Source organism: Meriones unguiculatus, chromosome 1 (assembly GCF_030254825.1).
Source record: "Meriones unguiculatus strain TT.TT164.6M chromosome 1, Bangor_MerUng_6.1, whole genome shotgun sequence".
In the NCBI taxonomy this organism is placed as follows: Eukaryota; Metazoa; Chordata; class Mammalia; order Rodentia; family Muridae; genus Meriones; species Meriones unguiculatus.
In genome coordinates, this window is record NC_083349.1 from 142,941,058 (window position 1) to 143,219,409 (window position 278,352).

The window sequence follows — 278,352 nt, forward strand, 5'->3', positions numbered from 1 at the left end:
CTCCCCTGGGTCCCACAGACTCTCCACCTCAAGAGAGTAAGGATTCAAATTCAGATGATTTTGTTCAGTATTTCCTTCCTGTAGGTACCTGCACAGCACAGTAAGTGGGCTGTGATCTTTTAAACAGCAAAAACCAAGGGTGTAATCCATTAGTATGTTCTAGGTGGGTAAATCTTAGGGGCTTTCTCAAAGGAGAGCGTAAGTTTTACTTTCTACCACTAAGGCACATTTTCCCCATCCCTTTCTTCAGAGAGGGCTTGCTTGTAGCACCGGCTATCCTGGTAGCTTTGTAGACAAGGCTAGCCATGGAACTCAGAGATCCACCTCTGCCTCCCAAATGCTGGGATCAAAGGTGTGAATCACCTACCTGATCCTAACCCAGGAATTTTAACACAAGAACTTTCAACTATACAAGGGACATATTAACACACCACCAAAATGGTTATACAGCATTTAAGGAACCCAAAAAACAAACAGAAAGCCTGGGTTAAATTTGAGAGAACAATCTGTTATAATGAACCAGAAATACAAGATTCACTGAACAGCTGACAAAATGATTGAACTTAAACCTTCAAGAGGGTCAAATAAAGCCAGTTAAGTGGATTAGATCAAGATTGGTTCTGGACAAACATAGTAACTGCATTTCAGCATGAGCAGCATCTGACACTTTCCCACCCAGTTGGTAACCAGTGTTCCACCCTTGTCTCTTCTGCCACACCAAATAACTCCTTCTATACTAGAAGTGCACAAACCTCTTGGACATGACACAAAGCCAAAAGGAAAGCATAAAAATCTTATTTTAGGGTGGAAATCATACCTGCCCAACTTGGCTTGTCAGCTACCATTTATGCGGTTTCAATGCAGGTAACACCAACTTTAACCAAATCCAAGTTGTTATGTGTAAACCCATTCTGTGGCCCAGTAGCAACACCAATATTTCCAATTTACTACGTTCACTATCAACATAGCAAACACACCTTTAGCTCCAGCTATTAACATGAAGCTTTTAAAGAAGATGCAGAATTCTATCCCAGTGTTAGTGAGAACACTGGCTCCTTCTGGGATCATAAAATGTTCATTAAAATGAACAGAAGAAATATTATAAAATGTCAAGAGTATATGACAGGTGAGGCTGAGGCTGAAAAATTGCTCTACTCACAAGGCCAACGCATTCCTGTTCAAACACAAGTCTGGGTGACTGGATAAACAAGAAAATAAACTCAACCAAATGAAAGGAAATAGGGTTTCATAGAACACAGTATCAAAAAGTAGACGGAACAGACTAAATGCACCAAGTGGTGGCAGGTAAGTCCACACCCTATTGTGACAGGCCCTTCCAGCATCAATCAGGCTTCTCCTGTTTTCTCTCAGTTGTTTTATAGATGTGACTTTAACAAGAGTCTAGCAGGCGGGCAGGCAGGCAGGCTTCAATCATTGGTTTCAGGATCTGTCTGTGCCATGTAGGCATCCAATTCAGCATCCAGGTGTCCTTTAGTTTTCGACATGTATGCATCCAACTGGTTGTCCAGCTGCTCCTTAGTCAATACAGGGCGAGTGAGGGCACCTCTCCCTCGGCCACGACCTCGACCTCTGCCTCCAAAGGCCCCTCTTCCTCGACCTATCATACCCCGACCTGGCCAAATGAGAAGAGGGGGAAAAAAAAAGGCAGTTACACACCAATTTGATGGGTCTTAGAAGAGTGCCCCTTTATAGTTGTGGGCCTAGCTGAGACAAGCTCAAGGAAAGGGAAAAGAGGAGAAATCTGGAAAAAACAAAAAAAAAAGAAACATACTGGGTAAAAGCAACACATGGAAAGCACACACAATGAGTCCCTTTTAAGTATTCCTCTCTAAATGCTACTAAAGAAAAAAAACCTTCCCCTCCCACTTTGAGACAGGGTCTTGTCATGCAGACCAGCTAGCCTTCATCTTAGACTCCTGGGCTGGAGTGTAGCTTGGTCGGTAGGGTGCTTGTCTAGTATGCACGAAGCCCTGGGTTCAATCCTCAGCACCATATAATGGATGCCTGTAATTCTAGTATCTGGGAGGCAAAAGCAGGGGATCAGAATCTAACTTCAAAGCCAGCCAGGGGTACAGGAGGACCTGTCTCAAAAACAAAACAAGAGCCTCCCAGTTCCTGGGATTACAGGTGTGTAGTATTAGCTGAAAAATCTTACACATGAACCTCCCCTAGAACAAAGGAATGACCTAAAGTTTGGGACTTATTGTAAACTCATAATTAAAATATATTATTCTAGTTTGTTAGGAGGCAGTCAAAGGGCACAGAGAATCAAGGGTATTTACATGAAGCTTAACTTGAGACATTATGGACTGTCACCTCATCTGCTCTAAATACATTAGGTCTACTGAAGTGATTTCTTGTATCCAAAGACTGAAGAAACTTAGCTACTTCTCTGACTGGCCACCTTAGGACAACTATTATCTGAGAAGTAATTTCAATTTACTAACCAAACACTCAACTTTCTCAAAAGCAGCTTTAGTTTTTCCTAACCTCTGAAGTCCCTCTCAGAAACCATGTCAATACAATCTGGAAACATTCTATCTTATCCTGAAACCCATATAACCTCCTCCTTCATCCAATAAGGCAAGTGACACATAATGGCAGAGAAGAAAATAAACCTTTGTTATCAAATGTCCATTCCTAAGTTATTCTTCAGTACCTGAAGGACTGTGGATTATGAAGGCCCGCCCCACATTTTAGAAAGAATCAGAAAAAATATCCAGAGGGCTACTAGAGTAAGATGTTTCATGCTATCATTTGTTAGGAGTTTCTTATTTAGCAATAAACCAGAAAGCTCCAATGAAATTTGGTACTAACACCACCATTATTAAACTCTTTTCTAATCTGGTCTGTGAGGTCACAAGACAAAAATCAAGGCACCAAAGCTAAGATTACGAACAACAGTCAGCTGGCTAACTGATAGTAAGTACCACTTCTGACTTTCAACTTTGATCAGTCAAATTGTCTCTGGTTCTTAAGACACAAAGCCTCTGTTAAATTTACCTGGTTTTAAAGGCAACAATAGGTGCTAGGCCTCATCCCACTACCTCACGGTGCTGCTGGACTGAATCTAGTCTCACCCACACTAAGCACGTGCTTCCCACTGAGCTCTATTCTCTGCCTCTTACCATTCTTCTTTGTCTCACTTTTGCATTTCCCCTCTTATTTTTGTTTCTATGGTGTGAGATTGAACCCAGGGCCCACATATGCTAGGTAAGTGTTCTTTACTTCCCTTCATCTTAGTTCTACTTCTCTAAGTTAAACTGGGTTTTGGGCTTTGGGATGGGTGTGTAAAGGTGGTGGTGGTGGTGGCCGCAGGCAGATACAGAAAAAGGAAAAATCCCAAACTGATCATTGCATCATTTTAATACAACTTAAATTCCTAAGAGTATGGAGAAGAATGCCTAAAATGTGACTCTGGAAAATGTACCTGACTCTTAATCCTAACAGATGTTTGCATTATCACCACGTGAATTTAGAAAATAAGCCAGTCTCAAAAAAACGAACAAGACAAACAAACAAGCCTGCCTGTGACTTGAAGCTGTGCAGAAAGGTAGCTCTGAGTTTTGAAGGAAGGAAAATGAGGGAGCTACTCTCTGAAGTTGGTAGCTGACTAACCTCTACCACCGATTCCGCCACGACCCATAGCTCCACGCCCTAGGCCCCCTCTCCCAGGACCTCCACGACCTCGAACACCACCTCTTCTTAAGCCCATTCGGGGAGCTACGGCTCGTCCACCTCGCAGCAGGTTTTGACCTTGGAGAGGAGGCATACAATGTATATGCAGGTAAATCCAAGAGAGACAAAGTAGATCTAACCAAAGGAAGGCGGGTGACGGTTACATAGAATAATTAGTTAATTTTTAGTCTGGGTGGGGCAAACTGCACAGTGTGTGTGAATGGTTAAACAAAACAGCTCTTTATTCAGGCCAGTAATTCTGACCATAAGCTGGGACTCAAGTTCATATGTTTAATAAGTTAACAATCAGATGCCTAGTAATGTGGTAGATTTAAAAATAAATGCTATGATTCTTACTTTCAATACATTTTAAAGGGGGCAAGAGTATTATAAAGGGAACAGTATTCAAAGGGTTTGCTACAGATAGGCAGGCGCTATGGATCGAACTGTCCCCTCTCTTCCAGATTAATCATTTTCAGGACACAGATTAGTCATAGTTAGTCACGACACGGGCCAAAAGACCCACATTTTTTCTCTCTCTTGGTATTGAGGATATTCAACCCAGGGCCTTGCACATGCTAACCACACATTTCTTAAGACTTATTGCTAGAACTTGAATATGCTCTGTTTCAAGCAGCAGCAGGTGTTTTAAAATGGAATGGAGATGACATGGATTACCTGTTGTTATGCAGGTCATAGCCTCCCACCATTGCACATTATCAGAAAAAGGAATGATATTGGTAAAACACATGCAGCAGTACTAAAAATGTGATTTCAAAAGTTATTTATTAAAACAAATCCAGGATTAAAGATGCTAAACAAATGTGTTGATAAGCAGCCCAAGAGAAAGGGAAGAGGATAGAGCCCAGCCATTATCAGATAACAAAACACTGACCTCGGAGTGACATCCCGCCCCTAAGCAGGGTTCTGGTGGCACGTCCCCCACGCAGTCCTCCTCGGGGCAAGCCTCTCTGGATTATGGGTAGGCCTCTTCCTCCAATTGCCCCCCTGGCCAGGGCACCTATGGGCCGGCCTAAACGTGCCTGGATGTTACTCTTACCCAGGCGTTGCTTTAAGCTCTTCTGGAAGAAAAGGTGTTAGAGGACTGAGATCAAAAAAAAAAAAAAGCAAATCAGTGAGATTGGGCCATTTAAAGTACAAGACAAAAGGAGGCAAGTGAGTCGAGTCTCTTGCTGTGAAGGGTATAAGCTTGTAGGTAACGTAAGGATTCTGAATGAAAGACATATTTACCTCAGAACATGGATAAAAGCAGAATGCTTACCCAAAACAAAGGCTCTAAAAGCTTTAGTATGGTCCACAACCATGGCACCAGCACAGATAACCTTAGTGATCTGGCCATTCAAACCACACAGCAGCCACACCTGCTGCTTCTGAGCCAGAGGCTGACAAGGACTCGGCTTCTTCCACACCTGCCCAAGGACTACACTGTTTGCCAGGGCTTACTCCCACACCACAGGAAGTGCATCACATTCTGGGTAAATTTAAATTACAAGTCACTTCAATTCTTGAGACTCAAAGGCAAGACTGACTCCCCAGTCACAGAGACCAGTGTGTTCCAGTTTTTCTTTTGAGTATCTAACTCCAGACGGTCCTTTTTTTTTTAACCTTAAGATGCAAATAAACACAAAAAAGTCAACATTCCTTTCCTTACATTTCTTAAATATTTGTAAAGTCCACATCTCCCACTACTAACAGTTCCCTTAAGCCAGTAGAAGGGTCTTAAACACAAAATTCAACTTCTCTTCATAGTGAGCCTGCCAAACTCATGTTTAAATTAAAACAAGTACCCCAAAGTGCCACACAGGGACAAACTAGAGATAACAATTTTCAATAATTAGTTTCTCCAAAAGACTCTGAAGTTCACACCTCAGAGAATTAGATTTCTTCAAAGGAAAAGGAAACAATGCAGCCTTGAATACAACCAAGGCCCTTGCAATTCTGTTCTTCCAGAAAGCCAGTCAATATTAATGAAAAGCGTGTTCTTGCACACAATTAACTTCCATCACATACTAACAGCAGGGGTATATACAAATCTTTCCATATATGCTTTTCCTGACTTAAGAGCTCTGAGAAAGATCTTGTGGCATTATCATTAGCTTTCCAGCACAAAACCTTCAACTGTTTCCCATTAGAGGAGAAAGGTCCTTAACATTAGACATCTAATAGAGTCAGGGACAACCAACCCTAAAGATCTGTCCTGTCACTCCCCAGTTAGCACAATCATTTTTTTGTGGTGTTGGGCCTAAAGCACATTCCCATGGCAGGCATACTTTAACCCTGAACAGTACCTCCAGATCCTAGAATGCAATTATTAACTCAGGACTTCATTCTCATGCTCAATTACTGACTACACTCATTTCCCTGAGTCTTTTGCTTTGGGAAAGAACTGTATAAGTGTGACGTTCATCTTCATCTGTAGTTGCTACTCCCCTTGGACACTTATGTATACTGATAGTACTACTCAGTTTTACTCTAGAGCTGCACTGTATAAGGTAGCCACTAATTACATATGGCTACTTAAGTTAAAAAAAAATTAAGTTTTTGTTCTAGGTGTGGTGGCACCCACCTTTAAGCCCAGCACTCTGGAGACAAGAACAGGCATAATTTTGTGAGTCTGAAGACACTTTGGTCTACATACAGAATTCCAGCCCAACTGTAGCCACAGAGTGAGACTCTGGTCTCAAAACCACACTACAAAAACAAAACAAAACAAAACAAAACAAAACAAAACTAAACAAAATTTGGGTTGGCCTTGAGCTCATGATCCCATTTGCTGAGATTACAACTGTGTCCCCTTTGTCTAGCCTTAATATTAGTAAAAGAGAAGAAGAAGAAGAAAAAAAAAAGCCCCTCAACTGCAATAGCAACACTCTTTGACAGGTCATGGCCAGTGGACAGACTGATAACATCCCACCAACGAAGCTGTGGGCGCAGCTACTTTAGAGGCTGGACTGTTGAAAGGACCTCTGGCATGGTTTATCAGAGACTCACAATTTTTATTACTTTTGGAAAATGGTGGACCTATGACTTGTTCTCCTGAGTCAGTGATGAACCTGACCACCCCAAGGCTGAAAAGGAGACAAAGCAGAAAGCCTTGCTTATTTTTGGTCAGTGAGCCCAATGGTTCAGGGTGGGGGTGGGTGTTATAAGTGCTGACTCTATGCACAGCCATGCAGTGCTACCAGTTAAAATCCTTACAGTTGCATGGCATCGCCCTCTGGACACCCAGCCACAGCTTGGACATATCGTTCCACAGCCACTGTCCGGACTTGCATATAAAGTCTACGAATGATAAAGAGCAGGTTTTATTTCAGGCCTGAGCAGGATTACCTCTTACTGGAAATGTGAAACAGAACTGACACTTGATTATCCTGTATGCTTGTTCTACCATGCTGATGAAACTAGGTGCTGTTTTTAGCACTGAAAACCTTAGACCAAGGCCATTTATATTCTGCACTTGCAAGAGTAAGATTAATCTAGTTTGTAAACTGTTTTTACAGAGGGCAAAGATTAAGAAAACAAAATTTTTCTCCTGTTTTTTGTTAAGTGGTGAGAACTGAACCCCAGAGCCTTACTCTTGCTAAGCAAGTGCTCTACCATTGAGCAACATTCCTAGACCAAACAAAGATCCTCTATATAAAAATAAAAATGAATACATAAATTATCCTAAGAGCGAGGACCAGAAAAATAATCAGTTAATCCTCATAGATAACACAGGTTACAGAGGTGTCAACCTCCCTAGGAGAAAAGTGTTAAAAAGCTTCTTAACTGGTACCTGCCCAAACTGGCATTCTTTGAATACTTGTTCAGATAAAATTCTGAACAAATTTTTCCCTGAGCCATCTTGTAATCATCCAATACATCCTGACAGCCTTGGTGGCCTGACTGACACAGATGGCAGGACCCATTCTCTCACCTGCTTAAGTTTTAATGCTGCCTGGACAGAGGGTCTATTCTCCATCTGCTGGGCCAGTCTTCTGTTTCTGGCACTGGCTAGCTGCTGCTGCTGCTGCATCGAAGCCCGAATATTCACTGGCATCGGCTGTTTGTTCTTCAGCATATTAGTAAAGCTTCAAGGTCGAACAAAATGGGTGTTTAAATAAAAGCTTTATTATAAAACACTTATTGGCATTTTCATGGCTTGCTAGACCAGGAGATCCAGATCCCATGAACTTTAAGTGGTACATTTGCATCAAGGCTGATGTGGGTTAAAGACTCCTCTGTTTCCACAAACTTGCAAGAATCAGAAACTCAGAAATACAGCCAAGTGCAGCACAGTCAAAAGCGATAACAAGGGCTCAGGTAACAGCTCTTAGAGAAGTGGAAAGCAAGAAAAACACGCATTAAGCAAATATGATGACAAGAAACAGAGAATGCAGTTACAAAGACAAACAAAAATGCCTACATCTTTAGAGAAGGACAAACAGGAGGAAAGACCAGAGCACCTTCAAAGTCCACTGAAATAATATAGACACATAAATTATGGACATTTACTACATTCTAATATTACTTTGTAACACATAAATACAGGTAATTAATATATCACATTCTAAGATGAGCAGAGAAGCACATGTGCTTTAGAAGCAGAAGCAGGTACTAAATGCCTTGGAAGTTCCAGCAGCAACATAATGAAATGGTGAAAGACACCAAACAAATGAAGCTATCAGAAACAAAAACTGCCTTTAAGTACCTTAATTTTTCTTAGTCTCAAATAATCACTTTTTCTAACTCAGGACTTCTTTCGAAAGTTAAATTAGTTCAATCACTAAGAGCCTATGAGGATATTTGATCGTTCCTGTTATGATTAGGCTTAATGGAAGAAAACACACAGCTGTCAAAAGAATGCAAAACAAAACAAACTAAAAAGCAGAATGGGAAGAAAGTGAAATGGAGCAAAGCAAGTGCCTCTTACAAGGCCCAAGAATGATATTCAAGGGCCTTTGGACATAGTCACAGCTTGCTACCTGCCTCTTACAGGCCAGATATAACACTGCTGGCCTTGGACTAGGCAGCGAGCCTATTGCAGCCAAGATATACCATAACATCATGCTGCACCACCCCTGTATCAATGTTAGAAAAAAAATTTGAAGGGAGGGTGTGAGGAGTCTTTTAAAAATATATCCCACCAGGTAAATATTTCAGGTAGCTTAATATAAAAATCTACTGATAAGGGGTTTTGAAACAACCGCCCGATTTGTTTTGTGTACCACATTAGATGCAATTAAGAACAGAGGTCTGTAGCCTTCTGTCATTTAGCTTACAACTGGCTTTTGTGTATTGGACCCCAGGGCCAGTTTAAGTAATGTTTTCTTAGGGAGGAGCTGAAGTTGCTGTTGCTGCCTCACCGCTCATTTAGAGACATCTTGGTGGTGCTTTTTAGCACAACTTTCGGCGCTGACTGTGCAGCCATCTTCAGATCCCGAGAATCTACAAAGGATAATATGCATGACTAAATCAGAATAATGAAGATTGCAATTTCATAAGAAGCAAGGCATTAACCAATAAAAGGCCTAGATTAATGCTTAAGATAATATTAAAATTATTTTAAGAACTTAAATTAGCCTTAGCCTGATGGTAATGGCTTTTAATCGTAGAGCTCAAAAGGCAGAGGCAGGTGGATCTCTGTCTGGTTGAGTGAGGCCAGCCTGGTCTACAGAGTTCCAGGATAGCCAAAGCTACATAGAGAAATCCTGTGAGTGGGCTATGAGATGTGTGTTAAGTTTATATGACAGTTAATCTCAATTTATCAGAACTTCAAAGCTCCAGGATGGAGAACATCTGCCAAAGTCTCCAAAATGGCAGAATCAGATGTAGACAAATCCTAGGAGCTTGGCTTTCAATCTAAAACAGTCCTTTTCAGCCAAGGAATGTTAAAAAAGAAAAAGAAGCTGGGTGTGGTGGCACTGGCCTTTAATCCCAGCACTCAGGGAGGCAGAGCCAACCGGATGACTTGAGTTCACTGCCAGCCTGGTCTAAGAGTTCAGAACAAACAAGGCTACACAGGAAACCCCATCTCAAAAACACTAAAGGGAGAGGGAGAAAAAAAAAAAAAAAAAGAAAGAAAGAAAAAGAAAGACCCCAAACCAAACTAAACCCCCAGATCAATTAAACTACAATCTGGCCATGAATGGGGAGCGACAGCAACTGGGGTTGGTGGTGCATCTTAGATGTCTATAGAAAGCTGAGGGCCACGGATCTCTAGGCAAACGCAGGAGCTGGGAATACAGCTCAGTATTAGAGCGCTTGTCTAGCACCGATGAATCCCTAAATTCAATTCCCAGCAATGAAAGGAGCAGTATAACAGGCTGAGGGCACCATAGTGGGTTACACTATGACATTGTGAGGCCCTAACTCTCACACACCACTCAAAACAGAAGAAATGCTTAGCTTAAAAACCGATTCTGATGGGCTCGGCGCACACCTGTGATCCCAGCACTCGGGGAGGCAGAGGTGGTCGGATCTCGTGGGTTCGAGGCCAGCCTGGTCTATAAATCGAGTCCAGGACAGCCTAGGCTACATTAGGGAAATGCTGTCTCAAAAAACCAAACCAACCAAACAAACAAAAAAACCTAACAACAAAAACCGATTCTCAACTCCAAATGTAAGTGGAGCTCTAGTAAGACACGGCTGGGAAAAGACAGAAAAGGTTTTCTAAATGGGTATTCAATCTGAGAGTTTTGTCACGAGCACTCCACAAAATTTAACCATTGACAGACCTGGTGGCACATACTGGAGAGGGGCTGAGGCAAGACGGTCACAAGCTCAAGGCGAGCCTGGGTGTTAACTGAAGAGACCCTGTCTTAAACTAAAGCTATTAATTTTTTAAAGGCTGAGGATGTTAACTCAGGGCGCTTGCCTGGCCAGAGCAGGATTTTGGGTTCAATTTCGGTGTCGCAAAAACAAACACACAACGCTGTCGTTAAATCTGGTAGTGCTTATTCAACCTCCGCCTCATCCTCATCTTCCCCAGACTCCCCCCACCCCCCCGCAACTCCGTCAGCCGCCTGTTTCCGTTGTTATCCCCATCAAACGCTATTCCGGGGGCGAGGCTTGGGCTCCGAGGTCGGGCACTTGTCTAGATGGGGAGGACCCTGGATTCGAGGCCCAGCGCCCGCCGAAAAGCCAAAACCAAACCACAACCACCACACAAGCCAACCAAAACCAGTACCAACAACCCCGCTGGCTGGCCGCGGTTCCGGCGCAGCCTCCGCCTCCCGGCTCCGCCCCCTCCCCGGCCTGCGCACACCTCATGGCCGTCCACAGCGGCCCCCCGCGCCGCCGTGGCCCGCGCCCCCGCCCCCGCTTGCACCCCGGACACTCACCGAAGGAGACGGACGCCAGCGCTCCTCCCGGGGCTGCCACCACGGCTGCGGAGGGCGGGCCGGGGACCGGCCGAACCTGAGCTGACGGCGGGGCGCTCGGTTTAGCTAGCTGGGCGGTTGGGTTAGGTGCGGAAGCGGTAGTCTGGGAGGCTCCCTCGCGGTGGATTGATTATCTAGCCGGCCGATTCTTCTGCTCGTCAGGCCTGCCCTTTCCTGCCTTTCGTCTGTGCCACCGCAGCCGGCGCCGCCAACTCCCGCTTGGTGTCCAAAACAAAATGGCTGCCAGGCCCACCGGTGCAGCGTGACTGGCTAAAATGGCGCCGACGGGCTTGCGTCACTGCGCGCGCACACTGGGGCGTGGCCAAATGAGTTCTTTGGCCTGCGCAGGGCTCCCCGCGGACTCTGGCAAAGGTCCCTTAAGTTACGTGGAGTGCTTCGCCCGTGGGGGCGTGGTCAGTGACCTTAATCGCTATATAGGATCCAGTCTGGTGGGGTTCTCTGGTTTGCAAAAGAGCAGCTTAGGTGTGATTGGAAGCAGTGTTTGTATTTTGTTACCTCCCATCCCCAAGCTAAAGACGAGTGTAAAAAGTCTTTATTAGGGCCTCAGAGCCTGGGTGATTCTCTCTGTCCTCAAAGCTATTTGTGGTGTTTGCTTGCTTTTCGAGGTAGGGTGTTTCTGTAGAAACTTCAGACTCACAAAGATCCGTCTTCTGACTCTCCTCCCCATAATTTCCACATGCTTTTATGTAGACTTCTACTAGACGATGTGGCTACTTTCAGGGTGGGTCTTCTCAACGCAAGTAAAGCATATATGTCACAGGTGTCCCCGGCTGCTTGGTTAATTCAAGATGCAGTCAAAGTTGACAACAAAGATTAGTCGTCACACAGAATGTCTCACTCTGGAGCCCAGGCTAGCCTTGAACCCCTAGAGATCCTCTTGCTTCTGCCTCAGAGGGCTGATGTTAAAAGTGTATCCCACCATGCTTAATTAGAGGCTGTCCCCCAAGCTATGCTGGGTATTGAACTAAATCTCCCCCCAACCCAGGCCCTGTTTTCGGAACTGTAAATAGCTCTAAAGCCTGACTTTGATGTGTTTTTTTTTTTTCACTTGTTATTTGTTTGTTTGTTGTTTTGTTTTTTGAAACAGGGTTTCTCTGTGTAGCCCTAGCTGTCCTGGAACTCTCTGTAGACCAGTTTGGCCTCTGAACTCAGAGATCCACTTGCCTCTGCCTCCTGAGCACTGGGATTAAAGGTGTGTGCCACCATTCCCAGCTCATGGTATTCTTCTTGAGGCTGAGGATTTAGGACTCAAATAAAGGGCTATAAAAGGGCTCAAATGTTTGAGGGATGAATACATTTTCAACTTTTTCACTGCCCCATGTGCTCATCAGGACTTCCTGGCGGTATGTGATGATTGGAGGCTGTTTTCCTTGCTGGATTTTACTTAGCTGAGGGTAAGAATCTTACTTACTTATCTCCAGTTCTTACATAATGTCTAGCAATGGTGGGACATCAGTAAACACTGAATGAAGGTTGGAATTTTTTTTTTTTTTTTTTTGAGACAAGGGCTCTATAATGTAGCTCTGGCTGTTCTGGAACTCCCTATGTAGACCTGGCTGGCCTGGAACTCACAGAGATTCACCCACCCCTGCCAAGTGTTGGGTTAAATGACCATGGTGTGTGCAACCATATCTAGCTTTCTTCAGGTTTTGTTTTGGTCTTTGTTTTCAAGACAGGGTTTCTTTGTGTAGCCTTGATAGCTTGGACTCGCTTTGTAGACCAGGCTGGCCTCAAACTCACAGTGATCTGCCTGCATCTGCCTCCCTGAGTGCTGGGATTATGGGTGTGTGTTACCGTGTTCCAATTTTCTTCAGTGTTTTTGATGGCTTGCTTGTTTCTGTTTTTGGAGACAAGATCTGCCTATGTAGTATAAGCTGGCTTAGAACTCAAAATCTTCCTGCCTCATCCTTTAAGTGTTGGTATTACCAGTTGTTCATACAAGTCCTCAAGAAGCCAATGATACTTGGATTTCCGCTAAAACTTTGGACCCCTGTATTTCTGGGTCTTGAGTGTTCCTTACATAAGCTCTAATGTAGGTAAACTCTCCGAGATAAGGAGTTTTGGGTTTGAGCACTCTTTATTCACACATACTCAACCCAGAGGATACAGACATTGACAGTTGGTGAGAGAGAAGACTTTATTAAAATCTGCCACTCTTGCGCCCTTAGTGCATGTTGGAACTGGGCAAGGATGGGGACCTAGGGTGGTACAGTTCGGGTGAGGAGAAGGCAGGATAAAGGGGATGCCTTGACAAGTTGGAGAGGAAGGGCGCTGTTAACTAGGGCTGTGTGCTCAACTGTTCTCCCAGAAGAAGTTGTTACAAGCCACAGTGAGAGCGGCCACGAGCACGACATACTCCTTGAAGTCCACCTCTCCATCTCCATTTTCATCTAGTTCCTTCATTACCTTGTCCACAGCATCTGGGTCCTTCTGGACCTGTGGGAGGAGGAGAGGGAAGTGGGTACCACCAAGTTGGAGCCAGCATAGTGGTTTAGGAGGGCAGAGGTGGGCATGTTAGAGACTGGTATTTAATTATGGGAGTCTTCTGCAGCCCTAAAGACTGGTGAGCTCCTGTTGCCTACAGAACCAAGCAGAATGAGTATTAACATCAGCTGTCATACATGACTGTCTACAATGTGACAAGTACTACACTAGGGGCCTTACAGGCTTTGTTTTAGTTAATTAAAAACAAAAAAAATCATGTTAGGGCAAAATGGCATATCTCTTTTTTTCCCAGCACTCAGTGGGGGAGAGAAGCAGGTAGATCCATGTGAGTTCAAGGCCAGCCTGGTCTACATAGCAGATTCCATGCCAGCTGGGGTTACATAATGAGACCCTGTTTCAAACGACCCCAGTGTTTGCCATGTGACCCAGGCTGGTCTAGAACCTGAGGTCTTTCTGGGTCTGCATTGTGAGTGCCAGCATTACAGGTGTGTGCCACCAACCCTGTAATCTTTATTACTAACACAAATAATGTATGAGTTATTCCCACTACTTCCGTTATAGAGAAGAGACAAATTGGCCGCTGGGGTATAAACAAAAGTTACGCAGCATGGAACCTTAGCAGGGCCACAGCTTGAGTGAAGCCTAACAAAGGTTCTGGAGGTTTGGATGTGGTCCCTGTCAGCATCTTTTTCCTACTTCCCTGCATCCTCCAGCCAAATGAAGCCACTGGGTGTACTTTCCACCCTTCCTCCCATGCTTCTCTTCATGTGGATGCCTCCCATAATGTCTTAGTTTACCCCCAGCCTTCCAGTGGGCACCCAGGGCTCAAATGCCCCCTTAGTAGAGAAGTCATGTGACATCAGAGTACTCATCTCAATTCTTTGGTTGCCTCTGCTAAGGTTTTGTATTTTTTTTCTTTTTTTTTTTTTAATAAGGGTTTCTCTGTGTAAAGGTCACCACTACCACACCGCTGGCTTCCAGCCCTACTTAAAAAAAAGTTCTCACGGATGTGGTGGCACCCTAGTGTTTTGAAGGCAGATGCAGGTTGGTCTTTGTGAGTTTAAGGCCAGCCTGGTCTACGTAGTTAGAACTAGGCCAGGCAGGCAAGCAGGACTGGTAAAACCTTGTCTCCAAAAAAAAAAGTTCACTGGGCTTAGCAGCACATGACTTTGATCCCAGCACATGGGAGGCAGAAGCAGGGGAATCTCTGAGTTCCAGCCCAGAGCCATGCAGTGAGACCATGTCTCAAAAAATTTTTTTATTGATTTATTTATTCTTGTGTGTGTGAGCGAGCATGCACATACCAAGGTGCTCTTGTGGAGACCAGAGGACAGTTTGTGGAAGTCAATTCTCTGTTTTCACCATGAGGGTCCAAATTCAGGTTGTTATCTTTGGTGGCACATCCCTTTACCTGCTGAGCGACTCACAAGTCTTTTTTTTTTTTTTTTTTTGAGACAGTCTCACTTTGTAGTTCTGGCTGCCCTGGAACTCACTGTGTAGTCCAGAATGGCTTCAAATGCATGATCATTCTCCTGCTTATGTCTCTCAAGTGTTGGGATTACAGGTGAGAGCTTCCATGCTTAACTTACTGGTTTATTTATTTACTTTGAAGATTTGTTGATTTATTATTTATACAGTATTCTGCAGGCCAGAAGAGGGCACCAGATCTCACTATAAATGGTTGTGAGCCACCATGTGGTTGCTGGGAATTGAACTCAGGACCTCTGAAAGAGGAGCCAATGCTCTTAACCTCTGAGCCATCTCTCTAGTATTTAATTATTTTTTAATTTAAAACTTTTTGCCTGTCACAGTGGTGCATGCAGGCGATCCCAGCACCGTGGGAGGCAGAGGCAGGCAGATCTCTGTGAATTTTAGACCAGCCTGTCTACAAAGTGAGTCCAGGACAGCCTAAGCTACACAGAGAAACCCTGTCTTGAAGAACAAAAAAACAAAACCAAGCAATCAAACGAATAAAAGAAACCTTCTTCCTTCCTTCCTTCTTTCCTTCCTTCCTTCTTTCCTTTCTTCCTTCCTTCCTTCCTTCCTTCCTTCCTTTCTTTCTTTCTTTCTTCCTTTCTTTCCTTCTTTCCTTGAGACAGAGTCTCACTATATAGACCAGGGTGGCCTCAAAATTGTACAAATTGTTGGCTCTGCCTCCCAAGTGCTGGGATTAAAGGCATGCATCACAAGGCTGGGCCTTAATTTAACCAAAAAACTTTTTTTTGAAACAAGGTCTCACATAGTCCATGCTGGCGCTGAATTCCTGCTCCTCCTGCCTTTTTCCTTCTGTAGTGCTAGGATGAAGCTATATGCTGCTGTGCTCTTCATGGCTCCATCTTATGCAGTGGGTAGTGTCACTGATGAATCTGCAGAGTCTGGTATTAACAGGGGGTCAGTACACTAGGGCATTTTGGCTTTTCCAGGGAGGAGATTGGGGAGCCTGGACAACCTAGTTCAGACTGGAAGAGGAGGATGGGCTGAGCTGAGGGCTGAGGCAGGGACCTGTCAGAGGTGCCCACCCCCTTCCTCCACCCTCTACCTCAACCTTCTGCTTACATCCAGGAAGCCGGAGAGTTCAGTTTGTAGCAGGTCTTTCAACTCCTTCTTGCTCAGTTTATATTTGTCCCCTTCCTTGCCCGAATGGGCATGGAAGACGTTGATGAGGGTCTCCATGGCAGTCTCCAGCTCAGAGCCCATTTCAGCAGCACACCTACCCAGCCCCACCTAAGGGAAGTGAAGTGTCAATCAGGTTCAGGAGCTCTAGGGTCCTCAGATAAGGGAATCCTCAGGCCTGGCCCTGGTTTCCCAGCTCAGACAGCTACAAGATGGGACCCTCCTCAACGTTATCTTTCATTGAGATTTTGTGATGTGAGAGAAACCCTGTCACACCTAAGTCCAGTCCAGCATTCTGGATCCCTCCATCACTTCCCAGCCAGAGGGAGTCAGGGATGGTCATGAGATGAAGCAAGAGGAACTGGGCTGTCTTCAGAAGTCTTCAAAAGACACATGCAGTGACTGGCTCCTGGCTGCCTGGGCAGAGACTTAGGGTTGGGGGTGGGCTATGCGTGGACACAGGACCAGGCAGGCTTCTAGCTCTATATTTACCTTCTGGCACTGTCACAGTCAAGCTTTGCTGTGGGTACTAAGTCTCTGATGCCCACACAGGAGAAGTCTGGTATTTTTGGTGAGCTGATGGAGGAGTGGTGGTGATGGGGGGGTTGGTAAGAGTTGGTGTTGGTGTGGAGGGGAGCCACACTGCTAAGTGACCCTTGCTCTTTAGGCACAAAGGATTAAGCCCAGGTCCTTTTGGCTGGATCTCCATCTTTCTGGGCCTGGAATTTACTTATTTATAACACCACACATTCTACAGCCATAGCTGTGCTGGAACTAGCTCTGGCTGGTCCTCAACTTTTGGCAATTCAGTCTCCATGCCCAAGATACCCTTGCCTGGCTCCCCTCTCTCCCAGCATTTCATTTTGGCTTTTCTGGGGGTATGCTTCCCATGACCTCCTAGTCTAGTCCTCTTATCTGCAAAATTATCCATTCCAATCACATAGGTAGAAGCTGAGGGAAATGTCTGAGGTTTTCCCTTGGACACAAAGATTCTAAGGAGGAACCTACCTAAAGGCTTTGTCCCTGAAGCTATCTATTCCTGCCTCAGGCCAGTTCTGTTTCAGTAGCTCCAGTGGGAGCAGGATAGGGCTGGTTTGTGTTAGATAAAGGCTGAATGCATGGGTCATTTGGGTTCCACGGGCCCGGTGAGAGCAGAAGAATGGAGAGGTCTATGGAGAAAAGACTACCATGCTAGGGCCCTGAGTCCTCTGGCCGGGGGAGGGTCGTGCCTTCCCCAGGCTCAGGGCAGCTCGGGTATCTCAGATCAGGTGTCCTCATCCTTCCTCACCACTGGGTATACTGGACAATGGGTCCTGATTAGATGACATCCCAACTCTTCAATGGAGCCCTTGTGACTGTCACCTGAACTCCAGTCACAAGAAGTTAGTTGTCACAGAGATGAGGGGAGAGAGAACCCAAGCTGAGCTGATCAAAGGGATAAGGAAGGGATCTGAGTGGCTCTGGTTACCCTTCCCATCTCGGAGAGAGGGCTCCTGGAGGTTACCTGGAGTCCTTCAGCAGCTTGGAATTTTATGGAGGGGAGGTCCTAGGGGCTAAGCAGAGGGAAAACAAAGAGGAAAAAATTAGGAGAGAGTGGAGCAGGGGCAAGCTGAGAAAAGGGGGGTAGAGAGGAGATCTTGAGAAGGCAGGGATGGGACAGGGTTCACTGCCACAGACCCCCTTCTTGATGCTCTCACATGGCTTATGCTCTGCTGCTCGGAGGATTCCCTGGGCTCTGGTTCTTAAAAGGCAGCCACTGGCTGGAGCATCCTTTCTTATGCTCACCCTAAAGGAGCAGGGCTGTGTCCCATCCCTCCCCATACCTAGAGCCTGGGGTACTTAGCAGGAGACACAGAGTTCTGTGTGGAAGGACATGGTACCTTGGAAGCTGCCTGGCACCTCATTCACCAGTCGCCCAGCTCTCTGACCTTCCCTCAGCTCCTCTCACTACTTTCCAAACTTTATTTCCCCTAGATCTGGACACTGCTCTTTCCCTTGGCTGATTGCTCCCAAGCCCTCTAGAAACCACAGTATCTTTTCTCAGGACTCTTGGGGTCCTACTGATGCCCCGTTCCCTCCATGCTGGCTAAGCCAGGGACTTATCCTAAGCAGGGTAGGATACTCACGGTTGGCCTTGGCCTGAAGTGGGAGCAGGTTCTGAACAGACAGGCAGGCTGTAAATGCGGCCTCTGGAGAGGTGTGGGGAGACCTGGCTTTAACTGTCCTCCCTTAAGGACCCTCCTCCGGAAAGGCTCCACCCTGTCAGAAAGGACACCCAGAGGGCTAGGGACCAGGAGTGGACAGAGGCGCCCTCTGTCTCCCGGGCTGGCGGGAATGGGCTGCCCTGTGTTTCTTTCTGTTCTTGGTTGCACCCCCTCCCCGAGCCCAGCGGGGAGGAGGTGGGAAGAGAAGTCGTGAGAAGGGTGATGCGGTGCGGGGCCGAGCAGTGGAAGGGAAGAATTCTGCCCAGGAGCTTTTCCGTGAGGGCTTCTGTCTCGGAACTCAGCTAGGGACTTCAATCAGGGTTCCACTATGGGGACCTCTTCCTGGGCTTTCTGAGTGTCCTTGGACTGTAGGGTGTTTTGCTGGTTCTGGTTTCTCAGATGGGGTTTCCCGAGCTGACATCCTCAAGTGTTTGTTTTATTTATTTTTACAAATAGCAGAAGCAGCCCCTTTGGCACAGACTTGGGAGGGGTGGGACACTATGGTCCTTTCTGAGCAGGCTCTGTCCAGGTCGTACAGCGCTGTTTTGAGCCAGCTAGTGACAGCAGGGGCGGTCCCATGTTTTCGGAATCAGCGGAGGCGGAAACTTGACACTTTGACTTGGGAGTGGCTCTCTCCTTCCCCGGAGCTTTATAAAACTTCAGCCCAGAGGCTCCAGCTCAGCTAGCTGCATCCTATTACCCTGCTCCGGTGAGATCCTCTTTCCTCTCCCTGATGTAGCAGAGAGCCCGGGGACCTTCTTTATCGACTCCGGGGTTCTCCCTTGTAAGCGGGTTCAGGCAGAGATTCAGGAAGTAGCTTTAGGAGAGCTGGCAGTGTTCCTTGTGGGTGGGAGGACAGAATGAGAGGGATGAGTAGGCAGGCTTCCTCCCTCACTGGACCCCCGAGGGCCTTGGCTGAGGGCTTGAGGAATCTGAAGAGTTATTTTCTAGACTTTGTCAACGATAGGCAGAAGTGGGGAAGACAGGTAGGTTCTTGCACTGAGCATCCCCAGACCCCGTTAGCAGAAGTAGGGTGTGGGACTGTAGATGGGTCTGGCCTGATTGACCCTGAGCTCAGTTGGGTTTTTGCCAACCCTAGGCTTCTCTCCTAGGAACAGTAGCCAGTATGTGGGAGGATGGGGATGCAACATAAACAGCCATTGGAGACAAGCAGTCTCCTGACCCTAAGAAAGGGAGTGGCAGAAAGAAAGGGCCATTGGAGTAGAGGCCCCACAGGGGATGTCACCACACTCAGAGAACTCTAAAAAATCCCCTTGCAGCACACGTAGAGACCACTACAGAGATATCCCCGAGACAGACTTTCAGACACGAGAGGTAGAGAAAAAGTATTTCTGTGAGATCCTGTTCTCTGTCCTGGACCCTTTGATCGCTCCCATGTTGACTCTTTCAGGGAGCCACTTCACCTGTTCTTGGATCCCTGACTCTCCTGGTCTGTTTCTTCTCAGACAGGTCAGTCTGTGAGGACATCAGCTCCTTCTTTGGCGTACTGATGGCAGCAGAGCCCCTGACTGAACTGGAGACAGCCATTGAGACCGTGGTCACTACTTTCTTCACTTTTGCAGGGCGGGAAGGACGGAAAGGCAGTCTGAGCATCAATGAGTTTAAGGAACTGGTCACTCAGCAGCTGCCTCATTTGCTCAAGGTTGGTAGAGGTCTCTAGGACTGAGGTTTTCTCTGTATGCCAGGTGATGACTGCAAGTGTAGGTAGTTCTGTGTTTCCTCAACTCAGGTAAGTGTGTGTGTGTATGTGTAAAATTAGATGAGCAAAATTTGCTGTTTGGTGCAAATGGGAATGTGCTATTATTGGGCTGTATGCTTCTGTCAAACAATGCTGTTAAGAACTTGAGTCTGCCTGTGTCTCTCTGGTCTCATTTTATCAACATATCATAGGATCCAGAGGTGGATTCCTAGAAGTTTACACAGTAAGAACTACATAGAGGCTTAACAAAAATAAAACTACAAGTCAGGCATGGTGGTGCTTGCGTGTGCACCTGTAATCCCAGCACTCGGGAGGCTGAGGCAGAGGGATCCAGAATTTGAAGCCAGGTTAGGGAGACCCTTTCTCCAATACTCCCTGAATCACAGTGTGCTCTGCCCTCAGTATTCCCGGGTCTGTGAGGATCCTCTGTAGCTACCATCCACTCCCTGTGAGCCCTCCCCTAGGAAGGGGCTCCTTCCACAGAGGTGAGTGGGGAGTCTAACACTGACTCTGAGCTTGTGTGCTGTCGTAGTTTGATAACAGTGTATTTGACTTCATTTATGCAGATTCACAGGTACATCCAAGCGTGTGAACATGGCTGTGTGTTGCGGTGCACACCTTCAATCCTAGCACTCAGGAAGCAGAGCCAGGTAGATCTCTGAATTTGAGGCCAGCCTGGACTATAGAGCCAGTTCAGGGCAGCCAGGAATACACAGAGTATCCCTGTTTTGAAAAACAACAATGAAGAGTGTGATTTTTTTTTTTTTCTCCCGGAGACAGGGTGTCTTTGTGCAGCCTCGGCTTTGTAGACCAAGCCGGCCTCAAACTCATAAAATGAACTGTCTCCCTGAGTGTTGAGATTAAATGGGTGCACCTCCATGCCTGGCTGAATTTATTTTTTATTTTTAGACAGGCTCTCACTATATAGTCCTGGCTGACCTGGAACCTGCTTTTAGTCCAGGATGGCCTATCCTGTGGCAGCTTTTCAAATTCTGGGACTGTGATACCCCACCCAGCTTCTGGTTTTTTGGTTTTTTTTCTTCTTTCCTTTCTCTCTCTCTCTTTCTCTCTCTCTCTTTCTTCTTCTTCTTCTTTTTCTTCTTCTTTCTTTCTCTTTCTTTCTTCTCTCTCTTTCTTTCTTTCTTTTCTTTCTTGACAGTCTCTTGAAGCTAAGGGTGGCCTCAAACTCCTGCTTACCTAATTCTACTTCACAAGGGCTGAGATTACAGGTGTGTGCCACTAGTCCCAACAAGACTATAGATTATCTTGTTTTCCATTTTCAGTGTATGTGTTTGGGTGTTTTGTATCGTACATGTCTGTGTGCTCCATGTGTATGCTTGGTTCCCATGGGAAGCAGTAGAGGACATCAGCTAGTGTGGAACTGGAGGTACAGGTGGTTGGAACTGTCATATGGTGGTAGGAATTGAAGCTGAGTCCTGCTTGGTATGGTGGCACAGTCATGCCTTTAATCCTGATGGAGGCAGACAGATGTCTGAGTTCAAGCCCAGCCTGGTCTGCAGAGTAAGTACCAGGACAGCCAAGACTACATAGAGAAACCTTGCCGCAAACAACAAAACAAAACACAGCAAAACAAAACAAAAAATATAGTTTAAGGTAGCCTTGAATTCTTTGTAGTCTCCTGTTTTGGCCTCCTGGGTGTTAGTCAGGATTCAGACACAAGTGTCCTGGCTTCCCCAGGACCTTCAGTCTCTTGACTGCTCTGTTTTCCTTTCCTTCCATTAACTTCATCTCCTCATGGATCTTCTTGTTTAGTTTGCCTTCTGAGACACATCATTCTAATCCTGCTTACAAACCTGCTGATTCTGTCTCTGTGTTGTTGTCATGCGGGGCCGCCTACCCTCAAATTTCTGTCTAGTACCACCTGCATCTGGTAGGTCCAGCATGAGCCTAATTTCCAGAAGTGGTGAAGAGAACTCAGGAGACAGAGCTCATCGATGCAAAAAAGCAAGAGGTTTATTTTAACCATTGTGCAATGGGGTCACCCCTGCTGGTCAGCAAGGAGTGGCACTGGGAGATAAAGGCTTTGGGTTTTTAAAAGAAAAGGTGCAGGAATTTTCAGTGGTTGCAGTCTTGGCAATTCAGGATTGGATGAGGTATTTAACTTTTAAAATAATTGGTTGGTTCTGGGCACCCTTCCAGTTAGCCCTGTCTTAAATATCTGGGGAATATCTGATCTTCAAGTCAGTTTGGAATTTCCTGCCATATGAGATATAGCTGCAGTTAAAGGTGGGAGAGTGATTAACTCCTCCCGGGTCTGTTCTGAGGAGTGGGGGCTACAGGCATTGGATCAAAGGTCAGGAGCTATTCAGGAGAAGGATTGGGGCCATTTGGCCCAGTTTTCCAACAAAGGTTATCTCACAGGTGTTGGCCGGTGATTTTCTCTCCACCTAGTAGAGATCTCTGCTTGTTCACTTCCTTATCTCTGCTCTCACAGATCGTCAGTGTCAGGAACTTTGACATTCCTCTGTTCTCTGGGAAAGCACTAAGAGTCTTTAATTAACATGGGCCTAACAGTTGAAAATGTAAGTTATAAGGCAATTAAAGAAACTTAGGTTACAAGGTTAGTCTGATTCTTTCACATGTGTACCCGGAGAGCTGAGTCTATGTAGAGGGACATGCACTGGCTGGTGTTCTTGTTTCACTCCAAATCTATAACTGCAAACTCCAAAGGAACCCTTGGCAATGCTACTCAGTTCTGTATTTCCCTGTGAAATAGGTCACCATTTTTTTTTTAACCTGAGATGCCTCTTTCCACATCACTTTCCCAATCACTGAGAAATTGACTCACTGAGAAAAGAAGCCATCAAGAAGGTTTTATGTGTGCCCCCCATCCCCAAATCATCTACTTACCATGTCAGCATCTACTGTGTCTTCCTTTCTGTCCTCACAGGTGATGTCATCCTTCTAAGACCAGCATCTCACCCCTCTTACCTCCTCAGAATACCTTTTCCTGCAGTGATTTCTTTTTTCCTCTACACTGTCAGGTTTTCCTTCTTCTGGATCATCTGTATTAGCTTGCCCTGTGCTGGAACTCATAACAAAATCAGCTTAGGGATCCATCCCTTGGCCCTTTCTCTTTTCTATCCCCAGTTCAAAATGCTTATATCTGTTAAAAGCACACATCCTGCAATAGGCTCACACACTCAAACTTAGAGCAATCTTCTTGGTAGTTTTAATCTTTTTGAGGAAAAAAGGCTTAGTTTGCCCATTGTAGCCTCTCATGGGGTCACTTTCCCTGGGCACACAGAATCCTTGCTCTTCTTGTACTGTGTCCCTTTGAGAAGCTCACCCTTGCCACAGCTTGTTTCAGGGTGTCAGTCAGGTCTCAGAAAGTTCAAGATGTCCTTGGCAATGCCACCAGCACAGAAAGCTTCTGCTTATTTATTTTTAATATTTATTACTTTGTTTGATATGTATGGATGGTTTGCCTGCATGCATGTCTGTGCCATGCTGGTCGGGGACAGAAGAAATAGACATCAGATCCCTGGAACCAGATTTACAGACAGTTGTGACCTGCCTTGTGGGTGCTGGGAACTAAACCTGGGTCCTATGGAAGAGCAGGCAGTGCTCTTAAACCGCTGAGTCATCCCTCCAGCCCCTGTTTGCTTTTTTTTTTGTTTGTTTGTTTCAATTTTTGAGACAGCGCTTCTTTGTTGGCCTGGGACTTGAGATCTTCCTGCCTTTTCCTCCCAAGTGTTGGGAGTACAGGGAGTCATGGTGCACCTCACTTATATCTTTTTCTTTCTCTCTGTCTCTGTCTTTTAAACAGGATCTCTCTATGCAGCACTCACGGTCCTGGACTTATGAACCATCTATTGCCCAACTCTCCTATCTCCCATATCAGCCCTTAACATTTTTTTTTGTACACACTTCCCTGCTGTCCATTACTGTGCGTTTTCACAGTGAAAAACAGGCTGACCTCCAACTCACAGCTCTCTTCCTGCTTCAGCCTCCTAAGTGCTGCGAGTATAAGAGCATCACAACCCATTTGGATTTACTTAAATTCTTATTTTTCAGAATTTTAGTGGCCACTTTCACACATTTACTTTTGCAAGAAGAACTTGCATTTAAAACAATTAATTAATTAGATTTTTAAAAATATTTTTTATTTTAAAATAATTTTATACATTCACTTTTATCCTAGCTGTAGCCCTGTCCCTCTTTCCCTCATAATTCTCCCCTCCTTCCCTCACCTCCTCTCTGCCCCCTTCCCCTGAATCCACTGAGAGGGGAGGTCCTTTTCTCTTTCCATCGGACCCTAGCTTCTCAGTTATCTTCAGGAAGTCTGCATGTCCTTATCTGTGGCCTAGCAAGGCTGTTCCTCCCTTGGGGGCTGGGGGAAAGCTCAATGAGCCAGTCATTGAGTTCATGTCAGAAATAGATTCTTTTTTTTTTTCAATGCAGTTTATTCAGGAACCTTGAACAATCATCTGACCCTGGGGAAAGCCAGCCCACAGCTTAAATAGCCTCTGGGTAGCCAACCCCAGGGTGCCACGTGGGCAATGCAGATAGGTCCACATACATGGAAGCAAGCCAGATCCTCAGCCTTAGCCAAATGTGGAAATGTTCATGACAGAGAGCACTCACCATCGGGAAGGTGGAAGGCAGAAACGAGCTCCATCTTTAAGGCACAGCATTCCGCAGCTCTCTACAGTTCCCCCTTTTTGTTTTAGACGCATCAGGCAAGAGTAGAGGTCTGATCTCTGATATTAGAAATAAATTGGGACTTTGTACTGATGTTCATTTAGGTGTCATCCACCCAAAGAGCATCAGACCCGACCGATATCTTTTTCTCAGAGGCGGGACCTGGGGCATCAACCCGCATGCAATCAGATATGTTCTTCTCTGGGTCCAAAGCGGCTGACCCTGAGTGCAGTGCTTAGCCTCGCATCCTGAGCGTAACATTTTAGCTTTTTATGGTAGCCAACCATGCTTGGGGAGACTTTCCTGCTTCAATGGCTGTAAAAGGCCTGAATGGTCATGGCTGCATTACGCTGTTGTGAGACTCTAATCTTGCATATATACCACAGGCAAACCAAGGAGACCAACACCAGAAGGCCTGCTAATGCTCCCATGCCCGCCCATTCCTTCAGATGATTCATGGCTGCAGCAATCCATGATGATAATCCTGTGGCTAGTCCTGCGTCCACTCTGGTAGAATTTACTGTGACAAAAAACTGTGTAGCCCAGGCTAGCCTCGAACTCCTGCCTCTGCCTCCTTCAGCAAATTGTACCGGTGTGCGCCACCACAACTGGCAGATTTTTTTTTTAAAGATTTATTTATTTATTACTTATGCAATGTGTGTTAGCATGTACACCTGCACGCCAGAAGAGGGAACCAGATTTCATGTTTAGATGGTTGTGAGCCACCATGTGGTTGCTGGGAATTGAACTCAGGATCTTTGGGAAGACCAATCAGTGCTCTTATCCTCTGAGCCATCTCTCCAGCCCCCAGAAATAGATATTTTTTAAAATTTCAGTTTATTTACTTTATATCCCAAGGGTGCCCCCTTCCTTCTCTTCTTCCGATCTCTCCCTTCCCTTCTCCCACACAAAAAAGAAAATGGGAGCCCACACTATACCAAGTTTACGTATTAATTACAGTTTTGTGTGTATGGTATTAGAGATTGAAGCCAGTGCCTCATTCGTGTTAGGCTGTCCAGGGCTGAATCATATCCTTAGCCTTTTTAAAAATTTTGAAACAGACTTTCATTAAATATCCCTGTAGGCCTTTAGTCCTATCCTCCAGCCTCAGTCTCTTAGGTAGTTAAGATTTCTGTTCTGCACTACCAGGCCAAGCTCAATTCTAATAGTATTGTTTGTTTGTTTGTTTGTTTGTGGAGGGTGCAGGGAAGACCAGGATTTAGTTCTGTTGCTCCATGAAGGCTCATCACTGTCTATATGCCAGGTTGAGGGAATCTTCACCCTCTTTTGTCCTCCACAGGCAACAGGCCCATACATGGTGCAAAATAGCCATACATATAGGGTTAAATAAAATAATCAAAAGAGAAAAAGTATCCTAGACTCCAGTACAGGTTCTAGCTGTTCTGGTTGTCTGTGCTTAGCACCATTCCCTGGTCTCCTGAGGTTTAAATCTCAACTGTGAGGCAGAGTTGTTATGCCTTTCCTGTTGGATTGTTGGTCTATTATTCAGCCTCTATTTACTGAAGACCTACTCTGTCTTTTCGTGTCTTGGTGAACAACCTTCAGCTGCATACTTGACACTGAAAGTATATTGTTGGACAAGGTCCTTGAGCCACTGTCATTCTAGTGGATCTTGAGGATCAAATGATATAAAACATAATGTAATATCACAATGCCTGGAATCAAGGGCCTAAGAGTGGTTGGTTGCCCTGCCACTCTTCCCTTCTGCTGGTTGAGGAAGTATTGTCCAATGACTGAACTTATGACTCTGCTAAGAAAACCCTTCTAAGAATTTGCTTCATGTCACCCAGAGATCTGTTTGGCAGGATTTGCCTTTGTCCAAATGTTGAGTCAAATGGGGGCTGGAGAGATGGCTTAGTGATTATGCACAGTGCTCTTGCAAAGGATCCATGTTCAGTTGCCCGCACCTGTATGGCAGCTCACAACCACCTCTAAGTCCTGTCCAGATACCGTCCTCTCTGATCTCTGTGGCACCAGGCATGTATGTGGTGCATGTACATACCACATGTTGGCAATATGCTCATACATATGAAATAAAATGAACACATCTAAGAAACAAACAGCCTCCCCACAGATCCCCCAGTGTTGAGAGTCAGGTGCCTGTGAGGTGTCCTGTCATCTGACACCCACCAACTGTTCAGCAACGATGTTTATGTTGTGATTGTTTATCTGGCAACAAATCCTTCCATCATGGAGGCAGGCTTCCAGAATCCATTGGTTTCACAGCCATGAGACACTCTGTCAAGAGCGGCCTAGAGAACCAGGTAACCTGGTACTTTTGCTGTTCTCCTGACCTGCCGGCTGGTGACTAAATTGAGAAGAGGTTAGGATGCTGCAGCTGAGCAGCCATGACCGTAGTGCCTTGTGAAGGAGGACGGTAGTTCACCCTCAGCCACAGTGTATGCTGCTGTCCCTTGGATATGGGACTTCCAGGCAGTGGGACCATAGCCTCATCCTTTAGTCCAGGGGAGGGTGTTGGCGCTTCTGAGGGAAGGCACGTGACAGTTCTTTCCTCTACCCTGCCTCAAGAGCCATAGTTCTAATCCTTCCCTTTTACGTCTTAGGATGTGGGCTCTCTAGATGAGAAGATGAAGAGCTTGGATGTGAACCAGGACTCGGAGCTGAAGTTCAATGAGTACTGGAGACTGATTGGGGAATTGGCAAAGGAAATCAAGAAGGAGAAAGTCCTGGAGATCCGGAAGAAGTAAAACCTGCTTGTTAGGATTGGGGTCAGCAGGGTCTGCTGGGCTGGGGCAGGCAGAACTCCCCTCCCTGCAAATAAAGCTTCCTTCTTGAAACACAGATGCTTAATTTTCATACACTACCCTGATTTCTTTTCTTGAGATCCAGGGATGAGAAAGCTCTGCCTTTAACTGAGGTAAAAACATGAACATTATGGACATTTTGAAGACAAAGGATGTGGTTCAGGTTCATCTTCATATATCTATAGCATTCTAGCACTATGTGATTTTTTTTTTTTTTTTGTCCGTCTGGTGTTGGGGACAGAACATGTCCTTGAGAACGTGTGGCACAGCAATAGACCTTACACTAAGTCGGTGCTCAATAAATACACAGTTGATGGTGAAGAATACAGAGCTTGGAGTCAAGAGAGGCTGCTGGGGCTCAGCTCCATGTCTCCAGTTCCGTTTGCTCCTATAACTCCTGGAATGTGTCCTTTGGCTGGTAGTGATAACAAATGTGCTAAATATCTCACCTGTATAACCTAGCTAACTGTCACAGCTGTCTAGGTTTATCAATCAAATTAATTTTTACAGTGTTGAGAGTTAAGCTATGATCTTGTAAAAGTCAGGTAGTTGGGAGGAGCCACACCCCAAGTTCTCTTTTTGGTTCCTTTCTTCCTTCCCTCCCTCCGTCCCTCCCTCCCCCCCTCCCTCCCCTCCCTCCCCCCCTCCCTCCCCCCTCCCTCCCCTCCCTCCCCCCTCCCTCCCTCCCTCCCTCCCTTCTTTCTTTCTTTCTTTCTTTCTTTCTTTCTTTCTTTCTTTCTTTCTTTCTTCCTTTCTTCCTTTTTTTAGATTTATTATGTGTATAGTGCTCTGCCTGAATGCCAGAACAGTGCACCAGATCTCATTATAGAAGCTTGTGAGCCACGATGTGGTTGCTGGGAATTGAACTCAGGACGTCTGGAAGAGGAGCCAGTGCTCTTAACCTCTGATCCTTCTCTCTAGTATTTAATTATTTTTTAATTTAAAACTTTTCGCCTGTCTCGGTGGTGCATGCAGGCAATCCCAGCACTGTGGGAGGCAGAGGCAGGCAGATCTCTTTGAATTTTAGAACAGCCTGGTCTATAAAGTGAGTTTAGCACAGCCAAGGCTTCACAGAGAAACCATGTCTTGAAGAACAAAGAAAACAAACCAACCAACCACACAAAAGAACCCTTTTTCCTTTCTTCTTTCTTTCCTTTTTCTCTTTCTTTCTTTCTTTCTTTCTTTCTTTCTTTCTTTCTTTCTTTCTTTCTTTCTCTTTCTTTCTTTCCTTCTTTCTTTCTTTCCTTCTTTCTCTCTTTCTTTCCTTTCTTCCTTTCTCACTTTCTTTCTTTCTTTCTTTCTTTCTTTCTTTCCTTCTTTCTTTCTTTCCTTCTTTCTCTCTTTCTTTCCTTCCTTTCTCTCTTTCTTTCTTTCTGTCTTCCTTCCTTTCATTACTATTTCTTCTTTCTTTCCTTTCTTTGTTTCTTTCTTTGTTTCTTTCTTTTCTTGAGAAACAGTCTCACTATATAGACCAGGCTGGCCTCAAAATTCTAGAAATGGTTGGTTCTGCCGCCCAAGTGCTGGGATTAAAGGCATGCATCAACATGCTGGGCCTCATAAAAAAAACCTTTTTTTTGAAACAAGGTCTCACATAGTCCAAGCTGGCTCTGAATTCCTGCTCCTCCTGCCTTTCCTTCTGTAGTGCTAGGATAAAGCTATATGCAGCTGTGCTCTTCATGACTCCATTTAATGCTGTGGATAGTGTCACTGATGAATCTGCAGAGTCTGGTATTAACAGGGGGTCAGTACACTAGGGCATTTTGGCTTTTCCAGGGATGAGTTAGGGAGCCTGGTCAACCTAGTTCAGACTGGAAGAGGAGGATGGGCTGAGCTGAGGGCTGAGGCAGGGACCTGGCAGGGGTACTCACCCCCTTCCTCCACCCTCTACCTCAACCTTCTGCTTACATTCAGGAAGCCAGAGAGTTCAGTTTGTAGCAGGTCTTTCAACTCCTTCTTGCTCAGTTTATATTTGACCCTTCCTTGCCCGAATGGGCATGGAAGACATTGATGAGGGTCTCCATGGCAGTCTCCAGCTCAGAGCCCATTTCAGCACACACCTACCCACCCCCACCTAAGGGAAGTGAAGTGTCAATCAGGTTCAGGAGCTCTGGGGTCCTCAGAGAAGGGCAACCTCAGGCCTGGCCCTGGTTTCCCAGCTCAGAGAGCTACAAGATGGGACCCTCCTCGACGTTATCTTTCATTGAGATTTTGCAAGGTGGGAGAAACCCAGTCACACCTAAGTCCAGTCCAGCATTCTGGATCCCTCCATCACTCCCCAGCCAGAGGGAGTCTGGGATGGTCATGAGATGAAGCAAGAGGAACTGGGATGTCTTCAGAAGTCTTCAAAAAACACATGCAGTGACTGGCTCCTGGCTGCCTGGGCACAGACTTAGGGTTGGGGGTGGGCTATGGGTGGACACAGGACCAGGCAGGCTTCCAGCTCTATTTTTACCTTCTGGCGCTGTCACAGTCAAGCTTTGCTGTGGGTACTAAGTCTCTGATGCCCACACAGGGAGAAGTCTGGTGTCTTTGGTGAGCTGATGGAGGAGTGACAGTGATTGGGGGTGGGGTTGGCAAGAGTTGGTGTGGAGGGGAGCCACACTGCTAAGTGACCCTTGCTCTTTAGGCACAAAGGATTAAGCCCAGGTCCTTTTGGCTGGATCTCCATCTTTCTGGGCCTGGAATTTACTTATTTATAACACCACACATTCTACAGCCATAGCTGTCCTGGAACTAGCTCTGGCTGGCCCTCAACTTTTGGCAATTCAGTCTCCATGCCCAAGATACCCTTGCCTGGCTCCCCTCTCTCCCAGCATTTCATTTTGGCTTTTCTGGGGGTATGCTTCCCATGATCTCCTAGTCTAGTCCTCTTATCTGCAAAGTTATCCATTCCAATCACATAGGTAGAAGCTGAGGGAAATGTCTGAGGCTTTCCCTTGGACACAAAGATTCTAAGGAGGTACTTACCTAAAGGCTTTGTCCCTGAAGCTGTCTATTCCTGCCTCAGGCCACCTCTGTTACAGTAGCTCCAGTGGGAGCAGGATAGGGCTGGTTTGTGTTAGAAAAAGGCTGAATGCATGGGTCATTTGTGTTCCACGGGCCCGGTGAGAGCAGAAGAATGGAGAGGTCTATTGAGAAGAGACTACCATGCTAGGGCCCTGAGTCCTTTGGTCATGGGAGGGTCATGTGTTCCCCAGCCTCAGGGCAGCTCAGGTATTTCAGATCAGGTGTCCTCATCCTTCCTCACCACTGGGTATACTGGACAATGGGTCCTGATTAGATGACATCCCAACTCTTCAATGGAGCCCTTGTGACTGTCACCTGAACTCCAGTCACAAGAAGTTAGTTGTCACAGAGAAGAGGGGAGAGAGAACCCAAGCTGAGCTGATCAAAGGGATAAAGGTTTGCTTAAGGGAGGGATCTGAGTGGCTCTGGTTACCCTTCCCATCTTGGAGGGAGGGCTCCTGGAGGTTGCCTGGAGTCCTTCAGCAGCTTGGAATTTTATGGAGGGGAGGTCCCAGGGGCTAAGCAGTGGGAAAACAATGAGGAAAAAACTAGGGAAGAGAGAAGTGGGGGGCAAGCTGAGAAAAGGGGAGTAGAGAGAGAGGAGGTCTTGAGAAGGCAGCGATGGGACAGGGTACACTGCCACAGACCCCCTTCTTGATGCTCTCACATGGCTTATGCTCTGCTGCTCGGAGGATTCCCTGGGCTCAGGTTCTTGAAAGGCAGACCTAGAGACTGGGGTATCTGGCAGGAGACACAGGTATCTGTGTGGAAGGACCTGGTAGCCTGGAAGCTGTCTAGAACCTTATTCACCAGTCGCCCAGCTCTCTGACCTTCCCTCAGCTCCTCTCACTACTTTCCAAACTTTATTTCCCCTAGATCCAGACACTGCTCTTCCCTTGGCTGATTGCTCCCAAGCCCTTGTGGCACCACAGTATGTTTTTTCAGGTCTCTTGGATTTCTACTAAGGCTCCGTTTCCTCCAGGCTGGCTTAAGCCAGGGACTTATCCTAATCAGGGTAGGGTACTCACGGTTGGCCTTGGCCTGAAGTGGGAGCAGGTTCTGAACAGACAGGCAGGCTGTAAATGCGGCCTCTGGAGAGGTGTGGGGAGACCTGGCTTTAACTGTCCTCCCTTAAGGACCCTCCTCCGGAAAGGCTCCACCCTGTCAGAAAGGACACCCAGAGGGCTAGGGACCAGGAGTGGACAGAGGCGCCCTCTGTCTCCCGGGCTGGTGGGAATGGGCTGCCCTGTGTTTCTTTCTGTTCTTGGTTGCACCCCCTCCCCGAGCCCAGCGGGGAGGAGGTGGGAAGAGAAGTCGTGAGAAGGGTGATGCGGTGCAGGGCCGAGCAGTGGAAGGGAAGAATTCTGCCCAGGAGAGTCTCTGTGAGGGCTTCTGTCTCGGAACTCAGGTAGGGACTTCAATCAGGGTTCTACTATGGGGACCTCATCCTGGGCTTTCTGAGTGTCCTTGGACTGTAGCGTGTTTTGCTGGGTCTGGTTTCTCAGATGGGGTTTCCCGAGCTGACATCCTTAAGTGTTTGTTTTATTTATTTTTACAAATAGCAGAAGCAGCCCCTTTGGCACAGACTTGGGAGGGGTGGGATACTATGGTCTCTCCTGAGCAGGCTCTGTCCAGGTCGTACAGTGCTGTTTTGAGCCAGCTAGTGACAGCAGGGGCGGTCCCATGTTTTCGGAATCAGCGGAGGCGGAAACTTGACACTCTGACTTGGGAGTGGCTCTCCCCTTCCCCGGAGCTTTATAAAACTTCAGCCCAGAGGCTCCAGCTCAGCTAGCTGCATCCTATTTCCTTGCTCCGGTGAGTTCCTCTCCCTGATGTAGCAGAGAGCCCGGGGACCTTCTTTATCGACTCCGGGGTTCTCCCTTGTAAGCGGGTTCAGGCAGAGATTCAGGAAGTAGCTTTAGGAGAGCTGGCAGTGTTCCTTGTGGGTGGGAGGACAGAATGAGAGGGATGAGTAGGCAGGCTTCCTCCCTCACTGGACCCCCGAGGGCCTTGGCTGGGGCTTGAGGAATCTGAAGAGTCCTTTTCTAGAACCTTGTCAACGATAGGCAGGAGTGGGGAAGACCGGTAGGTTCTTGCACTGAGCATCCCCAGAGCCCGTTAGCAGAAGTAGGGTGTGGGACTGAAGATGGGTCTGGCCTGATTGACCCTGAGCTCAGTTGGGTTTTGCCAACCCTAGGCTTTTCTCTTAGGAACAGTAGCCAGTATGTGGGAGGGCGGGGATGCAACATAAACAGCCATTGGAGACAAGCAGTCTCCTGACCCTAAGAAAGGGAGTGGCAGAAAGAAAGGGCCATTGGAGTAGAGGCCCCACAGGGGATGTTACCACACTCAGAGAACTCTTAAAAAACAAAACAAAACAAAACAAAAAAACCCTTGCAGCACTGGGGGAGACCACTACAGAGATATCCCCGAGACAAACCTTCAGACTGGAGAGTCAGAAAGAAAGGATTTCTGTAAGTGAGATTCTGTTCTCTGTCCTGGACCCTTTGATCTCTCCCATGTTGACTCTTTCAGGGAGCCACTTCACCTGTTCTTGGATCCCTGACTCTCCTGGCCTGTTTCTTCCCAGGAGGGTCAGTCTGTGAGGACATCAGCTCCTTCTTTGGCGTACTGATGGCAGCAGAGCCCCTGACTGAACTGGAGACAGCCATTGAGACCGTGGTCACTACTTTCTTCACTTTTGCAGGGCGGGAAGGACGGAAAGGCAGTCTGAGCATCAATGAGTTTAAGGAACTGGTCACTCAGCAGCTGCCTCATTTGCTCCAGGTTGGTAGAGGTCTCTAGGACTGAGATTTTCTGTGTATGCCAGGTGATTACTGCAAGTGTTAGGTGGTTCTGTGTTTCCTCAACTCAGGTAAGTGTGTGTGTGTGTGTGTGTGTGTGTGTGTGTAAAACTAGATGTGCAAAATTTGCTGTTTGGTGCAAATGGGAATGTGCTATTATTGGGCTGTATGCTTCTGTCAAACAATGTTGTTAAGAACTTGAGTCTGCCTGTGTCTCTCTGGTCTCATTTTATCAACATATCATAGGATCCAGAGGTGGATTCCTAGAAGTTTACACAGTAAGAACTACATAGAGGCTTAACAAAAATAAAACTACAAGTCAGGCATGGTGGTGCTTCCGTGTGCACCTGTAATCCCTGTACTCGGGAGGCTGAGGCAGAGGGATCCGGAATTTGAAGCCAGGTTAGGGAGACCCTTTCTCCAATACTCCCTGAAGTCACAGTGTGCTCTGCCCTCAGTATTCCCGGGTCTGTGAGGATCCTCTGTAACTACCATCCACTCCCTGTGAGCTGTTCCTCAGGAAGGGGCTCCTTCCACAGAGGTGAGTGGGGAGTCTAACACTGACTCTGAGCTTGTGTGCTGTCGTAGTTTGATAACAGTTTATTTGACTTCATTTATGCAGATTCACAGGTGCATCCAAGCGTGTGAACATGGCTGTGTGTGGCGGTGCACACCTTCAATCCTAGCACTCAGGAAGTAGAACCAGGTAGACCTCTACTAGTTTGAGGCCAGCCTGGTCTATAGAGCCAGTTCAGGGATACACAGAGTATCCCTGTTTTGAAAAACAACAATGAAGAGTGTGATTTTTTTTTTCCGGCGAGACAGGGTGTCTTTGTGTAGCCTTGGTTTTGTAGACCAAGCTGGCCTCAAACTCATAAAATGAACTGTCTCCCTGAGTGTTGAGATTAAATGTGTGTACCTCCATGCCTGGCTGAATTTATTTTTTATTTTTAGACAGGCTCTCACTGTATAGTCTTGGCTGACCTGGAACCTGCTACGTAGTGCAGGATGGCCTATCCTGTGGCAGCTTTTCAAATTCTGGGACTGTGATACCCCACCCAGCTTCTGGTTTTTTTGTTTTCTTTTCTTCTTTCCTTTTTCTTTCTTTCTTTCTTTCTTTCTTTCTTTCTTTCCTTCTTTCTTTCTTTCTTTCCTTTCTTTCTTTCTTTCTCTCTTTCTCTCTATTTCTTTCTCTTTCTTTCTCTCTATCTCTCTTCTTTTTTCTCTCTCTTTCTTTCTTTCTTTCTTTCTTTCTTTCTTTCTTTCTTTCTTTCTCTCTCTTTCTTTCTTTTCTTTCTTGACAGTCTCTTGAAGCTAAGGGTGTCCTCAAACTCCTGCTTCTCCTAATTCTACTTAACAAGGGCTGAGATTACAGGTGTGTGCCAGTAGTCCCAACATGACTATAGATTATCTTGTTTTCCATGTCACTTTATGTGTTTGGGTGTTTTGCATCGTAAAAGTCCGTGTGCTCCATATGTATGCTTGGTGCCCATGGGAAGCAGTAGAGGACATCAGCCCGTGTGGAACTGGAGGTATAGATGGTTGTGAACTGTATATGGTGTGGGAATTGAAGCTGAGTCCTGCTTGGTATGGTGGCACAGTCATGCCTTTAATCCTGATGGAGGCAGACAGATAGCTGAGTTCAAGCCCAGCCTGGTCTGCAGAGTAAGTACCAGGACAGCCAAGACTACATAGAGAAACTTGCCTCAAACAACAAAACAAAACAAAACAAAACAAAACAAAGCAAAACAAAACAAAAAATGTAGTTTAAGGTAGCCTTGAAGTCTTTGTAGTCTCCTGTTTTGGCCTCCTGGGTGTTAGTCAGGATTCAGACACAAGTGTCTTGGCTTCCCCAGGACCTTCAGTCTCTTGACTGCTCTGTTTTCCTTTCCTTCCATCAACTTCATCTCCTCATGGATCTTCTTGTTTAGTTTGCCTTCTGAGACACATCATTCTAATCCTGCTTACAAACCTGCTGATTCTGTCTCTGTGTTGTCAGGCAGGGACCACCTACTCCCAAATTTCTGTCTAGATTTACCACCTGCATCTGGTAGGTCCAGCATGAGCCTAATTTCCAGAAGTGGTGAAGAGAACTCAGGAGACAGATCTCATCGATGCAAAATAGCAAGAGGTTTATTTTAACCATTGTGCAATGGGGTCACCCCTGCTGGTCAGCAAGGAGTGGCACTGGGAGACAAAGGCTTTGGGTTTTTAAAGGACAAGGTGCAGGAATTTTCAGTGGTTGCAGTCTTGGCAATTCAGGATTGGATGAGGTATTTAACTTTTAAAATAATTGGTTGGTTCTGGGCACCCTTCCGGTTAGCCCTGTCTTAAATATCTGGGGAATATCTGATCTTCAAGTCAGTTTGGAATTTCCTGCCATATGAGATATAGCTGCAGTTAAAGGTGGGAGAGTGATTAACTCCTCCCGTGTCTGTTCTGAGGATAGGGGGCTACAGGCTTTGGATCAAAGGTCAGGAGCTATTCAGGAGAAGGATTGGGGCCATTTGGCCCAGTTTCCAAACAAAGGTTATCTCACAGGTGCTGGCTGGTGATTTTCTCTCCACCTAGTATAGATCTCTGCTTGTTTTCTTCCTTATCTCTGCTCTCACAGATGGTCAGTGTCAGGAACTTTGGCATTCCTCTGTTCTCTGGGGAAGCACTAGAGGCTTTAATTAACATGGGCCTAACACTTGAACATGTAAGTTATAAGGCAATTAAAGAAACATAGGTTACATGGTAGTCTGATTCTTTCACATGTGCACCCGGAGTGCTGAGTCTATGTAGAGAGACATGCACTGGCTGGTTTTCTTGTTTCACTCCAAATCTATAACCGCAAACTCCAAGGAACCCTTGGCAATGCTATGTAGTTCTGTATTTCCTGTGAAATAGGTCATCATTTTTCCGTTCTCAGATGCCTCTTTCCACATCACTTTCACAATCACTGAGAAATTGACTCACTGAGAAAAGAAGCCATCAAGAAGTTTTTATGTGTGTCCCCATCCCCAAATCATCCACCTACCTGGTCAGCATCTACTGTGTCTTCCTTTCTGTCCTCACAGATGATGTCATCCTTCTAAGACCAGCATCTCGCCCCTCTCGCCTCCTTAGAACCTTTTCCTGCAGTGATTTCTTTTTTCCTCTACACTGTCAGGTTTTCCTTCTTGTGGATCATCTGTATTAGCTTGCCCTGTGCTGGAACTCATAACAAAATCAGCTTAGGGATCCATCTCTTGGCCCTTTCTCTTTTCTACCCCCAGTTCAAAATGCTTGTATCTCTTAAGAGCCGGCATCCAGCAATAGGCTCACACACTCAAACTTAGAGCAATCTTCTTGGTAGTTTTAATCTTTTTGAGGAAAAAAGGCTTAGTCTGTCCATTGTAGCCTCTCATGGGGTCACTTTCCCTGGGCACACAGAATCCTTGCTCTTCTTCTTGTACTGTGTCCCTTTGAGAAGCTCATTTTTGCCACAGCTTGTTTCAGGATGTCAGTCAGGTCTCAGAAAGTTCAAGATGTCCTTGGCAATGCCACCAGCACAGAAAGCTTCTGCTTATTTATTTCTAATATTTATTATTTTATTTGATATGTATGGGTGTTTTGCCTGCATGCATGTCTGTGCCATGCTGGTCGGGGACAGAAGAAATAGACATCAGATCCCTGGAACCAGATTTACAGACAGTTGTGACCTGCCATGTGGGTCCTGGGTACTGAACCTGCTTCCTCTGGAAGAGCAGTAATGCTCTTAAACCGCTGAGTCATCTCTCCAGCCCATTTGTGGTTATTTATTTATTTATTTATTTATGTATTTATTTTGAGACAGCGCTTCCCTGTTCGTCCCAGGCTGGCCTTGAACTTGAGATCTTCCTGCCTTTTCCCCCCAAGTGTTGGGAGTACAGGGAGTCATGGTGCACCACACTTACATCTTTTTCTTTCTCTCTGTCATGTCTTTCAAAACAGGATCTCTCTATGCAGCCCTTGCCGTCCTGGACTTGTGAACCATCTATCACCCAACTCTCCTATCTCCCATATCAGCCGTTAAAAAATTTTTTTTGACACACTTCCCTGCTGTCCATTACTGTGCGTTTTCACAGTGAAAAACAGGCTGACCTCCAACTCACAGCTCTCTTCCTGCTTCAGCCTCCTAAGTGCTGCGAGTATAAGATCACAACCCATTTGGATTTACTTAAATTCTTATTTTTCAGAATTTTACTGGCCAGTTTCACACATTTACTTTTGCAAGAAGAACTTGCATTTAAAACAATTAATTAATTAATTAGATTTTAAAAAATATTTTTATTTTAAAATAATTTTATACATTCACTTTTATTCTAGCTGTAGCCCTGTCCCTCTTTCCCTCATAATTCTCCCCTCCTTCCCTCATCGTCTCTCTGCTCCCTTCCCCTGAATCCACTGAGAGGGGAGGTCCTCCTCTCTTTCCATCTGACCCTAGCTTCTCAGTTATCTTCAGGAAGTCTGCATGTCCTTATCTGTGGCCTAGGAAGACTGTTCCTCCCTTGGGGGCTGGGGGAAAGCTCAATGAGCCAGTCATTGAGTTCATGTCAGAAATAGATATTTTTTAAAATTTCAGTTTCTTTACTTTATATCTCAAGTGTGCCCCCTCACTTCTCTTCTTCCAGTCTCTCCCTTCCCTTCTCTCCTTCCTCACAGAAAAGGGGAGCCCACACTATACCAAGTTTATGTATTAATTATAGTTTTGTGTGTACGGTATTAGAGATTGAAGCCAATGCCTCATTCGTGTTAGGCTGTCCAGGGCTGAATCATATCCTTAGCCTTTTTAAAAATTTTGAAACAGACTTTCATTAAATATCCTTGTAGGCCTTGAGGCAGATCCTCCAGCCTCAGTCTCTTAGGTAGTTAAGATTTCTGTTCTGCACTACCAGGCCAAGCTCATTTCTAATACTATTGTTTGTTTGTTTGTTTGTGGAGGGTGTAGGGTGCAGGCAGAGGAGAAAGATACAGAGCAGTAGCTATGAATGGAAGCCCTGGTTTAGAGAACCTTGTCTGAATCGTTAAGAGCACCAGCTGCCCTTCCAGAAGACCAGGATTTAGTTCTGTTGCTCCATGATGGCTCATCACTGTCTATATGTCAGGTTGAGGGAATCTTCACCCTCTTTTGGCCTCCACAGGCACCAGGCCCATACATGGTGCAAAATAGCCATACACATAGGATAAAATAAAATAATCAAAAGAGAAAAAGAAGCCTAGACTCCAGTACAGGTTCTAGCTGTTCTGGTCGTCTGTGCTTAGCACCAGTCCCTGGTCTCCTGAGGTTTAAATCTCAACTGTGAGGCAGAGTTGTTATGCCTTTCCTGTTGGATTGTTGGTCTATTATTCAGCCTCTATTTACTGAAGACCTACTCTGTCTTTTCGTGTCTTGGTGAGCAACCTTCAGCTGGGTACTTGACACTGAAAGTATAGTGTTGGACAAGGTCCTTGAGCCACTGTCATTCTAGTGGATCTTGAGAATCAAATGATATAAAATATAATGTAATATCACAATGCCTGGAATCAAGTGCCTAAGAGTGGTTGGGTGCCCTGCCACTCTTCCCTTCTGCTGGTTGAGGAAGTATTGTCCAATGACTGAACTTATGACTATGCTAAAAAAAACCCTTCTAAGAATTTGCTTCATGTCACCCAGAGATCTGTTTGGCAGGATTTGCCTTTGTCCAAATGTTGAGTCAAATGGGGGCTGGAGAGATGGCTTAGTGATTATGCACAGTGCTCTTGCAAAGGATCCAGGTTCAGTGGCCAGCACCTATATGGCAGCTCACAACCACCTCTAAATCCTGTCCAGATACCGTCCTCTCTATTCTCTGGGCACCAGGCATGTATGTGGTGCATGTTCATACCACATGTTGGCAATATGCTCATACATATGAAATAAAATGAACACATCTAAGAAACAAAACAGCCTCCCCACAGATACCCCAGTGTTGAGAGTCAGGTGCCTGTGAGGTGTACTGTCAAATGACACCCACCAACTGTTCAGCAACGATGTTTATGTTGTGATTGTTTATCTGGCAACAAATCCTTTCATCATGGAGGCAGGCTTCCAGAATCCATTGGTTTCATAGCCATGAGACACTCTATCAAGAGTGCCCTAGAGAACCTGATAACCTGGTACTTTTGCTGTTTTCCTGACCTGCCGGCTGGTGACTAAATTGAGAAGAGGTTAGGATGCTGCAGCTGAGCAGCAGGGACCATAGTGCCTTGTGAAGGAGGACGGTAGTTCACCCTCAGCCACAGTGTATGCTGCTGTCCCTTGGATATGGGACTTCCAGGCAGTGGGACCATAGCCTCATCCTTTATTCCAGGGGGGGGGGTGTGTCGGTGCTCTGAGGGAAGGCATGTGACAGACCTTTCCTCTACCCTGCCTCAAGAGCCCTAGTTCTAATCCTTCCCTTATACCTCTTAGGATGTGGGCTCTCTAGATGAGAAGATGAAGAGCTTGGATGTGAATCAGGACTCGGAGCTGAAGTTCAATGAGTACTGGAGACTGATTGGGGAATTGGCAAAGGAAATCAAGAAGGAGAAATTCCTGGAGATCTGGAAGAAGTAAAGCCTGCTTGTTGGGATGGGTGTCAGCAGGGTCTGCTGGGCTGGGCCAGCCAGAACTCCCCTCCCTGCAAATAAAGCTTCCTCCTTGAAACACAGATGCTTAATTTTCATACACTACCCTGATTTCTTTTCTTGAGATCCAGGGATGAGAAAGCTCTGTCTTTACCTGAGGTAAAAACATGAACATTATGGACATTTTGAAGACAAAGGATGTGGTTCATCTTCAGATATCTATAGCATTCTAGCACTATGTGATTTTTTTTTTTTTTGGTCCCTCTGGGGTTGGGGACAGAATATGTCCTTGAGAACGTGTGGCACAGCAATAGATCTTTCACTAAGTCGGTGCTCAATAAATACACGGTTGATGCGTGAAGAATACAGAGCTTGGAGGTAAGAAAGGCTGCTGGGGCTCAGCTCCATGTCTCCAGTTCCCAGTTTGCTCATATAACTCCTGGAATGTGTCCTTTGGCTGGTAATGATAACAAATGTGCTAAATATCTCAACTGTATTACCCTAGCTAACTGTCACAGCTGTCTAGGTTCATCAATCAAATTAATTTTTACAGTGTTGAGGATTAACCTATGATCTTGCACAAGTCAGGCAATTGGGAGGAGCCACACCCCAAGTTCTCTTTTTGGTTCCTTTCTTCCTTTCCTTCTTTCCTTCTTTCCTCCTTTCCTCCTTTCCTCCTTTCCTTCCTTCCTTCCTTCCTTCCTTCCTTCCTTCCTTCCTTCCTTCCTTCCTCCCTCCCTCCCTCCCTCCCTCCCTCCCTCCCTCCCTCCTTTCTTTCTTTCTTTCTTTCTTTCTTTCTTTCTTTCTTTCTTTCTTTCTTTCTTTCTTTCTTTTCTTGAGACACATTCTCACTATATAGACCAGGCTGGCCTCAAAATTCTAAAAATGGTTGGTTTTGCCTCCCAAGTGCTGGGATTAAAGGCATGCATCAACATGCTGGGCCTCATAAAAAAAACCTTTTTTTTGAAACAAGGTCTCACATAGTCCAGGCTGGCTCTGAATTCCTGCTCCTCCTGCCTTTCCTTTTGTAGTGCTAGGATAAAGCTGTATGCCCCTGTGCTCTTCATGACTCCATTTAATGCTGTGGATAGTGTCACTGATGAATCTGCAGAGTCTGGTATTAACAGGCGGTCGGTATACTAGGGCATTTTGATTCTTCCCGGGATGAGTAAGGGGAGCCAGGACCACCTAGTTCAGAGTGGAAGAGGAGGATGGGCTGAGCTGAGGGCTGAGGCAGGAACCTGGAAGAGGTGCCCACTCCCTTCCTCCACCCTCTATCTCAACCTTCTGCTTACATCCAGGAAGCTGGAGAGTTCAGTTTTTAGCAGGTCTTTCAACTCCTTCTTGCTCAGTTTATATTTGTCCCCTTCCTTGCCCGAATGGGCATGGAAGACATTGATGAGGGTCTCCATGGCAGTCTCCAGCTCAGAGCCCATTTCAGCACACACCTACCCACCCCCACCTAAGGGAAGTGAAGTGTCAATCAGGTTCAGGAGCTCTGGGGTCCTCAGAGAAGGGCAACCTCAGGCCTGGCCCTGGTTTCCAATCTCAGACAGCTACAAGATGGGACCTTACTCGATGTTATCTTTCATTGAGATTTTGCGATGTGGGAGAATCCCTCTCACACCTAAATCCAGTTCAATGTTCTGAAGTCCTCCATCACTTGCCAACCAGAGGGAGTCAGGGATGTTCATGGAGACGAAGCAACAGGAACTGGGCTGTCTTCAGACGTCTTCAGAAGACACATGCAGTGACTGGCTCCTGGCTGCCTGGGCAGAGACTTAGGGATGGGGGTGGGCTATGTGTGGACACAGGACCAGGCAGGCTTCCAGCTCTATTTTTACCCTCTGGCGCTGTCACAGTCAAGCTTTGCTGTGGGTAGTAAGTCTCTGATGCCCACACAGGAGAAGTCTGGTACCTTTGGTGAGCTGATGGAGGAGTGGAAGTGATGAGGGGGTTTGGTAAGAGTTGGTATGGAGGGGAGCCACACTGCTAAGTGACCCTTGCTCTTTAGGCACATAGGATTAAGCCCAGGTCCTTTTGGCTGGATCTCCATCTTTCTGGGCCTGGGATTTACTTATTTATAACAGCCTCACATTCTACAGCCATAGCTGTGCTGGAACTAGCTCTGGCTGGCCCTCAACTTTTTTTTTTTCCCTTTATTTAAGATTTTATTTATTCTCAATGCTCTATGTGCATGTACATCTGCCGGCCAGAAGAGGGGAGTAGAGGGTTTAAATGGTGTTGAGCCACCATGTGGTTGTTGGGAAATGAACTCAGGACTTCTGGAAGAAAAGACAAGCAATTAACCACTGAGCCATCTCTCCAGCCTAGGCCCTGAACTTTTGGCAGTTCTGTCTCCATGTCCAAGCCACTCTTGCCTGGCTCTCCTCTCTCCCCAGCATTTTTTTATGGCTTCTCTTGGAGAATGCTTCCCATGACCTCCTATCCTGTTCCTCTTGTCTGCAGATTCATCCTTTCCAATCACATAGGTAGAAGGGGGAAGGAAATGTCTGAGGTTTTCCCTTGGAAACAGAGCTTCTAGGAGTAACCTACCTGAAGGCATTGTCCCTGAAGCTGTCCATTCCTGCCTCAGTCCAGCTCTGTTGCAGGAGCTCCAGTGGGAGCAGGATAGGGCTGGTTTGTGTTAGATAAAGGCTGAATGCATGGGTCATTTGGGTTCCATGGGCCGGGTGAGAGCAGAAAATAGAGAGGTTTATTGAGAAGAGACTACCATGCTAGGGCCCTGAGTCCTTTGGCCGGGGGAGTGTCATGCCTTCCCCAGCCTCAGGGCAGCTCAGGTATCCTCATCCTTCCTCACCACTGGGTATACTGGACAATGGGTCCTGATTAGATGACATCCCAACTCTTCAATGGAGCCCTTGTTACTGTCAGCTGAACTCCAGTTATAAGTAGTTGTCAGAGAGATGAGGGGAGAGAGAACCCAAGCTGAGCTGATCAAAGGGATAAGGTGTTGCTCAAGGGAGGGATCTGAGTGGCTCTGGTTACCCTTCCCATCTTCCAGGGCTCCTGGAGATTGCCTGGAGTCCTTCAGCAGCTTGTAATTTTATGGAAGGGAGGTCCTAGGGGCTAAGCAGTGGGAAAACAAAGAAAAAAATTAGGGGAGAGAGTAGCGGGGGGGGGGGTAAGCTGAGAAAAGGGGGGTAGAGAGGAGGTCTTGAGAAGGCAGTGATGGGACAGGGCACACTGCCACAGACCCCCTTCTTGATGCTCTCACATGGCTTATGCTCTGCTGCTCAGAGGATTCCCTGGGCTCAGGTTCTTGAAAGGCAGACCTAGAGACTGGGGTATCTGGCAGGAGACACAGGTATCTGTGTGGAAGGACCTGGTAGCCTGGAAGCTGTCTAGAACCTTATTCACCAGTCACCCAGCTCTCTGACCTTCCCTCAGCTCCTCTCACTACTTTGCAAACTTTATGTCCCCTAGATCCAGACACTGCTCTTCCCTTGGCTGATTGCTCCCAAGCCCTTGTGGCACCACAGTATGTTTTTTCAGGTCTCTTGGATTTCTACTGAGGCTCCGTTTCCTCCAGGCTGGCTTAAGCCAGGGACTTATCCTAATCAAGGTAGGATACTCACGGTTGGCCTTTGTCTGAGGTGGGAGCAGGTTCTGAACAGACAGGCAGGCTGTAAATGCGGCCTCTGGAGAGTTGTGGGGAGACCTGGCTTTAACTGTCCTCCCTTAAGGACCCTCCTCCGGAAAGGCTCGACCCTGTCAGAAAGGACAGCCAGAGGGCTAGGGACCAGGAGTGGACAGAGGCGCCCTCTGTCTCCCGGGCTGGTGGGAACGGGCTGCCCTGTGTTTCTTTCTGTTCTTGGTTGCACCCCCTCCCTTTGCACAGCAGGGAGGATGTGGGAAGAGAATTCATGAGAAGGGTGATGCTGTGCAAGCCGAGCAGTGGAAGGGAAGAATACTGCCCAGGAGTGTCTTCCTGAGGGCTTCTGTCTTGGAACTCAGCTAGGGACTTCAATCAGGGTTCCACTATGGAGACCTCATCCTGGGCTTTCTGAGTGTCCTTGGACTGTAGGGTGTTTTGCTGGTTCTGGTTTCTCAGATGGGGTTTCCCGAGCTGACATCCTCAAGTGTTTGTTTTATTTATTTTTACAAATAGCAGAAGCAGCCACTCTGACACAGACTTGGGAGGGGTGGGACGCTATGGTCCTTTCTGAGCAGGCTCTGTCCAGGTCGTACAGTACTGTTTTGAGCCAGCTAGTGACAGCAGGGGCGGTCCCATGTTTTCGGAATCAGCAGATGCTGGACCTTGATACTTTGGACTTGGGCTCTCTCCTTTCCCGGAGCATTATAAAACTTCAGCCCAGAGGCTCCAGCTCTGCTAGCTGCATTCTATTTCCCTGCTCTGGTGAGTTCCTCTCCCTGATGCAGCAGAGAGCCCAGGGACCTTCTTTATCGATTCGGGGTTCTCCCTTGTAAGCAGGTTCAGGCCGAGATTCAGGAAGTAGCTTTAGGAGAGCTGGCAGTGTTCCTTGTGGGTGGGAGGACAGAATGAGAGGGATGAGTAGGCAGGCTTCCTCCTTCACTGGACCCCCGAGGGCCCTGGCTGAGGGCTTGAGGAATCTGAAGAGTCCTTTTCTAGAACGTTGTCAACCACAGGCATGAGTGGGGAAGACAGGTATGTTCTTGCACTGAGCATCCCCAGACCCCGTTCGCAGAAGTAGGGTGTGGGACTGAAGATGGGTCTGGCCCGATTGACCCTGAGCTAAGTTGGGTTTTGCCAACCCTAGGCTTTTCTCTTAGGAACAGTAGCCAGTATGTGGGAGGGCGGGGATGCAACATAAACAGCCATTGGAGACAAGCAGTCTCCTGACCCTAAGAAAGGGAGTGGCAGAAAGAAAGGGCCATTGGAGTAGAGGCCGCTCAGGGGATGTTACCACACTCAGAGAACTCTAAGAAAACCCCTTGCAGCACTCAGAAAGACCACTACAGAGATATATCCCCAAGACAGACACTCAGACTCGAGAGTCATAAAGAAAGGATTTCTGTAAGTGAGATTCTGTTGTCTGTCCTGGACCCTTTGATCTCTCCCATGTTGACTCTTTCAGGAAGCCACTTCACCCGTTCTTGGATCCCTGACTCTCCTGGCCTGTTTCTTCCCAGGCAGGTCAGTCTGTGAGGACATCAGCTCCTTCTTTGGAGTACTGATGGCAGCAGAGCCCCTGACTGAACTGGAGGCGGCCATTGGGACCATAATGGACATATACCACAATTATGCAATAATGGAAGAAGGAGCTCCCAGACTGAGTTTCAATGCTTTTAATAAAATGGTCACCCAGCAGGTGCCTCATTTTCTCAAGGTTGGTAGAGGTCTCTAGGACTGAGATTTTCTATGTATGCCAGGCGATGACTGCATGTGTAGGTGTTTCTGTGTTTCCTCAACTCAGGTAAGTTTGTGTAAAAGCAGATGAGTAAAATTGCTGTTTGGCGCAAACGGCAATGTGTAATTATTGGGCTGCGTGTTTGTGTCAAACCATGCTGTGGAGACCTTGGGTCTGCCTGTGCAGGGTGGATATCAGGCAGGTGGAGCTGAGAGGAGGGTGGACAGTCCAGCTGGATGCCCTCCATGGCTGAGCAGGATGGTGAGTGTTGTTGGCCTGGACCTCCCTGGACACCCCAGGAAATAAACCACCACCGAGCCGGGAGAACTGTTGAAGCAGGAACTCTGTTTATTGAATAAAATGGTCCTTTTTTAGGTTTGGGTCAGGAGGCAGGATTAAGGAATTGAGGTAAGATGAGCTAGAGGGCAAGATTAGGTAGTGCAAGGAGAGGTGGGCCAGTGCCAAAACTCCATGTAATAGTTACCAGGCAGGGTTGATTTTAAGACAGATATGCTGAATCACTTTTGCCCGGAAGTGGTGCCTCTTAAATCTGAAGCTAAAGACAGCTCTCCAAACTTGAGCCAGGCTCAGGTAGATGCAACAGGCCTCATCAGGCCCAACATGCCTGTGTCTCTCTGGTCTCATTTCATCAACATATCACAGGACCTAGAAGTGGATTCCTAGAGATTTACTGACAGTAAGAAGTACATAGAGGCTTAACAAAAATAAAACTACAAGTCAGGCATGGTGGTGCTTGCGTTTGCACCTGTGATCCCAGCACTCGGGAGGCTGAGGCAGAGGGATCCGGAATTTGAAGCCAGGTTAGGGAGACCCTTTTTGGAACAATCCCTGAAGTCACAGTGTGCTCTGCCCTCAGTGTTCCCGGGTCTGTGAGGATACTCTGTAGCTACCATCCACTTTCTGTGAGCCCTTCCTCAGGAAGCGGCTCCTTCCACAGAGGTGAGTGGTGAATCTAACACTGACTCTGAGCTTGTGTGCTGTCGTAGTTTGATAACAGTGTATTTGACTTCATTTATGCAGATTCACAGGTGCATTCAAGCGTGTGAACATGGCCGTGTGTGGCGGTGCACACCTTTAATCCTAGCACTCAGGAAGCAGAGCCAGGTAGATCTCTGAATTTGAGGCCAGCCTGGTCTCTAGAGCCAGTTCAGGGCAGCCAGGGATACACAGAGTTTCCCTGTTTTGAAAAACAACAGAAAAGAGTGCGATTTTTTTTTTCTCCCCGAGACAGGGTTTCTTTGTGTAGCCTTGGCTTTGTAGACCACGCTGGCCTCAAAGTCATAAAATGAACTGTCTCCCCGAGTGTTGAGATTAAATGTGTGCACCTCCATGCGTGGCTGAATTTTTTATTTTTTATTTTTAGACAGGTTCTGACTATATAGTCCTGGCTGACCTAGAACCTGCTATGTAGTCCAGGCTGGCCTATCCTGCCACAGCTTTTCAAATTCTGGGACTGTGATACCCGACCCAAATCCTAGATTTTCTTTTTCTTTTCTTCTTTTCTTTATTTTTCTTTCTTTCATTCAATCTTTCTTTCTTCTTTCTCTTCCTTTTTCTTCCTTTTTCTTTCTTCTTTCTTTCCTTTCTTTCTTCTTTGTTTCCTTTGTTTGTTTGTTAGTTTGTTTCTTTCTTTTTTCTTTCTTGTCTCATGAAGCTAAGGGTGGCCTCAAACTCCTGCTTCTCCTAATTCTACTTAACAAGGGCTGAGAGTACAGGTGTGTGCCACTAGTCCCAACATGACTATAGATTAACTTGTTTTCCATTTTCAGTGTATGTGAATGGGTGTTTTGTATGGTACAGGTCCGTGTGCTCTATGTGTATGCTTGTTGCCCATGGGAAGCAGTAGAGGACATCAGCTCGTGTGCAATTAGAGTTAGAGGTGGTTGTGAACAGTCATATGGGTAGTGAGAATTGAAGCTGAGTCTTGCTGGGTATCTTAGCACATTCATGCCTTTAATACTGGTGGATGCAGACAGATCTCTGAGTTCAAGCCCAGCCTGTTCTAAAGAGTGAGCACAAGGACAGCCAAGACTACATAGAGAAACCTTGCCTCAAAAAACAAAACAAAACAAAGCAAAACAAAACAAAACATGTAGTTTAAGGTAGCCTTGAAGTCTTTGTAGTCTCCTGTTTTGGCCTCCTGGGTGTTAGTCAGGATACAGACACAAGTGTCTTGGCTTCCCCAGGACCTTCAGTCTCTTGACTGCTCTGTTTTCCTTTCCTTCCATCAACTTCATCTCCTCATGGATCTTCTTGTTTAGTTTGCCTTCTGAGACACATCATTCTAATCCTGCTTACAAACCTGCTGATTCTGTCTCTGTGTTGTTGTCATGCGGGGCCGCCTACCCTCAAATTTCTGTCTAGATTTACCACCTGCATCTGTTAGGTCCAGCATGAGCCTAATTTCCAGAAGTGGTGAAGAGAACTCAGGAGACAGATCTCATGGATGCAAAATAGCAAGAGGTTTATTTTAACCATTGTGCAATGGGGTCACCCCTGCTGGTCAGCAAGGAGTGGCACTGGGAGACAAAGGCTTTGGGTTTTTAAAGGACAAGGTGCAGGAATTTTCAGTGGTTGCAGCCTTGGCAATTCAGGATTGGATGAGGTATTTAACTTTTAAAATAATTGGTTGGTTCTGGGCACCCTTCCGGTTAGCCCTGTCTTAAATATCTGGGGAATATCTGATCTTCAAGTCAGTTTGGAATTTCCTGCCATATGAGATATAGTTGCAGTTAAAGGTGGGAGAGTGATTAACTCCTCCCGGGTCTGTTCTGAGGAGTGGGGGCTACTGGCTTTGGATCAAAGGTCAGGAGCTATTCAGGAGAAGAATTGGGGCCATTTGGCCCAGTTTCCAAACAAAGTTTATCTCACAGGTGCTGGCCAGTGATTTTCTCTCCACCTAGTAGAGATCTCTGCTTGTTCTCTTCCTTATCTCTGCTCTCACAGATGGTCAGTGTCAGGAACTTTGACATTCCTGTGTTCTCTGGGGAAGCACTAAAAGGGCTTTAATTAACATGGGCCTAACGCTTGAACATGTAAGTTATAAGGCAATTAAAGAAACATAGGTTACACGGTAGTCTGATTCTTTCACATGTGCACCTGGAGAGCTGAGTCTATCTAGAGAGACATGAACAGGCAGTTTTTCTTGTTTCTCTCCGAATCTATAACCACAAACTCCAAAGGAACCCTTGGCAATGCTACTCAGTTCTGTATTTCCCTGTGAAATAGGTCACCATTTTTTTTTAACCTCAGATGCCTCTTTCCACATAACTTTCCCAGTCACTGAGAAATTGACTCACTCAGAATGTAAGCCATTAAGAAGGTTTTATGTGAGTCCCCCATCCCCTAATCGTCTACCTACTAGGTCAGCATTTACTGTGTCTTCCTTTCTGTCCTCACTGATGATGTCATCCTTCTAAGACCAGCATCCCACCCCTCTCACCTCCTCAGAATACCTTTTCCTGCAGTGATTTCTTTTTTCCTCTACACTGTTGGGTTTTCCTTCTTCTGGATCATCTGTATTAGCTTGCCCTGTGCTGGAACTCATAACAAAATCAGCTTAGGGATCCATCCCTTGGCCCTTTCTCTTTTCTACCCCCAGTTCAAAATGCTTGTATCTCTTGGGAGATGGCATCCTGCAATAGGCTCACACACTCAAACGTAGAGCAATGTTCTTGGTAGTTTTAATGTTTTTGAGGAAAAAATGTTTAGTTTGCCCATTGTATTCTCTTATGGGTTCACTTTCCCTGTGCACACAGAATCCTTGCTCTTCTTGTACTGTGTCCTTTGAGTGGCTCACGCTTGCCACAACTTGTTGCAGAATGTCAGTCAGGTCTGAGAAAGTTCAAGATGTCCTTGGCAATGCCACCAGCACAGAAAGCTTTTGCTTATTTATTTTTAATATTTATTATTTTATTTGAAAATGTATGAGCTGGGGTCTCACAGCTCAGGAGTTCAAGATAGCGCCCTTTCCAGAAACTCCCCCAGACCAAGACTCGTTGCAAAAGCAAGAGGTTTATTAACCATTGTACAATGGGGTCACCCCGCCGTCAGCAAAGAGTGGCACTGGGAGACAAAGGCCTTTAGGTTTTTAAAAGAAAAATTGTGGTAAATTTGAAGTTGCAGTTTTGGCAACTTAGGATTGGATGAGGAAACTATAAAGTAAGATAATTGGTTAGTCTTAGGTGCTCAAGCTTGGCCAGTCCTGCCAAGTGTGGATGCAGCTGCAATTGAAGGTGGGGGTGGTTAGCTCATCCTCGAAGATTAGAGGCTACAGACTTTTGGTTGGAGGTCAATAGCGACTCAGAAGAAGTCTAGGTTCGTTGCTAAGAAACGCTATCTCAATGACAACGTCTAGTCCTTCTTTTGCTGAGTGAAGGTCATTGCTTGCTTGCCCTTTTTTTATATCTGTCCTCACAGATAGGGTCACATTCCTTCACTCTCTGGAAAGGTACTAAGAGGCTTTAGCTTAACCTGGACCTAAAACTCAAAACTATAGGCTTTAGAAGACATATAGGTTATAAAGTTACCCTAACCCTTTCAATATTTATGTGTTTTGCCTGCATGCATGTCTGTGCCATGCTGGTTGGGGACAGAAAAAAAAGACATCAGATCCCTGGAACAAAAGTTACAGACAGTTGTGACCTGCCATGTGGGTGATGGGAACTGAATCTGGGTCCTCTGGAAGAGCTGCCAGTGCCCTTAAACCGCTGAGTCATCCGTCCAGCCCAATTTACTTTTTTGTTTTTATGTTTCAATTTTTGAGATAGCGCTTCCCTGTTTGTCCCAGGCTGGCCTTGAACGTGAGATCATCCTGCCTTTTCCTCCCAAGTGTTGGGAGTACAGGGAGTCATGGTGTACCACACTTACATCTTTTTCTTTCTCTCTGTCTCTGTCTTTTAAACAGGATCTCTCTATGCAGCACTTGCAGTCCTGGACTTAGGAACCATCCATCTCCCATCTCATCAGCCCTTAAAATATATTTTTTTTTACACACTTCCCTGCTGTCCATTACTGTGCGTTTTCACAGTGAAAAACAGGCTGACCTCCAACTCACAGCTATCTTCCTGCTTCAGCCTCCTAAGTGCTGTGATTATAAGAGCATCACAACCCATTTGGGTTTACTTAAATTCTTATCTTTCAGAATTTTACTGGCCAGTTTCACACATTTACTTTTGCAAGAAGAACTTGCATTTCAAAAAATCAATTATTTAATTAGATTTTTAAAAATTGTTTTAAATTTCAGTTTATTTACTATATATCTCAAGTGTGCCCCCTCCCTCCTTTTTTTCTGGTCTCTCCCTTTCCTTCTCTCCTTCCACACAAAAAAGCGGAGCCCACACTATACCAAGTTTTTACATATTATTTATAGTTTTGTGTGTATGGTAGTAGAGATTGAAGCCAGTGCCTCATTTGTGTTAGGCTGTTCAGGGCTGAGTCATATTCTTACCTTTTTATAAATTTTGAAACAGACTTTAATTAAATACCCTTGTAGGCCTTGAGGCTGATCCTCCAGCCTCAGTCTCTTAGGTAGTTAAGATTTCTGTTCTGCACTACCAGGCCAAGCTCATTTCTAATGATTTTGTTTGTTTGTTTCTTTGTTTGTGGAGGGTGCAGGGTGAAGGCAGAGGAGAAAGATACAGAGCAGTAGCTAAGAATGGAAGCCCCGATTTAGAGAACCTTGTCTGAATGGTTAAGAGCACCAGCTGCCCTTCCAGAAGACCAGGATTTAGTTCTGTTGCTCCAGGAAGGCTCATCACTGTCTATATGCCAGGTTGAGGGAATCTTCACCCTCTTTTGGTCTCAGCAGGCACCACGTCCATGCATGGTGCAAAATAGCCATACATATAGGGTTAAATAAAATAATCAAAAGAGAAAAAGAAGCCTAGACTCCAATACTGGTTCTAGCTGTCTGATCGTCTGTGCTTGGCAGCAGTCCCAGGTCTCCTGAGGTTTAAATCTCAACTGTGAGGCTGACTTGTTATGCTTTTCCTGTTGGATTGTTGGTCTATTATACAGCCTCTATTTACTGAAGACCTACTGTCTTTTCGTGTCTTGGTGAACAACTTTCAGCTGGGTACTTGACACTGAAAGTATAGTGTTGGACAAGGTCCTTGAGCCACTGTCATTCTAGTGGATCTTTAGGATCAAATGATATAAAACATAATGTAATATCACAATGCCTGGAATCAAAAACCTGAGAGTGGTTGGTTGCCCTGCCACTCTTCCCTTCTGCTGGTTGAGGAAGTATTGTCCAATGACTGAGCTTATGACTCTGCTAAAAAAAACCCTTCTAAGAATTTGCTTCATGTCACCCAGAGATCTGTTTGGCAGGATTTGCCTTTGTCCAAATGTTGAGTCAAATGGGGGCTGGAGAGATGGCTTAGTGATTATGCACAGTGCTCTTGCAAAGGATCCAGGTTCAGTTGCCAGCACCTGTATGGCAGCTCACAACCACCTCTAAGTCCTGTCCAGATACCGTCCTCTCTGATCTCTGGGCACCAGGCATGTTTGTGGTGCATGTACATACCACATGTTGGCAATATGCTCATACATATGAAATAAAATGAGCACATCTAAGAAACAAAACAGCCTCCCCACAGATCCCCCAGTGTTGAGAGTCAGGTGCCTGTGAGGTATCCTTTCCTCTGACACCCACCAACTGTTCAGCAACGATGTTTATGTTGTAATTGTTTATCTCGCAACAAATCCTTCCATCATGGAGGCAGGCTTCCAGAATCCATTGGTTTCATAGCCATGAGACACTCTGTCAAGAGCGGCCTAGAGAACCAGATAACCTGGTAGTTTTGCTGTTCTCCTGACCTGCCGGCTGGTGACTAAATTGAGAAGAGGTTAGGATGCTGCAGCTGAGCAGCCGTGACCTTAGTGCCTTGTGAAGGAGGACGGTAGTTCACCCTCAGCCACAGTGTATGCTGCTGTCCCTTGGATATGGGACTTCCAGGCAGTGGGACCATAGCCTCATCCTTCAGACCAGGGGCCGGTGTGGGCACTTCTGAGGAATGGCATCTGACAGTTCTTTCCTCTACCCTGCCTCAAGAGCCACAGTTCTAATCCTTCCCTTTTAACCTCTTAGGATGTGGGCTCTCTAGATGAGAAGATGAAGAGCTTGGACGTGAACCAGGACTCGGAGCTGAAGTTCAATGAGTACTGGAGAGTGACTGGGGAATTTGCAAAGGCAATTTGGGAGGAGAATGTCCTGGAGGTCCTGAAGACATAAAGCCTGCTTGTCGGGATGGGGGTCAGCAGGGTCTGCTGGGCTGGGGCAGGCAGAACTCCCCTCCCTGCAAATAAAGCTTCCTCCTTGAAACACAGATGCTTAATTTTCATACACTACCCTGATTTCTTTTCTTGAGATCCAGGGATGAGAAAGCTCTGCCTTTACCTGAGGTAAAAACATGAACATCATGGACATTTTGAAAACAAGGAATGTGGTTCATCCTCAGATATCTATACCATGTAGTTGTATGTGATTTTTTATTTTTTTTGTCCTTCTGGTGTTGGGGACAGAACATGTCCTTGAGAATGTGTGGCACAGCAATAGATCTTTCACTAAGTCAGTGCTCAATAAATACACAGCTGATTCGTGAAGAATCCAGAGCTTGGAGGCAAGAGAGGCTTCTGGGGCTCAGCTCCATGTCTCCAGTTCCCAGTTTCCTCCTAAAACTCCTGGAATGTGTACTTTGGCTGGTAATGATAACAAATGTGCTAAATATCTCACCTGTATAACCTAGCTAACTGTCACAGCTGTTAAGGTTCATCAATCAAATTAATTTTTACAGTGTTGAGAATTAAGCTATGATTTTGTAAAAGTCAGACAATTGGGAGGAGCCAGAAACCAAGCCCTGTTTTTGCTCTTTCTTTCTTTCTTTCTTTCTTTCTTTCTTTCTTTCTTTCTTTCTCTCTCTCTCTCTCTCTTTCTTTCTTTCTTTTTTTATATTTATGATGTATATATTGTTCTGCCTGAATGTGTGCTTGAATGCCAGAAGAGGACACCAGGTCTCATTATAGAAGCTTGTGAGCCACCATGTGGTTGCTGGGAATTGAACTCAGGATCTCTGGAAGAGGATCCAGTGCTTTTAACCTCTGAACCATCTCTCCAATGTTTAATTATTTTTTAATTTAAAAATTTTCGCTGCTTTCATTGGTGCATGCCTGTAATCCCAGCACTCTGCGAGGTAAAGGCATGCAGAATTCTGTGTGTTTGAGACCAGTCTGCTCTACAAAATGAGTCTAGGAAAGCCAAGGCTACACAGAAAAACCCTGTCTTGAAGAAGAAGAAGAACAAAAAACAAAACAAAACAAAACAAAACACCCAAAAAAACCCCACAAACACAACGAACCAAACAAAAGCACCCTTTTTTCTTTCTCTTTTTCCTACTTTCTTTCTTTCTCTTCTTTCTTTCGTCTTTCTTTTTTTGTTTCTTTTTTTGTTTGTTTGTTTGTTTGTTTGTTTCTTTCTTTCTGTTTTCTTCCATTCGCTTTTTTCTTTTGCTTTCTCTTTCTTTCATTCTCTTTTTAATTTTCTGTCTATCTTTCTTTCTTTCTCTCTTTTCTTTTCTTCTTTCTTTCCTTTCTCTTTCTTTCTTTCTTTTTTTCTTTCTTTTCTTGAGACAGAGTCTCACTATATAGACCAGGCTGGCCTCAAAATTCTAGAAATGGTTGGCTCTGCCTCCCAAGTGCTGGGATTAAAGCTGTGCATCACCAGGCTGGGTCTTATTTTAAAAAAACCTTTTTTTTTGAAACAAGGTCTCACATAGTCCATGCTGGCTCTAAATTCCTGCTCCTCCTGCCTTTCCTTCTGTAGTGCTAGGATAAAGCTATATGCAGCTGTGCTCTTCATGACTCTATTTTATGCTGTGGATAGTGTCACTGATGAATCTGCAGAGTCTGGTATTAATAGGGGGTCAGTACACTAGGGCATTCCAGGGATGAGTAAGGGGAGCCTGGACAACCTAGTTCAGAGTGGAAGAGGAGGATGGGATGAGCTGAGGGCTGAGGCAGGGACCTGGCAGGGGTGCCCACCCCCTTCCTCCATCCTCTACCTCAACCTTCTGCTTACATCCAGGAAGCTGGAGAGTTCAGTTTGTAGCAGGTCTTTCAACTCCTTCATGCTCAGTTTATATTTGTCCCCTTCCTTGCCCGAATGGGCATGACAGACGTTGATGAGGGTCTCCATGGCAGTCTCCAGCTCAGAGCCCATTTCAGCACACACCTACCCAGCCCCACATAAGGGAAGGGAAGTATCAATTAGGTTCAGGAGCTCTGGGGTCCTCAGATAAGGGAATCCTCAGGCCTGGCCCTGGTTTCACAGCTCAGAGAGCTACAAGATGGGCCCCTCATCTATGTTATCTTTCATTGAGATTTTGCGATGTGGGAGAATCCCTCTCACATCTAAATCCAGTCCAACGTTCTGAATTCCTCCATCACTTCCCAACCAGAGGGAGTCAGGGATGGTCATGAGATGAAGCAACAGGCACTGGGCTGTCTTCAGAAGTCTTCAAAAGACACATGCAGTGACTGGCTCCTGGCTGCCTGGGCAGATACAGGGTTGGGGGTGGGCTATGGGTGGACACAGGACCAGGCAGGCTTTCAGCTCTATTTTTACCTTCTGGCACTGTCACAGTCAAGCTTTGCTGTGGGTAGTAAGTCTCTGATGCCCACACAGGGAGAAGTCAGGTACCTTTGGTGAGCTGATGGAGGAGTGGCAGCGATGGGGTGGGGGATTTGGTAAGAGTTGGTGTGGAGGGGAGCTACACTGCTAAGTGACCCTTGCTCTTTAGGCACAAAGGATTATGCCCAGATCCTTTTGGCTGGATCTCCATCTTTCTGCGTCTAGGATTTACTTATTTATAACAGCCTCACATTCTACAGCCATAGCTGTCCTGGAACTAGCTCTGGCTGGCCCTCAACTTTTTTTTTTTTTGTTATTTAAGATTTCATTTATTCTCAATGCTGTATGTGCATGTACATCTGCAGGCCAGAAGAGGGGAGTAGAGGGTTTGAATGGTAATGAGCCACCATGTGGTTGTTGGGAAATGAACTCACGACTTCTGGAAGAAAAGACAAACAATTAACCACTGAGCCATCTCTTCAGCCTAGGCCCTCAACTTTTGTCAGTTCTGTCTCCATGTCCAAGCCACCCTTGCCTGGCTCCCCTCTCTCCCCATCATTTCATTATGGCTTCTCTGGCGGTATGCTTCCCATGACCTCCTATTCTATTCCTCTTGTCTGCAGATTCATCCATTCCACTCACATAGGTAGAAGCGGGAGGGAAATGTCTGAGGTCTTCCCTTGGAAACAGAGCTCCTAAGGAATAACATACCTGAAGGCATTGTCCCTGAAGCTATCAATTCCTGCCTCAGGCCAGCTCTGTTTCAGTAGCTCTAGTGGGAGCAGGATAGGGCTGGTTTGTGTTAGATAAAGGCTGAATGCATGTGTCATTAGGGTTCCACTGGCCAGGTGAGAGCAGAAAATGGAGAGGTCTATTGAGAAGAGACTACCATGCTAGGGCCCTGAGTCCTTTTGCCGGGGGAGTGTCATGCCTTCCCCAGCCTCAGGGGCAGCTCAGGTATCTCAGTTCAGGTGTCCTCATCCTTCCTCACCACTGGGTATACTGGACAATGGGTCCTGATTAGATGAAATCCCAACTCTTCAATGGAGCCCTTGTGACTGTCAGCTGAACTCCAGTTACAAGTAGTTGTCACAGAGATGAGGGGAGAGAGAACCCAAGCTGAGCTGATCAAAGGGATAAGGTGTTGCTCAAGGGAGGGATCTGAGTGGCTCTGGTTACCCTTCCCATCTTCCAGGGATCCTGGAGATTGCCTGGAGTCCTTCAGCAGCTTGTAATTTTATGGAGGGGAGGTCCTAGGGGCTAAGCAGTGGGAAAACAAAGAAAAAAATTAGGGGAGAGAGTAGCGGGGGGGGGGGGGGGTAAGCTGAGAAAAGGGGGGTAGAGAGGAGGTCTTGATAAGGCAGGGATGAGACAGGGCACACTGCCACAGACCCCCTTCTTGATGCTCTCACATGGCTTGTGCTCTGCTGCTTTGAGGATTCCCTGGGCTCAGGTTCTTGAAAGGCAGACCTAGAGACTGGGGTATCTGGCAGGAGACACAGGTATCTGTGTGGAAGGACCTGGTAGCCTGGAAGCTGTCTAGAACCTTATTCACCAGTCACCCAGCTCTCTGACCTTCCCTCAGCTCCTCTCACTACTTTGCAAACTTTATGTCCCCTAGATCCAGACACTGCTCTTCCCTTGGCTGATTGCTCCCAAGCCCTTGTGGCACCACAGTATGTTTTTTCAGGTCTCTTGGGTTTCTACTGAGGCTCTGTTTTCTCCAGGCTGGCTTAAGCCAGGCATTTATCCTAAGCAGGGTAGGATACTCACTGTTGGCCTTGGTCTGAGGTGGGAGCAGGTTCTGAACAGACAGGCAGGCTGTAAATGCGGCCTCTGGAGAGGTGTGGGGAGACCTGGCTTTAACTGTCCTCCCTTAAGGACCCTCCTCCGGAAAGGCTCCACCCTGTCAGAAAGGACACCCAGAGGGCTAGGGACCAGGAGTGGACAGAGGCGGCCTCAGTCTCCCGGGCTGGTGGGAATGGGCTGCCCTGTGTTTCTTTCTGTTCTTGGTTGCACCCCCTCCCTTTGCACAGCAGGGAGGATGTGGGAAGAGAATTCATGAGAAGGGTGATGCTGTGCAAGCCGAGCAGTGGAAGGGAAGAATTCTGCCCAGGAGTGTCTTCCTGAGGGCTTCTATCTCGGAACTCTGCTAGGGACTTCAATCAGGGTTCCACTATGGGGACCTCATCCTGGGCTTTCTGAGTGTCCTTGGACTGTAGGGTGTTTTGCTGGTTCTGGTTTCTCAGATGGGGCTTCCTGAGCTCACCTCCTCAAGTTTTTGTTTTATATTATTTTTAAAAATAGCAGAAGCAGCCACTCTGACATAGACTTGGGAGGGGTGGGACGCTATGGTCCTTTCTGAGCAGGCTCTGTCCAGGTCATACAGTGCTGTTTTGAGCCAGCTAGTGACAGCAGGGGCGGTCCCATGTTTTCTGAAACAGCAGATGCTGGACCTTGATAATTTGGACTTGGGCTCTCTCCTTTCCCGGAGCATTATAAAACTTCAGCCCAGAGGCTCCAGCTCTGCTAGCTGCATTCTATTTCCCTGCTCTGGTGAGTTCCTCTCCCTGATGCAGCAGAGAGCCGGGGACCTTCTTTATCGATTCGGGGTTCTCCCTTGTAAGCAGGTTCAGGCCGAGATTCAGGAAGTAGCTTTAGGAGAGCTGGCAGTGTTCCTTGTGGGTGGGAGGACAGAATGAGAGGGATGAGTAGGCAGGCTTCCTCCTTCACTGGACCCCCGAGGGCCCTGGCTGAGGCCTTGAGGAATCTGAAGAATCATTTTCTAAAACTTTGTCAACCACAGGCATGAGTGTGGAAGACAGGTATGTTCTTGCACTGAGCATCCCCAGACCCCGTTTGCAGAAGTAGGGTGTGGTACTGAAGATGGGTCTGGCCCGATTGACCCTGAGCTCAGTTGGGTTTTGCCAACCCTAGGCTTTTCTCTTAGGAACAGTAGCCAGTATGTGGGAGGGCGGGGATGCAACATAAACAGCCATTGGAGACAAGCAGTCTCCTGACCCTAAGAAAGGGAGTGGCAGAAAGAAAGGGCCATTGGAGTAGAGGCCGCTCAGGGGATGTTACCACACTCAGAGAACTCTAAGAAAACCCCTTGCAGCACTCAGAAAGACCACTACAGAGATATATCCCCAAGACAGACACTCAGACGCGAGAGTCATAAAGAAAGGATTTCTGTAAGTGAGATTCTGTTGTCTGTCCTGGACCCTTTGATCTCTCCCATGTTGACTCTTTCAGGAAGCCACTTCACCCGATCTTGGATCCCTGACTCTCCTGGCCTGTTTCTTCCCAGGCAGGTCAGTCTGTGAGGACATCAGCTCCTTCTTTGGAGTACTGATGGCAGCAGAGCCCCTGACTGAACTGGAGGCGGCCATTGGGACCATAATGGACATATACCACAATTATGCAATAATGGAAGAAGGAGCTCCCAGACTGAGTTTCAATGCTTTTAATAAAATGGTCACCCAGCAGGTGCCTCATTTTCTCAAGGTTGGTAGAGGTCTCTAGGACTGAGATTTTCTATGTATGCCAGGCGATGACTGCATGTGTAGGTGTTTCTGTGTTTCCTCAACTCAGGTAATTTTGTGTAAAACCAGATGAGTAAAATTGCTGTTTGGTGCAAACGGCAATGTGTGATTATTGGGCTGCGTGTTTGTGTCAAACCATGCTGTGGAGAACTTGAGTCTGCCTGTGCAGGGTGGATATCAGGCAGGTGGAGCTGAGAGGAGGGTGGACAGTCCAGCTGGATGCCCTCCATGGCTGAGCAGGATGGTGAGTGTTGTTGGCCTGGACCTCCCTGGACACCCCAGGAAATAAACCACCACCGAGCCGGGTGATCTGTCGAAGCAGGAACTCTGTTTATTGAATAAAATGGTCCTTTTTTAGGTTTGGGTCAGGAGGTAGGATTAAGGAAGTGAGGTAAGATGAGCTAGAGGCAAGGTTAGGTAGTGCAAGGAGAGGTGGGCCAGTGCCAAAACTCCATGTAACAGTTAGCAGGCAGGGTTGATTTTAAGGCAGATATGCTGAATCACTTTTGCCCGGGAGTGGCGACTCTTAAATCTGAAGCTAAAGACAGGTCTCCAAACTTGAGCCAGGCTCAGGTAGATGCAACAGGCCTTATCAGGCCCAACATGCCTGTGTCTCTCTGGTCTCATTTTATCAACATATCACAGGACCTAGAGGTGGATTCCTAGAGATTTACTGACAGTAAGAACTACATAGAGGCTTAACAAAAATAAAACTACAAGTCAAGCATGGTGGTGCTTGCGTGTGCACCTGTGATCCCAGCACTGAGATCACAGGTTGAGGCAGAGGGATCCAGAATTTGAATCCAGTTTAGGGAGACCCTTTCTGGAACAATCCCTGAAGTCACAGTGTGCTCTGCCCTCAGTGTTCCCGGGTCTGTGAGGATCCTCTGTAGCTACCATCCACTTTCTGTGAGCACTCCTTCAGGAAGGGTCTCCTTCCACAGAGGTGAGTGGTGAATCTAACACTGACTCTGAGCTTGTGTGCTGTCGTAGTTTGATAACAGTGCATTTGACTTCATTTATGCAGATTCACAGGTGCATCCAAGCGTGTGAACATGGCTGTGTGTGGTGGTGCATACCTTTAATCCTAGCACTCAGGAAGCAGAGCCAGGTAGATCTCTGAATTTGAGGCCAGCCTGGACTATAGAGCCAGTTCAGGGCAGCCAGGGATACACAGAGTATCCCTGTTTTGAAAAACAACAGAAAAGAGTGCGATTTTTTTTTTCTCCCCGAGACAGGGTTTCTTTGTGTAGTCTTGGCTTTGTAGACCAAGCCGGCCTCAAAGTCATAAAATGAACTGTCTCCCCGAGTGTTGAGATTAAATGTGTGCACCTCCATGCGTGGCTGAATTTTTTATTTTTTATTTTTAGACAGGCTCTGACTATATAGTCCTGGCTGACCTGGAACTTGCTATGCAGTCCATGGTGGCCTATCCTGCCACAGCTTTTCAAATTCTGGGACTGTGATACCCCACCCAACTCCTAGATTTTCTTTTTCTTTTCTTCTTTTCTTTTTTTTTCTTTCTTTCATTCACTCTTTCTTTCTTCTTTCTTTCCTTTCTTTCTTCTTTGTTTCCTTTGTTTGTTTGTTTGTTTCTTTCTTTCTTTCTTTTCTTTCTTGACAGTCTCTTGAAGCTAAGGGTGGCCTCAAACTCCTGCTTCTCCTAATTATACTTTACAAGGGCTGAGAGTACAGGTGTGTGCCTCTAGACCCAGCGTGACTATAGATTATCTTGTTTTCCATTTTCAGTGTATGTGTTTGGGTGTTTTGTATGGTACAGTTCTGTGTGCTCCATGTGTATGCTTGGTGCCCATGGGAAGCAGTAGAGGACATCAGCTCGTGTGCAATTAGAGTTACAGGTGGTTGAGAACTGTCATATGGGTAGCAGGAATTGAAGCTGAGTCCTGCTTGGTATGGTGGCACAGTCATGCCTTTCATCCTGATGGAGGCAGACAAATGTCTGAGTTCAAGCCCAGCCTGTTCTACAGTGTGAGTACAAGGACAGCCAAAACTATGTAGAGAAACCTTGCCTCAATCAACAAAACAAAACAAAGCAAAACACAGGAAAACAAAACAAAACATGTAGTTTAAGGTAGCCTTGAAGTCTTTGTAGTCTCCTGTTTTGGCCTCCTGGGTGTTAGTCAGGATTCAGACACAAGTGTCCTGGCTTCCCCAGGACCTTCAGTCTCTTGACTGCTCTGTTTTCCTTTCCTTCCATCAACTTCATCTCCTCATGGATCTTCTTGTTTAGTTTGCCTTCTGAGACACATCATTCTAATCCTGCTTACAAACCTGCTGATTCTGTCTCTGTGTTGTTGTCATGCGGGGCCGCCTACCCTCAAATTTCTGTCTAGATTTACCACCTGCATCTGTTAGGTCCAGCATGAGCCTAATTTCCAGAAGTGGTGAAGAGAATTCAGGAGACAGATCTCATCGATGCAAAATAGCAAGAGGTTTATTTTAACCATTGTGCAATGGGGTCACCCCTGCTGGTCAGCAAGGAGTGGCACTGGGAGACAAAGGCTTAGGGTTTTTAAAGGACAAGGTGCAGGAATTTTCATTGGTTGCAGTCTTGGCAATTCTGGATTGGATGAGGTATTTAACTTTTAAAATAATTGGTTGGTTCTGGGTGCCCTTAGGTCCTTGCAGCCCTGTCTTAAATATCTGGGGAATATCTGATCTTCAAGTCAGTTTGGAATTTCCTGCCATATGAGATATAGCCCAAGTTAAAGGTGGGAGAGTGATTAACTCCTCCCGGGTCTGTTCTGAGGAGTGGGGGCTACAGGCTCTGGATCAAAGTTGAAGAGCTATTCAGAAGTAGGATTGGGGCCATTTGGCCCAGTTTCCAAACAAAGTTTATCTTACAGGTGCTGGCCGGTTGTTTTCTTTCCACTTAGTGGAGATCTCTGCTTGTTCTCGTCCTTATCTGTGCTCTCACAGATGGCCAGTGTCAGGAACTTTGACATTCCTCTGTTCTCTGGGGAAGCACTAAGAGGCTTTAATTAACATGGGCTTAACACTTGAAAATGTAAGTTATAAGGCAATTAAAGAAACATAAGTTACCAGGTTAGTCTGATTCTCTCACATCTGCACCCGGAGAGCTGAGTCTATGTAGAGGGACATGAACAGGCTGGTTTTCTTGTTTCACTCCAAATCTATAACCACAAACTCCAAAGGAACCCTTGGCAATGCTATGGAGTTGTGTATTTCTCTGTGAAATAGGTCACCATTTTTCCTTCCTCAGATGCCTCTTTTCACATCACTTTCCCTGTCAGTGAGAAATTGACTCACTGAGAATCTAAGCCATCAAGAAGGTTTTATGTGTGTCCCCCATTTCCATATCATCTACCCACCGGGTCAGCATCTACTCTGTCTTCCTTTCTGTCCTCACAGATGATGTCATGCTTCTAAAACCAGCATCTCACCCCTCTCACCTCCTCAGAATACCTTTTCCTGCAGTGATTTCTTTTTTCTTCTACACTGTTAGGTTTTCCTTCTTCTGGATCATCTGTATTAGCTTGCCCTGTGCTGGAACTCATAACAAAATCAGCTTAGGGATCCATCCCTGGGCCCTTTCTCTTTTCTACCCCCAGTTCAAAATGCTTGTATCTCTTGGGAGCCGGCATCATGCAATAGGCTCACACACTCAATCGTAGAGCAATGTTCTTGGTAGTTTTAATCTTTTTGAGGAAAAATGTTTAGTCTGCCCATTGTATCCTCTTATGGGTTCACTTTCCCTGTGCACACAGAATCCTTGCTCTTCTTGTACTGTGTCCTTTGAGTGGCTCACGCTTGCCACAACTTGTTGCAGAATGTCAGTCAGGTCTGAGAAAGTTCAAGATGTCCTTGGCAATGCCACCAGCACAGAAAGCTTTTGCTTATTTATTTTTAATATTTATTATTTTATTTGAAAATGTATGAGCTGGGGTCTCACAGCTCAGGAGTTCAAGATAGCGCCCTTTCCAGAAACTCCCCCAGACCAAGATTCGTTGCAAAAGCAAGAGGTTTATTAACCATTGTACAATGGGGTCACCCCTGCTGTTCAGCAAAGAATGGCACTGGGAGACAAAGGCCTTTAGGTTTTTAAAAGAAAAATTGTGGTAAATTTGAAGTTGCAGTTTTGGCAACTTAGGATTGGATGAGGAAGCTATAAAGTAAGATAGTTGGTTATTCTTAGGTGCTCAAGCTTGGCCAGTCCTGCCAAGTGTGGATGCAGCTGCAATTGAAGGTGGGGGTGGTTAGCTCAGCCAGACTTTTGGCTGGAGGTCAATAGCTACTCAGAAGAAGTCTAGGTTCGTTGCTAAGAAATGCTATCTCAATGACAAGGTTCTAGTCCTTCTTTTGCTGAGTGAAGGTCATTGCTTGCTTACCTTTTTTTATATCTGTCCTCACAGATAGGGTCACATTCCTTCACTCTCTGGAAAGGTACTAAGAGGCTTTAGCTTAACCAGGACCTAAAACTCAAAACTATAGGCTTTAGAAGACATATAGGTTATAAAGTTAGCCTAACCCTTTCAATATGTATATGTGTTTTGCCTACATGCATGTCTGTGCCATGCTGGTCGGGGACAGAAAAAAAAGACATCAGATCCCTGGAACAAGAGTTACAGACAGTTGTGACCTGCCATGTGGGTGCTGGGAACTGAATCTGGGTCCTCTGGAAGAGCTGCCAGTGCTCTTAAACCGCTGAGTCATCCTTCCAGCCCCTTTTTGCTTTTTTGTTTTTATGTTTCATTTTTTGTGACAGCGTTTCTCTGTTTGTCCCAGGCTGGCCTTGAACCTGAGATCTTCCTGCCTTTTCCTCCAGTGTTGGAGTACAGGGAGTCATGGCGCACCACACTTATATCTTTTTCTTTCTCTTTGTCTCTGTCTGTTAAACAGGATCTCTCTATGCAGCACTCGCGGTCCTGGACTAATAAACCATCCATCTCCCATCTCATCAGCCCTTAAAATATATTTTTTTTTACACACTACCCTGCTGTCCATTACTGTGCGTTTTTACAGTGAAAAATAGGTTGACCTCCAACTCACAGCTCTCTTCCTGCTTCAGCCTCCTAAGTGCTGATATTATAAGAGCATCACAACCCATTTGGATTTACTTAAATTTTCATTTTTCAGAAATTTACTGGCCAGTTTCACACATTTACTTTTGGAAGAAGAACTTGCATTTTAAAAAATCAATTATTTAATTATGTTTTTAAAAATGTTTTAAATTTCAGTTTATTTACTATATATCTCAAGTGTGTCCCCTCCCTCCTTTTCTTCTGGTCTCTCCCTTCCCTTCTCTCCTTCCACACAGAAAAGGGGAGCCCACACTATACCAAGTTTTTACATATTAATTATTGTTTTGTGTGTATGGTATTAGAGATTGAAGCCAGTGTCTCATTCGTGTAGGCTATTCAGGGCTGAATCATATTCTAAGCCTTTTTAAAAATTTTGAAACAGACTTTCATTAAATATCCTTGTATGCCGAGGCCAGCCGGGCAGAGTCGAACAGTTCTTGAGTCGGATGTGAGGATTAAAATTAATAAAATAAACACACAGCAAATAGGAAACTTTTTAAAGGTCCAGACTCGACAGCCATAGCAAAAGGCAGACTGCTGCAGCAAGCAGTGCCAGCAGCAAGCCTCAAGTCTCTGCCTGCCTCCTCTGCCTCCAGCCTTCTGACCACTTTATTTTTTGTGGAGTTACTTTTAGCCAGTAAAACATCTCAGAACAATGGGTTAATTTGCACAAGGAGCCTGAGGAAGAGGTGTAACCCTCACAAGCTATCCCACCTGTTGCAAGGAGCCTGAGGAAGAGGTGTAACCCTCACAAGCTATCCCACCTGTTGCAAGTTCTCCTCTGCTATTAGTAAAGGCCTCCTAAAAGCCATCTCTCCACCAAGATTTAAATATTAAAGCAGGCCACTGAGTCATGGCTCCAGACAACTGTTGACTCTTTCAGGCAGACATTTTACCAGTTCTTGGATCCCTGACTCTCCTGGCCTGTTTCTTCCCAGGCAGGTCAATCTGTGAGGACATCAGCTCCTTCTTTGGCGTACTGATGGCAGCAGAGCCCCTGACTGAACGGGAGGGGGCCATTGAGACCATAATCAACAAGTTCCGCATTATTGGAGTGGTGGAAGAACTAGCTCCCAGAATGAGCTTCAATGCATTTAAGAAACTGGTCCTCCAGCAGCTGCCTCATTTTCTCAAGGTTGGTAGAGGTCTCTAGGACTGAGATTTTCTAATTATTCCAGGTAATGACTGCATGTGTACATGGTTCTGTGTTTCCTCAACTCAGGTAAGTGTGTGTGTTTTTAAAACTAGATGAGCAAAATTGCTGTTTGGCGCAAACGGGAATGTGTAATTATTGGGCTGCGTGTTTGTGTCAAACCATGCTGTGGAGACCTTGGGTCTGCCTGTGCAGGGTGGATATCAGGCAGGTGGAGCTCAGAGGAGGGTGGCCAGGCCAGGTTGATGCCCTCCGTGGCTGAGCAGGATGGTGAGTGTTGTCGGACCTCCCTGGACACCCCAGGAAATAAACCACCTCCAAGCTGGGAGATCTGTCAAAGCAGGAACTCGGTTTATTGAATAAAATGGTCCTTTTTTGGGTTTGGGTCAGGAGGCAGGATTAAGGAAGTGAGATAAGATGAGCTAGAGGGCAAGGTTAGGTAGTGCAAGGAGAGGTGGGCCAGTGGCAAAACTCCATGTAACAGTTACCAGGCAGGGTCGATTTTAAGACAGATATGCTGAATCACTTTTGCCCAGAAGTGGTGCCTCTTAAATCAGAAGCTAAAGACAGCTCTCCAAACTCGAGCCAGGCTCAGGTAGATGCAACAGGCCTCATCAGGCCCAACATGCCTGTGTCTCTCTGGTCTTATTTTATCAACATATCACAGGACCTAGAGGTGGATTCCTAGAGATTTACCGACAGTAAGAACTACATAGAAGCTTAACAAAAATAAAACTAGAAGTCAGGCATGGTGTTGCTTGCATGTGCAGCTGTAATCCCAGCACTCGGGAGGCTGAGGCAGAGGGATCTGGAATTTGAAGTCAGGTTAGGGAGACCCTTTCTCAAACACTCCCTAAACTCACAGTGCACTCCTCCCTCAGTGTTCCTGGGCCTGTGAGGATCCTCTGTAACTACCATCCACTCCCTGTGAGCCCTCCCTCAGGAAGGGGCTCCTTCCACAGAGGTGAGTGGGGAGTCTAACACTGACTCTGAGCTTGTGTGCTGTCGTAGTTTGATAACAGTTTATTTGACTTCATTTATGCAGATTCACAGGTGCATCCAAGCGTGTGAACATGGCTGTGTGTGGTCGTGCACACCTTTAATCCTAGCACTCAGGAAGCAGAGCCAGGTATGTTTTTTGAATTTGAGGCCAGCCTGGTCTATAGAGCCAGTTCAGGGCAGCCCGGGATACACAGAGTATCCCTGTTTTGAAAAACAACAGAAATGAGTGTGAGTTTTTTTTCTCCCCGAGACAGGGTGTCTTTGTGTAGCCTTGGCTTTGTAGACCAAGCTGGCCTCAAAGTCATAAAATGAACTGTCTCCCTGAGTGTTGATCCAACATGCCTGGCTGAATTTTATTTTCAATTTTTTATTTTTAGACAGGCTATCACAGGTCCTTGCTGACCTGGAACCTGCTATGTAGTCCTGGATGGCCTATCCTGCCATAGCTTTTCAAATTTTGGGACTGTGATACCCCACCCAGCTCCTGGATTTTCTTTTAGTTTTCTTCTTTTCTTTTTCTATTTCTTTTCTTTCTTTCTTTCTTTCTTTCTATCTTCTTTCTTTCTTTCTTTCTTTCTTTCTTTCTATCTTCTTTCTTTCTTTCTTTCTTTCTTTCTTTCTTTCTTCCTTCCTTCCTTCCTTTCCTTCCTTCCTTCCTTTCTTTCCTTCTTTCTTTCTTTATTTTTATATTTATGATGTATGTATTCTTCTGCCTGAATGTGTGCCTGAATGCCAGAAGAGGGCACCAGGTCTCATTATAGAAGCTTGTGAGCCATCATGTGGTTGCTGGAAATTGAACTCAGGACCTCTGGAAGAGGATCCAGTGCTCTTAACTTCTGAGCCATCTCTCTAAGGTTTAATTATTTTTTGATTCAAACTTTTTGCTGGTTCCAGTGGTGCATGCCTGCAATCCCAGCACTCTGGGAGGCATAGGCATGCAGAAATCTGTAAGTTCGAGGCCCACCTGGTCTACAAAGTAAGTCCAGGACATCCAAGGCTACACAGACAAACCTTGTCTTGAAGAACAAAAAAAACAAAACAAAAACAAAAAAAAACAAACAACCAAACAAAGAACCCGTTTTTCTTTCTCTTTTTCCTACTTTCTTTCTCTCTCTTTCTTTCTTTTTTCTTCCTTTCTCTTCTTTCTTTCCCTTTTTTATTTTTCTCTCCCCTTCCTTCCTTCCTTCCTTCCTTCCTTCCTTCTTTCTTTCTTTCTTTCTTTCTTTCTTTCTGACAGAATCTCACATATAGACCAGGCTGTCCTCAAAATTCTAGAAATGGTTGGCTCTGTCTCCCAAGTGCTGGGATTAAAGCTATGCATCACCAGGCTGGGTCTTATTTAAAACAAATGTTTTTTGAAACAAGGTCTCACATAGTCCAGGCTGGCTATAAATTCCTGCTCCTCCTGCCTTTCCTTCTGTAGTGGTAGGATAAAGCTATATGCAGCTGTGCTCTTCGTGACTCCATTTTATGCTGTGGATAGTGTCACTGATGAATCTGCAGAGTCTGGTATTAACAGGGGGTCAGTACACTAGGGCATTTTGGCTTTTCCAGGGAAAAGTAAGGGGAGTCTGGACAACCTAGTTCAGAGTGGAAGAGGAGGATCGGCTGAGCTGAGGGCTGAGGCAGGGACCTGGCAGGGTTGCCCACCCCCTTCCTCCACCCTCTACCTCAATACTCTGCTTACATCCAGGAAGCTGGAGAGTTCAGTTTGTAGCAGGTCTTTCAGCTCCTACTTGCTCAGTTTACATTTGTCCCTTCCTTGCCCGAATGGGCATGGAAGACATTGATGAGGGTCTCCATGGCAGTCTCCAGCTCAGAGACCATTTCAGCACACACCTACCCACCCCCACCTAAGGGAAGTGAAGTGTCAATCAGTTTCAGGAGCTCTGGGGTCCTCAGATAAGGGAATCCTCAGGCCTGGCCCTGGTTTCACAGCTCTGAGAGCTACAAGATGGGACCCTCCTCTACGTTATCTTTCATTGAGATTTTGCAAGGTGGGAGAAACCCTGTCCCACCTATGTCCAGTCCAGCATTCTGGATCCCTCCATCACTCCCGAGCCAGAGGGAGTCAGGGATGGTCATGAGATGAAGGAACAGTAACTGGGATGTCTTCAGAAGTCTCCAAACACACATGTAGTGACTGGCTCCTGGCTGCCTGGGCAGATACTTAGGGTTGAGAGAGGGCTAAGGGTGGCCACAGGACCAGGCAGGCTTCTAGCTCTATTTTTACCTTCTGGCACTGTCACAGTCAAGCTTTGCTGTGGGTAGTAAGTCTCTGAAGCCCACAGAGGGAGAAGTCTGGTGTCTTTAGTGGCGGTGATGGGGTGTGGGGTTTGCAAAAGTTGGTGTGGAGGGGAGCCAAACTGCTAAGTGACCCTTACTTTTTAGTTAGAAAGCATCAAGCCCAGGTCCTTTTGGCTGGATCTCCATCTTTCTGGGCCTGAGATTCACTTATTCATAGCAGCCTCACATTCTACAGCCATAGCTGTCCTGGAACTAGCTCTGGTTGGTTGGTCCTCAATTTTTTTTTTTTTTTTAAAGATTTCATTTATTCTCAATGCTCTATGTGTATGTAGATCTTCAGGCCTGAAGAGGGAAATAGAGGTTATAGATGGTTGTGAGCCACCCTGTGGTTGCTGGGAATAGAACTCAGGGATATTTGGAAGAGCAGACAGAGCTCTTAACCACTGAGCCATCTCTCCAGCCCAGGCCCTCAACTTTTGGAAGTTCTGTCTCCATGTCCAAGCCACCCTGCCTGGCTCCCCTCTCTCCCCAGCATTTCATTATAGCTTCTCTGGGGGTATGCTTCCCATGACCTCCTATTCTATTCCTCTTGTCTGCAGAATCATCGGGTCTCATCACATAGGTAGAAGCGGGAGGGAACTGTCCAACGTTTTCCCTTGGACATAGAGCTTCTAAGGAGGAACCTGCAGGAGACGGAGAGGGAGATGCCAGAGGTTGACCGCCCCAGTAAAATTCCTATGACTCGAACTCCCCTGTTCCTGGCCTTGGGTAACTGTCTAACAAATGGCCTTCAAGATAAATTGTCTCCTTGGAGAGAGACAGGGTGAAACTTCCCGAGAGAAACTGCAAGATGTTCCTTTTCCAGGCCTGCTGAGGCTGACTCTCCCCGCCCTGCTTCCCGCTTCCTGCTAAGACTGCCTTAAAAAGAAATAGCTTTCTTTCAATAAAGGAGACCTTGACAAGACTTTGGTCAGCTTTGTCCTGCGTTTCTTTCTCGCCCATTTTGCTTTTCAGGTGAAGGCCTTTTCGAATTCCCCCACGAATAACCAGTCCCGCGGGCGGGCAGAGTGACGCCCAGCGTGGTGCTCGAAAACGGACCTTCTGCCAGATGAAAATTAGAGAGACCCCAGGTTGGCTAGGTTCCGTGGCATGTCAGGAGCGAAAGCAGTAAGTCGCCTCAGCCACTCATACATTGTGCGCCCTCGCCACTCAGGAGAGAAAGACACATAAGGTAAGAAGTTCATTCCATCTCATTCAAAATGGGTCAGAAGTTGTCTAAAGAGGCAATCTTCATTCAGGATTGAAAAGCCTCTCTCGGGGAAAGAGGAGTCGGAGTTCAAAGAAAAAGGATCTCATTCAGTTTGTTGCTTTGTCTCAGAAGCCTGCACATGGTTTGTCCTGGAAAGCCCAGAGAGAAATCCTGGTAAATGGGATAAGGTGGGCGCTTGTCCTAATAAACTTTTAGAAAAAAAGGGACCCAGTGTTATCCCCTTGCAGATCCCGATCGCCTAGAACCCCCAGAGGAGAGCGATTTCGAGTGGGGGGGGGGCAGCCAAATACCGTAATTACAACTGGCCGCCCATCCCTCTTGTTTACCCACCGCCTTACCACATTTTTCCTAATATATGCGCACATGCGCTTTCTCCTCCCTCATCCCAAACGTCCTTGCTTTTAAAAACAAAAGAGGACCTTACCAAACAGGTGTCCGAGCTCAGTGAAGTTCTCCTCGCAACGCGAGTGCACCGATCTTTCAGCAGAACTTGCCTCTCTTCAAGTGACTTTTTAGAGGACTCTTTTTACCGGACCCATTAAAAAACAATCCCCTTAAAGAATTACATTATGCAGTTAAAAACTACGGACCCAATGCCCCTTTTAGTATTTCTTTGCTTGAGGGCCTCTCCGGGGGCGGATACCTTACCCCGGTGGATGACTCCGAGTGACCCAAGCAGCCCTTTCACGAGAGCAATTTCTCTCTTGGAAAGCGGATTTTATAGATGCCAGTAATTTCACGGGACCATTGGCCTTCAGCCTGGCCCCTCCAACCTTCCTTAACGCGTTTACAAGGCATTGGCCAATCTAAAAATACCCTACAAAGCTCCAAAATTCTAACCTAAAAAAATCAAGAGAAAAATTCAGGCACAATTCGCCCATTTGTATTTGAGAAGTTACCTATAAACTTATGGGGGCTCGTCCTGGATTTGGGGGTGCTGAGAAAAACTCTGGACACTGGCTATCGGAGGGCTCATCTGAGCTCTCAAGTAGGTACCGCTGTTGTCTTTGTCCTATGTCTCTTGTCTGTTACTTGTCTTTGATTTTTGTTGTTGTTATTGTTCTTCCTATTGAACTCTGGTACTGTTTTATGGATATGGTTTGGCTGTTGTCAGTTTGATTTGCACGCTTTATTCTAGTTCGTACCTTATGATACCCAAGAAAAGAGAGAGACTTCATAATTAATTTTAATTATATTTTATTTTGATTTATGTAAAATGCATGCTTCTGACTATTTTTTTAATTATTGGATCATATTTTAAGTTAATTGTCTATGACATTTAATGTAAACAGACATGATACATACACTCTTCTCTCTTGGATTCAAAAAAATTAGGAACAAATAATTTTCCAATGGACGAACCCGAATAGTTAGATGCTGGATTATTTGTTGAATGGTGTGAAGCCACTAATAACATTTGTTCTGTTATACCAACAGTGACAATGTTGACTTTCTGTCTCTTCTAAAGCTTTGCTTATGGTCTGGCTCGCGAGCATCTGTAATCCTGTGTTTCTCGTATGTATTTTTCTGTCTGTTTCTTTGTAGACTTGGACTGACAAAAACTCAGACAGAGGACAGTTAACATTAGAACTAGTTCTTGGCCAGGGAGCTGCAATGTGCTAGGGGAGGAGGGAGTGCTCTCCGGTGGCTGGGGAGATGCCTGGAGCCCGCTGCCTGGGCTGGAGCTTGGACAGGTGGTGCTCAGGCACTTGAGCATCTGTGGAATAACAATACACACCCAACAGGGCATGGGCTTGATGCGACCCCTGTTGAGCAGAGCACAAGAAAAAAAAAAAAAAAAAAAGGCCGGCCAAAAAGCAGGTTCAGGACATGCGGGGGAGGTAAGCTAGAGTAAAGCTCACAAGGGAGCCAAGGGAGCAGGCAAGGCTCCAGGGCTCGCTTGGTGAAAGTCCTTACACTTGGTTAGGTGGAAAGTGGCACCTTAGCTGCTCCACAACAGTAGCTGCTCTGGCTGCCGGCTGCCGAGAGTAAGAAAAAACTCCTCCCCCTTGCCTTCCTGCCAGCTCAGCAGGGAAGGGAGGGGCAGGAGCTCACCATGCTCTCTTGCTCCTCTCTTCCCTCCTCCCACCTAGGGGGCTTACAACTTACAAATCAAACAGTGATTTAAAAAAAACAAAACAAAACAAACAAACAAACAAAAAACTACACTTGCTCTAATGTTTAAAATTACAGCTGAGTCTAAAAGAAAAAAAAGAGTTTTACCTGTGTGTTTAAATATATGGCCATTATATAATTATTTTCAACTGATCTTAAATGGTTGGTATAATCAAAAATAATTGGGTATGTTTTGGGGTTAAATTCAAATTCTTGTTTAAAACACGTATGTGTGCCTATGTGTTTGTAGGGTCCATAAATGCATATGTTTAAATAACAACAATGTAAATTGCCACATGGTGTGGCTCAGGGAAAAAAAAACATAGTTTGCAAAATCTCTGAATCAAAATGATTTTATTTCCTTTTAGGATAAGAAAAAAGTCTTGTTCTAAGTTAATATTGGTTCTAAAGATTGGGTTGTTTGCACTGATAATTTTGGTCTTAAAATCTGGTTTTGACTTTTAAAATTATGGTTATGCTTTATAAATTTACTCCTAAAAATACTTTATTTTAACATTACAAAGACGAGTTTTAAAAATTGTTTAAATGTTTAAAATAATAAAACATTTACAGTTTATCAGATTTTTTAAGCAATAACTCTGGTGCAGTCCAGCCATATGTGGTTGAGTCCCTCCCTGTTAACCTGTGGGGCCGAGGTATCCTTGCCCAGATAAAATTAATGATGTATAGCCCCTTTTTGGTATTCTTAGGGGGGATTCCGACCCATCCTCCCCCCAAAAACTGACTGTAGAGGCCCAAAAGGCCCTAACACTGGTGGAGGCTGCCATTAATCACCAAACAATTGACTATTTCTCTTCTGGGAAAGAACTTAAAATTGTTGTGCTCCGCACTCCCTTCTCCCCTACTGGAGTTTTTTGGCAAGATAATCCCCTTCTCTGGGTGCACTTGCCTGCCGCCCCTTCAAAGGTTCTTCCCTCCTATCCTTACTTAACAGCACAGCTCATTCAGATGGGAAAAAAAACAGGCTAAAAAGGTTTTTGACAAAGAACCAGATATTTTAATTGTACCCTATAATATGGCCCAGGTCTCTTGGCTAATTCAAAATAATGACAATTGGGCTATTAGCTGTATATCCTTTCAGGAAAAAATTGACAATCATTATCCACCTAATAAATTATTATAATTTTTATATAATATGCCAGTTATTTTCCCCCGGATGACCAAAAGCTCCCCAATTGCTAATGCCAGTCTGGTTTTTACTGACGGCTCCTCTAATGGCCAAGCAGCCTTCTCAATAGATAAAAAGGTTGCTCAGATCTCCACTTGCTACAGGTCTGCTCACTTAGTAGAATTACAAGCCATTATTGAGGTTTTTAAAACCCTGCCTAATATTTCTTTTAATTTATATACAGATAGTTCATATCTTGCCCATTCTGTTCCCCAGTTAAAATTCGTTCCATTTATAAAACCTACTACTAATACAGCTCCTTTATTTTCTATTCTTCAAAAGCTCATTCATGACCGCAATTGCCCATTCTTTATTGGCCATATACGGGCTCATTCAGGATTACCAGGCCCCCTATCACAGGGCAATAATTTTGTGGATCAAGTGACCCAGTTTATAGGGTTGACTCAAGACTCCATGTTAGATCCATTGGCTCAAGCCCGACAGGCACACAATCTTCATCATCTTAACTCCCAAACACTTAAAGTATAAAATAACTGAAAAACAGGCCAGACAAATAGTTCAGGACTGTAAAGGGTGCGTAACCTTCCTGCCAAAAGTTCATTTGAGAGTTAACCCTCGAGGTCTCGTCCCCGGAGATATATGGCAAGTGGATGTCACCCACATTAATACGTTTGGCAAGTTAAAATTGGTTCACGTTACCATTAATACCTTTAGTGGCTTTATTTTCACTTCTCTACAAACAGGGAAGGCCACCAAAAATGTTACTAGTCATGTTCTGGCCAGTCTTGTAATCCTACCTTCGGCCAAAAATTATTAAGACAGACAATGGGCCTAGATATACAAACACTAGCTTTAAACAATTTTGCATGCAACTTGGCATAAAACCTATTACTAAAATTCCCTATAACCCACAGGGGCAAAAAATGATTAAAAGGGCTCATCAAACCCTTAAAAACATGCTTACAAAATTACAAACAAACGGAGGAATCTTATATCCCCTCCCAGGAAATAAAAAAAAAAAATTACTTAATCATGCATTGTTTGTCATAAACTTCCTTACCCTGGATAAGGATGGAAAATCTGCAGCAGATCGCTTATGGCATCCTCAAACCTCTCAAAATTATGCTCAAGTCCTCTGGAAGGACCCTTTAACATCACGGTGGCAGGGCCCGGACCCAGTCCTCATTTGGGGAAGGGGATCTGCCTGTGTTTATGACACCAGGGCAGGAAATGCTCGATGGTTGCCAGAGCGATTAGTTAAACAATTTAATCCACCCAGGGATGACCCTGAGAAGGCTCCTAATTGTGTTTAATTGCAAAAAAGAATGCTTCTTTTGTGGCTGCTGCTGAGCTTCTGCACCTCAACATTTGGCTCTTCTATAGATCAGATTTACGATTATGCCTGGATAGTCATCAGTCAGGCTGGCGACATCGTATGGAGCCACTCCACAACTGCAGCAAGTATCCCTTGGCCCGCTCTAACACCTGACCTTTGCAAATTGGCCTTGGGGGTCAGTGCATCTTGGGGAACACCAGATAAATTCATGCCGCTGGAATATGCTCCCGGTGATGGCAGTGGGGGTGTAGGTTGTCATAGCCCTATAGGCAGAGCTGCTCTGCAAACCAACACGGGTGGGATCTATGTCTGCCCTGGAAACCACCGAACCAGAAAAATTAACTATAAGTGTGGCTTCCAGGAGGCTTTTGACTGTGCATCATGGAGTTGTGAAACTACTGGGGATACTTATTGGAAACTGCCCCGGCCTTTGGAGCTTAAGTTATTGGGGGGGGGGGGGTAGAAGAGGATCCGATCCTGTGAAAAGATGGGCGAGAGAGTAAACGAGTCCAAGCAAACAGGTGCTTGTCAAGGACTAACTTTACTGAGCAAAATCAGCTTTTATAAAGGGTTCAGGATGAGCAAGTAGGGTTGGTGAAATGTTACAGATTCCTCTCGGCCAGGGGCCTGAAACATCTTGTGATAAGCCACGGTTCTGTGAGCACATCTCTGCTGCTGCCAAGCAGTATGTTTACCGCAGGTAAGGGAACGGGCAAGTTGAGGTAAGTTGGTGAGTTTCCACAGGTGGTCCCTGACAGGAAACCCTCTTCATCTTAGGACTACATCACTGTAAAAAGAAATGTCAGCTGGCCACACCCTAAATGGCTTTCCCATTGCCGGCTTTCCTCTGAGTCAAAAGGCTGGTGCAACCCCTTGATTATTTCCTTTACGGATAAGGGCAAAGATAAAGACTGGACATCCTGAGATTTTGAGTGGGGAGTTCTACTCTATCGGGGTCCCTTCCTCCAAGACCCAGGCCTCACCTTCAGAATAAAATTAACTAAAACCCTTCCCTCTGCTACTCGAGTGGCTATAGGGCCTAACCCCATACTCCATCCCTCATTTAAAAAGGAACCCCCTCCAGCTCGAGGGATAATTTCCTCCGTGACTCCCAGCAGTTCCCTTTCTACTCCTTTTCAACCTACTCTTCCGGCTCCCCCCCTCCACCCCCCCGGCAGAATTGATTGTAACTATGGTTAACGGCTCTTGGCAGGCCTTACAGGACTCCAATTCTAACCTGGCTGACGATTGCTGGATTTGTTATCATTCTTCTCCGGTGTTTTATGAAGGATTGGCTCTTTTTGGAGAGGTTCAAGTTACTAATGAAACATCCTTCTTAAGGTGGCAGCCCGAGTTTCAGGAAGGAATGACACTTGCTCAAGTTTCCTGGACGGGTCTCTGCTTAGGGGGCCCCCATATGCTTTTTCCCTCAGCCCTCATTCCTGTCTGAAATAAAACTGTTGTTATAAATAATACCTGCACTTATCTCTATGCACCTAATGATACCTATCTTGCCTGTTCATCTGGGTTGACTCCTTATATTGTTTCTGATACTTTTCTTAAACGTAAGGATTACTGTGTGCTTGTTCAGCTCTTCCCCTGCCTTACAGTCCATTCACCAGATGCATTCCTGAGATTTCGGGAGCAGGACTCGCCTCCGTCCAGAGTCAAGAGGGAACCTGTCACTGCTGTCACCATTACCGTACTCCTGAGTCTGGGAGCAGCCTGGGCAGGTACCGGGATCCATTCGCTGGTTACTTCCCAACAACAGTATCATCAACTCAGCACAGCCATTGATTGTGATATTCAGGAGCTTCAAAATTCCCTAGCCTATCTTAAAAAGTCTGTCTCCTCCCTTGCTAAAGTAGTTTTACAAAATAAACGAGGCTTAAATTTAGTGTTCCTCCAACAGGGGGAATTGTGTGCAGCCCTCAAGGAAAAATGCTGCTTTTATGCAGATAAAACTGGCTTGATAAAAAATAGCCTTCAAAAGGTACAAAAAACGTTTAAAAAAGAGACAGAGAGATAAAAAAAAAAAAAAAAAAGCAAGGCTTGGTACCAAAACTGGTTTTCTGCCTCCCCTTTATTAACCACTCTTTGGCCCAGCATTTTTGGACCCCTTATTAGCCTTTTGCTCCTTGTTTCATTCGGTCCCTGGACCTTCAAAAAATTAACTGACTTTGTTAAAAATCAGGATGATTCGGCCATCAGGCGTCCAGTGTCTGTACATTATCACCAACTAAAGGTGACAGAGCTCGATCAAGAGTCTGAGGAGGAGTCACCAGGTCCCCTTTGGTCGGCCTTGACTTTCCTCAGCTGGTTCCATCCAAAGATGCCTTAGGACAGTCTCCCAATTGGCTGCAGAGTATTCGATGACGGGATTTAGCATGATGCCAGGTCCAGAGGCAACAAAATACAGGCTGTGGTTCTGCCAGAGATGGGGCTAGCATGGCTCCATGTCTTGGGGGCCCACTCTCTGCAAGAGTGCCAAGAATGGATGCAGCCCATGTAACCTAAGACAGACGAGCCACCCTAAAAATCAATAATGGTGCTGAACCTGGGTGCACATCATGTAGCCGAAGACAGATGCTTCGCCCTAAAGGATAAAAAAGGGGGAGATGCCGGAGACGGAGAGGGAGATGCCAGAGGCTGACTGCCCCAGTAAAATTCCTATGACTGGAACTCCCCTGTTCCTGGCCTTGGATAACTGTCTAACAAATGGCCTTCAAGATTAATTGTCTCCTTGGAGAGAGACAGGCTGGAACTTCCCAAGAGAAACTGCAAGATGTTCCTTTTCCTGGCCTGCTGAGGCTGACTCTCCCCGCCCTGCTTCCTGCTTCCTGATAAGACTGCCTTAAAAAGAAATAGCTTTCTTTCAAAAAAGGAGACCTTGAAAAGACTTTGGTCAGCTTGGTCCTGCGTTTCTTTCTCGCCCATTTTGCTTTTCAGGTGAAGGCCTTTTCGAATCCTACATGAATAATCAGTCTCTTGGGAAGGACAGGAACCTACCTGAAGGCATTGTTCCTGAAGCTGTCCATTCCTGCCTCAGGCCAGCTCTGTTTCAGGAACTCCAGTGGGAGCAGGATAGGGCTAGTTTGTGTTTGATAAAGGCTGAATGCAAGAGGTCATTTGAGCTCTATGGGCCTGGTGAGAGCAGAAGAATGGAGAGGTCTATTGAGAAGAGACTACCATGCTAGGACCCTGAGTCCTTTGGCTGGGGGAGGGTCATGCCTTCCCCAGCCTCAGGGGCAGCTCAAGTATCTCAGATGAGGTGTCCTCATCCTTCCTCACCACTGGGTATACTGGACAATGGGTCCTGATTAGATGACATCCCAACTCTTCAATGGAGCCCTTGTGACTGTCAACTGAACTGCAGTCACAAGAAGTTGGTTGTCAGAGAGATGAGGGGAGAGAGAACCCAAGATGAGCTGATCAAAGGGATAAGGGGTTGCTCAAGGGAGGGATCTGAGTGGCTCCGGTTACCCTTCCCATCTAGGAGGGAGGGCTCCTGGAGTTTGCCTGGAGCCCTCCAGCAGCTTGGAATTTTATGGAGGGGAGGTCCTAGGGACAAAGCAGTGGGAAAACAAAGATGAAAAAACTAGGGAAGAGAGAAGTGGGGGGCAAGCTGAGAAAAGGGTGGTAGAGAGGAGATCTTGAGAAGGCAGTGATGGGACAGGGCACACTGCCACAGACCCCCTTCTTTATGCTCTCATATGGCTTATGCTCTGCTGCTCCGAGGATTCCCTGGGCTCTGGTTCTTTAAAGGCAGACACTGGCTGGAGCATCCTTTCTTATCCTCTCTCTAAAGGAGCAGGGCTGTATCCCATCCCTCCCCATACCTAGAGACTGGGGTACTTAGCAGGAGACACAGAGTTCTGTGTGGAAGGACCTGGTAGCCTGGAAGCTGCCTGGCGCCTCATTCACCAGTCTCCCAGCTCTCTGACCTTCCCGCAGCTCCTCTCACTACTTTGCAAACTTTATTTCCCCTAGATCCGGACACTGCTCTTTCCCTTGGCTGATTGCTCCCAAGCCCTCGCGGCACCACAGTATGTTCTTTCAGGATTCTTGGGGTCCTACTGAGGCCCCGTTCCCTCCAGGCTGGCTATGCCAGGGACTTATCCTAAGCAGGGCAGGATACTGACGGTTGGCCTTGGGCTGAGGTGGTTAGCAGGTTCTGAATAGAGGGGCAGGTTGCAAATGTGGCCTCTGGAGAGGTGTGGGGAGACCTGGCTTTAGCTGTCCTTCCCTAAGGACCCTCCTCCGGAAAGGCTCCACCCCTTCGGAAAGGACACCCAGAGGGCTAGGGACCAGGAGTGGACAGAGGCGCCCTCTGTCTCCCGGGCTGGCAGGAATGGGCTGCCCTGTGTTTCTTTCTGTTCTTGGTTGCACCCCCTCCCTGAGCCCAGAGGGGAGGAGGTGGGAAGAGAAGTCTTGAGAAGGGTGATGCAGTACAGGCCAAGCAGTGGAAGGGAAGAATTCTGCCCATGAGCGTCTCCGTGAGGTGAGGACTTCTGTCTGGGAACTCTGCTAGGGACTTCAATCAGGGTTCTACTATGGAGACCTCTTCCTGGGCTTTCTGAGTGTCCTTGGACTGTAGGGTGTTTTGCTGGGTCTGGTTTCTCAGATTGGGCTTCCCGAGCTGACCTCCTCAAGTGTTTGTTTTATTTTATTTTTACAAATAACAGAAGCAGCCCCTCTGACACAGACTGCTGAGTAATCCCCATATCGGGAGGGGTAGGAGGCTATGGTCCCTCCTGAGCAGGCTCTGTCCAGGTCGCATAATGCTGTTTTGAGACTTCTAGTGGCAGCAGGGCCGTTCTGTTCCATGTCTTCCGAATCAGAGGATACAGAACCTCAACACTTTGGATTTGGGAGTGGCTCTCTCCTTCCCCAGAGCTTTATAAAACTTCAGCCCAGAGGCTCCAGCTCTGCTAGCTGCATCCTATTTCCCTGCTCCGGTGAGTTCCTCTCCCTGATGTAGCAGAGAGCCCGGGTACCTTCTTTATTGACTCTGGGGTTCTTCCTTGTAAGCAGGTTTGGGCAGAGATTCAGGAAGTAGCTGTAGGAGAGCTGGCAGTGTTCCTTGTGGGTGGGAGGACAGAATGAGAGGGATGGGTAGGGAAGGTTCCTCCCTCAGTGGACCCCCAAGGGCCCTGGGTGAGGGCTTGAGGAATCTCTGATCTCTGTGGGCACCAGGCATGTTTGTGGTGCCTGGGATTTACTTATTTATAACAGCCTCCCATTCTACAGCCATAGCTGTCCTGGAACTAGCTCTGGTTGGCCCTCAACTTTTTTTTTTCTTTATTGAAGATTTCATTTATTCTCAATGCTGTATGTGCATGTACATCTGCAGGCCAGAAGAGGGGAGTAGAGGGTTTGAATGGTAATAAGCCACCATGTGGTTGTTGGGAAATGAACTCAGGACTTCTGGAAGAAAAGACAAACAATTAACCACTGAGCCATCTCTCCAGCCTAGGCCCTGAACTTTTGTCAGTTCTGTCTCCATGTCCAAGCCACCCTTGCCTGGCTCCCCTCTCTCCCCAGCATTTCATTATGGCTTCTCTGGGGGTATGCTTCCCATGACCTCCTATCCTATTCTTCTTGTCTGTAGAATCATCAGTTCCAATCACATAGATAGAAGCTGGAGGGAAATGTCTGAGGTTTTCCCTTGGAAAAAAGGCTTCTAAGGAGGAACCTACCTGAAGGCATTGTCCCTTAAGCTGTCTATTCCTGCCTCAGGCCAGCTCTGTTTCAGTAGCTCCAGTGGGATCAGGATAGGGCTGGTTTGTGTTAGAGAAAGGCTGAATGCATGGGGCATTTGGGTTCCCCGGGCATGGTGAGAGCAGAAGAATGGAGAGGTCTATTGAGAAGAGATTACCATGCTAGGGCCCTGAGTCCTTTGGCCAGGGGAGGGTCATGCCTTCCCCAGCCTCAGGGGCAGCTCAGGTATCTCAGATCAGGTGTCCTCATCCTTCCTCACCACTGGGTATACTGGACAGTGGGTCCTGATTAGATGACATCCCAACTCTTCAATGGAGCCCTTGTGACTGTCACCTGAACTCCAGTCACAAGAAGTTAGTTGTCACAGAGATGAGGGGAGAGAGAACCCAAGCTGAGCTGATCAAAGGGATAAGGGGTTGCTCAAGGGAGGGATCTGAGTGGCTCTGGTTACCCTTCCCATCTAGGAGGGAGGGCACCTGGAATTTGCCTGGAGCCCTCCAGCAGCTTGGAATTTTATGGAGGGGAGGTCCTAGAGGCTAAGCAGTGGGAAAACTAAGAAGAAAAAATTAGGGGAGAGAGTAGCAGGGGCAAGCTGAGAAAAGGGGGGTAGAGAGAGAGGAGGTCTTGAGAAGGCAGCGATGGGACAGGGCACACTTCCACAGACCCCCTTCTTGTTTTTTAATTTTATTTTTCTCATTAGTTACATTTTGTTAATTCTGTATCCCAGCTATATCCCTCATTCCCTCCCCAATCCCACCCTACCACCCTCATCTCCTCCCTGCGCCTTTCCAAGTCCACTGATAGGGAGGACCTCCTCCCCTTTCATATGACTCTTTTTTGTCAGGTATTTTCAGGTCTGGCTGCAAAGTCCTCCTCTGTGGCCTAACAGTACTGCTCCTCCCTTGAGAGGTGGGGAGGTCAAAGAGCTAGTCTTTGAGTTCCTGTTAGAAATAGTCCTGTTCCCTCTTACTATGGGAAACCAATTGATTACTGAGCTATCACGGGTCATATCCGCGCCGAGGTTCTAGGTTTTATCCTCTCATGGTCTTTGGTTGAGTGTCCATCTCAGAAAAGACCCTGTGCCCAGATATGTTTGGTCCTTATGCAGCTCCTATCCTTTCCACATCAAACTCCCCTCTTTCATATGATTCCCTGCACTCTGCCGAAGGTTTGGTTATGAGTCTTAGTATCTACTTTGGAGCACTGCTAGGTAGAGTCTTTCAGATGCTTTCTGCAGTAGACTCCTGTCACAAGTTCAATGCCTTTCCCATTTGTCTTTCTAGATGAGGATAGATCATCATACCCTGTGTCTGCTTTCTTGATTATCTTCTTTAGGTGTATAGATTTCATTATGTTTCTCATATCTTTTAGGACAGACCCCCTTCTTGATGCTCTCACATGGCTTATGCTCTGCTGCTCCGAGGATTCCCTGGGCTCTGGTTCTTGAAAGGCAGACACTGGCTGGAGCATCCTTTCTTATGCTCTCTCTAAAGGAGTAGGGCTGTATCCCATCCCTCCTCATAACTAGAGACTGGGGTACTTGGCAGGAGACACAGAGTTCTGTGTGGAAGGACATGGTAGCCTGGAAGCTGCCTGGCGCCTCATTCACCAGTTACCCAGCTCTCTGACCTTCCCTCAGCTCCTCTCACTACTTTGCAAACTTTATTTCCCCTAGATCCGGACACTGCTCTTTCCCTTGGCTGATTGCTCCCAAGCTTTCTAGGCACCACAGTATCTTTTTTCAGGATTCTTGGGGTCCTACTGAGGCCCTGTTTCCTCCAGGCTGGCTAAGCCAGGGACTTATCCTAAGCAGGGTAGGGTACTCACGGTTGGCCTTGGTCTGAGGTGGGAGCAGGTTCAGAACAGAGGGGCAGGCTGCAAATGTGGCTTCTGGATAGGTGTGGGGAGACCTGGCTTTAACTGTCCTCCCCTAAGGACCCTCCTCCGGAAAGGCTCCACCCTGTCAGAAAGGACATCCAGAGGGCTAGGGCCCTGGAGTGGACAGAGGTGCCCTGTGTCTCCAGGGCAGGCAGGAATGGGCTACCCTGTTTTTTTTTTTTCTTTCTTTGTTGCACCCCCACCCCGAGCCCAGCAGGGAGGAGGTGGGAAGAGAAGTCATAAGAAGGGTGATGCAGTGGGGGCCAAGCAGTGGAAGGGAAGAATTCTGCCCAGGAACGTCTCTGTGAAGGCTTCTGTCTTGTGTCGGGACTCAGCTAGGGACTTCAATCAGGGTTCCATATTGGGGACCTCATCCTGGGCTTTCTGAGTGTCCTTGGACTGTAGTGTCTTTTGCTGGGTCTGGTTTTTCAAATGGGGCTTCCCGCTGCTGACCTCCTCAAGTGTTTGTTTTATTTTATTTTTACAAATAGCAGAAGCAGCCCCTCTGACACAGAATGCTGATTAGTCACTATATTGGGAGGGGTGGGATGCAATGGTCCTGCCTGAGCAGGCTCTGTCCAGGTCGAACAGCAATGTTTTGAGCCAGCTAGTGACAGCAGGGGCGGTCCCATGTTTTCTGAATCAGTGGAGGCAGAAACTTGACACTTTGGACTTGGGAGTGTCTCGCTCCTTCCCTAGAGTTTTATAGAACTTCAGCCTAGAGGCTCCAGCTCTGCCTGCTGCATCCTATTTCCCTGCTCCGCTGAGTTCCTCTCCCTGAGGTAGCAGAGAGCCCGGGGTCCTTCTTTATCGACTCTGGGGTTCTCCCTTGTGAGCGGGTTCAGGCAGAGATTCAGGAAGTAGCTTTAGGAGAGCTGGCAGTGGTCCTTGTGGGTGGGAGGACAGAATGAGAGGGATGGGTAGGGAAGGTTCCTCCCTCAGTGGACCCCCAAGGGCCCTGGGTGAGGGCTTGAGGAATCTGAAGAGTCCTTTTCTAGGACCTTGTCAACCACAGGCAGGAGTGGGGAAGACGGGTAGGTTCTTGCACTGAGCATCCTCCGATCCCTTTAGCAGAAGTAGGGTGTGGGATTGAAGATGGGATCAATCTTCATTTAGAAAGACAGATGGGATGTGCATTGAACGTATGACAGGAGTCTACTGAGCGCATCTGAAAGACTCTAACTAGCAGTGTTTTCAAAGCAAAGACTCATGACTAAACCTTTGGCAGAGTACAGGGAATCATAAGAAAGAAGGGGAGTTAGTCTGATGGGGAAAGGATAGGAGCTCCACAAGGACCAAATATATCTGGGCACAGGGTCTTTTCTGAGACTGACATTCAACCAAGGACCATGTATGGATATAACCTAGAACCTCCACTCAGATGTAGTCTGTGGTAGCTCAGTAACCAATTGGTTTCCCAAAGTGAGGGGAACAGGGACTATTTCTAACAGGAACTCAATGACTGGCTCTTTGGTCTCCCCACCCCCGAAAGGAGGAGCAGTCCTGTTAGGCCACAGAGGAGGGCTTTGCAGCCAGTCCTGAAGATACCTGATAAAACAGGATCAGATGAATGGGGAGGAGGTCCCCCCATCAGTGGACTTGGAAAGGGGCCCGGTGGAGATGAGGGAGGGAGGGAGGGACTGGGAGGGAATGAGGGATCGGGACACGGCTGGGATACAGAGTTAATAAAATGTAACTGATAAAAAAAAATAAAAAAAATGGAGAAAAAAATAAAATGAATAATGAAATTGTGTATCACTCATAAAAAAAATAAATAAATGACCCAGTTTTACTTAAAAAAAAAAAAATGGGTCTGGCCCGATTGACCCTGAGCTCAGTTGGGTTTTTTCCAACCCTAGGCTTCTCTCCTAGGAACAGTAGCTAGTACGTGGGAGGGCAGGGATGCAACATAAACAGCCATTGGAGACAAGCAGTCTCCTGACCCTAAGAAAGGGAGTGGCAGAAAGAAAGGGCCATTGGAGTAGAGGCCCCTCAGGGGATGTTACCACACTTAGAGAACTCTAAAAAAAAAAACCCTTGCAGCACTGGGAGAGACCACTACAGAGATATCCCGGAGACAGACACTCAGACAGGAGAGTCAGAAAGACAGGAATTCTGTAAGTGAGATTCTGTTGTCTGTCCTGGACCCTTTCATCTCTCCCATGTTGACTCTTTCCGGCAGCCACTTCACCCGTTCTTGGATCCCTGACTTTCCTGGCCTGTTTCTTTCTAGGCAGGTCAGTCTGTGAGTACATCAGCTCCTTCTTTGGCGTACTGATGGCAGCAGAGCCCCTGACTGAACTGGAGGCGGCCATTGGGACCATAATGGACAGGTTACACACTTATGCATTGATAGAAGACCAGGGTTTCTACCTGAGCTTCAAAGTGTTTAAGATACTGGTCAACCATGAGCTACCTCACATACTCAAGGTTGGTAGAGGTCTCTAGGACTGAGATTTTCTATGTATGCCAGGCAATGACTTCTGGTGTAGGTGGTTTCTGTGTTTCCTCAACTCAGGTAAGTTTGTGTAAAACTAGATGAGTAAAATTGCTGTTTGGCGCAAACGGGAATGTGTGATTATTGGGCTGCGGGCTTCTGTCAAACCATGCTGTGGAGAACTTGAGTCTGCCTGTGCAGGGTGGATATCAGGCAGGTGGACCTGAGAGGAGGGTGGCCAGTCCAGCTGGATGCCCTCCATGGCTGAGCAGGGTGGTGAGTGTTTTCGGCCAGGACCTCCCCCGATGCCCCAGGAAATAAACCAACACCAGGAGATCTATTGAAGCAGGAACTCGGTATATTGAATAAAATGGTCATTTTTATAGGTTTTGGTCAGGAGGCAGAATTAAGGAGATGAGGTAAGATGAGCTAGAGGGCAAGGTTAGGTAGTGCAAGGAGAGGTGGGCCAGTGCCAAAACTCCGTGTAACAGTTACCAGGCAGGGTTGATTTTAAGACAGATATGCTGAATCACTTTTGCCCGGAAGTGGCGCCTCTTAAATCGGAAGCTAAAGACAGGTCTCCAAACTCGAGCCAGGCTCAGGTAGATGCAACAGGCCTTATCAGCCCACCATGCCTATGTCTCTCTGGTCTTATTTTATCAACATATCACATGACCTAGAGGTGGATTCCTTGAGATTTACTGACAGTTAGAACTAAATAGAGGCTTAACAAAAATAAGTCAGGCTTGGTGGTGCTTGCATGAGCACCTGTAATCCCAGCACTCGGGAGGCTGAGGCAGAGGGATCTAGAATTTGAAGCCAGGTTAGGGAGACCCTTTCTGAAACACTCCCTAAACTCACAGTGCACTCTGCCCTCAGTGTTCCCAGGTCTGTGAGGATCCTCTGTAACTACCATCCACTCCCTGTGAGCCCTCCCTCAGGAAGGGGCTCCTTCCACAGAGGTGAGTGGTGAATCTAACACTGACTCTGAGCTTGTGTGCTGTCGTAGTTTGATAACAGTGTATTTGACTTCATTTATGCAGATTCACAGGTGCATCCAAGCGTGTGAACATGGCTGTGTGTGGTGGTGCACACCTTCAATCCTAGCACTCAGGAAGCAGAGCCAGGTAGATCTCTGAATTTGAGGCCAGCCTGGTCTATAGAGCCAGTTCAGGGCAGCCAGGGATACACAGAGTATCCCTGTTTTGAAAAACAACAAAAAAGAGTGAGATTTTTTTTTTCTCGGTGAGGCAGGGTGTCTTTGTGTAGCCTTGGGTTTGTAGACCAAGCTGGCCTCAAACTCATAAAATGAACTGTCTCCCTGAGTGTTGAGATTAAATGTGTGCACCAGCATGCCTGGCTGAATTTATTTTTTATTTTTAGACAGGCTCTCACTATATAGTTTTGGCTGACCTGGAACTTGCTATGTAGTCCAGGCTGGCCAATCCTGCCACAGCTTTTCAAATTCTGGGACTGTGATACCCCACCCAACTCCTAGATTTTCTTTTTCTTTTCTTCTTTTCTTTTTTCTCTTTTTTCATTCACTCTTTCTTCTTTCTCTTTCTTTTTCTTTTTCTTTCCTTTCTTTCTTCTTTGTTTCCTTTCTTCCTTCCTTTCTTTCTTTCTTTCTTTCTTTCTTTCTTTCTTTCTTTCTTTCTTTCTTTCTTTTTTTCTTTCTTGTGTCATGAAGGTAAGGGTGGCCTTAAACTCCTGCTTCCTTTCTTTCTTTGTTTCATTAGTTTTTTGTTTCTTTCTTTCTTTCTTGACAGTCTCTTGAAGGTAAGGGTGGCCTCAAACTCCTGCTTCTCCTAATTCTACTTTACAAGGGCTGAGAGTACAGGTGTGTGCCACTAGTCCCAACATGACTATAGATTAACTTGTTTTCCATTTTCAGTGTATGTGAATGGGTGTTTTGTATGGTACAGGTCCGTGTGCTCCATATGTATGCTTGGTGTCCATGGGAAGCAGTAGAGGACATCAGCTCGTGTGCAATTATAGTTACAGGTGGTTGTGAACACTCATATGGGTAGTGAGAATTGAAGCTGAGTCTTGCTGGGTATCTTAGCACATTCATGCTTTTAATACTGGTGGATGCAGACAGATCTCTGAGTTCAAGCCCAGTCAGTTCTACAGAGTGAGTACCAGAACATCCAAGACTACATAGAGAAACCTTGCCTTAAAAAACAAAACAAAACAAATCAAATCAAAACAAAACAAAGCATGTAGTTTAAGGTAGCCTTGAAGTCTTTGTAGTCTCCTGTTTTGGCCTCCTGGGTGTTAGTCAGGATACAGACACAAGTGTCATGGCTTCCCCAGGACCTTCAGTCTCTTGACTGCTCTGTTTTCCTTTCCTTCCATCAACTTCATCTCCTCATGGATCTTCTTGTTTAGTTTGCCTTCTGAGACACATCATTCTAATCCTGCTTACAAACCTGCTGATTCTGCCTCTGTGCTGTTGTCAGGCCGGGGCCGCCTACCCTCAAATTTCTGTCTAGATTTACCACCTGCATCTGGTAGGTCCATCATGAGCCTAATTTCCAGAAGTGGTGAAAAGAACTCAGGAGACAGATCTCATCGATGCAAATTACAAGAGGTTTATTTTAACCATTGTGCAATGGGGTCACCCCTGCTGGTCAGCAAGGAGTGGCACTGGGAGACAAAGGCTTTGGGTTTTTAAAGGACAAGGTGCAGGAATTTTCAGTGGTTGCAGTCTTGGCAATTCAGGATTGGATGAGGTATTTAATTTTTAAAATAATTGGTTGGTTCTGGGCATCCTTAGGTCCTTGCAGCCCTGTCTTAAATATCTGGGGAATATATGATTTTCAAGTCAGTTTGGAATTTCCTGCCATATGAGATATAGCTGCAGTTAAAGGTGGGAGAGTGATTAACTCATCCTGTGTCTGTTCTGAGGAGTCGGGGCTACAGGCTTTGGATCAAAGTTCAAGAGCTATTCAGAACTAGGATTGGGGCCATTTGCCCAGTTTCCAAACAAAGTTTATCTTTCAGGTGCTGGCTGGTTGTTTTCTCTCCACCTAATAGATATCTCTGCTTGTTCTCGTCCTTATCGCTGCCCTCACAGATGGCCAATATCAGGAACTTTGACATTCCTCTGTTCTCTGGGGAAGCACTAAGAGGCTTTAATTAACATGGTCCTAACACTTAAAAATGTAAGTTATAAGGCAATTAAAGAAACATAGGTTACACGGTTAGTCTGATTCTTTCACATGTGCACCCGGAAAGCTGAGTCTATTAGAGGGACATGCAAAGGCCGGTTTTCTTTTTTCACTCCAAATCTATAACCACAAAACCCAAGGAACCCTTAGCAATGTTATGGAGTTGTGTATTTCTCTGTGAAATAGGTCACCATTTTTCCTTCCTCACATGCCTCTTTCCACATCACTTCCCCTGTCAGTGAGAAATTGACTCACTGAATATGTAAGTCATCACGAAGGTTTTATGTGTGTCCCCCATCCCCAAAACGTCTACCCACCGGGTCAGCATCTACTGTGTCTTCCTTTCTGTCCTCACAGATGATGTCATGCTTCTAAAACCAGCATCTCACCCCTCTCACCTCCTTAGAATACCTTTTCTTGCAGTGATTTCTTTTTTCCTCTACACTGTTGGGTTTTCCTTCTTCTGGATCATATGTATTAGCTTGCCCTGTGCTGGAACTCATAACAAAATCAGCTTAGGGATCCATCCCTTGGCCCTTTCTCTTTTCTACCCCCAGTCCAAAATGCTTGTATCTCTTGGGAACCGGCATCCTGCAATAGGCTCACACACTCAAACTTAGAGTAATCTTCTTGGTAGTTTTAATATTTTTGAGGAAAAAAGCTTAGTCTGCCCGTTGTATCCTCTTATGGGGTCACTTTTTCTGGGCTCACAGAATCCTTGCTCTTCTTGTACTGTGTCCTTTGAGTGGCTCACGCTTGCCACAACTTGTTGCAGAATGTCAGTTAGGTCTGAGAAAGTTCAAGATTTCCTTGGCAATGCCACCAGCACAGAAATCTTTTGCTTATTTATTTTTAATATTTATTATTTTGTTTGAAAATGTAAGAACTGTGGTCTCACAGCTCAGGAGTTCAAGATTGTGCCCTTTCCAGAAACTCACCGAGACCAGGACTCGTTGCAAAAGCAAGAGGTTTCTTAACCATTGTACAATGGGGTCACCCCTGCCGGTCAGCAAACAGTGGCACCGGGAGACAAAGGCTTTTAGGTTTTTAAAAGAAAAATTGGGGGAAATTTGAAGTTTAAATTTTGGCAATTTAGGATTGGATGAGGAAGCTATAAAGTAAGATAATTGGTTAGTCTTTGGTGCTCAAGCTTGGCCAGTCCTGCCAAGTGTGGATGCAGCTGCAATTTAAGGTGGGGGTGGTTAGCTCACCCTTGAAGATTAGCGGTTACAGACTTTTGGCTGGGGTTCAATAGCTACTCAGAAGAAGTCTAGGTTCGTTGCTGAGAAACGCTATCTCAATGACAAGGGTCTAGTCCTTCTTTTGCTGAGTGAAGGTCATTGTTTGCTTACCTTTTTTTATATCTGTCCTCACAGATAGGGTCACATATCTTCACTCTCTGGAAAGGTACTACGAGGCTTTAGCTTAACCTGGACCTAAAACTCAAAACTACAGGCTTTAGAAGACATATAGGTTACAAAGTTAGCCTAACCCTTTCAATATTTATGTGTTTTGCCTGCATGCATGTCTGTGACATGCTGGTGGGGGACAGAAAAAAAAAGACATCAGATCCCTGGAACAAGAGTTACAGACAGTTGTTACCTGCCATGTGGGTGCTGGGAACTGAATCTGAGTCCTCTGGAAGAGCTGCCAGTGCTCTTAAACCGCTGAGTCATCCCACCAGCCCCTTTTTGCTTTTTTGTTTTTATGTTTCATTTTTTGAGACAGAGTTTCTCTGTTTGTCCCAGGCTGGCCCTGAACTTGAGATCTTCCTGCCTTTTCCTCCCAAGTTTTGGGAGTACAGGGAGTCATGGTGCACCACACTTACATCTTTTTCTTTCTCTCTGTCTCTGTCTTTTAAACAGGATCTCTCTATGCAGCACTCGCAGTCCTGGACTTATGAACCATCCATTTCCCATGTCATCAGCCCTTAAAATATAATTTTTTTACACACTTCCCTGCTGTCCATTACTGTGCATTTTCACAGTGAAAAACAGGCTGACCTCCAACTCACAGCTCTCTTCCTGCTGAGCCTCCTAAGTGCTGGGATTATAAGAGCATCACAACCCATTTGGATTTACTTAAATTTTTATTTTTCAGAATTTTACTGGCCAGTTTCACACATTTACTTTTGCAAGAAGAACTTGTATTTTAAAAAATCAATTATTTAATTATGTTTTTAAAAAAATGTTATAAATTTCAATTTATTTACTATATATCTCAATGTGCCCCCTCCCTCCTTTTCTTCTGGTCTCTCCCTTCCCTTCTCTCCTTCCACACAGAAAAGGGGAGCCCACACTATACCAAGTTTTTACATATTAATTATAGTTTTGTGTGTATGGTATTAGAGATTGAAGCCAGTGCCTCATTCGTGTAGGCTGTCCAGGGCTGAATCATATCCTTAGCCTTTTTAAAAATTTTGAAACAGACTTTCATTAAATATCCCTGTAGGCCTTGAGGTGCATCCTCCAGCCTCAGTCTCTTAGGTAGTTAAGATTTCTGTTCTGCACTACCAGGCCAAGCTCATTTCTAATGATTTTGTTTGTTTTTTTGTTTGTTTGTGGAGGGTGCAGGGTGCAGGCAGAGGAGAAAGATACAGAGCAGTAGCTATGAATGGAAGCCCTGGTTTAGAGAACCTTGGCTTAATGGTTAAGAGCACCAGCTGCCCTTCCAGAAGACCAGGATTTAGTTCTGTAGATCCATGATGGCTCATCACTGTCTATATGCCAGGTTGAGGGAATCTTCACTCTCTTTTGGTCTCAGCAGGCACCAGGCCCATACATGGTGCAAAATAGCCATACACATAGGATAAAATAAAATAATCAAAAGAGAAAAAGAAGCCTAGACTCCAGTACAGGTTCTATCTGTTCTGGTCGTCTGTTCTTGGCACCAGTCCCGGGTCTCCCGAGGTTTAAATCTCAACTGTGAGGCAGACTTGTTATGCTTTCCTGTTGGATTGTTGGTCTATTATTCAGCCTCTATTTACTGAAGACCTACTCTGTGTTTTCGTGTCTTGGTGAACAATCTTTGGCTGCATACTTGACACTGAAAGTATATTGTTGGACAAGGTCCTTGAGCCACTGTCATTCTAGTGGATCTTGAGAATCAAATGATATAAAACATAATATAATATCACAATGCCTGGAATCAAGGACCTAAGAGTGGTTGGTTGTCCTGCCACTCTTCCCTTCTGCTGGTTGAGGAAGTATTGTCCAATGACTGAGCTTATGACTCTGTTAAGAAAACCCTTCTAAGAATTTGCTTCATGTCACCCAAAGATCTGTTTGGCAGGATTTGCCTTTGTCCAAATGTTGAGGCAAATGGGGGCTGGAGAGATGGCTTAGTGATTATGCACAGTGCTCTTGCAAAGGATCCAGGTTCAGTTGCCAGCACCTGTATGGCAGCTCACAACCACCTCTAAATCCTGTCCAGATACCGTCCTCTCTGATCTCTGGGCACCAGGCATGTATGTGGTGCATGTACATAGCACATGTTGGCAATATGCTCATACATATAAAATAAAATGAGCACATCTAAGAAACAAAACAGCCTCCCCACAGATACCCCAGTGTTGAGAGTCAGGTGCCTGTGAGGTATCCTTTCATCTGACACCCACCAACTGTTCAGCAACGATGTTTATGTTGTGATTGTTTATCTGGCAACAAATCCTTTCATCATGGAGGCAGGCTTCCAGAATCCATTGGTTTCATAGCCATGAGACACTGTCAAGAGCGCCCTAGAGAACCTGATAACCTGGTACTTTTGCTGTTCTCCTGACCTCCCGGCTGGTGACTAAATTGAGAAGAGGTTAGGATGCTGCAGCTGAGCAGCAGTGACTGTAGTGCCTTGTGAAGGAGGACCGTAGTTCACCCTCAGCCACAGTGTATGTTGCTGTCCTTGGATATGTGACTTCCAGGCAGTGGGACCATAGCCTCATCCTTCAGACTAGGGGCGGGTGTCGGCGCTTCTGAGGGAAGGCACGTGACAGTTCTTTCCTCTACCCTGTCTGAAGAGCCATAGTTCTAATCCTTCCCTTTTACCTCTTAGGATGTGGGCTCTCTAGATGAAAAGATGAAGAGCTTGGATGTGAACCAGGACTCGAAGCTGAATTTCAATGAGTGCTGGAGACTGATGGGGGAATTGGCAAAGCCAATGTGGGAGGAGAAGGTCCTGGAGGTCCTGAAGAAGTAAAGCCTGCTTGTTGGGATGGGGGTCAGCAGGGTCTGCTGGTCTGGGGCAGGCAGAACTCCCCTCCCTGCAAATAAAACTTCCTCCTTGAAACACAGATGCTTAATCTTCATACACTACCCTGATTTCTTTTCTTGAGATCCAGGGATGAGAAAGCTCTGCCTTTACCTGAGGTGAAAATATGAACATTACGGACATTTTGAAGACAAGGAATGTGGTTCCTCTTCATATATCTATAGCATTCTAGCGCTATGTGATTTTTTTTTTGTGTCTGTGGTGTTGAGAACAGAACATGTCCTTGAGAATGTGTGTCGCAGCAATAGATCTTTCACTAAGTCGGTGCTCAATAAATATACAGTTGATGTATGAAGAATCCAGAGCTTGGAGGCAAGAGAGGCTTCTGGGGCTCAGCTCCATGTCTCCAGTTCCCTGTTTCCTCCTATAACTCCTGGAATGTGTCCTTTGGCTGGTAATGATAAGAAACGTGCTAAATATCTCACCTGTATAACCTAGCTGACTGTCACAGCTGTTAAGGTTCATCAATCAAATAAATTTTTACAGTGTTTAGGATTAACCTATGATCCTGTAAAGTCAGGCAATTGGGAGGAGCCAGAAACCAAGCCCTGTTTTCCCTTCCTTCCTTCCTTCCTTCCTTCCTTCCTTCCTTCCTTCCTTCCTTTCTTTCTTTTAATATTTATGATATATATATATTGTTCTGCCTGAATGTGTGCCTGAATGCCAGAAGAGGGCACCAGATCTCATTATAGAAGCTTATGAGCCACCATGTGGTTGCTGGGAATTGAACGCAGGACCTCTGGAAGAGGATCCAGTGTTCTTAACCTCGGAGCCATCTCTCCAATGTTTAATTATTTTTTAATTCAAAACTTTTCGCTGGTTGCAGTGGTGCATGCCTGCAATCTTAGCACTCTGGGAGGCAGAGGCATGCAGAATTCTGTGAGTTTGAGGCCAGCCTGTTCTACAAAGTGTGTCAAGGACAGCTAAGGCTACACAGAGAAGCCCTATCTTGAATAAAACAAACAAAACAAAACAAAACAAAAAACCCAACCAACCATGCAAACAAAAGAACCCTTTTTTCTTTCTCTTTTTCGTACATTCTTTTTTTCTTTTCTTTCTCTTTATTCATTTCTTTCTTTTTCTTTTTTCTTCCTTTCTATTTTTTCTTTTTCTTTCTTTCTTTCCTTCTTTCTCTTTTTCTTCTCTTTCTTTCTTTCTTTCTCTCTCTTTCTTTTCTTCTTTCTTTCCTTTCTTTTTATTTTCTTTGTTTCTTTTCTTCTTTCTTTCCTTTCTTTCTTTTTCTTTTTTCTCTTTCTTTCTTTCTTTCTTTCTTTCTTTCTTTCTTTCTTTCTTTCTTTCTTTCTTTCTTTCTTTCTTTCTTTCTTTCTTTCTTTCCTTGAGACAGAGTCTCACTATATAGAACAGGCTGGCCTCAAAATTCTAGAAATGGTTGGCTCTGCCTCTCAAGTGCTGGGATTAAAGCTGTGCATCACCAGGCTGGGTCTTATTTAAAAAAAAAATGTTTTCTGAAACAAGGTCTCACATAGTCCAGGCTGGCTCTGAATTCCTGCTTCTCCTGTCTTTCCTTCTGTAGTGCTAGGATACAGCTATATGCAGCTGTGCTCTTCATGACTCCATTTTATGCTGTGGATAGTGTCACTGATGAATCTGTAGAGTCTGGTATTAACAGGAGGTCAGTACACTAGGGCATTTTGGCTCTTCCAGGGAGGAGTTAGGGGAGCCTGGACAACCTAGTTCAGACTGGAAGAGAAGGATGGGTGAACTGAGGGCTGAGGCAGGGACCTGGCAGGGGTGCCCACCCCCTTCCTTCACCCTCTACCTCAACACTCTGCTTACATTCAGGAAGCTGGAGAGTTCAGTTTGTAGCAGGTCTTTCAACTCCTTGCTCAGTTTACATTTGTCCCCTTTCTTGCCTGAAAGGGCATGGAAGACGTTGATGAGGGTCTCCATGGCAGTCTCCAGATCAGAGCCCATTTCAGTAGCACACCTACCCACCCCCACCTAAGGGAAGTGAAGCGTCAATCAGGTTCAGGAGCTCTGGGGTCCTCAGAGAAGGGAATCCTCAGGCCTGGCCCTGGTTTCATAGCTCAGAGACCTACAAGATGGGACCCTACTCGATGTTATCTTTCATTGAGATTTTGTGATGTGAGAGAAACCCTGTCCCACGTAAGTCCAGTCCAACATTCTGTATCCCTCCATCACTCCCCAGCCAGAGGGAGTCAGGGATGGTCATGAGATGAATCAACAGGAACTGGGCTGTCTTCAGAAGTCTTCAAAAGACACATGCAGTGATTGGCTCCTGGCTGCCTGGGCAGATACTTAGGGTCGGGGGTGGGCTAAGGGTGGACACAGGACCAGGCAGGCTTCCAGCTGTATTTTTACCTTCTGGCACTGTCACAGTCAAGCTTTGCTGTGGGTAGTAAGTCTGTGATGCCCACACAGAAGTCTGGTACCTTTGGTGAGCTGATGGAGGACTGGCAGTGATGGGGGTGGAGTTGGCAAGAGTTGTTGGGGACAGGAGCCACACTGCTAAGTGACCCTTGCTCTTTAAGCACAACGGATTATGCCCAGGTCCTTTTGACTGGATCTCCATCTTTCTGGGCCTCATAGGCTACAGCCATAGCTCTGCTGGAACTAGCTCTGGCTTGCCCTTACCTTTTAAGTTTTTATTTATTTTCAATGCTCTATGTGCATTTACATCTGTAGGCCAAAAGAGGGGAGTGGAGGTTATAGATGGTTGTGAGCCACCCTGTGGTTGCTGGGAATTGAACTCAGGACTTTTGGAAGAAAAGCCAGAGCTCTTAACCACTGAGCCATCTCTCTAGCCCAGGCCCTCAACTTTTGGCAGTTCTGTCTGCATGTCCAAACCACCCAAATGGCTCCCCTCTATCTCCAGCATTTCATTTTGGCTTCTCTGGAGATATACTTACCGAGACCTCCTATTCTATTCCTCTTGTCTGCAGAATTATCAGGTCTCATCACATAGGTAGAAGGGGAGGGAATTGTCTGATGTTGTCCCTTGGACACAGATATTCTAAGGAGGAACCTACCTGAAGGCATTGTCCCTGAAGCTGTCCATTCCTGCCTCATTCCAGCTCTCTTTCAGTAGCTCTGGTGGGAGCAGGATAGGCCTGGTTTGTGTTACATAAAGGCTGAATGCATGAGGTCATGTGAGCTCCATGGGCTTGGTGAGAGCAGAAGAATGGAGAGGTCTATTGAGAAGAGACTACCTTGCTAGGGCCCTGAGTCCTTTGGTCGAGGGAGGGTCATGCCTTCCCGAGCCTCAGGGGCAGCTCAAGTATCTCTGATGAGTTGTCCTCATCATTCCTCACCACTGCATATACTTGACAATGGGTCCTGATTAGATGACATCCCAACTCTCTAATGGAGCCCTTGTGACTGTCACTTGAAATGCAGTCACAAGAAGTTAGTTGCAACAGAGATGAGAGGAGAAAGAACCCAAGCTGAGCTGATCAAAGGGATAAGGGGTTGCTCAAGGGAGGGATCTGAGTGGCTCTGGTTACACTTCCCATTTCCAGGGGGCCTTGAGGTTTTCTGGAGCCCTTGAGGAGCTTGGAATTTTATGGATGGGAGGTCCTAGGGGCTACGCAGTGGGAAAACAAATAGGAAAAAATTAGGGGAGAGAGAAGTGGGGGGCAAGCTGAGAAAAGGGGGGTAGAGAGGAGGTCTTGAGAAGGCAGGGATGAGACAGGGCACACTGCCAAAAAACCCCTTCTTGATGCTCTCACATGGCTTATGCTCTGCTGCTCTGAAGATTCCCTGGGCTCTAGTTCTTGAAAGGCAGATCTAGAGACTGGGGTATCTGGCAGGAGACACAGAGTTCTATAATGGAAGGATCTGGTAGCCTGGAAGCTGTCTAGAACCTTATTCACCAGTCACCCAGCTCTCTGACCTTTCCTCAGCTCCTTTCACTACTTTGCAAACCTTATTTCCCCTAGATCCGGGGACTGCTCTTTCCCTTGGCTGAATGCTCCCAAGCCCTTGTGGCACCACAGTATGTTTTTTCAGGACTCTTGGGGTTCTCGGGAGGCCCTGTTTCCTCCAGGCTGGCTTAAGCCAGGGACTTATCTTAAGCAGGGAAGGATACTTAAGGTTGGCCTTGGTCTGAGGTGGGAGCAGTTTCTGAATAGACAGCCAGGCTGTAAATGCAGCCTCTGGAGAGGTGTGGGGAGACCTGGCTTTAACTTCCTCCCCTAAGGACCCTCCTCCGGAAAGGCTCCACCCTGTCAGAAAGGACACCCAGAGGGCTAGTGACCTGGAGTGGACAGAGGCGCCCTCTGTCTCCAAGGGCAGGCGGGAACGGGCTGCCCTGTGTTTCTTTCTGTTCTTGGTTGCACCCCCTCCCTGAGCCCAGCGGGGAGGAGGTGGGAAGAGAAGTCTTGAGAAGGGTGATGCAGTGCAGGCCAAGCAGTGGAAGGGAAGAATTCTGCCCACGAGCGAGCCTCTCAGTGAGGTGAGGGCTTCTGTCTCGGAACTCTGCTAGGGACTTCAATCAGGGTTCCACTATGGAGACCTCTTCCTGGGCTTTCTGAGTGTCCTTTGACTGTAGGGTGTTTTCCTGGGTCTGGTTTCTCAAATTGGGCTTCCCGCTGCTGACCTCAAGTGTTTGTTTTATTTTATTTTTACAAATAACAGAAGCAGCCCCTCTTACACATACTGCTGAGTAATCCCCATATCGGGAGGGGTAGGATGCTATGGTCCCTCCTCAGCAGGCTCTGTCCAAGTTGCTTAATGCTGTTTTGAGACTTCTAGTGACAGCAGGGCCGTTCTGTTCCATGTCTTCCGAATTGGAGGATACAGAACCTCAACACTTTGGACTTGGGAGTGGCTCTCTCCCCCGGAGCTTTATAAAACTTCAGCCCAGAGGCTCCAGCTCTGCTAGCTGCATCCTATTTCCATGCTCTGGTGAGATCCTCTCCCTGAGGCAGCAGAGAGCCCGGGGACCTTCTTTATCGACTCCGGGGTTCTTCCTTGTAAGCAAGTTCCGGCAGAGATTCAGGAAGTAGCTGTAGGAGAGCTGGCAGTGTTCCTTGTGGGTGGGAGGACAGAATGAGAGGGATGGGTAGGGAAGGTTCCTCCCTCAGTGGACCCCCAAGGGCCCTGGGTGAGGGCTTGAGGAATCTCTGATCTCTGTGGGCACCAGGCATGTTTGTGGTGCCTGGGATTTACTTATTTATAACAGCCTCCCATTCTACAGCCATAGCTGTCCTGGAACTAGCTCTGGTTGGCCCTCAACTTTTATTTTTTTCTTTATTGAAGATTTCATTTATTCTCAATGCTATATGTGCATGTACATCTGCAGGCCAGAAGAGGGGAGTAGAGGGTTTGAATGGTAATAAGCCACCATGTGGTTGTTGGGAAATGAACTCAGGACTTCTGGAAGAAAAGACAAACAATTAACCACTGAGCCATCTCTCCAGCCTAGGCCCTGAACTTTTGTCAGTTCTGTCTCCATGTCCAAGCCACCCTTGCCTGGCTCCCCTCTCTCCCCAGCATTTCATTATGGCTTCTTTGGGGGTATGCCTCCCATGACCTCCTAACCTATTCTTCTTGTCTGTAGAATCATCAGTTCCAATCACATAGGTAGAAGCTGGAGGGAAATGTCTGAGGTTTTCCCTTGGAAACAAGGCTTCTAAGGAGGAACCTACCTGAAGGCATTGTCCCTGAAGCTTTTTATTCCTGCCTCAGGCCACCTCTGTTTCAGTAGCTCCATGGGAGCAGGATAGGGCTGGTTTGTGTTAGATAAAGGCTGAAGGGTCATTTGGGTTCCCCGGGCAGGGTGAGAGCAGAAGAATGGAGAGGTCTATTGAGAAGAGACTACCATGCTAGGGCCCTGAGTCCTTTGGTCCTAGGAGGGTCATGCCTTCCCCAGCCTCAGGGGCAGCTCTGGTATCTCAGTTCAGGTGTCCTCATCCTTCCTCACCACTGGGTATACTGGACAATGGGTCCTGATTAGATGACATCCCAACTCTTCAATGGAGCCCTTGTGACTGTCAGCTGAACTCCAGTTACAAGTAGTTGTCACAGAGATGAGGGGAGAGAGAACCCAAGCTGAGCTGATCACAGGGATAAGGGGTTGCTCAAGGGAGGGATCTAAGTGGCTCTGGTTACCCTTCCCATCTTCCAGGGCTCCTGGAGATTGCCTGGAGTCCTTCAGCAGCTTGTAATTTTATGGGGGGGTGGTCCTAGGGGTTAAGTAGTGGGAAAACAAAGAAAAAAAATTAGGGGAGAGAGTAGCGGGGGGGGGTGTGGGTAAGCTGAGAAAAGGGGGGTAGAGAGGAGGTCTTGAGAAGGCAGCGATGAGACAGGGCACACTGCCAAAAAACGCCTTTTTGATGCTCTCACATGGCTTATGCTCTGCTGCTTTGAGGAGTCCCTGGGCTCTGGTTCTTGAAAGGCAGACCTAGAGACTGGGGTATCTGGCAGGAGACGCAGGTATCTGTGTGGAAGGACCTGGTAGCCTGGAAGCTGTCTAGAACCTTATTCACCAGTCACCCAGCTCTCTGACCTTCCCTCAGCTCCTCTCACTACTTTGCAAACTTTATTTCCCCTAGATCCAGACACTGCTCTTCCCCTGGCTGATTGCTCCCAAGCCCTTGTGGCACCACAGTATGTTTTTTCAGGATTCTTGGGGTCCTACTAAGGCTCTGTTTCCTCCAGGCTGGCCTAAGCCAGGGACTTATCCTAAGCAGGGTAGGATACTTAAGGTTGGCCTTGGTCTGAGGTGGGAGCAGTTTCTGAATAGACAGCCAGGCTGTAAATGTGGCCTTTGGAGAGGTGTGGGGAGACCTGGTTTTAACTGTCCTCCCCTAAGGACCCTCCTCTGGAAAAGCTCGACCCTGTCAGAAAGGACACCCAGAGGGCTAGGGACCAGGAGTGGACAGAGGCGGCCTCTGTCTCCCGTGTTTGTGGGAATGGGCTGCCCTGTGTTTCTTTCTGTTCTTGGTTGCACCCCCTCCCTTTGCACAGCAGGGAGGATGTGGGAAGAGAATTCATGAGAAGGGTGATGCTGTGCAGGCAAAGAAGTCGAAGGGAAGAATTCTGCCCAGGAGTGTCTTCGTGAGGGCTTCTGTCTTGGGACTCAGCTAGGGACTTCAATCAGGGTTCCACTATGGGGACCTCATCCTGGGCTTTCTGAGTTTCCTTGGACTGTAGTGTCTTTTGCTGGGTCTGGTTTTTCAGAGGGGGCTTCCCAAATGACCTCCTCAAGTGTTTGTTTTATTTATTTTTACAAATAGCAGAAGCAGCCACTGTGACACAGACTTGGGAGGGATGGGACGCTATGGTCCTTTCTGAGCAGGCTTTGTCCAGGTCTTACAGTACTGTTTTGAGCCAGCTAGTGACAGTAGGTGCTGTCCCATGTTTTCTGAAACAGCAGATGCTGGACCTTGATACTTTGGACTTGGGAGTGGCTCTCTCCTTTCCCGGAGCATTATAAAACTTCAGCCCAGAGGCTCCAGCTCTGCTAGCTGCATCCTATTTCCCTGCTCTGGTGAGTTCCTCTCCCTGATGCAGCAGAGAGCCCGGGGACCTTCTTTATCGATTCAGGGTTCTCCCTTGTAAGCGGTTCATGCAGAGATTCCGCAAGTAGCTTTAGGAGAGCTGGCAGTGTTCCTTGTGGGTGGGAGGACAGAATGAGAGGGATGAGTAGGCAGGCTTTCTCCTTCACTGGACCCCCGAGGGCCCTGGCTGAGGGCTTAAGGAATCTGAAGAGTCATTTCCTTGAACCTTGTCAACCACAGGCAGGAGTGGGGAAGACAGGTAGTTTCTTGCACTGAGCATCCCCTGACCCCGTTAGCAGAAGTAGGGTGTGGGACTGAAGATGGGTCTGGCCCGATTGACCCTGAGCTCAGTTGGGTTTTTGCCAACCCTAGGCTTCTCTCCTAGGAACAGTAGCCAGTATGTGGGAGGACAAGGACGCAACATAAACAGCGATTGGAGACAAGCAGTCTCCTGACCCTAAGAAAGGGAGTGGCAGAAAGAAAGGACCATTGGAGTAGAGGCCCCACAGGGGATGTTACCACACTCAGAGAACTCTAAAAACACCCCTTGCAGCATAAGTAGAGACTACTACAGAGATATATCCCCAAGACAGACACTCAGACACAAGAGTCAGAAAGAAAGGATTTCTGTAAGTGAGATTCTCTTGTCTGTCCTGGGTCCTATCATCTCTCCCATGTTGACTCTTTCAGGAAGCCGCTTCACCTGTTCTTGGATCCCTGACTCTCCTGGCCTGTTTCTTCCCAGGCAGGTCAGTCTGTGAAGACATCAGCTCCTTCTTTGGCGTACTGATGGCAGCAGAGCCCCTGACTGAACTGGAGGCGGCCATTGAGACCATAATCGACATATACCACAATTATGCAATAACGGAAGAAGGAGCTCCCAGACTGAGCTTCAATGCGTTTAATAAAATGGTCACCCAGCAGCTGCCTCATTTTCTCAAGGTTGGTAGAGGTCTCTAGGACTGAGATTTTCTATGTATGCCAGGCGATGACTGCATGTGTAGGTGTTTCTGTGTTTCCTCAACTCAGGTAAGTTTGTGTAAAAGTAAGATGAGTAAAATTGCTGTTTGGCGCAAACGGGAATGTGTGATCATTGGGCTGTGTGCTTCTGTCAAACCATGCTGTGGAGAACTTGAGTCTGCCTGTGCAGGGTGGATATCAGCCTGGTGGAGCTGAGAGGAGGGTGGCCAGTCCAGGTGGATGCCCTCCGTGGCTGAGCAGGATGGTGAGTGTTGTTGGCCTGGACCTCCCTGGACACCCCAGGAAATAAACCACCACTGAGCCGGGAGATCTGTCAAAGCAGGAACTCGATTTATTGTATAAAATGGTCCTTTTTTAGGTTTGGGTCAGGAGGTAGGATTAAGGAAGTGAGGTAAGATGATCTAGAGGGCAAGATTAGGTAGTGCAAGGAGAGGTGGGCCAGTGCCAAAACTCCATGTAACAGTTAGGAGGCAGGGTTGATTTTAAGACAGATATGCTAAATCACTTTTGCCCAGAAGTGGTGCCTCTTAAATCAGAAGCTAAAGACAGCTCTCCAAACTTGATCCAGGCTCAGGTAGATGCAACATCTCTCTGGTCTCATTTTATCAACACATCACAGGACCTAGAGGTGGATTCCTAGAGATTTACTGACAGTCAGGAGTACATAGAGGCTTAACAAAAATAAAACTACAAGTCAGGCATGGTGGTGCTTGCGTTTGCACCTGTGATCCCAGCACTCGGGAGGCTGAGGCAGAGGGATCCGGAATTTGAAGCCAGGTTAGGGAGACCCTTTCTGGAACAATCCCTGAAGTCACAGTGTGCTCTGCCCTCAGTGTTCCCGGGTCTGTGAGGATCCTCTGTAGCTACCATCCACTTTCTGTGAGCCCTTCCTCAGGAAGGGGCTCCTTCCACAGAGGTGAGTGGGGAGTCTAACACTGACTCTGAGCTTGTGTGCTGTCGTAGTTTGATAACAGTGTATTTGACTTCATTTATGCAGATTCACAGGTCCATCCAAGCGTGTGAACATGGCTGTGTGTGGCGGTGCACACCTTCAATCCTAGCACTCAGGAAGCAGAGCCAGGTAGATCTCTGAATTTGAGGCCAGCCTGGTCTCTAGAGCCAGTTCAGGGCAGCCAGGGATACACAGAGTTTCCCTGTTTTGAAAAACAACAGAAAAGAGTGCGATTTTTTTCTCCCCGAGACAGGGTTTCTTTGTGTCTTCAGAAGTCTTCAAAAGACACATGCAGTGACTGGCTCCTGGGTGCCTGGGCAGATACTTAGGGTTGGGGTGGGCTATGGGTGGACACAGGACCAGGCAGGCTTCTAGCTCTATTTTTACCTTCTAGCACTGTCACAGTCAAGCTTTGCTGTGGGTCATAAGTCACTGATGCCCACAGAGGGAGAAGTCTGGTACCTGTGGTGAGCTGATGGAAGAGTGGCAGCGATGGGGGGGGGTTGGTAAGAGTTGGTGTGGAGGGGAGCCACACTGCTAAGTGACCCTTGCTCTTTAGGCACAAAGGATTATGCCTAGATCCTTTTGGCTGGATCTCCATCTTTCTGGGCCTAGGATTTACTTATTTATAACAGCCTCACATTCTACAGCCATAGCTGTCCTGGAACTAGCTCTGGCTGGCCCTCAACTTTTATTTTTTTCTTTATTTAGGATTTCATTTATTCTCAATGCTGTATGTGCATGTACATCTGCAGGCTAGAAGAGGGGAGTAGAGGGTTTGAATGGTAATAAGCCACCATGTGGTTGTTGGGAAATGAACTCAGGACTTCTGGAAGAGAAGACAAGCAATCAACCACTGAGCCATCTCTCCAGCCTAGGCCCTCAACTTTTGTCAGTTCTGTCTCCATGTCCAATCACCCTTGCCTGGCTCCCCTCTCTCCCCAGCATTTCATTATGGCTTCTCTGGGAGTATGCTTCCCATGACCTCCTATCCTGTTCCTCTTGTCTGCAGAATCATCAGTTCCAATCACATAGGTAGAAGCTGGAGGGAAATGTCTGAGGTTTTCCCTTGGAAACAGAGCTTCTAAGGAGGAACCTACCTGAAGGCATTGTCCCTGAAGCTGTCCATTCCTGCCTTAGTCCAGCTCTCAGTAGCTCTGGGGGGAGCAAGATAGGGCTGGTTTGTGTTAGATAAAGGCTGAATGCATGGATCATTTGGGTTTCAGGGGCCAGGTGAGAGCAGAAGAATGTAGAGGTCTATTGAGAAGAGACTACCATGCTAGGGCCCTGAGTCCTTTGGTTGTGGGAGGGTCATGCTTTCCCCAGCCTCAGGGTCAGCTCAGGTATCTCAGATCAGGTGTCCTCATCCTTCCTCACCACTGGGTATACTGGACAATGGGTCCTGATTAGATGACATCCCAACTCTGCAATGGAGCCCATGTTACTTTCACCTGAACTCCAGTCACAAGAAGTTAGTTGTCACAGTGATGAGGGGATAGAGAACCCAAGCTGAGCATATCACAGGGATAAGGGGATGCTCAAGCGAGGGATCTGAGTGGCTCTGGTTACCATTCCCATCTCCCAGGGGGCCTAGAGGATGCCTGGAGCCCTTCAGCAGCTTGGAATTTTATGGAGGGGAGGTCCTAGGGGCTAGGCAGTGGCCAACCAAAGAGGAAAACGTAAGAAAGAGAGAAGTGGGGTCAAGCTGTGAAAAGGGGGTAGAGAGGAGGTCTTGAGAAGGCAGCGACGAGACAGGGCACACTGCCACAGACCCCCTTCTTGATGCTCTCACATGGCTTATGCTCTGCTGCTTTGAGGATTCCCTGGGCTCTGGTTCTTGAAAGGCAGACCTAGAGACTGGGGTATCTGGCAGGAGACACAGGTATCTGTGTGGAAGGACCTGGTAGCCTGGAAACTGTCTGGAAACCTATTTTCCAGTCGCCCAGCTCTCTGACCTTCCCTCAGCTCCTCTCACTACTTTGCAAACTTTATTTCCTCTAGATCCAGACACTGCTCTTTCCCTTGGCTGATTGCTCCCAAGCCCTCCTGGCACCACATTATCTTTTCTCAGGACTCTTGGGGTCCTACTGAGGCCCCGTTTCCTCCAGGCTGGCTTAAGCCAGGGACTTATCTTAAGCCAGGTAGGATACTTATAGTTGCCCTTGGCCTGAGGTGGGAGCAGGTTCTGAACAGACAAGCAGGCTGTAAATGTGGCCTCTGGAGAGGTGTGGGGAAACTTGGCTTTAACTGTCCTCCCCTAAGGACCCTCCTCCGGAAAGGCTCCACCCTGTCAGAAAGGACACCCAGAGGGCTAGGGACCAGGAGTGGACAGAGACACCCTCTGTCTCCTGAGCTGGCAGTAATGGGCTTCCTCATGTTTCTTTCTGTTCTTGGTTTCACCCACTCCCTGATCACAGCAGGGAGGAGGTGGGAAGAGAAGTCCTGAGAAGTGTGATGCGGTGCAGTCCAAGCAGTGCAAGGGAAGAATTCTGCCCACGAGCATCTCTGTTAGGGCTTCTGTCTTGGGAACTCAGCTAGGGACTTCAATCAGGGTTACCACTATGGAGACCTCATCCTGGGCTTTCTGAGTGTCCTGGACTGTAGGGTGTTTTGCTGGGTCTGGTTTCTCAAATGGGGCTTCCCAAGCTGACCTCCTCAAAAGTGTTTATTTATTTTTACAAATAGCAGAAGCAGCCCCTCTGACACAGACAGCTGAGTAGTCTCCATATTGGGAGGAGTGGGACACTCTGGTCGCTCCAGAGCAGGCTCTGTCCAGGCTCTCTCCCTGATGCAGCAAAGAGCTCAGGGACCTTCTTTAGCGACTCAGGGGTTCTCCCTTGTAAGCAAGTTCAGGCAGAGATTCAGGAAGTAGCTTTAGGAGAGCTGGCAGTGGTTCTTGTGGGTGAGAGGACAGAATGAGAGGGATGAGTAGGCAGGCTTCCTCCCTCACTGGACCCCCGAGGGCCTTGGCTGGGGCTTGAGGAATCTGAAGAGTCCTTTTCTAGACCTTGTCAACAATAGGCAGGAGTGGGAAAGACAGGTAAGTTCTTGCACTGAGCATTCCCAGACCCCGTTAGCAGAAGTAGGGTGTGGGATTGAAGATGGGTCTGGCCCGATTGACCCTGAGCTCAGTTGGGTTTTTGCCATCCCTAGGATTCTCTCCTAGGAACAGTAGCTAGTAAGTGCGAGGGCGGGGATGCAACATAAACAGCCATTGGAGACAAGTAGTCTCCAGACCCTAAGAAAGGGAGTGGCAGAAAGAAAGGGCCATTGGAGTAGATGCCCCTCAGGGGATGTTACCACACTCAGAGAACTATAAAAAAAAAAACCTTGCAGCACTGGGAGAGACCACTACAGAGATATCCCCGAGACAGACACTCAGACACGAGAGTCAGAAAGAAAGGATTTCTGTAAGTGAGATTCTGTTGTCTGTCCTGGACCCTTTGATCTCTCTCATGTTTACTCTTTCAGGGAGCCACTTCACCCGTTGTTGGATCCCTGACTCTCCTGGCCTGTTTCTTCACAGGGAGGTCAATCTGTGAGGACATCAGCTCCTTCTTTGGCATACTGATGGCAGCAGAGTCCCTGACTGAACTGGAGGCGGCCATTGACACCATAATGGAGAATTTACACACTTACGCATTGGTGGAAGACCGAGGTTTCTACCTGAGCTTCACAGTGTTTAAGGACCCTTGCAGTTTTTGTAGTCTCCTGTTTTGGCCTCCTGGGTGTTAGTCAGGATTCAGACACAAGTGTCTTGGCTTTCCCAGGACCTTCAGTCTCTTGACTGCTCTGTTTTCCTTTCCTTCCATCAACTTCATCTCCTCATGGATCTTCTTGTTTAGTTTGCTTTCTGAGACACATCATTCTAATCCTGCTTACAAACCTGCTGATTCTGTCTCTGTGTTGTCAGTCAGGGACCGCCTACCGCCACATTTTGTCTATATTTACCACCTGCATCTGGTAGGTCCAGCCTGAGCCTAATTTCCAGAAGTGGTGAAGAGAACTCAGGAGACAGATCTCATCGATGCAAAAAAGCAAGAGGTTTATTTTAACCATTGTGCTATGGGGTCACCCCTGCTGGTCAGCAAGGAGTGGCACTGGGAGACAAGGCTTTGGGTTTTTAAAAGACAAGGTGCAAGAATTTTCAGTGGTTGCAGTCTTGGCATTTCTGGATTGGATGAGGTATTTAAATTTTAAAATAATTGGTTGGTTCTGGGCACCCTTAGGTCCTTGCAGCCCTGTCTTAAATATCTGGGGAGTATCTGATCTTCAAGTCAGTTTGGAATTTCCTGCCATATGAGATATAGCTGCAGTTAAAGGTGGGAGAGTGATTAACTCCTCCCGTGTCTGTTCTGAAGTGTGGGGGCTACAGGCTTTGGATCAAAGTTGAAGAGCTATTCAGAAGTAGGATTGGGGCCATTTGGCCCAGTTTCCAAACAAAGTTTATCTTACAGGTGCTGGCTGGCGATTTTCTCTCCACCTAGTAGAAATCTCTTCTTGTTCTCTTCCTTATCTCTGCTCTCACAGATGGTCAGTGTCAGGAACTTTGATATTCCTCTGTTCTCTGGGGAAGCACTAAGAGGCTTTAATTAACATGGGCCTAATACTTGAAAATGTAAATTATAAGGCAATTAAATAAACATAAGTTACACAATTAGTCTGATTCTTTCACATGTGTACCCGGAGAGCTGAGTCTATGTAGAGGGACATGCACAGGCTGGTTTTCTTGTTTCTCTCCAAATCTATAGCCACAAACTCCAAGGAACCCTTGGCAATGCTATGGAGTTGTGTATTTCTCTGATAAAGAGATAACCATTTTTCCTTCCTCAGATGCCTCTTTCCATATCACTTTCCCTGTCAGTGAGAAATTGACTCACTAAGAAAAGAAGCCGTCTAGAAGGTTTTATGTGTGTCCCCCATTTCCATATCATCTACCCACCGGGTCAGCATCTATTCTGTCTTCCTTTCTGTCCTCACAGTTGATGTCATGCTTCTAAAACCAGCATCTCACTCTTCTCACCTCCTTAGAATACCTCTTCCTGCAGTGATTTCTTTTTTCCTCTACACTGTCAGGTTTTCCTTCTTCTGGATCATCTGTATTAGCTTGCCCTGAGCTGGAACTCATAACAAAGTCAGGTTAGGGATCCATCCTTGGCCCTTTGTCTTTTCTACCCCCAGTTCAAAATGCTTGTATCTCTTGGGATCTGGCATCCAGCAATAGGTTCACACACTCAAACTTAGAGTAATCTTCTTGGTAGTTTTAATCTTTTTGAGGAAAAAAGGCTTAGTCTGCCCATTGTATCCTCTCATGGGGTCACTTTCCCTGGGCACACAGAATCCTTGCTCTTCTTGTACTGTGTCCTTTGAGTGGCTCACGCTTGCCACAACTTGTTGCAGAATGTCAGTCAGGTCTCAGAAAGTTCAAGATGTCCTTGGCAATGCCACCAGCACAGAAAGCTTTTGCTTATTTATTTTTAATATTTATTATTTTGTTTGAAAATGTAAGACCTGGGGTCTCACAGCTCAGGAGTTCAAGATGGCGCCCTTTCCAGAAACTCCCCCAGGCCAAGACTCATTGCAAAAGCAAGAGGTTTATTAACCATTGCACAATGGGGTTACCCCTGCCGTTCAGGAAAGAGTGGCACTGGGACACAAAGGCCTTTAGGTTTTTAAAAGAAAAATTGTGGGAAATTTGAAGTTGTAGTTTTGGCAACTTAGGATTGGATGAGGAAGCTATAAAGTAAGATAATTGGTTAGTCTTAGGTGCTCAAGCTTGGCCAGTCCTGCTAAGTGTGGATGCAGCTGCAATTTAAGGTGGGGGTGGTTAGCTCACCCTTGAAGATTAGGGGCTACAGACTTTTGGCTGGAGGTCAATAGCTACTCAGAAGAAGTCTAGGTTCGTTGCTAAGAAAAGAAACGCTATCTCAAAGACTTTTGCTGAGTGAAGGTCATTGCTTGCTTACCTTTTTTTATATCTGTCCTCACAGATAGGTTCACATTCCTTCACTCTCTGGAAAGATACTAAGAGGCTTTAGTGTAACCTGGACCTAAAACTCAAAACTATAGGCTTTAGAAGACATATAGGTTACAAAGTTAGCCTCACCCTTTCAATATGTATATGTGTTTTGCCTGCATGCATGTCTGTGCCATGCTGTTCGGGGACAGAAGAAATGGACATCAGATCCCTGGAACAAGAGTTATAGACTGTTGTTACCTGCCATGTGGGTGCTGGGAACTAAACCTGGGTCCTCTGGAAGAGCAGCCAGTGCTCTTAAACCGCTGAGTCATCCCTCTAGCCCCTTTTTGCTTTTTTGTTTTTATGTTTCAATTTTTGAGATAGCGCTTCCCTGTTTGTCCCAGGCTGGCCTTGAACTTGAGATCTTCCTGCCTTTTCCTCCCAAGTGTTGGGAGTACAGGGAGTCATGGTGCACCACACTTACATCTTTTTCTTTCTCTCTGTCTCTGTCTTTTAAACAGGATCTCTCTATGCAGCCTTCGAGGTCCTGGACTTATGAACCATCCATCTCCCATCTCATCAGCCCTTAAAATATAATTTTTTTACACATTTCCCTGCTGTCCATTACTGTGCATTTTCACAGTGAAAAACAGGCTGACCTCCAACTCACAGCTATCTTCCTGCTTCAGCCTCCTAAGTGCTGCGATGATAAGACCATCACTCTGTAAGACCTGGGGTCTCACAGCTCAGGAGTTTAAGATTGCGCCCTTCCCAGAAACTCCCCCAGAGAAAGACTCATTGCAAAAGCAAGAGGTTTATTAACCATTGCACAATGGTGTCACCCCCGCCTGTCAGCAAAGAGTGGCACTGGGAGACAAAGGCCTTTAGGTTTTTAAAAGAAAAATTGCGGGAGATTTGAAGTTCTAGTTTTGGCAATTTAGGATTGGATGAGGAAGCTATGAAGTAAGATAATTGGTTAGTCTTAGGTGCTCAAGCTTGGCCAGTCCTGCCAAGTGTGGATGCAGCTGCAATTGAAGGTGGGGGTGGTTAGCTCATCCTTGAAGATTAGTGCTGTGGGCTCTTGGCTGGAGGTCAAAAGCTACTCAGAAGAAGTCTAGGTTTGTTGCTAAGAAAGGCTATCTCAAGGACAAGGGTCTGGTCGTTCTTTTTCTGAGTGAAGGTCATTGCTTGCTTGCCCTTTTTTTTATATCTGTCCTCACAGATAGGGTCACATTCCTTCATTCTCTGGAAAGGTACTAAGAGGCATTAGCTTAACCTGGACTAAAACTCAAAACTATAGGCTTTAGAAGACATAGGTTACAAAGTTAGCCTAACCCTTTCATTTCCCCTTCTCCTTGTAACTGCTTCAATCATGAAGCAGCTGCAGAGTGAGAATCTTATTTTAAGAAAATTTTTTTTTGACTCAACATTTCAGCCTGTAGAATGGGACAATGGGCCGATGATCCATCTTCTGGAATTTCTTCATGCTGATGATTGGATCGTTGATATCTCAGTTTGAAAGAGGCTGAAATGCTGGTCAAAAGTTGGGGAGAGTACATGGGTAAAGATTACTAGGAGCCAGTCAAAGGCTGGTCAATGAGGCAGTCCTTAACAGTTCTGGTTAGTTGATCCAATTGAAGAGACAGGGAGCAGTCATGTCAGCTTTTAACAAGTCCAGATTTTAGTTTGCAGCCCAGAGTCAACCAGGTGAAAATCTGCTGAGACAAATTCAGACTAGAGACAGAAGTTAAGATTTGTCTGTTAAATTGAAAAAGTGAGGAATCCCAACACCAGGGAAAAACTCTTCTGGGATCCATTTGAGCTATGCCAGATCTAGGTCTCATGACCTTTTGATTTTTATAAACTCATATGAATTTTTGGTACACAAAAGGAAATATATATATATATATATATATATACACTCAGAAAAGTAACACATCAGCAAATCTAATACAACAACATTTTGAGAGTAACAGGTAAAAACTATATCCAACAGAATGGGTACCAGTCAGCTGTTTGTTTTATATATTTTATAAACAACTTAAGTGTGTCCATGTGGCAGCCTTTTTGGAGTTAACGGCATCTGAGCAGCGGAACTCAGCTTCTTGGCTATTTTCCAAAGTCCAGTCTCTCACAGACTGACCTTGGTGGTCTTACAGTAGACTGCTCTGACCCTGAGAAACTCCGTGCAACCATAGTAACCAGACAGCAGGCTCTGTGCAACCTTGAGTAAGCCCTCTTATATTTTGGCTAAGTAAAATAGCCTGCGTGAGAAATTGTTTGTACTTTTTTTTTTTTTAATTAAGTGTTAACCTGACGTCCATTAAATTGACACTTTGATCAGTATGTAGACCAACATTTTTTAGATTTTTATAACCCGAACTCCTATATCCTCAGACCCTATATAAACTTTATATATTTTTATATTTAACTATTATTATAAGACATTGGCAACTGATGTAAAGCCTGTGAGCAGGGCAAATCTGTTTTTCTTTTTATATAAAAGATATAGTACCTAGTAGTTTTAACTAACTAATGAACTGTCCAATGAGCTGATAGTGAACCTAACTGTCTGCTCTTTAGCTGCCAAGTTACTATTAACTAAGCCTAGCCCTCCAGCCTAGCCGTCACTGTGATCAGAGACCTGAGAAGGATAAATTATGAGCTAAGTAAATGTAAGAATCAAAATTACAGAGATGACTAGTTAGTCCATCACCTAGGCAGTGTCCCTGACTCCTGTGGTCTCCTGGCTTTCTGAGCAGAGGCAGTCCAGCCATCAGGCATAGAGGATGAGAAACTGCTGCTGTGGAAAGAGGAACAGAAGAGATTGACCTCACCTTGCCTCTCACAATGTGAGACAATGGCTCTTCAGGTGTCCCCAACTTTGTTAGCAGTTTAGGCTGGGCCCTAGCAGTGGGCCCGTTGGGGCAGTATTGCCCAGTGGTTAGCATACCACAATCCAGAGTTGCAGTCATCTGTCATTGTCCAAATCTTCTCGGAGACCTTGGGGAGCTACTGCCAGGATTTTGGGACTTTCTGCCAGAATAAACTTACATATGTTAAAATGCCATATTCATCAGATCTCTGATAAGCTTGAGGGCCAGCATATCTGAGTTACTCTTTGTTTTTATCATCTGTTTTAAACTGTGTCCTATAAAACAGAATGCTATTTAATCTAGTTTTAGCATATTTCTGAGATGCATGTTTTAGAACTATATATTTTAAGACAAATAGGCAAACTTTATAGTTATCTATCTTAGGCTTAACCTTATAAAAAACCTATACAAAGACACTAGTTAAAGCTCAACACCTTAACCAACTGCAGTCATTAGCGTAGCTTTAAGTCTGTTCTTTCTGAACTAAAATTAAAGCAAACATTTTAATCAGATACAGTTTATAGAGGGGCTAGTAAATCTTGCTGATCCTACCACTTTGTATTAAAATTGAACAGTAAAAACTTTGCACTTAATACTAATTGGAGGACTGAACATAACTGAGAGACCTAAACAAAATGGTGGTAAACTCATGGCTCCACCCTCTTTATCTCTGGACCACCATGGAGGCTGGCCACGTGTAACTGAACTCAGCTGACAGCCCTAAACAAATATGGCAGCAAAACTACAGCTTCACGTGCTCTCTATCCCTGAACCATCATGGCAGCTAGCCATGTGTTAGCACAGGCTGTGACTGGCAATACCAAACATAGGCATTAGGTGCTGTTGATGACACAGCAAACACTGTGGAGCATCCATAATCCCCCACAACCAAAAGTTTTAACATAGTGATCAAATAAGTTTTAGAACCAACTGCATAACAGAACAGTACAGAACACTTTTAAATTGTATGAAGTATTTTAGCCATACCAAACCTATCAGCCAGAATTTTTTCCAGAGCATAAAAAAACATTTTGCAATGAAGAATCACCAGCCTTTTAAATGAATTATAACATATTCAAATACAGTTTTTTTTTTTTCAAATCATATTAACTCTCTGGCTTTTTATGCTACATCTACTAACCTTCTGCAACATCCTATATACCTTCAGGTTCCTAGCTTTCTTTTTCTGGCTTAACCGACATTTTTGCTTTAGACAAGCTATTTTTTTTTAATATCTCTTGCTCACTCTTTTCAGACAAGAGGAAAACTCTCATTAATTTTTTTTTCCCCAAGGGTTGGAAAACTGTTTTAAGTTCGTTGTTAGACTGCCCAAGAGTTATTATTTAAAAAATCTGATAAATTGTAAATGTTTTATCCTCTTAAACATCTAAACAATTTTTAAAACTCGTCCCTGCAATATCAAAGCAAAGTATCTTCTTTAGGAGTGAATTTTCAAAGCATAACCATAATTTTAAAAGTCGAAACCAGATTTTAAGACCAAAATTTATCAGTGAAAACACCCCAATCTTTAGAACCAATATTAACTTGGAATAAGACTTTCTTTTTATCCTAAAAGGAAATAAAATCATTTTGACTCAGAGATTTTGCAACCTTTGTTCTTTTCCTGAGCCACACCATGTGGCAATTTACATTGTTGTTATTTAAACATATGCATTTATAGACCCTATAAACACATAGGCACATATACGTGTTAAAAACAAGAATTTGAATTTAACCTTAAAACATACCCAATTATTTTTTTATCATATCAACCATTTAAGACCAGTTGAAAACAATCGTATAATGGCCATATATTTAAACAGACAGACTCAGCTGCAATTCTAAACATTACAGCAAGTGCAGTTTTTTTCCTAAATTACTGTTTGATCTGTAAGTTGCAAGCCCCCTAGGTGGGAGGAGGGAAGAGAGGAGCAAGAGGGTGTGGTGAGCTCTTGCTGCTCACTTCCCTGCTAGCTGGCATGAAGGCAAGGGGGAGGAGTTTTTCCTCACTCTCAGCAGCCAGAGCAGCTCCTGTCTTGGAGCAGCTATGGTGCCAATCCCCACCTAGCCATGTCTAAGGATTTCCACCTAGCAAGCCCATGAGCCTTGCCTGCTCCCTTGGCTCCCTTGTGAGCTTTACTCTAGGTTACCTCCCCCGCAGGTCCTGAACCTGCTTCCTGGCTGGGCCTCTCCCCTCCCCCGTGCTCTTTGGCTGTCCATCACAACAAGGGGCCACATCAAGCCCATGCCCTGCTGGGTGTGCATTGGGCACCGCCTGCCCAAGCTCCAGCCCCAGCTCCACATGTCTCCCCAGCCACCCGAAAGCATTCCCTCCTTGGCTCCCTCGGGAGGGAGAGCACATTGCTTGGTGTCCTGCCATGCAGCCATGTGCACTCCCGGGCCGAGAACTAGTTCTAATTTTAACTATCCTCTGTCCGAATTTTCATCAGTCAAGAAACAGACAAAGAAACAGACACAGAAAAATACATACATACATGAGAAACACAGGATTTAAATTGCTGGGGGAGCAGAATCTCTCTGCTCCTCCCTGTTCACAGAAAGGGGCAAGCTGAGTGTCCTACAGGATGTCCATGGCATTAATGACATGTCTGTCTGCCTTAATGAAACCGTTCCAGGTGAGTGGCCTCGAACCACTCAGGGGTCTTGAACCCCTTCTACAGATGCTCTCGAGCTAGACCATCTCTCTGTCAAAAGACTCAGAGAGGCAACAACAACAGAAACAAAGAATCAGGGAAGTAATCAAACAAGGACACCCTTGTGAGTGGTACCACAGTGCTCTGATAAAACGGGTGCCTGGTGGCGGTCGTTCTCTACGAAAATCAGAGGGGAGGAGGACCGTCTCAGATCCAACCTCCCAAACGGAAACTGGGGCGTTCCCCAGTTCCCAGTCAAGCGATATTCTGACACATCTGTCAATCGCAATGACTGATCAGATGACCAAAGTGTCCAGATAGGTGCCTAAACTGAAACAGATTGGTACCACAGAAATCTAATTGAGAGGCTGCCTCATGGCAGCCATCTCTGACAAGAAACAGATTGGTAAGACAGAAACAGACTAACCTGTTCCGAGCTCGACCTCCGAGTTCAGTCTGATGAGGGTTGGGGAAGGGGCACGCCCTTTCCCGGCCAAGTGCACCAAAAATGTAAGACCTGGGGTCTCACAGCTCAGGAGTTTAAGATTGCGCCCTTCCCAGAAACTCCCCCATACCAAGACTCATTACAAAAGCAAGAGTATTATTAACCATTGTATAATGGGGTCATCCCCGCTGGTCAGCAAAGAGTGGCACTGGGAGACAAAGGCCTTTAGGTTTTTAAAAGAAAAATTGCGGGAGCTTTGAAGTTCTAGTTTTGGCAATTTAGGATTGGATGAGGAAGCTATAAAGTAAGATAATTGGATAGTCTTAGGTGCTCAAGCTTGGCCAGTCCTGCCAAGTGTGGATGCAGCTGCAATTGAAGGTGGGGGTGGTTAGCTCATCCTTGAAGATTAGTGCTGTGGGCTCTTGGCTGGAGGTCAAAAGCTACTCAGAAGAAGTCTAGGTTTGTTGCTAAGAAACGCTATCTCAAGGACAAGGGTCTGGTCTTTCTTTTGCTGAGTGAAGGTCATTGCTTGCTTGCCCTTTTTTATATCTGTCCTCACAGATAGGGTCACATTCCTTCACTCTCTAGAAAGGTACTAAGAGGCTTTAGCTTAACCTGGACTTAAACTCAAAACTATAGGCTTTAGAAGACATATAGGTTACAAAGTTAGCCTAACCCTTTCAACAACCCATTTGGATTTACTTAAATTCTTATTTTTCAGAGTTTACTGGCCAGTTTCACACATTTACTTTTGCAAGAAGAACTTGCATTTCAAAAAATCAATTATTTAATTACATTTTTAAAAAATGTTTTAAATTTCACTTTATTTACTATATATCTCAAGTGTGCCCCCTTCCTCCTTTTCTTCTGGTCTCTCCCTTCCCTTCTCTCCTTCCACACAGAAAAGGGGAGCCCACACTATATCAAGTTTTTACAAATTAATTATACTTTTGTGTGTATGGTAGTAGAGATTGAAGCCAGTGCCTCATTCATGTTAGGCTATTCAGGGCTGAATCATATTCTTAGCCTTTTTAAAAATTTTGAAACAGACTTTCATTAAATATCCTTGTAGGCCTTGAGGTGCATCCTCCAGCCTCAGTCTCTTAGATAGTTAAGATTTCTGTTCTGCACTACCAGGCCAAGCTCATTTCTAATGATTTTGTTTGTTTGTTTGTTTGTTTGTGGAGGGTGCAGGGTGCAGACAGAGGAGAAAGATACAGAGCAGTAGCCGAGAATGGAAGCCCCGATTTAGAGAACCTTGTCTGAATGATTAAGAGCACCAGCTGCCCTTCCAGAAGACCAGGATTTAATTCTGTTGCTCCATGATGGCTCATCACTGTCTATATGCCAGGTTGAGGGAATCTTCACTCTCTTTTGTCCTCCACAGGCACCAGGCACAAACATGGTGCAAAATAGCCATACACATAGGATAAAATAAAATAATCAAAAGAGAAAAAGAATCCTAGACTCCAATACAGGTTCTAGCTGTTCTAGTCGTCTGTGCTTGGCACCAGTCCCTGGTCTCCTGAGGTTTAAATCTCAACTGTGAGGCAGACTTGTTATGCTTTTCCTGTTGGATTGTTGGTCTATTGTTCAGCCTCTATTTACTGAAGACCTACTGTCTTTTCGTGTCTTGGTGAACAAACTTCAGCTGGGTACTGGACACTGAAAGTATAGTGTTGGACAAGGTCCTTGAGCCACTGTCATCTCGTGGATCTTGAGGATCAAATGATATAAAACATAATGTAATATCACAATGCCTGGAATCAAGGACCTAAGAGTGGTTGGTTGCCCTGCCACTCTTCCCTTCTGCTGGTTGAGGAAGTACTGTCCAATGACTGAGCTTATGACTCTGCTAAGAAAACCCTTCTAAGAATTTGCTTCATGTCACCCAGAGATCTGTTTGGCAGGATTTGCCTTTGTCCAAATGTTGAGTCAAATGTGGGCTGGAGAGATGGCTTAGTGATTATGCACAGTGCTCTTGCAAAGGATCCAGGTTCAGTTGCCAGCACCTGTATGGCAGCTCACAACCACCTCTAAGTCCTGTCCAGATACCGTCCTCTCTGATCTCTGGGCACCAGGCATGTATGTGGTGCATGTACATACCACATGTTGGCAATATGCTCATACATATGAAATAAAATGAGCACATCTAAGAAACAAAACAGCCGCCCCACAGATCCCCCAGTGTTGAGAGTCAGGTGCCTGTGAGGTATCCTTTCCTCTGACACCCACCAACTGTTCAGCAACGATGTTTATGTTGTAATTGTTTATCTCGCAACAAATCCTTCCATCATGGAGGCAGGCTTCCAGAATCCATTGGTTTCATAGCCATGAGACACTCTGTCAAGAGCGGCCTAGAGAACCAGATAACCTGGTAGTTTTGCTGTTCTCCTGACCTGCCGGCTGGTGACTAAATTGAGAAGAGGTTAGGATGCTGCAGCTGAGCAGCAGGGACCGTAGTGCCTTGTGAAGGAGGATGGTAGTTCACCCTCAGCCACAGTGTATGCTGCTGTCCCTTGGATATGGGACTTCCAGGCAGTGGGACCACAGCCTCTTCTTTCAGACCAGGGGCAAGTGTTGGCGCTCCTGAGGGAAGGTCCCTGACGGTTCCCTCCTCTCTTCCTGCCTCAAGAGCCCTAGTTCTAATTCTTCACTTTTAACTTCTTAGGATGTGGGCTCTCTAGATGAGAAGATGAAGAGCTTGGATGTGAACCAGGACTCGGTGCTAAATTTCAATGAGTACTGGAGACTGATCGGGGAATTGGCCAAGCCAATTTGGGCGGAGAAGGTCCTGGAGGTCCGGAAGAAGTAAAGCCTGCTTGTTGGGATGGGGGTCAGCAGGGTCTGCTGGGCTGGGCCAGCCAGAACTCCCCTCCCTCCAAATAAAGCTTTGTTCTTGAAACACAGATGCTTAATTTTTATACACTATCCTGATTTTTTTTCTTGAGATCCAGGGATGAGAAAGCTCTGCCTTTACCTGAGGTGAGAACATGAACACTATGGACATTTTGAAGACAAGGAATGTGGTTCATCTTCAGATATCTATAGCATTCTAGCACAATGGCATTTTTTTTTGTCCTTCTGGTGTTGAGGACAGAACATGTCCTTGAGAATGTGTGTCACAGCAATAGATCTTTCACTAAGTAGGTGCTCAATAAATACACAGTTGATGCGTGAACCATACAGAGCTTGGAAGTAAGAGAGTCTTCTGGGGCTCAGCTCCTTGTCTCCAGTTCCCGGTTTCCTCCTCTAACTCCTGGAATGTGTCCTTTGGCTGGTAATGATAACAAATGTGCAAAATATCTCACCTGTATTACCCTAGCTAAGTGTCACAGCTGTTAAGGGTTATCAATCAAAATAATTTTTACAGTGTTGAGGATTAGCCTATGATCTTGTAAAAGTCAGGCAATTGGGAGGAGCCAGAAACCAAGCCCTATTTTTGCTTTTTTCTTTCTCTTTCTTTCTTTCTTTCTTTCTTTCTTTCTTTCTTTCTTTCTTTCTTTCTTTCTTTCTTTCTTTCCTTGAGACAGAGTCTCACTATATACACCAGGCTGGCCTCAAAATTCTACAAATGGTTGGCTCTGCCTCCCAAGTGCTGGGATTAAATGCATCCATCAACAGGCTGGGTCTTATTAAAAAAAAAAATGTTGTGTGAAACAAGGTCTCATGTAGTCCAGGCTGGCTCTGAATTCCTGCTCCTCCTGCATTTCCTTCTGTAGTGCTAGGATAAAGTTATATGCCCCTGTGTTCTTCATGACTCCATTTTATGCTGTGGATAGTGTCACTGATGAATCTGTAGAGTCTGGTATTAACAGGCGGTCGGTACACTAGGGCATTTTGGCTTTTCCAGGGAAAAGTAAGGGGAGCCTGGTACACCTAGTTCAGAGTGGAAGAGGAGGATGGGCTGAGCTTAGGGCTGAGGCAGGGACCTGGCAGGGGTGCCCACCGCCTTCCTTCACCCTCTACCTCAACACTCTGCTTACATCCAGGAAGCTGGAGAATTCAGTTTGTAGCAGGTCTTTCAACTCCTTCTTGCTCAGCTTATATTTGTTCCCTTCCTTTCCCGAATGGGCATGGAAGACATTGATGAGGGTCTCCATGGCAGTCTCCAGCTCAGAGCCCATTTCAGCAGTACACCTACCCACCCCCACATAAGGGAAGTGAAGTGTCAATCAGTTTCAGGAGCTCTGGGGTCCTCAGAGAAGGGAATCCTCAGGCCTGCCTTTGGTTTCCCAGCTCAGACAACTACAAGATGGGACCCTACTCAATGTTATCTTTCATTGAGATTTTGTGATGTCGGAGAAACCCTCTCACACCTAAGTCCTTCCCAGCATTTTGGATCCCTCCATCACTTCCCAGCCAGAGGGAGTCAGGGATGGTCATGGAGATGAAGTAACAGGAACTGGGCTGTCTTCAGAAGTCTTCAAAAGACACATGCAGTGACTGGCTCCTGGCTGCCTGGGCAGAGACTTAGGGTTGGGGGTGGGCTATGGGTAGACACAGGATCAGGCAGGCTTCTAGCTCTATATTTACCTTCTGTAACTGTCATAGTCAAGCTTTGCTGTGGGTAGTAAGTCTCTGATGCCCACCCCAGGGAGAAGTCTGGTACCTTTGGTGAGCTGATGGAGGAGTGGCAGTGATGGGAGGGGGTGGGGTGGCAAGAGTTGGTGTGGAGGGGAGCCAAACTGCTAAGTGACCCTTGCTCTTTAGTCACAAAGTATTAAGTCCAGGTCCTTAATCTGGATGTCCATCTTTCTGGGCCTGGTATTTACTTATTTATAACAGCCTCACATTCTACAGCAATAGCTGTGCTGGAACTAGCTCAGGCTGGCCCTCATCTTTTTTTTTTTTTAAGTTTTTATTTTTTTCAATCCTCTATGTGCATGTCTATCTGTAGGCCAGAAGAGGAGAGTAGAGGGTATAGATGGTAATGAGCCACCATGTGGTTGCTGGGAATTGAACTCAGGAGTTCTGGAAGAGCAGACAGAGCTCTTAACCACTGAGCCATCTCTCCAGCCCAGGCCCTCAAATTTTAGCAGTTCTGTTTCCATGTCCAAGCCACCCTTCCTGGCTCCCCTCCTCAGCATTTCATTTTGGCTTCTCTGGAGCTATGCTTCCCATGACTGCTATACTAACTCCAGAACCATCTGTATAGCATAAAAATGTGTTATGGAAACATAAAATTATGCAAACAGACGAGAAGACAGGTTTCCTACGGGAATCAGCTTCCTGGAAGTCTCTAGGAAGAACCCTAACATGGCCATCTAAGCCAAAAGACTTATTTTAAGTCCCACACTTACATGGTTGCAGGATTAATTTGATGAGTTTTTTTGCTGTTTCGTTATGATTCTTCAAATAGTACATCTCCATGAGGGCTTCTGCCTTGGAACTCAGCTAGGGACTTCAATTAAGTTTCCACTATGGGTTTCTAATCCTGGGCTTTCTGAGTATCCTTGGAATGTAGCTGGGTCTGGTTTCTCAGATGGGACTTCCCGAGCTGACCTCCTCAAGTATTTGTTTTATTTTATTTTTACTAATACCAGAAGCAGCCCCTCTGACACAGATTTGGAAGGGATGGGACTCTATGATCCTTCCTGAGCAGGCTCTGTCCAGGTCCCACAGATCTGTTTTGAGACAGCCAGTGACAGTAGGGCTGTTTTGTTCCATGTCCTCTGAATACGCGGATGCAGAACCTCCACACTTTGGAATTCGGAGTGGCTCTCTCCTTCCCCGGAGCTTTATAAAACTTCAGCCCAGAGGCTCCAGTTCTGCTAGCTACATCCTATTTCCCTGCTCTGGTGAGTTCCTCTCCTTGATGCAGCAGAGAGCCCGGGGACCTTCTTTCTCGACTTCGGAGTTCTCCCTTGTAAGCGAGTACAGGCAGAGATTCAGGAAGTAGCTTTAGGAGAGCTGGCAGTGGTTCTTGTGGGTGGGAGGACAGAATGAGAGGGATGAGTAGGCAGGCTTCCTCCTTTAGTGGACCCCGGAGGGTCCTGGCTGGGGTTTGAGGAATCTGAAGAGTCCTTTTCTAGAACCTTGTCAACCACAGGCAGGAGTGGGGAAGATGGGTAGGTTCTTGCACTGAGCATCCCCAGACCCCATTAGCATAAGTAGGGTGTGCGATTGATGATGGGTCTGTTCGATTTACCCTGAGCAAAGTTGAGTTTTTGCCAGCCCTAGGCTTCTCTCCTATGAACAGTAGCCAGTATGTGGGAGGACGGGGACGCGACATAAACAGCCATTGGAGACAAGCAGTCTCCTGACCCTAAGAAAGGGAGTGGCAGAAAGAAAGGACCATTGGAGTAGAGGCCCCACAGGGGATATTACCACACTCAGAGAACTCTAAAAAAAAAACCCTGCAGCACTGGGAGAGACCACTACAGAGATATCCCTGAGACAGACCCTCAGACTCGAGAGTCAGATAGAAAGGATTTTTGTAATTGAGATTCTGTTGTCTGTCCTGGACTCTTTCATTTCTCCCATGTGTGCTGGAGTCAGCCGGGCAGAGTCGAACGGTTGTTGAGTTGGGTGTGAGGATTAAAATTAATAAAATAAACACACAGCACACAGGAAACTTTTTAACGGTCCAGACTCGACAGCTACAGCAAAAAGCAGACTGCTGCAGCAAGCTGTGCCAGCAGCAAGCCTCAAGTCTCTGCCTGCCTCCTCTGCCTCCAGCCTTCTGACCACTTTATTTTTTGAGGAGTTACTTTTAGGCAGTAAAACATCTCAGAACAATAGGTTAATTTGCAGAAGGAGTATGAGGAAGAGGTGTAACCCTCACAAGCTATCCCACCTGTTGTCACAAACAAAAGGAGATGGACTTGCAAGTTCTCCTATGCCATTAGTAAAGGCCTCCTCAAAGCCATCTCTCCACCGAGATTTAAATATCAAAGCAGGCCACTGAGTCAAGGCTCCCAACATGTCCCCCTTTTTTATATTTTTAAATTATGCCATAACTCAAGAGTTATGGAGCAGAAGATTGTGCCTGTGTTAGGTTGTTTCTCTCGAAAGGTATATATTTTTTATTCATATTTGGGTCCCCATATTTGGGTCAATATTTGCACATGAATTTTCATACACCCCTTAGAAAACTTACTCATCCTTGACTACCAACCTCTGCTAGGGTGGACACTGTGGTATGATCTTGTGCAGATCATCTCAGCTTTGACACACCAAAAGGCCTTCAGGCAGATATTAGTTGTCACTGATAGGAGCATGTCTCCTATCACAAGCCAAGTCCAAAGTAACACTCCAAAAGTGACTAGCAGGTGACTCCCTGTGCAAATTACCAAGTCTGAGAAACATTTAGAGGAACCATAGTAAAAGGCTGTCAAGCAAACAGAACCATTTGAAAGCTTAACATCTCCAAAGAGCAAAACCAAAGGAGAATTTACATGGGCTGTTACAGTGCCCCTCAATAGTTCCTGAAGCAAGTCTGTTTTGCTCTGTTGAATACCAGAGCCAGATTAAAGTTTTACAGTTCTCTTTTGATTTTGTTGAAGTTTGTCCTTATTAACAAAACAGTCAAGTCCAGTTTATTATATATACTAACTCCAGAACCATCTGTATAGCATAAAAATGTGTAATGCAAAAATAAAATTATGCAAATAGTCGAGAAGCCATGTTTCCTATGGGAATCAGCTTCCTGACATCTCTGGGAAGAACCCTAACATGGCCATCTAAGCCAAAAGATGTATTTTAAGTCCCAAGCTTACTTGATCGAAGGATTAATTTAATGAGCTTTTTTGCTGTTTCTTTATGATTCTTCAAACAGTACATCTCCATGAGGGCTTCTGTCTTGGAACTCAGCTAGGGACTTCAATCAGGGTTCCAGTATGGGGCTCTCATCTTCGGCTTTCTGAGTGTCCTTGGACTGTTGCGTCTTTTGCTGGGTCTGGTTTCTCAGACGGGACTTCCCGAGCTGACCTCCTCAAGTATTTGTTTTATTTTATTTTCACAATTAGCAGAAGCAGCCTCTCTGACACAGATTTGGGAGGGATGGGATACTTTGGTCCCTTCTGAGCAGGCTCTGTCCTGGTCGTACAGGGCTGTTTTGAGACAGCCAGTGACAGCTTCCAAGTCCTCTGAATAAGGGGATGCAGATCCTAGACACTTTGGACTTGGGAGTGGCTCTCTCCTTCCCTGGAGCTTTATAAAACTTCAGCCAAGAGGCTCCAGCTCTGCTAACTGCATCCTATTTCCCTGCTCCGGTGAGTTCCTCTCCCTGATGCAGCAGAGAGCCCTGAGACATTCTTTATTTCTTTATCGACTCCGTGGTTCTCGCTTGTAAGCGGGTTCAGGCAGAGATTCATGAAGTAGCTTTAGGAGAGCTGGCAATGTTCCTTGTGGGTGGGAGGACAGAATGAGAGGGATGAGTAGGCAGGCTTCCTCCCTCACTGGACCCTGAGGGCCCTGGCTGGGGCTTGAGGAATCTCAAGAGTCCTTTTCTAGAACCTTGGCAACCACAGGCAGGAGGGGAAGAAGGGTAGGTTCTTGCACTGAGCACCCTCCGACCCTGTTAGCAGAAGTAGGGTGTGGGACAGAGAAGATGGTTCTGGCTCGATTGACCCTGAGCTCAGTTGGGTTTTTGCCAACCCTAGGCTTCTCTCCTAGGAACTGTAAGTACCGTCCACTCCCTGTGAGCCCTCCCTCAGGAAGGGGCTCCTTCCACAGAGGTGAGTGGGGAGTCTAACACTGACTCTGAGCTTGTGTGCTGTCGTAGTTTGATAACAGTGTATTTGACTTCATTTATGCAGATTCACAGGTCCATCCAAGCGTGTGAACATGGCTGTGTGTGGCGGTGCACACCTTCAATCCTAGCACTCAGGAAGCAGAGCCAGGTAGATCTCTGAATTTGAGGCCAGCCTGGTCTATAGAGCCTGTTCTGGGCAGCCCGGGATACACAGAGTATCCCTGTTTTGAAAAACTTCAGAAAAGAGTGTGATATTTTTTTTTCTCCCCGAGACAGAGTTTCTTTGTGTAGCCTTGGCTTTGTAGACCAATCTGGCCTCAAACTCATAAAATGAACTGTCTCCCCAAGTGTTGAGATTAAATGTGTGCACCAGCATGCCTGGCTGAATTTTATTTATTTATTTATTTATTTTTTTAATTTTTAGACAGGCTCTCACTATATAGTTCTGGCTGACCTGGAACCTGCTGTGTAGTCCAGGCTGGCCTATCCTACCATAGCTTTTCGAATTCTGGGACTCTGATACCCCACACAGCTCCCGGATTTTCTTTTGCTCTTCTTCTGTTCTTTTCTTTTTCTCTTATTTTTCTTTTCTTTTCTTTTCTTTTCTTTTCTTTTCTTTTCTTTTCTTTTCTTTTCTTTTCTCTTCTCTTCTTTTCTTTTCTTTCTTTCTTTTTCATTCTTTCTTTCTCTTTCTTCTTTCTTTTTCTCTTTCATTCTTTCTTTCTCTTTCTTTCTTTCTTTCGTTCTTTCTTTCTTTCTTTCTCTCTACCTCTCTTTGTTTCTTCTTTCTTTCTTCTTTCTCTCTCTCTGTCTCTCTTTCCTGTTTTGACAGTCTCCTGAATTTAAGGTGGCCTCAAACTCCTGCTTCTCCTAATTCTACTTCACAAGGGCTGAGATTACAGGTGTGTGCCACTACTCCCAATATGACTATAGATTATCTTGTTTTCTATTTTCAGTTTATGTGTATGTGTGTTTTGCGTCGAACAAGTCTGTGTGCTCCATATGTATCCTTCCTGCCCATGGAAAGCAGTAGAGGAAATCAGCTCTTGTGTATTGGAGTTACAGGTGGTTTTGAACTGTCATATGGGTGGGGGGAATTGAAGCTGAGTCCTGCTGGGTATGGTGGCACATTCATGCCTTTAATCATGTTGGAGGCAGACAGATTGCTGAGTTCAAGCCCAGCCTGCTCTGCAGAGTGAGTACCAGGACACCCAAGACTACATAGAGAAACCTTGCCCCAAACAAAAAAAACAAAACAAAACAAAACAAAACACAGCAAAACAAAACAAAAAATGTACTTTAAGGTAGCCTTGAAGTCTTTGTAGTCTCCTGTTTTGGCCTCCTGGGTGTTAGTCAGGATTCAGACACAAGTGTCTTGGCTTCCCCAGGACCTTCAGTCTCTTGACTGCTCTGTTTTCCTTTCCTTCCATCAACTTCATCTCCTCATGGATCTTCTTGTTTAGTTTGCCTTCTGAGACACATCATTCTAATCCTGCTTACAAACCTGCTGATTCTGTCTCTGTGTTGTCAGGCAGGGACCGCCTACCCTCAAATTTCTGTCTAGATTTACCACCTGCATCTGTTAGGTCCAGCATGAGCCTAATTTCCAGAAGTGGTGAATAGATTCAGGAGACATAGCTCATTGATGCAAAATAGCAAGAGGTTTATTTTAACCATTGTGCAATGGGGTCACCCCTGCTGGTCAGCAAGGAGTGGCCCTGGGAGATAAAGGCTTTGGGTTTTTAAAGGACAAGGTGCAGGAATTTTCAGTGGTTGCATTCTTGGCAATTCAGGATTGGATGAGGTATTTAACTTTTAAAATAATTGGTTGGTTCTTGCCGGGGCCAGCCGGGCAGAGTCGAACGGTTCTTGAGTTGGGTGTGAGGATTAAAATTAATAAAATGAACACACAGCACACAGGAAACTTTTTAAAGGTCCAGACTTGACAGCTTTTGCAAAAGGCAGACTGCTGCAGCAAGCAGCAAGTCTCAAGTGCTGCCTCATCCTCTGCCTCCAGCCTTCTGACCACTTTATTCTTTGAGGAGTTACTCTAGCCAGTAAAACATCTCAGAACAATAGGTTAATTTGCACAAGGAGCCTGAGGAAGAGTTGTAACCCTCACAAGCTATCCCACCTGTTGTCACAAACAAAAGGAGATGGACTTGCAAGTTCTCCTCTGCCATTAGTAAAGACCTGCTAAAAGCCATCTCTCCGCTGAGATTAAAATATCAAAGCAGGCCGCTGAGTCACGGCTCCCGACAGGTTCTTGGCTCCCTTAGGTCCAATCAGCCCTGTCTTAAATAGCTGGGGAATATCTGACCTTCAAGTCAGTTTGGAATTTCCTGCCATATGAGATATACCTGCAGTTAAATGTGGGAGAGTGATTAACTCCTCCCGGGTCTGTTCTGAGGATAGGGGGCTACAGGCTTTGGATCAATGGTCAGGAGCTATTCAGGAGAAGGATTGGGGCCATTTGGCCCTGTTTTCAAACAAAGTTTATGTCACAGGTGCTGGCCAGTGATTTTCTCTCCACCTAGTAGAGATCTCTGCTTGTTCTTCTCCTCATCTCTGCTCTCACAGATGTTCAGTGTCAGGAACTTTGACATTCCTCTGTTCTCTGGGAAAGCACTAGAGGCTTTAATTAACATGGGCCTAACACTTGAACATGTAAGTTATAAGACAATTAAAGAAACATAGGTTACACGGTTAGTCTGATTCTTTCACATGTGCATCCGGAGTGCTGAGTCTATGTAGAGGGACATGCACAGGCTGGTTTTCTTGTTTCACTCCAAATCTATAACCACAAACTCCAAGGAACCCTTGGCAAAGCTATGCAGTTCTGTGTTTAACTGTGAAATAGGTCACCATTTTTCCTTCCTCAGATGCCTCTTTCCATATCACTTTCCCATTCACTGAGAAATTGACTCACTGAGGGTATAGTCCATCAAGAAGTTTTTATGTGCGTCCCCCATCCCCAAATCGTCTACTTACCATGTCAGCATCTACTGTGTCTTCCTTTCTGTCCTCACAGATGATGTCATCCTTCTAAGACCAGCATCCCTCCCCTCTCACCTCCTTAGAACACCTTTTCCTGCAGTGATTTCTTTTTTCCTCTACACTGTCAGGTTTTCCTTCTGGATCATCTGTATTAGCTTACCCTGTGCTGGAACTCATAACAAAATCAGCTTAGGGATCCATCCCTTGGCCCTTTCTCTTTTCTACCCCCAGTTCAAAATGCTTGTATCTGTTAAGAGCCGGCATCCTGCAATAGGCTCACATACTCAAACTTAGAGTAATCTTCATGGTAGTTTTATTCTTTTTGAGTAAAAAAGACTTAGTCTGCCCATTGTAGCCTCTCATGGGTTCACTTTCCCTGGGCACACAGAATCCTTGCTCTTCTCGTACTGTGTCCCTTTGAGCGGCTCACGCTTGCCACAACTTGTTGCAAAATGTCAGTCAGGTCTGAGAAAGTTCAAGATGTCCTTGGCAATGCCACCAGCACAGAAAGCATTTGCTTATTTATTTTTAATATTTATTATTTTGTTTGATATATATGGGTGTTTTGCCCGCATGCATGTCTGTGTCATGCTGGTCTGGGACAGAAGAAATAGACATCAGGTCCCTGGAACAAGAGTTACAGACAGTTGTGACCTGCCATGTGGGTGCTGGGGACTGAATCTGGGTCCTCTGGAAGAGCAGCCAGTGCTCTTAAACTGCTGAGTCATCCCTCCAGCTCCTTTTTGCTTTTTTGTTTCAATTTTTGAGACAGCGCTTCTCCGTTTGTCCCAGGCTGGCTTTGAACTTGAGATCTTCCTGCATTTTCCTCCCAAGTGTTGGGAGCACAGGCAGACATGGTGCACCACACTTATATCTTTTTCTTTCTCTCTGTCTCTGTCTTTTAAACAGGATCTCTCTATGCAGCCCTCATCGGCCTGGACTTATGAACCATCTATTTCCCATCTCATCAGCCCTTAAAATATTTTTTTTACACACTTCCCTGCTGTCCATTACTGTGCGTTTTCACAGTGAAAATCAGGCTGACCTCCAACTCACAGCTATCTTCCTCCTTCAGCCTCCTAAATGCTGTGATTATAAGATTACAACCCATTTGGATTTACTTAAATTCTTATTTTTCAGAATTTTACTGGCCAGTTTCACACATTTACTTTTGCAAGAAGAACTTGGATTTTAAAAAATCAATCAATTAATTATATATTTTTAAAATGTTTTAAATTTCAGTTTTTACTTTATATCTCAAGGGAGCCCCCTCCCTTCTCTTCTTCCGGTCTCTCCCTTTCCTTCTCCTCTTCCACACAGAAAAGGAAAGCCCACACTATACCAAGTTTACGTATTAATTACAGTTTTGTGTGTATGCTATTATAGATTGAAGCCAGTGCCTCATTTGTGTTAGGCTGTCCAGGGCTGAATCATATCCTTAGACTTTTTAAAAATTTTGAAACAGACTTTCATTAAATATCCCTGTAGGCCTTGAGGTGCATCCTCCAGCCTCAGTCTCTTAGGTAGTTAAAATGTCTGTTCTGCACTTCCAGGCCAAGCTCATTTCTAACAGTTTTGTTTGTTTGTTTGTTTGTTTGTTTGTGGTGGGTGCAGGGTGCAGGCCAAGGGGAAAGATACAGAGCAGTAGCTAAAAATGGAAGCCCTGGTTTCCATTTATGGTTAAGAGCATCAGCTGCCCTTCCAGAAGAGGAGAAAGATACAGAGCAGTAGCTATGAATGGAAGCCCTGGTTTAGAGAACCTTGTCTGAATGGTTAAGAGCACCAGTTGTCCTTCCAGAAGACCAGGATTTAGTTCTGTTGCTCCATGAAGGCTCATCACTGTCTATATGCCAGGTTGAGGTTAATCTTCACCCTCTTTTGGCCTCCACAGGCACCAGGCCCATACATGGTGCAAAATAGTCATACACATAGGATAAAATAAAATAATCAAAAGAGAAAAAGAATCCTAGACTCCAGTACAGGTTCTAGCTGTTCTGGTCGTCTGTAGTTAGCATCAGTCCCGGGTCTCCCGAGGTTTAAGCTTCTCCACTGTGAGGCTGAATTGTTATGCCTTTCCTGTTGGATTGTTGGTCTATTATTCAGCCTCTATTTACTGAAGACCTACTCTGTCTTTTCATGTCTTGGTGAGCAACCTTCAGCTGCATACTTGACACTGAAAGTATAGTGTTGGACAAGGTCCTTGGGCCACTGTCATCTAGTGGATCTTGAGGATCAAATGATATAAACCATAATGTAATATCACAATGCCTAGAATGAAGGACCTCAGAGTGGTTGGTTGTCCTGCCACTCTTCCCTTCTGCTGGTTGAGGAAATATTCTCCAATGAATGAGCTTATGACTCTGCTAAAAAAAAACCCTTCTAAGAATTTGCTTCATGTCACCCAGAGATCTGTTTGGCAGGATTTGCCTTTGTCCAAATGTTGAGGCAAATGGGGGCTGGAGATGGCTTAGTGATTATGCACAGTGCTCTTGCAAAGGATCCAGGTTCAGCACCTATATGGCTGCTCACAACCACCTCTAAATCCTGTCCAGATACCGTGCTCTCTGATCTCTGGGCACCAGGCATGTATGTGGTGCATGTACATACCACATGTTGGCAATATGCTCATACATATGAAATAAAATGAGCACATCTAAGAAACAAAACAGCCTCCCCACAGATCCCCCAGTGTTGAGATCAGGTGCCTGTGAGGTGTCCTTCCATCTGACACCCACCAACTGTTCAGCAACGATGTTTATGTTGTAATTGTTTATCTGGCAACAAGTCCTTTCATCATGGAGGCAGGCTTCCAGAATCCATTGGTTTCACAGCCATGAGACACTCTGTCAAGAGCGGCCTAGAGAACCTGATAACCTGGTACTTTTGCTGTTCTCCTGACCTGCCGGCTGATGACTAAATTGAGAAGAGGTTAGGATGCTGCAGCTGAGCAGCAGGGACCGTAGTGCCTTGTGAAGGAGGACGGTAGTTCACCCTCAGCCACAGTGTATGCTGCTGTCCCTTGGATATGGGACTTCCAGGCAGTGGGACCATAGCCTCATCCTTCAGACCAGGGGCCGGTGTCGGCGCTTCTGAGAGAAGGTCCCTGACAGTTCTTTCCTCTCTCCCTGCCTCAAGAGCCATAGTTCTAATCCTTCCCTTTTAACCTCTTAGGATGTGGGCTCTCTAGATGAGAAGATGAAGAGCTTGGATGTGAACCAGGACTGAGACCTGAAGTTCAATGAGTACTGGAGAGTGACTGGGGAATTGGCAAAGGCAATGTGGGAGGAGAAGGTCCTGGAGTTCCTGAAGAAGTTAAGCCTGCTTGTTGGGATGGGGGTCAGCAGGGTCTGCTGGGCTGGGGCAGGCAGAACTCCCCTCCATGCAAATAAAGTTTCCTCCTTGAAACACAGATCCTTAATTTTCATACACTACCCTGATTTCTTTTCTTGAGATCCAGGGATGAGAAAGCTCTGCCTTTACCTGCGGTGAAAACATGAACATTATGGACATTTTGAAGACAAGGAATGTGGTTCATCTTCAGATATATATAGCATTCTAGCACTCTGGCATTTTTTTTTTTTTGTCCCTCTGGTGTTGAGGACAGAACATGTCCTTGAGAATGTATGGCACAGCAATAGATCTTTCAGTAAGTAGGTGCTCAATAAATACACAGTTGATGCGTGAAGAATACAGAGCTTGGAAGCAAGAGAGGCTTCTGGGGCTCAGCTCCATGTCTCCAGTTCCCAGTTTGCTCCTGTAACTCCTGGAATGTGTCCTGTGGCTGGTAATGATAACAAATGTGCTAAATATCTCACCTGTATTACCCTAGGTAACTGTCACAGCTGTTAAGTTTCATCAATCAAATCAATTTTTACAGTGTTGAGGATTAACCACCTATGATCTTGTAAAACTCAGGCAATTGGGAGGAGCCACACCCCAAGCCCTGTTTTTGCTTTCTTTCTCTCTGTTTGTCTTTCTTTCTTTCTTTCTTTCTTTCTTTCTTTCTTTCTTTCTTTCTTTCTTTCTTTCTTTCTTTTTTATATTTATGATGTATATATTGTTCTATCTGAATTTGCCTGAATGCCAGAAGAGGGCACCAGGTCTCATTATAGAAGCTTGTGAGCCACCATGTGGTTGCTGGGAATTGAACTCAGGACCTTTGAAAGAGGAGCCAGTGCTCTTAAACTTGGAGCCATCTCTCCAATGTTTAATTATTTTTTAATTCAAAACTTTTTGCTGGTTGCAGTGGTGCATGCCTGCAATCCCAGCACTCTGGGAGGCAGAGGCATGCAGAAGAGTTTGAGGCCAGCCTTTTCTACAAAGTGAGTACAGGACAGCCAAGTCTACACAGAGAAACCCTGTCTTGAAGAACAAAAAAACAAACAAAGAAACAAAAAAAAAAAAATAAACCCAACCAGCCAAACAAACAAAAAGCCAAAAAAACAAACAAACATCTCTTTTTCCTACTTTCTTTCTTCATTTCTTTTTTTTCTTTCTTTCTCTTTCTTTCTTTCTTTCTTTCTTTCTTTCTTTCTTTCTTTCTTTCTTTTCTTGAGACAGAGTCTCACTATATATACAAGGCTGTCCTCAAAATTCTAGAAATGGTTGGCTCTGCCTCCCAAGTGCTGGGATTAAAGGCATGCATCAACAGGCTGGGACTTATTTAAAAAAAAAATGTTTTTTGAAACAAGGTCTCACATAGTCCAGGCTGGCTCTGAATTCCTGCTCCTCCTGTCTTTTTCCTTCGGTAGTGCTAGGATAAAGCTATATACAGCTGTGCTCTTCATGACTCCATTTTATGCTGTGGATAGCGTCACTGATGAATCTGTAGAGTCTGGTATTAACAGGATATCGGTATACTAGGGCATTTTGACTCTTCGAGGGATGAGTTAGGGGAGCCTGGACCACCTAGTTCAGACTGGAAGAGGAGGATGGGTGAGCTGAGGGCCGAGGCAGGGACCTGGCAGAGGTGCCCATTCCTTTCCTCCACCCTCTACCTCAACCTTCTGCTTTCATCCAGGAAGCCAGAGAGTTCAGTTTGTAGCAGGTCTTTCAACTCCTTCTTGCTCAGCTTATATTTGTTCCCTTCCTTACCCGAATGGGCATGGAAGACGTTGATGAGGGTCTCCATGGCAGTCTCCAGCTCAGAGCCCATTTCAGCAGCACAACTACCCACCCCCACATAAGGGAAGTGAAGTGTCAATCAGGTTCAGGAGCTCTGGGGTCCTCAGAGAAGGGAATCCTCAGGCCTGGCCCTGGTTTCACAGCTCAGACAACTACAAGATGGGACCCTACTCAATATTATCTTTCATTGAGATTTTGTGATGTGGGAGAAACCCTCTCACACCTAAGTCCATCCCAGCTTTTTGGATCCCTCCATTACTTCCTAGCCAGAGGGAGTCATGGATGGTCATGGAGATGAAGCAACAGGAACTGGGATGTATTCAGAAGTCTTCAAAAGACACATGCAGTGACTGGCTCTTGGCTGCCTGGGCAGAGACTTAGGGTTGGGGGTGGGCTATGGGTGGACATAGGATCAGGCAGGCTTCCAGCTCTATTTTTACCTTCTGGCACTGTCACAGTCAAGCTTTGCTGTGGGTAGTAAGTCTCTGATGCCCACACAGGGAGAAGTCTGGTACCTTTGGTGAGCTGATGGAGGACTGGCAGTGATGGGAGGGGGGGATGGCAAGAGTTGGTGTGGAGGGGAGCCAAACTGCTAAGTGACCCTTGCTCTTTAGTCACAAAGTATTAAGTCCAGGTCCTTAATCTGGATGTCCATCTTCCTGGGCCTAGGATTTACTTATGTATAACAGCCTCACATTCTACAGCCATAGCTGTGCTGGAACTAGCTCAGGCTGACCCCCAACTTTTTTTTTTAAGTTTTTATTTTTTTCAATGCTCTATTTGCATGTATATCTGTAGGCCAGAAGAGGGGAGTAGAGGTTATAGATGGTAATGAGCCACCCTGTGGTTGCTGGGAATTGAACTCAGGACTTCTGGAAGAGCAGACAGAGCTTATAACCACTGAGCCATCTCTCCAGCCCAGGCCCTCAAATTTTAGCAGTTCTGTTTCCATGTCCAAGCCACCCTGCCTGGCTCCCTCCTCAGCATTTCATTTTGGCTTCTCTGGAGGTATGCTTCCCATGACTGCTATACTAACTCCAGAACCATTTGTATAGCATAAAAATGTGTTATGCAAACATAAAATTATGCAAACAGACGAGAAGACAGGTTTCCTACGGGAATCAGCTTCCTGGAAGTCTCTAGGAAGAACCCTAACATGCCCATCTAAGCCAAAAGACTTATTTTAAGTCCCACACTTACTTGGTCGCAGGATTAATTTGATGAGCTTTTTTGCTGTTTCGTTATGATTCTTCAAACAGTACATCTCCATGAGGGCTTCTGTCTTGGAACTCAGCTACGGACTTCAATCAGGGTTCCACTATGGGTTTCTAATCCTGGGCTTTCTGAGTATCCTTGGAATGTAGCTGGGCCTGGTTTCTGAGATGGAACTTCCCGAGCTGTTTTGAGACAGCCAGTGACAGCAGGGCCGTTTTGTTCCATGTCTTCTGAATACGCGGATGCAGAACCTCGACACTTTGGAATTGGGAGTGGCTCTCTCCTTCCCCGGAGCTTTATAAAACTTCAGCCCAGAGGCTCCAGCTCTGCTAGCTACATCCTATTTCCCTGCTCTGGTGAGTTCCTCTCCCTGATGCAGCAGAGAGCCCGGGGACCTTCTTTATCGACTTCGGGGTTCTCCCTTGTAAGCGAGTTCAGGCAGAGATTCAGGAAGTAGCTTTAGGAAAGATGGCAGTGGTCCTTGTGGGTGGGAAGACAGAATGAGAGGGATGAGTAGGCAGGCTTCCTCCTTTACTGGACCCCGGAGGGTCCTGGCTGGGGTTTGAGGAATCTGAAGAGTCCTCTAGAACCTTGTCAGCCACAGGCAGGAGTGGAGAAAAAGGGTAGGTTCTTGCACTGAGCATCCCCAGACCCCGTTAGCATAAGTAGGGTGTGCTATTGATGATGGGTCTGGTCCGATTTTCCCTGAGCTCAGTTGGGTTTTTGCCAGCCCTAGGCTTCTCTCCTATGAACAGTAGCCAGTATGTGGGAGGACAGGGACGCGGCATAAACAGCCATTGGAGACAAGCAGTCTCCTGACCCTAAGAAAGGGAGTGGCAGAAAGAAAGGGCCATTGGAGTAGAGGCCCCCCAGGGGATGTTACCACACTCAGAGAACTCTAAAAACACCCTTGCAGCACTGGTAGAGACCACTACAGAGATATCCCTGAGACAGACCCTCAGACTCGAGAGTCAGAAAGAAAGGATTTTTGTAAGTGAGATTCTGTTGTCTGTCCTGGACTCTTTCATTTCTCCCATGTTTGCTGGAGCCAGCTGGGCAGAGTTGAACGGTTGTTGAGTTGGGTGTGAGGATTAAAATTAATAAAATAAACACACAGCACACAGGAAACTTTTTAAAGGTCAGGACTCGACAGCTACAGCAAAAGGCACACTGCTGCAGCAAGCAGTGCCAGCAACAAGCCTCAAGTCTCTGCCTGCCTCCTCTGCCTCCAGCCTTCTGACCACTTTATTTTTTGTGGAGTTACTTTTAGCCAGTAAAACATCTCAGAACAATAGGTTACTTTGCAGAAGGAGCATGAGGAAGAGGTGTAACCCTCACAAGCTATCCCACCTGTTGTCACAAACAAAAGGAGATGGACTTGCAAGTTCTCCTCTGCCATTAGTAAAGCCTCCTCAAAGCCATCTCTGCACCGAGATTTAAATATCAAAGCAGGCCCCTGAATCAAGGCTCCCAACATGTCCCCCTTTTTCATATTTTTAAATTATGCCATAACTCAAGAGTTATGGAGCAGAAGATTGTGCCTGTGTTAGGTTGTTTCTCTCGAAAGGTATATATTTTTTATCCATGTCCCCATATTTGGGTCAATATTTGCACATGAATTTTCATACACCCCAGAGAAAACTTACCCGTCCTTGACTACCAACCTCTGCTAGGGTGGACACTGTGATATGATCTTGTGCAGATCATCTCAGCTTTGACACACCAAAAGGCCTTCAGGCAGATATTAGTTGTCACTGATAGGAGCATGTCTCCTATCACAAGCCAAGTCCAAAGTAACACTCCAAAAGTGACTAGCAGGTGACTCCCTGTGCAAATTACCAAGTCTGAGAAACATTTAGAGGAACCATAGTAAAAGGCTGTCAAGCAAACAGAACCATTTGAAAGTTTAATATCTCCAAATAGCAAAACCAACGGAGAATTTACATAGGCAGTTACAGGGCCTCCCAATAGTTCCTGAAGCAAGTCTGTTTTGCTCTGTTGAAAACCAGAGCCAGATTAAAGTTTTACAGTTCTCTTTGGATTTTGTTGAAGTTTGTCCTTATTAACAAAACAGTCAAGTCCAGTTTATTATATAAGAGGTTTTTCTGCATGACATCTTTTCCTAGGAGCAGAATGAAGCAAGAGCGGGTCAGGAGCTCAGGTCTAATGTAGCTTTCTAGTCTAGGTCACGGCAGAGTTTACGGTTGTCTGCAGCTGGAACATCTTCTTTCTGGGGAACAACTGCAAACCGTACCAGCCTCTCTGGGATCCACCTGGCTCCCTCTGCGTCCTGTGGAAAAACACAAACATGCCTTCTTCCCCATATTAATACAGGGTCAGGGCCCTGCCATAATCCAGTAATTGGATCTTTCCATTTTACTTGGGCAAAATTATCTTTGGTATTAGGATGCCACGATCGATCAGCTGCAGAACGGCCTTGTATATCCACATTCAAAAAATTTAAAATAAAGAGAGCGTGATTAATATTTGAGGATATGACTCCCCCCCTTTTTATTTTTCGCAATTGGTTTTTAAGAGATCTATGGGCTCCTTTTATAACATTTTGGCCCTGGAAATTACATGGAATCCCCCTTTTATGACTTATATTAATGGAAGGTATACCAATTGCAGCAAGACACTTTAAGCAATGACTTATAACATGTTTGGTGGCTTCCCCTGTTAAGGGAGTTGCCATGATAAATCCTGAAAAAGTGTCAATTGTTACATGAACATATTTTAGTTTCCCAAATTCTGGGACATGAGTTACGTCCATTTGCCACAAATGATAGGGAGTCAAGCCTCTAGGATTGACACCATAATGAGGTACATTAAAATGTTCAGGGTAAGAGGAACATGATCTTACAATTTGTCTAGTGGCTTTTTTGGTAATATTAAATTGGTTTTTTAAGCTCTTGCTATTTTGATGATGTCATGTATGAGAATTTTGACCCAATTCTTGTTGAGTTAATCCAACCAAACGTGTGGCTAGATATGCTAAATCATTTCCTAAAGTTAAAGGTCCAGGAAGCCCTGAGTGAGCTTTAATATGCCCTATGTAACAAACAAGGCTGCACACTGCTCTAAATACTTTGTTGAATCTCTCTAAATAGATCTTTATTTGTTTAATAGCTGTAATGGCATATGTTACATTCTCTAGGACCTGTAAAGATTTAGCTATATAATGACTATCAGTATACAAGTTGAAAGAGGTAGAAGCCAAATTTTTAAAGACTGCGGCAACAGCAACTTGAGCTGAGGCTGGCAATGTTTGTAAAACCAAAGTTTGTCCCTCTAGTACATAAACAGCTTTTCCATTTGAAGATCCATCAGTGAATACTGTTGGACCTTGAGGTAATGGCTTTTGTTTAATTATTTTAGGAAATACAAAAGCATGCTCATTGGCAAATTGAAGTAATTTATGTTTTGGATAATGATTATCAATACATCCTAAATAATGAGCAAAAGCTATCGCCCAACGATCTACATTTTGAAATAACCTATCTACTTGCTGTTTGGTAAAAGGGACTCCAATTAAGGAGGGCTCTCTACCAAAATATTTAAGAGATTCTGTGCGAGCCATTTGAACTAAACTAGCCACTGCTTCATAATATGGTGTCAGAACTCGAACAGGAGACACAGGCAGGTGCAACCATAATAATGGTCCTTCTTGCCACAATACAGCAGTTGGAGTATGAACAGTAGCCAAAATATATGCACCCCATTCTTTTGAATAATCAATATAATGAACATGTTGCTTCTCAATAGCTAATTTTATCTTTTGTAAAGCATTACGAGCTTCTTTGGTAAGTTCCCTTTTTGACAAAGGGTTAGCCTCTCCTTTTAAAATGTCAAAAAGTGGTTTTAGTTCTCCTGTTGTTAATTTTAAATGGGGTCTTAGCCAATTTATGCTGTAACAAAAAAAGCCTGGTTGCTTATTTTAGTTGAAGTTTTAATAAATTGGCGGACCCTTACCAGAAAGAACTGACAAATACCTTGCAGCCAGAGAGCTTTGAAATTTAGCCGTTATTGACCTAATCATTTGGATGAGTACTATTGTCTGTAACGTAGTACCCCAATCCTTGGCCTTTTCCCCATTTTCTCCTTTCTTTTTAACAGGTCTCAAGGCTGCTTGGCAAGCACTGTGAGCATTCTCATAAGCCAACTGTTTCACTAATAACAATCCAGACTTTTTATCACTTATAAGTCTGTTTGCTGCTTGTAGTAATCTTGCCACAAAATCTTGAAATAACTCATCAGGTCCCTGACAGATTTTAGACAAATCCTCCACCTGTCTACCTGCTTGTGGAAGCTTATGCCAGGCCCTCCGGGCAGCAGTATTGACCTGAGCATAAACGGCCACATCAAAATCCAATTGCTGTCCTATATCCCTGTAGATTCCTTCTCCAGCGAGCATGTCATAAGTTATAGGAATTTGCTGAGCTTCATTAAGTTCAGCTGTAGCTTGACAATGCTCTGCAAAATCTGACTTCCATAATAAATTATCTCCTCCTGATAAGCATGCTCTTGCTAACTGTTTCCAGTCCCCTGGGCAAAGAGGCTCAGTGGACATGGACTCCAACAGAGCCTGGGTGAAAGGTGCTGTAGGACCTTTCACCCTTTGGCAGCATGCAGATTTTATAGGAGCATGGACTCTCACCATATTACCGTGTCCATCAGGTTGCTCCAAAACTGGAAAACTATAAAACTCAGATCCGTCTTCTCCATTCTGCCTGGCTTCTTGTAAAGAAGCTTGTAAAGCAGATACAAATATTTGTACAGTGGACAAAGGGAAAGGTCCCCTTGCCTTCTGGGCCACTGAAACTGTAGCATTCCCAGGAGGAGGGCCTAAGCCTTCCACCAATGATGGAGTTGGAGTGGGAGATTGAGCCTCATTTTCCCTAGTAGTTAATGCTCCAATTTTTCTGTTTATTTCCTCCAAGCCTCACTCCAGTCTTTTAATTTCTTTTTGCCAAGGCTTATGCTTTTTAACAAGCATAGCCTGAATTGGAGGGTATGTACCAGAATAGTACTGATCTGGTTCTTCCTCCAACTCTGCAACCTCATTAGGTTGCAAGTCTTCCTCAAAGTCTCCTTCTGGCAAGAAATTATTGTCATCAGAAGGGCAATACAACTCCTATGGAGGAGCTGATGGTATAATAACATTTTCTCTTGAAGCCTGACATCTTTCTAGCCTTCTTCTCTCTGAGCCTGAAAGTTTAGATTTCTCAGTTTCCTGCTGTTTGTATAGATGATCTTTAATTAAGTTCCATAAAGAAAACACTAGGCTAATGCCTTGTCCCATTTTTAGTCTGGGATTTACTCACCGCATCCCTTATATTTAATGTGAGCTCGACAAACAGCAGTGTCCTTTACTGAATCCCTGTATCTCAAGTCCCACATCCGGGAGCCAATCTGCCGGAGCCGGGAAGGCAGAGCCGAACGGTTCTTGAGTTGGATGTGAGGATTAAAATTAATAAAATAAACACACAGCACACAGGAAACTTTTTAAAGGTCCAGACTGGACAGCCACAGCAAAAGGCAGACTGCTGCAACAAGCAGTGCCAGCAGCAAGTGTCAAGTCTCTGCCTGCCTCCTCTGCCTCCAGCCTTCTGACCACTTTATTTTTTGAGGAGTTACTTTTAGCCAGTAAAACATCTCAGAACAGTGGGTTAATTTGCACAAGGAGCCTGAGGAAGAGGTGTAACCCTCACAAGCTATCCCACCTGTTGTCACAAACAAAAGGAGATGGACTTGCAAGTTCTCCTCTGCCATTAGTAAAGGCCTCCTAAAAGCCATCTCTCCACCAAGATATAAATATTAAAGCAGGCCACTGAGTCATGGCTCCAGACACCTGTTGACTCTTTCAGGCAGATACTTTAACGGTTCTTGGATCCCTGACTCTCTTGGCCTGTTTCTTTTCAGGCAGGTAAGTCTGTGAGGACATCAACTCCTTCTTTGGTGTACTGATGGCAGCAGAGCCCCTGACTGAACGGGAGGCGGCCATTGAGACCATAATCGACATATACCACAATTATGCAATAATGGAAGAAGGAGGAAGAAGTCTGGTGTCTTTGGTGAGCTGATGGAGGAGTAACAGTGATGGGGGGGGTTGGTAAGAGTTGGTGTGGAGGGGAGCCACACTGCTAAGTGACCCTTGCTCTTTAGGCACAAAGGATTAAGCCCAGGTCCTTTTGGCTGGATCTCCATCTTTCTGGGCCTGGGATTTACTTATTTATAACAGCCTCACATTCTACAGCCATAGCTGTTCTGGAACTAGCTCTGGCTGGCCCTCAACTTTTTTTTCTTTATTTAAGATTTTATTTATTCTCAATGCTCTATGTGCATGTACATCTGCAGGCCAGAAGAGGGGAGTAGAGGGTTTGAATGGTAATAAGCCACCATGCGGTTGTTGGGAAATGAACTCAGGACTTCTGGAAGAAAAGACAAACAATTAACCACTGAGCCATCTCTCCAGCCTAGGCCCTCTACTTTTGGCAGTTCTGTCTCCATGTCCAAGCCACCCTTGCCTGGCTACCCTCTCACCCCAGCATTTCATTATGGCTTCTCTGGGAGTATTCTTCCCATGACCTCATATCCCATTCTTCTTGTCTGTAGAATATTCACTTCCAATCACATAGGTAGAAGTGGGAGGGAAATGTCTGAGGTTTTCCCTTGGACACAGAGTTTTTAAGGAGGAACCTACCTGAAGGCATTTTCCCTGAATCTGTCCATTCCTGCCTCAGGCCAGCTCTGTTTCAGTAGCTCCAGTGGGAGCAGGATAGGGCTCCTTTGTGTTACATAAAGGCTGAATGCACGAGGTCATTTGAGCTCCATGGGCATGGTGAGAGCAGAAGAATGGAGAGGTCTATTGAGAAGAGACTACCATGCTAGGGCCCTGAGTCCTTTGGTCCTGGGAAGGTCATGCCTTCCCTAGCCTCAGGGCAGATCAGGTATCTCAGATCAGGTGCCCTCATCCTTCCTCAACACTGGGTCTACTGGACAATGGGTCCTGATTAGATGACATCCCAACTCTTCAATGGAGCCCTTGTGACTGTCACCTGAACTGCAGTCACAAGAAGTTAGTTGTCACAGAGATAAGGGGAGAGAGAACCCAAGCTGAGCTGATCAAAGGGATAAGGGGTTGCTCAATGGAAGGATCTGAGTGGCTCTGGATACCCTTCCCATCTCTGAGGGAGGGCACCTGTAGTTTGCCTGGAGCCCTCCAGCAGCTTGGAATTTTAGGGAGGGGAGGTCCTAGGGGCAAAGCTTTGGGTAAACGAAGAGGAAAAATTTAGGGGAGAGAGTAGCGCCGGGGGGGGGGGGGCAAGCTGAGTAAAGGGGTATAGAGAAGAGGTCTTGAGAAGGCAGCCATGGGACAGGGCACACTGCCACAGACCCCTTCTTGATGCTCTCATACGGCTTATGCTCTGCTGCTCTGAGGATTCCCTGGGCTCAGGTTCTTGAAAGGCAGCCACTGGCTGGAGCATCCTTTCTTATGCTTTCTCTAAAGGATCAGGGCTGTATCCCATCCCTCCCCATACCTAAGGACTGGGGTACTTGGCAGGAGACACAGCGTGTTGTGTGGAAGGGACCTGGTAGCCTGGAAACTGCCTGGTATCTTATTTACCAGTTGCCCAGCTCTCTGATCTTGCCTCAGCTCCTCTCACTACTTTGCAAACTTTATTTCTCCTAGATACTGACACTGCTCTTTCCTATGGCTGATTGCTCCCAAGCTTTCTAGGCTCTACAGTATATTTTTTCAGGATTCTTGGGGTCCTACTGAGGCCCCATTTCCTCCATGCTGGCTAAGCCAGGGACTTATCCTAAGCAGGGTAGGGTACACACGATTGGCCTTGGCCTGAGGTCTGAGCAGGTTCTGAACAAAGGGGCAGGCTGCAATCGTGGCCTCTGGAGAGGTTTGGGGAGACCTGGCTTTAACTGTATTCCCCTAAGGACCCTCTTATGGAAAGGCTCCACCCCGTCTAAAAGGACACCCAGAGAGCTAGGGACCCGGAGTGGACAGAGGCGCCCTCTGTCTCCCGGGCTGGCGGGAATGGGCTGCCCTGTGTTTCTTTCTGTTCTTGGTTGCACCCCCTCCCTGAGCCCAGCATGGAGGAGGTGGGAAGAGAAGTCTTGAGAAGGGTGATGCGGTGTGGGCTGAGTAGTGGAAGGGAAGAATTCTGCCCAGGAGCATCTCTGTGAGGGCTTCTGTCTTGGAACTCAGCTAGGGACTTCAATCAGGGTTCCACTATGGAGACCTCTTCCAGGGCTTTCTGAGTGTCCTTGGAGTGTAGGGTGTTTTGCTGGGTCTGGTTTCTCAGATGGGACTTCCCGAGTTGACCTCTTTAAGTGTTTGTTTTATTTTATTTTTACAAATAGCAGAAGCAGCCCCTCTGACACAGACTTGGTAGGGTTGGACCTCATGGTCTCTCCTGAGCCGGCTGCAAATGTGGCCTCTGGAGAGGTGTGGGGAGACCTGGCTTTAACTGTCTTCCCCTAAAGACCCTCCTCCGGAAAGGCTCCACCCCTTCAGGAAGGACACCCAGAGGGCTAGGGACCAGGAGTGGACAAAGGTGCCTTCTGCCTCCAGGGCTGGTGGGAATGGGCTGCCCTGTGTTTCTTTCTGTTCTTGTTTGCACCGCCTCCCTGAGCCCAGCGGGGAGGAGGTGGGAAGAGAAGTCTTGAGAAGGGTGATGCTGTGCTGGCCAAGCAGTGGAAGGGAAGAATTCTGCCCAGGAGCGTCTCTGTGAGGGCTTCTGTCTGGGAACTCTGGTAGGGACTTCAATCAGGGTTCCACTATGGGGACCTCATCCTGGGCTTTCTGAGTGTCCTTGGACTGTAGTGTCTTTTGCTGTGTCTGGTTTCTCAGATTGGGCTTCCCGCTGCTGACCTCCACAAGTGTTTGTTTCATTTTATTTTTACAAATAGCTGAAGCAGCCCCTCTGACACAGACTTGGGAGGGATGGGATGCTATGGTCCCTCCTGAGCAGGCTCTGTCCAGGTTGTACAGCGCTGTTTTGAGACAGCTAGTGACATCAGGGGCAGTCCCATGTTTTCTGAATCAACAGATGCCGGACCTTGATACTTTGGACTTGGAAGTGGCTCTCTCCATTCCCAGAGGTTTTTAAAACTTCAGCCCAGAGGCTGCAGCTCTGCTAGCTGCATCCTATTTCCCTGCTCCGCTGAGTTCCTCTCCCTGATGCAACAGAGAGCCCTGGGACCTTCTTTATTGACTCCGGGGTTCTCGCTTGTGAGCAGGTTCAGGCAGAGATTCAGGAAGTTAGGAGAGCTGGCACTGGTCCTTTTGTGTGGGTGGATAGAATGAGAGACATGAGTAGGCAGTCTTCCTCCCTCACTGGACCCCCGAGGGCCCTATCTGAGGGCTTGAGGAATCTGAATAATCCTTTTGTAGAACCTTGTCAACCGCAGGCACAAGTGGGGAATACAGGTAGGTTCTTGCACTGAGCATCCTCAGACCCCGTTAGCAGAAGTAGGGTGTGGGCCTGAAGATGGGTCTGGCCGGATTGATCCTGAGCTCAGTTGGGTTTTTGCCAACCCTAGGATTCTCTCCTAGGAACAGTAGCCAGTATGTGGGAGGACAGGGATGCAACATAAACAGCCATTGGAGACAAGCAGTCTCCTGACCCTAAGAAAGGGAGTGGCAGAAAGAAAGGGCCATTGGAGTAGAGGCCCCACAGGGGATGTTACCACACTCAGAGAACTCTAAAAAAACCCCTTGCAGCACACATAGAGACCACTATAGAGATATATCCCCGAGACAGACACTCAGACACAAGAGTCAGAGAGGAAGGATTTCTGTGAGATTCTGTTGTCTTTCCTGGACCCTTTGATCTCTCCCATGTTGACTCTTTCAGGAAGCCACTTCACCCGTTCTTGGATCCCTGACTCTCCTGGCCTTTTTCTTCCTGGCCAGGTCAGTCTGTGAGGACATCAGCTCCTTCTTTGGCGTACTGATGGCAGCAGAGCCCCTGACTGAACTAGAGGCGGCCATAAAGACAATAATCGACATGTACAACACTTATGCAACAATGGAAGAAGGAGCTCCCAGCTTGAGCTTCAATGCGTTTAATAAAATGGTCACCCAGCAGGTGCCTAATTTTCTCAAGTTTGGTAGAGGTCTTTAGGACTGAGATTTTCTATGTATGCCAGGCAATGACTGCATGTGTAGGTGGTTCTGTGTTTCCTCAACTCAGGTAAGTGTGTGTAAAAGTAGATGAGCAAAATTGCTGTTCGGCGCAAACAAGAATGTGTGATTATTGGGCTGTGTGCTTCTGTCAATTCATGCTGTGGAGAACTTGAGTCTGCCTGTGCAGGGTGGATATCAGGCAGGTGGAGCTGAGAGGAGGTTGGCCAGTCCAGCTGGACACCCTCCGTGGCTGATCAGGATGGTGAGTGTCAATGGTCCAGACCTCCCCGGATGCCCCAGGAAATACACCACCAGTGAGCCGGGAGCAGGTTCTGAACAGATGGGCTGGCTGCAAATGTGGCCTCTGGAAAGGTGTGGGGAGACCTGGCTTTAGCTGTCTTCCCCTAAGGTCCCTCCTGCGGATAGGCTCCACCCTGTCAGAAAGGATACCTGAAGGGGTAGAGACCTGGAGTGGACAGAGGCGCCCTCTGTCTCCAGGGCAGGCAGGAAAGGGCTGCCCTGTCTTTCTTTCCATTCTTTGTTGCACCCCCTCCCTGAGCCTAGCGGAAAGGAGGTGGGAAGAGAAGTCCTAAGAAGAGTGATTTCCTGCTGGCCTAACAGTGGAAGGGAAGAATTCTGCCCTGGAACTTCTCCGTTGGGGATTCTGTCTTGTTTTGGAACTCAGCTAGGGACTTCAATCAGGGTTCCACTATGGGGACCTCATCCTGGGCTTTCTGAGTGTCCTTGGACTGTAGGGTGTTTTGCTGGGTCTGGTTTCTCAGATGGAATTTCCCGAGTTGACCTCCTCAAGTATTTGTTTTATTTATTTTTACAAATAGCAGAAGCAGCCCCTCTTGACACAGACTGCTGAGTACTCCCCATATTGGGAGGGATGGGACGCAATGGTCCCTCCTTAGCAGGCTCTGTCCAGGTCGCATAGCACTGTTTTCAGACCTCTAGTGACAGCAGGGGCATTCTGTTCCATGTCTCCCCAATCAGAGGATACCGAACCTCAACACTTTGACTTGGGAGTGGCTCTCTCCTTCCCGGGAGCTTTATAAAACTTCAGTCCAGAGGCTCCAGCTCTGCTAGCTGCATCCTATTTCCCTGGTCTGGTGAGTTCCTCTCCCTGATGTAGCAGAGAGCCTGGGGACCTTCTTTATCGACTCTGGGGTTCTCGCTTGTAAGCAGATTCAGGCAGAGATTCAGGAAGTAGTTTTAGGAGAGCTGGCAGTGGTCCTTGTGGGTGGGAGGACAGAATGAGAGGGATGAGTAGGCAGGCTTCCTCCCTCACTGGATGCCCAAGGGCCCTGGCTGAGGGCTTGAGGAATCTGAAGAGTCATTTTCTAGAACCTTGTCAACCACAGGCATAAGTGGGGAAGATGGGTAGGTTCTTGCACTGAGTATCCTATGACCCCGTTAGCAGAAGTAGGGTGTGGGACTGACCATTGGTCTGGCCAGATTGACCCTGAGCTCAGTTGGGTTTTGTCAACCCTAGGCTTCTCTCCTAGGAACAGTAGCCAGTATGTGGGAGGGTGGGGATGCAACATAAACAGCCATTGGAGACAAGCAGTCTCCTGACCCTAAGAAAGGGAGTGGCAGAAAGAAAGGGCCATTGGAGTAGAGGCCCCACAGGCGATGTCACCACACTCAGAGAAGTATAAAAAAAACCCTTGCAGCACTGGGAGAGACCACTACAGAGATATCCCAGAGACAGACACTCAGACAGGAGAGTCAGAGAAAAAGGATTTTTGTAAGTGACATTCTGTTGTCTTTCCTGGACCCTTTGATCTCTCCCATGTTGACTCTTTCAGGAAGCCACTTCACCGGTTCTTGGATCTGTGACTATCCTGGCCTGTCTCTTCCCAGGCAGGTCAGTCTGTGAGGACATCAGCTCCTTCTTTGGCGTACTGATGGCAGCAGAGACCCTGACTCAACTGGAGGCGGCCCTCAGGACCTCAATCAACATGTTTAACATTTATGCAGTGCAGGAAGAATCAGCTGTCTCCCTAAGCTTCAATGCATTTAAGAAAATGGTCACCCAGCAGCTGCCTCATTTTCTCAAGGTTGGTAGAGGTCTCTAGGACTGAGATTTTCTATGTATGCCAGGCAATGACTGCAGGTGTAGGTAGGTCTGTGTTTCCTCAACTCAGGTAAGTGTGTGTAAAAGTAGATGAGCAAAATTGCTGTTTGGTGCAAACAGGAATGTGTGATTATTGGGCTGCGTGCTTGTGTCAAACCATGCTGTGGAGAACTTGAGTCTGCCTGTGCAGGGTGAACATCAGGCAGGTGGAGCTAAGAGGAGGGTGGCCAGTCCAGCTGGACGCCCTCCGTGGCTGATCAGGATGGTGAGTGTCGATGGCCCCGACCTTCCTGGATGCCCCAGGAAATAAACCAGCACTCAGCCGGGAGATCTGTCAAAGCAGGAACTCGGTTTATTGAATAAAATGGTCCTTTTTTAGGTTTGGGTCTGGAGGCAGAATTAAGGAAGTGAGGTAAGATGAGCTAGAGGGCAAGGTTAGGTAGTGCAAGGAGAGGTGGGCCAGTGCCAAAACTCCATGTAACAGTTACCAGGCAGGGTTGATTTTAAGACAGATATGCTGAATCACTTTTGCCCGGAAGTGGCACCTCTTAAATCAGAAGCTAAAGACAGGTCTCCAAACTCGAGCCAGGCTCAGGTAGATGCAACAGGCCTTATCAGGCCCAACATGCCTGTGTCTCTCTGGTCTCATTTTATCAACATATCACAGGACCTAGAGGTGGATTCCTAGAGATTTACCGACAGTAAGAACTACATAGAGGCTTAACAAAAATAAAACTACAAGTCAGGCATGGTGGTGCTTGCATGTGCACCTGTAATCCCAGCACTCAGGAGGCTGAGGCAGAGGATTCCGGAATTGGAATTCAGGTTAGGGAGACCCTTTCTCAAACACTCCCTAAACTCACAGTGCGCTCCTCTCTCAGTGTTCCCGGGTCTGTGAGGATCCTCAGTAACTACCATCTACTCCCTGTGAGCCCTCCCTCTGGAAGGGGCTCCTTCCACAGAGGTGAGTGGGGAGTCTAACACTGACTCTGAGCTTGTGTGCTGTCGTAGTTTGATAACAGTTTATTTGACTTCATTTATGCAGATTCACAGGTGCATCCAAGCGTGTGAACATGGCTGGGTGTGGCGGTGCACACCTTCAATCCTAGCACTCAGGAAGCAGAGCCAGGTAGATCTTTGAATTTGAGGCAAGCCTGGTCTATAGAGCCAGTTCAGGGCAGCCAGGGATACACAGAGTATCCCTGTTTCGAAAAACAACATAAAAGAGTGTGATTTTTTTTTTTCCCCTGAGACAGGGTGTTTTTGTGTAGCCTTGGGTTTGTAGACCAAGCCGGCCTCAAACTCATAAAATGAACTGTCTCCCTGAGTGTTGAGATTAAATGTGTGCACCAGCATGCCTGGATGAATTTTTTATTTTTTATTTTTAGACAGGCTCTCACTATATAGTTCTGGCTGACCTGGAACCTGCTATGTAGTCCAGGCTGGCCTATTCTGCCCCAGCTTTTCAAATTCTGGGACTGTGATACCCCACCCAACTCCTGGATTTTCTTTTTCTTTTCTTCTTTTCTTTTTTTCTTTCTTTCATTCACACTTTCTTTCTTCTTTCTCTTCTTCTTTCTCTTTCGTTCTTATTTTTTCCTTCCTTCCTTCCTTTCTTTCTTCTTTCTTTCATTCTTTCTTTTTTTCTTTCTTTCTTGTCTCATGAAGGTAAGGGTGGCCTCAAACTCCTGCTTCTCCTAATTATAGTTCACAACGGCTGAGATTACAGGTGTGTGCCACTAGTCCCAACAGGACTATAGATTATCTTGTTTTCCATTTTCACTCTATGTGTATGGGTGTTTTGTATGGTACATGTCTGTGTGCTTCATGTGTGTGCTTGTTGCCCATGGGATGCAGTAGAGGACATCAGCTTGTGTGGAATTGGACTTAGAGGTGGTTGTGAACTGTCATATGGGTGGTGGGAATTGAAGCTGAGTCCTGCTGGGTATCTTAGCACATTCATGCCTTTAATCCTGGTGGAGGCAGACAGATCTCTGAGTTCAAGCCCAGCATGGTCTATAGAGTGAGTACGAGGACAGCCAAGACTACATAGAGAAACGTTGCCTCAAAAAACAAAACAAAAATGTAGTTTAAGGTAGCCTTGAAGTCTTTGTAGTCTCCTGTTTTGGCCTCCTGGGTGTTAGTCAGGATTCAGACACAAGTGTCTTGGCTTCCCCAGGACCTTCAGTCTCTTGACTGCTCTGTTTTCCTTTCCTTCCATCAACTTCATCTCCTCATGGATCTTCTTGTTTAGTTTGCCTTCTGAGACACATCATTCTAATCCTGCTTACAAACCTCCTGATTCTGTCTCTGTGTTGTCAGGCAGGGACCACCTACTCCCAAATTTCTGTCTAGATTTATCACCTGCATCTGTTAGGTCCAGCATGAGCCTAATTTCCAGAAGTGGTGAAGAGATTCAGGAGACAGAGCTCATCGATGGAAAATAGCAAGAGGTTTATTTTAACCATTGTGCAATGGGGTCACCCCTGCTGGTCAGCAAGGAGTGGCACTGGGAGACAAAGGCTTTGGGTTTTTAAAGGACAAGGTGCAGGAATTTTCAGTGGTTGCAGTCTTGGCAATTCTGGATTGGATGAGGTATTTAACTTTTAAAATAATTGGTTGGTTCTGGGCTCCCTTAGGTCCGGTCAGCCCTGTCTTAAATATCTGGGGAATATCTGATCTTCAAGTCAGTTTGGAATATCCTGCCATATGAGATATAGCTGTAGTGGGAGCTATAAAGTGGGAGAGTAATTAATTCCTCCCGTGTCTTTTCTGAGGAGTGGGGGCTACAGTCTTTGGATCAAAGGTCAGGAGCTATTCAGGAGAAGGATTGGGTCCATTTGGCCTAGTTTCCAAAGTAAGTTTATCTCACAGGTGCTGGCCGGTGATTTTCTCTCCACCTAGTAGAGATCTCTGCTTGTTCTCTTCCTTATCTCTGCCCTTGCATATGGTCAGTGTCAGGTACTTTGACATTCCTCTGTTCTCTGGGGAAGCACTAAAGGGCTTTAATTAACATGGGCCTAACACTTGAAAATGTAAGTTATAAGGCAATTAAAGAAACATAGGTTACACGGTTAGTCTGATTCTTTCACATGTGCGCCGGAGAGCTGAGTCTATGCAGAGGGACATGCACAAGCTGGTTTTCTTGATTCACTCTAAATCTATAATCATAAAACCCAAGGAACCCTTGGCAATGTTTTGGAGTTGTGTATTTCCCTGTGAAATAGGTCACCATTTTTCCTTCCTCAGATGCCTCTTTCCACATCACTTCCCCTGTCAGTGAGAAATTGACTCACTGAGAATGTAAGCCATCAAGAAGGTTTTATGTGTGTCCCCCATCCCCATATGGTCTACCCACTGGGTCAGCATCTACTGTGTCTTCCTTTCAGTCCTCACAGATGATGTCCTCCTTCTAAGACCAGCATCCCTCCCCTCTCACCTCCTTAGAACACCTTTTCCTGCAGTGATTTCTTTTTTCCTCTACACTGTCGGGATTTCCTTCTTCTGGATCATCTGTATTAGTTTACCCTGTGCTGGAACTCATAACAAAGTCAGCTTAGGGATCCATCCCCTGGCCCTTTCTCTTTTCTATCCCCAGTTCAAAATGCTTGTATCTGTTAAGAGCCGGCATCCAGCAATTGGCTCACATACTCAAACTTAGAGTAATCTTCTTGGTAGTTTTAATCTTTTTGAGGAAAAAACGCTTAGTCTGCCCATTGTAGCCTCTCATGGGGTCACTTTCCCTGGGCACACAGAATCCTTGCTCTTCTTGTACTGTGTCCCTTTGAGAAGCTCACCCTTGCCACAACTTCTTTCAGGGTGTCAGTCAGATCTCAGAAAGTTCAAGATGTCCTTTGTAATGCCACCCGCACAGAAAGCTTCTGCTTATTTATTTTTAATATTTATTATTTTGTTTGATATGTATGGATGTTTTGCCTGCATGCATGTCTGTGCCATGCTGGTGGGGGACAAAAGAAATAGACGTCAGATCCTTGGAAGAAGAGTTACGGACAGTTGTGACCTGCCATTTGGGTGCTGGGAACTGAACCTGGGTCCTCTGGAAGAGCAGCAATGCTCTTAAACTGCTGTGTCATCTCTCCAGCCCCTTTGTGGTTATTTATTTATTTGTGTATTTATTTATTTATTTTGAGACAGCGCTTCCCTGTTTGTCCCAGGCTGGCCTTGAACTTGAGATCTTCCTGCCTTTTCCTCCCAAGTGCTGGGAATACAGGGAGTCATGGTGCACCACACTTACATCTTTTTCTTTTTCTTTCTCTCCATCTCTGTCTTTTAAACATGCTCTCTCTATGCAGCCCTTGCGGTCCTGGACTTATGAACCATCTATCTCCCATCTCTCCTATCTCCCATATCATCCCTTAAAATATTTTTTTCTTTACACACTTCACTGCTGTCCATTACTGTGCATTTTCACAGTGAAAAACAGGCTGACCTCCAACTCACAGCGATCTTCCTGCTTCAGCCTCCTAAGTGCTGTGAATATAAGAGCATCACAACCCATTTGGATTTACTTAAATTCTTATTTTTCAGAATTTTACTGGCCAGGTTCACACATTTATTTTTCCAAGCAGAACTTGCATTTTAAAAAATCAATTACTTAATTAGATTTTTAAAAAAATGTTTTAAATTTCAGTTTATTTACTTTATATCCCAAGGGTGCCCCCTCTCCTCTTCTTCTAGTCTCTCCCTTCCCTTCTCTCCTTCCACACAGAAAAGGGGAGCCAACACTATACCAATTTTACATATTAATTATAGTTTTGTGTGTATGGTATTAGAGATTGAAGCCAGTGCCTCATTCGTGTTAGGCAGTCCAGGGCTGAATCATATCCTTAGCCTTTTTAAAAATTTTGCAACAGACTTTCATTAAATATCCCTGTAGGCCTTGAGTTGCATCCTCCAGCCTCAGTCTCTTAGGTAGTTAAGATTTCTGTTCTGTACTACCAGGCCAAGCTCAGTTCTAATAGTATTGTTTGTTTGTTTGTTTGTTTGTTTGTGGAGGGTGCAGGGTGCAGGCAGAGGAGAAAGATACAGAGCAGTAGCCGAGAATGGAAGCCCTGGTTTCGAGAACCTTGGCTTAATGGTTAAGAGCACCAGCTGCCCTTCCAGAAGACCAGGATTTAGTTCTGTTGCTCCATGATGGCTCATCACTGTCTGTCTATATGCCAGGTTGAGGGAATCTGCTCCCACTTTTGGCCTCCACAGGCACCAGGCCCATACATGGTGCAAAATAGCCATACACATAGGATAAAATAAAATAATCAAAAGAGAAAAAGAAGCCTAGACTCCAGTACAGGTTCTATCTGTTCTGGTCGTCTGTGCTTAGCACCAGTCCCTGGTCTCCTGAGGTTTAAATCTCAACTGTGAGGCAGACTTGTTATGCCTTTCCTGTTGGATTGTTGGTCTATTATTCAGCCTCTATTTACTGAAGACCTACTCTGTCTTTTCGTGTCTTGGTGAACAAATTCAGCTGTGTACTTGACACTGAAAGTATATTGTTGGACAAGGTCCTTGGGCCACTGTCATTCTAGTGGATCTTGAGGATCAAATGATATAAAACATAATGTAATATCACAATGCCTGGAATCAAGGACCTAAGAGTGGTTGGTTGCCCTGCCACTCTTCCCTTCTGCTGGTTGAGGAAGTATTGTCCAAAGACTGAGCTCATGATTCTGCTAAGAAAACCCTTCTAAGAATTTGCTTCATGTCACCCAGAGATCTGTTTGGCAGGATTTGCCTTTGTCCAAATGTTGAGGCACATGGGGGCTGGAGAGATGGCTTAGTGATTATGCACAGTGCTCTTGCAAAGGATCCAGCTTCAGTTGCCAGCACCTGTATGGCAGCTCACAACCACCTCTAAATCCTGTCCAGGTACCGTCCTCTCTGATCTCTGGGCACCAGGCATGTATGTGGTGCATGTACATACCACATGTTGGCAATATGCATTCATACATATGAAATAAAATGAGGACATTTAAGAAACAAAACAGCCTCCCCACAGATCCCCCCCGTGTTCAGAGTCAGGTGCCTGTGAGGTGTCCTGTCATCTGACACCCACCAACTGTTCAGCAACGATGTTTATGTTGTGATTGTTTATCTGGCAACAAATCCTTTCATCATGGAGGCAGGCTTCCAGAATCCATTGGTTTCACAGCCATGAGACACTCTGTCAACAGCGGCCTAGAGAACCTGATAACCTGGTACTTTTGCTGTTCTCCTGACCTGCCGGCTGGTGACTAAATTGAGAAGAGGTTAGGATGCTGCAGCTGAGCAGCAGGGACCGTAGTGCCTTGTGAAGGAGGACGGTAGTTCACCCTCAGCCACAGTGTATGCTGCTGTCCCTTGGATATGGGACTTCCAGGCAGTGGGACATAGCCTCATCCTTCAGACCAGGGGCCGGTGTGGGCACTTCTGAGGAATGGCATCTGACAGTTCTTTCCTCTACCCTGCCTCAAGAGCCACAGTTCTAATCCTTCCCTTTTACCTCTTAGGATGTGGGCACTCTAGATGAGAAGATGAAGAGCTTGGATGTGAACCAGGACTCGGAGCTCAATTTCAATGAGTACTGGAGACTGATCGGGGAATTGGCAAAGCCAATGTGGGAGGAGAAGGTCCTGGCGTTCCTGAAGAAGTAAAGCCTGCTTGTTGGGATGGGGTTCAGCAGGGTATGCTGGGCTGGGCCATGCAAAACTCCCCTCCCTCCAAATAAATCTTCCTCCTTGAAACACAGTTGCTTAATTTTCATACACTACCCTGACTTCTTTTCTTGAGATCCAGGGATGAGAAAGCTCTGCCTTTACCTGAGTTGAAAACATGAACATTATGGACATTTTGAAGACAAGGAATGTGGTTCATCTTCAGATATCTATACCATCTAGTATTATGAGATTTTTTTTTTTGTCCTTCTGTTGTTGAGGACAGAACATGTCCTTGAGAATGTGTGGCACAGCAATAGATCTTTCACTAAGTCGGTGCTCAATAAATACACAGCTGATGCGTGAAGAATACAGAGCTTGGAGGCAAGAGAGGCTGCTGGGGCTCAGCTCCATGTCTCCAGTTTCCCGTTTCCCCCTATAACTCCTGGAATGTGTCCTTTGGCTGGTAACGATAACAAACGTGCTAAATGCCTCACCTATATAACCTAGCTACCTGTCACAGCTGTCTAGGTTCATCAATGAAATTAATTTTTACAGTGTTGAGGATTAACGTATGATCTTGTAAAAGTCAGGCAATTGGGAGCAGCCACACACCAAGTTCTCTTTTTGGTCTTTCTTTCTTTCTTTCTTTCTTTCTTTCTGTTTTCTTCTCTTTCTTTCTCTCTTTCTCTTACTTTCCTTCTCTTTTTTCTTTCCTTTCTTTTTGTTTTCTTTCTTTCCTCCTCTTCTTTCTTTCTTTCTTTCTTTCTTTCGTCCTTTTCTTTCTTTGTTTCTTTCTTTCCTCCTTTTCTTTCTTTTTTTTGTATTTATTTATGATATATATATATATATTGTTCTGCCTGAATGTGTGCCTGAATGCCAGAAGAAGGCACCAGGTCTCATTATAGAAGCTTGTGAGCCACCGTGTGGTTGCTGGGAATTGAACTCAGGACCTCTGGAAGAGGAGCCAGTGCTCTTAACCTCTGAGCCATCTCTCCAATGTTTAATTATTTTTTAATTCAAAACTTTTTCGTTGGTTGCAGTAGTCCATTTCTGCAATCCCAGCACTCTGTGAGGCAGAGGCATGCAGTAGTCTGTGCGATTGAGGCCAGCCTGTTCTACAAAGTGAGTCCAGGACAGCCAAGGCTACACAGATTAACCCTGTTGAAGAACAAAAAAACCCAAACCCAACGAACCAAACAAACTAAAGAACCCTTTTTTCTTTCTCTTTTTCCTACTTCCTTCCTTTCTTTTCTTTCTCTTTCTTTGTTTCCTTCTTTTTTATTTTTTCTTCCTTTCTCTTCTTTCTTTCTTTCTTTCCCTTTTTTATTTTTCTCTCCCCTTCCTTCCTTCCTTCCTTCCTTCCTTCCTTCCTTCCTTCCTTCCCTCCTTCCTTCCTTCCTTCTTTCTTTCTTTCTTTCTGACAGAATCTCACATATAGACCAGGCTGTCCTCAAAATTCTAGAAATGGTTGGCTCTGTCTCCCAAGTGCTGGGATTAAAGCTATGCATCACCAGGCTGGGTCTTATTTTATTAAAAAAACAAAACAAAACTTTTTTTTTTGGAAACAAGGTCTTTCATAGTCCAGGCTGTCTCTGAATTCTTGCTACTCCAGCCTTTCCTTCTGTAGTGCTAGGATAAAGCTATATGCTGCTGTGCCCTTCATGACTCCATTTTATGCTGTGGATAGTGTCTCTGATGAATCTGCAGAGTCTGGTATTAACAGGAGGTCAGTACACTAGGGCATTTTGGCTTTTCCAGGGAGGAGTAAGGGGAGCCTGAAAAACCTAGCTGAGAGTGCAAGAGGAGGATGGGCTGAGCTGAGGGCTGAGGCAGGTACCTGGCAGAGGTGCCCACCCCCTTTCTCCACCCTCTGCCTCAACACTCTGCTTACATCCAGGAAGCCGGAGAGTTCAGTTTGTAGCAGGTCTTTCAACTCCTTCTTGCTCAGTTTACATTTGTTCCCTTCCTTGCCCGAATGGGCATGGAAGACATTGATGAGGGTCTCTGTTGTAGGTGGTTATTAATATTTACTATTGTTTTATCTTCTTGTAACGCTGCTGTTAATCCTCAGCAGCTTTAATACCAAATCACCACACAGAGACTGGGTTTTTAGTTAACCTAGAACACAATGCTGGGCAATATTTACTCCCTCCTAAACCTCCATGCCCTCAGTTTCCTAACATTTAGATTTCTCACATTATACTTGCTTTTTGTGAAACCTTAGGTCTGGTTCATGCTCCAAGTCCTCCAAGCTCTCTCCTCCTGCTCTGCTCTCCTCCTGCACCCCTCTCCTGGAGCCCCTCCTCGTTCTCTAGCTCCTCCCCTCTTTCCTGTCCTCTGGCTCCTCCCATTGCACAACATTGTATCCAGTTGCTTTATTTGTGTCCTGTTTACACAAGAGTTGGGACAGGATGCTTATAGTGAGTATCACAATGCAATATCCAAATTGAAACCAGAGAGTTGGGGGTGGGGAAATCAGCATTTGAATTAAGAAGGGTAAGGCATATACATTTTAAAAGAACATTATACCAACATTTCCCCCTTTAAGTCCAATAAAAGGCTCTTTTTCTTTTAATACAACAATAATTATGAAATTATGAAAACTGTTAGATAAGATCTACACGTGCAATGTCTAGTCCATGTGTATTTCGCACATGGAGAGGGTATCTTAGTAGAAAGTGTCTGATTATCCTATCTATCTTGATAAGTTTAAAATTCTATACCTAAATTAACTTTTATTGGTATTACCTATATAAAAAGATTTCTTAATTTCTAAACAACTTAAGCTTAAATGTGGTACTGTAATTATTTGGTCTTCAACCCCCTCAGAGACTTGAGAAGGAATAAAATTAGTTATGAGAGTAAATAGGAAGTGCATGTTAGCAGCTTCCAAAAGATAAAAAATTGACAGAGACAGTTTGCTGCTGAACAGTTAGTCACCCATAACTCTATAACGTTGGAGCATCATCTTCAGCCTTCTGGCTCAGAATATTTTGACAGACATAAATGTGAAGCAGGAACAATTTAGGACTTGCTTACCCTGTCTTGGCAGAGTTCGGCAGTCAACTTGTCCTGCATTTAAGCTTGCCCATTTTAGGCACAATTTGTCTGTTGTGAAGCGAGGGTATTTTCTTTACCCGAGTGGCTTGTTTGCCACATTTGAAGCCATCTCCATATGGAGGTTCTTCGATGCTCATTATCTTCTTTCAGGTAGGTGGGGTGCTGCCAGGAAATGACTTGTCTCATTGTCAACGAATCTTTAAAATAATAAGAACATTTTAAATGCCATATTCTGTAGGTCTCCGAAGTTTTTGAAGACTACCTATCTTTATGTAATCGCTTTGTATACAAAATCATATTTATCTGTCAAACCTACGAGATATACTCCTGTGATAAATTAAACTAGTGTCTGACATGACTTTGAGTTGAATAACTAACAATTAACTTGTATACCTAATATCCTAACCACCTTTTAATAGTAGTTTAAAAGTATTGGAAGTAACCTTGACTTTCTATCAATATAGTAAAGCTTATACCAATGTATTAAAAATACTCATTTTTGCATCAATATGCAAAATCCTATGCCAGAGTTAAAATTAACCTTATTTGTGAATAACAAATAAAACCTTAAGTTGATTAGATTCAATAATCTACCCTTTTTCTATTTCTATAAAATATCCCTGTATATTCCTTGTTTCACTTTGAATAAGACCATTAATAATAAACATCTCCCCATGACAATAAAATTTTGTAGCCATATCAAACAACCAAAAACATACCCAACCCCCTTTAAAGGAAATTGTACGCCGTTCTCATGAGTTTCTTCTAGCTGACATTGTGGACATGTAGAAATCCTATAGGGGGCCCAAATAAAAATGGTTAATTAAGCAAGTAATACCATTTGTGGTCCAATAACATTTGAATGTTGAGAAATTTCAGGTTTAATAAAAGTCCTTTTTGGAACAGTCCAAAATGTTGGACCAGTTAAAATTAGTAGCTTTCTTCAAAGTTCTTTTGGGAGCAGGCTTTGATGTGAAACGGCAGTTGAAGAAGTTGAGGCAGGTACAAGCAGAATGCTGGAACATGCAAGAAGCTGGAACAGATGTGTCAATGTCTCAGCATGCTGAAGAATGATTCTGTTAGGTTTGCTCTAGCATCTCTGTTGTGTAGTTCTTTTGTTCTGCAAACATATAATTTCTCACAAGCATTATGGAGTTCTAAAATTATAAATGTATGAGAGGTGCAGGATGAAACTAAATTGTAAGCCAATTTTATCTATGCAAATTAAAAGGTTAGCATAATACATTTTGAGGATATTATAGCCAAGAATTATTGGCCAAGTATTGGAGTTCTGACTGGAGACATTTTTTATGTCTGTCAGTTTCAGAGGTATTTCCAGGTAAAGGGATTATCAGGTTATGTTACCTGTTCTGTTTGATCTTGATTTCTCTCCTCTTCTGAGTGGCTAAGGTCTTCCGGTGGTCTTCCACTGTCATTTCTGATTTTTATTAGTTTTGAAGGAACCCATAATTTCTCTTCTCCTGCATGAACATAAGCAAAACCTCTTCCCCAGCGTAACATATTCCCGACTCTCCACTGTGAAGTTAGGGTATCTTTGAAATATATAGGCTGAAATAATTCAGCATTTTTTTTCTATAACCCAGTGTCTCTCCGCAGCTGTTGTTTGCTGTTCATTAACATTTAAGAAATTTAAGGTCAACAAAGCATTATGTAATCTGTCTCTGGGGGTTTTTAATACCCCTCTCTGTTTGTTAAGCATGTCCCTTAAAGTACGATTGGATCTTTCAATAACTGCTTGACCAGTAGGATTGTGAGGTATACCTGTGACATGCTTTATCTTGTAATATGTAAAAAATCCTTCCATTTTATTAGAGACATACGCTGTAGCATTATCAGTCTTAATTTGTTTAGGTATGCCCATAATTGCCATCACTTCTAATAAATGGGTAATAACTGAATCAGCCTTTTCAGAGCTTAAGCCTGTTGCCCACTGAAACCCTGAATATGTGTCTATAGTATGGTGCACATATTTCAGTTTACCAAACTCTGTAAAATAAAGCACGTCCATTTGCCAAATTTCATTTCTTTGGTTACCTTTAGGGTTACTTCCTGCAGGGAGTGGAGTTTGGCTATATAAAGAACAAGTGGGGCATTTTCTCACAATTTCTTTGGCTTGTTGCCAAGTGATAGAAAACTCTCTTTTTAAACCTTTGCTATTAACATGGTGTTTTTTATGAAATTCTGAGGCCTCTAACACGCTTCCTATCAATAGTTGATCAATTTCATCATTGCCTTGTGCTAGAGGACCTGGTAAACCTGTATGAGATCTGACATGTGTTATATACAATTGATTATTTTTATTTCTGATTACTTGTTGTAATTGAAGGAACAGTGAAGTTAAGTCTGAATTATCCTGAATTAGATCAGCAGTTTCTATATGCAGAACAACTCTTTCTGCATATTGAGAGTCAGTGACTATATTAAGAGAGTCCTGAAAATCTGGTAACACCAAGAGAATTGCATATAATTCTGATTTTTGAACTGAATCATATGGACTCTCCACCACTTTACTCAGATTTTCTGACTTATAAACCTGCCTTTTTTGATTTATTGGCATCTGTATAAAATGTGGGAGCTCCAGAAATTGGAGTTCCTTTTACTATATGAGGGAGAATCCAATTGGTTTTTTTTTATAAACTGAAGTCGTTTACTTTTTGGGTATTTGTTGTTGATTTCTCCCAAAAATTCACAACAAGCTCTTTGCCAATATTCGTTGTCTGCCCATAATGACAAAATCTCAGCATTGGTAAAGGGCACCACAATTTCAGCTGGATCTATTCCAGCCAGTTGACGAAGTCTCATTTTTCCTTTTAGGATCAATTCAGAAACCTTTTCTATATAGGTTTTTAGTTTTTTGTTTTGTTTGTGTGCCAAAAATATCCATTCTAAAATACAGTCCTCCCTCTGCATAAGAATTCCTGAGGGAGAATGAGTGGAGGGCAAAATAACCAAAATACAGGCCCTCTTTGGATCAATACGGTCTATACATGCATCTTGTAATTTCCTTTCTACCAGAGCCAATTCCTTTTCAGCTTCAGCTGATAACGTTCTTGGACTACTTAAGTCCTTATCACCCTGTAAGGTTTGAAATAAGATACTTAGCTCTTGAGTAGCTAAACCAAGGGTAGGCCGTAGCCAGTTAATATCTCCCAGCAATTTTTGAAAATCATTAAGAGTTCTTAACTGGTTTTTTCTAATTTGTACTTTTTGTGGTCGAATTTTCTGTAGACCTATTTTATATCCTAGGTAATTAATAGAATCTCCTCTTTGTATTTTTTCGGGAGCAATCTGTAATCCCCAACAAGGCAAAGTTCTATTTATTTCATCAAAAATATTTTCTAAGGTTTTCATATCTGAATCAGCTAATAAGATATCATCCATATAGTGGTAAATTATGGATTGAGGAAACTGCTTACGAATTACCTCCAACGGTCGTTGTACAAAATATTGGCACAAAGTAGGACTGTTTAACATCCTCTGTGGTAAGACCCTCTAGTGATACCTCTTTATTGGACAGCTTCTATTCAAAGTGGGTACTGAGAAAGCAAACCTTTCCCTATCATGTTCATGTAAAGGAATTGTGAAAAAGCAATCCTTTAAATCAATCACTATAATAGGCCATTCTTTAGGTAACAAGGAAGGCAATGGGATTCCAGATTGTAACGATCCCATTGGCTGAATAATTTTGTTAATTGCTCTTAGATCTGTTAACATCCTCCATTTGTCAGATTTCTTTTTGATGACAAATACCAGAGAATTCCAAGGGCTGTTGGACTCCTCTATATGTTGAGCCTCCAGCTGTTCCAGGACTAGCTGTTCTAGTGCCAGTAATTTTTCTTTACTCATAGACCATTGTTCAATCCAAATAGGTTGGTCAGCCAACCACCTTAGCGGTAAGGCTGTGGGAATTTTATTAGCAGTGGCTTCCCAACATGAAGTTGAAAAGAAGGCCTCTGCTGTATTTTGTTTATGGACAGCGTGGACAGTCTGTAACTGTTTTTGATGACATTTTAAAATAATTTTGGCTTCTTTATCAGGAGTATTACCTGGCTTTTGGCTTGTCTCCAAAACTAGGAGGATATTAATCTAGGTTTTCCACTGATGTAACAGATCTCTTCCCCATAAGTTTATGACTATCTTAGCCACATTTGGCCTTAATTTTCCTATTTGACCTTCTGGTCCTATACATTTAAGCCATCTAACACTTTGTTTCACTTTAGATAAAGTCCCAACTCCTTGGAATTGAATATCCACCTCCTGAAGTGGCCAATTTGGAGGCCAGGATTTACAAGTAATAATTGTGACATCAGCCCCAGTATCTACCAAGCCTTCAATTTCAATATTATTTAAAATTATCTTTAACTTTGGCCTTTGATCATTTATAGAGGTTTGCCAATATATTTGTTTTTTGTTCTCCTGGTTTTTTGATTTATCTATAGAATCTGCTTTGGCCTCACTGTCCAAGTTTTTAATGTTTATTCCCAGAGCAGTGGTGTTTGATTTTCTTGTGGAGGAGTATCCCTGTCCTGTTCTGGGGCCTGCAAGAGGCCCCCTTGGGCATTTTTTGATAAAGGATTTCCCCAGTTATCTGTGACTGCTCTACATTCACTAGGCCAGTGACGACCCTTGCCACATCTTCTGCATATTCTAGGAAGCACAGGCTCCCTTCTTGAATTATTTTGGTTTTCCTGGTAATTTCTTCTGTAGTAATATCGTCCATCACAATTACAACATCTCCCAAGGTCTTTTGAGGTAGCTTCTCCTACCAAGGTCAAATTGCGTGAATGAGGTCTAATATCAATCGTATTTCTAATCCATTCATCTATTGGAGCAGATCTTGCTCTTAATGGCCTTATTGCCTCTTTGCATTCAGTATTAGCATTTTCAAAAGCTAAAGATTCTATTAGTGCTTTTCTAGCTAGTGGATCTGATATACTTCTATCCACAGCTGAAGTCAATCTTTGCAAAAAGTTAGTAAATGTTTCACTTGGACCTTGTATGACCTGGGAGAATGGCTCAAGCCTTTTTCCTGATTCCTCAACCTTATCCCAAGCATTTAAGGCTGCTAAGCGACATAATGCTAAGGTTTCTTCGTTATATACAGCTTGTATCTCTGTGTCAGCATACTGGCCATCGCCAAGCAGCTGTTAGAAACACCAGCACCTCTGGCTCTATTTTTGTGTGCTAGCTCTCTAGCCTCTTCTCTCCACCATGATAGCCAGTGTAAATATGGCACAGGTTCTAATATTGCCTTTGCCGTATCCTCCCAATCCTTAGGGATTACTCTAGTTTTGATTGACCAGGAAGTCAACATTTGTTTTACAAATGGTGAATGCATTCCAAAATTAGTAACACTTTCCTTAAATTTCCTCAGATCTAGCACTTCCACAGGGCGCCATTCAGCTTCATGATAATTCAGTGGATGATCATCATCTGCTGGTTTCTGCTGTATAGTGACTGGATAAGCCAACGTTTGTTTTCTAAACACCTTTGGTTGGCTTTCTTTATTTTTGTCTTTTGCCTCTGCCTGAGTATTTTCATTACTTAGTATTCTAAACTCTTCTCTTAAGGTCTGCACCCATATTTCATACCTATCTCCCTGTTGTTTGTTTTGTTCAATAATCTCTTGAATCTCTTGTTTTATGCTTCTCTTCCGACTTTTAATTTTTCTTTATATTGTTCTAGTTGTTCTTTGTGCTGTTCCAGTATCTTTTCTAAAGCCTTTGCCTTCGAGAAGACATAAAAGGCTAATGCAATGATTAAAGTTAAATGGAGGACTATGAATGTAAGCATAGTTACAATTTCTAGACTTTCCTTTATTTCAGTCTTAAAACCATAGAATAGATTATCAGCCAAGCTCCAAGAAGTCTGTTTTATTGTTTCTTCCATCCTGTTAGACTGTAGTGGCAGCTAGTTTTGTTAGGGAAGTCTCAGGTCTGCCCACAGTAGGCTGCCTTTTGCTCCAAGGCCTGTTTAAGAGTCTCTCTTAAAGAGACAGTAACTGACCTGAGAGTTTTTAGATTTTAAGTTTGGTTTGCATCACTGGGAGTTTATTCCCCCCACCAAATTATGATAAAGTATGATTTAAAGGGTGTGGATTCTTAGATTAGTTGGGCGCCATTTGTTGTAGGTGGTTATTAATATTTACTATTGTTTTATCTTCTTGTAACGCTGCTGTTAATCCTCAGCAGCTTTAATACCAAATCACCACACAGAGACTGGGTTTTTAGTTAACCTAGAACACAATGCTGGGCAATATTTACTCCCTCCTAAACCTCCATGCCCTCAGTTTCCTAACATTTAGATTTCCCACATTATACTTGCTTTTTGTAAAATCTTAGGTCTGGTTCATGCTCCAAGTCCTCCAAGCTCTCTCCTCCTGCTCTGCTCTCCTCCTGTACCCCTCTCCTGGAGCCCCTCCTCGTTCTCTAGCTCCTCCCCTCTTTCCTGTCCTCTGGCTCCTCCCATTGCACAACGTTGTATCCAGTTGCTTTATTTGTGTCCTCTTTACACAAGAGTTGGGACAGGATGCTTATAGTGAGTATCACAATGCAATATCCAAATTGAAACCAGAGAGTTGGGGGTGGGGAAATCAGCATTTGAATTAACAAGAGTAAGGCATATACATTTTAAAAGAACATTATACCAACAGGTCTCCATGGCAGTCTCCAGCTCAGAGCCCATTTCAGCACACACCTACCCACCCCACCATTAGAGAAGTGAAGTGTCAATCAGGTTCAGGACCTCTGGGGTCCTCAGAGAAGGGAATCCTCAGGCCTGGCCGTGGTTTCACAGCTCAGACAGCTACAAGATGGGACCCTACTCGATATTATCTTTCACTGAGATTTTGTGATGTGGGAGAATCCCTCTCACACCTAAATCCATCCCAGCATTTTGGATCCCTCCATCACTTCCCAGCCAGAGGGTGTCAGGGATGGTCATGAGATGAAGCAACAGGAACTGGGCTGTCTTCAGAAGTCTTCAAAAGACACATGCAGTGAGTGGCTCCTGGCTGCCTGGGCAGAGACTTAGGGTTGGGGAGGGCTAAGGGTGGACACAGGACCAGGCAGGCTTCCAGCTCTATTTTTACCTTCTGGCACTGTCGCAGTCAAGCTTTGCTGTGGGTAGTAAGTCTCTGATGCCCACACAGGAGAAGTCTGGTACCTTTGGTGAGCTGATGGAGGAGTGACAGTGATGGGGGGGTTTGGCAAGAGTTGGTGTGGAGGGGAGCCACACTGCTAAGTGACCCTTGCTCTTTAGGCACAAAGGATTATGCCCAGGTCCTTTTGGCTGGATCTCCATCTTTCTGGGCCTGGGATTTACTAATTTATAACACCACACATTCTACAGCCATAGCTGTCCTGGAACTATCTCTGGCTGGCCCTCAACTCTTTTTTTTCTTTATTTAAGATTTTATTTATTCTCAATGCTCTATGTGCATGTACATCTGCAGGCCAGAAGAGGGGAGTAGAGGGTTTAAATGGTAAAGAGCCACCATGTTGTTGTTGGGAAATGAACTCAGGACTTCTGGAAGAAAAGACAAACAATTAACGACTGAACCATCTCTCCAGCCTAGGCCCTGAAATTTTGGCAGTTCTGTCTCCATGTCCAAGCCACCCTTGCCTGGCTCCCCTCTCTCCCCAGCATTTCATTTTGGCTTCTCTGGGAGTGTGCTTCCCATGACCTCCTAGTCTAGTCCTCTTATCTGCAAAATTATGCATTCCAATCACATAGGTAGAAGCTGAGGGAAATGTCTAAGGTTTTCCCTTGGACAAAAAGATTCTAAGGAGGAACTTACCTAAAGGCTTTGTCCCTGAAGCTGTCTATTCCTGCCTCAGGCCAGGTCTGTTTCAGTAGCTCCAGTGGGAGCAGGATAGGGCTGGTTTGTGTTTGATAAAGGCTGAATGCATGAGGTCATTTGGGTTCCACGAGCCGGGTGAGAGCAGAAGAATGGAGAGGTCTATTGAGAAGAGATTACCATGTTAGGGCCCTGAGTCCTTTGGCCGGGGGAGGGTCATGCCTTCCGCAGCCTCACGGCTTCTCGGGTATCTCAGATCAGGTGTCCTCATTCTTCCTCACCACTGGGTATACTGGACAATGGGTCCTGATTAGATGACATCCCAACTCTTCAATGGAGCCCTTGTGACTGTCACCTGAACTGCAGTCAGAAGAAGTTAGTTGTCACAGAGATGAGGGGAGAGAGAACCCAAGCTGAGCTCATCACAGGTATAAGGGGTTGTTCAAGGGCGGGATCTGAGTGGCTCTGGTTACCCTTCCCATCTCCGAGGGAGGGCACCTGGAGTTTGCCTGGAGCCCTCCAGCAGCTTGGAATGTTATGGAGGGGAGGTCCTAGGGGATAAGCAGTGGGAAAACAAAGAGGAAAAAATTAGGGAAGAGAGAAGTGGGGGGCAAGCTGAGAAAAGGGGGGTAGAGAGGAGGTCTTGAGAAGGCAGCGATGGGACAGGGCACACTGCCACAGAACCCCTTCTTTTTTTTTTATTTTATTTTTATCATTAGTTACATTTTGTTAATTCTGTATCCCCTCTGTATCCCTCATTCCTTCACCAATCCCATCTTACCACCCCCTTCTCCTTCCTGCCCCTTTCCAAGTCCACTGATAGGGGAGGACCTCCTCCCCTTTCATATGACTCCCTTTTGTCAGGTATTTTCAGGACTGGCTATAAAGTCCTCCTCTGTGGCCTAACAGGACTGCTCCTCCCTTTGGAGGTGGGGAGGTCAAAGAGCCAGTCTTTGAGTTCCTGTTAGAAATCGTCCTTCTTCCCTCTTACTATGAGAAACCAATTGATTACTGAGCTATCACGGGTCACATCTTAGCAGAGGTTCTAGGTTTTATCCTCTCATGGTCTTTGGTTGAGTGGCGATCTCAGAAAAGACCCTGTGCCCAGATATGTTTGGTCCTTGTGGAGCTCCTATCCTTTCCACATCAAACTCCCCTTCTTTCATATTATTCCCTGCACTCTGCCGAAGGTTTGGTTATGAGTCTTAGTATCTACTTTGGAGCACTGCTAGGTAGAGTCTTTCAGATGCTTTCTGCGGTAGACTCCTGTCACAAGTTCAATGCCTATACCATTTGTCTTTCTAGATGAGGATAGATGATCATACCCCATGTCTGCTTTCTTGTTTATCTTCTTTAGGTGTATAGATTTCATTATGTTTCTCATATCTTTTAGGACAGACCCCCTTCTTGATGCTCTCTCATGGCTTATGTTCTGCTGCTCTGAGGATTCCTGGTCTCTGGTTCTTGAAAGGCAGACACTGACTGGAGCATCTTTTCTTATGCTTTCTCTAAAGGATCAGGGCTGTGTCCCATCCCTCCCCATACCTAGAGACTGGGGTACTTGGCAGGAGACACAGAGTGCTGTGTGGAAGGACATGGTAGCCTGGAAGCTGCCTGGAGCCTCATTCACCAGTCGCCCGGCTCTCTGACTTTCCTTCCCTCAGCTCCTCTCACTACTTTCCAAACTTTATTTCCCCTAGATCCGGACACTGCTCTTTCCCTTGGGCTGATTGCTCCCAAGCTTTCTAGGCACCACAGTATCTTTTTTCAGGATTCTTTGGGTCCTACTGAGGCCCTGTTTCCTCCATGCTGGCTAAGCCAGGGACTTATCCTAAGCAGGGTAGAATACTCACGGTTGGCCTTGGTCTGAGGTGGGAGCAGGTTCAGAATAGAGTGGCAGGCTGCAAATGTGGCCTCTGGAGAGGTGTGGGGAGACCTGGCTTTAACTGTCCTACCCTAAGAACCCTCCTCCGGAAAGGCTCCACCCTGTCAGAAAGGACAGCCAGAGGGCTAGGGACCTGGAGTGGACAGAGGCGCCCTCTGTCTCCCGGGCTGGCAGGAATGGGCTGCCCTGTGTTTCTTTCTGTTCTTGGTTGCACTGCCTCCCTGAGCCCAGAAGGGAGGATGTGGGAAGAGAAGTTGTGAGAAGGGTGATGCAGTGCAGGCCAAGCAGTGGAAGGGAAGAATTCTGCCCAGGAGCGTCTCGGTGAGGGCTTCTGTCTTGGAACTCAGCTAGGGACTTCAATCAGATTTCCACTATGGGGACCTCATCCTTGGCTTTCTGAGTGTCCTTGGACTGTAGGGTGTTTTGCTGGGTCTGGTTTTTCAGATTGGGCTTCCCGCTGCTGACCTCTTCAAGTGTTTGTTTTTATTTTATTTTTACAAATAGCAGAAGCAGCCCCTCTGACACAGACTTGGGAGGGATGGGACAGTATGGTCGCTCCTGAGCAGGCTCGTACAGCGCTGTTTTGAGACAGCTAGTGACAGCAGGGGCGGTCCTATATTTTCAGAATCAGGAGATGCCTGACCATGATACTTTGGACTTGGGAGTATTTTGCTCCTTCCCAGGAGCTTTATAAAACTTCAGTCCAGAGGCTCCAGCTCTGCTCAATGCATCCTATTTACCTGCTTTGGTGAGTTCCTCTTCCTGATGCAGCAGAGAGCCCGGGGACCTTCTTTATCGACTTCGGGGTTCTTCTTTGAATTTGGGTTCAGGCAGAGTTTCAGGAAGGAGCTTTAGGAGAGCTGGCCGTGGTCCTTGTGGGTGGTAGGACAGAATGAGAGGGATGAGTAGGCAGGCTTCCTCCCTCTCTGGACCCCTGAGGGCCCTGGCTGGGGCTTGAGGAATCTGAAGAGTCATTTTCTAGAACCTTGTCAACCACAGGCATGAGTGGGGAAGACAGGTATGTTCTTGCACTGAGCATCCCCAGACCCCGTTCGCAGAAGTAGGGTGTGGGACTGAAGATGGGTCTGGCCGGATTGACCCTGAGCTCAGTTGGGTTTTGCCAACCCTAGGCTTTTCTTTTAGGAACAGTAGCCACTATGTGGGAGGGCGGGGATGCAACATAAACAGCCATAGGAGACAAGCAGTCTCCTGACCCTAAGAAAGGGAGTGGCAGAAAGAAAGGGCCATTGGAGTAGAGGCCCCACAGGGGATGTTACCACACTCAGAGAACTATAACAAAAAACCCTTGCAGCACACATAGAGACCACTACAGAGATATCCCTGAGACAGACCTTCAGACTCAAGAGTCAGAGCAGAAGGATTTCTGTTAAGTGAGATTCTGTTGTCTGTCCAGGACCCTTTCATCTCCCCCATGTTGACTCTTTCAGGAAGCCACTTCACCTGTTCTTGGATCCCTGACTCTCCTGGCCTGTTTCTTCCCAGGCAGGTCAGTCTGTGAGGACATAAGCTCCTTCTTTGGAGTACTGATGGCAGCAGAGCCCTGACTGAACTGGAGGCGGCCATTGGGACTATAATTGACATTTACCACACTTATGCAATAATGGAAGAACGAGTTCCCAGCGTGAGCTTCAATGCTTTTAATAAAATGGTCACCCAGCAGCTGCCTCATTTTCTCAAGGTTGGTAGAGATCTCTAGGACTGAGGTTTTCTATGTATGCCAGGTGATGACTGCATGTGTAGGTGTTTCTGTGTTTCCTCAACTCTGGTAAGTGTGTGTAAAACTAGATGCGTAAAATTGCTGTTTGGAGCAAACGGGAATGTGTGATTATTGGCCTCGTGCTTCTGTCAAACCATGCTGTGGAGAACTTGAGTCTGCCTGTGCAGGGTGGATATCAGGCAGGTGGAGCTGAGAGGAGGTTGGCCAGTCCAGCTGGCTGCCCTCCGTGGCTGAGTAGGATGGTGAGTGTTGTTGGCCTGGACCTCCCCGGATGCCCCAGGAAATAACCAGCACTCAGCCGGGAGATCTGTCGAAGCAGAAACCAGGTTTATTGAATAAAACGGTCATTTTTATAGGTTTGGGTCAGGAGGCAGGATTAAGGAAGTGAGGTAAGATAAGCTAGAGGCAAGGTTAGGTAGTGCAAGGAGAGGTGGGCCAGTGCCAAAACTCCATGTAACACTTACTAGGCAGGCTTGATTTTAAGATGGATATGCTGAATCACTTTGGTCCGGAAGTGGCGCTTCTTAAATCAAAAGCTAAAGACAGGTCTCCAAACTCGAGCCAGGCTCAGGGAGATGCAACAGGCCTCATCAGGCCCAACATGCCTGTGTCTCTCTGGTCTCATTTTATCAACATATCACAGGACCTAGATGTGGATTCCTAGAGATTTACTGAAAGTAAGAACTACATAGAGGCTTAAGAAAAATAAAACTACAAGTCAAGCATGGTGGTGCTTGCGTGCGTACCTGTAATCCATGTACTCGGGAGGCTGAGGCAGAGACATCCAGAATTTGAATCCAGTTTAGGGAGACCCTTTCTGGAACAATCCCTAAAATGCTCTCTGCCCTCAGTGTTCCTGGGTCTGTTAGGATCCTCTGTAACTGCCATCCACTCCCTGTGAACCCTCCCTCAGGAAGGGGCTCCTTCCACAGAGGTGAGTGGGGAGTCTTACACTGACTCTGAGCTTGTGTGCTGTCGTAGTTTGATAACAGTTTATTTCACTTCATTTATGCAGATTCACAGGTACATCCAAGCGTGTGAACATGGCTGGGTGTGGCGGTGCACACCTTCAATCCTAGCACTCAGGAAGTAGAGCCAGGTAGATCTCTGAATTTGAGGCCAGCCTGGTCTATAGAGCCAGTTCAGGGCAGCCAGGGATACAGAGTATCCCTGTTTTGAAAAACAACAGAAAAGAGTGAGATTTTTTTTTTCTCCCCGAGACAGGGTGTCTTTGTATAGCCTTGGCTTTGTAGACCAATCTGGCCTCAAACTCATAAAATGAACTGTCTCCTCAAGTGTTGAGATTAAATATGTGCACCAGCATGCCTGGCTGAATTTTTTATTTTTTAATTTTTAGTCAGGCTCTCAGTATATAGTCCTGGCTGACCTGGAACCTCCTAGTAGTCCAGGCTGGCCTATCCTGCCACAATTTTTCAAATTCTGGGACTGTGATACCTCACCCAGATCCTGGATTTTTTTTTTCTTTTCTTCATTTCTTTTTTTTTCTTTCTTTCATTCACTATTTCTTTCTTTCTTTCTTTCTTTCTTTCTTTCTTTCTTTCTTTTCTTTCTTTCATTCACTCTTCTTTCTCTCTCTTTTTCCCTTTCTTCTTTCTTTCTTTTATTCACTCTTCTTTCTCTCTCTTTTTCCCTTTCTTCTTTCTTTCTTTCTTTCCTTTCTTTCTTCTTCCTTCTTTGTTTCTTTGTTTCTTTCGTCCTTCCTTCCTTCTTTCTTTCTTTCTTTCTTTCCTTTCTTTCATTCACTCTTTCTTTCTTCGTTCTTTCTTTTTCTTCCTTTTCATTCTTCTTTCCTTTTTTCTTTCTTCTTTCTTTCTTTTCCTTTCCTTCTTTTCTTCCTTTTTTCTCTCTCTCTTTCTTTCTTTCTCTGTTTCTTTCTTTGTTTTTCTCTCTTTCTTTCTTTCTTGCTTGCTTGCTTGCTTTCTTGTTTTCTTGCTTTCTTTTCTTTCTTGACAGTCTTATGATGCTAAGGGTGTCCTCAAACTCCTGCTTCTCCTAATTCTACATCACAATGGCTGAGATTACAGGTGTGTGACCCTAGTCCTGATATGACTATGGATTTTCTTGTTTTCCATTTTCACTTTATCTTTATGGGTGTTTTGTATCATACATGTCTGTGTGCTCCATGTGTGTGCTTGGTGTTAATCGGAAGCAGTAGAGGACATCAGCCAATGTGGAACTGGAGGTATAGGTGGTTGTGAACTGTCATATGGTGGTAGGAATTGAAGCTGAGTCCTGCTTGGAATGGTGGCACAGTCATGCCTTAAATCATGATGGAGGCATACAGATCGCTGAGTTCAAGCCCAGCCTGCTCTGCTCTGTGAGTACCAGGACAGCCAAGAGTACATAGAGAAACCTTGCCTCAAACAACAAAACAAAACAAAACAAAACAAAGCAAAGCAAAAGAAAACAAAAAAATGTAGTTTATGGTATCCTTGAAGTCTTTGTAGTCTCCTGTTTTGGCCTCCTGGGTGTTAGTCAGGATTCAGACACAAGTGTCTTGGCTTCCCAAGGACCTTCAGTCTCTTGACTGCTCTGTTTTCCTTTCCTTCCATCAACTTCATCTCCTCATGGATCTTCTTGTTTAGTTTGCCTTCTGAGACACATCATTCTAATCCTGCTTACAAACGTGCTGATTCTGTCTCTGTATTGTTGTCAGGCCGGGGCCGCCTAACATCAAATTTCTGTCTAGATTTACCACAAGCATCTGTTAGGTCCAGCATGAGCCTAATTTCCAGAAGTGGTGAAGAGAACTCAGGAGACAGATCTCATCGATGCAAAATAGCAAGAGGTTTATTTTAACCATTGTGCGATGGGGTCACCCCTGCTGGTCAGCAAGGAGTGGCACTGGGAGACAAAGGCTTTGGGTTTTTAAAGGACAAGGTGCAGGAATTTTCAGTGGTTGCAGTACTGGCAATTCTGGATTGGATGAGGTATTTAACTTTTAAAATAATTGGTTGGTTCTGGGTGCCCTTACGTCCTGTCTGCCCTGTCTTAAATATCTGGGGAGTATCTGATCTTCAAGTCAGTTTGGAATTTAATGCCATATGAGATATAGCTGCAGTTAAAGGTGGGAGAGTGATTAACTCCTCCATGGTCTGTTTTGAGGGATGGGGGCTACAGGCTTTGGATCAAAGTTCAAAAGCTATTCAGCAGTAGGATTGGGGCCATTTGGCCCAGATTCCAAACAAAGTTTATCTCACAGGTGCTAGCCAGTTGTTTTCTCTCCACTTAGTAGAGATCTCTGCTTGTTCCCGTCCTTATCTCTGCCCTCACAGATGGTCAGTGTCAGGAACTTTGACATTCCTCTGTTCTCTGGGGCAGCACTAAGAGGCTTTAATTAACATGGTCCTAACACTTGAACATGTAAGTTATAAGGCAATTAAAGAAACATAGGTTACACAGTTGGTCTGATTCTTTCACATGTGCACCCGGAGAGCTGAGTCTATCTAGTGGTACATGCACAGGCTGGTTTTCTTGTTTTACTCCAAATCTATAAGCACAAACTCCAAGGAACCCTTGGCAATGCTATGGAGTTGTTTATTTCTCTGTGAAATAGGTCACCATTTTCCTTCCTCAGATGCCTCTTTCCACATCACTTTCCCTGTCAGTGAGAAATTGACTCACTGAGAATCTAAGCCATCAAGAAGGTTTTATGTGTGTCCCCCATTTCCATATCGTCTACCCACCGGGTCAGCATCTACTCTGTCTTCCTTTCTGTCCTCACAGATGATGTCATGCTTCTAAAACCAGCATCTCAGCCCTCTCACCTCCTCAGAATACTTTTTCCTGCAGTGATTTCTTTTTTCCTCTACACTGTCAGGTTTTCCTTCTTCTGGATCATCTGTATTAGCTTGCCCTGTGCTGGAACTCATAACAAAGTCAGCTTAGGGATCCATCCCCTGGCCCTTTTTCTTTTCTACCCCCAGTTCAAAATGCTTGTATCTCTTGGGAGGCAGCATCCTGCAATAGGCTCACACACTCAAACGTAGAGCAATGTTCTTGGTAGTTTTAATGTTTTTGAGGAAAAAAGGCTTAGTCTGCCCATTGTATCCTCTTATGGGTTCACTTTCCCTGTGCACACAGAATCCTTGCTCTTCTTGTACTGTGTCCTTTGAGCGGCTCATGCTTGCCACAACTTGTTGCAGAATGTCAGTCAGGTCTGAGAAAGTTCAAGATGTCCTTGGCAATGTCACCAGCACAGAAAGATTCTGCTTATTTATTTTTAATATTTATTATTTTGTTTGAAAATGTATGAGCTGGGGTCTCACAGCTCAGGAGTTCACGATGGCGCCCTTTCCCGAAACTCTCCCAGACCAAAACTCGTTGCAAAAGCAAGAGGTTTCTTAACCATTGTACAATGGGGTCACCCCTGCCGTTCAGCAAAGAGTGGCACTGGGAGACAAAGGCCTTTAGGTTTTTAAAAGAAAAATTGTGGGAAATTTGAAGTTGCAGTTTTGGCAACTTAGGATTGGATGAGGAAGCTATAAAGTAAGATAATTGGTTATTCTTAGGTGCTCAAGCTTGGCCAGTCCTGCCAAGTGTGGATGCAGCTGCAATTTAAGGTGGGGGTGGATAGCTCATCCTTGAAGATTAGGGGCTACAGACTTTTGGCTGGAGGTCAATAGCTACTCAGACGAAGTCTAGGTTTGTTGCTTAGAAATGCTATCTCAATGACAGGGGTCTAGTCCTTCTTTTGCTGAGTGAAGGTCATTGCTTGCTTACCTTTTTTTATATCTGTCCTCACAGATAGGGTCACATTCCTTCACTCTCTGGAAAGGTACTAAGAGGCTTTAGCTTAACCTGGATCTAAAACTCAGAACTATAGGCTTTAGAAGACATATAGGTTATAAAGTTACCCTAACCCTTTCAATATGTATGTGTGTTTTGCCTGCATGCATGTCTATGCCATGCTGGTCAGGGACAGAAAAAAAGACATCAGATCCCTGGAACAAGAGTTACAGACAGTTGTGACCTGCCATGTGTGTCCTGGGAACTGAATCTGGGTCCTCTGGAAGAGCAGCCAGTGCTCTTAAACTGCTGAGTCATCCCTCCAGCTCCTTTTTGCTTTTTTGTTTGTTTGTTTCAATTTTTGAGACAGTGCTTCTCTGTTTGTCCCAGGCTGGCCTTGAACTTGAGATCTTCCTCCCTTTTCCTCCCAAGTGTTGGGAGTACAGGGAGTCATGGTGCACCACACTTACATCTTTTTCTTTCTGTCTCTGTCTTTTAAACAGGATCTCTCTATGCAGCCCTCACGGTCCTGGACTTATGAACCATCCATCTCCCATGTCATCAGCCCTTAAAATATAATTTTTTTACACATTTCCCTGCTGTCCATTACTGTGCGTTTTCACAGTGAAAAACAGGTTGACCTCCAACTCACAGCTATCTTCCTGCTTCAGCCTCCTAAGTCCTGTGATTATAAGAACATCAGAACCCACTTGGGTTTACTTAAATTCTTATTTTTCAGAATTTTACTGGCCAGTTTCACACATTTACTTTTGCAAGAAGAACTTGCATTTCAAAAAATCAATTATTTAATTAGATTTTTAAAAAATGTTTTAAATTTCAGTTTATTTACTATATATCTCAAGTGTGCCCCCTCCCTCCTTTTCTGATGGTCTCTCCCTTCCCTTCTCTCCTTCCACACAAAAAAGGGGAGCCCACACTATACCAAGTTTTTACATATTATTTATAGTTTTGTGTGTATGGTAGTAGAGATTGAAGCCAGTGCCTCATTCATGTTAGGCTGTTCAGGGCTGAGTCATAGTCTTACCTTTTTATAAAGTTTGAAACAGACTTTCATTAAATATCCTTGTAGGCCTTGAGGCGGATCCTCCAGCCTCAGTCTCTTAGATAGTTAAGATGTCTGTTCTGCACTACCAGGCCAAGCTCATTTCTAATGATTTTGTTTGCTTGTTTCTTTGTTTGTGGAGGGTGCAGGGTGCAGGCAGAGGAGAAAGATACAGAGCAGTAGCCGAGAATGGAAGCCCCGATTTAGAGACCCTTGTCTGAATGGTTAAGAGCACCAGCTGCCCTTCCAGAAGACCAGGAATTAATTCTGTTGCTTCATGATGGCTCATCACTGTCTATATGCCAGGTTGAGGGAATCTGCACCCTCTTTTGGCCTCCACAGGCACCAGGCCCATACATGGTGCAAAATAGCCATACACATAGGATAAAATAAAATAATCAAAAGAGAAAAAGAAGCCTAGACTCCAGTACAGGTTCTAGCTGTTCTGGTCGTCTGTGCTTGGACCAGTCCCGGGTCTCCCGAGGTTTAAGCTTCTCCACTGTGAGGCAGAGTTGTTATGCCTTTCCTGTTGGATTGTTGGTCTATTATTCAGCCTCTATTTACTGAAGACCTACTCTGTCTTTTCGTGTCTTGGTGAACAAACTTCAGCTGCCTAGTTGACACTGAAAGTATAATGTTGGACAAGGTCCTTGAGCTACTGTCATTCTAGTGGATCTTGAGGATCAAATGATATAAAACATAATGTAATATCACAATGCCTGGAATCAAGGACCTAAGAGTGGTTGGTTGCCCTGCCAATCTTCCCTTCTGCTGGTTGAGGAAGTATTGTCCAATGACTGAGCTTATGACTCTGCTAAGAAAACCCTTCTAAGAATTTGCTTCATGTCACCCAGAGATTTGTTTGGCAAGATTTGCCTTTGTCCAAATGTTGAGGCAAATGGGGGCTGGAGAGATGGCTTAGTGATTATGCACAGTGCTCTTACAAAGGATCCAGGTTAAGTTGCCAGCACCTATATGGCAGCTCACAACCACCTCTAAATCCTGTCCAGATACCGTCCTCTCTGATCTCTGGGCACCAGGCATGTATGTGGTGCATGTACATACCACATGTTGTCAATGTGCTCATACATATGAAATAAAATGAACACATCTAAGAAACAAAACAGCCTCCCCACAGATCCCCCTGAGATCAGGTGCCTGTGAGGTGTCCTTTCATCTGACACCCACCAACTGTTCAGCATCGATGTTTATGTTGTGATTGTTTATCTGGCAACAAATCCTTTCATCATGGAGGCAGGCTTCCAGAATCCATTGGTTTCATAGCCATGAGACACTCTGTCAAGAGCGGCCTAGAGAACCTGATAACCTGGTACTTTTGTTGTTCTCCTGACCTGCCGGCTGGTGACTGAATTGAGAAGAGGTTAGGATGCTGCAGCTGAGCAGCAGGGACCGTAGTGCTTTGTGAAGGAGGACGGTAGTTCACCCTCAGCCACAGTGTGTGCTGCTGTCCCTTGGATATGGGACTTCCAGGCAGTGGGACCATAGCCTCTTCTTTCAGAACTGGAGCAAGTGTCGGCGCTTCTGAGGGAAGGTCCCTGAAGGTTCCCTCCTCTCTCCCTGCCTCAAGAGCCCTAGTTCTAATTCTTCACTTTTAACTTCTTAGGATGTGGGCTCTCTAGATGAGAAGATGAAGAGCTTGGATGTGAACCAGGACTCGGAACTGAATTTCAATGAGTAGTGGAGACTGATCGGGGAATTGGCCAAGCCAATTTGGGAGGAGAAGGTCCTGGTGGTCTGGAAGAAGTAAAGCCTGCTTGTTGGGATTGGGGTCAGCAGGGTCTGCTGGGCTGGGCCAGGAAAAACTTCCCTCCCTCTAAATAAAGCTTTGTCCTTGAAACACAGATGCTTAATTTTCATACACTACCCTGATTTCTTTTCTTGAGATGCAGGGATGAGAAAGCTCTGCCTTTACCTGAGGTGAAAACATGAACATTATGGACCTTTTGAAGACAAGGAATGTGGTTCATCTTCAGATATCTATAGCATTCTAGCACTATTGCATTTTTTTTTTTTTGTCCTTCTGGTGTTGAGGACAGAATATGTCCTTGAGAATGTGAGGCACAGCAATATTTCTTTCACTAAGTAGGTGCTCAATAAATACACAGTTCATGTGTGAACCATACAGAGCTTGGAGGCAAGAGAGGCTTCTGGGGCTCAGCTCCATGTCTCCAGTTCCCAATTTCCCCCTATAACTCCTGGAATATGTCCTTTGGCTGGTAATGATAACAAATGTGCTAAATATCTCATCTGTATTACCGTAGCTAACTGTCACAGCTGTCTAGTTTCATCAATCAAATTAATTTTTACAGTGTTGAGAATTAAGCTATGATCTTGCACAAGTCAGGCAATTGGGAGGAGCCAGGAACCAAGGCTTGTTTTTGCTTGCTTGCTTGCTTCCTTCCTTCCTCCCTCCCTCCCTCTCTCTCTTTCTTTCTTTCTTTCTTTCTTTCTTTCTTTCTTTCTTTCTTTCTTTCTTTCTTTCTTTCTTTCTTCCTTTTTTATGATGTATATATTGTTCTGCTTGAATGTGTGCCCTAATGCCAGAAGAGGGCACCAGGTTCCATTATAGAAGCTTGTGAGTCACCATGTGGTTGCTGGGAATTGAACTCAGGACCTCTGGAAGAGGATCCACTGCTCTTAACCTCTGAGCCATCTATACAATGTTTAATTATGTTTTTAATTTAAAACTTTTCACCTGTTGCAGTGTTGCATGCCTGCAATCGCAGTAATCTGGGAGGCAGAGGCAGGCAGATCACTGTGAGTTTGAGGCCAGCCTATTCTACAAACTGAGTCCAGGACAGCCTAGGCTACACAGAGATACCCTGTCTTGAATAACAAAAAATAAAACAAAACAAAAACAACAACAACAACAACAAAAAAAACCCCAACCAACCATACAAACAAAAGAAGCCTTTTTTCTTTCTCTTTCGTACTTTCCTTTCTTTCTCTTTATTCATTTCTTTCTTTCTCTTTTTCTTTTTTCTTCCTTTCTATTTTTTCTCTTTCTTTCTTTCTTTCTTTCTTTCTTTCTTTCTTTCTTTCTTTCTTTCTTTCCTTTTTTCTCTTTCTTCTTCTCTTTCTTTCTTTCTTTCTTTCTTTCTTTCTTTCTTTCTTTCTTTCTTTGTTTCTTTCTTTCTTTCTTTCTTTCTTTCTTTTTTTCCTTGAGACAGAGTCTCACTATGTAGACCAGGCTGGCCTCAAAAATCTAGAAATGGTTGGCTCTGCCTCCCAAGTGCTGGGATTAACGCTATGCATCACCAGGCTGGGTCTTTTTTTAAAAAAAATTGTTTCTTGAAACAAGGTCTCACATAGTCCAGGCTGGCTCTGAATTCCTGCTCCTTCTGCCTTTCTTTCTGTAGTGCTAGTATAAAGCTATATGCCCCTGTGCTCTTCATGACTCCATTTTATGCTGTGGATAGTGTCACTGATGATTCTGCAGAGTCTGGTATTAATAGGTGGTCAGTACACTAGGGCATTTTGGCTTTTCCAGGGATGAATAAGTTGAGCCTGGACAACCTAGTTGAGAGTGGAAGAGGAGGATGGGCTGAGCTGATGGTCCAGGGAGGGACCTGGCAGAGGTGCCCACCCCCTTCCTCCACCCTCTACCTCAACCTTCTCCTTACATTCAGGAAGCCAGTAAGTTCAGTTTGTAGAGGGCTTTCAACTCCTTCTTGCTTAGTTTACATTTGTCCCCTTCCTTGCCCGAATGGGCATGGAAGACGTTGATGAGGGTCTCCATGGCAGTTTCCAGCTCAGAGCCCATTTCAGCAGCACACCTACCCAGCCCCACCTAAGGGAAGTGAAGTGTCAATCAGGTTCAGGAGCTCTGGGGTCCTCAGAGAAGGGAATCCTCAGGCCTGGCCCTGGTTTCCCAGCTCAGAGAGCTACAAGATGGGACCCTCCTCAACGTTATCTTTCATTGAGATTTTGCAAGGTGGGAGAAACCCTGTCCCACCTAAGTCCAGTCCAGCATTCTGGATCCCTCCATCACTCCCCAGCCAGAGGGAGTCCGGGATGGTCATGAGATGAAGCAACAGGAACTGGGCTGTCTTCAGAAGTCTTCAAAAGACACATGCAGTGACTGGCTTCTGGCTGCCTGGGCAGATACTCAGGGTTGGGGTGGGCTAAGGGTGGACACAGGACCAGGCAGGCTTCCAGCTCTATTTTTACCTTCCGGCGCTGTCACAGTCAAGCTTTGCTGTGGGTAGTAAGTCTCTGATGCCCACACAGGAGAAGTCTGGTCCCTTTGGTTAGCTGATGGAGGTGTGGCAGTGATGGGAGGGGGTGGGGTGGCAAGAGTTGGTGTGGAGGGGAGCCAAAGTGCTAAGTGACCTTTGCTCTTTTGTCTCAAAGGATTAAGTCCAGGTCCTTAATCTGGATCTCCATGTTTCTCAGCCTGGGATTTACTTATTTATAACAGCCTCACAATCTACAGCCATAGCTGAGGTGGATCTAGTTCAGGCTGGCCCTCAATTTTTTTTAACGTTTTTATTTTTTTCAATGCTCTATGTGCATGTGTATCTGTAGGCCAGAAGAGAAGAGTAGAGGATATAGATGGTAATGAGCCACCATGTGGTTTCTAGGAATTGAACTAAGGACTTCTGGTAGAGCAGACAGAGCTCTTAAACACTGAGCCATCTCTCTAGGCCCTCAAATTTTAGCAGTTCTGTTTCCATGTCCAAGCCACCGTGCCTGGCTCCCCTCTCTCCTCAGCATTTCATTTTGGCTTCTCTGGAGATATGCTTCCAATGACTGCTATACTAACTCCAGAACCATCTGTATAGCATAAAAATGTGTTATGCAAAAATAAAATTATGCAAACCGACGAGAAGACAGGTTTTCTACGGGAATCAGCTTCCTGAAGTCTCTAGGAAGATCCCTAACATGGCCATCTAAGCCAAAAGACATATTTTAAGTGCCATGCTTTCTTGGTCGCAGGATTAATTTGATGAGCTTTTTTGCTGTTTAGTTATGATTCTTCAAACAGCACATCTCCATGAGGGCTTCTGTCTTGGAACTCAGCTATGGACTTCAATCAGGGTTCTACTTTGGGACCCTCATCCTGGGCTTTCTGAGTGTCCTTGAACTGTAGCAGATTTTGCTGGGTCTGGTTTCTCAGATGGGACTTCCCAAGCTGACTTCCTCAAGTGTTTGTTTTATTTTATTGTTATACATAGCAGAAGCAGCCCCTCTGACACAGACTTGGGAGGGATGGGACACTATGGTCCCTTCTGAGCAGGCTCTGTCCAGGTCCCACAGAGCTGTTTTGAGACAGCCAGTGACAGCAGGGCCGTTTTGTTCCATGTCCTCCGAATAAGCAGATGCAGAACCTCGACACTTTGGAATTGGGAGTGGCTCTCTCCTTCCCCAGAGCTTTATAAAACTTCAGCCCAGGGGCTACAGCTCTGTAAGCTGCATCCTATTTCCCTGCTCCGGTGAGTTTCTCTCCCTGATGCAGCAGAGAGCCCGGGGACCCTCTTTATCCACTCTGGGGTTCTCACTTGTAAGCAGGTTCAGGCAGAGATTCAGGAGGGAGCTTTAGGAGAGCTGGCAGTGGTCCTTGTGGCTGGGAGGACAGAATGAGAGGGATGAATAAGCAGGCTTCCTCCTTTACTGGACCCCTGAGGGTCCTGGCTGAGGGCTTGAGGAAACTGAAGAGTCCATTTCTAGAACCTTGTCAACCACAGTCAGGAGTGGGGAAGACAGGTATGTTCTTGTACTGAGCACCCTCCGACCCTGTTAGCAGAAGTAGGGTGTGGGAGAGACAAGATGGTTCTGGCACGATTGACCCTGAGCTCAGTTGGGTTTTTGCCAACCCTCGGCTTCTCTCCTAGGAACAGTAGCCAGTATGTGGGAGGATGGGGATGCAACATAAAGAGCCATTAGAGATAAGCAGTCTCCTGACCCTAAGAAAGGGAGTGGCAGAAAGAAAGGGCCATTGGAGTAGAGGCCCCACAGGGGATGTCACCACACGCAGAGAACTCTAAAAAAACCCCTTGCAGCAATGGTAGAGACCACTACAGAGATATCCCTGAGATAGACCCTCAGTCACGAGAGTCAGAGAAAAAGGATTTTTATAAGTGAGATTCTGTTGTCTGTCCTGGACTCTTATATCTCTCCCATGTTTGCTGGAGTCAGCAGGGCAGAGTCCAACGGTTCTTGAGTTGGATGTGAGGATTAAAACTAATAAAATAAACACACAGCACACAGGAAATTTTTTAAAGGTCCAGACTGGACAGCCACAGCAAAAGGCAGACTGCTGCAGCAAGCAGTGCCAGCAGCAAGCCTCAAGTCTCTGCCTGCCTCCTCTGCCTCCAGCCTTCTGACCACTTTATTTTTTGAGGAGCTACTTTTAGCCAGTAAAACATCTCAGAACAATGGGTTAATTTGCACAAGGAGCCTGAGGAAGAGGTGTAACCCTCACAAGCTATCCCACCTGTTGTCACAAACAAAAGGAGATGGACTTGCAAGTTCTCCTCTGCCATTAGTAAAGGCCTCCTAAAAGCCATCTCTCCACCGAGATTTAAATATCAAAGCAGGCCTCTGAGTCACAGCTCCAGACACCTGTTGACTCTTTCAGGCAGACACTTTACTGGTTCTTGGATCCCTGACTCTCTTGGCCTGTTTCTTCCCAGGCAGGTCAGTCTGTGAGGACATCAGCTCCTTCTTTGGCGTACTGATGGCATCAGAGCCGCTGACTGAACGGGAGGCGGCCATTGAGACCATAATCAACAAGTTCCGCATTATTGGAGTGGTGGAAGAACTAGCTCCCAGACTAAGCTTCAATGCATTTAAGAAACTGGTCATCCAGCAGCTGCTTCATTTGTTCAAGGTTGGTAGAGGTCTGTAGGACTGAGGTTTTCTATGTATGCCAGGTGATGACTGCATGTGTACATGGTTCTGTGTTTCCTCAACTCAGGTAAGTGTGTGTGTTTATAAAACTAGATGAGCAAAATTGCTGTTTGGCACAAACGGGAATGTGTGATCATTGGGCTGTGGGCTTCTGTCAAAGTATGCTGCTGAGAACTTGAGTCTGCCTGTGCAGGGTGGATATCAAGCAAGTGGAGCTGAGAGGAGGGTGGCCAGTTCAGCTGAATGCCCTCCATGGCTGAGCAGGGTGGTGAGTGTTATTGGCCAGGACCTTCCCGGATGCCCCAGGAAATAAACCACCACCGGGAGATCTGTCGAAGCAGGAATTCCGTTTATTGAATAAAACGCTCATTTTTATAAGTTTGGGTCAGGAGGCAGGATTAAGGAAGTTAGGTAAGATGAGCTAGAGGGCAAGGTTAGGTAGTGCAACGAGAGGTCGGCCAGTGGCAAAACTCCATGTAACAGTTCCCAGGCAGGGTTGATTTTAAGACAGATATGTTGAATCACTTTTGCCCGGAAGTGGCACCTCTTAAATCAGAAGCAAAAGACAGGTCTCCAAAGTTGAGCCAGGCTCAGGTAGATGCAACAGGCCTCATCAGGCCCAACATGCCTGTGTCTCTCTGGTCTCATTTTACAAAATATCACAGGACATAGAGGTGGATTCCCAGAGATTTCCTGACAGAAAGAACTACATAGAGGCTTAACAAAAATAAGTCAGGCATGGTGGTGCTTGCATGTGCACCTGTAATCCCAGTACTCGGGGGCTGAGGTAGAGGGATCCAGAATTTGAAGGCAGGTTAGGGTGACCCTTTCTCAAACACTCCCTGAAGTCACAGTGTGCTCTGCCCTCAGTGTTCCCGGGTCTATGAGGATCCTCTGTAACTACCATCCACTCCCTGTGAGCCCTCCCTCAGGATGGGGCTCCTTGCACAGAGGTGAGTGGGGAGTCTAACACTGACTCTGAGCTTGTGTGCTGTCGTAGTTTGATAACAGTTTATTTGACTTCATTTATGCAGATTCACAGGTGCATCCAAGCGTGTTAACATGGCAGGGTGTGGCAGTGCACACCTTCAATGCTAGCACTCAGGAAGCAGAGCCAGGTAGACCTCTGAATTTGAGGCCAGCCTGGACTATAGAACCAGTTCAGGGCAGCCAGGGATACACAGAATATCCTTGTTTTGAAAAACAACAAAAAAGAGTGTGATTTTTTTTCTCCCTGAGACAGGGTGTCTTTGTGTAGTCTTGGCTTTGTAGACCAAGCTGGCCTCTAACTCATAAAATGAACTGTTTCCCTGAGTGTTGAGCCACCATGCATGGCTGAATTTTTTTTTTTTTCAATTTTTTTTATTTTTAGACAGGCTCTGACTATATAGTCCTGGTTGACCTGGAACCTGCTATGTAGTCCAGGCTGGCCTATCCTGCTATAGCTTTTCAAATTCTGGAACTGAGATACCCCACCCAGCTCCTGGATTTTCCTTTAGTTTACTTCTTTTCTTTTTCTTTTCCTTTTCTATCTATCTTTCTTTCTTTCCTTCCTTCCTTCCTTCCTTCCTTCCTTCCTTCCTTCCTTCCTTCTTTCTTTCTTTCTTTCTTTCTTTCTTTCTTTCTTTCTTTCTTTCTTTCTTTCTTTCTTTCCTTGTCTCATGAAGCTAAGGGTGGCCTCAAACTCCTGCTTCTCCTAATTCTACTTCACAAGGGCTGAGATTACAGGTGTGTGCCACTAGACCCAACAGGATTACAGATTATCTTGTTTTCCATTTTCACTTTATGTGTATGGGTGTTTTGTATGGTACACGTCTGTGTGCTCCATGTGTGTGCTTGGTGCCCATGGGAAGCAGTAGAGGACATCAGCTGCTGTGGAATTAGAGTTACAGGTGGTTGTGAACCATCATATGGGTGGTGGGAATTGAAGCTGAGTCCTGCTGGGTATGGTGGCACATTCATGGCTTTATTCCTGATGGAGGCAGACGGATCGTTGAGTTCAAGCCCAGCCTGGTCTATAGAGTGAGTACCAGGACAGCCAAGACTACATAGAGAAACCTTGCCTAAACAAAACAAAACAAAACAAAATAAAGCAAAACAAAAAATGTAGTTTAAGGTAGCCTTGAAGTCTTTGTAGTCTCCTGTTTTGGCCTCCTGCGTGTTAGTCAGGATTCAGACACAAGTGTCTTGGCTTCCCCAGGACCTTCAGTCTCTTGACTGCTCTGTTTTCCTTTCCTTCCTTCAACTTCATCTCCTCATGGATCTTCTTGTTTAGTTTGCCTTCTGAGACACATCATTCTAATCCTGCTTACAAACGTGCTGATCCTGTCTCTGTGCTGTTGTCAGTCAGGGACCACCTACACCCAAATTTCTGTCAGGATTTATCACCTGCATCTGGTAGGTCCAGCATGAGCCTAATTTCCAGAAGTGGTGAAGAGAACTCAGGAAACAGATCTCATCGATGCAAAATAGCAAGAGGTTTATTTTATCCATTGTGCAATGGGGTCACCTTTTGTCTCTTGGGAGACAAAGCCTTTGTCTCCCAGTGCCACTCCTGCTGGTCAGCACGGAGTGGCACTGGGAGGGGGCTGGGAGACAAAGGCTTTGGGTTTTTAAAGGACAAGGTGCAGGAATTTTCATTGGTTGCAGTCTTGCCAATTCAGGATTGGATGACGTATTTAACTTTTAAAATAATTGGTTGGTTCTGGGCACCCTTAGGTCCAATCTGCCCTGTCTTAAATATCTGTTTCTTTATGATTCTTCAAACAGTACATCTCCATGAGGGCTTCTGTCTTGAAACTCAGCTAGGGACTTCAATCAGGGTTCCAGTATGGGGCCCTCATCTTCGGCTTTCTGAGTGTCCTTGGACTGTAGCGGCTTTTGCTGGGTCTGGTTTCTCAGATGGGACTTCCCGAGCTGACCTCCTCAAGTATTTGTTTTATTTAATTTTTACAATTAGCAGAAGCAGCCCCTCTGACACAGATTTGGGAGGGATGGGACTCTTTGGTCCCTTCTGAGCAGGCTCTGTCCTGGTCGTACAGGGCTGTTTTGAGACAGCCAGTGATAGCTTCCAAGTCCTCCGAATAAGGGGATGCAGATCCTAGACACTTTGGACTTGGGAGTGGCTCTCTCCTTCCCTGGAGCTTTATAAAACTTCAGCCCAGAGGCTCCAGCTCTGCTAGCTGCAACCTATTTCCCTGCTCTGGTGAGTTCCTCTCCCTGATGCAGCAAAGAGCCCGGGACCTTCTTTATCGACTCCGGGGTTCTCGCTTGTAAGCAAGTTCCGGCAGAGATTCAGGAAGTAGCTTTAGGAGAGCTGGCAATGTTCCTTGTTTGTGGGAGGACAGAATGAGAGGGATGAGTAGGCAGGCTTCCTCACTCACTGGACCCCGAGGGCCCTGACTGGGGCTTGAGGAATCTGAAGAGTCCTTTTCTAGAACCTTGGCAGCCACAGGCAGGAGGGAAAGAAGGGTAGGTTCTTGCACTGAGCACCCTCCGACTCTGTTAGCAGAAGTAGGGTGTGGGACAGAGAAGATGGTTCTGGCCCGATTGACCCTGAGCTCAGTTGGGTTTTTGCCAACCCTAGGCTTCTCTCCTAGGAACTGTAAGTACCGTCCACTCCCTGTGAGCCCTCCCTCAGGAAGGGCTCCTTCCACAGAGGTGAGTGGGGAGTCTAACACTGACTCTGAGCTTGTGTGCTGTCGTAGTTTGATAACAGTTTATTTGACTTCATTTATGCAGATTCACAGGTCCATCCAAGCGTGTGAACATGGCTGTGTGTGGTGGTGCACACCTTCAATCCTAGCAGTCAGGAAGCAGAGCCAGGTAGATCTCTGAATTTGAGGCCAGCCTGGTCTATAGAGCCAGTTCAGGGCAGCCCGGGATACACAGAGTATCCCTGTTTTGAAAAACTTTAGAAAAGAGTGTGTTATTTTTTTTTCTCGCCGAGACAGAGTTTCTTTGTTAGCCTTGGCTTTGTAGACCAATCTGGCCTCAAACTCATAAAATGAACTGTCTCCCCAAGTGTTGAGATTAAATGTGTGCACCAGCATGCCTGGCCGAATTTTTATTTATTTATTTATTTATTTATTTATTTATTTTATTTTTAGACAGGCTCTCACTATATAGTTCTGGCTGACCTGGAACCTGCTATGTAGTCCAGGCTCGCCTATCCTGCCATAGCTTTTCGAATTCTGGGACTGTGGTACCCCACACAGCTCCCAGATTTTCTTTTGCTCTTCTTCTGTTCTTTTCTTTTTCTCTTATTTTTCTTTTCTTTTCTTTTCTTTTCTTTTCTTTTCTTTTCTTTTCTTTTCTTTTCTTTCTTTCTTTTTCATTCTTTCTTTCTTTCTCTTTCTTTCTCTTTCTTCTTTCTTTTTTCTCTCTCATTCCTTCTTTCCCTTTCTTTCTTCTTTCTTTCTTTCTTTCTCTCTACCTCTCTTTGTTTCTTCTTTCTTTCTTCTTTCTCTCTCTCTGTCTCTCTTTCTTTTCTTTTTTGACAGTCTCCTGAATTTAAGGTGGCCTCAAACTCCTGCTTCTCCTAATTCTACTTCACAAGGGCTGAGATTACAGGTGTGTGCCACTACTCCCAATATGACTATAGATTATCTTGTTTTCCATTTTCAGTTTATGTGTTTGGGTGTTTTGCGTCGAACAAGTCTGTGTGCTCCATATGTATCCTTCGTGCCCATGGAAAGCAGTAGAGGAAATCAGCTCTTGTGTATTGGAGTTACAGGTGGTTTTGAACTGTCATATGGGTGGGGGGAATTGAAGCTGAGTCCTGCTGGGTATGGTGGCACATTCATGCCTTTAATCATGTTGGAGGCAGACAGATCGCTGAGTTCAAGCCCAGCCTGCTCTGCAGAGTGAGTACCAGGACACCCAAGACTACATAGAGAAACCTTGCCGCAAACAACAAAACAAAACAAAACAAAAAAACAAAACAAAGCAAAACACAGCAAAACAAACCAAAAAATGTAGTTTAAGGTAGCCTTAAAGTCTTTGTAGTCTCCTGTTTTGGCCTCCTGGGTGTTAGTCAGGATTCAGACACAAGTGTCTTGGCTTCCCAAGGACCTTCAGTCTCTTGACTGCTCTGTTTTCCTTTCCTTCCATCAACTTCATCTCCTCATGGATCTTCTTGTTTAGTTTGCCTTCTGAGACACATCATTCTAATCCTGCTTACAAACCTCCTGATTCTGTCTCTGTATTGTTGTCGGGCATGGACCGCCTACCCTCAAATTTCTGTCTAGATTTACCACCTGCATCTGTTAGGTCCAGCATGAGCCTAATTTCCAGAAGTGGTGAATAGATTCAGGAGACATAGCTCATTGATGCAAAATAGCAAGAGGTTTATTTTAACCATTGTGCAATGGGGTCACCCCTCCTGGTCAGCAAGGAGTGGCACTGGGAGATAAAGGCTTTGGGTTTTTAAAGGACAAGGTGCAGGAATTTTCAGTGGTTGCATTCTTGGCAATTCAGGATTGGATGAGGTATTTAACTTTTAAAATAATTGGTTGGTTCTTGCCGGGGCCAGCCGGGCAGAGTCGAACGGTTCTTGAGTTGGGTGTGAGGATGAAAATTAATAAAATAAACACACAGCACACAGGAAACTTTTTAAAGGTCCAGACTCGACAGCTTTTGCAAAAGGCAGACTGCTGCAGCAAGCAGCAAGTCTCAAGTGCTGCCTCATCCTCTGCCTCCAGCCTTCTGACCACTTTATTCTTTGAGGAGTTACTCCAGCCAGTAAAACATCTCAGAACAATAGGTTAATTTGCACAAGGAGCCTGAGGAAGAGTTGTAACCCTCACAAGCTATCCCACCTGTTGTCACAAACAAAAGGAGATGGACTTGCAAGTTCTCCTCTGCCATTAGTAAAGACCTGCTAAAAGCCATCTCTCCGCTGAGATTAAAATATCAAAGCAGGCCGCTGAGTCACGGCTCCCGACAGGTTCTTGGCTCCCTTAGGTCCAATCAGCCCTGTCTTAAATAGCTGGGGAATATCTGACCTTCAAGTCAGTTTGGAATTTCCTGCCATATGAGATATGGCTGCAGTTAAATGTGGGAGAGTGATTAACTCCTCCCGGGTCTGTTCTGAGGATAGGGGGCTACAGGCTTTGGATCAATGGTTAGGAGCTATTCAGGAGAAGGATTGGGGCCATTTGGCCCTGTTTTCAAACAAAGTTTATGTCACAGGTGCTGGCCAGTGATTTTCTCTCCACCTGGTAGAGATTTCTGCTTGTTCTCTTCCTTATCTCTGCCTCACAGATGGCCAGTGTCAGGAACTTTGACATTCCTCTGTTCTCTGGGAAAGCACTAGAGGCTTTAATTAACATGGTCCTAACACTTGAACATGTAAGTTATAAGACAATTAAAGAAACATAGGTTACACGGTTAGTCTGATTCTTTCACATGTGCATCCGTAGTGCTGAGTCTATGTAGAGGGACATGCACAGGCTGATTTTCTTTTTTCACTCCAAATCTATAACCACAAACTCCAAGGAACCCTTGGCAAAGCTATGCAGTTCTGTGTTTAACTGTGAAATAGGTCACCATTTTTCCTTCCTCAGATGCCTCTTTCCACATCACTTTCCCAGTCACTGAGAAATTGACACACTGAGGTTATAGTCCATCAAGAAGGTTTTATGTGCGTCCTCCATCCCCAAATCGTCTACCTACCGGGTCAGCATCTACTCTGTCTTCCTTTCTGTCCTCACAGATGATGTCATCCTTCTAAGACCAGCATCCCTCCCCTCTCACCTCCTTAGAACACCTTTTCCTGCAGTGATTTCTTTTTTCCTCTACACTGTCAGGTTTTCCTCACTTCTGGATCATCTGTATTAGCTTACCCTGTGCTGGAACTCATAACAAAATCAGCTTAGGGATCCATCCCTTGGCCCTTTCTCTTTTTTACCCCCAGTTCAAAATGCTTGTATCTGTTAAGAGCCGGCATCCTGCAATAGGCTCACATACTCAAACTTAGAGTAATCTTCATGGTAGTTTTATTCTTTTTGAGGAAAAAAGACTTAGTCTGCCCATTTTATCCTGTCATGGGTTCACTTTCCCTGGTCTCACAGAATCCTTGCCCTTCTCGTACTGTGTCCCTTTGAGCGGCTCACGCTTGCCACAACTTGTTGCAAAATGTCAGTCAGGTCTGAGAAAGTTCAAGATGTCCTTGGCAATGCCACCAGCACAGAAAGCATTTGCTTATTTATTTTTAATATTTATTATTTTGTTTGATATATATGGGTGTTTTGCCTGCATGCATGTCTGTGTCATGCTGGTCTGGGACAGAAGAAATAGACATCAGGTCCCTGGAACAAGAGTTACAGACAGTTGTGACCTGCCATGTGGGTGCTGGGGACTGAATCTGGGTCCTCTGGAAGAGCAGCCAGTGCTCTTAAACTGCTGAGTCATCCCTCCAGCTCCTTTTTGCTTTTTTGTTTGTTTGTTTCAATTTTTGAGACAGTGCTTCTCTGTTTGTCCCAGGCTGGCTTTGAACTTGAGATCTTCCTGCCTTTTCCTCCCGAGTGTTGGGAGCACAGGCAGACATGGTGCACCACACTTATATCTTTTTCTTTGTTTTTTTTTTTTTTTTTTCTCTTCATCTCTGTCTTTTAAAACAGGATCTCTCTATGCAGCCCTCATCGGCCTGGACTTATGAACCATCTATTTCCCATCTCATCAGCCCTTAAAATATTTTTTTTACACACTTCCCTGCTGTCCATTACTGTGCATTTTCACAGTGAAAATCAGGCTGACCTCCAACTCACAGCTCTCTTCCTGCTTCAGCCTCCTAAGTGCTGCGAGTATAAGAGCATCACAACCCATTTGGATTTACTTAAATTCTTATTTTTCAGAATTTTACTGGCCAGTTTCACACATTTACTTTTGCAAGAAGAACTTGCATTTTAAAAAAATCAATGAATTAATTATATATTTTTAAAATGTTTTAAATTTCAGTTTTTACTTTATATCTCAAGGGAGCCCCCTCCCTTCTCTTCTTCCGGTCTCTCCCTTTCCTTCTCCTCTTCCACACAGAAAAGGAAAACCCACACTATACCAAGTTCACGTATTAATTATAGTTTTGTGTGTATCGTATTAGAAATTGAAGCCAGTGCCTCATTCGTGTTAGGCTGTCCAGGGCTGAATCATATCCTTAGACTTTTTAAAAATTTTGAAACAGACTTTCATTAAATATCTCTGTAGGCCTTGAGGTGCATCCTCCAGCCTCAGTCTCTTAGGTAGTTAAAATGTCTGTTCTGCACTTCCAGGCCATGCTCATTTCTAAGAGTTTTGTTTGTTTGTTTGTTTGTTTGTGGTGGGTGCAGGGTGCAGGCCAAGGGGAAAGATACAGAGCAGTGGCTAAAAATGGAAGCCCTGGTTTCCATTTATGGTTAAGAGCATCAGCTGCCCTTCCAGAAGACCAGGATTTAGAGTTGTTGCTCAATGATGGTTCATCACTGTCTATATTCCAGGTTGAGGGGATCTGCTCCCTCTTTTGGCCTCCACAGGCACCAGGCACATACATGGTCCAAAATAGCCATACACATAGGATAAAATAAAATAATCAAAAGTGGAAAAGAAGCCTAGACTCCAGTACAGGTTCTAGCTGTTCTGGTCGTCTGTGCTTGGCACCAGTCCCTGGTCTCCGGATGTTTAAGCTTCTCAACTATGAGGTAGACTTGTTATGCCTTTCCTGTTGGATTGTTGGTCTATTATTTAGCCTCTATTTACTGAAGACCTATTTGTCTTTTCGCGTCTTGGTGAACAAACTTCAGCTGGGTACTTGACACTGAAAGTATATTGTTGGACAAGGTCCTTGGGCCACTGTCATTGTAGTGAATCTTGAGGATCAAATGATATAAAATATAATGTAGTATCACAATGCCTGGAATCAAGGACCTAAGAGTGGTTGGTTGCCCTGCTACTCTTTGCTTCTGCTGGTTGAGGAAGTATTGTCCAATGACTGAGCTTATGACTCTGCTAAAAAAAACCCTTCTAAGAATTTGTGACATGTCACCCAGAGATCTGTTTGGCTAGATTTTCCTTTGTCCAAATGTTGAGTCAAATGGGGGCTGGAGAGATGGCTTAGTGATTATGCACAGCGCTCTTGCAAAAGGATCCAGGTTCAGTTGCCAGCACCTATATGGCAGCTCACAACCACCTCTAAGTCCTGTCCAGATACCGTCCTCTCTGATTTCTGGGCACCAGGCATGTATGTGGTGCATGTTCATACCACATGTTGGCAATATGCTCATACATATGAAATAAAATGAGCACATCTAAGAAACAAAACAGCCTCCCCACAGATCCCCCAGTGTTGAGAGTCAGGTGCCTGTGAGGTATCCTTCCATCTGACACCCCCCAACTGTTCAGCAAAGATGTTTATGTTGTAATTGTTTATCTGGCAACAAATCCTTCCATCATGGAGGCAGGCTTCCAGAATCCATTGGTTTCATAGCCATGAGACACTCTGTCAAGAGCGCCCTAGAGAACCAGATAACCTGGTACTTTTGCTGTTCTCCTGACCTGCCGGCTGGTGACTAAATTGAGAAGAGGTTAGGATGCTGCAGCTGAGCAGCTGTGACCGTAGTGCCTTGTGAAGGAGGACGGTAGTTCACCCTCAGCCACAGTGTATGCTGCTGTCCCTTGGATATGGGACTTCCAGGCAAGGGACAAAGCCTCATCCTTCAGACCAGGGGCGGGAGTCAGCGCTTCTGAGGGAAGGCACGTGACAGTCCTTTCCTCTCTCCCTGCCTCAAGAGCCCTAGTTCTAATTCTTCCCTTTTAACCTCTTAGGATGTGGGCTCTCTAGATGAGAAGATGAAGAGCTTGGATGTGAACCAGGACTTGGAGCTGAATTTCAATGAGTACTGGAGACTGATTGGGGAATTGGTAAAGCTGCTACCCCCATGCCAGTGTTGCCATACTAGCATAAGCTACAGAGCGGGGGATATGCTTTCTCCGGAAATATGCCCCCTGGAAGGCCCCTGGCAAACTCATCCCACTTGGAAAAGAGACGTGTTCTGAGATTTCTATGGTTCTTCAGTTGTGGCTCTGGGGCTGGAATAATGAATTCTTTGATCTTTCTCTGTGACACCTGAAATAGCACAACTAACTTTATAAAGAAATTTATCATTCGTAGATTGTTAACGGCTTTAATAAATATAATAAGTTTAAGAAAGGTAATGAATTAGATTTAGTATTAATAGGCATGAAGAATAGTGAAATAATAATAGGCCCCTTCTTAAGAAATAATAGCATGAGAGGTACAGCTGGCGGGAGTTTCCCCCTCCCTTCAGTGCCTTGTTCCTAAGGAAGACCATAAATCTTAAGCAGGACATATGGGAGGATGGTTAACACAGGTGTACTTAGATTTTGATATAGAGAGGGACTTTGGCAGGCATCTGACTTAGATCCTATGACTTTCCTCTTCACTGGTTAACAATAATGAAACTATATTTGAGGTTTCTTTTCCTTTGTTTGCTCTGATCAAAAAGTTTTTAGGCCAAGATTACTTGTGGGTGCTGCTTTATGTTTGACTGCATTTTGAGTTAAAATGTAAACTTTATATTCTTGGTAAAAGTCTAAATGTTCTGGAAGTATGCCAATTTTAAGGTGCCTTTTGTATAAAAATACTAGCTTGATTTCAGTAAAGTTGCAGCAGAGTCAAAACCATCAAGGTGTCTCTGTCTGTCAATTCTTCGCCGAAACCGTGTCTGCCTGTCCAAAGCCTTGTTCTCCCGTGGACGACGGGAGCCAGTCTGTGGCAGGTGGTGCCCAAACAGAACAGGGACCTGGGACAGGTAATCTTTTTCTTGTCTTCTTTTTCTCTTGTCTTTCTTTTTCTCTTGTCTTTCCTTTTTTTCATCAAGACACCGTAAGGCTCTCGTTAGGACACTGCAGGTCCGCTGATAAGGAGATCAGTTAAAGAGGAGTAATCAAGCATGGGGCAATCTGAGTCACAGCAGGCTCACCAGCAGTCCTGCAAGACAATGACATATGCTGGAATCAGGAAGGGTCAGATGTTCAGCGCCAATGTTAAAAAGACTTATGGAGGAGGGAAAAAAGACTCCTCCAAACCCACATGTTTTAAATGTGGAAGGATTGGGCATATACAAAAGATATGTCCAGGAGAAGATAAACAGGAGAGGTCAAGGAAAGGTCCTACTCTTGGTATCTGTCCCCGGTGTAAAAAGGGGAAACATTGGAAAAGTGAATGTAAATCCAAGTTCCACAAGAATGGAACTGCTCTAACAGGAGAAAAAGAGGAAAAAGTCAAAAAACTAGATCAAAGACAGTTTCTTAGCCCCAAAGCAAAAAGAGGACAAAAAGTGTAAATTGGGAAATTTACTCAATCCTAAAGCTCCAAAATTTACTATCCATGATTTGCCTAGAGCCACTCCAGGAAGTGCTGGTCTGGACTTCTCAGTAAATAAAAATATAATCCCCTTATCATGGGACGAAGTGACCTTAATCTCCACCTTTGTCCTAGGGACTTTACCTCAAGGCATGGAGGGGTTAATTATCGGCCTAAGACCTGCCACTGCCAGCTGCAAAGCTGGGCAGTTGGAGTGGCAATTTACCCAGCCTCCTCCCACTGGCTTCAGCCAGTGTCAGCTTCAGCCAGCTCTTGGAAACCAGAGGGATGGAGCCACTTCTAGTTTTAAAAATTAAATTGTGTCCACTGATAAATTCTGAGTTTTCCTAGTTCTGACTTTTAAAATTATGGTTATGCTCTGTATATATGTTTAAATGTTTAAAAAGCAGGTACCATGGTTATTTTGTCTTTGTCTCTGTGTTTTGTTTTTATGTGCCGGCTATTTGTTTTTGATCTTTGATTTTGTTTTGCTCTCCAGGTCTAAAAAACTTGGAGAATTTCCAATCTATCTGGGGGACGCCCTAGTGTTTAAAAGAGGAGCCTTTAATTGCTCCCCTAATCTGGGTATTCTGGTTATTCCAAGGGGACAATGTTGGATTTTTGTGTTGTGTCTTTATGTGTGTATATGTTTATCTCTGGAGTTCAATTGATGATATTTTAAAATCTAACTGACGATATTAATATTTTTGGACATGAGACAGTTTAAATCAACACCTCTAAGTTTGGTCCTGGACCATCAGAGTTAAATTTTATAAAGCATTTTAAGACTTATCAGGTATTTTAAGCAATAACTCCTGGGCAGTTTAACAAAAACCTTAAAACAGTTTCTACACCCTTTAAAAAATTAAGAAAAATTACTAATGGGAGTTTTTCTATTTTCTAAAGAAAAAGAAAAAATGAGCAAGAGATATTAAAGAAAAAAATAGCTTGTCTAGAGCAAGAATGTCTGGTTAAAGAAAAAAAAAATAAGGAAGCTAGAAACCTAAAGGTATATAGGATGTTACAAAAGGTTTGTGTATGCATAAATAGCCAAAGGGTAAGTATAATTAAAAAAAAAACTATAAAGTATATTGTAATTTATTTAAAAGGCTGGTGGTTCTTTATTGCAAAATGTTTTCTTATGCTCTTTTAAGGGGAAAGAATTCTGGCTGATGGGCTTGGTATGGCTAAAATAATTCATACAGTTTAAAATTGTTTTGTATTATTCTGTTATTCAGATGATTCTAAAACATACATCTAAAATATATTACAATTAGAGATTATAACATCCTATTTTATAGGATGCAGTTTAAAACAAATAATAAGGGTAGACAAAGTTTTAATAAATATACTGGCTCTCAGACTTGCCAGAGATCTAATAAATATAACATTTAACATATATAAGCTTATTATGACAGAGTCACAAACAGAGAGAGCTAATGATGGCTCAGCGGTTAAGAGCACTAGCTACTCATCAAAGGGTCCTGAGTTCAATCCTTAGCAACCACATGGTGGCTCAAAACCATGTATAATGAGATCTGATGTTGCTATATGTGCTTATAAAAATGCCTATTTAAGCGTCTAACATATCTGCACAAATAACAGAGTCATTTACAATATTGACTGTGTTTTAAAGTTTTAATAAATAATTTTAAATAGATAATACATACATAGCTCTGCCTTTTTCTAGGATAGAGACTATAAGTTAAATCTAAATATTTTGAGCTGACTAAAAAATAGACATATAGTATAGTTGAGGCTTACAGTACTTGTCCTCAGTTTCAGCCCGTTTCTCATTTGGGAGTCAGTCCTAAAGGACTGGTTCCAAATCAGATCTAACAAATAAATATTGCTTATAATTCCTAAATTTAAAAAATTAAAATATATGTATTAATACCTATTCTGGATTCATTTTTGCAGTCCTCAATCCAAAAAACAAAAAACCTGCAAAAATGTTATTGCTCATTGTCTACAGGCTTTTAATGTTCTAAGAGTACCTTAACAATTTAAAACTGACAATGGAGTAAAAAATATATTTACAAATCTTTTAAAAGATTTGTCAACAGTTTTAAGTTTCTCATATAACTAAAATACCTTGCTATCCTCTAGGATAAGGCATGCTAGAGCATGCCCACTAAATAATTAAGATTTATTTGCAAAAAACAAAGGGGGAACCACTCCCCTAAACACCTAAATTTTCTAAAAAATTTGGATAAGCATGGTAAATTTACAGCAAATAGATTTTGGCACACAGAAGCCAGAAAACTTTTGCTAAAGTAAAATAAAAAATTAAAAAAATATATCCTTTAATAAATTAATGACATAAACACGACCCTAATACTTATATGGGGACGAGGAGCTGTCTGTGTTTCTTTCACAGGAGGAAAAGGATACAACTTAATGGCTACTGAAACACCTGGTACAACAAGTGGATGAGGAGTTTTCTCCTAACAATGATGATGATGTCAAGGAAGACTCCTCCAGTCAAGATGACTGCTTATGTGCTGCCCTTAAGAAGAAATGCTACTTTTATATAGATTATATTGGGATAATAAGGGACAATATGGCTAAAAAAAAAGTTGGTTTTATAATTGGTTTTTAACCTCTCCTTGGTTCACCATCCTCTTTCCCTTAATCTTGGGACCCTTAATGGGTTTCCTTCTCCTTGTATAGATAAAAAGTTAAAATTTAAAGATAAATGCTTTGGAGTAGGTAATTTAGTCTTGGGACAAGATATGGTTAATATTAGGATGAGGATGGAAACTCGATGCCATGCTGCCTTCTCATATATTTGTGTTACGCCTTTGCCATACAATACTTCTGACCAATAAAAAAGGTAAAAAATCATTTACAAGGAGTTTAAAAAGATATGGATATTACTCATGATTTAAATAGTTTACAAAAAAAATATAACAGCTATTAGCAAGGCTCATTTGGATGAAGCAAGTTTGAGTTCTTTAGCTTCTCATTTAGAGTCAGAAATTAAAAATCTAAATCCTTTAAATTGGATTCATTATTTAGTGATGATAGGGGCCCTGATTTTATTATTTTTATCGGTTGTGCTCCTGTTTCCTTGTCTTTTTAAATTACTGCTCCACTCCATCCGCACTGTAGAGCGAGATTTGTTTGAATTGCGTCTTAAAAACAAGAAAGGGGGAGATGCTACACCCACGCCATTGTCGCCATTGTAGCATAAGCTACAGGGCGGGGGATATGCTTTCTCCGGAAATACGCCCCCTGGAAGGTCCCTGGCAAACTCATCCCACTTGGAAAAGAGACGTGTTCTGAGATTTCTACGCTTCTTCAGTTGTGGCTCTGGGGCTGGAATAATGAATTCTTTGATCTTTCTCTGTGACACCTGAAATAGCACAACTAACTTTATGAAGAAATTTATCATTAGTAGATTGTTAACGGCTTTAATAAATATAATAAGTTTAAGAAAGGTAATGAATTAGATTTAATATTAATAGGCATGAAGAATAGTGAAATAATAATAGGCCCCTTCTTAAGAAATAATAGCATGAGAGGTACAGCTGGCGGGAGTTTCCCCCTCCCTTCAGTGCCTTGTTCCTAAGGAAGACCATAAATCTTAAGCAGGACATATGGGAGGATGGTTAACACAGGTGTACTTAGATTTTGATATAGAGAGGGACTTTGGCAGGCATCTGACTTAGATCCTATGACTTTCCTCTTCACTGGTTAACAATAATGAAACTATATTTGAGGTTTCTTTTCCTTTGTTTGCTCTGATCAAAAAGTTTTTAGGCCAAGATTACCTGTGGGTACTGTTTTATGTTTGACTGCATTTTGAGTTAAAATGTAAACTTTATATTCTTGGTAAAAGTCTAAATGTTCTGGGAAATATGCCAATTTTAAGGTGCCTTTTGTATAAAAATACTAGCTTGATTTCAGTAAAGTTGCAGCAGAGTCAAAACCATCAAGGTGTATCTGTCTGTCAATTCTTCGCCGAAACCGTGTCTGTCTGTCCAAAGCCTTGTTCTCCCGCGGATGAAGGGAGCCAACTAGGCCAGTCCGTGGCACAAAGCCAATGTGGAAGGAGAAGGTCCGGAAGAAGTAAAGCCTGCTTGTTGGGATGGGGTTCAGCAGGGTCTGCTGGGCTGGGCCAGGCAGAACTCCCCTCCCTCTAAATAAAGCTTCCTCCTTGAAACACAGATGCTTAATTTTCATACACTACCCTGATTTCTTTTCTTGAGATCCAGGGATGAGAAAGCTCTGCCTTTACCTGAGGTGAAAACACGAACATTATGGACATTTTGAAGACAAGGAATGTGGTTCATCTTCATATATCTATAGCATTCTAGCAGTATGTGATTTTTTTTTTTTTTTTTTTTTTTGTCCCTCTGGTGTTGGGGACAGAACATGTCCTTGAGAACGTGTGGCACAGCAATAGATCTTTCACTAAGTAGGTGCTCAATAAATACACAGCTGATGCATGAAGAATCCAGAGCTTGGAGGCAAGAGAGGCTGCTGGGGCTCAGCTCCATGTCTCCAGTTCCCAGTTTCCCCCTATAACTCCTGGAATGTGTCCTTTGGCTGTGCTAAATATCTCACCTGTATTACCCTAGCTAACTGTCACAGCTGTTAAGGTTCATCAATCAAATCAATTTTTACAGTGTTGAGAATTAAGCTATGATCTTGTACAAGTCAGGCAATTGGGAGGAGCCACACCCTAAGCCCGATGTTCCCTTTCTTTCTTCCTTTTCTTTCTTTCTTCTTCCTTCCTTCCTTCCTTCCTTCCTTCCTTCCTTCCTTCCTTCCTTTCTTTCTTTTATATTTATGATGTATATATTGTTCTGCCTGAATGTGTGTTTGAATGCCAGAAGAGGGCACCAGGTCTCATTATAGAAGCTTGTGAGCCACCATGTGGTTGCTGGGAATTGAACTCAGGACCTCTGGAAGAGGATCCACTGCTCTTAACCTCTGAGCCATCTCTCCAATGTTTAATTATTTTTTAATTTAAAACGTTTCACCTGTTGCAGTGGTGCATGCCTGAAATCCCAGTAATCTGGGAGGCAGATGCAGGCAGATCTCTGTGAGTTTGAGACCAGCCTGGTCTACAAAGTGAGTCCAGGACAGCCAAGGCTACACTTAGAAACCGTGTCTTGAAGAACAAAAAAACAAAACCAACCAAACAAACAAAAGAACCCTTTTTCTTTCTCTCTTTCCTACTTTTCTTTCCCTTTCTTTCTTTCTTTCTTTCTTTCTTTCTTCTTTTTCTCTCTTTCATTTTCTTTCTCTCTCTTTCTCTTTTCTCTTCTTTCTCTTTCTTTCCTTTCTTCTTTCTTTCTTTTCTTTCTTTCCTTCCTCCCTTTCTTCCTTCCTTCCTTTCTTTCTTTCTTTCTTTCTTCCCTCCTTCCTACCTTTCTTTCTTGGTTTTCGTTCGGGCTTTCTTCCTTTCTTTCTTCTCTCTTTTTCTTTCTTTTTCTTTCTCTCTTTCTTTCTTTCTCTCTCATTCTGTCTTTTCTTTCTCTTTCTTCTTTCCTTCTTCCTTTTTTCCTTTCTTCCTTAATTCCCTTTCTTCTTTCTTTCTTCCTTTCTTTCCTTTCTTTTTCCCTTCCTTCCTTCCTTCCTTCCTTCCTTCCTTCCTTCTTTCTTTCTTTCTTTCTTTCTTTCTTTCTTTCTTTCTTTCTTTCTTTCTTTCTTTCTTTTTTCTTTTGACAGAGTCTCACTATATAGACCAGGCTGGTCTCAAATTTCTAGAAATGGGTGGCTCTGCTTCCCAAGTGCTGGGATTAAAGGCATGCATCACCAGGCTGGGCCTTATTTAAAATGATTTTTTTTTTTTTAAACAAGGTCTCACATAGTCCAGGCTGGCTCTGAATTCCTGCTCGTCCTGCCTTTTTTTCTGTAGTGCTAGGATAAAGCTATATGCTGCTGTGCTCTTCATGACTCCATTTTATGCTGTGGATAGTGTCACTGATGAATCTGCAGAGTCTGGTATTAACAGGCGGTTGGTACACTAGGGCATTTTGGCTTTTCCAGGGATGAGTAAGGGGAGCCTGGACAACCTAGTTCAGACTGGAAGAGGAGGATGTGCTGAGCTGAGGGCCCAGGCAGGGACCTGGCAGAGGTGCCCACCCCCTTCCTTCACCCTCTACCTCAACCCTCTGCTTACATCCAGGAAGCCGGAGAGTTCAGTTTGTAGCAGGTCTTTCAACTCCTTCTTGCTCAGTTTACATTTGTTCCCTTCCTTGCCCGAATGGGCATGGAAGACCTTGATGAGGGTCTCCATGGCGGTTTCCAGCTCAGAGCCCATTTCAGCACACACCTACCCACCCCCACATAAGGGAAGTGAAATGTCCATCAGGTTCAGGAGCTCTGGGGTCCTCAGAGAAGGGAATCCTCAGGCCTGGCCCTGGTTTCCCAGCTCAGAGAGCTACAAGATGGGACCCTACTCAACGTTGTCTTTCACTGACATTTTGTGATGTGGGAAAAACCCTCTCACACCAAAATCCAGTCCATCATTCTGGATCCCTCCATCACTTCCCAGCCAGAGGGAGTCAGGGATGGTCATGAGATGAAGTAAGAGGAACTGGGCTGCTTTCAGACGTCTACAAAAGATATATGCAGTGACCGGCTACTGGCTGCCTGGGCAGATACTTAGGGTTGGGGGTGGGCTAAGGGTGGACACAGGACCAGGCAGGCTTCTACCTCCATTTTCACATTCAGAAACTGTCACAGTCAAGTTTTCTGTGGGTAGTAAGTCTCTGATGCCCACACAGGGAGAAGTCTGGTATCTTTGGTGAGCTGATGGAAGAGTGGTAGTGATGGGAAGTGGTGTAGTGGCAAGAGTTGGTGGGGAGGGGAGCCACACTGCGAAGTGACTCTAGTTCTTTAGGGACAAAGGATTAAGCCCAGGTTTTTTAGGCTGGATCTCCATCTTTCTGGGCCTGGGATTTAATTATTTATAACAGCCTCACATTCTACAGTCATAGCTGTCCTGGAACTAGCTCAGGCTGACCCTAAACTTTTTTTTTTTTTTTTTTTTTTTTTAGTTTTTAGTTTTTTTCAATGCTCTATGTGCATGTATATCTGTAGGCCAGAAGAGGGGAGGAGATTGTATAGATGGTAATAAGCCACCATGTGATTGCTGGGAATTGAACTCAGGACTTCTGGAAGAGCAGACAGAGCTCTTAACCACTGAATCATCTCTCCAGCCCAGCCCCTCAAATTTTAGCAGTTCTGTTTCCATGTCCAAGCCACCCTGCCTGGCTCCCCTCATCAGTATTTTATCCTGGCTTCTCTGGGGGTATGCTTCCCATGACCTCCAATTCTATTCCTCTTGTCTGCAGAATCATCCTGTCTCATCACATATGTAGAAGGGGGAGGGAAATGTCTGAGGTTTTCCCTTGGACACAGAGCTTCTAAGGATGAACCTACCTGAAGGCATTGTCCATAAAGCTGTCCATTCCTGCCTCAGGCCACCTCTGTTACAGTAGCTCCAGTGGGAGCAGGTTAGGGCTGGTTTGTGTTAGATAAAGGCTGAATGCATGAGGTTATTTGAGCTCCCTGGGTCTGGTGAGAGCAGAAGAATGGAGAGGTCTATTGAGAAGAGACTACCATGCTAGGGCCCTGAGTCCTTTGGTCCTGGGAGGGTCATGCCTTCCCCAGCCTCAGGGGCAGCTCTGGTATCTCAGTTCAGGTGTCCTCATCCTTCCTCACCACTGGGTATACTGGACAATGGGTCCTGATTAGATGACATCTCAACTCTGCAATGGAGCCCTTGTGACTGTCACCTGAATTCCAATCACAAGAAGTTAGTTGTCACAGAGATGAGGGGAGAGAGAACCCAAGCTGAGCTCATCACAGGGATAAGGGGTTGCTCAAGGGATGGATCTGAGTGGCTCTGATTATCCTTCCTATCTCCGAGAGTGCCTGGAGGTTTCTTGAGCCCTCCAGCAGCTTGGAATTTTATGGAGGGGAGGTCCTAGGGGCGAAGCACTGGGAAAACCAAGAGGAAAAAACTAGGGAAGAGAGAAGTGGGGGGCAAGCTGAGAAAAGGGGGGTAGAGAGGAGGTCTTGAGAAGGCAGCGATGGGACAGGGCACACTGCCACAGACCCCCTTCTTGATGCTCTCACATGGCTTATGCTCTGGTGCTCTGAGGATTCCCTGGGCTCTGGTTCTTGAAAGACACTGGCTGGAGCATCCTTTCTTATGCTCACCCTAAAGGAGCAGGGCTGTGTCCCATGCCTCCCCATACCTAGAGACTGGGGTAGCTGGCAGGAGACACAGAGTTCTGTGTGGAAGGACATGGTAGCCTGGAAGCTGCTTGGCGCCTCATTCACCAGTCGCCCAGCTCTCTGACCTTCCCTCAACTTCTCTCACTACTTTCCAAACTTTATTTCCTCTAGATCCGGACACTGCTCTTTCCCTTGGCTGATTGTTCCCAAGCCCTCTAGGCACCACAGTATCTTTTCTCAGGACTCTTTGTGTCCTACTGAGGCCCCGATTCTTCCAGGCTGGCTAAGCCAGGGACTTATCCTAAGCAGGATAGGATACTCAAGGTTGGCCTTGGCCTGAGGTGGGAGCAGGTTCAGAACAGAGGGGCAGGCTGCAAACGTGGCCTCTGGAGAGGTGTGGGGAGACCTGGCTCTAACTGTCTCCCCTAAGGACCATCCTCCAGAAAGAAAAGAATGGACACCCAGAGGGCTAGTGACAAGGAGTGGACAGAGGCGCCCTCTATCTCCCGGGCTGGCAGGAATGGGCTGCCCTGAGTTTCTTTCTGTTCTTGGTTGCACCCCCTTCCTGAGCTCAGCAGTGAGGAGGTGGGAAGAGAAGTCTTGAGAAGGGTGATGTGGTGAGGGCAGAGCAGTGGAAGGGAAGAATTTTGCACACGAGCTTCTCTGTGAGGGCTTCTGTCTCAGAACTCAGCTAGGGACTTTAATCAGGGTTCCACTATGGGGACCTCTTCCTGGGCTTTCTGAGTGTCCTTGGACTGTAGGGTCTTTTGCTGGGTCTGGTTTCTCAGATGGGGCTTCCCGAGCTGACCTCCTCAAGTGTTTGTTTTATTTTTACAAATAGCAGAAGCAGGCCCTCTGACACAGAGAGCTGAGTAGTCCCCATATTGGGAGGGGTGGGAAGCTATGGTCCCTCCTGAACAGGCTCTGTCCAGGTTGCACAGCACTGTTTTGAGCCAGCTATTGACAGCAGGGGCGTTCCCAGGTTTTCCGAATCAGCAGATGTTGGACCTTGATACTTTGGACTTGGGAGTGGCTCTCTCCTTCCCTGGAGCTTTATAAAACTTCAGCCCAGAGGCTCCAGCTCTGTGAACTGCATCCTATTTCCCTGCTCCTGTGAGTTCCTCTCCCTGATGCAGCAGAGAGCCTGGGGACCTTCTTTATTGACTCAGGGGTTCTCCCTTGTATGCAGGTTCAGGTAGAGATTCAGGAAGTAGCTTTAGGAGAGCTGGCAGTGGTCCTTGTGGGTGGGAGGACAAAATGAGAGGGATGAGTAGGTAGGCTTCCTCCCTCACTGGACCCCCGAGGGCCCTGGCTGAGGGCTGGAGGAGTCTGAAAAGTCCTTTTCTAGAACCTTGTCAACTGCATGCAGGAGTGGGGAAAATGGGTAGGTTCTTGCACTGAGCATCCTCTGACCCCTTTAGCAGAACTAGGGTGTGGGACTGAAGATGGGTCTGGCCAGATTGACCCTGAGCTCAGTTGGGTTTTGCCAACCCTAGGCTTCTCTCCAAGGAACAGTAGCCAGTATGTGGGAGGGCGGGGATGCAACATAAACAGCCATTGGAGTCAAGCAGTCTCCTGACTCTAAGAAAGGGAGTGGCAGAGAGAAAGGACCATTGGAGTAAAGGCCCCACAGGGGATGTCACCACACTCAGAGAACTATAAAGCAAAAACAAAACAAAACAAACACAAACAAACAAAAACCCTTGCAGCACTGGTAGAGACCACTACAGAGATATCCCCGAGACAGACACTCAGACACGAGAGTCAGAAAGAAAGGATTTCTGTAAGTGAGATTCTGTTGTCTGTCCTGAACCCTTTGATCTCTCCCATGTTGACTCTTTCAGGAAGCCACTTCACCCGTTCTTGGATCCCTGACTCTCCTGGCCTGTTTCTTCCCGGGCAGGTCAGTCTGTGAGGACATCAGCTCTTTCTTTGGCATACTGATGGCAGCAGAGCCCCTGACTGAAATGGAGGCGGCCATTGAGACCATAATGGACACGTTACACACTTATGCAGTGAGCGAAGACTGGGGTTTCTGCCTGAGCTTCAAAGTGTTTAAGAAACTGGTCAACCAAGAGCTGCCTCATTTTCTCAAGGTTGGTAGAGGGCTCTAGGACTGAGATTTTCTATGTATGCCAGGCAATGACTGCAGGTGTAGGTGGTTCTGTGTTTCCTCAACTCAGGTAAGTGTGTGTAAAACTAGATGAGTAAAATTGCTGTTTGGCGCAAACGGGAATGTGTGATTATTGGGCTGTGTGCTTCTGTCAAACCATGCTGTGGAGAACTTGAGTCTGCCTGTGCATGGTGGATATCAGGCAGGTGGACCTGAGAGGAGGGTGGCCAGTCCATCTGGACGCCCTTCGTGGCTGAACAGGATGGTGAGTGTCTACGGCCCAGACCTCCCTGGATACCCCAGGAAATAAACCACTACCGCGAGATCTGTCGAAGCAGGAACTCAGTTTATTGAATAAAATGGTCCTTTTTTAGGTTTGGGTCAGGAGGCAGAATTAAGGCGATGATGTAAGATGAGCTAGAGGCAAGGTTAGGTAGTGCAAGGAGAGGTGGGCCAGTGCCAAAACTCCATGTAACAGTTACCAGGCAGGGTTGATTTTAAGACAGATATGCTGAATCACTTTGGCCCGGAAGTGGCATCTCTTAAATCTGAAGTTAAAGACAGGTCTCCAAACTTGAGCCAGGCTCAGGTAGATGCAACAGGCCTTATCAGGACCAACATGCCTGTGTTTCTCTCTCTCATTTTATCAAGATATCACAGGACCTAGATGTGGATTCCTAGAGATTTACTGACAGTTAGAAGTACATAGAGGCTTAACAAAAATAAAACTACAAGTCAGGCATGGTGGTGCTTGCGTGTGCACCTGTAATCCCTGTACTCGGGAGGCTGAGGCAGAGGGATCCAGAATTTGAATCGAGTTTAGGGAGACCCTTTCTGGAACAATCCCTGAAGTCACAGTGTGCTCTGTCCTCAGTGTTCCTGGGTCTGTGAGCATCCTCTGTCACTACCATCCACTTTCTGTGAGCACTCTGTCAGGAAGGGGCTCCTTACACAGAGGTGAGTGGGGAGTCTAACACTGACTCTGAGCTTGTGTGCTGTCGTAGTTTGATAACCGTTTATTTGACTTCATTTATGCAGATTCACAGGTGCATCTAAGCCTGTGAACATGGCTGGGTGTGGCGGTGCACACCTTCAATCCTAGCACTCAGGAAGCAGAGCCAGGTAGATCTCTGAATTTGAGGCCAGCCTGGTCTATAGAGCCAGTTTAGGGCAGCCAGGGATACACATAGTATCCCTGGTTTAAAAAACAACAATGAAGACTGTGATTTTTTTTTTCTCCCTGAGACAGGGTGTGTTTGTGTAGCCTTGGGTTTGTAGACCAAGCCGGCCTCAAACTCATAAAGTGAACTGTCTCCCTGAGTGTTGAGATTAAATGTGTGTACCACCATGCCTGGCTGAATTTTTTATTTTTTATTTTTAGACAGGCTCTCACTATATAGTTCTGGCTGACCTGGAACCTGCTATGTAGTCCAGGCTGTCCTATCCTGCCACAGCTTTTCAAATTCTGGGACTGTGATATCCCACCCAACTCCTGGATTTTCTTTTTCTTTTCTTCTTTTCTTTTTTTTTCTTTCTTTCATTCACTCTTTCTTTCTTCTTTCTCTTCATTTTTCTTTCTCTTAATTTCTTCTTTCTTTCCTTTTTTCTTTGTTTTCTTTCTTTCTTTCTTTCTTTCTTTCTTTCTTTCTTTCTTTCTTTCTTCTTTCTTGTCTCATGAAGCTAAGGGTGGACTCAAACTCCTTCTTCTCCTTATTCTACTTCAGAAGGGCTGAGATTACAGGTGTGTGCCACTAGTCCCAACATGACTATAGATTATCTGTTTTCCATTTTCAGTGTATGTGAATAGGTGTTTTGTATGGTACATGTCCGTGTGCTCCATGTGTATGCTTGGTGCCCATGGGAAGCAGTAGAGGACATCAGCTCGTGTGCAATTAGAGTTACAGGTGGTTGTGAACTGTCATATGGGTGATGGGAATTGAAGCTGAGTCCTGCTGGGTATGGTAGCACATTCATTCCTTTAAACCTGGTAGAGGCAGACAGATCTCTGAGTTCAAACCCCACCGGTCTATATAGAGTGAGTATCAGGACAGCCAAGACTACATAGATAAACTTTGCCTCAAAACAAAACAAAACAAAACAAAACAAAACAAAAAAATGTATTTTAAGGTAGCCTTGAAGTCTTTGTAGTCTCCTGTTTTGGCCTCCTGGGTGTTAGTCAGGATTCAGACACAAGTGTCTTGGCTTCCCCAGGACCTTCAGTCTCTTGACTGCTCTGTTTTCCTTTCCTTCCATCAACTTCATCTCCTCATGGATCTTCTTGTTTAGTTTGCCTTGTGAGACACATCATTCTAATCCTGCTTACAAACCTCCTGATTCTGTCTCTGTGTTGTAGTCAGGCTGGGGCCTCCTACCCTCAAATTTCTGTCTAGATTTACCTCCTGCATCTGTTAGGTCCAGAATGGGCCTAATTTCCAGAAGTGGTGAATAAATTCAGGAGACAGATCTCATTGATGCAAAATAGCAAGAGGTTTATTTTAACCATTGCACAATGGGGTCACCCCTGCTGGTCAGCAAGGAGTAGCACTGGGAGACAAAGGCTTTGGGTTTTTAAAGGACAAGGTGCAGGAATTTTCATTGGTTGCAGTCTTGGCAATTCAGGATTGGATGAGGTATTTAACTTTTAAAATAATTGGTTGGTTCTGGGCACCCTTAGGTCCAGTCAGCCCTGTCTTAAATATCTGGGGAATATCTGATCTTCAAGTCAGTTTGGAATTTCCTGCCATATGAGATATAGGTGCGCTTAAATGTGGGAGAGTGATTAACTCCTCCCGGGTCTGTTCTGAGGAGTGGGGGCTACAGGCTTTGGATCAAAGGTCAGGAGCTATTCAGGAGAAGAATTGGGGCCATTTGGCCCAGTTTCCCAAAAAAGGTTTTCTCACAGGTGCTGGCCGGTGATTTTCTCTCTACCTAGTAGAGATTTCTGCTTGTTCTCTTCCTCATCTCTGCCCTCACAGATGGCCAGTGTCAGGAACTTTGACATTCCTCTGTTCTCTGTGGAAGCACTAGAGGCTTTAATTAACATGGGCCTAACACTTGAACATGTAAGTTATAAGGCAATTAAAGAAACATAGGTTACATGGTTAGTCCGATTGTTTCGCATGTGCACCCCTAGAGCTGAGTCTATGTAGAGGGACATACACAGGCTGGTTTTCTTGTTTCACTCCAAATCTATAACCGCAAACTCCAAGAAACCCTTGGCAATGTTATGGAGTTGTGTATTTCCCTGTGAAATAGGTCACCATTTTTCCTTCCTCAGATGCCTCTTTACACATCATTTTCCCAGTCACTGAGAAATTGACTCACTGAGGAAAGAAGCCATCAAGAAGGTTATATGTGTGTCCCTAATCCCCAAATCATCTACCTACCGTGTCAGCATCTACTGTGTCTTCCTTTCTGTCCTCACAGATGATGTCATGCTTCTAAGACCAGCATCCCACCCCTCTCACCTCCTCAGAATACCTTTTCCTGCAGTGATTTCTTTTTTCCTCTACACTGTCAGGTTTTCCTTCTTCTGGATCATCTGTATTAGCTTACCCTGTGCTGGAACTCATAACAAAATCAACTTAGGGATCCATTCCTTGGCCCTTTCTCTTTTCTACCCCCAGTTCAAAATGCTTGCATGACTTAAGAGCAGGCATCCTGCAATAGGCTCACACACTCAAACTTAGAGTAATCTTCATGGCAGTGTTATTCTTTTTGAGGAAAAAAGACTTAGTCTGCCCATTTTATCCTCTCATGGTGTCACTTTTTCTGGGCTCACAGAATCCTTGCTCTTCTTGTACTGTGTCCCTTTGAGTATCTCACCCTTGCCACAGCTTGTTTCAGGGTGTCAGTCAGGTCTGAGAAAGTTCAAAATGTCCTTAGAAATGCCACCAGCACAGAAAGCTTTTGCTTATTTATTTTTAATATTTATTGTTTTGTTTGATATGTACATGTGTTTTGCCTGCATGCATGTCTGTGCCATGCTGGTGGGGGACAGAAGAAATAGACATCAGATCCCTGGAACAAGAGTTACAGACAGTTGTGACCTGCCATGTGGGTGCTGGGGACTGAATCTGGGTCCTCTGGAAGAGCAGCCAGTGCTCTTAAACTGCTAAGTCATCCCTCCAGCTCCTGTTTTATTTTTGTTTGTTTGTTTAATTTTCGAGACAGCGCTTCTCTGTTTGTCCCTGGCTGGCCTTGAACTTGAGATCTTCCTGCCCTTTCCTCCCGAGTGTTGGGAGCACAGGGAGTCACGGTGCACCACACTTACATCGTTTTCTTTTTCTTTTTTTTTTCTCTCTGTCTCTGTCTTTTAAAACAGGATCTCTCTATGCAGCCCTCATCGGCCTGGACTCATGAACCATCTATTTCCCATCCCATCAGCCCTTAAAATATTTTTTTTTTTACACACTTCCCTGCTGTCCATTACTGTGCGTTTTCACAGTGAAAATCAGGCTGACCTCCAACTCACAGCTATCTTCCTGCTTCACCCTCCTAAGTGCTGCGAGTATAAGAGCATCACAACCCATTTGGATTTACTTAAATTCTTATTTTTCAGAATTTTACTGGCCAGTTTCACACATTTACTTTCTCAAGAAAAACTTGCATTTTAAAAAATCAATTATTCAAAAATGTTTTAAATTTCAGTTTATTTACTTTATATCCCAAGGGTGCCCCCTCCCTTCTCTTCTTCTGGTCTCTCCCGTCCCTTCTGCCCTTTCACACAGAAAAGGGGAGCCCACACTATACCAAGTTCACTTATTAATTATACTTTCGTGTGTATGATATTTTAGAGATTGAAGCCAGTGCCTCATTTGTGTTAGGCTGTTCAGGGCTGAGTCATAGTCTTACCTTTTTATAAAGTTTGAAACAGACTTTCATTAAATATCCTTGTAGGCCTTGAGGTGGATCCTCCAGCCTCAGTCTCTTAGGTAGTTAAGATTTCTGTTCTGCACTACCAGGCCAAGCTCAGTTCTAATAGTATTGTTTGTTTGTTTGTTTGTTTGTTTGTGGAGGATGCAGGGTGCAGGCAGAGGAGAAAAATACAGAGCAGTAGCTATGAATGGAAGCCCTGGTTTAGAGAACCTTGTCTGAATGGTTAAGAGCACCAGCTGCCCTTCCAGAAGACCAGGATTTAGTTCTGTTGCTCCATGATGGCTCATCACTGTCTATATGCCAGGTTGAGGGAATCTGCACCCTCTTTTGGCCTCCACAGGCACCAGGCCCATACATGGTGCAAAATAGCCATACACATAGGGTTAAATAAAATAATCAAAAGAGAAAAAGAAGCCTAGACTCCAGTACAGGTTCTATCTGTTCTGGTCGTCTGTGCTTAGCACCAGTCCCTGGTCTCCCGAGGTTTAAGCTTCTCCACTGTGAGGCAGAGTTGTTATGCCTTTCCTGTTGGATTGTTGGTCTATTATTCAGCCTCTATTTACTGAAGACCTACTCTGTCTATTCGTGTCTTGGTGAACAACCTTCAGCTGCATACTTGACACTGAAAGTATATTGTTGGACAAGGTCCTTGAGCCACTCTCATCTAGTGGATCTTGAGGATCAAATGATATAAACCATAATGTAAAATCACAATGCTTGGAATGAAGGAACTCAGAGTGGTTGGTTTCCCTGCCACTCTTCCCTTCTGCTGGTTGAGGAAATTATGTCCGATGACTGAGCTTATGACTCTGCTAAAAAAAACCCTTCTAAGAATTTGCTTCATGTCACCCAGAGATCTGTTTGGCAGGATTTGCCTTTGTCCAAATGTTGAGTCAAATGGGGGCTGGATAGATGGCTTAGTGATTATGTACAGTGCTCTTGCAAAGGATCCAGGTTCAGTTACTAGCACCTATATGGGAGCTCACAACAACCTCCAAGTCCTGTCCAGATACCATCCTCTCTGATCTCTGGGCACCAGGCATGTATGTGATGCATGTACATACCTCATGTTGGCAATATGCTCATACATATGAAATAAAATGAGCACATCTAAGAAACAAAACAGCCTCCCCACAGATCCCCCAGTGTTGAGATCAGGTGCCTGTGAGGTATCCTTCCATCTGACACCCACCAACTGTTCAGCAACGATGTTTATGTTGTGATTGTTTATCTGGCAACAAATCCTGTCATCATGGAGGCAGGCCTCCAGAATCCATTGGGTTCATAACCATGAGACACTCTGTCAAGAGCGCCCTAGAAAACCAGATAACCTGGTACTTTTGCTGTTCTCCTGACCTGCCGGCTGGTGACTAAATTGAGAAGAGGTTAGGATGCTGCAGCTGAGCAGCAGGGACCGTAGTGCCTTGTGAAGGAGGACGGTAGTTCACCCTCAGCCACAGTGTATGCTGCTGTCCCTTGGATATGGGACTTCCAGGCAGTGGGACCATAGCCTCATCCTTCAGACCAGGGGCGGGTGTCCGTGCTTCTGAGGGAATGTCCCTGACAGTTCTTTTCTCTCTACCTGCCTCAAGAGCCCTAGTTCTAATCCTTCCCTTTTAACCTCTTAGGATATGGGCTCTCTAGATGAGAAGATGAAGAGCTTGGATGTGAACCAGGACTCAGAGCTGAAATTCAACGAGTACTGGAGACTGATCGGGGAATTGGCAAAGGCAATCTGGGAGGAGAAGGTCCTGGTGGTCCTGAAGGAGTAAAGCCTTCTTGTTGGGATGGGGGTCAGCAGGGTCTGCTGGACTGGGCCAGGCAAAGCTTCCCTCCGTCCAAATAAAGCTTTGTCCTTGAAACACAGATGCTTAATTTTCATACACTACCCTGATTTCTTTTCTTGAGATCCAGGGATGAGAAAGCTCTGCCTTTACCTGAGGTGAAAACATCAACATTATGGACATTTTGAAGACAAGGAATGTGGTTCATCTTCAGATATCTGTAGCATTCTAGCACAATGGCTTTTTTTTTTTTTTTTTTTTGTCCTTCTGGTGTTGAGGACAGAACATGTCCTTGAGAATGTGTGTCACAGCAATAGATCTTTCACTAAGCAGGTGCTCAATAAATACACAGTTGATGCGTGAACCATACAGAGCTTGGAGGTAAGAGAGGCTTCTGGGGCTCAGCTCCTTGTCTCCAGTTCCCAGTTTCCTCCTATAACTCCTGGAATGTGTCCTTTGGCTGGTAATGATAACAAATGTGCTAAATATCTCACCTGTATTACCCTAGCTAAGTGTCACAGCTGTTAAGGGTTATCAATCAAATTAATTTTTACAGTGTTGAGGATTAACCTATGATCTTGTAAAAGTGAGGCAATTGGGAGGAGCCAGAAATCAAGCCCTATATTCTTTCTTTCTTTCCTTCTTTCTTTCTTTCTTTCTTTCTTTCTTTCTTTCTTTCTTTCTTTCTTTCTTTCTTTGAGACAGATTCTCACTATATACACCAGGCTGGCTTCAAAATTCTCCAAATGATTGGCTCTGCCTCCCAAGTGCTGGGATTAAAGGCATGCATCAACAGGCTGGGTCTTATTTAAAAAAAAATGTTGTTTGAAACAAGGTCTCACATAGTCCAGGCTGGCTCTGAATTCCTGCTCCTCCTGTCTTTTTCCTTCTGTAATGCTATGATACTGCTATATGCTGCTGTGCTCTTCCTGACCTCATTTTATGCTGTGGATAGTTTCACTGATGAATCTGCAGTTTGGTATTAACAAGTGGTCGGTACCGTAGGGCATTTTGCTTTTCCAGGGAGGAGTTAGAGGAGCCTGGACAACCTAGTTGAGAGTGGAAGAGGAGGATGGGCTGAGCTGAGGGCTGAGGCAGGGACCTGGCAGGGGTGCCCACCCCCTTCCTTCACCCTCTACCTCAACACTCTGCTTACATCTAGGAAGCTGGAGAATTCAGTTTGTAGCAGGTCTTTCAACTCCTTCTTGCTCAGTTTATATTTGTCCCCTTCCTTGCCCGAATGGGCATGGAAGACGTTGATGAGGGTCTCCATGGCAGTCTCCAGCTCAGAGCCCATTTCAGCACACACCTACCCACCCCCACCTAAGGGAAGTGAAGTGTCAATCAGGTTCAGGAGCTCTGGGGTCCTCAGAGAAGGGAATCCTCAGGCCTGGCCCTGGTTTCCCATCTCAGACAGCTACAAGATGGGACCCTACTCGATGTTATCTTTCATTGAGAGTTTGTGTTGTGGGAGAAAACCTCTCACACCTCAATCCAGTCCAGCATTCTGGATCCCTCCATCACTTCCCAGCCAGAGGGAGTCAGGAATGGTCATGAGACGAAGCAACAGGAACTGGACTGTCTTCAGAAGTCTTCAAAAGACACATGCAGTGACTGGCTCCTGGCTGCCTGGGCAGAGACTTAGGGTTGGGGGTGGGCTATGCGTGGACACAGGACCAGGCAGGCTTCTAGCTCTATATTTACCTTCTGCAACTGTCACAGTCAAGCTTTGCTGTGGGTAGTAAGTCTCTGATGCCCACCCCAGGGAGAAGTCTGGTACCTTTGGTGAGCTGATGGAGGAGTGGCAGTGATGGGAGGGGGTGGGGTGGTAAGAGTTGGTGTGGAGGGGAGCCAAACTGCTAAGTGACCCTTGCCCTTTAGTCACAAAGTATTAAGTCCAGGTCCTTAATCTGGATCTCCATCTTTCTGGGCCTGGGATTTACTTATGTATAACATCCTCACATTCTACAGCCATAGCTGTGCTGGAAGTTACTCAGATAGGCCTTCATCTTTTTTTTTTTTAAGTTTTTATTTTTTTCAATGCTCTATGTGCATGTCTATCTGTAGGCCAGAAGAGGAGAGTAGAGGGTATAGATGGTAATGAGCCACCCTGTGGTTGCTGGGAATTGAACTCAGGACTTCTGGAAGAGCAGACAGAGCTCTTAACCACTGAGCCATCTCTCCAGCCCAGGCCCTCAAATTTTAGCAGTTCTGTTTCCATGTCCAAGCCACCCTGCCTGGCTCCCCTCCTCAGCATTTCATTTTGGCTTCTCTGGAGGTATGTGTTGGGAAGTAGCCCTGGGACCCTTCCTAAGGGCCTGGTCTGCCAGATAAGCACCGGACACCAGCAGGCCATAGTTTCTTATGACCCATTGTTCCTGAAACTGTTTGCTTTGGGACACATCCGTGACCACAGATATTATCTTTGGGCCTTGTAACTCTTTAACCCACCTTCTTAGCTTTGGGAACTTCCTACCTCCTCACCAAGGGCCTTGGTATTTTTCCACTACTACTACCCTTTTCTAGCCCCTCTCCCCCGCCCTGCCAGAACCGTGCTTTAAAAGAAACACTGAAGCTCAATAAAGCTGACACTTGACCGGCAACCGTCTGCTTGTGTCCTTTCTCTCTCTCACCCATCTTTTTCAGGATTGACCCCCTTCGCCCCCATGAATAACTAGGTCCCGCGGGTCGGGGCAGAGTGGCGCCCAACGTGGGGCTCGAAGTACGGGTCTCTCCGGACGGACCCTGAAGCGAGGTCGAATGCCTTCGAAACCACATAAGCGTGATCAGCTCCCTCTGACCTGGAGAGACTACACGACCTGGTAAGCTTTACCTTTCCGTCCTATCGAGATGGGCCATTCTTTGTCTAAGGAGGCGTCATTCGTTAAGGAATTAAAGGCCTCCCTCAGAGAGAGAGGAATTCGGGTTAAAAGAAAAAGGGTTTAATTAAGTTCTTTGTTTTTGTGTCGGACATTTGTCCATGGTTTGCTATTGATGGGCCAGAGATAGGCCGAAAAGTGGGATCAGGTTGGATCCTGCCCTCTCGAGGACCTTAGAGAAAGAGGTCGAGATAAAGATAATAATTATCCCCCTGTCATTACTGTTAATTCCCTAGCTTTCCCCGTTTTTCCCAAAGAAGGCCCTGACCAATTAGACCCCTCAGAGGAGAGTGATTTGAAAGAAGAGGTTTCCAGGTACCATAACCCTGATTGGCCGCCTACACTTGCCAGTGTAAGCAAATGTTAAGAGATAGTACATAAAAAAGAGCTGGTACCAAAAAGCCTCCTAAAGAAGAGATAGACCTCATCTCATTACAAAGTGAGGATGAAACAGGGGAAGAAACTGCTAAGTCTCATAGCCTACTTTCTTTGCACTGCTTCCCTTCCGCCCAAAGCAAAAAAGGCCCCTAGGTGGGCGGGGGCAAAGGGCATGGATCGGAGCCAGAGCCATAGCACGGTGAACAGGAGGAACGGGACTCTACTTGTCTCCTTCCCACTCCCCTACCGAGGGCCAGGCTTGGGGAGAACTGGGTGGATGAGAACGCCCAAACCCTCAGAGGCCTAAGATCTGCCTCTGCCAGCTGCAGAGCTTAGCAGGACTGCAATTTACCCTGTCCCCTCCCACCGGCTTCAGCCAGTGTCAGCTTCAGCCAGCTCTCGAACAGAAACCAGAAAGATGGAGCCACTTCTAGTTTTAAAGATTAAATTGTGTTCACTGATAAATTCTGAATTTTTCTAGTTCAGAGTGAAAATCATGGTTATGCTCTCTCTATATATTTAAATGTTTAAAAAGCAGGTACCGCGGTTGTTTTTTGTCTTTGTCTCTGTGTTTAGTTTGTGTGTGCCGGCCGTAAGTGTCTAAATGTTTCTGTGCAATGTTTGTGTGTGTAGTATTTTCTGTTCTCTGTTCTTAAAATTCCTGAGCTCGAGGTGTCTGTATCTGGGCAGCAAGACATGATCAAGGTGGTCATAGCTGCCAAAGTTCAGGGGGACGCCCCTAACTTCATCAGCATTTTCAGTAAATTTGGCCAGCTGGTTAACGTTTTTCTTATCTGAATGTCTCTGTGCAGTATTTTTTCGTCTCTACCTTCTGTTTTCTGTTCTGAAAGGCCTCATGAAGTATGTGCCTATGTGCTTGTGGGGTCTATGAATGCATATGTGTGGGTTGCCATGTGGTGTATGAGGTGCCTCAGTGCCTTGCTGCCATCTTGACTTTACCATATGGTTTATAATGTAACCGCCATCTTGGTATGAAAAAAAAGGAAACCTTAGTCAGATAATTTTAATTTCCTTCTAGGTTAAAAGGATGAATTATTTTAAATTGGTATTGGTTTTAAAAAATTAAATTGTTTATACTGGTAAATTCTGGTTTTAAAATCTGGTTTTGACTTTTAAAATTATGGTTATGCCTTGTAACTTCTCTCCTACAAAAGGGATACTTTGTTTTGATATTGCAAAAAAGGGTTTTTTAAAAAATTGTTTAAATATTTAAGGCTATAATAAAATGTTTAAAGTTTATCAGGCATTTGGGTATGACAATGATTTTGGGTATTTATTTTTTCAATTTTACTAAATGAAACCCTGCCGTATTGTTTGTGCTAACTGAGAAAACTGCAGTTTTTAGAATGTATCTTATGGAGAGCTGTTTGTTAAGATGCTCTATGTAAAAACATTTCCATCCTTTTCTTTACCTTGAGACAAAGAAAAGAGGAAGTTTCACCAAGTTCCTTAAAATTTGTTCTAAGTTCCCTAAAGTTTATGTGACCTTGGACCATCTTGTCTGCTACAGGGAAGTTATTTTAAAAAAGAATTTGGCAGTCTCAGAACTCCTCTTTGTATTAATGTAATTTGTTTTTGCTTTGCCTATAAAAGCAAACTGCGGACGCTGGGCTCCAGCAGGATCATGTTAGGATGGAAAGGAATTTGATGAGAGTTTTTATGTTGTCTAAAAAAGCAAGAGAGAGCAAAAAAGCAAGCATGTCTGGTTAAGCCAGAAAAAGAAAGCTAGGAACCTGAAGGTATATAGAACGTTGCAAAAGGTAAATAAATGTATGTAACCAGAGGACAAAAACTGTATTGTTATAATTCATTTAAAAGGCTGGTGATTCCTCATTGCAAAATGTTTTCTTATGCTCTTTTAAGGGGAAAAAATTCTGGCTAATAGGTTTGGTATGGCTAAAATAATTTATACAGTTTAAGATTGTTCTGTACTGTTCTAAAACTTATTTGAGCTCCATATATAGCCAAAGATGACCCTGAACTTTTGGTTGTGGGGGATTGTACACGTGGCTAGCCGCCATGATCGTTCAGGGATAGAGAGTGTGTGGAGCTGTAGTTCTGCCGCCATATTTGTTCGGGGCTTACAGCTGAGTTCAGTTACACGTGGCCAGCCGCCATGCTGGTCCGGAGATAAAGAGGGTAAAGCCATGAATTTACGATCATTTTTTTTTAGGTCTGAGGTATGTTCAGTCATCTGATTAGTGCTAAATGCCAACTTTTACTGTTCAATTTCAATACAAGTGGTAGGAGCAGCAAGATTTACTAGCCTCTCTATAAACTGTATCTGATTAAAAGGTTTGCTTTAATTTTAGTTCAGAAAGAGCAGATTTAAAGTTATGCTAACAACTACAGTTGGTTAAGATGTTGAGCTATACCTAGTGTCTTTGTCTAGTTTTTTTAAGGTTAAGCCTAGGATAGGTAACTAAAGTTGCCTTTATAAATCTACTTAAAATATAGTTCTAGATAGCATTCTCTTTTATAGGACATAGTTTAGAACAGATGATAAAAACAGTAACTCAGATACGCTGGCCCTCAAGCTTGTCAGAGATCTAAATATGGCATTTTAACATATGTAAGCTTATTATGACAAAGTCCAACCTGTTGATGCATCTTTTCAAGTGTCTAGCATATCTTTGCAAATAACAGAGTTACCTGCAGTATTGGCTGTGTTTTAAAGTTTTAATAAACAGTCTTTAAACATTTTTACAGATAGTGCCTATGTAGCTTAGTCTTTGCCTAGGTTAGAGACTGCAAATTAAATTTAGACATCTTCTCCTGCTAAAATTATTTTTACAAATTCAAAATTTGATACAAAAAAAACCTTTCCCTTTTACATTGGACATTTACAAGCTCATTCTAACCTTTCAGGACCTTTAACTAAGGTAATTGTAAAGCTGACTTGTTTAAACAATGTCCTTCTTGTTTTGTCCTTTTGCCTACGTCCCATCTTGGGGTCAATCCCTGTGGCCTTGTACCTAATGTTATTTGGCAAGTGGATGTTACACATATTCCTAAATTTGGTAATTTAAAACATGTTCATGTTTTTGTTGACACTTATAGTGGGTTTATATTTTCCACACTCCAAACTGGTAAAGCTTGAAAAAATGTTATTGCTCGTACGTTGTCAGCAATTGCTATATTAAAACTTCCAACACAACTTAAAACAGATAATAGCCCTGGCTATGTTGGAAATATGTTTTCAAAATTTTAAGAGCGGGCCCCCCAGAGACATAAGCCTCAGGTTGTTAGGGGATGAGGCACAGGGAAGTTCAGGGGTTGCCGTCCTGGTTACTCATAATTGGATGAGGGATTAGGTAGCTGACTTTCAGGTCTGGTCAGTCCTGGCCAGACACTTGAGGAATATCTGATCTTTAGTTCATGTTCAGAATCTCCTGCTAGTGGGGATGTGGCTACAGCCAAAGATGGAAGAGCAATTAGCTTCAACCTGTGTCTTCTCTGAGGAGCGAGCCTGAGAGAAGGTCAGGGGCTTTTCAGGAGAAGAATTGAGTCCATCTGGGTTGATTGCTAGGTGATGTTATCTCTCAAGCATAGATCTGGTCATTCTTCTTTGCAGAGTGGAGGTCTTTGCTTGCTCACTTCCTTATCTCTGCCCGAGCAGAGGACCAGGGTCTGGGGCGGTTACATTCTTCTGTACTCTGGAAAAGTACTGTGAGGCTTTAATTAACACTTTAATTAACAAGGGCTTGAAACTCGAAAATATGGACATTCAGCTGTGGAATGTTTCTGGCATATGGATACAGAAAGACAGTTTGCTACTGTCCTATGAAAAGATCCTTTTGACAACAAATGGCATGGTCCAGGTCCTGTCCTGATACGGGGCAGAGAAGCAGTTTGCATCAATTCTAAAGAGATAGATGCAGCCAGATGGTTGCCAGAACGATTAGTAAAGCATATAGATAATAATAATAACATTCATCAGTCCAGGGTAAAAAGATTACCCTGAGAACATATTCCTTTTATATCTCTTTACAGAAATGATGGAAGAAAAACAACTGTTTCCATGGACTGTGATCCTTTGCCTCCAGCTGATATATGTTCATGGTGGACTTAAGCAGCATAGGAATGGGCTCCTTCCCTATCTCCTTCCTTTCCTTGGTCCCCTGCTTATCTTATTAATAATTCTTTCAATAGGACCAGTTCTCTTCAACAAAATTATGGCTTTTATTAAACAGCAGATTGAAGCCCTAAAGGTACACCCCATCCAGGTGCACTATCAAAGGCTAGAGATGGTCAGCCAAGACTATGAATAGGCCTAATGCTAATCATCCCAGTGAGCTGAACTGGTTAGCCAGTGACGGGTAAGAGAATCCACAGTGGTCTTCTGTTCCCCCCTTTTTTTTGCCACCTACGACAGGAGCTCAGGCAATCGCTGCTGATGTATCCAATGACGAGCTTAGCAAGGGTTGAAGACCCCAGATTCCCACCTAAGACAGGCACGGTTCCCTTGGGATTATGGCCTTGTAAAAGTAAAATAAAGGGGGACCTTCTGGCACCTTGCTGCCCCCTAAATTTTGGCATCTTGCTTGACCGGACTACTGCCCGGATACAATAGTGCATTCCTGGCCGACCTGGAGCTTTAGATAAGATCATCTTCCTGAAATACCTTAAATCCTAATCTCCCTCAGGGCTTCCTAAGTGACTCTTCTGAGGAACTTTCCAAATTACCATTATTAACACATCTTGGTGGGCCATCCTATGATTTCTAGTCACTTAGTAACCCTGCCAAAGGCAATTACATTCCTTCTGCTTCTGCCCGTCAACAAAGAGGCCATACATCAAATCAACACCACTGATTTTCAGGAATGCTGTTTTTATTCTGATAAGACTGGATTGGTACAAAACAGCTTAGATAAGGTCAAAAAGAGCCTAGAAGAACACAAACAGGCTCGAGAACAACAAGAATCCTGGTATCAAAATTGGTTCGCCACCTCTCCGTGGCTTTGCACCCTCCTTCCCAGTCTCTTGGGCCCCCTCATGGGCCTATTCTTGCTCCTCTCTTTTGGCCCTTGGGCCTTCAATCGTCTCACAAACTTTGTTAAGAACCAGGTAAGCTCCGCAATCAAGCCCGTTGGAGTCCACTACCATCGCCTGGCTGGGGAAGAAGAATCTGCCGTAGAGCTTCCACCTGATGCCCCAGCTTCCTGCCCCCTCGATTTCTCCACCCTAATATCCGCTGGCCCAAGATGGAAGTTCTGGGGCCGCTCTCCCAACTAGATCTGGACCCTTTACGATTCTCACAATTGGCTGACCAATTTCGTTAAAATTAATTCAAACATATTTAACAAATGTCTTGTAGCTCTTAACTCAGGGTTGGCCCTCATTCTTTCTGAGGAGAGTTAATGCGTTACAGTTTCACAAACTGCGCGGTCTGGTAAGTCAGTGACGGTTGTGTGCAAGTCAGTCTTTGCCCACCTAAGACAGGACAGCCTCGCAAGACGAGGAGGTTGTTCCAATGACGGGTAACGGCCAAGCATTGCCTTCCACCAGGCTCAGACCCCGTTTGTGCCCCTAATCATAATGAGGACTTATGCCCGCCATACTTGTTGATTGATATGCACTGTCTATGGCCCTAGCGCTCTGAGGGTTTTGTCCCATTGCACCAGAAGTGGCATAGACTGTCGACAATGGTGGTGACGTCCTGCTTTGGGGAATGCGGCCTCCAAAACTTGCTTGTGTGGATAACCCTGAGTAGGCTATACAAATTGGCTCTTCCAAAATGCCTTTTTTATGCTCATTGAGAATCCTAAAGGGCCCCCTCATTTTAAAGAGATAAAAAGGGAGGAGATGTTGGGAACTAGCCCTGGGACCCTTCCTAAGGGCCTGGCCTGCCAGATAAGCACCGGATGCCAGCAGGCCATAGTTTCTTATGACCCATTGTTCCTGAAACTGTTTGCTTTGGGACACATCCGTGACCACAGATATTATCTGCGGGCCTTGTAACTCTTTAACCCACCTTCTCAGCCTTGGGAACTTCCTACCTCCCCACCAAGGGCTTTGGTATTTTTCCACTACTACTCCCCTTTTCTTGCCCCTCTCCCCCACCCTGCCAGAACCGTGCTTTAAAAGAAACACTGAAACTCAATAAAGCTGACACTTGACCAGGAACCATCTGCTTGTGTCCTTTCTCTCTCTCGCCCATCTTTTTCAGGATTGACGCCCTTTGCCCCTCGAATAACTAGGTCCCGCGGGTCGGGGTAGGTATGCTTCCCATGACTGCTACACTAACTCCAGAACCATCTGTATAGCATAAAAATGTTTTATGCAAACATAAAATTATGCAAACAGACTAGAAGACAGGTTTCCTACGAGAATCAGCTTCCTGGAAGTCTCTAGGAAGAACCCTAACATGGCCATCTAAGCCAAAAGACGTATTTTAAGTCCCATGCTTACTTGGTCGCAGGATTAATTTGATGAGCTTTTTTTGCTGTTTCGTTATGATTCTTCAAACAGTACATCTCCATGAGGGCTTCTGTCTTGGAACTCAGCTAGGGACTTCAATCAGGGTTCCACTATGGGGACCTCATCCTGGGCATTCTGAGTGTCCTTGGACTGTAGGGTGTTTTGCTGGGTCTGGTTTTTCAGATGAGGCTTCCCGCTGCTGACCTCCTCAAGTGTTTGTTTTATTTTATTTTTACAAATAGCAGAAGCAGCCCCTCTGACACAGATTGGGAGGGGAGGGACGCTATGGTCCCTCCTGAGCAGGCTCTGTCTGGGTTTTACTTCACTGTTTTGAGCCAGCTAGTTACAGCAGGGGCAGTCCCATGTTTTCAGAATCAGCAGACGCCGGACCTCGATACTTTGGACTTGGGAGTGGCTCTCTCCTTTATAAAACTTCAGCCCAGAGGCTCCAGCTCTGCTAGCTGCATCCTATTTCCCTGCTCTGGTGAGTTCCTCTCCCTGATGTAGCAGAGAGCCCTGGGACCTTCTTTATTTCTTTATCGACTCCGGGGTTCTTCCTTGTGAGCGGGTTCAGGCAGAGATTCAGGAAGTAACTTTAGGAGAGCTGGCAGTGGTCCTTGTGGGTGGGAGGACAGAATGAGAGGGATGAGTAGGCAGGCTTCCTCCTTCACTGGACCCCCGAGGGCCCTAGCTGAGGGCTTGCAGAATCTGAAGAGTCCTTTTCTAGAACCTTGTCAACCACAGGCAGGAGTGGGGAAGACTGGTAGTTTCTTGCACTGAGCATCCCCAGACCCCGTTAGCAGAAGTAGGGTGTGGGACTGATGATGGGTCTGGACGGATTGACCCTGAGCTCAGTTGGGTTTTGCCAACCCTAGGCTTCTCTCCTAGGAACAGTAGCTAGTACGTGGGAGGGCAGGGATGCAACATAAACAGCCATTGGAGACAAGCAGTCTCCTGACCCTAAGAAAGGGAGTGGCAGAAAGAAAGGGTCATTGGAGTAGAGTCCCCACAAGTGATGTTACCACACTCAGAGAACTATAAAAAAAAAACCCTTGCAGCACTGGGAGAGACCACTATAGAGATATCCCCGAGACAGACACTCAGACAGGAGAGTCAGAAAGAAAGGATTTCTGTGAGATTCTGTTGTCTGTCCTGAACCCTTTGATCTCTCCCATGTTGACTCTTTCAGGAAGCCACTTCACCCGTTCTTGGATGCCTGACTCTCCTGGCCTGTTTTTTCCCGGGCAGGTCAGTCTGTGAGGACATCAGCTCTTTCTTTGGCGTACTGATGGCAGCAGAGCCCCTGACTGAACTGGAGGCGGCCCTTAGGACCGCAATCAACATGTTCAACATTTATGCAGTGCAGGAAGAATCAGCTGTCTACCTGAGCTTCAATGGGTTTAAGGAACTGGTCACTCAGCAGCTGCCTCACATGCTCAAGGTTGGTAGAGGTCTCCAAGACTGAGATTTTCTATGTATGCCAGGTGATGACTGCATGTGTAAGTGTTTCTGTGTTTCCTCAACTCAGGTAAGTTTGTGTAAAACTAGATGAGTAAAATTGCTGTTTCTAGCAAATGGGAATGTGTGATTATTGGGCTGCGTGCTTGTGTCAAACCATGCAGTGGAGAACTTGAGTCTGCCTGTGCAGGGTGGATATCAGGCAGGTGGAGCTGAGAGGGGGGTGGCCAGTCCAGCGGGCCACCCTCCGTGGCTGATCAGGATGGTGAGTGTCGATGGCCCAGACCTCCCCGGATGCCCCAGGAAATAAACCACCATCAAGTTGGGATATTTTTCGAAGCAGGAACCAGGTTTATTGAATAAAATGATCCTTTTTATAGGTTTGGGTCAGGAGGCAGGATTAAGCAAGTGAGGTAAGATGAGCTAGAGGGCAAGATTAGGTAGTGCAAGGAGAGGTGGGCCAGTGCCAAAACTCCATGTAACAGTTACTAGGCAGGGTTGATTTTAAGACAGATATGCTGAATCACTTTGGCCCGGAAGTGGCATCTTTTAAATCGGAAGCTAAAGACAGGTCTCCAAACTCGAGCCAGGCTCAGGTAGATGCAACAGGCCTTAAAAGCCCAACATGCCTGTGTCTCTCTGGTCTTATTTTATCAACATATCAAAGGACCTAGAGGAGGATTCCTAGAGATTTACTGACAGTAAGAACTACATAGAGGCTTAACAAAAATAAAACTGCAAGTCAGGCATGGTGGTGCTTTCGTGTGTACCTGCATAGTTGACACTGCAAGTATAGTGTTGGACAAGGTCCTTGAGCCACTGTCATTCTAGTCGATCTTGAGGATCAAATGATATAAAACATAATGTAATATCACAATGCCTAGAATCAAGGACGTCAGAGTGGTTGGTTGCCCTGCCACTCTTCCCTTCTGCTGGTTGAGGAAGTATTGTCCAATGACTGAGCTTATGACTCTGCTAAAAAAAACCCTTCTAAGAATTTGCTTCATGTCACCCAGAGATCTGTTTGGCAGGATTTGCCTTTGTCCAAATGTTGAGTCAAATGGGGGCTGGAGAGATGGCTTAGTGATTATGCACAGTGCTCTTGCAAAGGATCCAGGTTCAGTTGCCAGCACCTGTATGGCAGCTCACAACCACCTCTAAATCCTGTTCAGATATCATCCTCTCTGATCTCTGTGGCACCAGGCATGTATGTGGTGCATGTACATACCACATGTTGGCAATATGCTCATACATATAAAATAAAATGAACACATCTAAGAAACAAAACAGCCGCCCCACAGATCCCCCAGTGTTGAGAGTCAGGTGCCTGTGAGGTGTCCTGTCATCTGACACCCACCAACTGTTCAGCAATGATGTTTATGTTGTGATTGTTTATCTGGCAACAAATCCTGTCATCATGGAGGCAGGCTTCCAGAATCCATTGGTTTCATAGCCATGAGACACTCTATCAAGAGCGCCCTAGAGAACCAGATAACCTGGTACTTTTGTTGTTCTCCTGACCTGCCGGCTGGTGACTAAATTGAGAAGAGGTTAGGATGCTGCAGCTGAGCAGCAGGGACCGTAGTGCCTTGTGAAGGAGGACGGTACTTCACCCTCAGCCACAGTGTATGCTGCTGTCCCTTGGATATGGGACTTCCAGGCAGTGGGACCATAGCCTCATCCTTCAGACCAGGGGTGGGTGTCGGCGCTTCTGAGAGAAGGTCCCTGACAGTTCCATCCTCTCTCCCTGCCTCAAGAGCCATAGTTCTAATCCTTCCCTTTTAACCTCTTAGGATGTGGGCTCTCTAGATGAGAAGATGAAGAGCTTGGATGTGAACCAGGACTCGGAGCTGAATTTCAATGAGTACTGGAGACTGATCGGGGAATTGGCAAAGCCAATGTGGGAGGAGAAGGTCCTGGAGGTCCTGAAAAAGTAAAGCCTGCTTGTCTGGATGGGGGTCAGCAGGGTCTGCTGGGCTGGGCCAGGCAGAACTCCCCTCCCTCTAAATAAAGCTTATTCCTTGAAACACAGATGCTTAATTTTCATACACTACCCTGATTTCTTTTCTTGAGATCCAGGGATGAGAAAGCTCTGTCTTTACCTGAGGTGAAAACATGAACATTATGGACATTTTGAAGACAAGGAATGTGGTTTATCTTCAGATATCTATACCATATAGTAATATGTGATTTTTTTTGTCCTTCTGTTGTTGAGGACAGAACATGTCCTTGAGAACATGTGGCACAGCAATAGATCTTTCAGGAAGTAGGTGCTCAATAAATACACAGCTGATGTGTGAAGAATCCAGAGCTTGGAGGCAAGAGAGGCTGCTGGGGCTCAGCTCCATGTCTCCAGTTCCCAGTTTCCCCCTATAACTCCTGGAATGTGTCCTTTGGCTGGTAATGATAACAAACATGCTAAATATCTCACCTGTATAACCTAGCTAACTGTCACAGCTGTCTAGGTTCATCAATCAAATCAATTTTTACAGTGTTGAGGATTAACCTTTGATCTTGTAAAAGTCAGGCAATTGGGAGGAGCCACACCCCAAGTTCTCTTTTTGGTCCTTCTTTCTTCTTTCTTTCTTTCTTTCTTTCTTTCTTTCTTTCTTTCTTTCTTTCTTCTTTCTTCTTTCTTTCTCTTTTTTCTTCTCTTTCTTTCATTCTCTTACTTTCCTTTTCTTTTTTCTTTCCTTTCTTTTTCTTTTCTTTCTTTCTTTCTTTCTTTCTTTCTTTCTTTCTTTCTTTCCTCCTTTTCTTTCTTTCTTTTTTTTTTTATTTATGATGTATTTATTGTTCTGCCTGAATGTGTGTTTGAAAGGCAGAAAAGGACACCAGGTCTCATTATAGAAGCTTGTGAGCCACCATTTGGTTGCTGGGAATTGAACTCAGGACCTCTGGAAGAGGAGCAAGTGCTCTTAACCTTGGAGCCATCTCTCCAAGTTTTAATTATTTTTTAATTCAAAATTTTCGCTGGTTGCAGTGGTGCATGCCTGCAATCCCAGCACTCTGGGACGTAGAGGTATGCAGAATTCTGTGCGATTGAGGCCAGCCTGTTCTACAAAGTGAGTCCAGGACAGCCAAGGCTACACAGAGAAACCCTGTCTTGAAGAACAAAAAAACCCAAACCCAAACAACCAAACAAAGAACCCTTTTTTCTTTCTCTTTTTCCTACTTCCTTCCTTTCTTTCTCTTTCTTTATTTATTTGTTTCCTTCTTTTTCTTTTTTCTTCCTTCCTTCCTTCCTTCCTTTCTTTCTTTCTTTCTTTCTTTCTTTCTTTCTTTCTTTCTTTCTTTCTTTCTTTCTTTCTCTCCTTGAGATAGAGTCTTACTATATAGACCAGGCTGGCCTCAAAATTCTAGAAATGGTTGGCTCTGCCTCCCAAGTGCTGGGATTAACGCTATGCATCACCAGGCTGGGTCTTATTTTATTAAAAAAAATGTTTCGAAACAAGGTCTCACATAGTCCAGGCTGGCTCTGAATTCCTGCTCCTCCTGCCTTTCCTTCTGTAGTGCTAGGATAAAGCTATATGCTGCTGTGCTCTTCATGACTCCATCTTATGCTGTGGATAGTGTCACTGATGAATCTGCAGAGTCTGGTATTAACAGGCAGTCAGTACACTAGGGCATATTGGCTTTTCCAGGGATGAGTAAGGGGAGCCTGGAAAACCTAGTTCAGAGTGGAAGAGGAGGATGGGCTGAGCTGAGGGCCCAGGCAGGGACCTGGCAGAGGTGCCCACGCCCTTCCTCCACCCTCTGCCTCAACCCTCTGCTTACATCCAGGAAGCCAGAGAGTTCAGTTTGTAGCAGGTCTTTCAACTCCTTCTTGCTCAGTTTACATTTGTTCCCTTCCTTGCCCGAATGGGCATGGAAGACGTTGATGAGGGTCTCCATGGCAGTCTCCAGCTCAGAGCCCATTTCAGCACACACCTCCCCACTCCCACATAAGGGAAGTGAAGTGTCAATCAGGTTCAGGAGCTCTGGGTTCCTCATATAAGGGAATCCTCATGCCAGGTCCTGGTTTCACAGCTCAGACAGCTACAAGATGGGACCTTCCTCTATGTTATCTTTCATTGAGATTTTGCGATGTGGGAGAAACCCTCTCACATCTAAATCCATTCCAGCATTTTGGATCCCACCATCACTCCCCAGCCAGAGGGTGTCAGGGATGGTCATGGAGATGAAGCAACAGGAACTTGCCTCTCTTTAGAAGTCTTCAAAAGATACATGCAGTGATTGGTTCCTGGCTGTCTGGACAGATACTTAGGGTTGGGGGTGGGCTATGGGTGGACACAGGATCAGGCAAGCTTCTAGCTCTATTTTTACCTTCTGGCGCTGTCACAGTCAAGCTTTGCTGTGGGTAGTAAGTCTCTCATGCCCACACAGGGAGAAGTCTGGTACCTTTGGTGAGCTGATGGAGGAGTGGCAGTGATGGGGGGGAGTTGGCAAGAGTTTTTGTGGAGGAGAGCCACACTGGTAAGTGACCCTTGCTCTTTAGGCACAAAGGATTAAGCCCAGGTCCTTTTGGCTGGATCTCCATCTTTCTGGACCTGGGATTTACTTATTTATAACAGCCTCACATTCTACAGTCATAGCTGTCCTGGAACTAGCTCTGGCTAGCCCTCAACTTTTTTTTTTCTTTATTTAAGATTTTATTTATTCTCAATGCTCTATGTGCATGTACATCTGCAGGCCATAAGAGGGGAGTAGAGGGTTTAAATGGTAATGAGCCACCATGTGGTTGTTGGGAAATGAATTCAGGACTTTTGGAAGAAAAGACAAGCAATTAACCACTGAGCCATCTCTCAAGCCTAGGCCCTGAACTTTTGTCAGTTCTGTCCCTATGTCCAAGCCATCCTTTCCTGGCTTCCCTCTCTCCCCAGCATTTCATTATGGCTTCTCTGGGGGTATGTTTCCCATGACCTCCTATCCTATTCTTCTTGTTTGTAGAATCATCAGTTCCAATCACATAGGTAGAAGTGGGAGGAAATGTCTGAGGTTTTCCCTTGGAAACAGAGCTTCTAAGGATGAACCTACCTGAAGGCATTGTCCCTGAAACCGTCCATTCCTGCCTCAGGCCAGCTCTGTTTCAGTAGCTCCAGTGGGAGCAGTCTAGGGTTGGTTCGTGTTACATAAAGGCTGAATGCATGGGTCATTTGGATTCCACGGGCCGGGTGAGAGAAGAAGAATGGAGAGGGCTATTGAAAAGAGACTACCATGCCAGGGCCCTGAGTCCTTTGGCCTTGGAAGGGTCATGCCTTCCCCAGCCTCAGGGGCAGCTCAAGTATCTCAGATCAGGTGTCCTCATCCTTCCTCAGCACTGGGTATACTGGACAATGGGTCCTGATTAGATGACATCCCAACTCTTCAATGGAGCCCTTGTGACTGTCACCTGAACTCCAGGCACAAGAAGTTAGTTGTCACAGAGATGAGGGGAGAGAGAACCCAAGCTGAGCTGATCAAAGGGATAAGGGGTTGTTCAAGGGAGGGATCTGAGTGCCTCTGGTTACCCTTCCCATCTAGGAGGGAGGGCACCTGGAATTTGCCTGGAGCCCTCCAGCAGCTTGGAATTTTATGGAGGGGAGTTCCTAGCGGCTAAGCAGTGGGAAAACAAAGAAGAAAAAATTAGGGGAGAGAATAGCAGGGGCAAGCTGAGAAAAGGAGGGTAGAGAGGAGATCTTGAGAAGGCAGCGATGGGACAGGGCACACTTCCACAGTCCCCCTTCTTGTTTTTTAATTTTATTTTTCTCATTAGTTACATTTTGTTAATTCTGTATCCCAGCTATATCCCTCATTCCCTCCCCAATCCCACCCTACCACCCTCATCTCCTCCCTGTGCCTTTCCAAGTCCACTGATAGGGAGGACCTCCTCCCCTTTCATATGACTCTTTTTTGTCAGGTATTTTCAGGTCTGGCTGCAAAGTCCTCCTCTGTGGCCTAACAGGACTGCTCCTCCCTTGAGAGGTGGGGAGGTCAAAGAGCCAGTCTTTGAGTTCCTGTTAGAAATAGTCCTTGTTCCCTCTTACTATGTGAAACCAATTGATTACTGAGCTATCACGGGTCATATCCGAGCCGAGGTTCTAGGTTTTATCCTCTCATGGTCTTTGGTTGAGTGTCCATCTCAGAAAAGACCCTGTGCCCAGATATGTTTGGTCCTTGTGGAGCTCCTATCCTTTCCACATCAAACTCCCCTCTTTCATATGATTCCCTGCACTCTGCCGAAGGTTTGGTTATGAGTCTTAGTATCTACTTTGGAGCACTGCTAGGTAGAGTCTTTCAGATGCTTTCTGCAGTAGACTCCTGTCACAAGTTCAATGCCTTTCCCATTTGTCTTTCTAGATGAGGATAGATCATCATACCCTGTGTATGCTTTCTTGATTATCTTCTTTAGGTGTATAGATTTCATTATGTTTATCATATCTTTTAGGACAGACCCCCTTCTTGATGCTCTCACATGGCTTATGCTCTGCTGCTCCGAGGATTCCCTGGGCTCTGGATCTTGAAAGGCAGACACTGGCTGGAGCATCCTTTCTTATGCTCTCTCTAAAGGAGTAGGGCTGTATCCCATCCCTCCTCATAACTAGAGACTGGGGTACTTGGCAGGAGACACAGAGTTCTGTGTGGAAGGACATGGTAGCCTGGAAGCTGCCTGGCGCCTCATTCACCAGTCACCCAGCTCTCTGACCTTCCCTCAGCTCCTCTCACTACTTTGCAAACTTTATTTCCCCTAGATCCGGACACTGCTCTTTCCCTTGGTTGATTGCTCCCAAGCTTTCTAGGCACCACAGTATCTGTTTTCAGGATTCTTGGGGTCCTACTGAGGCCCTGTTTCCTCCAGGTTGGCTAAGCCAGGGACTTATCCTTAGCAGGGTAGGGTACTCATGGTTGGCCTTGGTCTGAGGTGGGAGCAGGTTTTGAACAGAGGGGCAGGCTGCAAATGTGGCCTCTGGATAGGTGTGGGGAGACCTGGCTTTAACTGTCCTCCCCTAAGGATCCTCCTCCAGAAAGGCTCCACCCCGTCAGAAAGGACATCCAGAGGGCTAGGGCCTGGAGTGGACAGAGGTGCCCTCTGTCTCCAGGGCAGGCAGGAATGGGCTACCCTGTTTTTTTTTTTCTTTCTTTGTTGCACCCCCACCCCAAGCCCAGCAGGGAGGAGGTGGGAAGAGAAGTCATAAGAAGGTTAATGCAGTGGGGGCCAAGCAGTGGAAGGGAAGAATTCTGCCCAGGAGCGTCTCTGTGAGGGCTTCTGTCTCAGAACTCTGCTAGGGACTTCAATCAGGGTTCCACTATGGGGACCTCATCCTGGGCTTTTTGAGTGTCCTTGGACTGTAGTGTCTTTTGCTGGGTCTGGATTCTCAGATGGGGCTTCCTGCTGCTGACCTCCTCAAGTGTTTGTTTTATTTTATTTTTACAAATAGCAGAAGCAGCCCCTCTGACACAGAATGCTGAGTAGTCCCTATATTGGGAGGGGTGGGATGCAATGGTCCCGCCTGAGCAGGCTCTGTCCAGGTGGAACAGCAATGTTTTGAGCCAGCTAGTGACAGCAGGGGCGGTCCCATGTTTTCTGAATCAGTGGAGGCAGAAACTTGACACTTTGGACTTGGGAGTGTCTCGCTCCTTCCCTAGAGTTTTATAGAACTTCAGCCTAGATGCTCCAGCTCTGCCTGCTGCATCCTATTTCCCTGCTCCGCTGAGTTCCTCTCCCTGAGGTAGCAGAGAGCCCGGGGTCTTTCTTTATCGACTCTGGGGTTCTCCCTTGTGAGCGGGTTCAGGCAGAGATTCAGGAAGTAGCTTTAGGAGAACTGGCAGTGGCCCTTGTGGGTGGGAGGACAGAATGAGAGGGATGGGTAGGGAAGGTTCCTCCCTCAGTGGACCCCCAAGGGCCCTGGGTGAGGGCTTGAGGAATCTGAAGAGTCCTTTTCTAGGACCTTGTCAACCACAGGCAGGAGTGGGGAAGACGGGTAGGTTCTTGCACTGAGCATCCTCCGATCCCTTTAGCAGAAGTAGGGTGTGGGATTGAAGATGGGATCAATCTTCATTTAGAAAGACAGATGGGATGTGCATTGAACGTATGACAGGAGTCTACTGAGCGCATCTGAAAGACTCTAACTAGCAGTGTTTTCAAAGCAAAGACTCATGACTAAACCTTTGGCAGAGTACAGGGAATCATAAGAAAGAAGGGGAGTTAGTCTGATGGGGAAAGGATAGGAGCTCCACAAGGACCAAATATATCTGGGCACAGGGTCTTTTCTGAGACTGACATTCAACCAAGGACCATGTATGGATATAACCTAGAACCTCCACTCAGATGTAGTCTGTGGTAGCTCAGTAACCAATTGGTTTCCCAAAGTGAGGGGAACAGGGACTATTTCTAACAGGAACTCAATGACTGGCTCTTTGGCCTCCCCACCCCCGAAGGGAGGAGCAGTCCTGTTAGGCCACAGAGGAGGGCTTTGCAGCCAGTCCTGAAGATACCTGATAAAACAGGATCAGATGAATGGGGAGGAGGTCCCCCCATCAGTGGACTTGGAAAGGGGCACGGTGGAGATGAGGGAGGGAGGGAGGGACTGGGAGGGAATGAGGGATCGGGACACGGCTGGGATACAGAGTTAATAAAATGTAACTGATAAAAAAAAATAAAAAAAATGGAGAAAAAAAATAAAATGAATAATGAAATTGTGTATCACTCATAAAAAAAAAAATAAATGACCCAGTTTTACTTAAAAAAAAAAATGGGTCTGGCCCGATTGACCCTGAGCTCAGTTGGGTTTTTGCCAACCCTAGGCTTCTCTCCTAGGAACAGTAGCTAGTACGTGGGAGGGCAGGGATGCAACATAAACAGCCATCGGAGACAAGCAGTCTCCTGACCCTAAGAAAGGGAGTGGCAGAAAGAAAGGGCCATTGGAGTAGAGGCCCCTCAGGGGATGTTACCACACTTAGAGAACTCTAAAAAAAAACCCTTGCAGCACTGGGAGAGACCACTACAGAGATATCCCCGAGACAGACACTCAGACAGGAGAGTCAGAAAGACATGAATTCTGTAAGTGAGATTCTGTTGTCCGTCCTGGACCCTTTCATCTCTCCCATGTTGACTCTTTCCGGCAGCCACTTCACCCGTTCTTGGATCCCTGACTTTCCTGGCCTATTTCTTTCTAGGCAGGTCAGTCTGTGAGTACATCAGCTCCTTCTTTGGCGTACTGATGGCAGCAGAGCCCCTGACTGAACTGGAGGCTGCCATTGAGACCATAATGGACAGGTTACACACTTATGCAGTGATAGAAGACTGGGGTTTCTACCTGAGCTTCAAAGTGTTTAAGATACTGGTCAACCATGAGCTACCTCACATACTCAAGGTTGGTAGAGGTCTCTAGGACTGAGATTTTCTACGTATGCCAGGCAATGACTTCTGGTGTAGGTGGTTTCTGTGTTTCCTCAACTCAGGTAAGTTTGTGTAAAACTAGATGAGTAAAATTGCTGTTTGGCGCAAACGGGAATGTGTGATTATTGGGCTGTGTGCTTCTGTCAAACCATGCTGTGGAGAACTTGAGTCTGCCTGTGCAGGGTGGATATCAGGCAGGTGGAGCTGAGAGGAGGGTGGCCAGTCCAGCTGGATGCCCTCCATGGCTGAGCAGGGTGGTGAGTGTTTTCGGCCAGGACCTCCCCCGATGCCCCAGGAAATAAACCAACACCAGGAGATCTATCGAAGCAGGAACTCGGTATATTGAATAAAATGGTCATTTTTATAGGTTTGGGTCTGGAGGCAGAATTAAGGAGACGAGGTAAGATGAGCTAGAGGGCAAGGTTAGGTAGTGCAAGGAGAGGTGGGCCAGTGCCAAAGCTCCATGTAACAGTTACCAGGCAGGGTTGATTTTAAGACAGATATGCTGAATCACTTTTGCCCGGAAGTGGCGCCTCTTAAATCAGAAGCTAAAGACAGGTCTCCAAACTCGAGCCAGGCTCAGGTAGATGCAACAGGCCTTATCAGCCCACCATGCCTATGTCTCTCTGATCTTATTTTATCAACATATCACATGACCTAGAGGTGGATTCCTTGAGATTTACTGACAGTTAGAACTAAATAGAGGCTTAACAAAAATAAGTCAGGCTTGGTGGTGCTTGCATGAGCACCTGTAATCCCAGCACTCGGGAGGCTGAGGCAGAGGGATCTGGAATTTGAAGCCAGGTTAGGGAGACCCTTTCTGAAACACTCCCTAAACTCACAGTGCACTCTGCCCTCAGTGTTACCGGGTCTGTGAGGATCCTCTGTAACTACCATCCACTCCCTGTGAGCCCTCCCTCAGGACGGGGCTCCTTCCACAGAGGTGAGTGGTGAATCTAACATTGACTCTGAGCTTGTGTGCTGTCGTAGTTTGATAACAGTGTATTTGACTTCATTTATGCAGATTCACAGGTGCATCCAAGTGTGTGAACATGGCTGTGTGTGGTGGTGCACACCTTCAATCCTAGCACTCAGGAAGCAGAGCCAGGTAGATCTCTGAATTTGAGGCCAGCCTGGTCTATAGAGCCAGTTCAGGGCAGCCAGGAATACACAGAGTATCCCTGTTTTGAAAAACAACAAAAAAGAGTGAGATTTTTTTTTCTCGGTGAGACAGGGTGTGTTTGTGTAGCCTTGGCTTTGTAGACCAAGCCGGCCTCAAACTCATAAAATGAACTGTCTCCCTGAGTTTTGAGATTAAATGTGTGCACCAGCATGCCTGGCTGAATTTTTTATTTTTTATTTTTGACAGGCTCTCACTATATAGTTTTGGCTGACCTGGAACTTGCTATGTAGTCCAGGCTGGCCAATCCTGCCACAGCTTTTCAAATTCTGGGACTGTGATACCCCACCCAACTCCTAGATTTTCTTTTTCTTTTCTTCTTTTCTTTTTTTCTCTTTTTTTCATTCACTCTTTCTTCTTTCAATTTCTTTTTCTTTTTTCTTTCCTTTCTTTCTTCTTTGTTTCCTTTCTTTCTTTCTTTCTTTCTTTCTTTCTTTCCTTCCTTCCTTCCTTCCTTCCTTCCTTCCTTCTTTCCTTTCTTTCTTTCTTTCTTTCTTTCTTTCTTTCTTTCTTTCCTTCCTTCCTTCCTTCCTTCCTTCCTTCTTTCTTTCTTTCTTTCTTTCTTTCTTTCTTTCTTTTTTCTTTCTTGTGTCATGAAGGTAAGGGTGGCCTCAAACTCCTCCTTCTCCTAATTCTACTTCACAAGGGCTGAGATTAGAGGTGTGTGCCACTAGTCCCAACATGACTATAGATTAACTTGTTTTCCATTTTCAGTGTATGTGTATAGGTGTTTTGTATGGTACAGTTCTGTGTGCTCCATTTGTATGCTTGGTGCCCATGGGAAGCAGTAGAGGACATCAGCTCGTGTGCAATTAGAGTTACAGGTGGTTGTGAACAGTCATATGGGTAGTGAGAATTGAAGCTGAGTCTTGCTGGGTATCTTAGCACATTCATGCCTTTAATACTGGTGGATGCAGACAGATCTCTGAGTTCAAGCCCAGCCTGTTCTAAAGAGTGAGCACAAGGACAGCCAAGACTACATAGAGAAACCTTGCCTCAAAAAACAAAACAAAACAAATCAAATCAAAACAAAACAAAGCATGTAGTTTAAGGTAGCCTTGAAGTCTTTGTAGTCTCCTGTTTGGGACTCCTGGGTGTTAGTCAGGATTCAGACACAAGTGTCTTGGCTTCCCCAGGACCTTCAGTCTCTTGACTGCTCTGTTTTCCTTTCCTTCCATCAACTTCATCTCCTCATGGATCTTCTTGTTTAGTTTGCCTTGTGAGACACATCATTCTAATCCTGCTTACAAACCTGCTGATTCTGTCTCTGTGTTGTTGTCAGGCAGGGACCTCCTACCCTCAAATTTCTGTCTAGATTTACCACCTGCATCTGGTAGGTCCAGCATGAGCCTAATTTCCAGAAGTGGTGAAGAGAACTCAGGAGACAGATCTCATCGATGCAAAATAGCAAGAGGTTTATTTTAACCACTGTGCAATGGGGTCACCTCTGCTGGTCCGCAAGGAGTGGCACTGGGAGATAAAGGCTTTGGGTTTTTAAAGGACAAGGTGCAGGAATTTTCAGTGGTTGCAGTCTTGGCAATTCAGGATTGGATGAGGTATTTAACTTTTAAAATAATTGGTTGGTTCTGGGCGACCTGAGGTCCTTGCAGCCCTGTCTTAAATATCTGGGGAATATCTGATCTTCAAGTCAGTTTGGAATTTCCTGCCATATGAGATATAGCTGCAGTTAAAGGTGGGAGAGTGATTAACTCATCCTGTGTCTGTTCTGAGGAGTCGGGGCTACAGGCTTTGGATCAAAGTTCAAGAGCTATTCAGAACTAGGATTGGGGCCATTTGCCCAGTTTCCAAACAAAGTTTATCTTTCAGGTGCTGGCTGGTTGTTTTCTCTCCACCTAATAGAGATCTCTGCTTATTCTCGTCCTTATCTCTGCCCTCACAGATGGCCAGTATCAGGAACTTTGACATTCCTCTGTTCTCTGGGGAAGCACTAAGAGGCTTTAATTAACATGGTCCTAACACTTAAAAATGTAAGTTATAAGGCAATTAAAGAAACATAGGTTACACGGTTAGTCTGATTCTTTCACATGTGCACCCGGAAAGCTGAGTCTATTAGAGGGACATGCAAAGGCCGGTTTTCTTTTTTCACTCCAAATCTATAACCACAAAATCCAAGGAACCCTTGGCAATGCTATGGAGTTGTGTATTTCTCTGTGAAATAGGTCACCATTTTTCCTTCCTCAGATGCCTCTTTCCACATCACTTCCCCTGTCAGTGAGAAATTGACTCACTGAGAATGTAAGTTATCACGAAGGTTTTATGTGTGTCCCCCATCCCCAAAACGTCTACCCACCGGGTCAGCATCTACTGTGTCTTCCTTTCTTTCCTCACAGATGATGTCATGCTTCTAAAACCAGCATCTCACCCCTCTCACCTCCTTAAAATACCTTTTCTTGCAGTGATTTCTTTTTTCCTCTACACTGTTGGGTTTTCCTTCTTCTGGATCATATGTATTAGCTTGCCTTGTGCTGGAACTCATAACAAAATCAGCTTAGGGATCCATCCCTTGGCCCTTTCTCTTTTCAACCCCCAGTCCAAAATGCTTGTATCTCTTGGGATCTGGCATCCTGCAATAGGCTCACACACTCAAACTTAGAGTAATCTTCTTGGTAGTTTTAATATTTTTGAGGAAAAAAGCTTAGTCTGCCCATTGTATCCTCTTATGGCGGCACTTTTTCTGGGCTCACAGAATCCTTGCTCTTCTTGTACTGTGTCCTTTGAGTGGCTCACGCTTGCCACAACTTGTTGCAGAATGTCAGTCAGGTCTCAGAAAGTTCAAGATTTCCTTGGCAATGCCACCAGCACAGAAATCTTTTGCTTATTTATTTTTAATATTTATTATTTTGTTTGAAAATGTAAGACCTGGGGTCTCACAGCTCAGGAGTTCAAGATGGTGCCCTTTCCAGAAACTCCCCCAGACCAAGACTCGTTGCAAAAGCAAGAAGTTTATTAACCATTGCACAATGGAGTCACCCTGCCTGTCCGTCTGGTGTTGGGGACAGAACATGTCCTTGAGAACGTGTGGCACCGCAATAGATCTTTCAGGAAGTAGGTGCTCAATAAATACACAGCTGATTCATGAAGAATCCAGAGCTTGGAGCAAGAGAGGCTTCTGGGGCTCAGCTCCATGTCTCCAGTTCCCAGTTTCCTCCTATAACTCCTGGAATGTGTCCTTTGGCTGTGCTAAATATCTCAGATGTATAACCCTAGCTAACTGTCACAGCTGTTAAGGTTCATCAATCAAATTAATTTTTACAGTGTTGAGAATTAAGCTATGATCTTGTAAAAGTCAGGCAATTGGGAGGAGCCAGAAACCAAGCCCTGTTTTTGCTTGCTTTCTTTCTTTCTTTCTTTCTTTCTTTCTTTCTTTCTTTCTTTCTTTCTTTCTTTCTTTCTTCCTTCCTTCCTTCCTTCCTTCCTTCCTTCCTTCCTTTCTTTCTTTCTTTCTTTTTCTTTTTATGATGTATATATTGTTCTGCCTGAATGTGGGCCTCAATGCCAGAAGAGGGCACAAGGTCTCATTATAGAAGCTTGTGAGCCACCATGTGGTTGCTGGGAATTGAACTCAGGACCTCTGGAAGAGGATCCAGTGCTCTTAACCTCAGAGCCATCTCTCTAATGTTTAATTATTTTTTAAATCAAAACTTTTCACTGGTTGCAGTGGTGCATGCCTGCAATCCCAGCACTCTGGGAGGCAGAGGCATACAGAATTCTGTGAGATTGAGGCCAGCCTGTTCTACAAAGTGAGTCCAGGATAGCCAGGCTACACAGAGAAACCCTGTCTTGAAGAACAAAAAATAACCCAAACCCAACCAACCAAACTAAATAAAGAACCCGTTTTTCTTTCTCTTTTTCGTACTTTTTTCTTTTCTTTCTCTTTATTCATTTCTTTCTTTCTCTTTTTCATTTTTCTTCCTTTCTATTTTTTCTCTTTCTTTCTTTCTTTCTTTCTTTGTTTCTTTCTCTCTTTCTTTCTTTCCTTCTTTCTTCCTTTTTCTCTCTTTCTTTCTCTCACATTCTTTCTTCCTTCCTTTCTTTCTATACTATTTCTTCTTTTTTTCCTTCCTGTCTTTCCTTTCTTGCTTTCTTTCTTTTGACAGAATCTCACTGTATAGACCAGGCTGCCCTCAAAATTCTAGAAATGGTTGGCTCTGCCTCCCAAGTGCTGGGATTAAAGCTATGCATCACCAGGCTGGGTCTTATTTAAAAAAAAAATATTTTTTTTGAAACAAGGTCTCACATAGTCCAGACTGTCTCTGAATTCCTGCTCTTCCTGCCTTTCCTTCTGTAGTGCTAGGATAAAGCTATACGCAGCTGTGCTCTTCACGACTCCATTTTATGCTGTGGATAGTGTCACTGATGAATCTGCAGAGTCTGGTATTAATAGGTGGTCAGTACACTAGGGCATTTTGGCTTTCCAGGGAGGAGTTAGGGGAGCCGGGACCACCTAGTTCAGAGTGGAAGAGGAGGATGGGCTGAGCTGAGGGCCGAGGCAAGGACCTGGCAGGGGTGCTCACCCCCTTCCTCCACCCTCTACCTCAACCTTCTGCTTACATCCAGGAAGCTGGAGAGTTCAGTTCGTAGCAGGTCTTTCAAATCCTTCTTGCTCAGTTTACATTTGTCCCCTTCCTTGCCTGAATGGGCATGGAAGACGTTGATGAGGGTCTCCATGGCAGTCTCCAGCTCAGAGCTCATTTCAGCATACACCTACCCACCCCCACCTAAGGGAAGTGAAGTGTCAATCAGGTTCAGGAGCTCTGGGGTCCTCAGAGAAGGGAATCCTCAGGCCTGGCCCTGGTTTCACAGCTCAGACAGCTACAAGATGGGACCCTCCTCTATGTTATCTTTCATTGAGATTTTACAAGGTAGGAGAAACCCTGTCACACCTAAATGCATCCCAGCATTTGGATCCCACCATCACTCCCCTGCCAGAGGGAGTCAGGGATGGTCATGGGGATGAAGCAACAGTAACTGGGCTGTCTTCAGAAGTCTTCAAAAGACACATGCAGTGATTGGCTCCTGGCTGCCTGGGCAGATACTTAGGTTTGGGGGTGGGCTATGGGTGGACACAGGACCAGGCAGGCTTCTAGCTCTATTTTTACCTTCTGGCACTGTCACAGTCAAGCTTTGCTGTGGGTCATAAGTCTCTGATGACCACACAGGGAGAAGTCTGGTACCTTTGGTGAGCTAATGGAGGAGTGGCAGTGATGGGGGGGGGGTTTGGCAAGAGTTGTTGTGGAGGGGAGCCACACTGCTAAGTGACCCTTGCTCTTTAGGCCCAAAGGATTAAGCCCAGGTCCTTTTGGCTGGATAGCCATCTTTCTAGGCCTGGGATTTACTTATTTATAACAGCCTCACATTCTACAGTCATAGCTGTTCTGGAACTAGCTCTGGCTGGCCCTCAACTTTTTTTTTCTTTATTTAAGATTTTATTTATTCTCAATGCTCTATGTGCATGTACATCTGCAGGGCAGAAGAGGGGAGTAGAGGGTTTAAATGGTAATGAGCCACCATGCGGTTGTTGGGAAATGAATTCAGGACTTCTGGAAGAAAAGACAAGCAATCATCCACTGAGCCATCTCTCCAGACTAGGCCCTGAAATTTTGTCAGTTCTGTCTCCATGTCCAAGCCACCCTTGTCTGGCTACCCTCTCTCCTGAGCATTTCATTATGTCTTCTCTGGAGGTATGCTTCCCATGACCTCCTATCCTATTCTTCTTGTCTGTAGAATCATCAGTTAAAATCACATAGGTAGAAGTAGGAGGGAAATGTCTGATGTTTTCCCTTGGAAACAGAGCTTCTAAGGAGGAACCTACCTGAAGGCATTGTCCCCGAAGCTGTCCATTCCTGCCTCAGGCCAGCTCTGTTTCAGTAGCTCCACTGGGAGCAGGATAGGGCTAGTTTGTGTTTGATAAAGGTTGAATGCATGAGGTCATTTGGGCTCCATGGCTGGGTGAGAGCAGAAGAATGGAGAGGTCTATTGAGAAGAGACTACTATGGTAGGGCCCTGAGTCCTTTGGCCGGGGGAGGGTCGTGCTTTTCGCAGCCTCAGGGGCAGCTCAGGTATCTCAGATCAGGATTCCTCATCCTTCCTCAACACTGGGTATACTTGACAATGGGTCCTAATTAGATGACATCCCAACTCTTCAATGGAGCCCTTGTGACTGTCAGTGAACTCCAGTCACAAGAAGTTAGTTGTCACAGAGATGAGGGGAGAGAGAACCCAAGCTGAGCTGATCAAAGGGATAAGGGGTTGTTCAAGGGAGGGATCTGAGTGGCTCTTGTTACCCTTCTAGTCGCCCAGGGGGCCTGGAGTTTGCCTGTAGCCCTCCAGCAGCTTGGAATTTTATGGAGGGGAGGTCCTAGGGGTGAATCCTTAGAAAAACAGAGAGGAAAAACCTAGGGGACAAAGAAGTGGGGGGCAAGCTGAGAAAAAAGGGGGGGGTAGAGAGGAGGTCTTCAGAAGGCAGCGATGGGACAGGGCACACTGCCACAGACCCCCTTCTTGATGCTCTCATACGGCTTATGCTCTGCTGCTCTGAGGATTCCCTGGGCTCGGGTTCTTGAAAGGCAGACCCTGGCTGGAGCATCCTTTCTTATGCTCTCTCTAAAGGATGAGGGCTGTATCCCATCCCTCCCCATACCTAGAGACTGGGGTACCTGGCAGAAGACACAGAGTTCTGTGTGGAAGGACATGGTAGCCTGGAAGCTGCCTGGCGCCTCATTCACCAGTCACCCAGCTCTCTGACCTTCTCTCAGCTCCTCTCACTACTTTGCAAACTTTATTTCCCCTGAATCCGGACACTGCTCTTTCCCTTGGCTGATTGCTCCCAAGCTTTCTAGGCACCACAGTATCTTTTTTTTTCAGGATTCTTGGGGTCCTACTGAGGCCCTGTTTCCTCCATGCTGGCTAAGCCAGGGACGTATCCTAAGCAGGGTAGGGTACTCACGGTTGGCCTTGGCCTGAGGTGGGAGCAGGATCTGAACAGAGGGGCAGGCTGCAAATGTGGCCTCTGGAGAGGTGTGGGGAGACCTGGCTTTAACTGTCCTCCCCTACTGACCCTCCTCGGGAAAGGACAGAGTCATCCAGTGAGAAAGGACACCCAGAGGGCTAGGGACCTGGAGTGGACAGAGGCGCCCTCTGTCTCCAAGGGCAGGCAGGAATGGGCTGCCCTGTGTTTCTTTCTGTTCTTGGTTGCACCCCCTCCCTGAGCCCAGAGGGGAGGAGGTGGGAAGAGAAGTCTTGAGAAGGGTGATGAGGTGAGGGCAGAGCAATGGAAGGGAAGAATTCTGCCCAGGAGTGTCTCTGTGAGGGCTTCTGTCTCGGAACTCAGCTAGGGACTTCACTCAGGGTTCCACTATGGGGACCTCATCCTTGGCTTTCTGAGTGTCCTTGGACTGTAGTGTCTTTTGCTGGGTCTGTTTTCTCAGATGAGGCTTCCCGCTGATGACCTCCTCAAGTCTTTATTTTATTTTTACAAATAGCAGAAGCAGCCCATCTGACACAGACTTGGGAGGGATGGGATGCTATTGTCCCTCCAGAGCAGGCTCTTTCCGGGTCGTACAGTGCTGTTTTGAGCCAGCTAGTGACAGCAGGGGCAGTCCCATGTTTTCGGAATCAGCAGATGCCGGACCTTGATACTTTGGATTTGGTAGTGGCTCTCTCCTTCCCTGGAGTTTTATAAAACTTCAGCCCAGAGGCTCCAGCTCTGCTAGCTGCATCCTATTTCGCTGCTCTGGTGAGTTCCTCTCCCTGATGCAGCAGAGAGCCTGGGGACCTTTTTTATCGACTCCGGGGTTCTCCCTTGTGAGCGGGTTCAGGCAGAGATTCAGGAAGTAGCTTTAGGAGAGCTGGCAGTGTTCCTTGTGGGTGGGAGGACAGAATGAGAGGGATGAGTAGGCAGGCTTCCTCACTCACTGGACCCCTGAGGGCCCTGGCTGAGGGCTTGAGGAATCTGAAGAGTCATTTTCTAGAACCTTGTCAACCACAGGCAGGAGTGGGGAAGACGGGTAGGTTCTTGCACTGAGCATCCCCAGACCCCATTAGCAGAAGTAGGGTGTGGGCTTGAAGTTGGGTCTGGCCCGATTGACCCTGAGCTCAGTTGGGTTTTGCCAACCCTAGGCTTCTCTCCTAGGAACAGTAGCCAGTATGTGGGAGGGCGGGGATGCAACATAAACAGCCATTGGAGACAAGCAGTCTCCTGACCCTAAGAAAGGGAGTGGCAGAAAGAAAGGGCCATTGGAGTAGAGGCCCAACAGGCGATGTCACCACACTCAGAGAAGTATAAAAAAACCCCTTGCAGCACTGGGAGAGACCACTACAGAGATATCGCCGAGACAGACACTCAGACACGAGAGTCAGAAAGAAAGGATTTCTGTAAGTGAGATTCTGTTGTCTGTCCTGGACCCTTTGATCTCTCCCATGTTGACTCTTTCTGGCTGCCACTTCACCGGTTCTTGGATCCCTGACTCTCCTGGCCTGTTTCTTTCTAGGCAGGTCAGTCTGTGAGGACATCAGCTCCTTCTTTGGCATATTGATGGCAGCAGAGCCCCTGACTGAAATGGAGGCGGCCATTGAGACCATAATGGACAGGATATACACTTATGCAGTGATAGAAGACCGGGGTTTGTACCTGACCTTCAAAGAGGTTAAGAAACTGGTCTACCATGAGCTACCTCACATAATCAAGGTTGGTAGAGGTCTCTAGGACTGAGATTTTCTATGTATGCCAGGCAATGACTGCTGGTGTAGGTGGTTCTGTGTTTCCTCAACTCAGGTAAGTGTTTGTGTGTGTGTGTGTGTGTGTGTGTGTGTGTAAAACTAGATGAGTAAAATTGCTGTTTGGCGCAAACGGGAATGTGTGATTATTGGGCTGTGTGCTTCTGTCAAACCATGCTGTGGAGAACTTGAGTCTCCCTGTGCAGGGTGGATATCAGGCAGGTGGAGTTGAGAGGAGGATGGCCAGTCCAGCTGGATGCCCTCCATGGCTGAGCAGGGTGGTGAGTGTTGTCAGCCAGGACCTCCCCGGATGCCCCAGGAAATAAACCACCACCCAGCCGGGAGATCTGTCGAAACAGGAACTCGGTTTATTGAATAAAATGGTCATTTTTATAGGTTTGGGTCAGGAGGCAGAATTAAGGAGATGAGGTAAGATGAGCTAGAGGCAAGGTTAGGTAGTGCAAGGAGTTTGGCCAGTGCCAAAACTCCATGTAACAGTTACCAGGCAGGGTTGATTTTAAGGCAGATATGCTGAATCACTTTTGCCCGGAAGTGGTGCCTCTTAAATCGGAAGCTAAAGACAGGTCTCCAAACTCATCCAGGCTCAGGTAGATGCAACAGGCCTTATCAGCCCACCATGCCTATGTCTCTCTGGTCTTATTTTATCTACATATCACAGGACCTAGAGGTGGATTCCTAGAGATTTACTGACAGTAAGAACTACATAGAGGCTTAACAAAAATAAAACTACAAGTCAGGCATGGTGGTGCTTGCGTGTGCACCTGTAATCCCAGCACTCGGGAGGCTGAGGCAGAGGGATCTGGAATTTGAAGCCAGTTTAGGGAGACCCTTTCTCCAACACTCCCTGAAGTCACAGTGTACTCTGTCCTCAGTGTTCCTGGGTCTGTGAGGATCCTCTGTAGCTACCATCCACTTTCTGTGAGCCCTCCCTCTGGAAGGGGCTCCTTCCACAGAGGTGAGTAGGGAATCTAACATTGACTCTGAGCTTGTGTGCTGTCGTAGTTTGATAACAGTTTATTTGACCTCATTTATGCAGATTCACAGGTGCATCCAAGTGTGTGAACATGGCTGTGTGTGGCGGTGCACACCTTCAATCCTAGCACTCAGGAAGCAGAGCCAGGTAGATCTCTGAATTTGAGGCCAGCCTGGTCTATAGAGCCAGTTCCGGGCAGCTAGGGATACACAGAGTATCCCTGTTTTGAAAAACAACAGAAAAGAGTGTGATTTTTTTTTTCTCGGCAAGACAGGGTTTCTTTGTGTAACCTTGGCTTTGTAGACCAAGCCGGCCTCAAACTCATAAAATGAACTGTCTCCCTGAGTGTTGAGATTAAATGTGTGCACCAGCATGCCTGGATGAATTTTTTATTTTTTATTTTTTATTTTTAGACAGGATATGACTATATAGTCCTTGCTGACCTGGAACCTGCTATGTAGTCCAGGCTGGTCTATCCTGCCACAGTTTTTCAAATTTTGGGACTGTGATACCCTACCCAACTCCTAGATTTTCTTTTTCTTTTCTTCTTTTCTTTTTTTTTCTTTCTTTCATTCACTCTTTCTTTCTTCTTTCTCTTCCTTTTTCTTTCTCTTTCTTTCTTCTATGTTTTCTTTGTTTGTTTCTTTTTTTCTTTCTTGTCTCATGAAGGTAAGGGTGGCCTCAAACTCCTGCTTCTCCTAATTCTACTTCACAAGGGCTGAGATTACAGGTGTGTGCCTTTAGACCCAGCATGACTATATATTATCTTGTTTTCCATTTTCAGTGTATGTGAATGGGTGTTTTGTATGGTACAGGTCCGTGTGCTCCATGTGTATGCTTGTTGCCCATGGGAAGCAGTAGAGGACATCAGCTCGTGTGCAATTAGAGTTACAGGTGGTTGTGAAAAGTCATATGGGTAGTGAGAATTGAAGCTGAGTCTTGCTGGGTATCTTAGCACATTCATGCCTTTAATACTGGTGGATGCAGACAGATCTCTGAGTTCAAGCCCAGCCTGTTCTACAGAGTGAGTACCAGGACAGCCAAGACTATGTAGAGAAACCTTGCCTCAAAAAACAAAACAAAGCAAAACAAAACAAAGCATGTAGTTTAAGGTAGCCTTGAAGTCTTTGTAGTCTCCTGTTTTGGCCTCCTGGGTGTTAGTCAGGATTCAGACACAAGTGTCTTGGCTTCCCCAGGACCTTCAGTCTCTTGACTGCTCTGTTTTCCTTTCCTTCCATCAACTTCATCTCCTCATGGATCTTCTTGTTTAGTTTGCCTTGTGAGACACATCATTCTAATCCTGCTTACAAACCTGCTGATTCTGTCTCTTTGCTGTTGTCAGGCTGGGGCCGCCTACCCTCAAATTTCTGTCTAGATTTACCACCTGCATCAGGTAGGTCCAGCATGAGCCTAATTTCCAGAAGTGGTGAAGAGGACTCAGGAGACAGATCTCATCAAGCAAAATAGCAAGAGGTTTATTTTAACCATTGCACAATGGGGTCACCCCTGCTGGTCAGCAAGGAGTGGCACTGGGAGACAAAGGCTTTGGGTTTTTAAAGGACAAGGTGCAGGAATTTTCAGTGGTTGCAGTCCTGGCAATTCTGGATTGGATGAGGTATTTAACTTCTAAAATAATTGGTTGGTTCTGGGCGCCCTTAGGTCCTTGCAGCCCTGTCTTAAATATCTGGGGAATATCTGATCTTCAAGTCAGTTTGGAATTTCCTGCCATATGAGATATAGCTGCAGTTAAAGGTGGGAGAGTGATTAACTCATCCCGTGTCTGTTCTGAGTAGTGGGGGCTACAGGCTTAGGATCAAAGTTCAAGAGCTATTCAGAAGTAGGATTGGGGCCATTTGGCCCAGTTTCCAAACAAAGTTTATCTCACAGGTGCTGGCTGGTTATTTTCTCTCCACTTAGTAGAGATCTCTGCTTGTTCTCGTCCTTATCTGTGCTCTCACAGGTGGTCAGTGTCAGGAACTTTGACATTCCTCTGTTCTCTGGGGGAGCACTAAGAGGCTTTAATTAACATGGGCCTAACAATTAAAAATGTAAGTTATAAGGCAATTAAAGAAACATAGGTTACATGGTTAGTCTGATTCTTTCACACGTGCACCCGGAGAGCTGAGGCTATCTAGAGGGACATGCACAGACTGGTTTTCTTGTTTCACTCCAAATCTATAACCATAAACTCCAAGAAACCCTTGGCAATGTTATGGAGTTGTGTATTTCCCTGTGAAATAGGTTGCCGTTTTTCCTTCCTCAGATGCCTCTTTCCACATTACTTTCCCAGTCACTGAGAAGTTGACTCACTGAGGAATTAAGTCATCAAGAAGGTTTTATGTGCGTCCCCCATCCCCAAATCGTCTACCTACCGGGTCAGCATCTACTCTGTCTTCCTTTCTGTCCTCACAGATGATGTCATCCTTCTAAAACCAGCATCTCACCCCTCTCACCTCCTTAGAACACCTTTTCCTGCAGTGATTTCTTTTTTCCTCTACACTGTCAGATTTTCCTTCTTCTGGATCATCTGTATTAGGTTGCCCTGTGCTGGAACTCATAACACAATCAGCTTAGGCATCCATCCCTGGGCCCTTTCTCTTTTCTACCCCCAGTTCAAAATGCTTGTATCTGTTAAGAGCAGGCATCCTGCAATAGGCTCACACACTCAATCTTAGAGCAATGTTCTTGGTAGTTTTAATCTTTTTGAGCAAAAATGCTTAGTCTGCCCATTGTATCCTCTCATGGGGTCACTTTCCCTGGGCACACAGAATCCTTGCTCTTCTTGTACTGTATCCTTTGAGTGGCTCATGCTTGCCACAACTTGTTGCAGAATGTCAGTCAGGTCTGAGAAACTTCAAGATGTCCTTTCCAATGCCAAAAGCACAGAAAGCTTTTGCTTATTTATTTTTAATATTTATTATTTTATTTGAAGATGTAATACCTGGGGTCTCACAGCTCAGGAGTTCACGATGGTGCCCTTTCCAGAAAGTCCCCCTGACCAGGACTCGTTGTAAAAGCAAGACGTTTATTAACAATTGCACAATGGGGTCACCCCTGCCTGTCAGCAAAGAGTGGCACCAGGAGACAAAGGCCTTTAGGTTTTTAAAAGAAAAATTGTGGGAAATTTGAAGTTGCAGTTTTGGCAACTTAGGATTGGATGAGGAAGCTATAAAATAAGATAATTAGTTAGTCTTAGGTGCTCAAGCTTGGCCAGTCCTGCCAAGTGTAGATGCAGCTGCAATTTAAGGTGGGAGTAGTTAGCTCATCCTTGAAGATTAGGGGCTACAGACTTTTGGCTGGAGGTCAATAGCTACTCAGAAAAAGTCTAGGTTCATTGCTAAGAAACATTATCTCAAAGACAAGGGTCTAGTCCTTCTTTTGCTGAGTGAAGGTCATTGTTTGCTTGGCTTTTTTTATATCTGTCCTCACAGATAGGGTCACATTCCTTAACTCTCTGGAAAGGTACTAAGAGGCTTTAGCTTAACCTGGACCTAAAACTCAAAACTATAGGCTTTAGAAGACATATAGGTTACAAAGTTAGCCTAACCCTTTCAATATGTATATGTGTTTTGCCTGTATGCATGTCTGTGCCATGCTGGTCGGGGACAGAAAAAAAAGACATCAGATCCCTGGAACAAGAGTTACAGACAGTTGTGACCTGCCATGTGTGTCCTGGGAACTGAATCTGGGTCCTCTGGAAGAGCTGCCAGTGCTCTTAAACCTCTCAGTCATCCCTCCAGCCCCTTTTTCGTTTTTTGTTTTTATGTTTCATTTTTTGAGACAGCGCTTCCCTGTTTGTCCCAGGCTGGCCTTGAACTTGAGATCTTCCTGCCTTTTCCTCCCTAGTGTTGGGAGTACAGGGAGTCATGGTGCACCACACTTACATCTTTTTCTTTCTCTCTGTCTGTCTTTTAAAACAGGATCTCTCTATGCAGCCCTCGCGGTCCTGGACTTATGAACCATCCATCTCCCATGTCATCAGCCCTTAAAATATAATTTTTTTTACACACTTCCCTGCTGTCCATTACTGTGCGTTTTCTCAGTGAAAAACAGGCTGACCTCCAACTCACAGCTATCTTCCTGCTTCAGCCTCCTAAATGCTGTGATTATAAGAGCATTACAACCCATTTGGGTTTACTTAAATTCTTATTTTTCAGAAATTTACTGAACAGTTTCACACATTTACTTTTGCAAGAAGAACTTGTATTTTAAAAAATTAATTATTTAATTATGTTTTTAAAAAAAATGTTTTAAATTTCAGTTTATTTACTATATATCTCAAGTGTGCCCCCTCCTTCCCTTTCTTCTGGTCTCTCCCTTCCCTTCTCTCCTTCCACACAGAAAAGAAGAGCCCACACTATACCAAGTTTTTACATATTAATTATTGTTTTGTGCGTATGGTAGTAGAGATTGAAGCCAGTGCCTCATTCTTGTTAGGCTATCCAGGGCTGAATCATATCCCTACCCTTTTTAAAAATTTTGAAACAGACTTTCATTAAATATCCCTGTAGGGCTTGAGGCGGATCCTCCTGCTTCAGTCTCTTAGGCAGTTAAGATTTCTGTTCTGCACTACCAGGCCAAGCTCATTTCTAATGATTTCGCTTGTTTGTTTGTTTGTTTGTGGAGGGTGCAGGGTGCAGGCAGAGGAGAAAGATACAGAGCAGTAGCTAAGAATGGAAGCCCCGATTTAGAGAACCTTGTCTGAATGGTTAAGAGCACCAGCTGCCCTTCCAGAAGAGCAGGATTTAGTTCTGTTGCTTCATGATGGCTCATCACTCTCTACATGCCAGGTTGAGGGAATCTTCACTCTCTTTTGGTCTCAGCAGGCACCAGGCCCATACATGGTGCAAAATAGCCATACATAAAGGGTTAAATAAAATAATCAAAAGAGAAAAAGAAGCCTACACTCCAATACCGGTTCTAGCTGTTCTGGTAGTCTGTGCTTGGCACCAGTCCCGGGTCTCCCGAGGTTTAAATTTCAACTGTGAGGCAGACTTGTTATGCCTTTCCTGTTGGACTGTTGGTCTATTATTCAGCCTCTATTTACTGAAGACCTACTGTCTTTTCGTGTCTTGGTGAACAAACTTCAGCTGGGTACTGGACACTGAAAGTATAGTGTTGGACAAGGTCCTTGAGCCACTGTCATTCTAGTGGATCTTGAGGATCAAATGATATAAAACATAATGTAATATCACAATGCCTGGAATCAAGGACCTAAGAGTGGTTGGTTGTCCTGCCACTCTTCCCTTCTGTTGCTTGAGGAAGTATTGTCCAATGACTGAGCTTATGACTCTGTTAAGAAAACCCTTCTAAGAATTTGCTTCATGTCACCCAGAGATCTGTTTGGCTGGATTTGCCTTTGTCCAAATGTTGAGTCAAATGCGGGCTGGAGAGATGGCTTAGTGATTATGCACAGTGCTCTTGCAAAGGATCCAGGTTCAGTTGCCAGCACCTATATGGCAGCTCACAGCCACCTCTAAGTCCTGTCCAGATACCGTCCTCTCTGATCTCTGGGCACCAGGCATGTATGTGGTGCATGTATATACCACATGTTGGCAATATGCTCATACATATGAAATAAAATGAGCACATCTAAGAAACAAAACAGCCTCCCCACAGATCCCCCAGTGTTGAGAGTCAGGTGCCTGTGAGGTGTCCTGTCATCTGACACCCACCAACTGTTCAGCAACGATGTTTATGTTGTGATTGTTTATCTGGCAACAAATCCTTTCATCATGGAGGCAGGCTTCCAGAATCCATGGGTTTCATAGCCACGAGACACTCTGTCAAGAGCGGCCTAGAGAACCAGATAACCTGGTACTTTTGCTGTTCTCCTGACCTGCCGGCTGGTGACTGAATTGAGAAGAGGTTAGGATGCTGCAGCTGAGTAGCCGTGACCATAGTGCCTTGTAAAGGAGGACGGTAGTTCACCCTCAGCCACAGTGTGTGCTGCTGTCCCTTGGATATGGGACTTCCAGGAAGTGGGACCATAACCTCATCCTTCAGACCAGGGGCAGCTGTCAGTGCTTCTGAGGGAATGCTCCTGACAGTCCTTTCCTCTCTCCCTGCCTCAAGAGCCATAGTTCTCATCCTTCCTTTTTACCTCTTAGTATGTGAAGTCTCTAGATGAGAAGATGAAGAGCTTTGATGTGAACCAGGACTCGGAGCTGAATTTCAATGAGTACTGGAGACTGATCGGGGAATTTGCAAAGGAAATCGAGAAGGAGAAGGTCCTGGAGATCCAGAAGAAGTAAAGCCTGCTTGTCTGGATGGGGGTCAGCAGGGTCTGCTGGGCTTGGGCATGCAGAATTTCCTTCTCTCCAAATAAAGCTTCCTCCTTGAAACACAGATGTTTAATTTTCATACACTACTCTGATTTCTTTTCTTGAGATCCAGGGATGAGAAAGCTCTGCCTTTACCTGAGGTGAAAACATGAACAAGGAATGTGGTTCATCTTCAGATATCTATACCATGTAGTAATATGTGATTTTTTTTCCCTCCTCTGGAATTGAGGACAGAACATGTCCTTGAGAACGTGTGGCAAAGCAATATTTCTTTCACTAAGTAGGTGCTGAATAAATACACAGTTGATGCGTGAAAAATCCAGAGCTTGGAGGCAAGAGAGGCTTCTGGGGCTCAGCTCCATGTCTCCATTTCCCAGTTTCCTCCTATAACTCCTGGAATGTGTCTTTTGGCTGGTAATGATAACAAACATGCTAAATATCTCACCTGTTTTACCCTAGCTAACTGTCATAGGTGTCTAGGTTCATCAATGAAATTAATTTTTACAGTGTTGAGGATTAACCTATGATCTTGTAAAAGTCAGGCAATTGGGAGGAGCCACACCCCAAGTTCTCTTTTTGGTTTCTTTCTTTCTTTCTTTCTTTCTTTCTTTCTTTCTTTCTTTCTTTCTTTCTTTCTTTCTTTCTTCATTTTTTTAGATTTATTATGTGTATAGTGTTCTGCCTGAATGCCAGAACAGGGCACCAGATCTCATTATAGAAGCTTGTGAGCCACGATCTGGTTGCTGCGAATTGAACTCAGGACCTCTGGAAGAGGAGCCAGTGCTCTTAACCTCGGAGACATCTCTGTAGTATTTAATTATTTTTTAATTTAAAACTTTTCGCCTGTCTCCGTGGTTCATGCGGGCAATACCAGCACTGTGGGAGACAGAGGCAGGCATATCTCTGTGAATTTTAGACCAGCCTGGTCTACAAAATGAGTCCAGGACAGCCAAGGCTTCACAGAGAAACCATTTCTTGAAGAACAAACAAAACAAACCAACCAATCACACAAAAGAGCCCTTTTTCCTTTCTTCTTTCTTTCCTTTTTCTCTTTCTTTCTCTCTTTTTTCCTTTCTTCCTTTCTCTCTCTCTTTCTTTCTCTCTCTCTTTCTTTTCTTCCTTTCTTTACTATTCCTTCCTTCCTTCCTTCCTTCCTTCCTTCCTTCCTTCTTTCCTTTCTTTCTTTCTTTCTTTCTTTCTTTCTTTCTTTCTTTCTTTCTTTCTTTTTTCTTACTTTTCTTGAGACAGAGTCTCACTATATAGACCAGGTAAGCCTCAAAATTCAAGAAATGGTTCTGCCTCCCAAATGCTGGGATTAAAGGCATGCATCAACATGCTGGGCCTCAATAAAAAAAAAAAAAAAACTTTTTTATGAAACAAGGTCTCACATAGTCCAGGCTGGCTCTGAATTTCTGCTCCTCCTGCCTTTCCTTCTGTAGTGCTAGGATAAAGCTGTATGCCCCTGTGCTCTTCATGACTCCATTTTATGCTGTGGGTAGTGTCACTGATGAATCTGCAGAGTCTGGTATTAATAGGTGGTCAGTACACTAGGGCATTTTGGCTTTCCAGGGAGGAGTTAGGGGAGCCTGGACAACCTAGTTCAGACTGGAAGAGGAGGATGGGCTGAGCTGAGGGCTGAGGCAGGGACCTGGCAGGGGTGCTCACCCCCTTCCTTCACCCTCTACCTCAACACTCTGCTTACATCCAGGAAGCCAGAGTGTTCATTTTCTAGCAGGACTTTCAACTCCATCTTGCTCAGTTTATATTTGTCCCCTTCCTTGCCCGAATGGGCATGGAAGACGTTGATGAGGGTCTCCATGGCAGTCTCCAGCTCACAGCCCATTTCAGCACACAGCTACCCACCCCCACATAAGGGAAGTTAAGTGTCAATCAGGTTCAGGAGCTCTAGGGTCCTCAGAGAAGGGAATCCTCAGGCCTGGCCCTGGTTTCCCAGCTCAGACAGCTACAAGATGGGACACTCCTCTATGTTATCTTTCATTGAGATTTTGTGATGTGGGAGAATCCCTCTCACACCTAAGTCTAGTCCAGCATTCTGGATCCCGCCATCACTTACCAGCCAGAGGGAGTCAGGGATGGTCATGGAGATGAAGCAACAGGAACTGGGCTGTCTTCAGAAGTCTTCAAAAGACACATGCAGTGACTGGCTCCTGGCTGCCTGGGCAGATACTTAGGGTTGGGGGTGGGCTATGGGTGGACACAGGACCAGGCAGGCTTCTAGCTCTATTTTTACCTTCTGGCACTGTCACAGTCAAGTTTTGCTGTGGGTAGTAAGTCTCTGATGCCCACAGAGGGAGAAGTCTGGTGTCTCTGGTGAGCTGATGGAGGAGTAGCGGTGATGGGGTGTGGCGTTCACAAGAGTTGGTGTTGAGGGGAGCCACACTGCTAAGAGACCCTTGCTTTTTAGGTAGAAAGCATTAAGCCCAGATCCTTTAGGCTGGATCTCCATCTTTCTGGGCCTGGGATTTACTTATTCATAGCAGCCTCACATTCTACAGCCATAGCTGTCCTGGAACTATCTCTGGTTGGTCCTCAAGTTTTTTTTTTTTATTATTAAGATTTTATTTATTCTCAATGCTCTATGTGCATGGACATCTGCAGGCCAGAAGAGGAGAGTAGAGGGTATAGATGGTAATGAGCCACCCTGTGGTTGCTGGGAATTGAACTCAGGACTTCTGAAAGAACAGACAGAGCTCTTAACAAAGCAGCCATCTCTCCAGTCCAGGCCCTCAACTTTTGCCAGTTTTGTCTCCATATCCAAGCCACCCTGCCTGGCTCCCCTCTCTTCCCAGCATTTCATTATGGCTTCTCTGGGGGTATGCTTACCATGACCTTCTCCTATTCTATTCCTCTTGTCTGCAGAATCATTTGTTTTCCTCACATAGGTAGAAGCCAGAGGAAAATGTCTGAGGTTTTCCCTTGGAAACAGAGCTTCTAAGAAGGAACCTACGTGTAGGCATTGCCCCTGAAGCTGTCTATTCCTGCCTCAGGCCAGCTCTGTTTCAGTAGCTCCAGTGGGAGCTGGATAGGGTTGGAATGTGTCCTTTTGTTGGTAATGATAACAAATGTGCTAAATATCTCACCTGTATAACCTAGCTAACTGTCACATGTGTTAAGGTTCATCAATCAAATTAATTTTTACAGTGTTGAGGATTAACCTATGATCTTGTAAAGTCAGGCAATTGGGAGTAGTCAGAAACCAAGCCCTGTTTTCTTTCTTTCTTTCTCTCTCTCTCTTTCTTTCTCTCTCTCTTTATTTCTTTTTTCCTTTCTTTCTTTTTTTATATTTATGATATATATATATATATATATATATATAGTTCTGCCTGAATGTATGCCTGAATGCCAGAAGAGGACACCAGGTCTCAGTATAGAAGCTTGTGAGCCACCATGTGGTTGCTGGGAATTGAACTCAGGACCTCTGGAAGAGGAGCCAGTGCTTTTAACCTCTGAACCATCTCTCCAATGTTTAATTATTTTTTAATTCAAAACTTTTCGCTGCTTTCATTGGTGCATGCCTTTAATCCTAGCACTCTGGGAGGCAGAGGCATGCAGAATTCTGTGTGTTTGAGGCCAGTCTCCTCTACAAAATGAGTCTAGGACAGCCAAGGCTACACAGCAAAACCCTGTCTTGAAGAACAACAACAACAAAAGAAAACCAAACCCAAACAACCAAACAAACAAAAGAATCCTTTTTTCTTTCTCTTTTTCCTACTTTCTTTCTTTTCTTTCTTTCTTTCTTTCTTTCTTTCTTTCTTTCTTTCTTTCTTTCTTTCTCTTTTCTGTTTTCTTCCTTTCTCTTTTTCCTTTTTCTTTCTGTCTTTCTCTTTTTAATTTTCTGTCTTTTTCTCTGTATCTTTTCTTATTTCTTCTTTCTTTCCTTTCTCTTTCTTTCTTTCTTTCTTTCTTTCTTTCTTTCTTTCTTTCTTTTCTTGAGACACAGTCTCACATATAGACCAGGCTGGCCTCAAAATTCTAGAAATGGTTGGCTCTGCCTCCCAGTTGCTGGATTAAAGCTATGCCTCACCAGGCTGGGTCTTATTTAAAAAAAAACAAAACTTTTTATTTGAAACAAGGACTCACATAGTCCAGGCTGGCTCTGAATTCCTGCCCTTCTTGCCTTTCCTTCTGTAGTGCTAAGACAAAGCTATATGCAGCTGTGCTCTTCATGACTCCATTTTATGCTGTGGATAGTGTCACTGATGAATCTGCAGAGTCTGGTATTAATAGGTGGTCAGTACACTAGGGCATTTTGCTTTTCCAGGGAGGAATAAGGGAAGCCTGGAAAACCTAGTTGAGAGTGGAAGAGGAGGATGGGTTGAGCTGAGGGCTGAGGCAGGGACCTGGCAGAGGTGCCTACCCCCTTCCTCCGCCCTCTACCTCAACCCTCTGCTTACATCCAGGAAGCTGGAGAGTTCAGTTTGTAGCAGGTCTTTCAACTCCTTCTTGCTCAGTTTACATTTGTCCCCTTCCTTGCCCGAATGGGCATGGAAGACGTTGATGAGTGTCTCCATGGCAGTCTCCAGCTCAGAGCCCATTTCAGCACACACCTACCCACCCCCACATAAGGGAACTGAAGTGTCAATCAGGTTCAGGAGCTCTGGGTTCCTCTGATAAGGGAATCCTCAGGCCTGGCCCTGGTTTCCCAGCTCAGACAGCTACAAGATGGGACCCTCCTCTACGTTATCTTTCATTGAGATTTTGCAAGGTGGGAGAACCCCTGTCCCACCTAAGTCCATCCCAGCATTCTGGATCCCTCCATCACTCCCCAGCCAGAGGGAGTCAGGGATGGTCATGAGATGAAGGAACAGTAACTGGGCTGTCTTCAGAAGTCTTCAAAAGACACATGCAGTGACTGGCTCCTGGCTGCCTGGGCAGATACTTAGGGTTGGGGGTGGGCTATGGGTGGACACAGGACCAGGCAGGCATCTAGCTCTATTTTACCTTCTGGCACTGTCACAGTCAAGCTTTGCTGTGGGTAGTAAGTCTCTGATGCCCACACAGGGAGAAGTCTGGTACCTTTGGTGAGCTGATGGAGGAGTGACAGTGATGGGGGGGGTTGGCAAGAGTTGGTGTGGAGGGGAGCCACACTGCTAAGTGACCCTTGCTCTTTAGGCACAAAGGATTAAGTCCAGGTCCTTTAGGCTGGATCTCCATCCTTCTGGGCCTGGGATTTACTTATTAATAACCTCACATTCTACAGCCATAGCTGTCCTGGAACTAGCTCAGGCTTGCCCTCAACATTTTTTTTAAATTTTATTTATTCTCAATGCTCTATGTGTATGTACATCTGCAGGCCAGATGAGGGGGTAGAGTGTATAGATGGTTGTGAGCCACCCTGTGGTTGTTGGGAATTGAACTCAGGATTTCTGAAAGAGCAGACAGAGCTCTTACCCACTGAGCCATCTCTTTAGCCTAGGCCCTCAACTTTTGGCAGTTCTGTCTCTATGTCCAAGCCACCCAGCCTTGCTCCCCTCTCTCCTCAGCATTTCATTTTGGCTTCTCTGGAGATATGCTTCCCATGACTGCTACACCAACTCCAGAACCATCTGTATAGCATATAAACGTGTTATGCAAACATAAAATTATACAAACAGACCAAAAGACAGGTTTCCTACGGGAATCAGCTTCCTGGAAATCTCTAGGAAGAACCCTAACATGGCCATCTCAGCCAAAAGACGTATTTTAAGTCCCACGCTTACTTCGTCGCAGGATTAATTTGATGAGCTTTTTTGCTGTTTCTCTCTGATTCTTGAAACAGTATAATTAACTATTCAAGGAAATATTTCTAATAGATCACTAAAAGCTTTAACCAATAAGAGTAGAAGGAAAATAAAATTTTAAGAGAGGTAATAAAATACATTCAGTATCAGGAATTGCTTGTGGAAAAACCAAACATTGTATGTAGTAAACGGACAAGAGTTTTAGGGTTTTCTAAAGAAAATGTTTAATCAGTATATGTTAGGAAAAATGCTCTGGATATTCCCTTGCAGTAAGGCTACTACAAAACCATTACTTAACACAGGTATTTATGGTGAGGCAGAAAGAAGATAGGCCAACATAGGAGGTCAAAAATTTTGTATTATACTCTTAAGTTTTATGGACAGCTAACTCAAGCATCTTATCTCCAAGGAAAGATTGTAACCCTTAGCAAGCCAAACAGGAGAAATTTTCCTCAGTGCTTACCTCCAGGGGGGTTGTAAATCTTTAGCAGACCTATTTCTGAGGATTATTATCAACCCCTAATTAACTAACAATAAACTACATAAACAGACCACAAGTTTAACAAGCTCCTGGCCCTCTACTCCCTAAATTGGCACACAGGTCACTAGTTCTATGTTTGCTCTGCTTAAGAGGCTGTTAGGCCAAGATTTTTTGTAGACACTGCCTTTTACCAGATCACCTTCAGTTAAAATAGAAACTTTGTAAATGTTCTGGGGGATATGTCAAGTTTAAGGTGCTTCTTTGTACGATCACTATAAAAGTGTTGGCTTGACTTCAGTAAAGCACAGAAGATCCAAACCAATACCACCTGGTGTGGGTCTGACTGTCATTTCGCCTATCTGTGGATTCCTGACATCGAATTCTCTGCTTTCCCGTGGATGCGGGGCACCCGAAGGGGCAGGTCTGTGGCACATGACCTCCTATCCTATTCCTCTTGTCTGCAGAATCATCCATTTTCCTCACAAAGGTAGAAGCAGGAGGGAAATGTCTGAGGTTGTCTCTTGGAAACAGAGCTTCTAAGGAGGAACCTATTTGTAGGCATTGTCCCTGAAGCTGTGCATTCCTGCCTCAGGCCAGCTCTGTTTCAGTAGCTCCAGTGGGAGCAGGATAGGGCTGGTTTGGGTTAGATAAAGGCTGAATGCATGGGTCATTTGTGTTCCACAGGCCGGGTGAGAGCAGAAGAATGGAGAGGTCTATTGAGAAGAGACTACCATGCTAGGGCCCTGAGTCCTTTGGTTGTGGGAGGGTCGTGCCTTCCCCAGCCTCAGGGCAGCTCAGGTATCTCAGATCAGGTGTCCTCATCGTTCCTCACCACTGGGTATACTGGACAATGGGTCCTGATTAGATGACATCCCAACTCTTCAATGGAGCCCTTGTGACTGTCACATGAACTGCAGTCAGAAGAAGTTAGTTGTCACAGAGATGAGGGGAGAGAGAACCCAAGCTGAGCTCATCACAGGGATAAGGGGTTGCTCAAGGGAGGTATCTGAGTGGCTCTGGTTATCCTTCCCATCTAGGAGGGAGGGCACCTGGAGTTTGCCTGGAGCCCTCCAGCAGTTTGGAATTTTATGGAGGGGAGGTCCTAGAGGTGAAGCAGTGGGAAAACCAAGAGGAAAAAACTAGGGGAGAGAGTAGCCGGGGGCAGGCTGAGAAAAGGGGGGGTAGAGAGGAGGTCTTGAGAAGGCAGCGATAGGACAGGGAACACTGCCACAGACCCCCTTCTTGATGCTCTCACCTGGCTTATGCTCTGCTGCTCTGAGGATTCCCTGGGCTCTGGTTCTTGAAAGGCAGACACTGGCTGGAACATCCTTTCTTATGCTCACCCTAAAGGAGCAGGACTGTGTTCCATCCCTCCCCATACCTAGAGACTGTGGTACCTGGCAGGAGACACAGAGTGCTGTGTGGAAAGACATGGTAGCCTGGAAGCTGCCTGGCGCCTCATTCACCAGTCTCCCAGCTCTCTGACCTTCCCTCAGCTCCCCTCACTACTTCCCAAACTTTATTTTTCCTAGATCTGGACACTGCTCTTTCACTTGGCTGATTGCTCCCAAACTTTCTAGGCACCACAGTATCTTTTTTTCAGGACTCTTTGGGTCCTACTGAGGCCCCGTTTCCTCCATGATGGCTAAGCCAGGGACTAATCCTAAGCAGGGTAGGATACTCATGGTTGGCCTTGTCCTGAAGTGGGAGCAGGTTCTGAACAGAGGGGCAGGCTGCAAATGTGGCTTCTGGAGAAGTGTGAGGAGACCGGGCTTTAGCTGTCTTCCCCTAAGGACCCTCCTCCTGAAAGGCTCCACCCTATCAGAAAGGACACCAGAAGAGCTAGGGACCAGGAGTGGACAGAGGCGCCCACTGTCTCCAGGGCAGGCAGGAATGGGCTGCCCTGTTTTTTCTTCCTTTCTTTGTTGCAACCCCTCCCCGAACCCAGCAGAGAGGAGGTGGGAAGAGAAGTCTTAAGAAGGGTGATGCAGTGGGGGCCAAGCAGTGGAAGGGAAGAATTCTGCCCAGAGGCGTCTCCGTGAGGGCTTTTGTCTTGTGTCGGAACTCAGCTAGGGACTTCAATCAGGGTTCCATATTAGGGACCTCATCCTGGGCTTTCTGTGTGTCCTTGGACTGTAGGGTCTTTTGCTGGGTCTGGTTTCTCAGATGGGGCTTCCCTAGCTGACCACCTCAAGTGTTTGTTTTATTTTATTTTTACAAATAGCAGAAGCAGCCCCTCTGACACAGATTGGGAGGGGTGGGACGCTATGGTCCCTCCTGAGCAGGCTCTTTCCAGGTCGCACAGCCCTGTTTTGAGCCAGCTAGTGACAGCAGGGGCAGTCCCATGTTTTCTGAATCAGTGGAGGCTGAAAGTTGACACTTTGGATTTGGGAGTGGCTCTCTCCTTCCCCAGAGCTTTATAAAACTAGAGCTCTGAGGCTCCAGCTCTGCCTGCTGCATCCTATTTCCCTGCTCCAGTGAGATCCTCTCCCTGATGGAGCAGAGAGCCCGGGGATCTCCTTTATCTACTCCGGGGTTCTCCCTTGTGAGCAGGTTCAGGCAGACAATCAGAAGATAGCTTTAGGAGAGTTGGCAGTGGTCCTTGTGGGTGGGAGGACAGAATGAGAGGGATGAGTAGACAAGGTTCCTCCCTCACTGGACCCCCTAGGGCCCTGGCTGAGGGCTTGGTGAATCTGAAGAGTCATTTTCTAGAACCTTGTCAACCACAGGCAGGAGTGGGGAAGATGGATAGGTTCTTGCACTGAGCACCCTCCGATCCCGTTAGCAGAAGTAGGGTGTGGGATTGAAGATGGGTCTGGCCCGATTGACCCTGAGCTCAGTTGGGTTTTTGCCAACCCTAGACTTCTCTCCTAGGAACAGTAGCTAGTAAGTGCGAGGGCGGGGATGCAACATAAACAGCCATTGGAGACAAGTAGTCTCCAGACCCTAAGAAAGGGAGTGGCAGAAAGAAAGGGCCATTGGAGTAGAGGCCCCACAGGGGAATGTCACCACACTCAGAGAACTATAAAAAAAAACCCTTGCAGCACTGGGCGAGACCACTACAGAGATATATCCCCGAGACAGACACTCAGACACGAGAATCAGAAAGAAAGAAATTCTGTAAGTGAGATGCTGTTGTCTGTCCTAGACCCTTTCATCTCTCCCATGTTGACTCTTTCAGGAAGCCACTTCACCGGTTCTTGGATCCCTGACTCTCCTGGCCTGTTTCTTTCCAGGCAGGTCAGTCTGTGAGGACATCAGCTCCTTCTTTGGCATATTGATGGCAGCAGAGCCCCTGACTGAAATGGAGGAGGCCATTGAGACCACAATGGACAAGTTACACACTTATGCAGTGAGGGGAGACTGGGGTTTCTACCTGAGCTTCAAAGTGTTTAAGAAACTGGTCAACCAGGAGCTACTTCACATACTCAAGGTTGGTAGAGGTCTCTAGGACTGAGATTTTCTATGTATGCCAGGCAATGACTGCAGGTGTAGATGGTTCTGTGTTTCCTCAACTCAGGTAAGTTTGTGTAAACCTAGATGAGTGAAATTGCTGTTTGGCTCAAACGGGAATGTGTGATTATTGGGCTGCGTGCTTGTGTCAAACCATGCTGTGGAGAACTTGAGTCTCCCTGTGCAAGGTGGATATCAGGCAGGTGGACCTGAGAGGAGGGTGGCCAGTCCAGGTGGATGCCCTCCGTGGCTGAGCAGGGTTGTGAGTGTTGTCGGCCAGGACCTCCCCGGATGCCCCAGGAAATAAACCAACACCAGGAGATCTGTCGAAGTAGGAATTCGGTTTATTGAATAAAACGGTCATTTTTATAGGTTTGGGTCAGGAGGCAGGATTAAGGAAGTGAGGTAAGATGATCTAGAGGGCAAGGTTAGGTAGTGCAAGGAGAGGTGGGCCAGTGCCAAAACTCCATGTAACAGTTACCAGGCAGGGTTGATATTAAGACGGATATGCTGAATCACTTTTGCCCGGAAGTGGCGCCTCTTAAATCGGAAGCTAAAGACAGGTCTACAAACTTGAGCCAGGCTCAGGAGCATGCAACAGGCCTTATCAGCCCACCATGCCTATGTCTCTCTGGTCTTATTTTATCAACATATCACAGGTTATAGAGGTGGATTCCTAGAGATTTACCGACAGAAAGAACTAAATAGAGGCTTAACAAAAATAAAACTACAAGTCAGGCATGGTGGTGCTTGTGTGTGCACCTGTAATACCAGCACTCGGGAGGCTGAGGCAGAGGGATCTGGAATTTGAAGCCAGTTTAGAAAGACCCTTTCTCAAACACTTCCTGAAGTCACAGTGTGCTCTGCCCTCAGTGTTCCCTGGTCTGTGAGGATTGTATGTAACTGCCATCCACTCCCTGTGAGCCCTCCCTCAGGAAGGGGCTCCTTCCACAGAGGTGAGTGGGGAGTCTAACACTGACTCTGAGCTTGTGTGCTGTCATAATTTGATAACAGTTTATTTGATTTCATTTATGCAGATTCACAGGTGCATCCAAGTGTGTGAACATGGCTGTGTGTGGTGGTGCACACCTTCAATCCTAGCACTCAGGAAGCAGAGCCAGGTAGATCTCTGAATTTGAGGCCAGACTGGTCTATAGAGCCAGTTCAGGGTAGCCCTGGATACACAGAGTATCCCTGTTTTGAAAAACAACAAAAAAGAGTGTTATTTTCTTTTTTCTCCCAGAGACAGGGTGTCTTTGTGTAGCCTTGGCTTTGTAGACCAAGCCAGCCTCAAACTCATAAAATGAACTGTCTCCCTGAGTTTTGAGATTAAATGTGTGCACCAGCATGCCTGGCTGAATTTTTTATTTTTTATTTTTGACAGGCTCTCACTATATAGTTCTGGCTGACCTGGAACCTGCTATGTAGTCCAGGCTGGCCTATCCTGCCACAGCTATTCAAATTCTGGGACTGTGATACCCCACCCAACTCTTAGATTTTCTTTTTCTTTTCTTCTTTTCTTTTTTTTCTTTCTTTCATTCACTCTTTCATTCACTTTGTCTTTCTTTTCCTCCTTCCTTCCTTCCTTCCTTCCTTCCTTCCTTCCTTCCTCTTCCTCTTCTTCTTTCCTTCCTTTCTTCCTTTCTTTCTTTCTTTCTTTCTTTCTTTCTTTCTTTCTTTCTTTCTTTCTTATTTTTTCTTTATTCCTTCTTCCTTCTGTCTTCTTTCTTTCCTTTCTTTCTTTCTTTCTTTCTTTCTTTCTTTCTTTCTTTCTTTCTTTCTTTCTTTCTTTCCTTCTTTCCTCCTTTCTTTTCTTCTTTCATGAAGCTAAGTGTGGCCTCAAACTCCTGCTTCTCTTAATTCTACTTCACAAGGGCTGAGATTACCGATGTGTGCCCCAAGTCACGACATGACTATAGATTATCTTGTTTTCTATTTTCACTTTATGTGAATGGCTGTTTTGCATAGCACACGTCTGTGTACTCCATTTGTGTGCTTGGTGCCCATGGGAAGCAGTAGAGGACATCAGCTCTTCTGAAACTGGAGTTACAGGTGGTTGTGAACTGTCATATGGTGGTGGGAATTGAAGCTGAGTCCTGCTGGGTATGTTGGCACATTCATGCCTTTAATCCTGGTGGAGGCAGACAGATCGCTGAGTTCAAGCCCAGCTTTGTCTGCAGAGTGAGTACCAGGACAGCCAAGACTACACAGAAAAACTTTGTCTCAAAAAACAAAACAAAACAAAACAAAACAAAACAAATCAAAACAAAACATGTATTTTAAGGTAGCCTTGAAGTCTTTGTAGTCTCCTGTTTTGGCCTCCTGGGTGTTAGTCAGGATTCAGACACAAGTGTCTTGGCTTCCCCAGGACCTTCAGTCTCTTGACTGCTCTGTTTTCCTTTCCTTCCATCAACTTCATCTCCTCATGGATCTTCTTGTTTAGTTTGCCTTGTGAGACACATCATTCTAATCCTGCTTACAAACCTGCTGATTCTGTCTCTGTGTTGTTGTCCGGCAGGGACTGCTTGCTCCCAAATTTCTGTGTAGGTTTATCACCTGCATTTGCACCCGGAGAGCTGAGTATATGTAGAGGGACATGCACAGGCTGGTTTTCTTATTCACTCCAAATCTATAACTGCAAACTCCAAAGGAACCTATTGCAATGCTGTGCAATTCTGTATTTCTCCGTGAAATAGGTCACCGTTTTTCCTTCCTCAGATGTCTCTTTCCATATCACTTTCCCAATCACTGAGAAATTGACTCACTGAGAAAAGAAGCCATCAAGAAGGTTTTATGTGTGTCCCCCATCCCCAAATCGTCTACCCATCAGGTCAGCATCTACTGTGTCTTCCTTTCTGTCCTCACAGATGATGTCATCCTTCTAAGACCAGCATCCCACCCCTCTCACCTCCTTAGAATACCTTTTCCTGCAGTGATTTCTTTTTCCCTCTACACTGTCGGGTTTTCCTTCTTCTGGATCATCTGTATGAGCTTACCCTGTGCTGGAACTCATAACAAAATCAGCTTAGGGATCCATCCCTTGGCCTTTTCTCTTTTCTACCCCCAGTTCAATATGCTTTTATCTGTTAAGAGCCGGCATCCTGCAATAGGCTCACACACTCAAACTTAGAGCAATCTTCTTGGTCGTTTTAATCTTTTTGAGGAAAAAAGCTTAGTCTGCCCATTGTAGCCTCTCATGGGGTCACTTTTTCTGGGCACACAGAATCCTTGCTCTTCTTGTACTGTGTCCCTTTGAGCGGGTCACGCTTGCCACAACTTGTTTCAGGGTGTCAGGTCTCAGAAAGTTCAAGATGTCCTTGGCAATGCCACCAGCACAGAAAGCTTCTGCTTATTTATTTTTAATATTTATTATTTTGTTTGATATGTATTTGTGTTTTGCCTGCATGCATGTCTGTGCCATACTGGTGGGGGACAGAAGAAATAGACATCAGATCCCTGGAACAAGAGTTACAGACAGTTGTGACCTGAAATATAGCTGCTGGGAACTGAATCTGGGTCCTCTGGAAGAGCAGCCAGTGCTCTTAAACCGCTGAGTCATCCTTCCAGCCCCTTTTTGCCTTGTTTATTTATGTTTCATTTTTTGAGACAGTGCTCCTCTGTTTGTCCCAGGCTAGGCCTTGAACTTGAGATCTTCCTGTCTTTTCTTCCCAAGTGTTTGGAGTACAGAGAGTCATGGTGCACCACACTTACATCTTTTTCTTTTTCTTTCTCTCTGTGTCTGTCTTTTAAACAGGATCTCTCTATGCAGCCCTTGTAGTCCTGGACGTATGAACGATCTATTTCCCATCTCATCAGCCTTTAAAATATTTTTTTTGTACACACTTCCCTGCTGTCCATTACTGTGCGTTTTCACAGTGAAAAACAGGCTGACCTCCAACTCACAGCTATCTTCCTGCTGAGCCTCCTAAATGCTGCGATTATAAGAGCATCACAATCCATTTGGATTTACTTAAATTCTTAATTTTCAGAAGTTTTCAGGCCAGTTTCACACATTTACTTTTGCAAGAAGAATTTGCATTTAAAAAAATCAATTAATTAATTAGAGTTTTAAAAAATGTTTTAAATTTCAGTTTATTTAGTTTATATCCCAAGGGTGCTCCCTCCCTCCTCTTCTTCCAGTCTCTCCATTCCCTTCTTTCTTTCCACACAGAAAAGGGATGCAAACATTATACCACGTTTACATATTAATTAAAGTTTTGTGTGTATGGTATTAGAGATTGAAGCCAGTGCCTCATTCGTGTTAGGCTGTCCAGGGCTGAGTCATATCCTTAGCCTTTTTAAAGATTTTGAAACAAACTTTTATTAAGTATCCCTGTAGGCCTTGAGGCTGATCCTCTAGCCTCAGTTTCTGAGGTAGTTAAGATTTCTGTTCTGCACTATCAGGCCAAACTCATTTCTAAGAATTTTGTTCGTGGAGGGTTCAGGGTACAGGCAGAGGAGAAAGATACAGAGCAGTGGCTAAGAATGGAAGCACTGGTTTCCATTAATGGTTAAGAGCACCAGCTGCCCTTCCAGAAGACCAGGGTTTAGTTCTATTGCTCCATGATGGCTCATCACTGTCTATATGCCAGTTTGAGGGAATCTGGACCATCTTTTGGCCGCCACAGGCACCAGGCACATACATGGTGCAAAATAGCCATACACATAGGATAAAATAATATAATAAAAAGAGAAAAGGAATCATAGACTCCAGTACAGGTTCTATCTGTTCTGGTCGTCTTTGCTAGGCACCAGTCCCTGGACTCCCAAGTTTTAAGCATCTCCACTGTGAGGCAGAGTTGTTATGCCTTTCCTGTTGGATTGTTGGTCTATTATTCAGCCTCTATTTACTGAAGACCTACTGTCTTTTCGTGTCTTGGTGAACAACCTTCAGCTGGGTACTTGATACTGACAGTTTAGTGTTGGACAAGGTCCCTGAGCCACTGTCATTGTAGTGGATCTTGAGGATCAAATGATATAAAACATAATGTAATATCACAATGCCTGGAATCAAGGACCTCAGAGTGTTTGGTTGCCCTGCCACTCTTCCCTTCTGCTGGTTGAGGAAGTATTGTCCAATGACTGAGCTTATGACTCTCCTAAGAAAACCCTTCTAAGAATTTGCTTCATGTCACCCAGAGATCTGTTTGGCAGGATTTGCCTTTGTCCAAATGTTGAGTCAAATGGGGGCTGGAGAGATGGCTTAGTGATTATGCACAGTGCTCTTGCAAAGGATCCAGGTTCAGTTGCCAGCACCTATATGGCAGCTCACAACCACCTCTAAGTCCTGTCCAGATACCGTCCTCTCTGATCTCTGGGCACCAGGCATATATATGATGCATGTACATACCACATGTTGGCAATATGCTCATACATATGAAATAAAATGAGCACATCTAAGAAACAAAACAGCCTCCCCACAGATCCCCCAGTGTTGAGAGTCAGGTGCCTGTGAGGTATCCTTTCATCTGACACACTTCAACTGTTCAGCAACGATGTTTATGTTGTGATTGTTTATCTGGCAACAAATCCTTTCATCATGGAGGCAGGCTTCCAGAATCCATTGGTTTCATAGCCATGAGACACTCTATCAAGAGCGGCCTAGAGAACCAGATAACCTGGTACTTTTGCTGTTCTCCTGACCTGCCGGCTGGTGACTAAATTGAGAAGAGGTTAGGATGCTGCAGCTGAGCAGCAGGGACCTTAGTGCCTTGTGAAGGAGGACGGTAGTTCACCCTCAGCCACAGTGTATGCTGCTGTCCCTTGGATATGGGACTTCCAGGCAGTGGGACCATAGCCTCATCCTTCAGACCAGGGGTGGGTGTTGGCCATTCTGAGGGAAGACCCCTGACAGTTCCTTCCTCTCTCTCTGCCTCAAGAGCCCTAGTTCTAATCCTTCCCTTTTAACCTCTTAGGATGTTGGCTCTCTAGATGAGAAGATGAAGAGCTTGGATATGAACCAGGACTTGGAGCTGAATTTCAATGAGTACTGGAGACTGATCGGGAAATTGGCAAAGGCAATGTGGGAGGAGAAGTTCCTGGAGGTCCTGCAGAAGTAAAGCCTACTTTTCAGGATGGGGATCAGCAGGGTCTGCTGGGCTGGGCCAGCCAGAACTCCCCTCCATGCAAATAAAGTTTCCTCCTTGAAACACAGATGCTTAATTTTCATACACTACCCCGATTTCTTTTCTTGAGATCCAGGGATGAGAAAGCTCTGCCTTTACCTGAGGTGAAAACATGAACATTATGGGCATTTTGAAGACAAGGAATGTGGTTCATCTTCAGATATCTATACCATCTAGTAATATGTGATTTTTTTTTTTTTGGTCCTTCTGGTGTTAAGGACAGAATATGTCCTTGAGAATGTGTGGCACAGCAATAGATCTTTCACTAAGTAGGTGCTCAATAAATACACAGCTGATGTGTTAAGAATCCAGAGCTTGGAGGCAAGAGAGGCTGCTGGGGCTCAGCTCCATGTCTCAAGTACCTAGTTTCCCCCTATAACTCCTGGAATCTGTCCTTTGGCTGGTAATGATAACAAATGTGCTAAATATCTCACCTGTATAACCTAGCTCACTGTCACAGCTGTTAAGGGTCATTAATCAAGTTAATTTTCATAGTGTTGAGGATTAACTTATGATCTTGTAAAAGTCAGGCAATTGGGAGTAGCCTGAACCCAAGCCCTGTTTTCGCTTTCTTTCTTTCTTTCTTTCTCTCTCTCTCTCTCTCTCTCTCTCTCTCTCTCATTCTTTCTTTCCTTTTTATATTTATGATGTATATATTGTTCTGCCTGAATGTGTGCCTGAATATCAGAAGAGGAAACCAGGTCTCATTATAGAAGCTTGTGAGCCACCATGTCGTTGCTGGGAATTGAACTCAGGACCTCTGGAAGAGGATCCAATGCTTTAAACCTCTGAACCATCTCTCCAATGTTTAATTATTTTTTAATTAAAAAATTTTTTGCTGCTTTCATTGGTGCATGCCTGTAATCCCAGCACTCTGCGAGGTAAAGGCATGCAGAATTCTGTGTGTTTGAGGCTAGTCTGCTCTACAAAATGAGTCTAGGACAGCCAAGGCTACACAGAAAAACCCTGTCTTGAAGAACAACAACAATAACAACAACAACAACAAAAAAAACCAAACACAACGAACCAAACAAAAGCACCCTTTTTTCTTTCTCTTTTTCCTACTTTCTTTCTCTTTCTTTCGTCTTTCTTTCTTTCTTTCTTTCTTTCTTTCTTTCTTTCTATCCTTCCTTCCTTCCTTCTTTCTTTCTTTCTTTTTTTCTTTCTTTCTCTCTTTTCTTGAGACACAGTCTCACTGTATAGACCAGGTTGGCCTCAAAATTCTAGAATTGGTTGGCGCTGCCTCCCAAGTGCTGGGATTAAAGCTATGCATCACCAGCCTGGGTCTTATTAAAAAAAAATGTTTTTTGAAACATGGTCTCACATAGTCCAGGTTGGCTCTGAATTCCTGCTCCTCCTGACTTTCCTTCTGTAGTGCTAGGATAAAGCTGTATGCAGCTGTGCTCTTCATGACTCCATTTTATGCTGTGGATAGTGTCATTGATGAATCTGTAGAGTCTGGTATTAACAGGCAGTCGGTACACTATGGCATTTTGGCTTTTCCAGGGATGAGTAAGGGGAGCCTGGACAACCTAGTTCAGACTAGAAAAGAAGGATGGGCTGAGCTGAGGGCTGAGGCAGGGACCTGGCAGGGGTGCCCATCCCCTTCCTTCATCCTCTACCTCAACCTTCTGCTTACATCCAGGAAGCCAGAGAGTTCAGTTTGTAGCAGGTCTTTCAACTCCTTCTTGCTCAGTTTACATTTGTCCCCTTCCTTGCCGGAATTGGCATGGAAGACTTTGATGAGTGTCTCCATGGCAGTCTCCAGCTCAGAGCCCATTTCAGCACACACTTACCCACCCCCACATAAAGGAAGTGAAGTGTAGGTTTCAGGAGCTCTGGGGTCCTCAGATAAGGGAATCCTCAGGCCTGGCCCTGGTTTCCCAGCTCAGACAACTACAAGATGGGACCCTCCTCGACGTTATCTTTCATTGAGATTTTGTGATGTGGGAGAAACCTTCTCACACCTAAGTCCAGTCTAGCATTCTGGATCTCTCCATCACTTCCCAGCCAGAGGGAGTCAGGAATGGTCATGGAGATGAAGCAACAGGAACTGGGCTGTCTTCAGAAGTCTTCAAAAGACACATGCAGTGACTGGCTCCTGGCTGCCTGGGCAGAGACTTAGGGTTGGGGGTGGGCTATGGGTGGACACAGGACCAGGCAGGCTTCTAGCTCTATTTTTACCTTCTGGCACTGTCACAGTCAAGCTTTGCTATGGGTAGTAAGTCTCTGATGCCCACCCCAGGGAGAAGTCTGGTACCTTTGGTGAGCTGATGGAAGAGTGGCAGTGATGGGGGGGTTGGCAAGAGTTGGTGTGGAGGGGAGCCACACTGCGAAGTGACTCTAGTTCTTTAGGCACAAAGGATTAAGTCCAGTTCCTTTTGGCTGGATCTCCATCTTTCTGGGCCTGGGATTTAGTTATTTATAACAGCCTCACATTCTACAGCCATAGCTGTCCTGGAACTAGCTGAGGCTGACCCTCAACTTTTTTTTTTTTAAGTTTTTATTTTTTTCAATGCTCTATGTGCATGTATATCTGTAGGCCAGAAGAGGGGAGTAGAGGGTATAGATGGTAATGAGACACCCTGTGGTTGCTGGGAAGTGAACTCAGGACTTCTGGAAGAGCAGACAGAGCTCTTAACCACTGAGCCATCTCTCCAGCCCAGGCCCTCAAATTTTAGCAGTTCTGTTTCCATGTCCAAGCCACCCTGCCTGGCTCCCCTCACTCCTCAGCATTTCATTTTGGCTTCTCTGGAGGTATGCTTCCCATGACTGCTATACTAACTCCAGAACCATCTGTATAGCATAAAAATGTGTAATGCAAAAATAAAATTATGCAAATAGTCGAGAATCCATGTTTCCTATGGGAATCAGCTTCCTGAAGTCTCTGGGAAGAACCCTAACATGGCCATCTAAGCCAAAAGATGTATTTTAAGTCCCACGCTTACTTGATCGAAGGATTAATTTGATGAGCATTTTTGCTGTTTCTTTATGATTCTTCAAACAGTACATCTCCATGAGGGCTTCTGTCTTGGAACTCAGCTAGGGACTTCAATCAGGGTTCCAGTATGGGGCCCTCATCTTCGGCTTTCTGAGTGTCCTTGGACTGTAGCGGCTTTTGCTGGGTCTGGTTTCTCAGATGGGACTTCCCGAGCTGACCTCCTCAAGTATTTGTTTTATTTTATTTTCACAATTAGCAGAAGCAGCCCCTCTGACACAGATTTGGGAGGGATGGGACACTTTGGTCCCTTCTGAGCAGGCTCTGTCCTGGTCTTACAGGGCTGTTTTGAGACAGCCAGTGACAGCTTCCAAGTCCTCTGAATAAGGGGATGCAGAACCTAGACACTTTGGACTTGGGAGTGGCTCTCTCCTTCCCTGGAGCTTTATAAAACTTCAGCCAAGAGGCTCCAGCTCTGCTAGCTGCATCCTATTTCCCTGCTCTGGTGAGTTCCTCTCCCTGATGCAGCAGAGAGCCCGGGGACCTTCTTTATCGACTCCGGGGTTCTCGCTTGTAAGCGGGTTCAGGCAGAGATTCAGGAAGTAGCTTTAGGAGAGCTGGCAATGTTCCTTGTGGGTGGGAGGACAGAATGAGAGGGATGAGTAGGCAGGCTTCCTCCCTCACTGGACCCCGAGGGCCCTGGCTGGGGCTTGAGGAATCTGAAGAGTCCTTTTCTAGAACCTTGGCAACCACAGGCAGGAGGTGAAGAAGGGTAGGTTCTTGTACTGAGCACCCTCCGACCCTGTTAGCAGAAGTAGGGTGTGGGACAGAGAAATGGTTCTGGCCCGATTGACCCTGAGCTCAGTTGGGTTTTTGACAACCCTAGGCTTCTCTCCTAGGAACTGTAAGTACCGACCACTCCCTGTGAGCCCTCCCTCAGGAAGGGGCTCCTTCCACAGAGGTGAGTGGGGAGTCTAACACTGACTCTGAGCTTGTGTGCTGTCGTAGTTTGATAACAGTGTATTTGACTTCATTTATGCAGATTCACAGGTCCATCCAAGCGTGTGAACATGGCTGTGTGTGGCGGTGCACACCTTCAATCCTAGCACTCAGGAAGCAGAGCCAGGGAGATCTCTGAATTTGAGGCCAGCCTGGTCTATAGAGCCTGTTCTGGGCAGCCCGGGATACACAGAGTATCCCTGTTTTGGAAAACTTCAGAAAAGAGTGTGATATTTTTTTTTCTCCCTGAGACAGAGTTTCTTTGTGTAGCCTTGGCTTTGTAGACCAATCTGGCCTCAAACTCATAAAATGAACTGTCTCCCCAAGTGTTGAGATTAAATGTGTGCACCAGCATGCCTGGCTGAATTTTATTTATTTATTTATTTATTTTTAATTTTTAGACAGGCTCTCACTATATACTTCTGGCTGACCTGGAACCTGCTATGTAGTCCAGGCTGGCCTATCCTACCATAGCTTTTCGAATTCTGGGACTCTGAATACCCCATACAGCTCCCGGATTTTCTTTTGCTCTTCTTCTGTTCTTTTCTTTTTCTCTTATTTTTCTTTTCTTTTCTTTTCTTTTCTTTTCTTTTCTTTTTCATTCTTTCTTTCTTTCTCTTTCTTCTTTCTTTTTTCTCTCTCATTCTTTCTTTCTCTTTCTTTCTTCTTTCTTTCTTTCTTTCTTTCTTTCTCTCTACCTCTCTTTGTTTCTTCTTTCTTTCTTCTTTCTCTCTCTCTGTCTCTCTTTCTTTTCTTTTTTGACCGTCTCCTGAATTTAAGGTGGCCTCAAACTCCTGCTTCTCCTAATTCTACTTCACAAGGGCTGAGATTACAGGTGTGTGCCACTACTCCCAATATGACTATAGATTATCTTGTTTTCTATTTTCAGTTTATGTGTATGTGTGTTTTGCGTCGAACAAGTCTGTGTGCTCCATATGTATCCTTCGTGCCCATGGAAAGCAGTAGAGGAAATCAGCTCTTTGTATTGGAGTTACAGGTGGTTTTGAACTGTCATATGGGTGGGGGGAATTGAAGCTGAGTCCTGCTGGGTATGGTGGCACATTCATGCCTTTATTCATGTTGGAGGCAGACAGATCGCTGAGTTCAAGCCCAGCCTGCTGAGTGAGTACCAGGACACCCAAGACTACATAGAGAAACCTTGCCGCAAACAACAAAACAAAACAAAACAAAACAAAAAAACAAAACAAAGCAAAACACAGCAAAACAAACCAAAAATGTAGTTTAAGGTAGCCTTGAAGTCTTTGTAGTCTCCTGTTTGGGCCTCCTGGGTGTTAGTCAGGATTCAGACACAAGTGTCTTGGCTTCCCCAGGACCTTCAGTCTCTTGACTGCTCTGTTTTCCTTTCCTTCCATCAACTTCATCTCCTCATGGATCTTCTTGTTTAGTTTGCCTTCTGAGACACATCATTCTAATCCTGCTTACAAACCTGCTGATTCTGTCTCTGTGTTGTTGTCATGCGGGGCCGCCTACCCTCAAATTTCTGTCTAGATTTACCACCTGCATCTCTTAGGTCCAGCATGAGCCTAATTTCCAGAAGTGGTGAATAGATTCAGGAGACAGAGCTCATTGATGCAAAATAGCAAGAGGTTTATTTTAACCATTGTGCAATGGGGTTACCTCTGCTGGTCAGCAAGGAGTGGCACTGGGAGATAAAGGCTTTGGGTTTTTAAAGGACAAGGTGCATGAATTTTCAGTGGTTGCATTCTTGGCAATTCAGGATTGGATGAGGTATTTAACTTTTAAAATAATTGGTTGGTTCTTGCCGGGGCCAGCCGGGCAGAGTTGAACGGTTCTTGAGTTGGGTGTGAGGATTAAAATTAATAAAATAAACACACAGCACACAGGAAACTTTTTAAAGATCCAGACTCGACAGCTTTTGCCAAAGGCAGACTGCTGCAGCAAGCAGCAAGTCTCGAGTGCTGCCTCATCCTCTGCCTTCAGCCTTCTGACCACTTTATTCTTTGAGGAGTTACTCTAGCCAGTAAAACATCTCAGAACAATAGGTTAATTTGCACAAGGAGCCTGAGGAAGAGTTGTGACCCTCACAAGCTATCCCACCTGTTGTCACAAACAAAAGGAGATGGACTTGCAAGTTCTCCTCTGCCATTAGTAAAGACCTGCTAAAAGCCATCTCTCCGCTGAGATTAAAATATCAAAGCAGGCCGCTGAGTCACGGCTCCCGACAGGTTCTTGGCTCCCTTAGATCCAATCAGCCCTGTCTTAAAAATCTGGGGAATATCTGACCTTCAAGTCAGTTTGGAATTTCCTGCCATATGAGATATACCTGCAGTTAAATGTGGGAGAGTGATTAACTCCTCCCGGGTCTGTTCTGAGGATAGGGGGCTACAGGCTTTGGATCAATGGTCAGGAGCTATTCAGGAGAAGGATTGGGGCCATTTGGCCCTGTTTTCAAACAAAGTTTATGTCACAGGTGCTGGCCAGTGATTTTCTCTCCACCTAGTAGAGATCTCTGCTTGTTTTCTTCCTTATCTCTGCTCTCACAGATGGTCAGTGTCAGGAACTTTGACATTCCTCTGTTCTCTGGGAAAGCACTAGAGGCTTTAATTAACATGGGCCTAACACTTGAACATGTAAGTTATAAGACAATTAAAGAAACATAGGTTACACGGTTAGTCTGATTCTTTCACATGTGCACCCGGAAAGCTGAGTCTATGTAGAGGGACATGCACAGGCTGGTTTTCTTGTTTCACTCCAAATCTATAACCACAAACTCCAAGGAACCCTTGGCAAAGCTATGCAGTTCTGTGTTTAACTGTGAAATAGGTCACCATTTTTCCTTCCTCAGATGCCTCTTTCCACATCACTTTCCCATTCACTGAGAAATTGACTCACTGAGGGTATAGTCCATCAAGAAGTTTTTATGTGCGTCCCCCATCCCCAAATCGTCTACTTACCATGTCAGCATCTACTGTGTCTTCCTTTCTGTCCTCACAGATGATGTCATCCTTCTAAGACCAGCATCCCTCCCCTCTCACCTCCTTAGAACACCTTTTCCTGCAGTGATTTCTTTTTTCCTCTACACTGTCAGGTTTTCCTTCTGGATCATCTGTATTAGCTTACCCTGTGCTGGAACTCATGACAAAATCAGCTTAGGGATCCATCCCTTGGCCCTTTCTCTTTTCTACCCCCAGTTCAAAATGCTTGTATCTGTTAAGAGCCGGCATCCTGCAATAGGCTCACATACTCAAACTTAGAGTAATCTTCATGGTAGTTTTATTCTTTTTGAGTAAAAAAGACTTAGTCTGCCCATTGTAGCCTCTCATGGGTTCACTTTCCCTGGGCACACAGAATCCTTGCTCTTCTCGTACTGTGTCCCTTTGAGCGGCTCACGCTTGCCACAACTTGTTGCAAAATGTCAGTCAGGTCTGAGAAAGTTCAAGATGTCCTTGGCAATGCCACCAGCACAGAAAGCATTTGCTTATTTATTTTTAATATTTATTATTTTGTTTGATATATATGGGTGTTTTGCCCGCATGCATGTCTGTGTCATGCTGGTCTGGGACAGAAGAAATAGACATCAGGTCCCTGGAACAAGAGTTACAGACAGTTGTGACCTGCCATGTGGGTGCTGGGGACTGAATCTGGGTCCTCTGGAAGAGCAGCCAGTGCTCTTAAACTGCTGAGTCATCCCTCCAGCTCCTTTTTGCTTTTTTGTTTCAATTTTTGAGACAGCGCTTCTCCGTTTGTCCCAGGCTGGCTTTGAACTTGAGATCTTCCTGCATTTTCCTCCCGAGTGTTGGGAGCACAGGCAGACATGGTGCACCACACTTATATCTTTTTCTTTCTCTCTGTCTCTGTCTTTTAAACAGGATCTCTCTATGCAGCCCTCATCGGCCTGGACTTATGAACCATCTATTTCCCATCTCATCAGCCCTTAAAATATTTTTTTTACACACTTCCCTGCAGTCCATTACTGTGCGTTTTCACAGTGAAAATCAGGCTGACCTCCAACTCACAGCTCTCTTCCTGCTTCAGCCTCCTAAGTGCTGCGAGTATAAGAGCATCACAACCCATTTGGATTTACTTAAATTCTTATTTTTCAGAATTTTACTGGCCAGTTTCACACATTTACTTTTGCAAGAAGAACTTGGATTTTAAAAAATCAATCAATTAATTATATATTTTTAAAATGTTTTAAATTTCAGTTTTTACTTTATATCTCAAGGGAGCCCCCTCCCTTCTCTTCTTCCGGTCTCTCCCTTTCCTTCTCCTCTTCCACACAGAAAAGGAAAGCCCACACTATACCAAGTTTACGTATTAATTACAGTTTTGTGTGTATGCTATTATAGATTGAAGCCAGTGCCTCATTTGTGTTAGGCTGTCCAGGGCTGAATCATATCCTTAGACTTTTTAAAAATTTTGAAACAGACTTTCATTAAATACCCTGTAGGCCTTGAGGTGCATCCTCCAGCCTCAGTCTCTTAGGTAGTTAAAATGTCTGTTCTGCACTTCCAGGCCAAGCTCATTTCTAACAGTTTTGTTTGTTTGTTTGTTTGTTTGTGGTGGGTGCAGGGTGCAGGCCAAGGGGAAAGATACAGAGCAGTAGCTAAAAATGGAAGCCCTGGTTTCCATTTATGGTTAAGAGCATCAGCTGCCCTTCCAGAAGAGGAGAAAGATACAGAACAGTAGCTATGAATGGAAGCCCTGGTTTAGAGAACCTTGTCTGAATGGTTAAGAGCACCAGTTGTCCTTCCAGAAGACCAGGATTTAGTTCTGTTGCTCCATGAAGGCTCATCACTGTCTATATGCCAGGTTGAGGGAATCTTCACCCTCTTTTGGCCTCCACAGGCACCAGGCCCATACATGGTGCAAAATAGTCATACACATAGGATAAAATAAAATAATCAAAAGAGAAAAAGAATCCTAGACTCCAGTACAGGTTCTAGCTGTTCTGGTCGTCTGTACTTAGCACCAGTCCCGGGTCTCCCGAGGTTTAAGCTTCTCCACTGTGAGGCTGAATTGTTATGCCTTTCCTGTTGGATTGTTGGTCTATTATTCAGCCTCTATTTACTGAAGACCTACTCTGTCTTTTTGTGTCTTTGTGAGCAACCTTCAGCTGCATACTTGACACTGAAAGTATAGTGTTGGACAAGGTCCTTGGGCCACTGTCATCTAGTGGATCTTGAGGATCAAATGATATAAACCATAATGTAATATCACAATGCCTAGAATGAAGGACCTCAGAGTGGTTGGTTGTCCTGCCACTCTTCCCTTCTGCTGGTTGAGGAAATATTCTCCAATGAATGAGCTTATGACTCTGCTAAAAATAAACCCTTCTAAGAATTTGCTTCATGTCACCCAGAGATCTGTTTGGCAGGATTTGCCTTTGTCCAAATGTTGAGTCAAATGGGGGCTAGAGATGGCTTAGTGATTATGCACAGTGCTCTTGCAAAAGATCCAGGTTCAGCACCTATATGGCCGCTCACAACCACCTCTAAATCCTGTCCAGATACCGTGCTCTCTGATCTCTGGGCACCAGGCATGTATGTGGTGCATGTACATACCACATGTTGGCAATATGCTCATACATATGAAATAAAATGAGCACATCTAAGAAACAAAACAGCCTCCCCACAGATCCCCCAGTGTTGAGATCAGGTGCCTGTGAGGTGTCCTTCCATCTGACACCCACCAACTGTTCAGCAACGATGTTTATGTTGTAATTGTTTATCTGGCAACAAGTCCTTTCATCATGGAGGCAGGCTTCCAGAATCCATTGGTTTCACAGCCATGAGACACTCTGTCAAGAGCGGCCTAGGAACCTGATAACCTGGTACTTTTGCTGTTCTCCTGACCTGCCGGCTGATGACTAAATTGAGAAGAGGTTAGGATGCTGCAGCTGAGCAGCAGGGACCTTAGTGCCTTGTGAAGGAGGACGGTAGTTCACCCTCAGCCACAGTGTATGCTGCTGTCCCTTGGATATGGGACTTCCAGGCAGTGGGACCATAGCCTCATCCTTCAGACCAGGGGCGGGTGTCGGCGCTTCTGAGAGAAGGTCCCTGACAGTTCCTTCCTCTCTCCCTGCCTCAAGAGCCATAGTTCTAATCCTTCCCTTTTAACCTCTTAGGATGTGGGCTCTCTAGATGAGAAGATGAAGAGCTTGGATGTGAACCAGGACTGAGACCTGAAGTTCAATGAGTACTGGAGACTGATCGGGGAATTGGCAAAGGCAATGTGGGAGGAGAAGGTCCTGGAGTTCCTGAAGAAGTTAAGCCTGCTTGTTGGGATGGGGGTCAGTAGGGTCTGCTGGGCTGGGGCAGGCAGAACTCCCCTCCATGCAAATAAAGTTTCCTCCTTGAAACACAGATGCTTAATTTTCATACACTACCCTGATTTCTTTTCTTGAGATCCAGGGATGAGAAAGCTCTGCCTTTACCTGAGGTGAAAACATGAACATTATGGACATTTTGAAGACAAGGAATGTGGTTCATCTTCAGATATCTATACCATATAGTACTATGTGATTTTTTTTTTGTGTCTGTGGTGTTGAGGATAGAACATGTTCTTGAGAATGTGTGGCACATCAATAGATCTTTCACTAAGTAGGTGCTCAATAAATACACAGCTGATGCTTGAAGAATCCAGAGCTTGGAGCAAGAGAGGCTTCTGGGGCTCAGCTCCATGTCTCCAGTTCCCAGTTTCCTCCTATAACTCCTGGAATGTGTCCTTTGGCTGGTAATGATAACAAACGTGCTAAATATCTCAGATGTATAACCCTAGCTAACTGTCACAGCTGTCTAGGTTCATCAATCAAATAAATTTTTACAGTGTTGAGGATTAACCTATGATCTTGTAAAGTCAGGCAATTGGGAGGAGCCAGAAACCAAGCCCTGTTTTCCCTTCCGTCCTTCCTTCCTTCCTTCCTTCCTTCCTTCCTTCCTTCCTTCCTTCCTTCCTTCCTTCCTTTTAATATTTATGATGTGTATATTGTTCTGCCTGAATGTGTGCCTGAATGCCAGAAGAGGGCACCATATCTCATTATAGAAGCTTGTGAGCCACCATGTGGTTGCTGGGAATTGAACTCAGGACCTCTGGAAGAGGATCCAGTGCTCTTAACTTCGGAGCCATCTCTCCAATGTTTAATTATTTTTTAAGTCAAAACTTTTCGCTGGTTGCAGTGGTGCATGCCTGAAATCTCAGCACTCTGGGAGGCAGAGGCATGCAGAATTCTGTGAGTTTGAGGCCAGCCTGTTCTACAAAGTGAGTCCAGGACAGCTAAGGCTACACAGAGAAACCCTATCTTGAATAAAACAAAACAAAACAAAAAAAACCCAACCTGCCATACAAACAAAAGAACCCTTTTTTCTTTTTCTTTTTCGTACTTTTTTTTCTTTTCTTTCTCTTTATTCATTTCTTTCTTTCTCTTTTTCTTTTTTCTTCCTTTCTATTTTTTCTTTTTCTTTCTTTCTTTCTTTCTTTCTTTCTTTCTCTCTCTCTCTTTCTTTCTTTCTTTCCTTCTTTCTCTTTTTTCTTCTCTTTCTTTCTTTCTCTCTTTCTTTTCTTTTCTTCTTTCTTTCCTTTCTTTCTTTTTCTCTTTTCTCTTTCTTTCTTTCTTTCTTTCTTTCTTTCTTTCTTTCTTTCTTTCTTTCTTTCTTTCCTTGAGACAGAGTCTCACTATATACACCAGGCTGGCCTCAAAATTCTACAAATGGTTGGCTCTGCCTCCCAAGTGCTGGGATTAACGCTATGCATCACCAGGCTGGGTCTTATTTAAAAAAAAAAATGTTTTCTGAAACAAGGTCTCACATAGTCCTGGCTGTCTCTGAATTCCTGCTCCTCCTGCCTTTCCTTCTGTAGTGCTAGGATAAAGCTATATGCAGCTGTGCTCTTCATGACTCCATCTTATGCTGTGGATAGTGATGAATCTGTAAAGTCTGGTATTAACAGGGGATCAGTACACTAGGGCATTTTGGCTTTTCCCGGGATGAGTAAGGGGAGCCTGGACCACCTAGTTCAGACTGGAAGAGAAGGATGGGTGAGCTGAGGGCTCAGGCAGGGACCTGGCAGGGGTGTCCACCCCCTTCCTTAACCCTCTACGTTAACACTCTGCTAACATCCAGGAAGCCGGAGAGTTCAGTTTGTAGCAGGTCTTCCAACTCCTTCTTGCTCAGTTTATATTTGTCCCCTTCCTTGCCCGAATGGGTATGGAAGACATTGATGAGGGTCTCCATTGCAGTCTCCAACTCAGAGCCCATTTCAGCACACACCTACCCACCCCCACCTAAGGGAAGTGAAGTGTCAATCAGGTTCAGGAGCTCTGGGTCCTCAGATAAGGGAATCCTCAGGCCTGGCCCTGGTTTCACAGCTCAGACAGCTACAAGATGGGACCCTCCTCTACATTATCTTTCATTGAGATTTTGTGATGTGGTTGAAACCCTGTCCCACATAAGTCCAGTCCAGCATTCTGGATCTCTCCATCACTTCCCAACCAGAGGGAGTCAGGGATGGTCAGGAGATGAAGCAACAGGAACTGGAGTGTCTTCAGAAGTCTTCAAAAGACACATGCAGTGACTGGCTCCTGGCTGCCTGGGCAGATACAGGGTTGGGGGTGGGCTATGGGTGGACACAGGACCAGGCAGGCTTCCAGCTCTATATTTACCTTCTGTCACTGTCACAGTCAAGCTTTGCTGCGGGTAGTAAGTCTCTGATGCCCACACAGGGAGAAGTCTGGTACCTTTGGTGTTCTGATGGAGGAGTGGCAGTGATGGGGTGTGGGGTTGGCAAGAGTTGGTGGGGAGAGGAGCCACACTCCTAAGCGACCCTTGCTCTTTAAGCACAATGGATTATGCCCAGGTCCTTTTGGCTGGATCTCCATTTTTCTGGTCCTCCTATTCTACACTGCCTGGCTTCCCTCTCTCCCCAGCATTTCATTTTGGCTTCTCTGGAGATATGCTTCCCATGACCTCCTATTCTGTTCCTCTTGTCTACAGAATCATCGGGTCTCATCACATAGTAGAAGGGGGAGGGAATTGTCTGAAGTTGTCCCTTGGACACAGAGCTTCTAAGGAGGAATCTACCTGGAAGCATTGTCCCTGAAGCTGTCCATTCCTGCCTCAGTCCAGCTCTCTTTCAGTAGCTCTGGTGGGAGCAGGATAAGGTTGGGTTGTGTTACATAAAGGCTGAATGCATGAGGTCATGTGAGCTCCATGGGCCTGGTGAGAGCAGAAGAATGGAGAGGTCTATTGAGAAGAGACTACCATGCTAGGGCCCTGATTCCTTTGGCCAGGGGAGCGTCATGCCTTCCCCAGCCTCAGGGGCAGCTCAAGTATCTCTGATGAGTTGTCTTCATCCTTCCTCACCACTGGGTATACTTGACAATGGGTCCTGATTAAATGACATCCCAACTCTCTAATGGAGCCCTTGTGACTGTCACTTGAAATCCAGTCACAAGATGTTAGTTGCCACAGAGATGAGGGCAGACAGATCCCAAGCTGGGTTGATCAAAGGGATAAGGGGTTGCTCAAGGGAGGGATCTGAGTGGCTCTGGTTACCCTTCCCATCTCCCAGGGGGCCTGGAGGTTTCCTGGAGCCCTTGAGCAGCTTGGAATTTTATGGAGGGGAGGTCCTAGGGGCTAGGCAGTGGGAAAACAAAGAGGAAAAAACTAGGAAAGAGAGAAGTGGGGGGCATCCTGAGAAAAGGGGGGTAGAGAGGAGGTCTTGAGAAGGCAGCGATGGGACAGGGCACACTGCCACAGACCCCCTTCTTGATGCTCTCACATGGCTTATGCTCTGCTGCTCTGAGGATTTCCTGGGCTCTGGTTCTTGAAAGGCAGACCTAGAGACTGGGGTATCTGGGAGGAGACACAGAGTTCTATTGTAAGACCTGGGGTCTCACAGCTCAGGAGTTCAATAGCGCCCTTCCCAGAAACTCCCCCAGACCAAGACTCATTGCAAAAGCAAGAGGTTTATTTACCATTGTACAATAGGGTCACCCCCGCTGGTCAGCAAAGAGTGGCACCGGGAGACAAAGGCCTTTAGGTTTTTAAAAGAAAATTTGCGGGAAATTTGAAGTTTAAGTTTTGGCAATTTAGGATTGGATGAGGAAGCTATAAAGTAAGATAATTGGTTAGGCTTAGATGCTCAAGCTTGGCCAGTCCTGCCAAGTGTGGATGCAGCTGCAATTTAAGGTGGGGGTGGTTAGCTCATCCTTGAAGATTAGGGGTTGCGGACTCTTGGCTGGAGGTCAAAATCTAATCAGAAGAAGTCTAGGATCGTTTTTAAGAAACGCTATCTCAAGGACAAGGGTCTGGTCCTTCTTTTGCTGAATGAAGGTCATTGCTTGCTTGCCCTTTTTTTATATCTGTCCTCATGGATAGGGTCACATTTCTTCACTCTCTGGAAAGGTACTAAGAGGCTTTAGCTTAACCTGGACCTAAAACGCAAAACTATAGGCTTTAGAAGACGTATAGGTTACAAAGTTAGCCTAACCCTTTCACTATGTGGTAGGACCTGGTAGCCTGGAAGCTGTCTAGAACCTTATTCACCAGTCGCCCAGTTCTCTGACCTTCCCTCAGCTCCTCTCACTACTTTGCAAACCTTATTTCCCCTAGATCTGGACACTGCTCTATCCCTTGCCTGGTTGCTCCCAATCCCTCACGGCACCACAGTATGTTTTTATCAGGACTCTTGGGGTTCTCGTTAGGCCCTGTTTCCTCCAGGCTGGCTAAGCCAGGGACTTATCTTAAGCAGGGAAGGATACTTAAGGTTGGCCTTGGTCTGAGGTGGGAGCAGGTTCTGAACAGAGGGGCAGTCTGTAAATGCGGCCTCTGGAGAGGTGTGGGGAGACCTGGCTTTAACTGTCCTCCCCTAAGGACCCTCCTCCGGAAAGGCTCGACCCTGTCAGAAAGGACTGAGAGACCAAAAGATAAGCAGTGATTGTTAACACTATGTAGAGTAGGCGCGGTATAGCAGTAAGTTCCCTGAGGGGAGAGCTACCTCGCTGCATTCTTTCCCGCCTTCCCGGTTCCGGGTACGTGACTCGGCTCACAATCTGCCTTCCCGCCTTCCCTGTTCTGGGTACGTGACTTAACTACGGCTTTGTTCAAACCACCCCATCAGACCCCTGTAACTATGCTTCTCGCTTCTGTAACCACGCCTCCTGCTCCCGAGCCCTATAAAAACCCGTCACGCCAACCGAGAGGTGCGCAAGTCTTCCAAGAGACTTTGTCGCCCCGGGTACCCGTGTACCCAATAAAGCCTCTTGCTGGTTACATCTGAACAACTGGACTCGTTGATCTTTGGGTACGGGGTCTCCCTGACGGAAGACAACCTTCGGGGGTCTTTCAAGGACAACCAGAGGGCTAGGGACCTGGAGTGGACAGAGGCGGCCTCTGTCCCCCCTGGCAGGTGGGAACCGGTTGCCCTGTGTTTCCTTCTGTTCTTGGTTGCACCGCCTCCCTGAGCCCAGCGGGGAGGAGGTGGGAAGAGAAGTCTTGAGAAGGGTGATGCAGTGCAGGCCAAGCAGTGGAAGGGAAGAATTCTGCTCACAAGGAGCGTCTCCGTGAGGTGAGGGCTTCTGTCTCGGAACTCTGCTAGGGACTTCAATCAGGGTTCCACTATGGAGACCTCTTCCTGGGCTTTCTGTGTGTCCTTGGACTGTAGGGTGTTTTGCTGGGTTTGGTTTCCCTTTGAGAAGCTCACCCTTGCCACAGCTTGTTTCAGGGTGTCAGTAAGGTCTCAGAAAGTTCAAGATGTCCTTAGCAATGCCACCAGCACAGAAAGTTTCTGCTTATTTATTTTTAATATTTATTATTTTATTTGATATGTATGGGTGTTTTGCCTGCATGCATGTCTGTGCCATGCTGGTGGGGGACAGAAGAAATAGACATCAGATCCCTGGAACCAGAATTACAGACAGTTGTGACCTACCATGTGGGTGCTGGGAACTAAACCTGGGTCCTCTGGAAGAGCAGCCAGTGCTCTTAAACCGCTGAGTCATCCCTCCAGCCCCTCTTTGCTTTTTTTTTTTTTTTTTTTTTTTTTTCATTTGATTGTTTCAATTTTTGAGACAGTGCTTCTCTGTTTGTCCCAGGCTGGCCTTGAACTCTAGATCTTCCTACCTTTTCCTCCCAAGTGGTGGGAGTACAGGGAGTCATGGTGTACCACACTTACATCTTTTTCTTTCTGTCTCTGTCTTTTAAATAGGATCTCTCTATGCATCCCTCGTGGACCTGGAATTATGTACCATCTATCTACCATCTCTCCTATCTCCCATATTAGCCCTTAAAAAATATTTTTTTTACACACTTCCCTGCTGTCCATTACTGTGCGTTTTCACAGTGAAAATCAGGCTGACCTCCAACTCACAGCTCTCTTCCTGCTGAGCCTCCTAAGTGCTGCGAGTATAAGAGCATCACAACCCATTTGGATTTACTTAAATTCTTATTTTTCAGAATTTTACTGGCCTGTTTCACACATTTACTTTTGCAAGAAGAACTTACATTTAAAACAATTAATTAATTAATTAATTAGATTTTTAAAAATAGTTTTTATTTAAAAAAAATTTTATACATTCACTTTTATCCTAGCTGTAGCCCTGTACTTCTTTCCCTCCCAATCCTCCCCTCCTTCCCTCATCTTCTCTCTGCCCCCTTCCCCTAAATCCACTGAGAGGGGAGGTCCTCCTGTCTTTCCATCGGACCCTAGCTTCTCAGTTATCTTCAGGAAGTCTGCATGTCCTTATCTGTGGCCTAGGAAGGCTGTTCCTCCCTTGGGGGCTGGGGGAAAGCTCAATGAGCCAGTCATTGAGGTCATGTCAGAAATATTTTTTAAAATTTCAGTTTGTTTACTTTATATCCCAAGGGTGCCCCCTCCCTTCTATTCTTCTGGTCTCCCATCCCTTCTCCCCTTCCTCACAGAAAAGGGGAGCCCACACTATACCAAGTTTACGTATTAATTATAGTTCTGTGTGTATGGTATTAAAGATTGAAGCCAGTGCCTCATTCGTGTTAGGTTGTCCAGGGCTGAATCATATCCTTAGCCTTTTTAAAAATTTTGCAATAGACTTTCATTAAACATCTTTGTAGGCCTTGAGGAGGATCCTCCAGCCTCAGTCTCTTAGGTAGTTAAGATTTCTGTTCTGCACTACCTGGCCAAGCTTATTTCTAATAGTTTTTTTTGTTTGTTTGTGGAGGGTGCTGGGTGCAGGCAGAGGAGAAAGATACAGAGCAGTAGCCGAGAATGGAAGCTCTGGTTTTGAGAACCTTGGCATAATGGTTAAGAGCACCAGCTGCCCTTCCAGAAGACCAGGATTTAGTTCTGTAGATCCATGATGGCTCATCACTGTCTATATGCCAGGTTGAGGGAATCTTCACCCTCTTTTGGCCTCCGCAGGCACCAGGCCCATACATGGTGCAAAATAGCCATACACATAGGATAAAATAAAATAATCAAAAGAGAAAAAGAATCCTAGACTCCAGTACAGGTTCTAGCTGTTCTGGTCATCTGTGCTTAGCACCAGTCCCTGGTCTCCCGAGGTTTAAGCTTCTCCACTGTGAGGTAGACTTGTTATGCCTTTCCTGTTGGATTGTTGGTCTATTATTCAGCCTCTATTTACTGAAGACCTACTCTGTGTTTTCGTGGCTTGGTGAACAACCTTCAGTTGCATACTTGACACTGAAAGTATAGTGTTGGACAAGGTCCTTGAGCCACTGTCATTGTAGTGGATCTTGAGGATCAAATGATATAAAACATAATGTAATATCACAATGCCTGGAATCAAGGACCCAAGAGAGGTTGGTTGCCCTGCCACTCTTCCCTTCTGCTGGTTGAGGAAGTATTGTCCAATGACTGAGCTTATGACTCTGCTAAAAAAAAACCCTTCTAAGAATTTGCTTCATGTCACCCAGAGATCTGTTTGGCAGGTCTTTGCCTTTGTCCAAATGTTGAGGCAAATGGGGGCTGGACAGATGGCTTAGTGATTATGCACAGCGCTCTTGCAAAGGATCCAGGTTCAGTTGCCAGCACCTATATGGCAGCTCACAATGACCTCTAAATCCTGTCCAGATACCGTCCTCTCTGATCTCTGAGGCACCAGGCATGTATGTGGTACATGTACATACCACATGTTGGCAATATGCTCATACATATAAAATAAAATGAGCATATCTAAGAAACAAAACAGCCTCCCCACAGATCCCCCAGTGTTGAGAGTCAGGTGCCTGTGAGGTATCCTTTCATCTGACACCCACCAACTGTGCAGCAACCATGTTTATGTTGTAATTGTTTATCTGGCAACAAATCCTTTCATCATGGAGGCAGGCTTCCAGAATCCATTGGTTTCATAGCCATGAGACACTCTGTGAAGAGCACCCTAGAGAACCAGGTAACCTGGTACTTTTGCTGTTCTCCTGACCTGCCGGCTGGTGACTAAATTGAGAAGAGGTTAGGATGCTGCAGCTGAGCAGCAGGGACCGTAGTGCCTTGTGAAGGAGGACGGTAGTTCACCCTCAGCCACAGTGTATGCTGCTGTCCCTTGGATATGGGACTTCCAGGCAGTGGGACCATAGCCTCATCCTTCAGACGATGGGTGGGTGTCGGTGCTTCTAAGGGAAAGCCTCTGAGGGTGCTTTTCTCTCTCCCTGCCTCAAGAGCCATAGTTCTAATTCTTTCCTTTTAACCTTTTAGGATATGGGCACTCTAGATGAGAAGACGAAGAGCTTGGATGTGAACCAGGACTTGGAGCTGAAGTTCAATGAGTACTGGCGACTGATTGGGGAATTGGCAAAGCCAATTTTTAAGGAGAAGGTCCTGGAGGTCCGGATGAAGTAAAGCCTGCTTGTTGGGATGGGTGTCAGCAGGGTGTGCTGGGCTGGGCCAGGCAGAACTCCCCTCCCTCCAAATAAAGCTTCCTCCTTGAAACACAGATGCTTAATTTTCATACACTACCCTGATTTCTTTTCTTGAGATCCAGGGATGAGAAAGCTCTGCCTTTACCTGAGGTGAAAACATGAACATTATGGATATTTTGAAGACAAGAAATGTGGTTCATCTTCAGATATATATAGCATTCTAGCACTATGGCATTTTTTTTTTGTCCCTCTGGTGTTGAGGACAGAACATGTCCTTGAGAATGTATGGCACAGCAATAGATCTTTCAGTAAGTAGGTGCTCAATAAATACACAATTGATGCGTGAAGAATACAGAGCTTGGAAGCAAGAGAGGCTTCGGGGGCTCAGCTCCATGTCTCCAGTTCCCAGTTTGCTCCTGTAACTCCTGGAATGTGTCCTGTGGCTGGTAATGATAACAAATGTGCTAAATATCTCACCTGTATTACCCTAGGTAACTGTCACAGCTGTTAAGTTTCATCAATCAAATCAATTTTTACAGTGTTGAGGATTAACCACCTATGATCTTGTAAAACTCAGGCAATTGGGAGGAGCCACACCCCAAGCCCTGTTTTTGCTTTCTTTCTCTCTGTTTTTCTTTCTCTCTGTTTTTCTTTCTCTCTGTTTTTCTTTCTTTCTTTCTTTCTTTCTTTCTTTCTTTCTTTCTTTCTTTCTTTCTTTTTTATATTTATGATGTATATATTGTTCTATCTGAATTTGCCTGAATGCCAGAAGAGGGCACCAGGTCTCATTATAGAAGCTTGTGAGCCACCATGTGGTTGCTGGGAATTGAACTCAGGACCTTTGAAAGAGGAGCCAGTGCTCTTAAACTTGGAGCCATCTCTCCAATGTTTAATTATTTTTTAATTCAAAACTTTTTGCTGGTTGCAGTGGTGCATGCCTGCAATCCCAGCACTCTGGGAGGCAGAGGC

At 45.4% G+C, this 278,352-nt stretch overlaps 13 protein-coding genes, 2 long non-coding RNA genes and 1 pseudogene across 48 annotated transcripts; 13 read left to right on the forward strand and 3 right to left on the reverse strand.

Moving 5' to 3' along the window:
* Positions 1–487: 487 nt before the first annotated feature.
* On the reverse strand, positions 488–11,367 carry Chtop (chromatin target of PRMT1). Of its 4 annotated transcripts, none has more exons than XM_021646730.2 (6): positions 11,043–11,364; positions 9,066–9,147; positions 7,637–7,790; positions 4,595–4,778; positions 3,640–3,777; positions 488–1,633 (listed from the first exon to the last, which is right to left on the reverse strand). In XM_021646730.2, exons 2-6 carry the CDS (start codon positions 9,128–9,130, stop codon positions 1,428–1,430), a joined length of 747 nt encoding a protein of 248 aa, XP_021502405.1. In that variant the 5' UTR covers positions 9,131–9,147; positions 11,043–11,364; the 3' UTR covers positions 488–1,427. The 4 variants fall into 4 exon arrangements, with proteins under 4 accessions (XP_021502405.1, XP_021502404.1, XP_021502408.1 ...); XM_021646729.2 differs by having other exon boundaries at positions 4,595–4,781; positions 11,043–11,363; XM_021646733.2 differs by lacking the exon at positions 3,640–3,777 and having other exon boundaries at positions 11,043–11,367.
* A 1,847-nt stretch (positions 11,368–13,214) lies between these two features.
* On the reverse strand, positions 13,215–18,452 carry S100a1 (S100 calcium binding protein A1). 2 transcript variants are annotated; one of them, XM_021646723.2, is made up of 4 exons: positions 18,287–18,426; positions 17,665–17,713; positions 16,104–16,271; positions 13,215–13,538 (listed from the first exon to the last, which is right to left on the reverse strand). In XM_021646723.2, exons 3-4 carry the CDS (start codon positions 16,242–16,244, stop codon positions 13,395–13,397), a joined length of 285 nt encoding a protein of 94 aa, XP_021502398.1. In that variant the 5' UTR covers positions 16,245–16,271; positions 17,665–17,713; positions 18,287–18,426; the 3' UTR covers positions 13,215–13,394. The 2 variants fall into 2 exon arrangements, with proteins under 2 accessions (XP_021502398.1, XP_021502399.1); XM_021646724.2 differs by lacking the exon at positions 17,665–17,713 and having other exon boundaries at positions 18,287–18,452.
* A 226-nt stretch (positions 18,453–18,678) lies between these two features.
* On the forward strand, positions 18,679–27,572 carry S100a13 (S100 calcium binding protein A13). Of its 4 annotated transcripts, none has more exons than XM_060367829.1 (3): positions 18,679–19,073; positions 19,831–20,027; positions 27,335–27,572. In XM_060367829.1, exons 2-3 carry the CDS (start codon positions 19,875–19,877, stop codon positions 27,476–27,478), a joined length of 297 nt encoding a protein of 98 aa, XP_060223812.1. In that variant the 5' UTR covers positions 18,679–19,073; positions 19,831–19,874; the 3' UTR covers positions 27,479–27,572. The 4 variants fall into 4 exon arrangements, with proteins under 4 accessions (XP_060223812.1, XP_060223817.1, XP_060223814.1 ...); XM_060367834.1 differs by having other exon boundaries at positions 19,835–20,027; XM_060367831.1 differs by lacking the exon at positions 18,679–19,073 and adding an exon at positions 19,202–19,350.
* Positions 27,573–31,722: 4,150 nt separating this feature from the next.
* LOC132647948 (protein S100-A13-like) lies at positions 31,723–40,021 on the forward strand. 5 transcript variants are annotated; one of them, XM_060367841.1, is made up of 4 exons: positions 32,203–32,356; positions 32,942–33,015; positions 33,132–33,328; positions 39,782–40,021. In XM_060367841.1, exons 3-4 carry the CDS (start codon positions 33,176–33,178, stop codon positions 39,923–39,925), a joined length of 297 nt encoding a protein of 98 aa, XP_060223824.1. In that variant the 5' UTR covers positions 32,203–32,356; positions 32,942–33,015; positions 33,132–33,175; the 3' UTR covers positions 39,926–40,021. The 5 variants fall into 5 exon arrangements, with proteins under 5 accessions (XP_060223833.1, XP_060223829.1, XP_060223824.1 ...); XM_060367850.1 differs by lacking the exons at positions 32,203–32,356; positions 32,942–33,015 and adding an exon at positions 31,723–31,949; XM_060367846.1 differs by lacking the exons at positions 32,203–32,356; positions 32,942–33,015 and adding an exon at positions 31,724–31,949 and having other exon boundaries at positions 33,077–33,328.
* A 4,184-nt stretch (positions 40,022–44,205) lies between these two features.
* Positions 44,206–52,642, forward strand: LOC132647957 (protein S100-A13-like). Of its 3 annotated transcripts, none has more exons than XM_060367854.1 (3): positions 44,206–44,317; positions 45,073–45,269; positions 52,405–52,642. In XM_060367854.1, exons 1-3 carry the CDS (start codon positions 44,209–44,211, stop codon positions 52,546–52,548), a joined length of 450 nt encoding a protein of 149 aa, XP_060223837.1. In that variant the 5' UTR covers positions 44,206–44,208; the 3' UTR covers positions 52,549–52,642. The 3 variants fall into 3 exon arrangements, with proteins under 3 accessions (XP_060223837.1, XP_060223841.1, XP_060223842.1); XM_060367858.1 differs by having other exon boundaries at positions 44,237–44,317; positions 45,018–45,269; XM_060367859.1 differs by lacking the exon at positions 44,206–44,317 and adding an exon at positions 44,804–44,956.
* Positions 52,643–57,416: 4,774 nt separating this feature from the next.
* LOC132651035 (uncharacterized) lies at positions 57,417–58,361 on the forward strand. Its single transcript, XR_009588977.1, has 2 exons — positions 57,417–57,498; positions 58,253–58,361. It is a non-coding gene; the product is annotated as an uncharacterized LOC132651035 (long non-coding RNA).
* Positions 58,362–64,532: 6,171 nt separating this feature from the next.
* On the forward strand, positions 64,533–91,317 carry LOC110541985 (protein S100-A13-like). Of its 5 annotated transcripts, none has more exons than XM_060367867.1 (3): positions 75,437–75,556; positions 83,656–83,852; positions 91,080–91,317. In XM_060367867.1, the coding sequence occupies exons 2-3, from the start codon at positions 83,700–83,702 to the stop codon at positions 91,221–91,223; spliced, it is 297 nt and encodes a 98-aa protein (XP_060223850.1). In that variant the 5' UTR covers positions 75,437–75,556; positions 83,656–83,699; the 3' UTR covers positions 91,224–91,317. The 5 variants fall into 5 exon arrangements, with proteins under 5 accessions (XP_060223847.1, XP_060223850.1, XP_060223846.1 ...); XM_060367863.1 differs by lacking the exon at positions 75,437–75,556 and adding an exon at positions 78,204–78,324; XM_060367860.1 differs by lacking the exon at positions 75,437–75,556 and adding an exon at positions 78,332–78,781.
* Positions 69,046–115,544, forward strand: LOC132647999 (protein S100-A13-like). 12 transcript variants are annotated; one of them, XR_009586337.1, is made up of 5 exons: positions 69,046–69,183; positions 75,434–75,556; positions 98,653–98,769; positions 99,525–99,721; positions 104,239–105,363. XR_009586337.1 is itself a non-coding variant. In XM_060367883.1 (4 exons), exons 3-4 carry the CDS (start codon positions 99,569–99,571, stop codon positions 115,459–115,461), a joined length of 297 nt encoding a protein of 98 aa, XP_060223866.1. In that variant the 5' UTR covers positions 78,218–78,324; positions 98,653–98,769; positions 99,470–99,568; the 3' UTR covers positions 115,462–115,542. The 12 variants fall into 12 exon arrangements, 3 of the variants coding, with proteins under 3 accessions (XP_060223866.1, XP_060223863.1, XP_060223868.1); XR_009586335.1 differs by lacking the exons at positions 69,046–69,183; positions 75,434–75,556 and adding exons at positions 78,210–78,324; positions 84,739–84,821; XR_009586338.1 differs by lacking the exons at positions 69,046–69,183; positions 75,434–75,556 and adding exons at positions 78,210–78,324; positions 84,739–84,821 and having other exon boundaries at positions 98,656–98,769.
* Positions 115,545–141,862: 26,318 nt separating this feature from the next.
* LOC132647985 (protein S100-A13-like) lies at positions 141,863–149,648 on the forward strand. 4 transcript variants are annotated; one of them, XM_060367874.1, is made up of 3 exons: positions 141,863–141,942; positions 142,642–142,893; positions 149,417–149,648. In XM_060367874.1, the coding sequence occupies exons 2-3, from the start codon at positions 142,741–142,743 to the stop codon at positions 149,558–149,560; spliced, it is 297 nt and encodes a 98-aa protein (XP_060223857.1). In that variant the 5' UTR covers positions 141,863–141,942; positions 142,642–142,740; the 3' UTR covers positions 149,561–149,648. The 4 variants fall into 4 exon arrangements, with proteins under 4 accessions (XP_060223857.1, XP_060223855.1, XP_060223859.1 ...); XM_060367872.1 differs by having other exon boundaries at positions 141,869–141,942; positions 142,697–142,893; XM_060367876.1 differs by lacking the exon at positions 141,863–141,942 and adding an exon at positions 142,134–142,213.
* An 8,167-nt stretch (positions 149,649–157,815) lies between these two features.
* Positions 157,816–162,406, reverse strand: LOC132651101 (uncharacterized). Its single transcript, XR_009588995.1, has 3 exons — positions 162,296–162,406; positions 160,443–160,604; positions 157,816–160,171 (listed from the first exon to the last, which is right to left on the reverse strand). It is a non-coding gene; the product is annotated as an uncharacterized LOC132651101 (long non-coding RNA).
* A 469-nt stretch (positions 162,407–162,875) lies between these two features.
* LOC132653159 (protein S100-A13-like) lies at positions 162,876–171,645 on the forward strand (annotated as a pseudogene).
* Positions 171,646–176,543: 4,898 nt separating this feature from the next.
* On the forward strand, positions 176,544–187,633 carry LOC132653172 (protein S100-A13-like). The gene is made up of 3 exons (XM_060380775.1): positions 176,544–176,730; positions 186,549–186,644; positions 187,625–187,633. The coding sequence occupies exons 1-3, from the start codon at positions 176,578–176,580 to the stop codon at positions 187,631–187,633; spliced, it is 258 nt and encodes an 85-aa protein (XP_060236758.1). The 5' UTR covers positions 176,544–176,577.
* LOC110543371 (protein S100-A13-like) lies at positions 179,942–205,149 on the forward strand. Of its 2 annotated transcripts, none has more exons than XM_060367912.1 (3): positions 179,942–179,955; positions 198,215–198,407; positions 204,931–205,149. In XM_060367912.1, the coding sequence occupies exons 2-3, from the start codon at positions 198,255–198,257 to the stop codon at positions 205,072–205,074; spliced, it is 297 nt and encodes a 98-aa protein (XP_060223895.1). In that variant the 5' UTR covers positions 179,942–179,955; positions 198,215–198,254; the 3' UTR covers positions 205,075–205,149. The 2 variants fall into 2 exon arrangements, with proteins under 2 accessions (XP_060223895.1, XP_060223903.1); XM_060367920.1 differs by lacking the exon at positions 179,942–179,955 and adding an exon at positions 197,357–197,424.
* A 10,029-nt stretch (positions 205,150–215,178) lies between these two features.
* LOC110543849 (protein S100-A13-like) lies at positions 215,179–218,273 on the forward strand. Of its 2 annotated transcripts, none has more exons than XM_021630058.2 (3): positions 215,179–215,268; positions 216,033–216,225; positions 218,036–218,273. In XM_021630058.2, exons 2-3 carry the CDS (start codon positions 216,073–216,075, stop codon positions 218,177–218,179), a joined length of 297 nt encoding a protein of 98 aa, XP_021485733.1. In that variant the 5' UTR covers positions 215,179–215,268; positions 216,033–216,072; the 3' UTR covers positions 218,180–218,273. The 2 variants fall into 2 exon arrangements, with proteins under 2 accessions (XP_021485733.1, XP_021485734.1); XM_021630059.2 differs by having other exon boundaries at positions 215,211–215,268; positions 215,974–216,225.
* A 16,853-nt stretch (positions 218,274–235,126) lies between these two features.
* Positions 235,127–242,879, forward strand: LOC110541454 (protein S100-A13-like). The gene is made up of 3 exons (XM_021628199.2): positions 235,127–235,195; positions 235,312–235,508; positions 242,642–242,879. Exons 2-3 carry the CDS (start codon positions 235,356–235,358, stop codon positions 242,783–242,785), a joined length of 297 nt encoding a protein of 98 aa, XP_021483874.1. The 5' UTR covers positions 235,127–235,195; positions 235,312–235,355; the 3' UTR covers positions 242,786–242,879.
* A 9,402-nt stretch (positions 242,880–252,281) lies between these two features.
* LOC110541455 (protein S100-A13-like) lies at positions 252,282–258,549 on the forward strand. The gene is made up of 2 exons (XM_021628201.2): positions 252,282–252,470; positions 258,406–258,549. Exons 1-2 carry the CDS (start codon positions 252,318–252,320, stop codon positions 258,547–258,549), a joined length of 297 nt encoding a protein of 98 aa, XP_021483876.1. The 5' UTR covers positions 252,282–252,317.
* Positions 258,550–278,352: the final 19,803 nt, after the last annotated feature.

What these genes read in the sequence shown, in the direction of transcription:
- Chtop (XM_021646729.2), bottom strand. Translation starts at nt 9,130, where the DNA reads ATGGCTGCACAGTCAGCGCCGAAAGTTGTGCTAAAAAGCACCACCAAG. An exon ending in AAGATGTCTCTAAATGAGCG is followed by an intron (nt 7,791 to 9,065) that starts GTGAGGCAGCAA and finishes TCGACCTTGAAG; the next exon opens with CTTTACTAATATGCTGAAGA. An exon ending in TGGCGGAATCGGTGGTAGAG is followed by an intron (nt 1,634 to 3,639) that starts GTTAGTCAGCTA and finishes TCATTTGGCCAG; the next exon opens with GTCGGGGTATGATAGGTCGA.
- LOC132647957 (XM_060367854.1), top strand. Translation starts at nt 44,209, where the DNA reads ATGCTGGACCTTGATACTTTGGACTTGGGCTCTCTCCTTTCCCGGAGC. An exon ending in CATTCTATTTCCCTGCTCTG is followed by an intron (nt 44,318 to 45,072) that starts GTGAGTTCCTCT and finishes GTTTCTTCCCAG; the next exon opens with GCAGGTCAGTCTGTGAGGAC. An exon ending in AGGTGCCTCATTTTCTCAAG is followed by an intron (nt 45,270 to 52,404) that starts GTTGGTAGAGGT and finishes TTAACCTCTTAG; the next exon opens with GATGTGGGCTCTCTAGATGA.
- LOC132647985 (XM_060367870.1), top strand. Translation starts at nt 142,466, where the DNA reads ATGTCACCACACTCAGAGAAGTATAAAAAAAACCCTTGCAGCACTGGG. An exon ending in GTCAGAGAAAAAGGATTTTT is followed by an intron (nt 142,581 to 142,696) that starts GTAAGTGACATT and finishes GTCTCTTCCCAG; the next exon opens with GCAGGTCAGTCTGTGAGGAC. An exon ending in AGCTGCCTCATTTTCTCAAG is followed by an intron (nt 142,894 to 149,416) that starts GTTGGTAGAGGT and finishes TTTACCTCTTAG; the next exon opens with GATGTGGGCACTCTAGATGA.
- LOC110541985 (XM_060367860.1), top strand. Translation starts at nt 78,568, where the DNA reads ATGGTCCCTCCTGAGCAGGCTCTGTCCAGGTCGCATAATGCTGTTTTG. An exon ending in CATCCTATTTCCCTGCTCCG is followed by an intron (nt 78,782 to 83,655) that starts GTGAGTTCCTCT and finishes GTTTCTTTCTAG; the next exon opens with GCAGGTCAGTCTGTGAGTAC. An exon ending in AGCTACCTCACATACTCAAG is followed by an intron (nt 83,853 to 91,079) that starts GTTGGTAGAGGT and finishes TTTACCTCTTAG; the next exon opens with GATGTGGGCTCTCTAGATGA.
- S100a13 (XM_060367829.1), top strand. Translation starts at nt 19,875, where the DNA reads ATGGCAGCAGAGCCCCTGACTGAACTGGAGACAGCCATTGAGACCGTG. An exon ending in AGCTGCCTCATTTGCTCAAG is followed by an intron (nt 20,028 to 27,334) that starts GTTGGTAGAGGT and finishes TTTACGTCTTAG; the next exon opens with GATGTGGGCTCTCTAGATGA.
- LOC132653172 (XM_060380775.1), top strand. Translation starts at nt 176,578, where the DNA reads ATGGCATCAGAGCCGCTGACTGAACGGGAGGCGGCCATTGAGACCATA. An exon ending in AGCTGCTTCATTTGTTCAAG is followed by an intron (nt 176,731 to 186,548) that starts GTTGGTAGAGGT and finishes TTAACCTCTTAG; the next exon opens with GATGTGGGCTCTCTAGATGA.
- LOC132647999 (XM_060367880.1), top strand. Translation starts at nt 99,569, where the DNA reads ATGGCAGCAGAGCCCCTGACTGAACTGGAGGCGGCCATTGAGACCATA. An exon ending in AGCTGCCTCATTTTCTCAAG is followed by an intron (nt 99,722 to 104,183) that starts GTTGGTAGAGGT and finishes TTACTCTTTCAG; the next exon opens with GGAGCCACTTCACCCGTTGT.
- LOC110541455 (XM_021628201.2), top strand. Translation starts at nt 252,318, where the DNA reads ATGGCAGCAGAGCCCCTGACTGAAATGGAGGAGGCCATTGAGACCACA. An exon ending in AGCTACTTCACATACTCAAG is followed by an intron (nt 252,471 to 258,405) that starts GTTGGTAGAGGT and finishes TTAACCTCTTAG; the next exon opens with GATGTTGGCTCTCTAGATGA.
- LOC132647948 (XM_060367850.1), top strand. Translation starts at nt 33,176, where the DNA reads ATGGCAGCAGAGCCCCTGACTGAACTGGAGACAGCCATTGAGACCGTG. An exon ending in AGCTGCCTCATTTGCTCCAG is followed by an intron (nt 33,329 to 39,781) that starts GTTGGTAGAGGT and finishes TATACCTCTTAG; the next exon opens with GATGTGGGCTCTCTAGATGA.
- LOC110543371 (XM_060367912.1), top strand. Translation starts at nt 198,255, where the DNA reads ATGGCAGCAGAGCCCCTGACTGAAATGGAGGCGGCCATTGAGACCATA. An exon ending in AGCTGCCTCATTTTCTCAAG is followed by an intron (nt 198,408 to 204,930) that starts GTTGGTAGAGGG and finishes TTAACCTCTTAG; the next exon opens with GATATGGGCTCTCTAGATGA.
- LOC110541454 (XM_021628199.2), top strand. Translation starts at nt 235,356, where the DNA reads ATGGCAGCAGAGCCCCTGACTGAAATGGAGGCGGCCATTGAGACCATA. An exon ending in AGCTACCTCACATAATCAAG is followed by an intron (nt 235,509 to 242,641) that starts GTTGGTAGAGGT and finishes TTTACCTCTTAG; the next exon opens with TATGTGAAGTCTCTAGATGA.
- S100a1 (XM_021646724.2), bottom strand. Translation starts at nt 16,244, where the DNA reads ATGGGCTCTGAGCTGGAGACTGCCATGGAGACCCTCATCAACGTCTTC. An exon ending in AACTCTCCGGCTTCCTGGAT is followed by an intron (nt 13,539 to 16,103) that starts GTAAGCAGAAGG and finishes CTCCTCCCACAG; the next exon opens with GTCCAGAAGGACCCAGATGC.
- LOC110543849 (XM_021630058.2), top strand. Translation starts at nt 216,073, where the DNA reads ATGGCAGCAGAGCCCCTGACTGAACTGGAGGCGGCCCTTAGGACCGCA. An exon ending in AGCTGCCTCACATGCTCAAG is followed by an intron (nt 216,226 to 218,035) that starts GTTGGTAGAGGT and finishes TTAACCTCTTAG; the next exon opens with GATGTGGGCTCTCTAGATGA.